The following is a 288,358-nucleotide window of genomic DNA, read 5'->3' as shown; positions in this document are numbered from 1 at the left end:
ATAATAATAATAATAATAATCAAAGTAACTAGTAAAGAGCAGTAACTAAGTAAATGTACTTGGTTACTCCAATCCTATATGCTGCAAATCTGTGGCTATTTTCTTTTAGCAGTTACAGCGGTCAGCCTTTCTCATTATCGAGCTTTGATGATGGCATACCAACCAAAGGGAGGTGCCATCTGCTCCATTACAATAGAGATGGGACTCCAGTCCAAACACATGCACCGGAAACCCACTCAGCCTGTTTCCCGAGAGCAGGAGGATTATGTGGTTCTCAACCGGTTCTCAGGTTGGATTTTTAAGCCTGTTGGCGGTGCCCCAAATGGTCCACACGCAGCAGCAGCAGTATAGCCCTGGTCCAATGCTTACAGCGAGTGTCTCTCTCTGACGCCTTGTGGAAGTACCTTCCACAGCCCTCTGGTCATATTTCCACTCCCGTGCGCTGTTTTTCTAATACCAGCAAATAAACAAAACGACGTAACCACTCACCGAAATAAAGCCTGCTATAGACCTTGGTAAAAGTCTATTCTCGAACCTGGGAAGCGTCTCAGGTCCCCATGTTTCTCTCTAAAATGCACTTTGTGTCATTTTAATAACGCAATGTACCCTGAATTTACCGGGCAGACTCATTTCTTCTACTATGGCATTTCCGGGTTTTACCCGCGCCGATCTGGCTGGATTCATTTTATTTAATGATTAAAATAGTGCATTTTAGAGAGAAACTGGGGACCTGAGACGCTTCCCAGGTTCGAGAATAGACTTTTACCAAGGTCTAGCAGGCTTTATTTCGGTAAGTGGTTACGTCGTTTTGTATAATTTGCTGGTATTAACAGCGCACAGGAGTGGAAATATGACCAGTGGGCTGTGGAAGGTACTTCCACAAGGCGTCAGAGAGAGACACTCGCTGTAAGCATTGGACCAGGGCTACAGCAGCAGCAGCAGCAGCATCGTATAAAGACAGTAAGACGTATTATTCTCAGTGGGCCGGCCTCACTATTATTGATGGCCAGCTGTGTTGCAGAGGGACTCAGGAGAGCCGAGTGCTGATGTGTGGGGGGAGAACATTGCCTTGGCTTGGAGGTACAGGTGCAAGCGTTCAACCCGTCTGGGGAGAAAAAAAAGAGAACATGGTGGAGATGGAGACACTTTACTCCACGCCCTACAACCCTCACATGGGGTCATCAGAGCCTCTTCTAGGCCCTGGAGAAGAAAAGCCTGGGGAGACCTCGATCATGCAGTGGTGGAAGAAAAAGCACTCCATTGTTCTACTTAACCCATTCTGACCGGGCACCCATTTTGGTGTTAGCATCATGTTATGCTTTAGCTATTGAAAAATAGCAGATCTACAAGCTCATATCGCGCCACCGAGTGGCGCGATACGAGCTTGTAGGTCTGCTATTTTTGAAAAATTCGAAGAACGACTGACATTTTTAGAATCTGATCTCAGGTCAGAATGGGTTCATCAGACCAGTGTGTGTCCAGTGGAAACCTCGTATGAATCTGATCTCAGGTCAGAATGGGTTAAGTAAACTGCAAATATAGAAATGTACTTGAGTAAAAGTACAAACGTGTTGTCTTCACAAAATGTACTTAAAAGTAGTACTCATTGTGCAGAATGTTCCATTTTTCCAAGTTTTCAAATGTATTACAATCTTTTGAAAATCGTTTTGTAATAATAATAATAATAATCCAAATCTACAAAGTGACTATAGTAACTAAAGTTGTCAAATAAATGCAGTGGAGTAAACGTACAATATTTGGGATCCGGGATGTAGTGGAGTAGAAGTAAAAGTAAAAGTAAAAAAAAAAGTACAGTACTTGTACTACAGTAAATGTACTTTACGCCACTGACTGACATCATGGGAATTTGTGTTCAGTGAGTGGGTTGTTGGGGACCGTGCGGAACCCCTCAGGTCTGGTCTGTGTTGCATCCACCATGACTGACATGGATAATTGCAGTGAGCAACCCCTCTTCCCATTTCCCTCTTGGTTTGGTGTGTGAGTTATGAATAAAATTGTCTTCCTGTCGAAAGCCACTGTAATGGCCCTCCTTCCTCCAGGGCAGAAATTCGCCGGTCAGTACAATATTTTATGTCGGGGGTTTCATTGCATCACGTATACCAGGGCAAATTCCTCGTATGTGCCCCTATTAACTTGGTAATAAAGTGTTTTCTGGTCCTAATTCTGAAGTCTAGGCTAGAGAGATGCAGCACAAGGAAAGCTGACGTGCTCAAATCCCTCCACCTCAGCAAGTGTTCGCCGCTAATGAGCTCCACTTTGCTTCTCAAACACGTCGAAAGACTCACAGTTGGAGTTCTCAGTGGAAACGGCACTTAAAAAAAAGGGGAAAAAAAGATTAGAGACAGAACACGGTTGCAATGACAGGTGTTTTAATCAACGAGGTAAAAGACGCTAAAAGTATGTTATTTGGAAAAGTAAGTCAAGATAAGTGTCCTCAGCACTTTTTAACATAATTATCATTGCGTCACTTCAATGACTTGTCAGGAGATGATTTGATTGCTCTGTTTGCCATCAAGCATTCCCCTAACACTTGTGTGGGGCAGTGATGGGTAGCACTTGCTGCATGCTACAGTAACTCTTTAAAGTTTAAACTGTAACTTTTGCATTTCCATAATTGAAGTCTATATAGAAAGATGTATAAGGCGGTTAGCCGATATGGAGCTAGATAGAAACCATACCTGGGTGGGTGGCTGGGTGTGGGCAGTGGAGGAAAAAGTATTCACATGTTTAATAACTTGAGTAAAAGTATCAATACTGCAATATAGAAATACTTAAGTTACGTAAGTAAAAGTCCGGAATTCAACATTTGTAAGTAAGTAAGTAAGCCTTGCTGAGCCATGGGGCCCGCATAGGCCTGTTTCTGTAGCGTGAGGCATGCTTGATGTACAAGTACAACCCCTGGACATGACACTAGTATGTCGCAGGACTTACCCCCAATCCGACCTAAACATGTCACCCCGGCCGTTTCACTCATGGATATGAAGAATCAACTGACTGAGAGAAAACGCTAATGTTACTGCTGCTGAATTAGTTACATTTTCGCTAGGAACAGCCTGTATGCATATATGAGTGACTGACTGTTGCAAACGATACAGAGACACCTCCCTGACAATAACGCAGAGACAGCTTGTTTATTTTTGGACCACAACACTTATATGAAACAATTTTAAGATGAGCCCATGCTATTCTCCATAGAGAAATTACTTCCGCGAACCAGGGGAATCGAAGGGATGAGCGAGTTATGTCAGGACTTTGGTGCTCTATGTGGCGATGCGTGATTGGATTGCATTGGCAACCTATCCCAAGATTCCTTGCGAAGCATAGCGGAAGCAAAACGGAGGGACGGAAGGGGACGTTCGGTAGGCCAATCAGAGGCGCGACTCCCTTTTTCCCACTTGACTCCCTCCTCCAGTTGGAGACAGGTCTATCCAACGAAAGTGCAGCGACTAATGAGGCATATCTATATCTTTTTAATATCTATGCTAACCACAAGGCCACTGAGCTGGTTGAATTCAACATTTACTTGAGTAAAAGTACCAAAGTATTGGCTTCAAAATATACTTAAAGTACCAAAAGTAAAAGTACTCATTGTGCAGAATGTCCAATTTAAAGTTTTCAAATGTATAATAATCTTTTGAAAATAGAGCAGACACAAGCTCACAATGTGTCGCATCTTTGTCACAACATTTACTAATTTGGTCTTGTCAGGTCGAATTCTTTTCAAGCTGAGACATATTGGTCAATCTCAACACTACAGTGCAGTCAAAGTCAAGTGTTTGATAAGCTTTGTAGTATGAGAATCCGCTGTGTCAACATTTTCAACATGTAACTTTCTGAATAGCAATTATTAGCCAAACGGAAGATGCATTCTAATGTGATATCCCACTCATTCAGTGCATGCCATTGTGAGAAACTGGAGGAAAAAAAAAACTGTGACACTGAAAATAGCTGCACTGATGTAACTGTTGCTGGAGCCACAGACAATGGCACAGATAATGGGCTGGCTAAAATAAAATGGCTATGTCTTCCTGGACATAACCTTGAAATGGGCGTTCTTGAGAGATGATGACAGGTGTGTAGGTGTGTAACCCGGGTACATTTGTTTTCAAGTCTTTTGCCGTAGACAAGGAGAGACTTTGTGGGAAGGCCGCTAGCTGTGCCTTTCGGGGGAAAGGGGAGATCGGCAACTTGGGCAGGTGAAGAAATATAGGCAATTAAGCTGCAGCAGTGAGAAACCAGGATCAACAGAATATATGGTAGCACACAGCAGTGTTGTTTTTGGCAGCAAATTTCTATTTTAGTTTAGTCATAGTCTTTGGACTGAAACTTAGTCACATTTTAGTCACCTGGAATATCTTAGTGTTAGTCTAGTTTTAGTCGACTAAATGTCATAAGATTTTAGTCGACTAAATCTACAGTTGATTTAGTCGACTAAAATGTATTTTGGCGGGTCTTGATGCCGTCGTAATGAGTGTTTTTACACTTGCTGAAAATAGCCGATCTACAAGCTCGTTGCGACGCGTTGTGTAAAATGACTTATACTGGATCTCTTGTCCACTAGTCCCTTCCTAACATTTTAGTTTAGTTTTTATTTGTCGACGAAATTGTCAGTAAATTTAGTCTTAGTTTTAGTCATCGTAGCTTAGTTTTCATTTAGTTTCCATTTGTTTTTGTCAGTGAAAATAGGTAGTCGACGAACATTTTTCGTCTTAGTTTTAGTCGACGAAAACAACACTGGCACACAGTGGTGGAAAGTAAGTAAGTACATTTATTTAAGTATTGCACTTAGAGGTATTTGTACTTTACTTTCCAACTTTCAATACTTTTACTTTTACTTCTACTAATTGAAAACGTAAGTTACTAGTTACTTTGTAGATTTTTATTATTATTACAAAACATGCAGTAGCCACTTCAGCGCTTTCAAAAGATGTTATACATTTGAAATGAGACATTCTGCTTAATGAGTACTTTTACTTTTGATACTTTAAGTATATTTTTATGCCAATACTTTTGTACTTTTACTCAAGTATATTTTGAATTCAGGACTTGTACTATAGGTTGTCACTGTATGATGGCCTGGAGGTTAAAGAGTTGGAACAGATAGTGTATGAAATAGACAAGCGAGCAGCAGGACAGACGAGAACATTCAACTGGGCTTGCATCTCTTCTTGCCAAAACAAAAACAAAGATGGCTGCGGTCCAATCGGCGTGACTGTGACCAGCGGCACCGACTATGTGGGTGCGTCGGTGCTTGAGCACCAGGGGGGGCAGTCAGACAGATATTTTGTGAAGCCACTAAGGAAATCGGGATTTCCTGAAAGTTCATATAATGGCCTGTTGTGTCGGTGTCATTGGACCCAAAAAAACCCATAGCCCCATAGAAGTCCATGTATTTGGGCCCAACTTCACCTAGACTGTATTACCTTAATAAACATGGTCATGAATACTTTCTGCTTCCAGTCACTAGTAGTCTCAGTTCTAATGTCATAATATTCTTTTTGGAAAATGATGGTCCCATGTATTAAAAAAAATATCATAAAGTTGCGTATGTTCTGAGGGGCGTGGCTACCGTTACAGTCTATGATCGGGATTCCCCACCCACTCGAGTCAAAATAAAAACCAACTAAGAAGAAGGGGGGAAGTCCCGCCTCATTGTCTGGGCCAGCCAATGGCCAGCTGGGCCCAAACGGATCTAGAAAGATGGCGATTTACAATTCAAGGACTGACCGGCTTCATTTTACGTTCATGTTAGACCCCGGGGAACGCTTTGTCCATATTTTTTACAGTCTATGTTCAAACACCCATGAAGAAAATAAGAACACAAATTAGCACCCCTGAGCTTCCCTCCCCCATGACTGTCGTTTTGTCATTGTATATATAGTCACACCTTTACGGGCACATGCAGTATTGTGGCTTTTGTTTTAACCTGCCAGGTAGAGTATATAAAAGTTGAAGTACAGCAGCCATTCTTTCTCACTTGTCTACAATGAAGTACCCAACGGAGAAAAAAAAAAACATGATTTTCTCTGACTGTGACCATGTAATGTGGTGACACAAGCGCCATGGGCGGAGCAGGACATGGCAGACATTTAGAGCTAAGGGCAACCCCCTCACGTGAACTAATATAAGCAGACATTTGACATTGCTACATAAGGTACGTAAGGTGGTGCCTTATTGGCCAAGCGCTCCCACCAACATGTTGCCGATTGGCTTGTTTACATATTATGACGTATGTTTTCGCTTCAATGTCAATGACGTTTAATGTTTTGATGTTTAATTTACGCAATATTTAGCAGAATTATCATCTCTTTATCATCATGCATAATCATGCATCATCTCATACTGGTCAATCAGAAGGCCTGTTGCCTCTGATTGGTTAGCTGATTTGCTCATTTACATATGACGTACATTTTCCCTTTAATGTCAATGGCGTTTAATGATTTGATGTTTAATTTATGTCATATTTAGCGGAATTCTGACGTCATTTTTCGGTTCGTTGTCAATGGCAAATCTTTGGGGACAAAAGCCGTTTATAGAAAGGGGCGCCCCTTAAAAATCACACCCGTGTGAAGTGAGAGGCGCTCTTATCATCATAAATCATCTCATTCCGGCCAATCACAATTTGCGTCCGTCCGTTCAATGTCTGTGTTTACACACACACAAACATTCAAAGCTGGCCATTCATTGTCAATGGAATTCAATGTCTGTGTTAGGACAATGTTTGTGTTTACACAAACCCTCAAAGCTGGACCTATAGGAGGGGCTATAGCGCCCCTCAAATATGAGGGCAGAAAAGTGAAGGTGCCAAAAGTGATTGAATGACATTTGTGTTGATTTGATTTGATGTATGATGATATATATCCTCCTCACTTCACACAAGTGCGATTCTTTTTAAGGAGTGCCTTTGGTCATGTTTTTGCCGCAGGGAGGCTATATACCTCTGACTGTTAAGGTAAATAAAATCTGTTGCTAACATGCAGATCACAACAAACCAGTCACAACAGTTTGTGAGTCCAGAGCTGAGCTGGATGTTGGTGGGGTTTCTCAATAGAGTTAATTGGATGCATATGAATTGGCCTTTTTCTGAGCTGTGGCAAGCTGTTTGAAAGCTAACTTGATTATGTCCCACAATCGATAATGTAGTTTTAGTTTAACACTCTGGGAGCATGCAGAATCCAAAATCCATGATGCCAATAAAACGTAACCCTGCCAACTAAGAGGCTCTGCAGGCCACATGCAGGTCAAAAACAACTTTCAACAGGTGATAATACCCCTCTTTTTCAAGCTCCATAAATAAATTATCCAGTTAAATCACAGTAGTTGTATAAAACAATCTCCCAGTCAATTAAAAAGGAGAGTTTTAGCTCTTGGGAGACAGCTATTGCACAGAATGCACACTATAATTATCTCGATGGTGTTTGTTCAGTCAATGCTCAGAAAGTATCACATGGCCTGAAGTGTTGTTATACTTGTTGTTAAATCATAATTGCCACCATGGAGGATTTGTCTGTGTATAGCATGGGTGTCAAAGTCAAGGCCCGCGGGCCAAATGTGGCCCGCCATGTCATTTAATGTGGCCCGCCTGCCTCAAGCAGGCGGGCCAAAATATAGGCAAATAGGCATATAGCCAAAATATAGGCTTATAAGTAAGGCTGCATGATATATAGAACATGTACCTTCATCAGAGTGGAGAATATAAGTATAAATCAAGTTGAGCAAAGCCACTCTTCTCTGCCCCTCTAACAGACACAGTTAACGATTGCTTGTTAAGTGCCTGCCAGACAGACAATCAGATGAAATGAAGGCAGGTGTAGAGTAGAGTGTAGACTAGTGAACTGAACATGTTCTATATACTTCATACCAGCCCCTTATGAAACTACTTCTCCCCAAATCCAAATGGATTTCATTTTCCATCCTGAATGGCAGTAACTAGCATACAATGAGAACTGAGAAGATCTCCACAAAGGTTTACTCAAAACTGATTATATAACTGTAACCATCAAAGCATGCACTCAACATAATGGTTATGTGACCATGGCATGTGCATAATATAAAATCTTATACGTTTTATCGGATATTGATTAATATGGGGGGTGGGTTCAATTAATCGATTATTAATCGGCAGAGCTGTCGACTATTTAATTTGGCTGATGTTCACTTTGTGGCATCCCTACAAGTTACAACAAGTGAGTAAGTGACTATCTCTCTTCCATACTGGTGTGTGGCGTCTCTTGCGTGATATGATGAAGTAGAACGGTGCCGTGCACATTATAGGGACAAAGTCGTGTGTGTGTGTGTGTGTGTGTGTGTGTGTGTGTGTGAATGTGTGAAGACCCATCTTCTCTTTCTGTCATAGTGACATTGTCCTGCATCAGATCATGTCCAAATCAGGTTCTCCAATCTCCAGTAGCCTCTTCAGTTTTTTGAAGATTTTTTGAGTGGTGCAACCACTCCCTTACGGAGGTGTGTGTGGCTGGCTGGGTCTGAGCACTATGTGTGTGGCTTGCTGGCTGGCTGGGTCTGAGCACTACGTGTGTGGCTTGCTGGCTGGCTGGGTCTGAGCACTATGTGTGTGGCTGGCTCTGAGCACTATGTATGTGGCTAGCTGGCTGGCTGGGTCTGAGCACTGTGTGTGGCTGGCTGGCTGGCTGGCTGGGTCTGAGCACTATGTGTGTGGCTTGCTGGCTGGCTGGGTCTGAGCACTATGTGTGTGGCTTGCTGGCTGGCTGGGTCTGAGCACTATGTGTGTGGCTGGCTGGCTCTGAGCACTATGTATGTGGCTTGCTGGCTGGCTGGGTCTGAGCACTGTGTGTGGCTGGCTGGCTGGCTGGCTGGGTCTGAGCATAGATAGATAGATAGATAGATAGATAGATATTATAGCAGTGACTGACTGAAGGGCCTCCCACACCGTCTGCGAACGCCGCGCGTCAAAACAGCCGCCTCCATCATTTTCAATGAACCTATCGCACACCGGCGGCGTCCAACGTGTGCTGACGCGCCGCGTCGGACGGAGCCGGTGTGTGTTGGGCTTGAGACATCGAGCGTGCGTCCGCAACTGGTTGTGGCCCCCATCAAGTGACCTTTTGACCAATGCGGCCCTCGCCCCAAATGAGTTTGACACCCCTGGTGTATAGCCTAAGTGTCGCTGTCTCTGTCATCGGAGTGATTCGTTACTGTAATTAAGATACAGAGTATTAACCCATTCTGAACGGGAACCCATTTTGGTGTTAGCATCGTGTTATGCTTTAGCTATTGAAAAATAGCAGATCTACAAGCTCATAGCGCGCCACCGAGTGGCGCGCTACGAGCTTGTAGGTCTGCTATTTTTGAAAAATCGAAGAACGACTGTGACATTTTTAGAATCTGATCTCAGGTCAGAATGGGTTAATCAGACCAGTGTGTGTCCAGTGGAAACCTCGTATGAATCTGATCTCAGGTCAGGATGGGTTAAAGAGCGTTTTCTGGAACTGCAATACCGGTCGCCATCTTCTGATATGGGACCTTGTTGTCTGAGTTCATCATTGGTAAGTAAAGCTGATCCCTGACCCAGGTGGGAAAATTCATATGAGCAGATGGTTTTGCCACCAAGGACAAAATATCCGGGGGTTGCTTAGGGGCATGGCCAGATGGTTAGATGAGAGCCTGCATGGTATTAATTTGAGTTAGACATTTATTATTGTGCTTTGGAACAAACCATACAAGGTGTAGGTGTAAGGTGTGTGCACTGCTTGACATCAATCTTGGGGAAATTCAATAGTGCTTTGCAGAGGCAGGCATGCAGGTCTCATAAATACAAAAGAGAACAATGAGATAATGCATTAACAGTCTGCATTTATAGTCTGTTACCTTTTTGACCATCAATGTCTGCTGTGATATAAATCCTACAGACCATACAAATGGAACCAAATGGTCCTGAAATACTATGTAACCTCCTGGTACACAGAGTATAGTCTGGTTCCTGCAGAGATGGAGAGTATAACCACATTTTAATCATATATTTCTGCCTTTGTTATATAGATAGGACACAGGGGGGACAGGGAGTGACACGCAGCAAAGCCTGTCACTATCTGGACTCGAACCTGCGATGCGCATGTGCGACGTATGTGCACGTATAGGCTACATTGTAGCTTAACATTTCACGTTAATAAAGTAAATATAGGCTACAGCTCTCACGTTTTAAGAATAAGAAGTTAGTTTAACCTCACAACCAAATCCTAATAAAACTTGGAATGGATATTATAGGCCTATAGCCCTTTCTACAAAACAATTTCTTACTCACCTTTGCCACAGTAAAAGGATTATGCTGGAACATGCCAATATGCCAATATTGTTTTATCAGAGCATTGTTGATTACTGAGGGGAATCTGTCCTTTGGACAAACCCTCCACTGTCTACATCGGAATGTAATGGAGTAATGGACAGAGCTAGATTTCATCCACTGTATCCTCATTAGATGATAAGACTGAATTCATTTGATGTGGTCAAAAATATAGTTGAATAGTGCGATAATATAGGCAAAGCTGTGGCCCAACACACCGTGGGATCGAATAATTTGGCTCTAAATGAAAATAAATAAAAATCGTTGCATTTGCATCATGCATGCAGGCAATAGATTATTTGACCTATTTTTTGTTCTTCTTTGTTCTACATTATGCACATTTTTATGGTGTTTGGCACCATTGTAATTGATTTTGCATGAAGAATAAAGCATTCGAATGACATGCAGATGAGGCAGCAGTGACTCAGGGAGTAGAGTGGCCGCTTGTTCCCAGTTCGATCAAGGGCTCCCCCTGAGTTAGTGTCGAAGTAGCCTGGAACTCACCTATGCTTTTTATGGCATAGGCAGCTCCCGGCAGGATCCGCCGGGAGAATATAATGCACAGCTGCGCGACATGAGACTAATTACTTAGAGTGACAGAGAGAGAGAGGAGCGTGTGTGGTGTGTGTACATGTGTGCGTGTGTATGTCAATTTTACAAAGGTGCAGACAATCAGAAATCAGCAGAGAGTGAGCAATGTTTGCGCTACTCTATGCCGAATTGAAGTGGACTCAGACCCAGACTTTTTTTTTCTCCCTGAAAATAAAAACGTCTGGGTTTCCGAGGCTAGTGTCGAAGTGTCCTTGAGCAAGACGCTGAACCCCAAATTGCTCCCGATGAGCAGGTTGGTGCCTAGCTTGCATGGTTTTCCATCCGTTTCCAAATGTCGATAGTGCAACCGATGCAATGCACCGGGGCCTATAGACGCCAGGGGGGCCCATGACGGGGGGAGAGAAAAAAAAAGACAAGAAAGCCTTTTTTTCTTTACCGTATAGCCTTAGTTTCAACATGATCAAGCAGCATAACAAAACTCAGCTGTAGCCTATTTTGTCACGTTCGCACTAATGACACTTAGACGGGATTATTCATTTCATGTCAACAAGTACAACTAATCACAAGACGTTGTAACCCCTGTAAAGTAATCCGTCACTCTTGCAAGTTTAACTAAAGTTTTTATCTGTCCAAAGTAATTTCTGATAGCCTGATACCCCCCCATGCCCCACCCAGTTAGCGTCAGTGTCCCTTTTATTCCCATATATGGAGTTTTTTGTCAGGCATGCCCAAATATGGAGTCTATGCAGATGTCAGAACAACACTGTGATGTCAGAACAGGCCAGACATTTCGGGTCTTATTCGGGTATAATTGTGGCCTAATAATGACTTATTTAGGACCTAGTTAACCGAGTTAATCATAATAACAGTAGCCTATGTGACTCTTATTGTGTTGTTGTTTGGGTTAGATTTATTTAAACCTGGTGCAGGTTAAAGTAAAACTACAATACGTTGTTGCTGTCTCGTCATGTTGTTGTGTCCATCTGTCAACTCACTCGCTGTGCATTCTGCATTCAGCACGCTCTGATAGACATGTCAGACAAATTCTCCTCTCCACCAGCAGGGGGTGCTGGAGCAACCCTCCGCACCCCCCTTCCAGCGCTGATGGCCTGCTCCATATATGGAGATGTAGCCTATATGGGTGATCAGGTCCAGAGCCCGGGCAGAGGCTTTTGTGCTGGTTCTGGACAACCGGCTATACGACAGTCTCGACACATGGACACGGCACTCCCTGTGGGGGTGTGGAACACGTGTGTCAAATATACAGATATAGTACTGGGCCTAGGGGCCGGCCCGCGTGCGGTTAGGGACATAGGGTTAGTAATGATCGCGTTAGGAATGGCAGTGCCTCGGAATAGCGGGCTTCGGAATGCCGGTGTGTAACCTTGGCCGCAGGGAGCATCAAGCATGCTTAATACCTCAGAGGGTCTTCTCTGACAGACTGCTTCTTTATTGCGTCATTTCTCTCATTTCTTTGATTCATATGAGGACTTTTCCTCTCCACTACATGACAACTCAATAAAAAAAAGGTCATTAAAAATGTCAAGGCCAGTGAAAAGTGAAGGATCTTAAAGGCTAAACCCCCGCATTGGACTTCTGAAAGCGGTTTTGCTTTGAAAGGAAATTGTGAAGCCTTTTTTTTTATATACAACTATACATGTTTGCCGACAGATCCGGTGACGTGTAAACTGTAAACTATTGTGCTTTCGCCATCGGCTCGTGCTGAAAGTTTAGCAAGGTGACGTAGTTGAACAATAGGCCAAAACCATAGTGACTTCTGTGTGTACAGAAAGGTCTATAGCCTGAAAAGTGTTAAAACAAGCATCTCTCGTGTACTGAGCTCACCTAGCGCTGGTCCATAGTTGAGTTAGTTTATTTGTCTCAGTCATGGTTTAACAATGCAGTTGAACATGCAGAACTACGGTTACAAAGTTACAATTGACTGAAAAGGTTTGGACTGAAGCTTATTATACCCACCTTATCAATGTTTAGAATAATTATCACATATAGAGATAAGGGAAACAACAAATTCAAAACAAAACAAAAGCAGACGGAAAACTGATTTTCAACAAAGCCGTGCTGTGCTTCATAAATATCAACAATAACAATCAAAGCAAAATGAAAAGAAACATTAGGCTCTGCATCAGACGGAGCACTATACCTTGTAAGGCGTGTATGCCTCATGCTAATTGTATTTGTAACACTTTTGCTACTCACCAATACAAAGACGTGTTTTGGCCAAAATATTTACACCCAGCTAGAGAAAGTATATAGGCTTTCAACTCCAAAGACAAAACCCTCTTTGAGTAGCGAAAGTGTTCCTTTTTATTTCTCAGTCAGTTGACAGGCAGTGCAGCCTTAGCCTTTCATGCGTGCGCAGGAAGTTGAAAGTGCCATAGCGCTAAGAAGACGTCCTCCTAACATTATGGACCAGGCCTAGAGCTCGCTAGCAAAATGATATAATTTAGTAGCTGCAGCTACAGTAATTTATTTTCTTATCAGATTAAGCCAATTGGGATCTTTTCATGCCTATTGACATTGAGGAACAACGATGATTTCTCTCCTGAAATCTCATACAGTTGCCTTTAATCCTTTAATCAAGACAAAGAAGGCAGGACCACCTGTAAGGGCTGATTGGCCATTATTACATTTATATTCAAGGTTGAACACTGGTTAGAGTGTCATTTGCACTAATGAGACCTCTAGTTTTAGGCCTTAATTGGATCGCTTCACCACAGTCCCTTATTTATGTGCACGTCACAGTTCATCATGATAAGTAATGGGCATATTATTCACCGGAGGTGTCCGATCGCACGCTCCCCCATCTATGATCCCATCTGAGGTGTATTTCAATGACAAACACGTAACAACAAACGATGATTCACGATTAGTCCTGCACATTAACGCTCATGCGATTTTGCGGCACATTGAGGCACTTGTTTAGCTGCTATAAAAGTACAATTATGGGTTCCATGCGGAGACAGAAATTGATACGATGCGAATTACTAAACAAACATCTGCCAAAGATTAAGGTAAAGGGATTAAATGGGATGTAGCGACCTTTAGAGGAAGGAAACATTTGCACAATGAAAGATCGAGGATTGGGAAATACTGTGATTCCATATTGAGATAATCTCTTTCAGTTGATGAGGGTGAAAGAGCTCAGTTCCATAACTTGACACCCTCACTTATCTATGCAGCCATTTCACACACAGACACAGTGTTATGTTTTATGCATTTTCCACTCCAGGATCTCACCAAAACAACAATCACCTGAAAATATGTCAACGAAAGTGTATAGACACATATTGCTTTGTCATTGACAAAGCATTTGAATCATTAAGGCAGATAATGAAACAAAAACTGCTCATCAAGAACACATTTACCTAAGAATGAAAACAGAGGGTGGGGGGGGCATTTATTGAATGCTGCACAGATGGTGCTTTCCTGTGGGCATTGGAGCATGGGAGCACTTTGGCTGGAATTCAGGGAAATAAGATTTTTCATGGTTGGACCTTTGTCAATTATTTGGCAGCACACTGCCTGTGGTCCACATTTACAGATGTTCCTAGTATCCACGTCTGTCTGTCTGTCTGTCTGTCTGTCTGTCTGTCGGTCGCCCGGAGAATCATATTATTATTATTGTATTTTCTTTAGATACATTTTTTGAGTGTCTCTACACAGACACACCCGGCATTTGAACCTGAAACCATCTGATTGGGACTCTATAGTTTCCTGACAGTTGCCGATCCCAGCTTGTGGTTATAACCTGACGCTGCCAGATCCAAAAAGCTTGCTACACAAATTTGTTTCACAGCTTATTTGGATCTGGGATCTCTGAGGGGGTTGAGCCAACACAGATCCGACCCGTACCGAACCGATCAGCGTGAGCTAAGGGCGGGATATGTGCGAAACCGGATGTGAAGCTATATAGACACGTCAATATGATTGGTTGTGTTTGCACGCCCACACAGTGATAGACAGACGCCATGTATCTTGAAAAAAAGGAACAGCCCCGTCATCGAATTTGCTTCCGCGATCCCAGATCCCAATAAGCTGTTAAACAAATTTGTGTAGCAAGCTTTTTGGATCTGGCAGCGTCAGGTTAGCTTGTGGTACCACTCGTGGCACAAGTACAGCCTTCCTCACCACTTTAGCTGTTTATCGTTCAGCTGCCACATATAAGCCCTAGAGGTTATACATCTTTAGCTTGCAATATTTGGCCAGCTGCCATATCAGCTCTGGGGGGTACATACTGTATAGAAGCTTATCACTCAGTTCACTCACTCACCATGATGTTATAATAACAACAACAAGAATGTTCCAACTATAAATGTGCAAAGTAATCTGTATGCGTGCCTGTGAGTCAACCAATCGTCTGTGCTCGTATCACTAGAGGACCCGAGGGAGTGGGGTGCCCGGTGTGAAGTCGGTCAGGTAAGTTGTCCAGAAAAAGCCAATCCAACCGATATACCCATACAGTAAAGGCATATAGATCCGGTCGTCTGGAACTGCCGACCTGCGGTGACAGTAGCCAATAACATCACAGGAATTCAGCTTGTGTGGTACAGTAGGTGGCCTTACTTCAGTCATGCGAGTGTTAACACGTTGAATGCGGAGAATTTAAATCGTGAGTGTTACGGCCCTATGTGGCCTTAGTGTTGTTGTGGCTGTGTTTAATCCACTGTCAGTGTTTTTCAGTGCTGCATGATGACTGGAGGGTGGATTGGAGGAGTGGCTTATAGTGTCTGGAGACACCTGCAGGCCTCATATTTCAATCAACCAGCCACCAGTATAAAAGGCTGCGGGGAGAAGCTCCTCGTCAGTCTTGCCATCCGTCACCTGTGCTGCTGCTGATCCCAGTCTGTAACTTGGGTAGTGTCTGTAGGCTGTGTGCCTTACCTGCTGAGTTTGAGGTTTCTTTAGTTACTATGTGTTTAGAGAACAGACCAACCTAATAAGTACTGTACACAAACTGCTGTCCAAGTATCCCAAACCCCAGGGGGGCTGTATATGGTACTGGTGCCCCAGTTTTGACCCATTGTTTAACGTTTAGTCAGGGAGCCTAGATTGTAATTTTCTTTTTGGTGTAGTTTAGAATCGTTTCTTTTCTAGGTAGGGTTGGGGGGGTTTTGTTTGTTATTTTTAGCATTGGCCACCCTGAATCTATATATATATATATATATATGCTTGCCCTGTTGAGGTGAATTTTGTGAAGCTTTCTTTCAACAAATGTACACCTTTTTGGCCTGAATTGGTTTGTGATCCTTGACAGCCACAACATATATTACTCCTTTGGAGCCAAGACCCCATATAGGGTCAAAGGTCGTAATAGTGAGTATTTCACTAACCGTTGAAGGATCAACCGGGTGCTAATGTAGGTCCGTTTCATGAAGATCCGCCTTAAAATGGCGTGATCGTTTGTCGTCGCGTTAAAAAATAATCCAAACTGCCGATCAACAACAAAGAGCGTATAGGACAGAGCGTGCCGTCATTTGCCATTTTGGAATGCATTGGGCCTCAATTTCCCAGAAGCCTTATAGCAAGCCAGTGCGAACGTGTCGCCTATCCCACTCTGTCCCATTTGAAACTAGCTCCTCGCCACTCGCCCTACGGCCTACACACTTCCGCTCGCTTTGAGCATATACTGTAGATATATAAATAATAGAGATGGCACCGGAATCCCCCTCCCATCCATTTGCATTGCATTGCGCCTCTATTATTTATAGATCTATGCTCAAACCGAGTGGAAGTGTGTGGGGCGAGTGGTGCAGAGGAGCTAGTTTAAAAAAAGGGGCCGTGAGTCTTAAAACATTAAAAACGGCGAATTAAACAAGTCGGGATTGTTGTGACCGGCAGTCAAACTGTTTTAATGAGCACAAAGAGGACATGGACAGATATCTCCATACTATGGACATGAAAGCGACACAGGCAGGCAGACAAGACAGATCCAGAGATATATACTGTAGCCTGTAGGCATAGAAGGGACAGACAGACAGACAGACAGACACAATACGTTCTCTAAAAATGGGTACGGTATAGGCCTATTGCATGAAGCCTAGAGGTAAAATCAGCTAAGAAAAAGTTTTGTAAAAAAAAAAGGAAGGTTTTATTTTTATTTTTATTAACATGAAATATATAATGTTCCAAACAAGAGTATATGTTGCCATTTACAACAGCCGTGTTAATTATTTAATGTTGACCTGCCTCTGTGAATAGAAGCTGAATTGGTCTCGTCTCATGCACTAATGCATGGTCTCTGAGAGGTTTATTGGAATATAACCGTGTCTATACAGTTCTCACCGTTTGGGCTCCCTGCTGCTTCTAATCACTCACGTGTCCATAAGGCCTGCGGCATGCTGCCCTAAACTCCACACTCGCTCTGGGCAAGGTTGAAACCGAGGGTGCCCATGATGCTATAAAAGCACATGGACTCAAACATTATAGCGACAGACAGACATCGTTGCTCCTTTTCCCCACTATGTTCTCCTCCTCAACTTCATTATTTACACTAAAATATATATTTTTTTAGGAAAGCTAAAGGGGTTTCGTTGTTGCACTACAGTTAAATCTTAAGTTCTTATAGTTATCACTGCCGGGCTGAAGGCTATATGTGTGAACATGCAGAGCTTGTGTTTTCGACCCTGTTTTGTGTCTGTGTGCACAGCTATAACCTTGCAAAGGGCTGGACCGATAAGCTTCCAAAACTTTGTACACACACACTGCCAGTAGCCATGGGAGTATATCTCCACCCCAATTTTCTTTTTCAAATCATTCATTCAAAGACAACTATGTATGTTTCACTTTTGTGCATTCATAATCTCCAGGCTATGGGATACTAGTACAGCGTGGCACTATATCCAGTCGGGCACAGGCTGCCTGTCCGGCATAGCCTCCTATAGCAAGGGTCAGCCTGAGCCTGGCAGCCTGCATATAATGTGCCACCACTTTAACAATTCATCACAGAGACAACAGACGCACCGCTCTGTGCAGTGCACCACACAGGCAAAAGATACAGATGCAGAGAGACCGCAACACATATATGCCCAACAGAGTGCGGGTCACAGGTGCGTGCACAGCATTCTGACGATGTCATTAAAACGGCATTCCCTCACAAAAGATTTTCCTATCTTTCTACTGCACTTTGACATCCACTGCTGCTACAATAAACAGATGTATTCCGGCACTCTGTAACTCTTTGAACTCAAACAAAGCTGCTAACACAGGATTCATCCATCCATCCATCTTCAACCGCTTATCCGTAGTCGGGTCGCGGGGGCAACAGCTCCAACAGAGTGCTCCAGACTTCCCTCTCCAGAGCAACATTAATGAGGCGCCCGAGAGGCATCCTAACCAGATGCCCGAACCACCTCAGCTGGCTCCTTTCCAGGTGAAGGAGCAGCAGTTCTACTCCGAGTCTTTCTCGTGTGACTGAGCTTCTCACCCCATCTCTAAGGGAGATGCCAGCCACCCGTCGAAGAAAACACAGGATGACAGCTTTATTGGAGCACGCCTCCTGGTGGAGATTTTGCAACGGTGGACCAAATGGGAGTAATGAGCGAAATCTGGGTTGAGGTGAAAATGCTATCTTCATTTTTTTTTACTAGCTTGCCTACTTTTCACCCATAAAAAGGTCAAGAGAACAAAATAACATTTGCTCTTGAGGGACTTGGATGGCCGGGCAAAGTTCTACTGTGGCAACCTTTTCAAGGGAACAACACATAGTTTGTTTGTTATCAGTCAAAGGTAGTGTGTGAAAGTGTGAAAGGTCTTCTTCCTCACAGGCCTAGAGATTCTGACTTTTCTCCTGTGCCCGGACGAACATCATCCAAATGTAAGCTCTGACTTGTTGCATCAGTAATCTCCCCACCTCGCTTTGCCTCATTGGCCCAGGTATATTGAAGCATCAAAGCATCAAGGGATTCCATTGAAAGGGATCCTCCTCGACACGTTTCCTCTGATGGTCTGGCAGACCCAGCACATTCAAAAAGGATGACGGTTGAAGGTTTCCAAAGCAAATCTTGCTGCCAAATGTCAGTTCTCTCCCTCCACCATGTAAACACTTGGGTGAAAGTCAACTTTTTACAGGACAAATTAGATTCAAAGTGGCCATAACAGAACACGGTTCATCGCGTTTTGTATATCTGTATGAATGTCTGTCCCCTCAAAAGCAGAACCATCAGGGGGCGAACCAGAGAACCGTATAGTTAGGCAGTACACATTATGGGCACAATGATCTGATCAGTGCGTCTCCGGTTCAATTCCCATCTGGCTCATGGGTCATAAAGATTAAAGAACATAGAATTTGATATCCACGCACTCAATTTTGTTCTCTTTTTGGAAGACCATAGTGGCATATGTTTCTAAACTCTGTATTAAAAAAAAGATTGCAATCACTATGCAAGCGTTCATCTACTTCCATCTCTGGCTTGAGTTTCAATATTTAATTTCTTCAAAGACGAGTGAAAGAGCAGGGACTTTCACATGGCTGAATGGACATATTAAACTGTATCAGAAGGAAATTCACCCTGGCATAGGGGGGGGGGGATTTGCTTTTCTCTTCACTGTGCATGCAACCTCCTTTTATATTTTGTCCTTGCTTTTTATTTCGTTGCATTTCTTTCAGTTAATCAGATTCTCTCCTGAACTTCTCCATAGACTGTCTGACCATTCTCTGACCTTCTACTATATTTGTCTGAAACAAAGTTTAGCAAATAGTTACACTGACTGCTAATTCAGCTGCACAAGCTTTATTATAGTTCTCCTTTTAATCTCGCTCCATTTCTAAATAGTTCACGGTTGTCTCTCTCACTGAAATTACCTATTTTCTGTTACAGTATAATTGGAAAATCAGTCAGATTGAAAATGAACACTCGTTTGTTGGCACGAGACAGAGCAAGAGGGGAGGCTTTGATGTTGCCAAGTTGCTCTCACAGCTGACAGCCATTAGCCCAGCCGGGTGGGTGCGATCGAGGCTTGCGGTATACGAAACTAGATAAACTGAACACTTTATTTCACCGATGGGTAGAAATAGTACAAAACGCGTATTCTTTTCTGGTTTGCTTCCCGACAACTATTTCGGCCATTTGAAAATAGCTCATCTACAAGCTCACAATTCGTCACAATGGTACATTAAGTCATTTGATATTAATACTTTTGTACTTTTACTAAAGTACATTTTTCATTCAGGACTTCTACTTAATTGTAACAGAGTTACAGTTTGTTTTTCTACATTGTAGTATTGATACTTTCACGAAAATTGTGAGTACCTTTGCCACCACTGCCTGCTGCTCCTCCCATTCTGACCTGAGATCAGATTCATACGAGGTTTCCACTGGACACACACTGGTCTGATTAACCCATTCTGACCTGAGATCAGATTAAAAAAATGTCAGTCGTTCTTCGATTTTTCAAAAATAGCAGACCTACAAGCTCGTAGCGCGCCACTCGGTGGCGCGCTATGAGCTTGTAGATCTGCTGTTTTTCAATAGCTAAGGCATAACATGATGCTATAACACCAAAACGGGTTCCCGTTCAGAATGGGTTAAATCTGCTGGATACGTTTACCTGCACGACAAGCATGTCTGCCTTCTGTACCTATTTCTATTTTATCCATTGCTATTTTTAACCATGGCATGCACCATATATACGTTTCCTTGTTTCTTTGCTTCTCTATGCATAAAGAAAATATCTTTATGTACATGGGCGGTGGGTCAGTGCCTGGATGGCAACTGTAAGGTTGCCAGTTCGAACCCAGGTTCCCCAGAGTCACTGTCGAAGTGTCCTTGAGCAAGACACTGAACCCCTAATTGCTCCCGATGTGCTGGTTGGTGCCTTGCATGGTTTCCACAGCGTGTATGGTGTATGAATGTGTGTGAATGTAATGCACAATCTCTGTAAAGCGTCTTGGGATAAAGGCGCTATATAAATGCACCATTTACTATATAAATGCTCCATTTACTTAACTGTTCCGTGAACCTGCAAATGTTTGGGAGCTTGTGGAAAGATTTTTTTTTTTCATACAGGCAGTTTGGCAGCAATCCTAAACTATAGGGGTCTTCATTGGCGCCTTGGCAGTTGATCAGAAATTTTGATTGAACTTTGATGAGGTCGATTTAAAAAAAGTAAGTAACGCACACTTCAAAACAACATGCATTAATATGCAGTATTTGGAACAGCATTCAGTTGGTAATCTGCTAGTGGAATGATGTAAGCTCGCTCCAGGAGCCAAACAGTAGTGTACACACCGTTACACCACTGGGTCTTCAGGGCTAGCACACAGGACCTAATAATTGTATAATATCATGTCTGCCAACAGCATGCAGGATATGAAGCAAAGGATGTGGAGTGGAGCAATGTTGTTATTATTCTTCACGTGGTCGTGCGACAACATAAATTAGCTTTTAGCCTCTGTATGCGTGATGCATTCCTATATACAGTGGGCTGTGTGCTGCAAGCTATAATACAGTATGTGGGGTCAGTCTCTCAGGCGTGTTTAGCTGGGTTGCCTTATCCCCCACTCAATCTTCCCTTTTGTTTTTCCTTCATGAAAATAAATGAAACGGTGCATGCAGTCGTCTGCAGAGGCAAGCTGTGCCCTCTTGACTGAGGAGGCCTTCGGGCTTCGTCAGCCTTCTCCAACACGTTGTCATGGCGGTTCAGAGAGAGAGAGAGAGAGAGAGAGAGAGAGAGAGAGCAAGGGAGAACATTGCAGCGTAGCACAGCATCGGAATGACAATAGAGAGAGGCTGGGATTGGTTGCTAATGCACAATGCCAATCATAGCAACGGTTCTCTAATGTGTATGAAAGACAGATAGGCCTAATGTAATGCAATCCCGAGGCTGTGATCCTCCTGAAGGACAAAGTTGATATTGGAAATCAGAGGTTTTTGTCATATATGGCTGCAGATTGCCACAAAGAGAATGCTACAATGAATGACTGACAACTCAAAATTAATGTTGATATCTGGAGGATTACCATGTCAGTGCTCTCTAATGCAGGAATAAAACTGCTCTGGGGGGAAAAAAGACGTTTGTCGACAGCAATGTGTGGCAGGGTGTTTGTTGTCTGTCTATGTACGTGATCTTGAGCAAAATAACTACTGGCTTGAATTGTCAATGTTTATAGCAGGCTGGCCTGCTCAAATACTCATACACACTCGGGCAAATCCCGGGAAAGAAGAGACAGAAGCAGAGATGTTGACGCCAGCAGGGTTCGTTTGTATACCTCCAGGTGTTTTAAATGATACATAATGATGTTATTATATAATTATTAGTCACATCTCATATATAGTTCTTTACGCAAATATAAACCAGGCCCTGCAACTACACCGATTGAAAGCACACAGCAGAACAATGGACATGGTGCACACACACACACACACACACACACACACATACACACACTGATGCCTAATTAAGCGGTTCAAACAAGATCGTGTCGGATCAGAAACTTTTTTTTTTTACAGAGTTTGTCGGGGTCTTTTAGTTCAACCTTCTTATATGGCTTTATTTGCTCAAAGGCTGCAAGTTTAGAAGGGATGAGGAACCAGCCCAGGAGAGAGCAGTGAGGTCTTAACCCATTCTGACCTGAGATCAGATTCTAAAAAAAATCTTCTACATCCTGACAGTTTTCCATTCTGACCCGAGATCAGATTCAAAAGAATGTCTTCGATGTCAGCCGCTCTTCGATTTTTCAAAAATAGCAGACCTATACAAGCTCGTAACGCGCCACTCGGTGGCGCGCTACGAGCTTGTAGGTCTGCTATTTTTCAATAGCTAAAGCATAACATGATGCTATACACCAAAATGGGTTCCCGCACAAAATGGGTTAATGAGTTACGTAACTTCCTCTGCGCTGCACATCCTCTGATGTAGCACCAGCCCTAAGATTTCTGAGGACTTATGCCTAATCCATTCTGACCGGGCACCCATTTTGGTGTTAGCATCATGTTATGCTTTAGCTATTGGAAAATAGCAGATCTACAAGCTCATAGCGCGCCACCGAGTGGCGCGCTACGAGCTTGTTGGTCTGCTATTTTTGAAAAATCGAAGAACGACTGACATTTTTAGAATCTGATCTCAGGTCAGAATGGGTTCATCAGACCAGTGTGTGTCCAGTGGAAACCTCGTATGAATCTGATCTCAGGTCAGAATGGGCTAATCCACAGAATGGGCACGGGCGGATTTGCAGGTATAGACAGGCTGAAATTTCTTATTTGATGGCTTTCTTTTCCAGGCAAAGCAAGAGAGAGAGACAAGAGTGCCAAAAGTGACAACATTTGGAGACTATAATGTTGTGTTTTAGTTTATTATTATTGTCTTTATCCCAAGTGTAAACAAGACAGTGCAGACTTATATGCGTCACGGAAAAGTGTTTTTGAAGATCTAGTGAATATGTTTATTGAGCCCAAATAGCTTTGTTGTGTGCAGGGCAGGCAGAGAGTGGTTCCTTCGGGTATCAGTGGAGCATGACAGCCATATACTCTCTGACAATCATATTACCCCTTCCACCTTTCATGAAAAAAAGATCATTGGTATACAACTACATGCTGGAAGCTAATATCCTCGGAAGCAATTATGCTGTATGGCTATATACATATATTGTCTAATGTGTGCGCGTGTGCGTGTACGTGTGTGTGTGTGTGTGAAAAAAATCACTGTGTCATGTACGACACCTTAAATTGGTTAACTCCTCAAGCGAGGAGGCATTTCCACTGCGGTCGCTTTTCATTTTTAGGTGCATTTACTTTAATTATCCATCATATTTAAAAGTGATTAGTTATACATATAACGCTAGATATACCCTAATTGGGAGACGTGTCGTCCATCTGATTGGAACAACATGTCTGTCTCTTTGAGATCAATTAACAATCATTTAACATTTTCAAGGCTTCTTTGTTTGCAGACCTGAAACCCATTTTGTACTTGTTTTGCTGAAGTTGTCAGTGTATATTGTTGTGTGTTGACATGTTTGATGTATTGTTTTGTCTATGTACTGTATTCATTGTGTTGTGCCCGAGGAACCCCCTCTAAAACGAAAATATGATTGACAAAAAAAAAATTAGAAGTTGAAAATATGATTTATTGAATATCCAAATAGCCTAATAATAATAATAATAATCATTATCATCATAATCATAATCATAATAGTACTAATACTTGTGGAGCAAGCGTGGTGGAAGATTTTTAATATGCTGCGTCGAAAAACGTAAACAATAAACAAACGGGCGAACAAAAGTTAATTACCATTAATTAGCCATCCAAACCTCCATCTCTGTTTTAAGTTAGTTAGTTGGTACCCCTTTTCTGATGGGTCCGGTGCAGGTTTTTGAGAATCCTCTAAATAATGTCACCTGGGAAATATACTGTTGAGGTAAACACTGATTAATTTCAAAATGAGATTATTACATCCGGTGGATCCAGATAAATCCGTGCCTTACGGGTATCCTTAAAATAGCTTCCTCCTTGCACACTCACACTAGCTGCTGCATCGCAGCAGGTGTGGGATTTGGCACAACTATTCCCCGTTTCATTTGCTGACACACGTTTTTTGGTGAAAATTGAATCCCCCTATAATACTTTGAGAATAGCAGATGTGTGTGTGTCTATACCGTGTGGAAGAAAACAGGTGGGGGTGCGGGTGATAATGTTCTGTGCTTGTGAATCCTGATGAGCGATCGTATTATCGTTAATATAGCTCAATGGCTTGGAATGGATGGGGCTGGGTTATAAAAAGAAGAAGAGGGGGTGGGGGGGGGGGGGGGGGGGGAAGCTTTCTTTTGTCACTTCAAAAGGTGTTTACTTTTTCATTTCCATTCCCAAAGGTGTTACAGAATCTCCATCATCGAGTTGAATAATACATATACAGTCTTAGGGATTATTCATGCGTGTACTGATATCCTCTCTCCCTCTCACCCCCCCCCCCCCCCCTCCCCCTCCCTCTTATTTGTCTCTTTCAGGGTGTTAACCCATTCTGAACGGAAACCCATTTTGGTGTTAGCATCATGTCGTGCTTTAGCTATTGAAAAAATAGCAGACCTACAAGCTCATAGCGCGCCACCGAGTGGCGCGCTACGAGCTTGTAGGTCTGCTATTTTTGAAAAATCGAAGAGCGACTGACATTTTTTTTAAATCTGATCTCAGGTCAGAATGGGTTCATCAGACCAAGTGTGTATCCAGTGGAAACCTCGTATGAATCTGATCTCAGGTCAGAATGGGTTAATGGAAGGGATGAGACAGCTCCACCACCACCCCGGGGGCCTGCATGGCAAGGCCGGGCCTCTTCCGTGTGATGATGGCCATGGTGATGATGGGGCATGCATGCACCACACGTTGGTGGGGGGGGGGGGCCTGCCACAGAAAATAAAGTTCCACCGGATCACAGTTCACTCCGGCCCCCGCGCGCAATCAGTCAGCGGCGGCGGCGGGGGCCCCCCGTACGTCTGTCTGTCTGTCTGTCTGTCTGTCTGTCTGTCAGGCCCCAGTGACAGCCCATGCCTTCCTTCACCGTTAAATGCACAGAGATCAGCGGTCGTCAGAGCGCGCTCCGTGTGACAGCCTCTTTAAACGAGGACTTTAAATTAGTTCCAGGGGTGGCAGAGCATTTCAGTTGACGACTCCCCCCCACCAGCCACCATCACCCCACTTCCCCCTGCGCCACTCCATTCCCTCAGCACCCAAAAGCACCCCCCTCCCCACACACACAATTCAATTCACACACACACACAAACACAGGGCTACCTTTCACTGACTTGCCTGCCAGTGACAATTTGAATGTCTGTCTGTCTGTCTGTCTGGCTGCCTGCCTGCAGAATCTTCTTCTTATTATTATTGTGTTCTTTTTAGATACCATTTTTGTCTGCGAGTGTCTCTACACTCTGTATTTTCCGAAAGACATGAGACAAGGGAAATTATACGTTTCACACAAGATCAGACAAGAGAACAAGAAACTAGAAAATATCTACATAATTATTTACACATATACTGTATAGTACCTGCAGTTAAGAAGATGCAGTATAAACCCATGCGTGAGGTTTTATCAGGTATTAGAAGGCTAGCAGCAGATGTATTATTGTATACTGTGCATGCCATACTTATGGACATTAGTTTAACCCATTCTGAACGGGAACCCATTTTGGTGTTTAGCATCACGTTATGCTTTAGCTATTGAAAAATAGCAGATCTATATCTTGTAGGTCTGCTATTTTTGAAAAATCGAAGAACCACTGACATTTTTAGAATCTGATCTCAGGTCAGAATGGGTTCATCAGACCCAGTGTGTGTCCAGTGGAAACCTCGTATGAATCTGATCTCAGGTCAGAATGGGTTAAGAAAAAACACACGCAAAAAAAGACAGAAAGTCAGTGTGTTGTACATGGTTTTGCAGCCAGGTACTTATTACAGCTGAAGATTTTCACAATTATTCATACATTTTCAAAACTTATACAAGCTCATATAGCTTATATCACACCATGACATGTTGTGAGCTTGCAGATGTGCTATTTAGGCTACTTTTGGTCTTTGGAGCAGTGGTTATAAAGTCCCATTCCCTGCCTTAAGCAAAATCATTCAGGGATGATAGAAAGGGAAATAACGCCAAAGATGTGCGCACGCACGCACGCGCACGCGCACGCACACACACACACACACACACACACACACACACACACACACACACACACACACACACACACACACACACACACACACACACACACACACACACACACACACACACACACACACACACACACACACACACACACACACACACACACACACACACACACACACACACACACACACACACACACACACACACACACACACACACACACACACACACACACACACACACACACACACACACACACACACACAGAGAGAGAAGCTCCCACCCCCATCATTAATCCTGCCCCAGATTTATTTAAAATCTAACCCCAAGTGGTCTCCATAATCTATAGGATTACATCAGGTAGAAAAGGGAGAAAGAGGCGATCAATCTTCTTTAAGGGTTTTAATCCTTTATGAAATAGACTGGATTATTTCTGGGTTAGACGACTTGAGGCTTTAATTCCCTTTGGAATTTTGACGCGGGGCACCCGTGAACCCCCCCCCCCTCTCCACCAGGGGATTCTTGATTTATAGATATCATTTGACCTGTTAAGGCAACAGTCTGCCAAAAGTCCAAGATTAAGTGTGCCAACGTCTGAGCTGACAGGGATTCCTGCTGCTAATTTTACATGATCTATGGGGCTAATACGTCTCCTTCATCCAGCCCTGCACATACTGTAGGCCGGGTCAGCGAGAGAAACTCATGTCTATACCTCAAGCCGTCAAGTATAGTTATCAGAGTTTTGGCACACACAGAAAGTCTAGAAGCACACTTTGGCAAGATGAACACGATAGGTGTGCCTTATTTGGGCTGCATGCATGGGCAACATGGATATTATTATCGATATTGAGATATGAGACAGCATACTGTATCATCATAATCATCATTTTTCGAACCTACAGTCGAGATCATGGATTTCACAATGCCACACGGCCTGACTTCCCGGTCCTTCATTGCCATCTCCAGCCAGCTCCTGCTTACTGAACACTGATGCGTGTGTCCCTATAGTGTCATGCACTGTGACTAGGGGATGCATGGCAAAACAGGGAGTCCACACAAGAGCATAAACGTTTTGCAATGATATTTATTATAGTAAAGTAATTAAAGAATAGCAACTAATGAAGTGTGGGATGTGAGGATATCAGTTATCAGTAATGTCTGAGCCAGGTGGCAACCTGTAGCAGGTCCTGCTTGCAGGGAGGACAGAGAGAGAGTGAGCTGCAGCCAGGAGAGCTCCCTATATATAGTGCCCTAAGCTCCGCCCACCTCAGGTGAGCACAATTGGGCTGACGGCCTGCTCCCCTCTGCCATCACAGAGGTTGCTACTTGCTGGCTAGCCTACAGTGAGGCAGAGGGGGCAGGGCCGTCACACTATAGCGATGACATAAGGGAACGACAGTTTTCTCTACTATATGGTCTGCTTTGCGGCAGGATTTCAGAGAAGGAGGGAAGATATACCTTCATGGTCAGCTCTGTAGCAGTGGCCGGCAAACTGTGTTCTTCTGGATCGGACTAGTGGAGAAACACGGGGAAGGTTGCCACATATTAGAGAAGTCGATGGGTGGCTCTTCCAAGAGATATTTTGCGCTCTCATTAGAAGTAAGTGCCATCCAGCCTTTTCTGTCATTTCTTTGAAAGTGTCCATGTCTCGGAACCACTAGTGGGCTGTATTTTGCGTGTCTTAAGTACCAGGTCTTATTACTTAACTTATAAAGACCTGGAGGCGTGATCAATGCCATTTGGCTATTCTGAGTGGCCAAAGAGCATTGGCTACGCCTCCAGGTCTTAAGTTAAGTAATAAGACCTGTTACTTAAGACACGCAAAATACAGCCGAGTAGAATTGGGTCATCCTAAATATTTTTTACTTTGAACTTACTACATCAACATACGGTATCATTTGGGGTATCAACAAATGTTGTCTTTTCCTGGTTTTAATATTTTCCTGGTTCTACGTACAATCCCACTGTGTACACATTTCATTGGAACTTGGAGAGCTTATAGATCTGCTATCTTAGGCAATTTTTAACATGTTTTAAAAGGAAATTGTATGCATCATATCAATATTAACGTATTCATCCTCAGACGACCTGGTGTGAGCTAGGTCTGTAGAAGAGATAGATGCTTGTATCGTCACTTTATCGGTTGTAAGTTAATACATATCCACGTGAGCATCATCCAGTGTGCCGACTTTGAATCACTTGAACTGTAGTGTCCCCATTCTGAGCATGTTATAATAGGTGAACATTAAAGGTAGAGTCAGTGATTTATTTCACTTAATTCAAATATCACTTATTTTTTTGTTTTGTTGTGATAATCCTCTCTACTATAGAGTGTGCTAACCATATAAGGAGTTCCTCCCTGTCCCCAGTTAACCCCTGGGGGTCAAAAAACCTTAGGTTTCGTTTTTGTTCTCTATCCTGATTGGATGAAAGCTTGTGTCCCAAGGCAAAAACGAAACCTAAGGGTTTTTGACTGAAATCACTGACACCCTTTAACCAAAAATAGCCGTTCTACAAGGTCACAATGTGTCGCAATGTGAGTCGGAAAATGAAGGGACCCCGGGCAACAAAGTACAGCATAGTATATAATTGCAGGATTTGCTATACTTGATGCTTTTCCTAGTGTCTATGTAGTGTAGTGTCTATTTAAGCCTAATTTATACTCAATCACATGGTGTTGCTGTTCTAAAATAACAGATCTACAAGCTAACAGCTATAGCCTCAACATATTTTCCGTGACAACATCATGCAATGAAGTAAGCTTTAGTATACAGTACAACCTGGACAGGTAGAAAAAGAGAGCTATAGAGAGAAAGAGAGGACATTATCCTTGATGACTATATTTCTACGTATGTGATGTATTACCATTGTGTTTGTTCTTGCTTACTGTAAATCGCTCTGGATTATAAGAGCTTCTGCTAAAATGCCTAGATTGTAAATTTAACAAGGAGAGAATGCACCACATATGAAGGCACTAAGGCAGACATGGTAGGACACGAGGAGAACACATGCAGTGATTTGTGGCACTCAAGGAGGTCATGGAGATGCATGGGAGGCATCAACAACTATCTTCACCAAACTCATCACTCCTCTCATATAACGAATTGCATTTTTATAGCGCTTTTCCAAGTGCTCAAAGCACTTTACAACGGTTCATTCATTCATACAATGGGAGGTGAAGCGGCGAACAGTCGACGCCAGCGTCCTCACTTCCCACATTCACGCACCAACGGTGGCGAGCTCACACCGACCGACTCATTGGAGGCAATGTAGGGTTCAGTGTCTTTGCCCCAAGGACACTTCGACATGTGGACAGGAGGAGGAGCCGGGATTCGAACCGCCGACCCCAGGGATCATTGGACGACCTGCTCTACCTCCTGAGCCACAGCCGCCCTAGGCATGCTCATCATATTATAACCTTAACCACACTAAAATAAAGGCTCTCTCTCTCTCTACGCTCAACACCCATGCTTTCAAGAGTGGAACTTTTACATTTCAAATCAACCCAACAGTGGCAGTATATGATTGATAGTTTTCAGACCATACATGCAGCTATAGGTTCAAAGGAGCAGTGATATAGCCTACGGTACGAATTAACAGATGACAGACCATGAATAAAGCTCGCTTGTATTTGCGACCGTATAGGTCTCATTTACTATGAAAACCTGCATTTCCCGTTCGTTCGTTGCGTCACCCATGCCTCCATGTATGGTCGTGCCAAGTTGTGACATCACACCTACGATACGACACGATACGATACGATGTCAACGATACAACTTTATTGTCAGCTCGCACTGAAATTTGTTTTGCGTCCATGACACATGTCACCTCTTCAAGATACAGACAAGACAGACAATACATTACACCTCGTGACATCACGCCTCCATATATGGTCACGCCTCATGACATCACACTTCCATATTATGGTCACGCCTCGTGACATCATGGAGACCCTTAGATCTCCATATATGGTTGTCAGTCCAACCACTGTGGTTGCTGCGACGCGAGTCACACTTGCAAATGAATGTATTACAACACATGAATCTCCATATGTGGAGCTGACTATCATCACCTGGATCTCCATATATGAAGATCAGGACACTGACCCCATCAAACCCTGGATATAGCCATACACGATTTGACATACTAAGACCTGAAATTATGGCCCAGCAGCCAGCAGCAACTCTATACATCTGACCTCGCCAGATTAATAGTTTTTAACTCCTGCTTCTCAGCTGTGCCGTATTAACCCATTCTGAACAGGAACCCCTTTTGGTGTTAGCATCATGTTATGCTTTAGCTATTGAAAAATAGCAGATCTACAAGCTCATAGCGCGCCACGAGCTTGTAGGTCTGCTATTTTTGAAAAATCGAAGAACGACTGACATTTTTAGAATCTGATCTCAGGTCAGAATGGGTTAAGAAGCTCTGTTGTTTCAGCGTCTCGCCCTCAGGGGCGTCTTACTGGTTACTATGAGAATAAAATTAAACGGTATACTATAATAAACATAATCAAAGAAAAAGAAAAAAACGTCAAATCATTTGTACATTGCAGTCAATTACTGTGAAAGTATGTGTTCCGTCCTACCAATCAACCAGGTGTCCTTATCTGTACAACTTTGTGGCTTTTCATTATCCATCTGAATTCTTGTGGCTACTGGCTCGTCATATTAATTTATTTTTGATTGGCTGGTGTCGTTTTGAAGTGATAAGCAGGAGGCACAGAGGCTGAATCATCAGCATGACAGTTAGCTGCTTCTGTTTCTTCTGCCTATATGACTAGCCAGAATTATTAACAATTCTGACAAACTTTGTGGCAAGCTCAGTAATGATGAGTTTGACCAGACTGTCAAACTCTCACCAGGACGTCTTGTCTGTCTCCAGAACACAATTCCTAATTAAAACATTGTTTAATTGGCTTTTCTTGTTCCCTTTTTCTCTCTCTCTCTTTTCAAAAACATACGTCAGCACTGGATGTGAGGTTCAGAGCAACATTTCTGCATTGTAGCTCGATTGAAAGAGAAAAACATGAAGGATACATGAAGGAGGCTGCCACCGTGCATGAAAACTTGGGGACACCTTGCCTGCATAATGTTCCATAAAAAAAAAAAAGGTTGAAGGGGTGTACAGAGAAGTGCTTTGAAGAGCTGAGAGGATTAACTCCCCTATGAGACTTCTAAGGCTATATACTACACTATGAGGTGATTAGCATCCCCCTCATTACACGGGCATGTAGCGACGGCTTTGAAACCCTGTTATTAAAGATGACCGTGCAAAAGGAGTTTAAGGGAACATGGAAAAGCACCGGTCAAATTTAGAAAATTAGTGTCACACATCCCTAATTCCCTAATTTCTCCAGAGATGCTACCCAGATTGCGCTATAAAGTAAATCATCATAATCGCTGAAACAACACGTCTAGGTTCAACATCAAATAGAAGTGAGGGTGAGTCATCTGCATATACAGCACTGTTACTTAAAAAAACTACTTTTCTGTTGCAGTGGGCTGTCAGCCACAACCTTCCCGCTGGCATGTGTGGGCAGGCTGGCGAGAGCAGGAACATCATCACAGAGTGTGTGTGTGTGTGCCTGTATCTCTGTCACACTACACTCTACAGAGACAGTCGAATGACCTCCCTCGGCTATGACTACATTAACGACACGCCTCTGTGTTTCAAGACCATCTGTCTGCTTACAGCGCTGCGTATTGATGGCAGACGGTTTATTGTCAGTGTCTGCTTATTTCAATATAATTGCGCAACACGCGGAACGGCGGCCAAATGTGAACGAATCGTAAAAGTAGTCTGTAGTTATGCGTATAGTTAAATAAATCGGAATCAGAACCAACTTTTATGATAGCACGGGTTAACAGGTGTAAAGCGAAATTTGCTTCAGTGCAATAAGCTCCATCGTTTTTGTTTTCTCAGAAAGACAAAAAGAAGAGGGGGGTGCATGAAGGTGAAATAAAACTTTAGAAGTGGCGGTGGCGTGAGCAGATTTGCCTCGTTTGCCTCATTTGGTGGTGGGTGCGGAGCTACTAATTTGGCACACCTGTGGCTATTTACTGTAGGAGCCTCACAAATGTTGCTTGTCTCACTGGAGAGGTGCTGGGGGGGGGGGGGGGAGACACCACAGCAGCTCCGATGTGCAAAGTTGATGCATCATTTTTAAAAAACATCATCACTTCCAACATGTCGTCACCATCATTCATCATGCCTTGACTCATCTGGAACAATCAAGCTGAATAAACTGTTGTGACTTTGAATACTGCCTGCATCCTCCTGGTGCTCTAATGGGCATGTGTGTAGTGCATACACATACATTCGTCGTATGTTATAGAGTGCGATCCTGTAGGTTCACACTCTATAACATACGACGAATTAGACCGTTCCTCACCCAGGAATCAGCCCAGCTCCTAATCCAGACAACAGTCTTGTCAAAACTTGACTATTGTAACTCCCTCCTTACTGGCCTACCAGCATGTGCACTTAAGCCTCTCCAGCTGATCCAAAATGCTGCAGCTCGCTTGGTCTTCAACCAGCCAAAATTCTCACATGTCTCCCCCCTGCTCCGCTCCCTCCACTGGCTCCCGGTCGCTGCCCGCACAGAATACAAAACTCTGATGCTGGCATTCAAAGCAACCAAAGGTATGGCTCCCCCATATCTTGCAAGTATGATCGAACCCTACAAACCCTCCCGCTCACTCAGATCAGCCAACGCAGGGAAGCTGGAAGTACCCTCACTAAAAACGCCGGGACAACGCTCCACACGTCCCAAACTCTTCTCCCTTCTGGCTCCAAAACTGTGGAATGCACTTCCCATTGCAGTCAGAACTGCAGCATCACTCCCAATCTTCCGCCGTAGTCTGAAAACCCACCTTTTCAGACTCCATCATGGCCCATAGCACTTACCCCACCCCCTTAGATAGCAATTCTAGTAGTCATAGCACGTCATAGTACATATGTGTAGCATAGTAGTATAGATGTATAGCTTATATGTATAGTTTCATTATAGATATTCCACTGTTACTTTCTTAGCTACGCATGTTTCTTGATAAATGTCTTTATGTGATGTATTCCCATGCTTTTGTTCTTGCTTAATGTAAGTCGCTCTGGATTAAGAGCGTCTGCTAAATGCCTAAATTGTAAATTGTAAATACAGGCATACAGCATATAGCCAGCAGACCTCTTTTACCAACCAGAGACATTTTACACAAAACGTAGAGAAAAGCATGTCAGGGAGAGGCAAACATTATTGTCTACATTATACAGTATGCATATAGCATAAACATGTTATACATAAAGAGCAACATGTAGCATACGTAGTATGAGATTAGACATTAAAGGTGCAAAAGAGTCTCAAAGTAACGCATTGTATTCGCGACATCAATTACCACATTTCTATGTGCGTTCCCGACAGAAATGTGCTAATGAATGTCTCATTTCCTATATACTATGTGTTGAATACATTGCATTATGATTCAGACAGAAATAACATACAGAAATGTGTGGATTTATTCCGGACAACTGCAGATTCCGACTGACTCCCAATGGGGTCTGGACTCCCTCGGGGTCCTTGGTCGACTACAGTCCAAGTTTGAAGTTGATAATCCTGACAGTGCTTGAGATATATGCGGGGGGAAGACGCACACACACACACGCGCACACACACACACACACACGCACAGCACGCACGCACGCACACCATGCATTTATAGAAGGATAGAACATAGCTTGCCTTAAAATGGCTCAAAAGGTATATGGATATATATTTTCATCTGGTTCCTTGCTGTGAGTGACCCACTTACTGTATTGGCCGTCGACCCACAGTCTGTTATCCCCCGTTTCTACAACTATAGAACAACAATAACACCACCATGGACACAGAACACACAAGAATAAAGATCTCTTGGTGGTGGTGAAACCATTAAGAGCTGAGACCGGGACGTTTGAGTATCCCTTTCATGGATGTCCAAGTATAAAAGCTATCTCTAAAGAGCAGACTGGTGAAAAGCTCTCACAGAGTGGGACCACAGGGAGTGTCTCATGCGAGGTGTTTAACCCACTCTGAACGGGAACCCGTTTTGGTGTTCGCATCATGTTATGCTTTAGCTATTGAAAAATAGCAGATCTACAAGCTCATAGCGCGCCACCGAGTGGCGCGCTACGAGCTTGTAGGTCTGCTATTTTTGAAAAATCGAAGAACGACTGACATTTTTTAGAATCTGATCTCAGGTCAGAATGGGTTCATCAGACCAGTGTGTGTCCCAGTGGAAACCTGGTATGAATCTGATCTCAGGTCAGAATGGGTTAAGCAGCTCCATATTATGCTGCCGTGTCCAATTTATAACGATGGCTACGGAGCAGCAGATCCATCTTTGCCACAACAATTCCCTCCAGTCCCCCCACACACACACACACACACACACACACACACACACACACACACACACACACACACACACGACACGCCACATCCGTTGTCAGTTTACACACACACACGCGCACACACACACACGCACACGCGCACGCACACGCACACACTGTATGCATGTATGTTTGTAATCTCCATGAGGGTTGACTCTGATACGGGTGAGTGCCTTATGAACTCTTAACCTTCAAAAGACAGTGTGATGTACAGTAGCTGCAGTTGTACCCGTACTGCATGTGGACAGAAAAAGGAGACGTGAATTTGAAAAGCACGCTATACTGTATGTCATACATGTATATACCTCCATATTGCTTTCAATAGCTTTCTTGTGAATGTCTTGATCATAGGCAACGCAAGTGTCACAGTCTGACACTCTTATATATATATATAGGCTTGTCCCAGCTCCCATAGCTATGGCACAGCTGTCTATGGTTAGTTACCTCAGCTCCCTCAGTTGACGCGTCTGCCAGCTATATCAACTCATCGAACCTCACAGTATTTAAACCTGCATGCTCTTCAATTCAGCAATAATGTATTCCTTCGCTTTTGGGTTCACCAGTTTGCTAGCCGTGCACTCGATCGTGACATAGAGCATTTTATCAGCAATGTGGTCATGGAGACCTTTGCATATACGTTAAAGTACAATATTTGAATAGTTAAAGAGCAAATAACATGCATTGTTTAGTTTTTTTTCCCTATAATTTTTATCCCACGATTTTGTAACCCATTTTTCACCCCTGTGTCAATTATCTAATGTGATCCTATACACACCCTCCACCAACCTGGGGAGAGCAACGGACTTGAACTCATGCTTCCTTCATGCCTGAGTGTCCAAGTTAATATATATATATATAATATAATAACATGCATTTTAAAACTGCTTTTAATATTTAATATCATAATTTATTGTCTATGTCCCTCAAACTTATTTCTAATGGTTCGAGCCTCAATCACCACTCTGATATATCCAGTCCTTTCTTTCTGGACTTTGAAAGCAGTTTTAGCTGCAGTATCACAATGTCCTGAGGTGGTGGGGGTGATGATATGCAGATTATTTAATATTTGAGTCATTAGAATACTGATGCTAGATAAAACCAGGCTTGTTGTCCATTCCATGCCAGCTTGGAAAATCAACAATGGTGGACATTGTAAACAATGTGGAAATCCTAATTTGGAACTGAAGACTGAAGAAGATGAGGAATTATACAAAGTAGGGTGACATGATGACATCACGATGAGGACAAAATCAGTTGAGCTGTTTCTGAGAGCAATTTCCAAGCCTGATTGTTCAAAATTGGTTATTTGTGGGGATATAAAACACATATGGGAGCCCCAGAAACGCAAAAGAAATTGAAAAAGTTGAATATTATGTTATAGGTCCTTTAAGATTGGCGAAGGACCAGAAATAAGACTGAATTGGGCTCACAGCACTGGGAGGGTTGTAGGGACTTTGAAGTTATGGGGGTGCCATACCTTTGGTTGCTTTGTAGGCCAGCATTAGCCTTTTGTGCTACTTTGTGCGGGCAGCAACCGGGAGGGAGGGGGAGAGTGGGAGTACATGTGAGAATTTTGGTTGATTGAAGACCAAGCGTCCTGCGGCATTCAGTAAGGACAGAGTTACAATAGTCTTTTTTCATGATATGACTGATGTCTAGACACACAGTAGATTCAGAATTCACTTCAGCCTTCAATTCCAGGGCCAGAAACAGTCACTGAACATTCATTCAGTTTCCTTGCCGTTTCATTGGGTCCCAACATAAGCAATAGATACAACGAATCACATTAGTATATACACACAGCTTATACAACAAGCAGCAGCAGCAGCAAAGAAAGAAAGCACATTTAATACAATGTAGAATGTTCTTACTTCGAGCCGTCGTCTACTTGAAGCCATCAGTTGTGTAAGTGATGGCCGCTCCCTCTCTCTAGTTCATCCTCGGGCGAGCCCTCCAGCAGTCATCTCCATCTCCATACATCTGGTATAGTAGCCTATACAGTACACTGACTGTATCCTGTCAAAGCATACAGCACACAGCTTAGAATTCTAGAGCCAGGTACAGTCACTGACCATGTTTAATAAGTAAAGTTTTCTCTATATTGGGATCAGACATATATTAACAGAGCAACTTAGGGATGTCAAAAATAACTCAACTTGACAACTTACATTGGGGTTAAATTGGTTAAATGCATTTTCTACTGTAGTGTAATGTATCATATACTAATACTATGCAGGCGTTTGCGTCAAGCCCACACAGTCTCTACAGGAACTGAACTGCATTTTTTATAATGTGTGGGGTCAAACAGAGAGTATAGCTGCTGCTATACAGACATCTGGAATGAATAACTAAATTATAGCTTTTAACGTATTTACAGTTATTACGTCCACCAATGGTGGGCCATTCAAATTCTCCCAGTTTTTTTGCCAAATATATTTTTCTTTCCTTTCCTTTTTTTATAAAAGTGTACATGTATCAGGGAGGATACGTGGTCAAATTGCACAGTAGGCCATCACGTGTTTTTCCCCAGAGTGATTTTAGCTACCACTTAGAAAGAATGTAAAGATTAATAATTAAAAACATCAAATCAAATAATGATAAATGCGGTTCAAAATGCTCACATCAAAACAAAGCTTGCCAAACACATTAGCTTATAGTATAGCTATAGCAAACTAAGGGTTATATAATTTTTACCATTGCACTTGGTAGCACTTTCAGAGACCTGTGAGAACAGCTCTGGCTTCTCCGCTCCGACTGCAACAGCAGAAGCAGTGGAAGAAACCCGCGATCTGGGATAAGCCAGTTTAATACCGGCCTCTTCAAACACGGAGCCCAGTGCAAGTCAAAGGTTAATGAAAGGGCACCTGGTTGGGAGGATGAAGACATGGCAACAACCAGAACTGCAAGGGATTAAGCCCTGCTCTCATATCAAAGGGATCCCTAGCCGGCTGGGCTCAAACTTGGCTTTGTGTGCTGGAAATCCGTCTCCGTTGCTGAGCTATCACGGCCCCAGAATGAGACTTGTTGTTGCACTAGTCAAATCCTCTGTGTTCATTTGACTCTGAGGAGTGTACAAATATACGGGTTCATTTGGTTCCATTTTTTGTACACTCTTCTGAGTTAAAATACTTACTTACTTAATCCTCTTCGTGCTAGGTAGCACATAAGGTCTTCACCAACGAACGCCAATGCAGTCTGTCTTCCGCCCAATGTTGCAGTTGGCCCCAGGTCCACCCCAACTCCTTCATTTCTCTCTCCACCGATCTTCTCCAGGTCTCTTTGGGCCTGGAGTTAAAATAACAATACAAAAGGTATTTTCTGGGCTGTTGCATCTTCAACTCATTCTTGCTCACACCTTGCTACTGTCTTTGCTTTGCATGCATGCGATAGTCGCTGTGTGGCAACTGCGATTGGGTGATATTGAAAAAGAATCACACTCGTGTGAAGTGATCGGGTGGCGGCTGGTAATGTTTGTTTAAAGTGCTCGAAACAAACATAAAAAGTCCATAGACGTGGCTGCCACATGATGCCACGTTAAAAGTGCTCTAAAGTTTAGGGTTGTTTAGAGTTTAAACAAACTGGAGGGGATATAGCGCCCTTCAAAAAGAACAATAACAATGACAAATTAATTATTGCTATCCTATGACTGTTTTTCCTGTGGAATTACATTTTTTGTAGGGCATTTGTGATGGTTTTCTTGTTGTAGAGACCAAATAGCAGGATGAGCCATATTACGAAGCAAATGCCTGAATCTTCCTGAGCAGTACTCAACCTCATTAACCTCAATGCTGGATTTGGTTTTATTCAACCGTGGCCATTGATCTGTATTCGTTTCCTGTGGTGTTCAAAACTAGTTGGAAACTTAACAATGAGCCAGGCCGTAATGTGAAAGAACTCCTACCACAGCAGATGTGTATAATCAGCTGTCCACTTTCAAATAGAGAACACTGTGGATGTGAAGCACTGGTCCCTGAAATTACAATTTTGTTGTTCAATTATCCATGATGCAACTGAATGATAGCCTACAACTCAGCCAAAGACTCAGTGGTCAGCAGCCCTTTGTGAAAGCCACCTCCCATTCCCTTTGTCTCGTGTTGGGAATTGTGTAATTGAGTTTAAGCACTCTCTAAATAACATATTAGCGGATATTGTATTATAATTCAACAGCTTTCGGAAGCGTCTCCTTTAAATAAACAAACCGCCATAGCTGGTCAGACAATGCAGGGTATAAAGGGGCCTTATAATCAGCTCAACAATAAACAAACAACAGAATTAGTACCCAGCTATGCATGAAATTATGGCTATTAAGATAATAACATCATCCATTTTGTTACACGTTATGGCCCGTACTAAGACGGTCGCGAGACAGTTATGCTTCCATTTCTCAGACTAACTTGGAGTAACTCCGTGTTGTGCTGTTTATTTCTGATAGCAGAGCGGCGGTCAGCAGATTTTATTTGATTCCCCCAGCAGGGCAATACATCTTAATCAGCGTGACTTCCAAATCCACTCAACAATAAGGATAATGATTATGTGTATGATCATCTTTTGGAATAATATCTATACCTATAAATGTTGGCGCACGGCATTGTGCTGCATGATAGCCTTGGGCTTTGGAGTCACTTGATTCAGACTTACTGCTACATAATGTAAATTAGTTAGGTAAAGTTACCTTAAAGGGACACTTCACCCTTTTTGCAAAAAAATATATGTTAATGACGTTTAGAAGCTTTAGATCACTTTCCTGGGGGTCTTTATGTGTGTAATATGTGGTTTTAGATATTTTAGATTGTAGCAGTGAGCCTGTTGTCTCTGATGTCATGGACACTGGTCTCACTACCTTCCTGGACTACAATTCCCATAATTCTTTGGTGCACTGTGCCTCCTTGTGGATAGGGGGGAGAGCTGTCTTACTGAGACAACATGTAGTCCAGGAAGGAAGTGAGCCCAGTGTCCATGACATCAGAGACAACAGGCTCACTGCTACAATCTAAAATATCTAAAACCACATATTACACACATAAAGACCCCCAGGAAAGTGTTCTAAAGCTCCTAAACGTCATTAACATATATCTTTTTGCAAAAAGGGTGAAGTGTCCCTTTAAGTTGTGGCAAATCTGGGAAAAAAAATGTTTACCACTAGCTTTCTTCACAGATGTGTTCATAAGGGCGTCTACTATCACAGAAAGATGTGTTCCAACCCAACTCCCTTGGGAAACATCGTGACAGCTGCTGAAAGTCGGGGTACCATTATCAACCAATATAAGGCAAAACATTCCAAATGTCATTATACTTTAAGTATAGCATAATGTGACATGTCAAACTAGGGGGTTTTCATGATCCATCCAATCCATTGCAAGCATTATAGTTTTGCACAAAAAAACACTCCTTTGCCTAAAAATGCCCATAGCCGTCATCACAAATGTGATGAGGTCACATTTGGGCAAGTGGCTATGTGGCCGAATTTGGTTCCATTTTACCCTCTCAAGAGTTACATTATTGTTAAACATCTGCATTACTTAATTTAGGCCTACAAGAAGTCTACATAATTAGAGAATTTAGGATAATTGATATTTTTGTCTCTCATATGGTACCACATCAATAGCCTAAAGCATATTGTGGTCAAAACAACAACAACATATTCGAAGTCTTGGGTCTGAGAGGCTAAAAATCTCATCACTTGCTCCTTCTGGGTCTGTGGCTCAAATGCAGAATAAATACTTGTTGTGAAAAAGGTTGAAAACGACTGCGGTAGATCTTCAGTCTGTTGTGCACGGGGGTTACATCAACAAAAGGGACATCAAGTATAGTAATTATATCTCAGTTAGTGTAGTAAAAGCGCTCTGCTACGCGTCCCCGTTTTTCCTCCAAGTTCCGGCTGTGGAACTTGAAGGACAACGGACGTGAAACAAAAAAAATAAGGGGCACGGTGGCACAGTTGGTAGTGCTGTCGCCTCACAGCTAGAAGGTCCTGGGTTCGATTCCCGCTCGGGACGCTGTGGGTGCGCTGGCGGCGTGTTTCCTCCTCCGCGTCATCAGTGCCCATATACCCGAGGCGTGGTTGGCGAAAGGGCCTTTCTGTGTGGAGTTTGCATGTTCTCCCCGTGTCCCATAGGGTAGGTACCCTCACAAAAAACATGCAGTAATCCTGTTCTCTAAACTGCCTCCCCCTGGCCAGCCGGGGCGCCTGATGGAGGGGAAAGGAACTTGGTTGGAATAACGTGTTCCTTCCACGCGCTATACGTCCAACCAGGGAAACTCAGGTGTAAAGGAGAAACTTGGACATTCAGGCATGAAGGAAGCCTGAGTTCAATTCTGTTGCTCTCCCCTTGTCCCCCATATATATTACTAGGTTGGCGGAGGGTGTGTAGAGCCCAGGATCACATTAGATAATTGACACGGGGGTGAAAAATGGGTTACAAAATCGTGGGATAAAAATTATGAAAAAATAAAAATAAAAAACAGAAACGCAACTCGGGGATACAGGAAACATTCAGCCACTACTACAACTAAAACAAGGTTGCTTGCTGTAGTATATAGGCCTACATATAAGGCAGTGTGTTTGAATCTGCATACAGGGCTCTCGTCTTGTCCCCCGCCCCAGTCCCCCTCCCACCCCATCACAGGGGTAAAATCCGGGAGGAAAAACGGGCAAGCGGCCCAGTCTCTATATGCTAAGGACCACTGTCCATGGTGCTGATTGTACACAGCAATATACACCGTGAAAACAAAGAGGCTGTGTGTATAAATATACTATGCAATATTAATCAATACTGAACAACTATCCGACGTGATGTTGTGATCTATATAGGCTAAACTGAATATTTTAGAAACAAGCTGTGTCAAGTCCTGTCTGTCCCCCAGCCCTGTCCCCTCCCAGCCCTGTCCCCAGCCATGTCCCCAGCCCTGTCCCCAACCCTGTCCCCAGTAACCGGCCAGCGAAAGCCACCTTTGCCCTCTCCGATGAGCGCTGTGGCATATAGCTCGCTTACAATCATCAGAGATCCAGAGATCTTTGACCACCCCTCCAGAACATGGGAAGCGATAGCAGACGTTTGGGAAAGAAGGCTGTACTTCAACCATTCAAAAAAAACAATCATCAGAAAGTGAAATAGCCCACATTCCGACATGTATAGATATTTATAGGAGTTGGATATACCCCAGTCGAAAATATGTAGTCTCTTCCTGCCCTTTGGGTTAAGAAACCTCCAAACAGAGACGGGCAGTTTAAATACACGTAGGCTATTTGAAATAGGTATTTCGAAAACGTTTTTGTGGGGGGATTTTCTTTTTTACCAAGATACTTTCAGATTGTATAGTTTCTGTATTTGAAATACGTAAAAATACATTCGACTCTCAAACAGATTTTTAAACATTTACACTTGGTTTGGCACAGGTTTATGCCGTGACGAACTCCGCCTCATACTGGCTTATTAGAGAACTAATTAGACCACAAATGACAGGCTGGGTCTTGAGACAGACTTCACATCACCTTGCCTCAATTAGAGAGAAGGAAGCCTTGTGGAAATGTCCTCATGCATTAGAGATTGTGAATGTTGAGCTACGTTACTGCATAACGCATGATGCAACACAGCATTTGATTATTTGCGATGCTATATAGTGTCAGTATGACTTGACATAAAGATAAAGATGTGTGTGTTAATTAGCATAATGTATAAAATATGTATACATATATACCGGTAAATATAATATAGTAGTATATGCATCACCAGTGTTATGAACTTTCGTCAATTAATGTATGTATATCTTCTCTATGTATGTACGGTACACTGTAAATTATTGTACTTATCCAACTGTGTGGAAATGTTTGAACTATCTACTGTATAGGCACTCTGCTTTGTGCACTGCTACACTCATACAGTGTGTGATATAATGATGACACACTGTGCCCTTATTGTTAATTACATAAGTTTGTAATGTATCGTTGCTAGGAAAATGAAACATTGAACAATGAAATATGGTCTATGGGCGTATCCAATGACGGTCAGCACATGTTTTTGAGAAAAATATGAATATATAATAATAATAATAATAATACCTGAATTTGATTAAAAACTATGTGATTTGCGACCGTGCATACATCATGTATAGCTCTCACCGATGCATTGTGTGGGTAAAAAAACAGACCAGGTGTGATTAATGTCTGAAATTACCTGACCTTCCTAATCCTGTCTGAATATTATAGCAAATAAAAATCACACCCGTGTGAAGTGAGGGGCACTCCAATCCTCGCACATCGTCACATCAATAATGGCGGTCCCTTATTGGCCAAGGGTTCCCACCGACATAAAGTACATAATATGCCGATTTGCTCAGACACATGACGTAAACTCTCCATCCATTGTCAATGGCAATTATGTTCAGACGTTTGTGTTCAGACAGAAATCCACACTATATAGCTGTTTATAGGAAGGGCTTCCCCTCGATAATTTGCGGGTGCAAAAGGCAATATAAAAACTGTCACGCTGCCACGAAGTTAAAGGATCTCTCTAAAGCTCAACATAATCAGCTCGAAATATATCTCAACGTTGCCTTGAAAGCATTCACTCAGTACGTGCACTTGGGATGTTGATGGCTAAAACAGAGGACCAGCGGTGAATCTTAACCCATTCTGAACGGGCACCCATTTTGGTGCTGTAGCATCATGTTATGCTTTATCTATTGAAAAATAGCAGATCTACAAGCTCATAGCGCGCCACCGAGTGGCGCGCTACGAGCTTGTAGGTCTGCTATTTTTTTGAAAAATCGAAGAACGACTGACATTTTTTTAAATCTGATCTCAGGTCAGAATGGGTTCATCAGACCAGTGTGTGTCCCAGTGGAAACCTCGTATGAATCTGATCTCAGGTCAGAATGGGTTAATATTTCGATGAGCTTCAATATAGGGTCTCTTCTCTTCAACTGGAATGCTATAGCACTCAGCGTTTGCATCTGCTGACTCTAGCAAGACTGTGGCTGATTGCATGCTTTACCCTCAGCTGAACCCTCTAGTCTCCACTGATACCCCCAGCTGAACTCTAACCACGCAAATGTGCAGGGAAATAATTATCATATGCGCAAGAATACATTTATTATGCGTGGGGGTTTTTAACATCTGAGATGAGTTCATTGTGCAGTTTAGCTCAAACCCAGATATGTTAACTTAAGTTACTGTATACTGTAGGTTGATATAAGTACCCAAAAGTCAGTTGACAATAAAGTCAGTTGACAATAACAGATATTCCACCATTAATATGGATATAAACGTATCATCGACACATTAACACTGTGTTGCGAACGGACACATTTGTAGCCTTTACAATTTATCTGAATGTAATTTGTAATTGACCTTTTGTGGACAGCTCTGGGTGTTCCACACGAGATGTAATAAAGTTTAATAAAGTCTTCATTTCACTATCTTTTAGCTATATATTGTTTGGACCATGCACCATTTGTATCGTTATTCAAAATGGCATTTCACAAAACGACTGCATGGAACAGTATTATTTCATGACAAGTGTCAAGGAATTCAATTCCTGCGGTCTAATTCTGAGATGCCAAAAGTCGCGTGTCATGGAAGATGGATATTATTCTATGATGACGTTTTGTTTGTCCACGAAGAGTATCTTTGACATTTGGGGCGAAGAAGGAGAAAAAGAAAAAGACCAAACCGTGCACGCCAATTCCCAGAGGGCCAATTTGAAAGAACTGGAAGGGGTGCAAAGTGCCACGCTGACATACTTAACCCATTCTGACCTGAGATCAGATTCATATGAGGTTTCCACTGGACACACACACTGGTCTGATTGACCCATTCTGACCTGAGATCAGATTCTAAAGATGTCAGTCATTCTTCGATTTTTTTTTCAATAGCTAAAGCATAACATGATGCTATAACACAAAAATGGGTTCCCGTTCAGAATGGGTTAATGTCTCTGAGAAGTGACAAACAATACACACAGAGGTGCTCCAGGGGACCTATACACTCTCGCTGCCTGACATTTTTCCCCTCCCATCTAATTGATAAGCATTTCGGTAGGGCACGCTCCCGTATTCTGCTCCCGAATAATGGCGTACGACAACTCGACAAGGCTGTGGCTTTGCCCCTGTGAGGAACCAGCAACAAAACAAACCCTCCGAAAGCCTCCAGCAATGCTGCCCTTCTTCCCATATACAATGGGGATGATTTATTGGGCTAATTCAAGATGCGACGGTCACAGTAGTAAAGCAAAAAGTAGCGTGCAGAGCCGCAGCAGTCGCAAATGTCTTACAAAACAGTTGTTCTATAGCAGCTGACAACCTGATTTCAGTCCTTTTAACCCATTGGAATAGGGAAGCATTAGTGTCATTTTAGATTTTACAGTGTAGCATAGGTGTGAGACGATTGTCGATATCGCGATATATCACAATATATATCTCTGCGATATATATATATATATATATATATATATATATCGTATCATCCTCCCAATATCGTGATATTGATTAGTTACTAGGCTACCCATTGTTGTGGACAGACAAGTTAGAAAGTTGCAGTCAGTGTTTTACTGTTTGATTCGTGTACTTATTGGCCAGTTTGTGACACAAGAAATCTAGCTTATAAATACATAACTCCAGCTCTTTGCCTTTTATGCTTATTCTTTTCATTTTCAGTTACAGAAATCGTGATATATTATCGTTGATGAAATCTCTTGCAATATATTGAATATAATATCGTGATATTATCATTATCGAGGGCCTAATATGGCCACAGATATCGTATCATGAGGTACTCATATCGTCCCAACCCTGGGACGAGGACTGTATAGCACATTGGTTGGCTATTCAGAAATCGCAAAGCATTGTGTAACTCTTTGAATATATATATTCATGGCCAAATATAATCTTGGGGGTCCTTGACATGAAAAGGTTTGAGCGCCAGTGCCACTATATATAGCAACAGAAAAAAACTGAAAAAGCGGACTCAGGTCTTAATAGCTTAAAACAATATAGAAGAAATATGCGTAAAGTACTGCACACATGTATACAGACTACATGGCATAATATGTGGTGGGCATTTCTTTAACCCATTTTGACCTGGGAACGATTCAGCAAATGTCTTCTAAATCCTGACTGTTTTCTTGAAAAAGCTGTTTTTCTATGTCAGTCGTTCTCAAATACCATGTCACTTTTCACGATTCTTCAAAAATAAAATAGACCTATACAAGCTCGTAGCGCGCATGAGCTTGTAGATCTGCTATTTTTCAATAGCTAAAGCATAGCATGATGCCAACACCAAAAGGGGTTCCCGCCCCAAAATGGATTAAAAAGTACCGTATTCTAATCTCCTTTGAAAAACATTCCCCCTGGCCGCACAGCCGGAATATCCTCTGCCTGCTCTTTCCCATCGTCTCTGCTTCACTGGGGCATATGATGGGAGAGGTTTCAGCTGCACTGTCCCAAGGTGGCAGATCTTTGAAAGATGACAAGCCCACAAGTTCCATTTTTATTATGATTTATTCGAGCCAGCCAGTTTTTCTGTAATGGAAATTCATTTGAATCAACGGCCTCTCTCTCTCTCTCTATACGCTGCAGAGCCAGTCGGGAGCCACCACCACCACACCACACCACACTGTCAAATCTGTGCGAGTCAGGAGACACGGAAGCTGGCCCCGTTTGCCAAAATGAAGGGAACCTTTTTTTTTTTAAATGCAAACATTTACCGAGCGGAAATGTCCAGAAAACATGCAGGCCTCGAGCCACATTTCGAGGTTTGCGGCCCGGGCTGCCTTATAGCCACCCATATTTGAAACGCCGCTGCCACATAATGAGGGATTTTTCCATCAGCCAGATTTGTGAGTGTTTGGCTCATGAATATCTCGCTCTACTATATTCAATTCAACAATACCACAGTGGTTTTATATATATATATATATATATATATTGGGGAATTGTTGTGTGCGTTTTAAAAAATGCACCAACAATAGTACCATAAATATTTAAAAGGACAATACCGGCATCAATACATTGGGTATTCCCAGCTTTGGCCATTATATTGTGTACACACACATGCAAACAAACCCAATGTATTGTTAATTCTATTTACCTTGAATGAACGTTTGAATTTATTTCTCGTAAATCCATCTTTAAATCCACAGATTACATCTGATGCTATAATAGACCTTTCAAATAAATCTATATGCTTTTAAAATGGAAACTTATATTAAAACCGATGATATAAAGAGCCGCCCCTCACTTCACACGGGTGTGATTTTATTACCATTATGCCACCACTTCTTCAGACCCCCAGAGTCCTGTCCATGTGTCCGTGGATCGTTCCTTAAGGTGTCAGTATAGTATTGAGACGTCAGTGCTCGGGGCCGTCATAAGCGTCTCCATAAATGTCAAATGACAAAGTGTGTGAACTCCAGGCGGTATAAAGAGGGACAACCCCTTTAAAGAATGATTTTGTATAGAAGTGACAAATGTATGATCGCTGTGTGCCAGCAGCGGGTTCATCTATAATTCAGCGGTATAGTGTGTTCATGCGTGCGCGGGGTGTGCACAGGAGGTATGTGCGTATGGGTGGGTTATAAAGAGAGAGGAAGTATATGCTGGACATGCGCGCGTGCGTGCATATGCATGGTGTACTGTACAGGTGATTGCCATATTTCAGAAACTGATGTTTTCCTCGGCATAAGTGGAAAGATCATCTGCTAGCACAAGACCCATTTTTACTGGAACATCAATCCTATTGGGACAAGCCTGTAGAAAAGAGACACTTGATTTGCAGTCTATGTATGTATGTATGTCTGTCCAACTGAACTGAGACTGCACAATATATCAATGGGAATGGGTGCGTGCGTCTGCGTGTGCACGTGCGCGTGCATGTTAGACTGTCAGTGAAGTCGATTGGAGATATTCTTGGAATTGTCCATATTGCCAAACCGCTAATGGATACATTCAGTGTAATATCGTTGTTTTACTTCAGGGGCCTTCTGAAGCAAATGCAAAATATCCTCCTGAAAAGGCATTGACTTAAGCCAGACTACTCGTGTGGTTTTCAATCATTTCTATTCAAGAAATAGTAATTATCATTCCTCATGATTGAGAGTCTGTATTGAGCCAAATATGTTGTCTCCCGCATACACCGCAAAGTGAATTAAATTTCCCTTGTCCTGATAAAACATATCACTCTTTTTGACAGTTTATGTGGTTTAAGTGGTGGAGGATATGAAAAAAGCAAATGATAAAGCCATATATGAATAAAACATTGACATTTGGGGAAACATATCTATAGGCCGGATATGTTTTATGTAAATATGCAAAACAAATATCATTCAGGGGATATTTATACATGAATGGGATCTTCTCTATGACTAGAGAGCGAGAAAGGATATGCTCCGAGAATGAAATCTCATTAGTTTGATATCAAATAAAAAGCAGCCTTCTTGAGGGAAATGGTGCAGACATTGCAGTGAGCGAGCAGCAGAAACACGGTCGCAATGAAATTTGTCTTTGAAGTCGATCATATTTACAGTGGAGAATATCTGGTTATTTTCAGCACATTTTCTTCTGTGCATTTTGTCTCCCCAAAAAAAGCAAAACAAACAAACCAAAAAAAAAAAGCCCAGGGCTACAAAAAAATCTAAAATACAATTTAAAAAAAGAATAATAATGAATGGCTACGTATGTGATGTTTGCTGTCGTGTACAAATTACAAAGCTCCTAAAAGATGCCATCATTTATCCAGGTGTCACATTGTGGAGCGAAATGTTTCCATTGACATTATCCACACAGATCAAAATGCAACATATCATTGCATTTACAGCATACATAGCATATAAACAAACAATGTGTCATGTAGATTAGTTTCCATTGGGTGCAGCCGTGTAAAACCCATTGGGTGTTTTGGTGAGATATGTGTGATCTACTGCATGTTCCACCGTGATGAAATAACTATAGGACTGATTAATTGTTATTGCAAATGAGCGTTTGACTAATGACAGTTAAGGTTCCAGCAGTCAGATGAACTCTGCAAACTGTATACCTATATAATTACAGTCCTTCAAATCTATGGGGGATATGATCAAATAATGCAAATTATTATGACAATTATGAATAATATTTGCATGATGTATATTTTCATTTAATCATCTGTGCGCACACGCACACACACACACACACACACACACACACACACACACACACACACACGCACACGCACACGCACACACACACTCACCTGTGTTTTGCTTCACTCAGCCTGTAGTCTATACTGTAAGTACTCATTCTGCTCTCACACTGCCAGATCAAAGTTTGATGTTACCTTGTGTTCCTGCCTGTGTTTGTCCTGCTGTTGCCTCATCGTCATGTAAGCTGTTAAGTGTTCTTTGTTCTAATAAATACTGGACTTTTACCTGCCTGCCTGCTTCTGTTCTGCATCTGGGTCCACAACCTGAGACACAGGTGTGTAACAGGGGATGAGGTGAGACAACACATGAGGCAACAACTAGGCAAAACCGGAAATACTAAGACATCACTACAAAATAAGGGCAACAGTACACAGTTCCCAGTCGGATCATAAGGACAACTCCCTTTAGTATAGCCATGTCAAAAATGAGTTCTGCTCAGGCTGAGTTGTGTTTGACTTAACAGTTTCCAAAATAAAAGAAGGCCAGCTTGCTGCGCTTTGAACCTGCAGGCCATGCATAATGCATTGCATGCTCAGCTACAATTCAGGAAAGGATTATAGAATGCTGAGCGGATTGATTCATTTCTCATCCAAAAAAAAAAAAATCACACACACTTGAAATCCAGTTAAAAGCTTATTTTTTGCCTTTTCAAGAATTTGGTCTTCGCAGAATCATCATAATAATCATCATCGATATTGTCATCAACGCTAAAATCATTCTCATCTGCCATCATAATTACCAGGAGGCTGTTAATAACCACATCAGTAATATAATAATGGTGATAATATTCACCATCAAACTCATTATCATAAACTCTATAGTCTGCGACTCTGCGTAACCATCACATATCTATCTGGGGCTTATCCCGATCTCTCCCCCCTCCCCTTACCAAGGATCCAATCGCACCCCATCCCCAATGAATGTGCTCACTATACATATAGCCTACTCATATACAAGCCCCCCCCCCCCCCCCCCACCCCCAACTAGAGTTTCTATCCCACACTTTTCCCAATGGAATCCCACCCAATTACAATTGACTGTCAACTTGTTGAGCCGTAGTGTCAATGATAGCACAGCACTTCATTCCTCCCGTGAAGGACACGCAAAGTGATTGTGGGCCAGAAAAACCCTGCATGCACTTTCAAATGGCAACCTCTGACTGACTGGCAAGACAAACATAATTGACATGATTGCATTAACACATTTAGTACCGGAACTGCATCAAAATAAAGGCGCTGCTTGCGCCAGAGTAATCGCCAGAGTAGTGATCGCTTTTATTTTGAAAGCCATGAACCGGAAATACTTTCTTAAAAAAGTTGACTGACAAAGTGACCTTACAATCTCCGATCATCTTAATATATTTATATACGCTCCAAAAAGAGTTCATATTTTGCGGGAGAGACGGATGAGGAGCAGAAATGCAGCGCCAGCATATCGATCCATTCATCACCACGGAGAGCGCCCTGGATGAGGACATACGAGTCATTCTTTCCGCCGCGCTAACATGGGAGTCAATGACAAGCTAATAGTTTCACAGAGCGTTAGCATACGGCAAGCGAAAAGCGAAATGCCAAAAAAAAAATAGGAATAATTCTGAATATTATTATCTCGCCCCGCGTCGTTTGGACGTCGCTAGGACGTCCACAGACGTCGAAGGCACCTCTCGGTTCCAATCCTTATGACGTTTCCAGACATATTATGTACAGAATGTGTTTTAACAATCAGTTATTGTCCATTACTGAGAATTTTGAATGACATCAATCCGACGGACCAGATGTTAAACAATGAATGTGGATGACAAGAGCGAGGGCAGAAGACAGTAGGGAGGATGTATTGTACAACTAATCACAGACCGCCCTCAAGACTTGATATGTTGCGCATGGTGGTGTCGCGGACCAGAAATAGCCAAGTTGTGATCGGCCATTTATGGTGTCCGACATCGCCGTGAAACTGCTACAATAACCTTAATAAATACTAATACGGGTGCAGTACTTCGTTTAGACAGTATTTGGTTTAGAATATAGTCATTGGTTAGACCAGTCATTAGTCCTGCAACTGTCTACTCTACAACCTATCTCAAACCCTCACCCTAAACCTAACCTCCCACGGGGCAGCACACCTAAACCTAACCTTAACCCATGTCTAACCAATGACTAGTCTAAACTAAGTATGCACCCCCACCCTAAACCTATAACCTCCCACGGGGCAGCACACCTAAACCTAACCTTAACCCGTGTCTAAACCAATGACTAGTCTAAACTAAGTATGCACCCCCACCCTAAACCTATAACCTCCCACGGGGCAGCACACCTAAACCTAACCTTAACCCATGTCTAACCAATGACTATAGTCTATAAACTAAGTATACACCCCGACAATACACCATAAATAAATACTGAAACCAGATATAATCATTAGGGAAGGTGTATGCATGTATATGTGTACTATAACTCTTCATTTCCATATTTCAGCCATTCAGTTGCAAAAACAAAATATATATATATTTTTTTAATAATTTGGAGAGCCCCCAAAATAATTTGGCGACCCCCCCCCCCCCCCCCCCCCCCCGGCCTAGGGGGTCCGAATATGTCCGTTAGATGGCGCAGAAAGAATTAAGCGTATATTATGAGGGCATTTTTCTCCTGGTGTATAGATGTGCGGTCTATACTGAGCACACCTTTCTAGTCATTTTGAGAACTTATTTCCACGCACAAACACGATAATTAACATTCAGACTGTCCATATATCCCTCTATATAGTTTACCCATTATCATTATCAAAATCCCAACACCACCACCACCAACATCATCTACCATGATATAAAAAGCCCCAAAATGGGGGCATGTTGTCACAGTCACAGTGATGGATTCGGGGGACGACACTGAATGTTGATCAAGGTGAGGCATGGAGGAGGCCTTAGTGCTTGTCAGGGACCCGCCAGCATCCCCAGGCAATCTTGTGCGAGTCGGGAGATGGAACGAGGGCCGTTCCGAAATCCATCATGTGCCACCTAACGTACGTACGGAGCATTGATAGAGAGGAGCCACTACTGTCCCCCAAGTAGCAGTAGCGTGCGTGACTGATCTGGGATTTCAGAGCTATCATGACACAATTTCAGAAGGAATAATTAATTAACCCATTCTGACCTGAGATCAGATTCAAACGAGGTTTCCACTGGACACACACTGGTCTGATTAACCCATTCTGACCTGAGATCAGATTCTAAAAATGTCAGTCATTCTTTTTGATTTTTCAAAAATAGCAGACCTACAAGCTCGTAGCGCGCCACTCGGTGGCGCGCTACGAGCTTGTAGATCTGCTATTTTTCAATAGCTAAAGCATAACATGATGCCAACACCAAAATGGGTTCCCGTACAGAATGGGTTAATGTTGCTCGTTTCCTCCAATGCAGCCCCAATTATGACTCACGCTTTTTTTTTGCCTCCCTGAAAAGGAAAAGCAATAAAGCACCCTGATAAATGTCTGCGTTAAAGTACCAATCAGGTTTGTTGTCAAATTATTATTATTATTATTTTCCAATTCACTCTAGGAAATTATGAGACTGTGCCCCTGCAGAATAGAGTTGTGAATAGGAGTATTTGGACGTTATGACAACCCACACGTCAAAACTGTATTCCTTCTGGAATGTATAAACAAGCTTGCTTGTTCGTCATTCAGGTCGTCATTCTGTCAGCTCTTGTAAGAGCTGCCGTGGACATGAGCGTTGAATTTAAATGACTGGGAGAATAACACAGAGGAACATCTTTGTAATTGTCATCATAATCACTCCCATTAGAGACCATTTAGCCTGATTTATTTGTTGTTGCGCACTACTTCAATGGCACTGAAGTACTGCATTTATATCACAGGATGGTACAAGTGGTTCCCATGAGATTATAAATCTCTACGAATACTGTGTAGTCTTCCATCATTTGGCGATTTAATCTTTAATGTAGAATTGTATGATACAAAACTCCTGGAGTGAAAACTAGAAATTGATTTTGGGCCTATCACTATAAGGAACAGTTAGTTATAGACATATCCTATACAAATTATGTCATGATGAGAAATGCTACATTTCTCTCATTCTCTCACAATGACATGAATCTTTACCTCTTTAGCATGTACGACGGATTGCGGAAATGGCCCATTTTTTGCTACTTTTTCACCTAATGACATGCCCAAAATAGTTACATCAAGTGGAAATTAAGTAAATTAATTGTTTTAAGAAATTGCTTGAAGACTTGAAGACGCTCTTAATCCAGAACGAGCGTAACAGTGGAATATCTGATAATGAAACTATGCATATATACTATGCTATATGTCTACATAAAATGCTATCTAACAGGATAGGATACCTATACCTCACAGGCATATGCAAATAGGCTCAATTTATGTAACTTGGATAGAATTTTAGGGAAGACCTAGATTGATTTTTTTTAACCCATAGGGGATCAGCCTTCCATTTCGACATCCCGCCACTCCGACATTGATTTCTAATTGTCGGAATGGCGGTACATTCCGACACGGGACATCCCGCCATTCCGACACGGGAAATCACTGTACGGATAATTTAGTGGATTTACATTCAACAGACTGTTCTAATTCTTTGTACATGTGGGAATGGGGGTATGTCGAAATGCCGGCATGTAACCATGAGACATAGCACTATAGGCCTATATGCATATTCCTGCACGGTTACGTTCTTAGCTTACGTATGATTAATATAAGTGTGCTCTGCTAAATGCCTAAATTGTAAATTGTAAGTTGCATAAGTTGAGCCTTTGCAAGTGCACTTCCTGAACTGTATAGCCTGCACTGTCTGTGAAGACACTCAAGTGAATTCTGCTGTGTCACGTTACGTTTTCCCCTTTCCCCAAACTGGAGCCCGCAAACAACTGATGCAGTATGTCTACTCAGTCTGAGACACACGCACACGCACACACACACACACACGCACACACGCAGACAGACACACCTGTGAATATTTAGCATAATTCCAGCACGTTCAGCATCGTACTACAGATGAAACAAAACATAGATCAGAGCATGTAATTAAGCATCAGGGGACGTTTTGCAGAGAGGGAGGAGAGGCTGAAATGAAGATGGACGGACGGAGGAGGGGCTGGGGATCATTCAGTCAGGCCAGAAAGAAGGCACTGTGTGGCTCATTATGGGTTCTTCAAAGTTTTGCTATGCAAGAGACATAGACAGACAAGAGAGACGTGTACTGTCAATTATTAATTAACCCATTTTGGACTGAGGTCGATAAGGTTTCTAAATCCTAACATTTTTCTGAAAAACCTATGTTTCTATGTCAGTGGTGCTCAACCTTTTTTCATGTCAAGGACCCCCCAGAATTATCTCTATTGGGCCACGGACCCCCATCTCAAGATATGTAGTTCCAGGGACCCCCCCCCCCCCCCCCCAGAAGCAAATATTTTCGTTAAAAATGTTCGCTCTGGCCCAGGCGGTGGCGTAACCGTCTGGGCACCCGACTGGTATAATCCAGTCGCAGTGTGCCGCGGGTTCGACTCCCGAGCCCGACACGGCCTTTACTGCATGTTATCCCCCCCCCCCCCATCTCTCTCCCTTTTCCTGTCAGCCTACTGTCTGTCCCTTCAAAAACCAATAAAAGGCGTAAGCCGCAAAAAAAGATCTTAAAAAAAAGATAAAAAGAAAAAAAAAAGATTTGCGCCACATTTTAACGATTTTTCAAAAATAGCAGACCTACAAGCTCGTAGCGCGCCACTCTATGAGCTTGTAGATCTGCTATTTTTCAATAGCTAAATTATAACATAATGTTTAAAACAGCAAAAAGGGTGGATTAAGGTATAAATCAATAAATAAAGTGTGTTCTTTCCAGCCATGAGTCATCAACGTGATGGCATCCCTATACATGCATGTCCCAGGTGAGCAGAGACATTTGTGACTCATATCCCTCTCTGAGAAAATATCAATTCAACATACAATATTTTCAAGGTTTTGGAGAAGAAAGAGAAAAAAAAGCATAACCGAGAAAAAGGAAAAAGAGAAAACGGTAAAAAGACAGTCCTGGGACTCGTACTCAAGGTTGAGGTTGTCAATAGTGTCACAGCATTGTTAGGGAGAAGAGAGAGGGGGAGTGGAGGAGCCAGCCAGAAATAGCATGGAGTCCAGCCCTATTGTCATGAAACTCGTCTCCATTTCCCCATGGGGTGGCAGTGCGACAGATAGTGATCCAAGAGACAGCGCCTTGATAAAGATCACAGATTGACTGGGGGGAGCCTCCCCCCAAGGATTTAACCCATTCTGACCTGAGATCAGATTCACACGAGGTTTCCACTGGACACACACTGGTCTGATTAACCTCATTCTGACCTGAGATCAGATTCTAAAAAATGTCAGTCGTTCTTCGATTTTTCAAAAATGGCAGACCTACAAGCTCGTAGCGCGCCACTCGGTGGCACGCTATGAGCTTGTAGATCTGCTATTTTTCAATAGCTAAAGCACAACATGATGCCAACACGAAAATGGGTTCCCGTTCAGAATGGGTTAATTGAAGTCAAACCAAGTCACAACATCTTAGATCTAAAAGATGACCCAAGCAACACATTTTTCGGTCTTCCTCTTTTTTTATCAGTATGTCACCTCCCCTATACTTTAGTTCATCCTTTTTTTTTATGTACACAATGACCATGAAATGCGTTTGAATGTCATCCCGTGTCCCCTGCAAGCTAAAGCCCCATCTGTGATATTGCATTGTCGGTGCAATGAATCTCGTGGCTGATGTTACATTTTGTGGAATCGCTTCTGTTAATGCTTATCAAAAAGGAATGTATATATAGCATAATACACACCGGTAAAGTCAAACTTGGAAAGCCTGTACAGTAGTTGGACAATGGAAACTGTAACAGGCAATTGGCGTACATGTTACATTTAGGCTATGTGTTATAGGACAGGCTACTGTAGTGGTGGCAGTGAGACGTCAATCAAAGATCGATGCATTTTATGTTAGCATCTGCTACCTCGAATCTAGAAAAGGTGCCTGGCAGATTATACAATGTTGTCCATCTACACCTGTTTATAATGCACTCACAATCACTAGTTTATACTTTAAATTATACCATCAATTACTTAAATGATAAAGATTTATGGAGGCAACAACTTAAGGGGTCCTATGGGGGACTAAATATTTTACTGACATCGTTGGGAAAGAATCGTATAAAGCTTGGCAAGTCTACTTTGACTATATATTGGCTGCAGGCCCCTCCAGGGTCTGACAAAAAAAAAGAAAAGAAAAACAATGCTAAAGCACTTTGTTATAATTGGCTACTCTGAATTAAAACAATCACTCCCGTGTGAAGTGAGGGGCACTCTTATCATCGTACATCATAATGAGTTAAAATAGACACCATTTGCTCAGACAATATGATGTAAATTCTCCATTCAATTGTCAGTAGGAATTTGATTTTGTTTGTGTAGGATGAAAATAACCAATTTGCTCAGACACATACGACGTGAATTATCCATTCATTGTCAGTGGGAATTTAATCTTTATGTAAGACGAAAATCTATTCCAATCTACACTAATAAACTGAATATAGCGCCCCTCAAAAATTAAATATAAAGTCAAAGAAAAAAGTTCGGGCTCTACAGAAATGATTTGTCTGAGAATATTGGCATTAAAATACTGACAAAATGCTCAACATGCTCAAATGTTTCAAAATATGTCACCTTGTGGTATATGGTATAAATAGGGCTTTAAGTGGTTAAAGCGTGTTTTGTAATGGAAATCTAAATCCGGAAATTAACTAGTAACTATAGTGGAGTAAAAAAAAGTACAATATTTGCCTCTGAAATAATAATAATAATAATAAAACTTTATTTGTATAGCACCTTTCATGACATGAAATGCAGCTCAAAGTGCTTTACAGAAAAATGGAGAATAAAAGAAAAGCAAGGCAACAAGTGGAGGTAATGTTAGTGGTTAGTACAATTATTATATTGAAAAATGAACATACTCAAGTAAACGTACCACACAGTACAAGTACGGTACTGTAACTAAGTAAATGTACGTACTATACTTGGTCATTTTCAACCACTGAGAAAAAGACTCGTCTCTGGTCCCTGTCTGTCTGTCTGTCAGCATTGTCAAGCAATGACACAAAACCTGACAGCTACTTGGGTATGTACTGCTGCAGTCATGTATTCAATTCCCTAATCTTAATTACCTGTAACCTCTAGCCCGCCTTCTCTCCTGGCCTCTCCATCTCGGGTTCAAGTGCATCCTTATGGTGGGACACGGCTCTTATTGCCGTCTATACACCCAGCTCTGGGGGCTGTCACGGTGGGACAAGGAGTCGGTGATTGATGCGTTTCCCAGAGTGGCGGATTGTTCCGCTGAGTTACCTCATGCACCAATAATGACACATGATGGAAACCCCTGTCAGCCCGGGCCACGGTATAGGTGAATGAAGATGGATAGTGCCTTAGATGGGAACTGATTCCGTTCAAGGAAGGAAGTTAAGAACATTTTTGTCCTGATAATCTCACACAATTACCGTCCGTGGTGCGGCATGTTTATAGGCACACACCGAGGACATTGACAGTACACTATTAGGTCACTATTCTTTTTTTCTTTTGGAAATCAAATACAGCTTCTATTTTGAAAAAGGGGAGAACCCCTTGGGCTTGCTTCACCTTCAGGCACACACAATGATGTTATTAATAGTTTAGGGAATATGAAAGAAAATCATACGAGGAAAAACACTGACATTGTTATATACAGCTGAATGTCAAAGGTCAGAAAATGTGTTTCTTTACTGCGTTTCCTTCCTATCCAACAAGTTTATGACATTTTAACCACTTGAACCCTATATAGCTGCGAATGGTTATAGTGAGCACGCCTGGGGAGCCATGCAGAGAGCCCCTGCAGGTACGATTCCAGGCCAGGTCAGCAATGTGTCCATGCGCGTCCCCTGAGCAAGACTCTTAACCCGTTTAGGCCTGACGTCGAAATTAAAAAAAAAATCTTTTCTGGAGAAAAAAAAACAGTTGTTCTCAAACATATTCATGTCAAGGAACCCCAAATATATATGACATTGGCCGCTGACCCCCATCTGAAAATAATAAAAATATGTAGTTCCAGGGACCCTCTCAGTAGCAAAGATTTGAGTTAAAAACTCGCTCTGAAAGAACATTTCAGGCACATTTTCACAACTTTAAAAAAAAATAGCAGACCTACAAGCTCGTAGCGCGCCACTCGGTGAGCTTGTAGATCTGTTATTTTTCAATAGCTAAAGCATAACATAATGCCAACACCAAAAGGGGTTACCGCCCAGAATGGGTTAACCCAGAATTGCTCTCCGTCGAGCACCAGAAAGGCTGCTCACTGCTCCCTAGTTGTTATGGATGGGCACAAAGCAGAGGACGACTTTCACCTATGTGCATAATGCGACAAATAAACCAACGTTTTGTCTACTATTCTATCTATTCTATTTTATACGACGGTGTTGCGTGGTGAAACTAGCAGATCTGCAATCTTTTTGCCATGCTTTGTGATCTTTTTTCTTCTTCTTCTTTTTGCTATTTTTGAAAAGGTTTGAAAATTGCTGAAACATTTTCACCTATTAATGATGTGCCCGAAATAAGGTATGACCATGTTGAAAGTGGTCATGCCAGATTATGCTGTCAAATGAATATCCATTATCCCCAAAAATCCAGCCTTAAAATAATAACTACACTACAGATATTGATACAGTAACATTTCTAGGTATTTGTGAGACAGAGAGAAAAGTGTGTGCATGCGTGTGTGCGTGTGGGGGGGGGGGGTTCATGGATGGTGAATGGCGTGGAGACTAATAAGCTTGCCATGGTTTTAACCCATTCTGAACGGGAACCCATGTTATGCTTTAGCTATTGAAAAATAGCAGATCTACAAGCTCATAGCGCGCCACCGAGTGGCGCGCTACGAGCTTGTAGGTCTGCTATTTTTGAAAAATCAAAGAACGACTGACATTTTTAGAATCTGATCTCAGGTCAGAATGGGTTAATCAGACCAGTGGTGTGTCCAGTGGAAACCTCGCATGAATCTGATCTCAGGTCAGAATGGGTTAAATATGGCTGTCACAAACATGATGTTGATATTCACAGGATTAATAGTGTTTTCTAGTAATTAATGGGTTCCCAAGTGTTACACGCCTGTCATTGTCACCCATGTCTCTTATTAACGCACAATAAATGCCCTGGAAAATAAGAGATGCTAATCTTCATTACTGTATGGGAGGACTCAACACAGTGGAACACTGTCAATTCACTTATTAAAAACAATCTATGTTTTCATTAATCACCTTTCTTGGGACTGCATGCGTGTCTGTGTGTCTGCGTATGTGCGTGTGCAGCATGCACAAACGCGTGAAAGTGCGTGCGTGCGTGCATGTGACCGTCTGTCTGACTACATGCCAACAACAGGTCAAGAAACTCAGTTCCTTTTTCCTTTATTAAAATAACACGTCAACCCTGAAAGCTTATTCCTTTACCTATAGCTAGGCCAATAATACCGCAGTCAAAAGACATGGCCACACAAAAAAAAAAGATAAATCACAAATCTGACTATAATTGCTGGAGCCCGATCTTGTACTGTATCACAATACTGATTTATTGGATTATGTTATCATCCCACAGATCATCACACGCTGACTTGTTGATGACTAGTTATGTCAAAATGTTTGAATGTTTCATGTAATCATTCCAAATTCATAAATGTGGATTTCGATTGTAATTATGACATTCACTAGCCTATTTGCACTTTTGTTTTCCAAGTAATAGTGTCGAATCTGTCGATGTCGTTGACTACCTTTTTTCACTGAGGAAAACTGGGGGAAAATAAACTAAACTACAAGCTATGATGACTAAAACTAAGACTAAATATATTGACAATTTCATCAACAAATAAAAGCCAGTAGAGATCCAGTAGACCTAAAATACAAGTCATTATAAGCTTAGCGCAGATCGGCTATTTTCAACACTGCCAAGTACCGTAATTCATCGTAGTTTACCACGCATGGATTCAGTGGTTTATAACATATTGTGTAAGTTCAGTAGCATAAATATGATAAATCACAGAATATATTTGTAACATATGAGCCATGAGCAGTGTGTTATGACATCACTGAACCTTCCGAGTCTGGACCATCACTGCCTCCATCCAAGACATTTCTATAAGAGCATGTGTTGCAAAGCAACGTAGGCCTATATATAAAGTCAGGGAGCTAAAGCCCATATACCCTTCATTGTGCTTTTAGGATTGACTTTGTGGGCCGCAAGGCCATATCACACGGCTCTGACAACAGCAGCCCGATGGTCGTGGACCTCTCTCGCTCATCTAGCGACTTAAGTTTTAGACCAGTATAGGCTGCTGCAGCTCGGGGGTTCCCAGCTGACCTGACCGCATTACGACCATGTGTCTGCGGCTCTCTCTCTCTCTCTATATTAAAAATTGTGAATTATATTATTAGTGGATCAAGGTCAATTCAGGCGTTGAAGGTTCTAAAATAAAGTCTAAACCTTCCATTGTGCCTTAAGTATAGCATGTGACGTGTCAAACTATATGGGGGGTTTTCATGATTCTGAATCCATTGCAAGCATTCGTTTTGCACGGAAACACGCCGTTTTTCGTTCAAAACTAATGCTTTGGAATGGGTTCAGAATCATGAAAAAAGCGCTAAAAAAGGGTAATTATTAAATGTAGCATATTATAGTTTTATGGTTAAAATGCTTAAAATAATCGATGTAAATATTTGTGTAAAATGAATGGCCGATTTTTCAGTGAGTACAGAAAAGTGAGAAAACCACACCCACTGCTATGCTCTATAAGACGTGAACCTATTGTCCAGATCAAAGCCTTTCCTGCACTGCAGAGCCAAGCCTTGCAACGTTCATCACTGGAGTCTGACTGGAGACATACAAACAACCTTTGAATAAGATCAATGCAAGCTGCTCATGGCATATCATTTGATTATTATTTCTTTCTTACATAACTATTGATGATTTCGCTTCCATTTGAATCCACCTTGTTTATATTTAATGTTTAGCTTTTCTATTTTATTGAATATTGTCTAGCTCAGGTTTGATTGCAATATGTTGACACACATTTAGCAAGGCTATAGGTTTTGGTATAAAGGACGTTTTCCTTCAGATCTCATAGATTTATTGTGAACAAAATAATTGATTTTATAATCTTTAATTATTTTATTGGTGGTACACTATACCTCTGCCAACCTGGTTAGAGCAACGGACTGACATCATGCTTCCCGCCATGCATGAGGAGTCCAAGCCGCTTCTTTTCACCTGGCAGGGGGGGGGGGGGGGGGGGCGTTTCCCCGGTTGCACGTGGAAGGAATTCCAACCAGATTCCAACCAGTTCCTTTCCCCCTCCATCAGGCGCCCCAGCTGGCCAGGGGGAGGCAGTTTAGAGACCACAATTACAGCATGTTTTTTTGTGAGGATATACATACTCAGTCCACCATTTGTAGTCTAAAACTTTTTTTAAAAGGTAGAGTCAGTGATTTCACTTAATTCAAATATCACTTATTTTTTTGTTTTGTTGTGATAATCCTCTCTACTATAGAGTGTGCTGCTGACCATATAAGGAGTTCCTCCCTGTCCCCAGTTAACCCCTGGGGGTCAAAAAACCTTAGGTTTCGTTTTTTTTTCCCTCTATCCTGATTGGATGAAAGCTTGTGTCCCAAGGCAAAAACGAAACCTAAGGGTTTTTGACTGAAATCACTGACACCCCCTTTAAATTTTAATGACATCATCTCTACTATAGGTGACTATGCAACTTAAGACGTTTCAGCTCCACAACATGCAACTTCTAGCGTGTAACTGCTTTAGCTGCAACGTGCGTGTGTGTATACTTGACCTGGCGTGGACCCTTGCCGGTCCATTTTTCTAAACACGGTTACTGTGTATAGTCCACATTCCTCTGGTGTGCAGCTTTAAGCCTATAATCTATATATGCCGTAGTACAAGTGTTGCTTTCCGAAGAGAACTGATGCGACATGTTGTTATCGCGAAGAAGATCAGTTCATTTCAGCAAAGCGACACACAGTTGTGCGACAGAGCATAAATTAACCCATTCTGAACGGGTACCCATTTTGGTGTCAGCATCATGTTATGCTTTAGCTATTGAAAAATAGCAGATCTACAAGCTCATAGCGCGCCACCGAGTGGCGCGCTACGAGCTTGTAGGTCTGCTATTTTTTTTTAAATCGAAGAACGACTGACATTTTTTTAGAATCTGATCTCGGGTCAGAATGGGTTAATCAGACCAGTGTGTGTCCAGTGGAAACCTCGTATGAATCTGATCTCAGGTCAGAATGGGTTAAGCTTTGGTCTCTCTCCTCACTTGAGCTGGCCGCGATTTTAATTTGTCAAAACTGTTTACCAGCCTGCCTCCGAGGCTATTACCAGTGTGTCACGAGGGAGCAGATAGGTAATGAAAAGCATACAAATGCAAGATGAAAAAAAAAAAAGAATTGGGATGGGTTATAAAGGGGGAGAGTGGATGTGCATATAATGTAGGGATCTTTTTAACCCATTCTGACCTGAGATCAGATTCATACGAGGTTTCCACTGGACACACACTGGTCTGATTAACCCAGTCTGACCTGAGATCAGATTCTAAAAATGTCACAGTCGTTCTTCGATTTGTCAAAAATAGCAGACCTGCAAGCTCGTAGCGCGCCACTCGGTGGCGCGCTATGAGCTTGTAGATCTGCTATTTTTTCAATAGCTAAAGCACGACATGATGCCAACACCAAAATGGGTTCCCGTTCAGAATGGGTTAAAAAAAAGGCAGGCCAAGCAGTGATTTATTATTCCATCTTTTCATGGAAATCAATTATGCCAAAATGCTAATCTGGGAACATTATGAATTTCTTTATTTGTTATGAATAATTCAAAGTATTGATTTGGCGTGGGTAGACAGCTCAAACGATGCTGTCCACAATACAATGCATAACCTGTACATAACCTAATGCATTGGTTTCAAACCTTTTTTTCTTTGGAGCCCCCTGATTACATCTGACACAAAGTGAGTGTGTGGCACACGCACACACACACACACACACACACACACACACACACACACACACACACACACACACACACACGAGATGTGCAAGCTCTTTCTTTACGATTGTTGACAAAATGACAATAATAACAAAGACGCAATTTATAACTTTGTTTGTTCAAAAGCATGTGTGATCCTGTGATCACTAATGTAGGTACAGTACTGATCACCAATTAATGTTCCATAGTATACATTGTTTATACTTTAAATATTTCCATGCATAAATTAAAAAGGAAGTCAACGGGGGGGGGGGCTGAAACCCTGCCCAAATGGTGAGTCATATACTGCATAGATATGTCTTCAACTCACTGACATCACAGGTTTGATCGGGTATAGCTCAGTCGGTAGAGCTCTCACCTCTGGACCACAAGATCATGGGTTCGATCCTTATATATGAATGGAGATGACATCCGAGTTCTCCTTCCATCCACTTGCATTAAGTTGCTCAAAAGCGCATGAGGCGATTTCACTCCTCCTTCCGGGTATAGGAACAGAGTGCATTCTGGGATGGATTGAAATAATGAGTGGCCCCAAACACATGAACGCGCTGCCGTTGAACGCGCACAAGCGTGCGTCCGTCGTGAACGTGCACAATGACAGTCAAACGGACCAGCTCGTTCATGTGTTTGGGGCCAACTGCAATACCTTCATTCGGCCACTATGTCCATTTCGCCTCAGCGTTACCTCTGAGTGCATTCTCCATTCATATATATACTCTAAGGTTCGATCCCTGGGCACCGCCAACTCAGCGTAATGAGTAGCAACGGCTTGTGTGCGGCAAGTCGTGGTGTCGTGCGGGAAGAACTGGGAGCTGATGCTAAGGTGTGACGCTCCACCCGATAAGCAATCCATCCCCCAGGTTCTAGTCTAGCGCATTGTAACAGGGATAGACAATAAGCCATCCTGATCATAAGATCCACATGATTATTGCTGCATTAAAAAAACAACAGATTGATCATGAATTATATGATTTTCCCGTATATGCACACTGAATTGAATTATGCAATCTGCTAGGCTATACTACTGTATATTGCTCTGTCCTTGCACACCGTCTTTCCCAAATAATTATAGGTCTACTAAACATGCAACACGGTCATCGAGTCAAATTCCTGCTCATGCACTTGGTGAATTAATTAAGACCCAGCCCTCCTGACGTATACAAGAAAAGACAACATTCAAGGTCCATCCTCCTCAGACCTTCAGCCTCGAACATCTACATTATTTCCAACCCACCTACCACCGCCACAAATACCTCCACCTACTTATAATACGTGCCGACGCCACCACCACCACAGGGACTCGGAGCTAAGCAGCAGTGAGATGGCTGCAATATGCCAAAGAAGAGGACGACGATGAATGCAGCAAAATAGGCTGGCAGAAGAGAGAGAGGCGTGTGTGTGTGTGTGTGTGTGTGTGTGTGTGTGTGTGTGTGTGTGTGTGTGTGTGCCAAAACAGTAATGAGGCCACACAGACACAAGGATGACAAGGACACGTCTGGTCGACTGCCGTCATTTCAAGTCCCACCGAGCCAGGCCACCGAGCACAGTCACACAGTCAGCCTGCATTAATGTCAGAGAGAGAGGCCCCATCACGGGGAATTAATTACACACCTGTTAATGGCCTAGCTGCTGGAACGCTTAGCTCTAATATCCATCTGTGGGCTTCGTATGACGCTGGTACGGTGCCCTCATCATGCAGTGACGCTGTGGATGCTATAATACACCGAGATCAGAAAAAATACCGATACTCAGTGGATCTGCGTCCGCCTCGGTCACCGTTTCTGGTTAGCTACGGTACAGAAAAGTTCAATCATTCTGATTGGCTGTACATTATATATGAGGCTGTTCCTATAGTTTATAGTACTTATAGGGCTGCTGTCGCAATTATTACATAATCGTCTAATCGCAATTATTTTTTGCATAAATCGTCAAAAAACTAAAAACTAATCTGAAATAGCAGATCTACAATCTTACAACGCGTCACTTCATGACACGTGTACAATTATTACATATACATTAATATGTCAGGAGTTTCTTTGTACATTTAAGATAGGCCTACTTGTCAAATCTGCCCTGTGCAACTTTTTTATTACGAAGCCTTATAAAGTCAATCTGAAATTAAATTTGGATTAATATCAAAGTTCCAAAGTTCAACGCCCAAAAACAATGAAATTGCTAATCGCAAATTATTTGCGTGACGAACCAATTTGCAATCATGACAGCCCAAGTGAATATGCCCTTATATGTCGGGGACTGCGCATTAGTCCGACTATACGTGGACGGTTTAACACTCACCCGTTGTCTTCCACGTGTGGCTATGGTTAAGGTTAGGGATAGAGTTAGTAGTGCATGGGGCCACATATACTGTACATCAGCCACGTACCGGTATCGGCCGATATTTGCCGTTATCTGTCAACATCGGTATCTGCAAATCATATCAGCATCGGCAAAATTTGGTCTCGGCCAAGAATTGCCTCACTATAGTGGGAACATTGACATTGGTCTATTGTGGCCGGGTTCACTTCACTGCAACATTCAGTGGTGAGGCCATTAGGAGCTACCACTACTGTGCTATAGCTAGTTGCTGTCCCCTCCTAGACAGTCGTGTTGGTGGCTTTATATCACCAGCACAGCCTGTGGAAGATTCAGGATTAAACAAGTCACAGTTCTGGAGAAAATAATCCCTCTATGAGTTTGGAGATTTTTTCTCCACTGTACTGTACCTCCGCTATCATAATTTCCATGCACCATGAAGAAAAGAAAATTAACTTTTCAGTCGTCCGTTACGTTGTATTGGAGGCCCATATCAGACACCCAGAGCATTACGTCCACTTTACATTAACGAGTGCATCCACACACAAACACATCTACGGTATGTACAGTACTGCACACTCTACAATTGAGAGAGCGGCATGAGCCGGCAGTGCACCTGGGCTGGGCGTCCTACCGTATATGGGGACTGTATATGGGGACTGCGGCCCACAGCTCCGGAAAGCCATGTGTGCCTTGGCTCGATTTATAAAGCATACGTATACATTGTTTGATGGTGTGGTGCGCTGAACATAGCCGCTACTCAAGCTCACGACGCGTCGGAGGATTGAGAATTCACTCCAACTTGAAAATATTGCCTCTGAATAACTTTGGAAAGTCTGTACGCTCCCTCCCGACACGATGTTGTCACTACAGTATAGGCCTATGTTTCCATTTGTATACTGACTTGTCCTTGATAATCAGATTCGATGGATCTTTATGTAGTACAACGTTATGTACCCTGCGGTAATGACTGAATTCCCCTGCAGGATATAAATTACAAACGTAATCTTATTTCACCTGTCATAATACCAGTCCAATATATACAGTATGTCGATTGCAATCTGGCAAATACTGAGCTGTCACAAGCCCCCTTTTCTCCTCCCCGCCGCAGTATACACTGTAAAGAAGAGCTGCCAAACTATAACTTTTGAGAAGGATTCGATGGAAGTGAGTGTATAGATGACATGCTATAGTGTTAACCCATTCTGACCTGAGATCAGATTCATACGAGGTTTCCACTGGACACACACTGGTCTGATGAACCCATTCTGACCTGAGATCAGATTCTAAAAATGTCAGTCGCTCTTCGATTTTTCAAAAATAGCAGACCTACAAGCTCGTAGCGCGCCACTCGGTGGCGCGCTATGAGCTTGTAGATCTGCTGTTTTTCAATAGCTAAAGCATAACATGATGCTAACACCAAAATGGGTGCCCGGTCAGAATGGGTTAATTAGGCAGCAGCAGTGGTGGTGGTGGGGGATTGCGTGATCCGCTGCTCTTGCAGCCAACCGCGGCTATATACCGTAATCAGGTCACGTAGATTGATATGATAATCCCAGGGGCACGGCATAAAAGGAAAGGCTAACTCTGCATTGGCAGGGAGCAAGCCACGGATGTTGAAGGGGAGAAATCCCTCTGAAGTCAGAATAATTTCTCAGGGCCCTGAAACTGCAAGCCGAGTGCTGTAGAGGGAGAGAGAGAGAGAGAAAGAAAGAGAAAAACCAAAAGAGAACCTCCCTCCTGCACATATACAGCTAGATAGAACTAGAAGCCTTATACTATATAGTTTTGCTCATCGGCAGGGCCAGAAACCAGGACTTGAGGTGTGACTCTGAAACGAGGGCATGGGGTGACATGACACTCCAGTATCTGTCAGGAGGATTTTGGGGCAGCATTACGTGTGTCTATATAGTGCCAAGGTGTTAGAGCTTAGGGAAGTGAGAATCAAAATAAGATGGTGCAATAATAATCCGCATAGGAGTTTCTGCGAGATGAATCACCTGCTCATCTCCAGCAATAAGAGTTCAGGTAAAGAACAGATATATGCACTATAAGCCATATACTCTTGACAGGCAGCAGTCAGACCAACACAAACACAGAGGAGCTAAAAAAATATATAATAATAAAAGAAAATCCTGAGCATGAAATGAATGCCGAACGTGTATGAATGTTTTCTATGTTGGAGATTCTTCTGGCAGGCCAGCCTCTGATTTACACTGCAACCTACTGTCATAAGTTATGTTCATAGAGTAAAAACTAATTATCAGACCGAAGTTCTTAAAGTTATTTAAGTCATTAAAATTAATTTGAAATGATCGTAGTAGGCCTATACAAATAGATAAGGCCTATACAAATAGATAAGATGTAAGATTATGCTTCCATCAACATGTAGAGACCTACAAATTGGAAATATAAACCACGCCACAACTGTTTATCTGTGACCAACTATCTGCGACTGTCTCAGTAATTCTACATTTCACACTTTCATATTTGGACAACATAATTGGGAGTTCAGAAAGCATCCTCTGTGTCAGCGCACATAATTCAAATATCTATCAGAATAATTTCAGCAGAGCAGATAATATACAGTTAGTATATATTTGAAACATGAAATGAAATCTGAAAAACGTCTCGTATCATCATTCTCGCCATGTACAAGTACGGCATTCATCTCATTGTTAGGGGTTGTCCAAAAATCTTCATCCCTATATATAGGCCTACAGACAGTATATATTCAGTTCACTCCATCTCATCCAAGAAAGGTCTCGTGAAACACTTCCAAGTCAATGTAGAAGACAGAGAACATATGGGTGTCATCATCAGTTTGAGTCAAACTTGCCATGTTTTCACGTTCACAGACAAGGGATTTGGCATTTTCTCATATCAAAAGAAATGCTGGGGCGCGGAGTGGACACATCCTGCTGCGTGGCGTGGCCGCAACAGCGCTGCATGGGATTCCACTCATCAGCCTCGTGCTTTTCGTGACATTTGCAACCGCGTGCCATTACCCAAAAGGGCTCGACTTCCTCGCACCGCCGGACTGACATTTATGCCCTGAGTGAGATATATCAACATTACATAGTCCAAACGGGAACCAATATCTCCCCCCCTGCCTTCAGGGGAAATTGTACTGGAAAACAGAGAGAACGGTAGAAGAAGCGTATAACACTGAGGGAATAGAAATACAAATTGATAGAATAGGAGGTATTATATAATTCAAGATTAGCCCTATATCTCTGTCAGATTCTGCCGACAGCAGAATCTGTCTGCGCCACTACCATTGATAGTAGGAATAAACACAGAAGCACCTCCTTTCTTTTTTTTTTTTTATATATATTTTTTATCCCACGATTTTGTAACCCATTTTTCACCCCTGTGCCAATCATCTACTGTGATCCTGAGCTCTACACACCCTCCGCCAACCTGGGGAGAGCAACGGACTTAACTCATGCTCCCTTCATGCCTGAGTGTCCAAGTTGCTCCTTTACACCTGACAGGGGGGAGTTTCCCTGGTTGGACGTATAGCGCGTGGAAGGAACACGTTATTCCAACCAATTCCTTTCCCCTCCATCAGGCGCCCCCAGGGCTGGCCAGGGGGAGGCAGTTTAGAGACCAGGATTACTGCATGTTTTTTGTGAGGGTACCTACCCTAGGGGACACGGGGAGAACATGCAAACTCCACACAGAAAGGCCCTTTCGCCAATCCCGCCTTCGGGTATGGGCACTGATGACGCGGAGGAGGAAACACGCCGCCAGCACTCACAGTGCCCCGAGCGGGAATCGAACCCAGGACCTTCTAGCTGTGAGGCGACAGCACTACCAACTGTGCCACCGTGCCCCTTGCACCTCCTTTCTACACAAAGGAGGTGCGGTGCCCCAGGGGAAAAAAATCAATGTTATACTATTTTATACTAAATGGGTTCATTAGCCCAAATATAAAGAATTCATCTAGCTTTAAGAGGTGTGTTTATAAGAGATGTGCTAGATTTCCTGTGAATAACATCCAATGGAGCTGGTGAATACATAGGAAATATCAATATGCTGATGGAAAGAGAGAGAGAGAGAGAGAGAAATAAATAAACTATCAGATGTGTTTTAGACATCATGTTATACCCGACAGAGTGACTGTTCTTTGGAGAGGCTGCAGGCTTGACCTTTTCAGTATTCATCTCCGGATTGCATCTGCTAGCCCTTAAACCAATCAAGACCGTGGAATTTCCAGGTCAGCGCAACCACATCAAAGTAAAGGTCGGTGTGGAGCACCCAGGGGTCGGCGATATCTAGCAGATGGCATATGGAGGCGAGAGACTTATCTACCTGGCAAATGGGACAGGTATCACCACACCCGGGTTTGAGTCAACTTCAATCAACTTCATTCACACACTACAGTAGCTTGGCTGGATGAGATAGCGTGACCTTTTCTTTCTGAAACTTGCTGCTTCAGAAATATATGGCAACCTGCAGATTGCAATCTGCATTGATGCAAAGTTCCAGTGATGAAAGACAAACGAAAAACAAAAACCCACTTTGCTGACGACTATAATTTATAGGTCAACACGGTCCTGTACTTTGGAAGACAAAACATTATGCAATGCCTAGCTATACAGTATGATGGAAATAGAAGTGAATACTCCTTATCTGGAATTGCCTGCTTTACTTGCGTAAAAGTAAATAATGTACAGAACGTATAGCTTATTATTACCGTAAATGTACAGCCTCGGGAATAATGTGATACTGCATGCATGGCTTTAGTTTCGGATGGGCCAAGAAATTGTGTCTAGAGGCATTACTGTAAGTACATTTTCTTCATAAAGCACGTTTTGAAACAATTAAGGTGCTGTACAGTGGACACAATATAAAAGCAGGTTAAAGCAAACACAATTCCATTATGTCTTCATGTCATTAACTTACTGTACAAGTAAGAGATAATGAACAGCGAAGCAGACATTATTGAATCATCCTAAAGGGATTTATTGTCAATGATGAGTGCTTCGCCATTCATCCCACTAGGCCCATTACAAGACACAATTACATCAATATAATGTGACACAAAACACAAAAAAAATGATATATTGATTTCCGCTAAAAAAAATAGATTCTACAGTTGGCACAGGTATTGTGAAGGAAGCGATTATTAAAGCAACAAAATAAACAGACTATTTAATGTAGATTGATATGATCCAGATGCTCAGTCTATTGGTTAGAAAAGTCCATCCATAGCAGTGGTCTGTTATTCATTGCAGAATAGACTAACGTGATTGACTAAGTTGTGTAATAAATTACCGGTACTGTACATCTCTATTGTTTCAAATATGAATATGACCTGTTTGCCATACTGTCCAGGGATGTGCATGACTGACCAACATTTTTGGTCAATCCTCGCAGTTGGCCTTCAAGGGATATTTCACTTTTAAAAATAATTGTTTTTATCGTCTACTCAGGCTTATGTGAACACCTCAGACAGTTTTTTAAGTTGCTCTCGAGACAGTATTTAAATATTTGATATATCCAAAATCGACGGGTTAAAAATTATTAACGCGTCGATTTTAATTGTTGGGCAAGAGAAAACGTGCCGTTGCTTTGCACGCGGTGCAACGGCCGTGCAAGAATCATACCGTATATATATATTTATGAAGTGTGTGTAAGAAGATAGACGACCATATCCCAGACTTCTTTCTCGCCTCGCATGTCTCAGACGCATGTCTGCTGCTGTAGTCACTAGTAGATGACACGACGACATTTTGCTAGATTGACAGTTCAGCGACAAATGAGAACTAATAAACAAGACAAGGTAAAAAGGGGTGTTGCAGATCCGGTCTGTGTTAAGCCAATAAGCGGGCTCGAAACCAGATCTGAGCACTGAGCAGTAAATAGAAACCATTCCCCCGCAAATGAACCATTAGGTGGCCTGCTCGGCATTTGCGGGAGATTTATGACCGAGAGTGTCCGAGAGTGGACGCTATAATTCCCAGGAGACTCCCGGAATTCCCGGGAGAGGGGTCTGTAATCCTGGGCACTATACTCTCCCTCTGTCAACCTGGGGAGAGCCCCGAACTGAGCTCACGTTTCCTCCAATGCATGAGGAGTGAACAGGCCGCTTCTTATCCCATGACAGGGGGAGTTTCCCCGGTTGGACGTAGTACGTGGAAGGAACACGTTATTCCAACCAGTTCCTTTTCCCTCCATCAGGCTCCCCGGCTGGCCAGGGGGAGGCAGTTTAGTGACCAGGATTACTGCAGGTTTTTTTGTGAGCAGTGCTTCCCAAAGTGGGGTCCGGGGACCCCCAGGGGTACCTGAGGGAGTTCCAGGGGGTTCCCAGCTAAATGATAGTTTGGAACCAAATGGACCCTTATGGGTACATTTGGTTCCATTTGTACACTCTCAGAGTTAAATTAACATTGATTCAACAATATAAATTGGAGTCTCAGAGATAGAAATGCCATTAAATGGGGGGTCCGTAGACTAATGCATGTCAAACTGGGGGTCCTTGAAATTAAACGGGTTGAGAATCACTGCTAGAGCCGTAAACATCTTCTCTTATGGGGGTCGCTGGCATTTTTCTCTTCAAATGGGGGTCCGTGGGCTAATTATTGTCAATTTGGGGGTCCTTGACGTGAAACAGTTTGGGAACCACTGCCCTAGAGGGGACACAGGGAGAACATGCACACTCCACACAGAAAGGCCTTTGCGCCAACCCGGCCTCGCGTACTGTATATGGGCACTGATGACACGGAGGAGAGAACGCACCCACAGCACCCCCAGCGGGAAGCACCTTAGCTTGCGTATATAATCATCCTATATCTCCTGTTTCCACCCATTCAGTCAGGCAGGGGGAGCGTGCACAGCTAGTCTGACACGAGGTAGTGCTATAGAGCATCTGTCTTGAAAGTTTTTTTTGTACGGTTTGTTTTATTTTATTTTTGTTTTGTACAGGGTCCAGTCTGTGGGCCATGGTGACATCGACCAATTCTGGATTTAAAGCTGCCAATTTTATCAACTAGTATGGAATCCTGCACAGCAAGGAGAGAGACCGTATGGAGAGAGACTGCAATGCAATGATACGATACAGCGGATACGATGCAAATATGAAGCCCTGCCCGAGATGTAATTCTGACCTTGACGTGTGAACTTGTTTGATTTGAAATATAAACATCTCTTCCATGCAGGAAGCCTGCTAATAATTTTCCCACCATGGTTAATTATAAGCCAGCCCGCTCAAATTATATACTGTTCACAGAGTCATGTTATGATAGATTGATCATATATACCACAAGAAATCTGACACATCTCATCTTTCTACATCTCAAATTTCCCAAGATATGATGGGAAGGTAAAAGGTATAGATCATTCCTGGTTTCTTCCATTGTTGGATTATTTGGTCACATTCATTCATTATTTATTCATTGAGGTTGCCCTGCATTTGCAATGTCGTACAACACACAAACAGCAGCTTACAATAATTAAACAACCTGTGTGTGCACACAGAGAGAGAGAGAGAGAGAGAGAGAGAGAGAGAGAGAGAGAGCGAGTTGAGAATTAAGAGAGAACAGAAAAGAAAAGGCAAGATTCATGCCCCCGTTTGTGTTGGGAATGCTAAAGGTGGTCGTGGTGTTAGCCTTAAGGTTAATAAACCAAGGGATCAGATGTCTGGCCTGCACATGCTGCTAAAATCTAGGGGGGGGGGAATCAATGTTGAAGTGCTCTGCTCAACCTCGATAACTACTGACTAAGTAACTACTCTTGAGGGAAATATCTACAGCAGAAGTTCTTGGTTGTAGTGGCTATTTCTTGCTCCCTGAACCTATGCATCTACCCCAAATTCCTGCTACAATAAATACATATTTAGTCAAATATTAGTCTATATTACAGGCCTTTGGAAGTATAGGCCTATATATGTGCATGGTGAATGGTTATGCTATGGATTTGTTTTGTGTCACTTTACTGACAGAGCAAGTGACACAAAATAGGTTATGATAATGGTAACCTGAGTTCTGAGAATGTAAATGTCAGCTATGTTTCTCAACACTTACCCGTTTCCTCGTCAGGAAGTACGTGCCCCTCCAGCTGAGTTCCAGGGTTAGGACACTTAATTTGGCGCAGCCTTGCGTGAACGTGCATAATACCGAGTACAAGTGTGTGTAGGGCGAGTGGCGATGAGGCAGTTTCAAAAAGGGCCACTCTACTCTGTTTCCTACTCCCAGGGCGCATGATTAAGAGTTCCCCGGGAAACAACAGCTGCTTTTATGGTTCCGGGAGGGTTCCCATTTTGATAGGATTGTGCAGGGGCTGGGGAAAATGCTGTAGATTGGTGTTTGTTGGTTTTATTGTGTGGTTTGGGGATGGCAGTTAATATTGGGGTTTTGAATATAGTAGGTATATGATTGGGTTTTCGTATAGTTTATTTATTTTTAGAATGTGAAACAGGTTATGATTAGAAAACCACCACTCAAACAACAGTCTGATTGGGTCGTTGTAGGGGTGTGAACAGTTTGAGACTGCACGCACGCAAGTACTGTATGCATGCGCGCACGCGCGCACACACACACACACACACACACACACACACACACACACACACACACACAATCTCCACCTTCCGGCCAGTGCATGGAGGCAGAAAGTAGAGGACAGGAGGAGTTTGTGCCATGATCCCCTCCAGCCTTAATACTCCATGGATTTCCAACCATTGTGGGCTATCTCTCCATCCATCCCTGATCATGTGTTGATGCCAGAGGGCCAATGGGTGGAAGCAACGGGCCAGCAATAGCATCCAAAATTATGTTCAATAATAATAGTATCCTCATCCCCCTCCTCCACCCCTCCAAAGGAATAGCATACAATTATATGTTGACTTTCAGTGAGCAAAAAGAAAATAGGAAAATAGGCTTTGACAAAAAAAAGTGCATTTAATCCCAGATGAAAAGGATGGTCTGTTACGTCTCTGATTGAATGCGACGCTCTAATTGGTGGAGATCGAGGAAGCCTAGTTGGAATTATGAGTTTGAATGAGTTTGATTATAATGAGCGTGACAGCATCTGTCTGTGCCCAGCTCAAAGAAAGAATGGGCTGCAATCAACAGGCCCGATTTAGCGCACATGGGATTTAGCCCGGGTAAGCTCCGGGGCACAACAAACCGCCTCCCATAAGAACAACCACAAAAAAAAGCACTATTTTATCGCTATATTGGCGACAAAACATTGGCGTGGTGCAAACACACTTTCCAGCAAAAGTTTATTATAGCGAAAAACATAGAATAGTTGATCTACAAGCTCACCACGTTGCAATGTTACAGTAGCCTATATGAATTGCAACCTTGTAGTTATATACCGGTAGGCTATTTTAGTCTCAAAAGAAAGTATAGAGCTATCTGTCAAGAAAACAAGCTACAAAGAAATCATACAAAATGAACAGATACAGCAGGTTGCAGATCATTGTACGCCTAGTATGAAAATGTTTTGCTGCTATTATTAACTTTAATTTCTGGTCATTAATAAAGCCTCCGTTGATTAATTTTCGAATCAGGGCTGTCAGACTGATACATTAATAGAGATAAATTCAATATTTTAGTTTTAGTAAAGTTGATAATTTTGTATAACTATACAAAGTTATCACACAACACAATATGAACATGATGAGATGCAAAATAATCAATGAATGAAAGGTTTAACTCTCAAGAATGAATGAGGAGGACAATGCAAGTGCCAAGTATAGTCTTTCCCGCTGATTGCAGTGAGGGGAATGCCATGATACAGTAGCCTACATGTATGTGTGGTGGAATGGGCCAATGTTGAACCTGAAACGACAGGAGATGAGATGATTGAAAAAAGGAAAGGTGTATTATGTGGTGGTTGGTGGTGTAGGTGGAAGATGGTGAGCAAGCTATTTGTGTGTATGTATGTATTTGTATATCTGTTTGTATCTGCAGTGTACTGCATATTTTGTGTATTTGTGTACAGTATGCTTTTCTGTATTTTGTTTTTTTTATGGGTCCCTCTTGAAAATGAGATGCTGCATCTCAAGGGGCATGTCCCTTCAATAAAAATCTAAAGAGTGAGAAAAGACGTCTGAAAAACTATTCCTAACTCAATAAATCCTCTAATGCCTTGGACATGCAGCTGATTTACAGAGCTAGCTGATCTGTTGGAACTGATAGCTGCCAAAAATGCAAAACCTTGGTGCTGGCGCCGTGCTGGGGTGACTTCCAATGTCAGGGATGTTTGGATAGTTTGTTATTGGATTAAATCCACAGAGGCAGAAACAGGAAAACGACTCAGATTTTAGTTTTTGGTATATTTTGGTTATTTTTTTAGACAACTTTGGATTCAATCCAAAAAACAAACTATAAAAAGTTCACCAAAAGCTTTTGGGAATCTTGGTAACTCGTCCGTTTGTAGAATTGTGGCACATATCTCTCTGGTTATATACAGAAAGAGGGAGTAGGGGAGAACGAGTTCAAAGCCAGCTGGGACTTTCAGGTCTGATGTCAGGTCTGTGTGACGCCTTACCAGGTTCATTATTTGGCTAGCAGGGTACGTTACTTCTAAACATTTAATACATTGTTAGTGACGTTCTTACTTAGATTGTAAGAGAGCATGAAATACTGTATCTCGCCCCGTCTGCGGCATCCAAAATGGAGAGCAGCTGTCGGCTATATGTACCCTCAGGGAGAGGATAATTCAAAGATAACAATATCTGGGTTGCTCCATTAATTACTCTCTACATTCTAAATGACTAAACTCATCATTTCATTGAATAAGCATTTGATGTTATTTTTTATGTCAGATCTGATATTGTGGACACCTGGCTGTCAGCCTGACGGAAACATGTGATATAACTCTTGGTATGGGTATAATGATTTCAAAAAGCTGTGCAAACAGCTTTATATTAAGGTTACAGTACGTGTTACCAAAATTACAATGAAAACTATACATGGTCATGACAGTGAACATTTATTTTATTATACAGTCTATTATTCAAAATACATAATTATCATTGTATTTGATACACTATAGCCATGCACAACATATACAGTAGGCCTACATCTTGTACATGTATATGTTGATTTACTGTAGCCAACATGCACTGGCTATGTAAGTGCAATTCTGTTCTATATGTTTTACACCCTGTCCGTCCATTCCTGTCCCTGCGTCTGTGTTCCTGTTCCCAGACAGCCATTCTTTTCACGATGGCCTGTTATAGCGCCACCAGGAGATCAATTTTTGCAAAACACATTTTTTAGGAAAAAAAACAAAATGCCTCAAATCATGAATGCAGCCTCCAATTGGGCGAAAGGCTTGAGAACAAATGGCACACTTTTCACATTGACCCATTATAGCGCCACCAGGTGGCCGGCCGGACGGACGGAACAGACAGACAGACAGACAGACAGACAGACAGACAGACAGACAGACAGACAGACAGACAGACAGACAGACAGACAGACAAGACAGACAAGACAAGACAGACAGTTTGTTAATGCATCTCTGCTTCTGCCTGGCAGTAATGGTGAGGACTATAGCCACTAATGCTCTGCTGCCGGGTGTTTAATCACCCTATCAATCACACCTGTGACAAAGGCTCCTTAACATCTCCTCTCCCTGCAATCTCACCCACATCTTCCAATACAACTGTGGAGGAGAAGTGGAGAGGCGAGAGGGTTGGGACGGGGGAGGAAGGAGGGAGGAGGCGAGAGGAATGGGAGTGTATGGGAAGAGTGGAGCGAGGGGGAAGGGGGTGTTTAATCTACTGATTCAATTCCTGCCAATGGCCGTCACTCTGCCTCTCTGTCAGAGGGGGCAAATCGAGCATGGAGCTCCAAACAGCCAGACCAAATCACATTTTCTCTCAACTTCTCTTTTCTCCATTTCTCTCTCTCTCTCCTCTATCTGTTTCACTCTCCCTGGCTCTCTACCACTTGGTCTCTCTCTTTCGCTCCTTTTCTCTTCCCCCCCATGTCTAACTATGTCTATATCTCCCCTTCTCGCTTCCACACATGTACACTTGCTTTATCTCATTCTTCTATTCACGCGCGCGCGCACACACACACACACACACACACACACTGCACACACACACACACGCACACACACACACACACACACACACACACACACACTTTCTCTCTCTCTCTCTCTCTCTCTCTCTCTCTCTCTCCACTGCAGCTCTGTGAAAATGAAACCTTTGAATCTTTACACTGATCTGAAGAAATTAACAAGCTGTGGATTGACAGCCCCTGGTTAATGTGCAGCCTCGTGTTGTTCCCGTTAGAAAGACCCTTGAGACATGTGAAGCTTCACCGGAAGCAAACCGAGGGGGTGGAGGAAAACACACTCAGCATATAAGCATATTAGATCTTTACATACTGTACGTCATGTAATTTTCTATAGAGCTCCACCTATGCTATCATGTTTGGTATACTTCATTGCATCTGCTGAGCAGGTGGTGTAAAAGTATAACTATCTATAAGTTAAGTTACTTAAGTACAATTCTGAGGTATTTACAGTTTTTACTTTACTGGAGTAATTTCCAATTTCCAGTACTTTTACTTATATATTGTGCTTTCGCTCCACGACAGCGGAAGACAACGTGGTCATATTTGGTGCCGTTTTACAAGGAAGGGTTTGGTTTTATTCATAGTAGTAACTGTATGATCTGTCAGGAATGCATTACGGGTGGACCCAAAAGCAGGCAACAGGATGCCAAGCAGACTATCTTCAAAGTGTTTATTTCACTAAACCAAGATAGGGAAAAACAAAGGCACAGCAAAACATATACACTCACTTGACAGAGGTCTATATATGGACCAACAAGGACACGCTGCAAACAAAGGGCTTAAATAGACAGGGGTAACAGGACACAGGTGAACTCAAAATACAATCAAACACAGGACTAAAAGGACACAGGTGGAAACACTGACAAATAACAAGGTAGGATAGACAAGGTAACTAACAGTAACTATAGGAAGACAGGAAACACTAGGAACAATACTACAAAATAAGATACACAAAACTAAGGCAACAACAGAGTAACAGAAAACCAAAACCAAAGAGAAACAGTCAGCAGGAATACATGAGCAAATACATGTATATAAATGACAGAAATACATATTATAGTCCAAAAACTAAATAAGGACAGTCAAAGTTCACGGTCCGAGGAGCGGACCGTGACAGTCACAGTAACACAGTACTTGGGGGGGGGGGGATTTGGGGGATTTGGGGGATTTGGTTGACATGGGACTGGAAGAACAGGGGGTGACACTAAGGTTGCGAACTTGGGTGGAGGGCTCACAGTGTATAGTAGCCATCAATATTGAGGGAGAATCCAGGGCACGGTGGCACGGTCGGTATAGTGCTGTCGCCTCACAGCTAGAACGGTCCTGGGTTCAATTCCCCGCTGGGGACGTTTTGGGCGCTGCATGGGGGGACGTGTTCTCTCCTCCGTGTCATCAGTGCCCACATGCGAAAGGGCCTTTCTGTGTGGAGTTTGCATGTTCTCGTACTGTATGTCCCCTAGGGTAGAGTATATCCTCACAAAAAACATGCAGTAATCCTGGTCTCTAAACTATACCTCCCCCTGGCCAGCCGGGTGCGCCTGATGGAGTGGAAAGGAACGTGTTCCTTCCACGTGCTATACGTCCAACCAGAGAAACTGAAAGGTCAGGTGAAAAGAAGCAGCTTGGACTCCTCATACATAGAAGCATGAGGTCAGTCCGCTGCCCCCCCCCCCCCAGGTTGGCAGAGGAAGTATAAAGCCCAGGATTGATTAGATAATTGACACTGGGTGAATTTTTTTGTGTGTTTTTCATGCAAAACTAATGGATTCAGAATCATGAAAAACCCCTAGTTTGTCACATGCTACTTAAAGAATGATGAAATTTGGAAATGTCTATGGTCCATGGTGTGGTATACAAAAATGGCCATAACTTTTTAACATTCTGTGTACCTGTAATAACCAAGTGAATAGAAAAAACACAAATAAAAAGTATGTCATGACATCACAGGTTAATCTCTATTCCTTGAGCTTTTGGGCCTCATGTGGCTCCCCGGCTATTGGTTAGACATACTAACAGTCGGACAGGCAATTAGTCCAACAACACCGTCGCTCCCGACAGGCACGGCCGTTTATACAACTAACCCGTGGCCCAGTTAGAAGTCACCCGTGGGCCCCTGACGTGCGTGGCAGGTTAAAACTAACCCGTGGCTTCCTGCGAGGTTAGGGTTATGGTTTCGGGTATAGGGTCAGACTCATGACTGTAGGACTGTTTGCACGTCGGACCAAAAAACCTGCCCTGTGAGCTTGTGTAGACCTGCTGTTTTCTGCTAATGTTTTCCGCACAATACGGATGCTGGGGTTTAAGTGGTTAAAGTATTGGTAGAGTACATGTCAGCTATAGAAAGAAAAAAATATATGCAGTATATCCTATGCAGCTTTGTGGCACAATATGCCAGAGAGAAAAAATCACACCCGTGTGAACTGAGTGGTGCAACTCCCCCTCTGTTTTTCTGGCAAACAGCGCCCCTACTGGTACTCATTAACGTCACGTGTGAACACATAGGTGAACTGGTGAACAACACAGGTGAACGGACAACATAGGTGAACACGGACATTGCTGTTCCTTGGAGTGGTTGCATGCACCACTCAAAAAAAAAAAGTATATCCTATATGCAGCTTCGTGGCACAATATGCCAGAGAAGTATATAGTCTCTCTCTTCGTCCTACGGTGCCAGCTTACTGAGTTGACAAATTAGCATAGGGCCAATTCTGTTCTCCCCTTTTTCCCTCGTCCTCTTTTTCATCTGTGCACGACGACGACGTCCCGAGGCTGCGAAGTGCAAGCTGTGCATGCGGCAAAGCTTTGTCACCCTCACGTCGGGGCCTGTGTGTGCGCCGCAGCTCGCCACGCCACGCTCCCAGCGCCGTGCTCTCATTTACACCCCGACATAATTAACCCATTCTGACCTGAGATCAGATTCTAAACATGTCTTCTATACATCCTGACAGTTTTCCATTCTGACCTGAGATCAGATTCTAAAAAAAAATGTCTTCTATACGTCAGTCGCTCTTCGATTTTTCAAAAATAGCAGACCTACAAGCTCGTAGCGCGCCACTCGGTGGCGCGCTACGAGCTTGTAGAGCTGCTATTTTTAAATAGCTAAAGCATAACGTAATGCTAACACCAAAACGGGTTCCCGATCAAAATGGGTTAAGAGCCCGCGACCCTAGAAGAAACAACTCTCATGGGATTTCACAGCAAAGCTGCCAAAGCAACTTAAGGGAGTGTATAGTCAGAAATAACATCACACATGTACACGCAGTGTGAGAGATTTCATATTCATTGGATTTATGCGCTTGCATGAAGCAAAGGGATATTCAGTGGGGACATCCGAGTCAACAGGCAACAATGTAATGTAGGGCAGACTATTATACTACTACTAACTACTCCGAAAAATATACACTTGCAGTGTGCAGACACCTTTGAAGGAAGGAAAATATATTACGACAACCTTTTCTCATTGGCCTACTGCATGTATTATAGCGCTACCAGCAGGCCAATCTTTGCATAATATATAACTTGCTGTCCAAACATCACGGCAAATCTGTACACATTATCTCCATAGTCATGTGGTCAAGACGGATCTGTCCGATTTCGGCGATTCGTCATAATTAAATCTAAAGTCTGCATGTGCAATAATTACCTCATCAACCTAAATCCGTCAACCAGAAATGTGTTTTTTCTATTTATTGATGGTCTGATGCAGTCCAAATGTCATGCATGAGTGGCATTTAAATCAATGCATTGATGATTACAGTTCCCCTTGGAAAAGACAGAAACAAAGACATGATATATAGGCCTATACGTGTACCCCCCCCCCCCCCCCCCCCCCCCCCCCCATAACACTATTGTACTATTTACAATCTAGGCATTTTTTTATCCCACGATTTTGCATCCCATTTCTTCACCCAGTTTCAATAATCTAATGTAATCCTAGGGCGCTACACTTCCTCTGCCAACCTGGGGGGCAGCGGACTGACCTCATGCATGAGGAGTCCAAGCTGCTTCTTTTCCCCTGACGTAGCCAGACGTAGCGTGTGGAAGTAGCACGTTATTCTGACCAGTTCCTTTCCCTACCAGAATAATGTCAAATGGGTAAAAGGAATTCAGAATCATGGAGAAAAGAGTAGAAAGAACAGTATGAATTAGAAATGATTTAAATGCACTTTGGCACAGAGTACAGAAATGCAACAGATTTGTGTCATAGGCATAGCAGTGATGAGATATAAGATTGTGAGCCGAGATGACAGGGCCAAGAGATGGTGTACAGGGAGAAAAGGAGGGGGCAAAGTACAGATCCCTGAGGGACCCCGGTTAGGAGGGTGAAGGGGGGATGAAGGAAACATGTCCAAGAAACCTGGTATAGGGCTGGTTATAGGTCCGGTCAGTCAGGTAGGAGGAGAACCACTTTAGTGCCGTCCCTGCATGTGCCTATGTCAGCAAGGGTTTCCAGGAGCAGCTGCTGGTGGTTCACTGTGTCAAATGCTGCTGATCTAGTCTAGTCTGCTCTAGAAGAATAAGGCAGCCTATAGGCAGCATGTACTGTACTGTACTGTACTGTACTGTAGTGCTCCTGTAACTGCAAGGAGTGCAGTTTCCGTGAGGTGCAGGGCCTGTTTGAATCCTGACTGGTATAAGATCCAGCAGGTTGTACGTTCTGTGAGAGATGGAGAGAAAGCTGGTTGGAAACAACATGTTCAAGACCGTTTTGGAAAGAAAGGACAAGGAGTGACAACGGTCTGTATAGTTCTTGACGACTGAAGAGTCAACAAAGGCAGATATAGGACACAGCTTTGACCACAGCTCACTGACCTTGACATTGACCCCCTGCTCTGTAACTGGATCCTTGACTTCCTATAGTGAACATGTCTAGGATAGGCAACCTCACCTTTTCAACCGTCACCCTGAACACTGGTCTCCCGCAAGGTCGTGTCCTGAGTCCTCTCCTCTACTCCCTCTTCACTTTTGACTTTTGAGCCATGTACAGGTGTGCACATGTGCATGGCTCAAAGCGCGTCACCAGCTTCAAATGTCATGGGGGGGTCCACATATCAGAAGACCTTTCCTGGACCCTAAATACATCCTCCCTGATGAAGAAGGCCCACACCAGCTCTGGAAAACCTTTGCTGCTGTTCCATTGAATGTACGCACTCACATACTGTATTACAGCTTGGTATGGAAACTGGAGTGGAAATCACTGCAGAGCGTGATGAAAACTTCTCAGCATAATCGTAGGCTGTCCATTGATATCAATTGAGTCCAATTAAAAACTGCCGGTCTAAGGCCCTTAGTATCATCAAGGATGCCTCCCACTCCAACAATAGACTGTTCCACCCCTCCCATTCACGGAGGCGAAAGGGCTACAGATGCCTCAAGACCTCATAACCACCAGATCCAGGAACAGCTTCTTAAGGTTATACCGACAAGGAAACCACAGCGAGAATACCCAGCGTTAAGCCCCGCACTATCTCCGCCAGTCCCCCCCCGCCAACACTGCCCGAACTGCCTTTTTTTTTCTCCATCAACAGTATAAAAACCAACAATATAAGATTACCGAGAAACACGCATGTAAATGTAAAGGAAACGTGTGAAGCGACGGGGAAGGGCTATATATATATACATAATAATCTGTCGAAAAAAACAACGCACGTGTGCCGCGCTCATGGAAGGATCCCCTGCATGGGAGATTAAAGAGGTGACCCTCATTTCCCTTAGGAGCACTTACACCACTTCGCCCCAAATCCCTGCTGAATACATGATCACGGTGGAGATTGCAGCGCAGCAGGCTTCGATGTAAACATCTCAGAGAGAGAGAGAGAGAGAGAGAGAGAGACGGGGGTCTCCAGAGGCATTCTATCAACATGATGGGAGGTGTTATTTCTTAAGCAGGCAGCCGATATCCATGTGATCTGTCAAGGACAGCAGAGTATAGGGCTCAGGTCAGGTGCACGGCATAATGTACATTTGGTGGTCACGCGTGTGTATGAATAAACTGTAATACACAATCATGATAGATGATACAGGAGCATTTGAATTTGATTGACTTCAAATCACATAGGAGGCACACATGAAAGCTATTATAGACAAATATTTGCGTTACACTATAGGCCTAAATAAAGGGGGTTATGTGCTTGCAGTATAAAGTTGGCCATTTATTTTTGTCTATGACTCAGATAAAGCATATAAACAAAACCCGATATGCCCATGTGGGCCTATATGGAGATCCAGTTGTCTTGAGCCACAGAGCCGACACTAAGCCCATATATGGTCACGTGCATAATATTATGCATATTACCGACCTATAAAACCAAGCCCCCTGGGAGGCTCTCCAAACGTTGAAGCACTCTGCCCTATACTCGGCCAGAATTCTCACCAACACTATAACCCCGGTTTTAGCCACACTCCATTGGCTGCCCATCAAGGCTAGAATAGATTTTAAAATCCTTTTAACTATACTTTTTAAGCCCTACACATGGACTGGCCCCACCTTACCTTATTTGTGATCTTCTGCCTCCCCCTCCAAGGTCAATGTGAGATCCCTGCGATCCTCTGACAAAGGCCTCCTAATGGTTCCTGGGACTAAGCGAATTAAAGACAAAGGGTGACCGTGCTTTTGCAGTATAGTTGCACCTACTTTATGGCACGCCCTGCCTTGCACTTTAAAAAAACGTCGAGTCTGTCAATATTTTTAAGAGTTTGTTGAAAACATTTTTTATTTTGGAAACATTTTCCCGATGTTATTTGACCTTGATTATGTTGTTCTTATTTGCTTATTGTATAGGCTACTCTATTTTTCCTTGTATCATTACACTGTCCTGTTTTAATCTTGATTGATTGTATTGTGTTCATTGTACAGCACGTTGTAACCTTGTTAAGAAAGGTGCTTTATAAATACAATTTACTTACTTACTTACTTACTTACTTACGTACTTACTTACTTACTGGTAAGAGGTGGGACTGCAGGCGGACCCGTGGATTGATGACTGTCACATTCTGTCTCTCCCTCAGTCTGTGACTCCACACTGGCCACTCCCATATCCCATTCCAGCACACCCAGTTCACCCAGTTCCATTTACACACCTGTCTTCAACTACCTCATCAGCCCAACAGTGAACACTTCTCCAATCGACCTGCTCACTATATAATTGGACTCAGTACAAACACTCATTGTCAGTTCATAACCTGGTGTCATTGATGTCCTGCTACCTGTTCCTGTTTTGACTGTTATGTCATTCTTGATTGCCTGGTTCCTACCTGCATATTTCAGTGTAAGATTCTGCCTTTCTTTATTAAATACTTTATTCTACTTTATCTACTACTTGTTTGTTGTGACTTTGCATCTGGGTTCAACTCTCTGTCTGCATCCTTGACAGATGACGAGGAAACCCTGTGCCGTGTATCACTCCGGTTCAGTCTCTATCCTTATTACTAAAACGCATGTGCAAGGAATGTGAGTCGTTTGGATATGCGGTTGTCCAGAACCCCATATGGGCATGGCCATACTAATGACGACTATATAGGTTTGGTGTATTTACATTACAATGCACTGTTCATTAATATACTGTGTATATATCATCTAAAGAAACAAATATAAACACATAAAAATACACAATGTTGGCAACGATTGGTGAAGTTATACAGATGAAGGTGGATCACTTTACAATGTTGGTCTCTGGAGTTCAAGGGTATAATCAAGGCGTTTCAGGTGATTTATCTCTCTGTGTCTTGAAGAGAGATGTTTTAGGATGGAGGGTATATTGTCGCCTTGTTGGGGGGGGGGGGTCATCACTCTTCAAAAGCTGGACCAGTAGTATCTGGTTTGTTTCCCAGGGCCAGAGGGGGATGTCATGGGGCCAACTGAACTGAGTTTGAGCTGGAAATCCCAGCTAGCTTCACGGCCTGCCGCCCCAACCCACATAGGGGCTTCAAGCAAGGACACCAGAGAGAATGCTTTTGTTTGTGTGTGTGTGTGTGTGTGTGTGTGTGTGTGTGTGTGTGTGTGTGTGTGTGTGTGTGTGTGTGTGTGTGTGTGTGTGTGTGTGTGTGTGTGTGTGTGTGTGTGTGTGTGTGTGTGTGTGTGTGTGTGTGTGTGTGTGTGTGTGTGTGCGTGCGTGCGTGCGTGCACGGCTGTACTGTGTGTTCCCCCCTTTAATTAATCTCCAACGTCGTAACATAATTGCCAAAATACCCCAAAGAATATTCACTTTATTAAACTCAATGAAAGAAAAGTGCTATGTTCCTATATATACCTTTTTTACAACGACAGAATTCAGAAGTCCCACCTAATAATAATAATATTAATAATATTAATAATATTAATAATAGAGGGAGTTTGTGTTGACAAACACATGAATATCCCCAGAACAAAGAGACAGGCAGAGAATGTGCATTTCATCTCAGGTAGGCTACACTGACATTTCTCCAGATGTATAATTTTGTTCTGCATTCTGCCGTGTTCCTCCTCCCTCCTCCGGTGCTATGATTATTCATTACAGGGGCTTTCTATCCACAGTGACAGTGCTCATTATGACTCTGTTTGAGCATGAACAGCTGGACTGTCTAAATGTGAAGTAATCCGCCGCTGCCAGTCGTATACAGTAGCAGCACTGCCATGCTTTTGGCACAAACCCCAACACTGTACTGTACTGTACTGTACTGTACTGTACTGTACACGTATTCATAATGACATCGAGTGGCACGTCAGAACTCTCAAAACACTGTATGAAAGAAAGAAAGCTATATATGAGATGAAGCTCACCAGCAGCTCTTTCTAGGGGGATTCCCAAGCGTTTCTCTGTGGCGTATATAATTCGTCTTTTAAGAATTGCTTCCCTGCAGGGGCATGTCCTCAAAGTAACAAAGGGGACATGTAGAGTTAATGAGTAACATTGGCAATATTTAACATTCTTGTTATGAGGAGGGCACGTGATGTGACAATCTGTCAAAACATGTTATAGTGTGTTGAAAGTTTGCTTTCTATGCTGTCAACGTAGACAAAACAAAAGAGCTATAGGGTATATGTATACCCTCACAAAAAACATGCAGTAATCCTGGTCTCCAAACTGCCTCTCCCCCTGGCCAGCCGGGGCGCCTGATGGAGGGGAAATAAGGAACTGGTTGGAATAACGTGTTCCTTCCACGCGCTATACGTCCAACCAGGGACACTCCCCCCCTGTCAGGTGTAAAGGAGCAAACTTGGACACTCAGGCATGAAGGAAGCATGAGTTCAAGTCCGTTGCTCTCCCCCATGTCCCCAACGCCTCTACTTCCTGTCCCTGAGAAGACTCAAGAAAGCTGGCATGGGCCCCAAAGTCATAAAAGCTTTCTACAGAGGCACCACAGAGAGCATTCTGACTGGCTGCTTCACTGCCTGGTATGGCAGCTGCACCGACCTCAACCGCAAAGCAGCAATGCAGAGGGTTGTGCGGACAGCCAAACGCATTAGCGGATGTGATCTCTCCCCCCACCCCCCCATCGAAGCCCTGTATGACGATAGTTGTGTCAGCAAAGCTTGTGTAATGATGAAGTACCCAGACTGCCGCATGGAAAACGTTTCCGCAGTCTCAAAGTTTAATATTCATGCAGAGATAGTGTTATTTAAAAGTCTGTGGTCAAAGTGCTGTTTATTAGGAAGCCAATCTTAGCCAATGGAATTTGGAAAATCAGACAGATCATTGTTGATCACATGACTGTGGAGATGCATGTGTACAGATTTGCGTGATTTATGTACAAAATATACAGATGAGTAATAATAATATCACAAAATCCGTTTTTACAAAGATCTGCCTTATATATGGTGCTATGACTGACAGTGACAGGCCCATCTGAAAAGAAAATGGGGCAGCGGTTCTGGCCCAGTATGCAGGGAGTGTTTGGCAGCGACCGGGCCAACGGTGCAGCTGCCTGGAGATTAGCTGTACACACACACACAGACAGACTGACACACAGACAGACTGACACACGGACACACGGACGGACGGGGCTGCAAAGCATACTCTCACACCTGCAATGCCTTCGGCCTGGCGGAGACAATACAAGAGAAATCTAAATGGAATTCAGTTATACCCTATTCTGTGTATGGCCTGCATGGCCTCTAACTGACATAGATATAGAGTGGCACCCTCAGCTTGTTGGACGACCACCCGCGATGCCTCCATTAAAGGGAAAATAGATTTGAGAAAGGATGAGAGAGAATTTATACATGAGGGTGGGAACTTGTGGTGGGTTTGTTCTAGTGGCCCCTCAGGGTCAGATTGAGTCTAAATTGGTAAAGTGAGTAATGAGTGGCTGTGGCTGCCAGTACTTTGTGGCTTTGTGTTAGTTGTTTGAACCCCTGGCTGTAAATTTGATTTTTTTTTCTTTTTCCAATTTCAAAAAGAGCATGACATCTTGAAGCCAAAATGAGGTTGGCGGTTGGTTTGCTAGTTTACTACGTTTTCCAAAGGAATAGAATTTTCCGACTGGCAAGACCTTGGATTTCACAGTTTAAGATTGGGATGAAAATCATATCAAAAACCTTAGATCTGAGGCGTTACGCATATCAAATCTCATATCAAAAGTGTTGGAGTCCTGCGTATGGGCCATGTCTCATTACAGCAATTCTCCCTGCGTTCTTTAAATAAATATATGAACTTATCTGGGTGATATATACAAGGTTTCTGCATGACGACGCCGCCGATGTGTCACGCAGAAATGTATTTCTTATTAAGCTGATGTTCTGCAGCCGCGAAAGGATGAAAATAAACCAGCCATTTGATTGACTGTGGAATTAGTCATCCTGTAGGCAATTACGGCAACTGACAAGCTGGAGAGCTGTTTATTAACTCATTTAGACCCGATTTAAAAACATTCAATATATTATTCAAAGATTTGCGCCACATTTTTTACGATTTTTCAAAAATAGCAGACCTACAAGCTCGTAGCGCGCCACTCGGTGGCACGCTATGAGCTTGTAGGTCTGCTATTTTTCAATAGCTAAAGCATAGCATAATGCCCAACACCAAAAGGGGTTCCCGCCCAAAATGGATTAACTCCTATTTTATAAATCTATGAGACAAAATCCTCCAGTCTCAAGCCTCTACTCTGCACAAATACATACTAGTGTAATTAGATGCCACACAGTACTGTATATATTTGTATTCTTTTATTTTATTGCAGTGAATATCATTCAGAAACACTTCTGAATCACAGTCTTTGCCCAATCTTTGCTTTGTATGGCATGCTGAAAATAGACAAGTTCACAGCATCACAGTTGTGATGCTCGTAGAGCAGCTATTTATCGTGTGACACAGTATAAATTCTGTAAAAAACATGAGGAACACAAGGGTTGGTTCACCATCACTAGCGTCCCTCGGTACGTGAGTGAGAGATAGGTAATTATTACTGCATATGAATAGAGAGGGCCGTGCGTGTGTGCAACCGTGCGTGTGTGACTGTGCGTGTTTGTGTGGAGGTTTTCTTTTCTTTTTTTCCTCCCGTATTCTTGACAAGCAATGAGACGCCTGGCCTGGAACCCTTTCTCTGGGGTGGGGAAGGTTGGGGGGGGACCGAGTTTCTCCAAGCTGCGTATACTAGCAAACCGAAGTTCTAGGCACCTCTATTAGATGGCTGCCAGGTGTTAATGTACTAAAGCTCTAATGTAAAAGTTCATTAACAGTTTGTCTGTTCTGTTCATCAGCACCTTGGCTGTCTCATCTGGGCTGTTACAGGGTTTATAGTGCAGGAGGACGGAAGGAGGCAGAAAACCTTAGCGGCTGGCTAAGCATAATGTTATACACGAGGTGGCTCAAATGAGACAATTTGCTGATTGCCGACATGGTTGGTAATAGAGATAATGGAATTGAGTGTGGGAAGCTACAGTATAGCCCCTTCAGGGAACCCTGAATGTGTACACTAGTGGAGAATATATACTTTTATCCTTCTTTTCTTCTCTTCTTGGCTCAGCTGCAAACACAGGACATCATATCCTGTGTTTGTAATTGTAAAACTCATACAGTATATAGCTGTCTTCATCATTATAAGGCCACAAGAATACATTGTTGCAGACGTACATTGTTTATAACCATGTGAGCCAAATGAAAATGTAATGAAAACACTCAAAGGCACACTATGAGGAATTAGTCTTGGTTCAGTGGTGCGGAAGGAAACTTTTGTTATTTGAATTACAAATGGAATTTTGGTAAATCAGTGCTATTCCGGTTAATATCAGCCTACTTGACAAAGGCAAGGCTGGATGATTTATGCCCTGCTGGGACTATTTAGGCTTTTAATAGAGTTATTTACAGCTCTGTTTATCTGTCTCTCAGTAGGATGTCATTAAGCCCTATTTTTCCATGCAGAAAGAAAGGTTCCAAGCATGCAGTGCTGCTTCCCCTGTGTCGCTATACTGAGCATTGATGTAGCTGAAGCACTGCTTCTCCCCCAGCCCCTCTGTTTACAAGCTTTGTCTGTCTATCTCTTCTATTTTCTACTTGCTCCTTATTAATTTCACATTTACCAAAGGGTATACTTCAAACGTATCTCCCTCCTTTTTCTGGGTCCCATATTTATTCACTCCATCAAAACATAATCCTGTCAGGGGGAGGGATACACATAATCAACATGAAGCATATTACATTTCGCCACTTCTATACTGCTTCTATTCCATCAAATAAACAATGCTTTTCATGGAATATATAAGATGTAGCAAACATCTGTTAAAAGTAAAAAACTGATTCAAAAAGCGATGAAAGAGATTAGAGTCGCTGTTGTGGGGACATGCTCAGCATAAGTGGAGAGGAATAATGAAATAAAAGAAACTTCAGCTAAAGTTATTGGTCCAATTATTTAACTCGGGTTCCCTGGGGTTTATAGTGCCCCCATATTTATAGTAGCAATCAAGACCCTTTTATCACTGACGCCAAACAGTCTGTCACATCTTAAACAAGCTTTTAGTCATTAACAGCATTGTAACATATTTATTTTATACGTCCCGCTAATGAAATAATGGTTTTGTCTGCAAGAGGACGGAGGAAGAAAACACTGTGTATTTTTAGCCTCTCTCTAAAGTTAATACTGGGGAGTTATGACATGCTTGAAGGTCTATACCTTCCAAGCTATGTCACCTGTGATTTAACGCTCACTGCTTGGTGCGCTAAAGAGCCCGGCCATGCCGCGGCTCTGCAAGCTCATTGCTCAACCCCTCATTTGCTTTTACGGACCTGTCACTTGATACAGTGATAAGGTTCCTCACTATAATAAAGAGAATGAGTGAATGGCCATTATTACGCCCAGGATTTCTAACATAAATATTTATAAATGATGAGTGTGTGTGTGTGTGTGTGTGTGTGTGTGTGTGTGCGTGTGTGTGTGTGTGTGCGCTGTGTGTACTGTGTACTGTGTGCCGTGACCATGTGTTTTATTCAGGACCTTTATTTTGATACGATGAAACACTTTCAGATGTTGATGTCGTGTCTCTCTCTCAGATCTCTGGGCTCAAAAGCAGTGCTCAGGGTTCACTCTGGGTGCAGTATGTGTATGATAACACCTTCCCTCATGGTTTTCTCACCTCTGCCTGAGCACACTGTGAAAGTCCGCACATCGCACCGCCATCACGGTGTTATAATGCCCTCTCAGACACAAACGCATGGGGTTCAGCATCTAAAAATAAATAAGACACCGCCATACCTACCGCCTCTCTCCATATAAACCTGCTGATTGTTCAGCTGTCATCTGCGACTAATGAAAACTTCTGATCCCGCTATAACTTTCAGCACAAATGAAGTGCATTTAGGTTTAGTTATACATGATGAATTTGTGTGTTTATTTTTAAATACATTATTTATAAAAATGAGAAACTATTTGCGGTGCTTCTATATTGGAAATGTGGTTGAGTTGAGATGGAACCCATTTTTGGGCAGGAACCCCTTTTGGTGTTAGCATTATGATTATACTTTAGCTATTGAAAAATAGCAGATCTACAGGCTCATAGCGTGCCACTGAGTGGCTACGAGCTTGTAAAAGTCTGCTATTTTTGAAAAATCGAAGAACGACTGACAAAGAAACATATAGCTTTTTCAGAAAACTGTCAGGATGTAGAAGACATTTTTTTAAATCTGATCTCAGGTCAAAATGGGTTAAGATTAGCTCCAGCTTGGTATAAAGTCTGCCACAGTAGGTATAGTCAGTAGTTAGTCAGATGGAGAGGGGTGGAAAGCTGGACACCAACATGCCAATACATGTTGTGGCAATGATTGAATGATATAACTTTGTTTGGTTTGGTGAATAAATACACTGGTTGAAATATATACCGCATGCCTGACCGTACTGTGGTTTGGTGAATAAATACACTGGTTGAAATATATACACCGCATGCCTGACCGTACTGTAGCCGGTCATTCTCACACAGCCACTCCTGCATCTCATTCTGAGATGTTGATCTATCCTCTTTCTGCTTCCGTTGGCTTTCCCTTGGGTTGGTTCCCATCCCATATAGGATGAGCTCATATACTTCTCATGTATTCTTCCCATGCATGTGTTGGTCATAGAAGTGCCTTGGACTGTTGGGGCTCATGTGTGAGTCCAGGTTTCAGCTCAGTGAAGTAGTATGGACAGTTTTTGGGGAATCCTCAAAGCAAAAAGCAAAGTGCCACAGTTGAGGAAAGATAGCCACCCAGAAGTGCGCTATATGTACTGTATATGTGCTCTGAAGCTGCAGGCATGGACTAGGACAGTCCTATATAGTCCATGCCTGCTTCAGGGCACATGCAGCACACTTCTGGTGTGCACACTGTTGTGTGTCAACGTCACCACAGAAACTGAATAATCTATGGAATTGAATATTGATAACAAAGTTTAAAACTTCTGTCACGATCTGGTGGTGGTGGTGGTGGTGAGGACCCAAATGCAGGACAGCCAGACAGGAGTAGTGATCAAAATTCAAAATCCATGGTTGGGGTATTTTATTTAACAGGTGAACAGGACAGAAATACAGAGTGACACTAAACAATGAACGACAAAAAGGACTGACCGGGGAACAAGACTAATATACACAGGAGGGCTGATTATTACACATGAGAAACACCTGGGGAAGACATGAACATAGAACCAAAACAACTAGAACAAGAGCATAGAATCAAAACAAGTAGAACATAACATAGAAAAACAAGAGCTATATACAGGCAAAGTCTGTGACTGTGACAGCCGTTAAATGGATCTAAAGGAACTTTGTGGCCTATTTCTTACCTAAAAATGTATATTGTTGCCACAGATGAACATGCAGGCGTCTGTTCTCCTCCTGCCTGCCTTATATGAGCTCCCCAGCCGGTGCTCTCACTGAAGCACAGATCACTTATTTATGAGGGGTGTCACTCATACCTCGGGCACGCCCATTTTATTGAATTTTGGGAATATCTGCACTACAGTACACCTGGTGTGAATTTGGCATCAGGCTGAATCAGGGCTGGACTGGCCATATAGGACGCACCGGGCGACCGTAGGGGGCGGCCATGATTTAAAAAATATATATATATTATTTTTTTTGACAGGCAGGCCAATATAGGCGGCAGGCCAGGAAAGGTGCGGGCGTGCTGCCATTCAGCAAAGGGCTGTGTAGTTGCGAACGCAGTCGAGCACTAACTATAGAAACTGGCCTAAAATGTCTGTCTGTCTGTGTCTGTCTGTGTGTGTGTCACGCTGTAACACGACCCGCCCACCACCAGAGGGCGGGTCTTATACTTGTTGTCTGTTGGTTTGTATCATTTATGTAGTTCTGTAAAAGTGGTGGTATTAGGACTTATTTGTTTGTGTGTGCCGCCCTCGACGGAGTGGGCGGTATAGTTGCTATCTTGTATAGTATAGTTGTGGTGGGCTGGTCTGGGCCAAATTTGCGCGAAAATGACTGGGCCAAATATTTGTCCCAGTCCAGCCCTGGGCTGAATCAGCCCTTACCTACACAACCTTGCCTGGTACACTATAGCCCTTTGTTGGATAACCTCAGGCAACAGTGAATGTCCAGTATATACTGTATAATTAAACTATGCTACAAATGTACTACTACTACTACTGTCTTCCCCCTTGAAGTCAGTATAGCAGAGGAGGAGAGAGCCGGTGCCCGCCACCTTTCACCGATAACTATAGATGTGACGCATCAAGGGGAACACACAGAGGACAAACATCACAGCCCCTAGCTGTCCCAACCTGCCAGCAATGGCTGTAATTTTTCTGTCCTTTGTAGTGCAGGTGCTGTATCATTAAAGCCAAAAGGGCACCGTGACAGGGACAGAGGCATTAGGGTGCACGGGTTATACTGCCACCATCAAAGGGGCCAGTGTTTCTCCTTGAACGATCAAACATTGGGCCGAAGCACCGAGACAAGGGTAAAAGAATACAGATAAACAAAACAAGCCTCTACATAAGTTTACACTGCCGAAATTGGACACTTTAAAGGATTTATTATCAGCGCATGTAAAGCAATCATAACATGATGAAAGGGGAGAAAAAAAAGTTGTACATTATCCCCGTTCGATCCTTTAACATTATACAGTAGAAGCATTGTGTTGTGTTGTGGCTGACCTGCCCCCCCATTCATCACTACTCGCATGGCGTGGGGGAGGAGTCAGGGCCATGAAGCGACAACACTATAACATCAACAACAGCATCAACAACAACCAGTGGTTGTGATGAATGACTGCTAGGGCACGGAGAAAGGGAGGGGGATCGAAGGGATTGATCCGAGAGCAACCCGCTATCTCATCCCCTGTTTTTACCCTCTGTCAAACAGCTGCCGAGGGGAGATGGATTTTGTCTGCCGAGGGAGTGGATTAACCCATTCTGACCTGAGATCAGATTCTTACGAGGTTTCCACTAGGACACGCACTGGTCTGATTAACCCATTCTGACCTGAGATCAGATTCTAAAAAATGTCAGTCGTTCTTTCGATTTTTCAAAAATAGCAGACCTACAAGCTCGTAGCGCGCCACTCGGTGGCGCGCTATGAGCTTGTAGATCTGCTGTTTTTCAATAGCTAAATTATAACATAATGCTAACACCAAAAGGGGTTCCCGTTCAGAATGGATTAATGGAAGGGAGAGAGAGGGGGGGGGGGGGGGGGGGGGAGTCTGGCTGCGCCCGGGCCCAGCCGAGTGCGTATATACTGTCCTCTGGGCGCAGAGTGGAGGTGGCAGAGGGGATATTGACAGGGCTCCAGCAGGTCAGTGTGGAGGTGCCAATGCCGCAGGTCTGGTGGATGGAGAGGAGGGAATCTGTGCACCACACACACACACACACACACACACACACACACACACGCGCACACACACGCACGCACACACACACACACACACACACACACACACACACGCAAACACACACTGCCGACAGTGCATCCAAATTGAGTGGTCGCAACTAATGAATATGCATGCCTGCGCGGGTGATGTTCACAACTTCAACACAGAGCATATAAATTGCCAATTGCTCCGAGTTAATGACACAAACATAACCCTTTGTTCAATTTCCATCGACTTAGTGTGCTGGAAAATTAATTGTACTGCCTCGCAATTTACAATGGATGTTTTCAGCGAGCGCACGGAGATGGATTCTATAAACAACATAGATTACATTACTCCTAATTGAGGGAAAGGGAAAATAATGTCTAAATAATTCTCCAGCATCAAATCAGCACTAATGGCAAAACGCAAACCAAAAATGGAGGAATCATGCTTCATTCATCATTACACCAACGATAACTCAATTATCTTGTACTGCAACAGATTTGGGGCTGTGACACAATTGTTATTCATAGTAAACTTTGAAGGTCACAGACCAAGAGTACAACTTGTGTGGAACAGTGTTATAGATTTGCTAGCTGGCTCGTGTGTTTTGCGAGGAGGGAGAGGTGAGGATCTCAGTATGCTACTTGCATCCACACCCCCCCCCCCTCCCCCTCTCGCTCTCTCTCTCTCTCTCTCTCCCCCACCCTCCCTGACACACACATTCTTGTCTTCTAGCTCCCTCGCAACACATCAGTCCCTTGAAACAATACTGACAATTTCTCAGAGCAGCAAGAAGAAGTGCTAATGCCGGTTTTCACAAAAGATGCTCGGCAAGACAACTGGGGCTCTGCGCTCTATCTTATAGATTAATGAGCAGTTAAATGTAAGTGGACAGCGGTGGAATTAACAAGGGCCTCATCGCCTCACCTGTCGCTCTCTCTCCCCGTCCCGAACCCCCTGCCTCGTTTTCCTGATCATTTATTTTTGTTGATCTTTAATTAAGAAAAAAAAAGAAAGCAAAGGGAAAAGTGAACTTCGACGGTATATTGTGAGTTGTGACCAGTTGCGTTTGTGACTGATATATGCTCACTGTGTGTGGCCTAGAGTCTCTTGGAGAGTTTGCAAAACACATGGAAATGTAATGTGAACACTCTGGTATCAAAGAAAAAAGCTCATTAATGAGATTTAATTATTCCTTCATACTGACATTTCTTCCTGGGAGAACATACTATTATAGAATCCTGGGTGAATACTGTAATTATATCATGAATTAATATGGTACCAAATTCAATTAAATCGAATAAACATCAGTTAAGGAGGCAGCTGTTGCCGTACAATGTTCTTTATAAATTATGTTTAAAGGACCACTTCACCACTTTTCCAACCTATCTTCATATAATAGGTCCTCACTAATAATCATGGAAAAAAAGGCGCAATTTTTTTCTACTCGGTCTGTGTCTCATAGGAGGGCTGTGGGCAGTTCAGAAACCGTCTTCCAATGACATCCTCGATGGGGAATACAAGCTAATAGAAACTGCATTTTTGTAAAAAACAAATATTGTTTAAAAAAAATCTGCCTAATGATGATGTCACTGGAAGACGGTAGAAAATAATTGTGCCATTTTATCATGATTATAAGTGAGGACCTATTATATGAAGATGGTGAAGTGGTCCTTTAAATGGGATGAAATATGTCAGTATATGGAAGTTAGTACTATGACATGGGCCATTTCATAATATAGTTTCTCTGCTGATGTCCGTTATAATACCCATGCACACATATTATCCTGCTTATTAGGCCCTGGATTCACACAATATTCCCCAAGGTGTCCACAACTGAAGTGCCCCACTATGCTCTAGATAGAATTAGTGAACGTGATAAATACCACAGATTTACATAAGCCTATAGATAAACGTCTAGGCTCTATTCTAGGAATGGTGACTTTTTAATGTATTTCACAGATCAAATCATCGCATAATGTGCTCAATCTCAAATCCGCTAGCATGGGGGAACCTTAGAAATGCATCACTGGTTATATGGAAAATGTGTTTCCAGCATAATACAGTCTTGATGCAGTCACAGTGTAAAATAGCACACAAGTCTCATTGCACATACAAACATGTGCATTGATATAATTGGAATAATTTGGAACATTAAAAGGACATGTATATAGCCTATTCCTTAGAGTGAAGACAGAGTGCCACTTGATTGAGTAGCCGTATATGGTTTATGAGATAAGAAATAGACAAATTACACAGCCTCTGACTGCTGTTCATATACTTTGGTGTCCATGTACAATCGTACATGCGCAAAAGATATGGACAATTCAGTCCTGCAGGCTATTACTGCTACATGACTGCATTTCTTATTACTTGGGTTCAATTTGCTTGGGGGGGGATGGAATTTAGTCTGGTCAGACTAAATATATACACTAATATATGCATTTCCTTTGGGGAAATGTAGTTTGATATGATATTTATGCTTGAGATTATCACAATTTAGTGTGTGTGTGTGTGTGTGTGTGTGTGTGTGTGTGTGTGTGTGTGTGTGTGTGAGAGAGAGAGAGAGAGCGAGAGAGTGAGAGAGATTTGTAGGAGTAGCAGCAAAAAGTGTTTTGTCCACAGGGGAAAAGATTGGTTCACGAGTTATAGGCCAAAACGTGAAGTGGACTGTTGTACCATCACCATGAGGACATTTGAAAAATCCCTTGGCTGAAGTTGGCTCAGTGGAAAAGTGTGTACAAACTTTTTTTTTCCCCCAGCAAATCGGCTGCTGCATTCTTGATGTGTGGCATGTTGTTCAAAATGGCCACTTTGGAAGCCAATAAAAGCCAATCGGAATGTTCAATCAGAAATTAATTAACTGCTCACAGACAGACGGACACACACACACGCACACGTACACGCACGCACGCAGGGGGACAGACACACACACACGGATGGACTGACACCTGGACAGGGGCGAAAACAGATAATCTGCCTCGCCTTCACTCTACATGCTCATGTTGTGAGCTTGTAGATCTGCTGTTTTCACCATGTATAAGTATAGGGCTTATAGGTTCCTTATTTTGTCTCCTCCCCCCACCCTCCAAATCAAACCCTGGTTATTACTGTATACAGTATAGTAGCTCAGCTCATATAAATTATACTGTCCCGTGGCCGTATGCTGCCCAGTTTATTGTTAAACTATGTCCTCCGTAGTATGTGAAACAGGAATTCTCATTGGATATGGTCTGATCACCTTGTTAGCAGCTGGCCAAGTAGGCGGCTGACGACTCGAGGCCTTTAGGCTATACCGTCGTCGGTCGCGTGTTTTCATTATGCCGTGTTCCCGTGGAGAGTCCCATCTGGAAGCATCTCTGGGAGGCGAGCCCAAAGTCTTATAGGAAGAGTATTGAGGCCAGATTTTGACAACATGCACACCTGTGACCTATAAGTGTACAGTATGGCAGGTGCATATGGGAGAAGAACCTGGGCCGCCAAAAAGAAAAAAAAACAATGTCTTCTTCACTTGCAATTAAAGAGAAAATGCCATCAGTCAAACCATCTTTCTGAATCAATGTAGACCAATCAGATCAAAACCCTATACTGAATTAAATCACAAAAATAATCAGCCAGATTAAAAACTACATTATACTGTAGAAGTGTGAACACAAGTGGTTGAAAATATACATAATCAGGCAAAAGAATATGCTCATATACCTTCTGTACAATTAGTCTAGGATCTGGCTAAGATATGCACTTCATTTAGGTGAGAATATCGCAATTGTTCTTACTTCTTGGCTAATATGACCGCCGCAAACAACTTGGTAACTATGACTAATTCTCTATTTAGTATCTCTAAATACCTGAAAATGACCACACCCTTAAATGACCGCTAGTTGAAACATGTCTCTATAACTTCTAAACCGTTGGAGCTACAGATTTTCTGAGATGCTCAAAATGTTCAGAATACTCATGTTTGAATACTCAATAGACCATGATATGCACACGGCGGTCATCTTTCCACAAGTTAATGGCAGGGTGGAAACTATAGCCACAATTTGCCATTGACCGCCCATACATCTAAACAGACAAAGTCCAATCTAATTGTATTAAATTATGTCAAACTCACCAACATTGCAGCTGTACAAAAAGCTTGAATGATGCTAGCTCTTTCTATCTGCAAAGTGTTTGTTTCATAAAATTGTTATTATTGTTATTAATTAATGTAATTACTTTATGTCAAGAAATTCCTTGCAGGTGTCAGAGTTTGGAAACGCTCCCTTTCAGTAACGGAGCATCCTGCTGCCTCCTGCATTATGTGCAAATTCAAAACAGGTGGTACGCAACGCAGGGCCGTTGAGTGATTATTCAATGAGTGCTTCCAAACTCCAGAACAAATCACCTGCAAGGAATCACATAAAGTAGCTCATAACATCTCTGCCGTGGATTTTTATGAAACAAACACTTTGCAGATAGAAAGAGGATAATTAAAGTTTTCTTACAGCTGCGATGTTGGTGAGTTTGACGATTGAGTGGCCGCGTAGCGGGCGCAAAATTCTAGTTTAATACAATTAGATTGGACTATGTCGGTTTGGATGTATATTGGCAAATTGTGGCTAGTTTCCAGCCTGCCATTAACTTGTGGAAAGATGACCGCCGTGTGCATATGGCCTATTGAGTATTCAAACATGAGCATTCTGAACATTTTGAGCATCTCAGAAAATCTGTAGCTCCAACGGTTTAGAAGTTATAGAGACATGTTTCAACTAGCGGTCATTTTAAATAGGATGTGGACATTTTCAGGTATTTCGTCCCGGATAGAGAATTAGTCACAGTTCCCAAGTTGTTCGCGGAGGTCATATTAGCCAAGAACAGTTGAGATATTCTCTCCTAAATGAAATGCATACATATCTTAGCCAGGTCCTCTGGTCCTAAGTTGCTCAAAATGTATCTAATCATAATTATTCAATTTGGTTGGAGACCAGTCCCTAACATGTCCCCATCCACCCCAAATGAACCCTAAAATCTGTCAAAAGCCTGCAAAAATCTCATAACATAATATTAAGGTATAGTTTGTCATTCAGACCCTCTGGAAGCCTGCAGAGTGAAAATACAACACGCGATCACATCTTCAACAACAGGTCATGATTGTGGTAGACATCTACAGGTATATCATGGTAGACTATACCCGTTCTTCTATGGCGTTTACATGTCATGTTTTACATCACTGTCGTCCGTAAAATCTTAAGTGTAACAAGAATCAAGAATAATGTCACTACACATACCAGTTCAAGCAGTGAAATGCAAGTGGTTGTCAAGGTCCACAACCCTGTGCTGCAGCAACACGAAGAAAAAAAGGAAGGAAAAACTAAATATTATTAGTATAATGCAATTAAAATAAATACTAAGAGGAAATGAGATAAATAATCTTCTTTAGCAGTGAGTGAGATGGGGGTAAGCTATACAGCTTACTTCGTAGAATATGCAATAAGGCATTAACCATACATATTCATTTATACACGTATACTGTATATTGTGCGGTATCGGCATTAACCATACAGATTCATGTATATTAGTATATACACCGGTATCGGCATTAACAACTGATTCCAGATACGACACAACCATACAGATTCATTGATATATTGTGCGACTTGAGCAATATATACAGGATTCATTTGAGTTTTGTTGTTTTGTTATTTAGATTTGTGTCCATGTACTTGTTCATGGCTATATGTCAGTTGTTCTGACCTGGCTCTTGGGCCATAACAAAGGAGGAAGACACGTCTGTCCTTGTGCCGTGCAGAGCACCATGCATCGAGACACCTCAAAAGATGCAGTCGCAAATCTCAGGATTACTGTCATTACAGTCCTGTCACAATGAAACCCTATTAGTTATTATACACGTCAGCCTTGAGACACGTACCTCAGCCGTGGTGTATACTGTTACTGTATGCATAATGTAAAGGGCCCTGCTGTGGCATTACCATGTATTTGCTTATCATTTGACCTCTCTGGTAGAAAAGCAACACGGGACATTAAGGAGAGGCATAATTAAATGATAGGATTGTTAGTTCAACATGACAGTTTCTTACACATACTGTGCCCCAAGCACAGAATTCACACTGATATTGTGATGAGCATAGAGGAGCTATACAATATCTGTCTTCACCCGAGGGCCATTGTAATTTAAGCGTGCATGTAAAAAGCCTGGATAAATACTGTATAGTGATGAACATGCAACTGCGACACTAGGACTGAAACATGTGTAGCAGGGCTATATTACGAAATGACGCCACCCTCACGAATAGGAGTGGGAGATCTATACAAACACATTTACCATAGCATTAACCATATACTGTAGCACTGGACAATGCAACTGAACAAGGTAAGGTTCCCCAATTTGGTACGGGTTCAGAATGAACAGAACAAGAGGCTGAGCTTATTCAACATGTAGAAAGATATATTCAAGTTAAAATACAGAAGGGAAGAGGGGTTATAGCTGGGAAATCAAGTGGGACTGAGCCCAGTAAGGGCAGGTGACATAGGGTGAATTAATTTGCTTCAGGGCCTACTGGGTCCTCCGAACTAAACGTACACAGCAAATAAACCAATCAAATCAAAACAATACAACTATACGCAAAAGTAAATCAAGTAATTAAAGTAATCACAGCAAACATAATCCAAACCATGCACAATTGATAAATGGCCAGGTATACGCCTACTGTATGTCCTCAGGTTAGGTAGGTTAGTTTATTCTCCTACAATAGATCACATAATACATCTGGATACCTCTCAATACAAATTCCTTACATTATACAAAATAATAGTAAAATGAACAAAATACCAAAACCTTTATATTCAAGGCTACCACTGATAGTGGTTAAACCAGGAAAGGTCCCGAGGCTCTGGAAATACAGAGGATAAATTAGGCTAACATTGTCCCCGTGTCAAAAACCCTCTTGAAACCCATTCCCGTACTGACCTTGGAGGTGCCCCAGCTCTTCCTCCACAAAATAACATCACACCTGCCGAACTCTGTAAATAGATAATGTCACTAATTAAAAATATATCCCCATATAATCAAAATTAATTATATTGAGGTTTTCTTACCAACAGCCTAGTCTAGGTTGTACACCTCATGGCATGCCGGCCTCCAGGTCCTCAACAAACACTCAAATCAGGCTTCTGGCCAAACACGTATGTCGGACTGTTAACGTCTGTCCCCCAAACCGGGTCGCCCCCTTTTATGCACTATACCAGGGTAGTGGGGATAAGTACGGGCTACATTTTATTTTAAGCACTCCAAGAGCAAAAAGAGATTTTTATATAGCAAGCAAGCCAGTTGGATTCAGGACAGGTCCACTTCCAAGAGTATAACCTTTTAGCAAAGATAAAACCTTCCAGTTGTGGGACAGGCCGGGCTCTTGGAGAACTAGGTCATCATATCACAACCCACGATTTATAGTGTTGCACCAACTTCTGCTGCCTGTCAGGATCAAGGCCACTTCTTCAGAAGACTGCAAAATGGTCAAGAGGTGCACGCACGTACATCGGGTGCATGGGGTCTAAAAGAATAACTAAGAAAGGAAAGAGGAGATCCGCACACCGTTTTTAAAGCTCCCAAAACAATGTATTGACAACAGAGCGGAAAACAATACGTATATACTCAATACACTTCTTCAGAAGAATCACAGGTTTGTCGCCAGTGATGTGGCATTTTAGTCATAGAAAGGAATCAGTAATAAAACCAGGATGGATGGGGAATGTGGAATGAGAATCAGGCGATTTGAAGACAAGGCACTGCAGGGAGAAAGGGTTGGTGGGTTGATGATTAATTGTTTTCTGTGCAAAGGGGAGAGTACTTTTCTCTACTGTCCCCAACCTTCCCATTTGTCTGTGTCACAACCAAATACAGACACTCTGGTGTGAGAGAGGAGTTCATTTTGAAGAGGGGTTCAGTGGAAACAACGAACGCTTCTGCAATCATCAGTTCAATCTCTTAGCCAATTCTCGCCAAAGAGGTTCGCTTACAAAGCCATGGGTCCATGGGGAGAGCTATAGCTCACTATATACTCAGCATAACACCTTTGGTCAATTGATTTTTAACATTAGCAAAACTAGTAGCATTGGGAATACATTATTTCAATCCCCGTACATTTTGTTAACTTTAAACTACACAGAAATACACATTGTTATCAACCTTCAGGCCTAAAGATCAAAGTGGCTCGCTCCTATTTAATTCAGTCACTCCTTTTTTGCACCACATGTATCCTGAATGAAGCCTACATACTACAGTATGAATCAAGAAATGACCTTCCTCCATTTTGCTCCTGTCTATGTCATTTGAGAGATCTCCCCTCTCTCATCTCTGGCACATATCAGCTGAGTTGTCCCTTGCAAGCCTCCTGTCACACAAAATAAATTGCCTGCACTGTGAATGGGTCAAAACAACACAGAGATGTCATTATTTCACTGCAATTGATCATACCTTGGGAAACACAAGTCAATAGTTTCTATAATTGCAATGTCTCCAGCCCCTTGGAGGTTTCTCTCAGCTAAGGCTCTTTGCTTCTTTTGTATTTCTTTTTTTCCGCGCCGATTACCATTTTCACATTTCATTTTTCTGTTGTCCTTGAAGTTTAAAGAAGGTTTGCCATTAGGAGAAAAAAACATGTTACTTCTTTTCAGAGGGAATTATATTTTAATGTGAAGTCGAATGCAATAATTCCCTTTAACAGCATATTTTCATTTTCCAGTATTCAAGATGATCGAATCTAAAAGCAAGTCAGCCTTTTGACAAAATAATGTTGCCTATCAAAAATAGCTGATGTGTCGCATCCTCAATGTATTGTGAGACTGTAGATCAGCTGTTTTTGACACACTGACTACACCAACCAACAAAGCATTGTTGATTTTTCCATTGTTGTGTTTTCCGCTTGTAATACAGTATTATAAATTATAATAATAATTATACAAAATAAATAGCAGAATAACAATTGTCTTTGTCTATAGTTACTACTTTGGAATGTTGCTTGTTGAGCACGCACCGGTTGAAAATATATTTGACCATGCAGAACAGAATATACAGCCAGAAAGGCCGAAAATACGATGTTTCGACCTCACGGTATGCTTGGCCGTGAGGTGGAAATGTCGTATTTTCTGCCTGCCCTGTCGCTAAATAAAGTTTGGAGCATCATAAAGTGAGCTTTTAGCTGCCTTCTTTTTATTGTTTACTGTTTCTACAGTTTTGGCTCGACACCAATGGAGGATGTGCGTTACTTTTCTTACCCTATAATAAAATAACAAACAAAGACAACTCTTGTTTATTATAAAGGTATATAATGCTTCGCTCATGGACCTTTTTCGGGCATCTCAATGCCCGAAGAAGAAGGTGCTAACTTAGACGTTTGGCATGGCAAAACTTGCAAACAATATTACCAAAGTTAAATACTGTATGGTATTTAGGTGAAAATAGGTTTTGATTGTTTGAGCAAGTTTATCTTAATAAAGTCACAAGGGTCAAGTCAATATTTTTCTTCAGACACTACAATACCTTCCAGTGACAATGTTTGACCAAATTCAATACGCTGCAGGGGAACCAAACATGCCTCACTGCAGGATTCGTGAGAATTGTGTCGGTGGAAGTCCAACTTGTAAACAGCAGTTATGGGGGGTGAAAAATGGCAGAGAACAGCCTCAACAACAAAGGCAAACAGGCTGAGGCTCACTTGGAGTGTAATGGAGGTGAAGTCCTGTCGAGCGGGGGGCCAAGCAGCCCTTCTGTTATAGGCCTCACCAGTTCTGACACTGTGGCCATAAATGTACTGTACTGTCGTCTGCTTCCCTTTTTTTTCCTGGTCTAAACACAATTGAACCGTGACAGATTCTGATGCATCTTTCAGTATTTCGTCTTTGCCATTCAGTCACCATGCTTCCTTTACAGTGTTTCATATTTGACAACGAACGGAGCACTGGTAAATACCGAATGTGATTGTCATAAATGTCACCATTACTTTTGGTTTTGCCTTTAATATTCACAAACGTAAATGTATACAGAACATGCGTGGCTGTGTTTAATTTCATGCAAATGTGCACACAAATACACACACACACACACACACACACACACACACACACACACACACACACACACACACACACACACACACTCATGCACATACGCACACATACACAGACACACTGACAGAGGGCCGTGTGAATATCATCAGTCCCTAATGTAACCATCTGCTCCGCGGTCTCCGTATTTCTTATACATCTCATATGTATCACAGCTAATTAACGAGTTACCTGAGAGGGATACACGGATAGATATTTTGCGAGTCTAATGGGAAATTAAATATGGTTAACAACTCCGAATCAGCCAATCAAATGGAAAGGTGCTGCTGTGGCCCCATTCTGGACGCACTCAGAATACCACCTAATTTGCCAGATCACACAGAGGTAAACAGGGGGGAAGTGCAAAGATGGGTTCCATAACTGGCTGGTTTAATGAGCATTAAGCTTAATCAAAAAAATAAGCCACGACGCTCCAGCAGGCCTCGGAATGTTGTTTTGAGCAGAGCACCAATAACAACAGATCATTACAGGGTGCCCATATAAGTATTTTGTGTAGTTAATGTGTGCCTTGTTGATTTCTTTTTTTAGGTTTCCCAAATTCTTCATTAATTCCATGCTCCACTGGCTTGACTAAAATTACATTTCATATCTTTTGTCCTCAGCATATTTGAACCGTCACTCTTATTCCCCATCTGTTGTCCCGCCGCAAGAGGCCGTCAGCCGAACCGCGGTGCAGTCACAGGAGATAAGGAGCTCGGGGATCGGGCACATTATATCTTAAGGCAGCCTAACATCAAAGTCATTGGATTAAGTTCATATAAAACAATTCTACGGAAAAGCCGGAAAGGACTTCTTTTGTATTGTCTGACAAGAGAGAGATCTCCCGGGATAACGTTGATTGTCACAGGACACCGTTCCGTTCCGCATGGGGGGATTCGGTTTCATGTAGCAATGGCAAAGAATCTACATTATGCAATGAAGGAACATTCTGATGGACGTCAAAGTGGCACTATATTTGAAGCAGAAAGCAATGAGCTGACATACAGCTGGGGGGGGGGGGGGGGGGGATATGCGATTCAATGCAGTGACAGGAATGCGTTTGAAACTGTTCCGTAGTTATTGGATACAGGAACAAAATGATTGGCATGGTGCAATAGAATGGACCCCTCCCCACCCCCAATGCTTGTCAATGAAAGTAAATTAAGGACCCTGGGTGCGTACACTGTAGGTCACTTTGGCCATGCATGTTACAAAGTCAGCTTCCATTCTCCAGTCTCCTTCACCTACTGACAAATAAAGGGGGGGGGGGTGTTTGGAGTAGGGTTAATGGGGTTCATTGTAGCGTTTATTGTCTTATCAGGCCCGCTCCTGGCCTATCTCCTCCTCCTCCTCGCCACTATTCAGGCCGTCCACCCCCTGCTTGCTAAAATGTTTTGTTCACGGACAGTGGATGTACAAAAAAATAACAACAACATTGCCCTAGTTACACAAGAAAGCTTGTTTCTGATTTCCTGTGAGGAAACCCAGATTGGGGTGCAGCTCTTTTACCAATTTTTGCTTTTCAAAACCTTTTTTCTCACATGGCAAGAATGTCGGGTGCACATCCAGTGAGCTATATATTCATCATGCTTTGAGCACATTGCCAACTATACCCACCTCCACGTGACCTCATCTAGGATTTCCATGCTCCAAAAGAGAGGGAGGCACAGGGACGGGAGCATCCAGTGCACTCTGAGTGATTGGTCTATGAAAATGTCAGTTATTGTATTGGTTCATTGGATATTGCCTCCGATATATAGCTCCATATTGTAATCTCTATTGTCACTTATAATAACCACTTATTGCCGATAAACACTTTGTTAACCCGGGGTCCATCAGGGGTCTATACTCGGCCACCTCCTTTTCCCCCTCTGCACACAACATTGTGACATGATGTTCAAATCACTTTCTCAGTCTGTATTATTAGTATACCCCTAATAATAATTTCTCTCAAACTAACAGACCATTATATGATTTCCTTTTAGAAAACCCAGGAACCCCAGGTTCAGCTGTTTGTTTTGGGCACTTCCTCCTCCCAATGAAATCATACTACATGAGCACAATCAGACTTTAAACTTCAGTGGCACACTTTGAATCTACACACTTTCATACCTCCTCTGACTTCACCCCTTCTCCCGCAGCCAACACGGCTTAATCTCAAACTCAAGCCCCGGGTTGCAGAAGTCACTCTACATCTTGTCAGGACAATATTTCCACTGCCTCATTTCCCAGTGGCAATGACCTTCCGTGCGTCTGTGATCTGTACACTATACAGACACCCATAGCCCTGCACATTGACAGGGAAAGGCAGCTAAGCATATCTTAATCCTTTCCCAGCTCTGCTTGTTCTGACTGGAGTTGTCTCAGGTGCACCAAGCCGGTCCTGTTCACAATACAGGAGGGAGGGAGCAGCGGGACCTCTTGACCTTCTATACTTTAGCCTGAATGGAAAACGGAAGTTTGGACCGGCGATCAAGGTTTTTTTTTTAGACTTCTGACAGTTTATTCTGTCTTTTCACGCTATATGTACTGTTACTACTGTAGCTAAAAGAACACTTGCTTTTCTCCGGTCTACCCCTGCTGAAATATTCAGAAGGTGATTGCGTGGAGTACAGTATTATGAGCACTGTTTCAATTTGCTCTCCTTGTAAAAATGCTCCTTTGGTGAATTATTCATTAGTTTGAATGTGCCAACGTACTCATCACAGTGAATGGGCGTCGGGAGCTCTCAGATCCTGCGGTAAATTCCTTCTGAAAATGGTTTCACGTGGCATTAACCCATTCTGACCTGAGATCAGATTCATACGAGGTTTCCACTGGACACACTACTGGTCTGATGAACCCATTCTGACCTGAGATCAGATTAAAAAAATGTCAGTCGTTCTTCGATTTTTCAAAAATAGCAGACCTACAAGCTCGTAGCGCGCCACTCGGTGGCGCGCTATGAGCTTGTAGATCTGCTATTTTTCAATAGCTAAAGCATAACATGATGCTAACACCAAAATGGGTTCCCGTTCAGAATGGTTTACAGTAACTTTGTAAGGTATATTATCATCTATTGCATTATGCCTTTCAAGTGGCATGCTTTTTTGCAGCCTGGGAAAATTATTGCATTAGTTAATGCAAATGTGATAAATAAATAAAAATTAGAGTGCAGTATATTCTTCATATTGCTTTTTTCTTTATTGAGATTGACATGTTGTGAGGGAGAAAAGCATGGGGGGGGGAGGAACATGTATAAGAAGTCAGCAGGGAGACTTTCCCAGGGGGCAGTAGTGCCTTACTGTATCTGCTTCAAATAACTGTATTGACATTGTCAACCAACCAGTCGGCGCGCCCTACTAACCCAACACCAGGGTCAAAATGTCTCTATGGAAGAGAACGGGGACCACTCTGTAGCGCCTAAATCCCTGTAATAGGTGCTACTGCAGGCTGCTGACGGATGAGGAAGTTTAGACGTGTGCTGAAAGAACTGAGGTCCAGAATGTTCATAGAGTGGATATTAAATTATATTTATTTTCCTTACAACATCCTATACTTTGAAGGCAAATAACATAAGTAACAAACAGTCAAACGTGCAGGTGAATGCAACAGTCCCTGTCTGCACAGTCAGAAAACAGTTTGCCTCCTATCAACAACACCTGCAATTCATTAGGGACAGGGTTAAATACCCTCCCTGTAACTATGGCAACCTGAACTTGACCACACCCCTCAGTGGACATCATTGGCCACAATTAGGAGACTCAAAATGGCGCTTACACACTCAGAAGACCTGTATGTTGTACTCGCATAATTTACCATGCAGGTTCAAATTTGTATTCATTAAAATAAGTCCCAGATTGTATAGCTTTATAATAATGGCCACACCATTTGTTGGTTTTGTGGAGAGGAACACACTCAAAACGAAACATCTGTTGACTTTTGCACTTTATACAACTCGATCCTCCCCCCCATTTGAGTTTAAACATCAGGACAGGGGGGGATGTTTGCACATTGGAGATGACATCTAAAAGGTGTGTGCGTGTGTGTGTGTGTGTGTGTGTGTGTGTGTGTGTGTGTGTGTGTGTGTGTGTGTGTGTGTGTGTGTGTGTGTGTGTGTGTGTGTGTGTGTGTGTGTGTGTGTGTGTGTGTGTGTGTGTGTGTGTGCGTATGGAGTCGCCACCGTGCACTAGCTACCCTGGTTCCCTTCACAGACGGACAGGAGCGCCCCCAGGTATAAAGGATATGAAACACACCTGACCCGCGCTCCCACTGGAAGAGCACAGCGGAACCGAGCCGAGGGGGGTTCTGGGATACCGCGGCTACAATACATAATTAGTCAGGAACATCTGTTGGAGGACTGTGCCACATCCCTCTCCGCCCCCTCCTCGCCGTCCTCCATTCTTCAGTGGGCCACTGATCTTAAATCACTCTTTGGCTGAGATATAACCAAACCCAATTGTGCATTTTATGACTAAAGCATGAGACTTTCAGCATATCATCTATTCTACACACACCCCAAGGTTTGATTTCAGATGTGGAAAAACACTTTCTGACTGACCTCTGGTGACCTTGAGGGGGGTCATTGACCTCAGAATTGCATTTTTTTTGCACGTTTTTGCTCCATTATTTTTCCACTATAATAATTTATTATGTTTGTTAAAATGGAAGTTTTGTTCTAATGAACGACAACTTAAACCCCAGTAGTCTACAGCAATGGTGAATCGTGTCAACTATAAGAGGAGCTCCAGCTATAGTTATTAGTTATACTGTTCTGTTTGATGATTCAATGATGACCTTAAAGTACTTTAACTCCAAGGCTTATTTATTCAATCAAACATGGTATACAAATGTTTGTCCTTGACATGATCGAACTCTATCTGATCTGACTCCCTGTCTCTGTGTGCCCTTATATGGATTTGACTACTCACACCGGGTCTACCATATGGGCACATTGGGCACGTGCCCAATTAAATAGTAATTTTTTGCTTACTATGTGAGTCAAATAAAATGTATATATTTACATTACATTACTGCCTGACTGTCACTCTGGGGCGGGGTAGGAGGCCAGGAATAGGCCAATATTATGGCATAAAAAACCCCCCAAAATGCCAAAATTCGACCAAATTGTGTGCAGGTGGCCCTTCGAGCTTCGTTGCCCAGGCGGAGGTCCTGCTACAGACACTGACACCTTGTGGTTAAAGATAATAGATAATGATCACGATAAGTTAAATTTGTGTCAATCACTAAGCTTCACCTTTACACCACTATGTGGTGGATATAGGCACACACAGAACAGTTGTTAATGACATTTATAATTCACTGTGTTCTTGCCCATGTTTAATATGGTTGTTCCTCTCACCATAATGCAATGCATAGTGTGTTACCTTTAAAGGTATATTCAGTGATTTCACTCAAAAAACCTTAGGTTTCGTTTTTGCCTTGGGACCCAAGTTTTCATCCAATCAGGATAGAGAACCAAAAACGAAACCTAAGGTTTTTTTGACCCCCAGGGTTTAACTGGGGACAGGGAGGAACTCCTTATATGGTCAGCACACTCTATAGTAGAGAGGATTATCACAACAAAACAAAAAAAGAAGTGATATTTGAATTAAGTGAAATCACTGAATATACCTTTAAGACTGAATGAACACACCTCCGATGTGTTGACGTATTCACCAGGTTTGACGTATTTACCTCTCTGCGACAAGTTGTTGTTCTCTCTCTTTTTCTGATTAAACGGAGTGCCACCGTCATTGGCTTTTCTCTTACATCTCCTTCTCTTCTCTGCCTACACAACGGCACTCCTACAACTAACTATATGGTTTCCGAACAGCACTGTGAAGAAGAGTGCTGCCAGAACATTCATCATTCCCAGCGTTGGTGAAGCATAGATCAGAGATGGCGCTATATAACCTTTATCAGGGGCACGGTGGCACAGTTGGTAGTGCTGTCGCCTCACAGCTAGAAGGTCCTGGGTTCGATTCCCGCTCGGGCGCTGTGGGTGCTGGCGGCGTGTTTTCTCCTCCGCGTCATCAGTGCCCATACCCGAAGGTGGGGTTGGCGAAAGGGCCTTTCTGTGTGGAGTTTGCATGTTCTCCCCGTGTCCCCTAGGGTAGATACCCTCACAAAAACATGCAGTAATCCTGGTCTCTAAACTGCCTCCCCCTGACCAGCCAGGGCGCCTGATGGAGGGGAAAGGAACTGGTTGGAATAACGTGTTCCTTCCACGCGCTACGTCCAACCAGGGAAACTCCCCCCTGTCAGGTGTAAAGGAGCAACTTGGACACTCAAGCATGAAGGAAGCATGAGTTAAGTCTGTTGCTCTCCCCAGGTTGGCGGGGGATAAGCCAACGCTGTAATGGTCGCGGTGATCCTTTGTCCTCGCCAAGTGGGAGACCGGAAATGCGTCCGACAAACAGTATAACATTTAACATCCGGTCGTGGGTTTCGGTTTAAAAAAAAAAAATCACACCTGTGTGAACCAAGTGGTGCAACTCCCCTCTCTCTCTCTCTCTCTCTCTCTCTCTATCTCTCTCTCTCTCATTAGAGACACAGCACTAGCCCCTCTCTCTGTTTCTGGCGCCCCCTACTGCTATTAATAAGTAACATACTCGCGCTCATTGACGTACACAAACTCGTGCTCATTGACGTACACAAACTCGTGCTCATTGACCTACACACAAACAGGTACACGGACATTGCAAGCTGGTTGTAGAAGTGGTTGCGCCACTTAAAAAAAAGGGTTGAACAGGGGGAAATCCTCGCAGTATACGAGGTGAATCCTGGCGTGTGTATAGGGTTAAATATTTTCCGAACAAGTCTGAACCTTGTGTCGGACCTTATCTGGTTTCCCCTTTCAAAGTTTGATCACTCATCTCAAGCCTTTCAAAAAATGAACCTACGCAGGGGTAATCTAATCTCATGGGGGGCAGTCGATTCAGTTTGAAATCTTCTGGACATGTGCCATATCACTGCAAATTGCATCGAAAGCGATATAGACGGATTCCCTGATTCCTCCACGCTTATATAAAGGAGAGAAAGTGGTATCGGTGCATGATACCATGCAGGCAGTGTCTTTAACATAATGCCTGATGTGCTGTTCAGCAGAGTGCAACCGACATGGGGACCATATACACCACCACCACAAATTGGATTTCTTGATCTGTCCCAAATCCCCCCCCACACACACACACACACCCCTGGCCCCGATGCCATCTAATAACCCATTCTGACCTGAGATCAGATTCATACGAGGTTTCCACTGGACACACACTGGTCTGATTAGCCCATTCTGACCTGAGATCAGATTCTAAAAATGTCAGTCGTTCTTCGATTTTTCAAAAATAGCTAAAGCATATCATAATGCTAACACCAAAAAGGGTTCCCGTATAGAATGGGATAATCATCAATTTGAGAGACCGGCGGTGACACAAAATTGACGGGGAAACACACACACACACAAACAGCCCCATCTGCAACTGCGAACAGGCGCGAGGAAATTGTACGCACGAGAAAACATTGGTCGGTGCACGGGCTCCCGTTCGACAAGACAACGCTCCATTGACCTCCAGCTCTGACGGGGCAAAATGTATAGAATGATAATTTCACTGGCATCATCATCATCATCATCATCATCATCATCATCATGGACGTGTCCTTCAGCTCATCGCACACCTTATGGGGGGCAGGCCTGACACAACTCATATGGCATTGTGTAACTTGTGTGCATTCGACAAAATCTTCGACAACCCCCTTCCAGAGGCTATTTACAGCAGGGGGGGGGGGGGGGATTGGGAAATAGGTAAATATAAACAAATTGAAAAATGAGGTAAATATATAAATAAATTCAAAAAATGAGGCCAAGCACGAAAAATAATAATAATTGGAAATCCAATAATTGTGTGTGTGTGTGTGGTTGTGCGTGTGCATGTGTGTGTGACGTGTGTGCATTCCGATAGATACAGTATCAGCTCATTCCACACCTCACTCCTATTAACCTGTTCAAAAAGAGAAATACTTTTTTTCCCCACCTTTGATCAACCATTCTACCACCCCTCAAACCGAGCACGCACGCACACACGCACGCACACACGCACGCACGCACACACACACACACACACACACACACACACACACACACACACACACACACACACACACACACACACACACGCACTCTCTCCCCCCCCTCACATTCGTTTTTCATCTCCTTCCAGTCTGTCTGAGTAAGTATGGCAAAAAAGTAATAATTTCCTTTTCAAATTACAACAGGGCCTTTCCACGTTGACCCCGCAGGGCATTGAGATAATGCAGTGTGGGGAGCCGCTGCAGCCTCATGCCTCTGATGAGAGACTATAGAGCAGATGCACTGGCCTGCACTTAATGCCTGACAAGAGCACATGTACTTGGACACCAATATAGCATATATTTGCAACGGCTCTGGGCTTTGTTGGTTGAGCTTATATGCATTCGCGTTCTTTTCACTGCAGCTAAAAAAAAAATCCATGTCGGTCGACGGTCCCTTTGCAGTGAGACGCCGCTCGCTCGCTCGCTCGCCGATACAAGGCAATCAGTCAGTTCAATCAGTGACACACGGGAATCAGTACCGGTTCTAGGCCTTTTGAGGCCCTAGGCAACATATTATACAGAGCCCCCCCCCCCCCCCCTCCTGCTTTGCCACGCCGGATAAAAATTGTAAATTTGCCATGAAAATGCTTCAATCTGCTGCACTTTGAGATCAAAATTAGGAAGCTATAGGTGGGGGCCACATGTGGCCAGTAGCCCATGTAAGGGATACATGAAAAAGAAAAAATCTTCTCCCTGTGACGAGGCCCCCTCAGTGGTTTAGGCCCTAGGCGACCGCCTAGTTCGCCTATATGCCTAGAACCGGCCCTGAGTGGTCCTACCCCCCCCATGAGACTTACAAATCCCAAATGTTTATAAACAAATCCCAAATGTTTATAAACAAATCCCAAATGTTTATAAACAAATCACAAAATGTTTATAAACAAATCACAAATGTTTATAAACAAATCACAAATGTTTATAAACAAATCACAAATGTTTATAAACAAATACCAAAATGTTTATAAACAAATCCCAAATCCCATGAGACTTGGTCCTACCCCCCCGACCATGAGACTTACTACAGGTCAACTGGAAGTGGTCCTACCCCCCCATGAGACTTACAAATCGCAAATGTTTATAAACAAATCCCAAATGTTTGTAAACAAATCCCAAATGTTTATAAACAAATCCCAAATGTTTATAAACAAATCCCAAAATGTTTATAAACAAATCCCAAAATGTTTATAAACAAATCACAAATGTTTATAAACAAATACCAAAATGTTTATAAACAAATCCCAAATCCCATGAGACTTGGTCCTACCCCCCCGACCATGAGACTTACTACAGGTCAACTGGAAGTGGTCCTACCCCCCCCCATGAGACTTACAAATCCCAAATGTTTATAAACAAATCCCAAATGTTTGTAAACAAATCCCAAATGTTTATAAACAAATCCCAAAATGTTTATAAACAAATCCCAAAATGTTTATAAACAAATCACAAATGTTTATAAACAAATACCAAAATGTTTATAAACAAATCCCAAATCCCATGAGACTTGGTCCTACCCCCCCCGACCATGAGACTTACTACAGGTCAACTGGAAGTGGTCCTACCCCCCCCCCATGAGACTTACAAATCCCAAATGTTTATAAACAAATCCCAAATGTTTGTAAACAAATCCCAAATGTTTATAAACAAATCCCAAAATGTTTATAAACAAATACCAAAATGTTTATAAACAAATCCCAAATCCCATGAGACTTGGTCCTATACCCCCCCGACCATGAGACTTACTACAGGTCAACTGGTAGTGGTCCTAGGGATACACGGCTGTAGTAGTGTGGAATCTGCGGGTGCATGGACACGCAAAGGTGGTTTGACCTTCTGGCCTTTCGTTTCGGTGCAATAACCGCAGCCACCGACAGTATGTATCTGCCCCCATTTCATCCCGGAGACGCACAGTTCGAATATAGAGCTTTTTGAAGGGTGAGCCATAATATCCAGGCAGAATGTGCAGAGACCGACACACGATGTAGCAATTCTTGGCCTGTAACTTGTCGTGATACTGTATATTAGGGCTAATCATCACCTCTCATCTGAGCCAAGGCAGGACAAACCAGAGTGACGGAGGGAGATGTCAGGTATACTGTTACACTACAGCCAGGGATACATTGATATTAAAATGCCATGCGTCTTGTCTGTGTCTTTGCTCTGAGGCAGGATAATCCCATTATGCACTCGGGTCACAGTGGCCGGTTTGCACGCATGATAGTAGAGGCGGCCGGCCGGAACTCACTTTGATAAATAAACTGCTTAGGGTTTTTTGACGGAAATAACACAAACCGCCGTCAGAAATATATAACATCAAAAACTATACGCAACCCCGGAGTGAATTAGAGAGCATCCAATTTGGGGGGGCATGATGGGGAAATACGGCGAGATATTGAAAATGGAGAGCACACGACAGAATTAGATAAACGGGCGGGGCGGGTTGGGGGGAACTTTTTTTTTTTCTTCCCCTGCAAGAGTTGTATACGGTTCATCTTGGGTGTTTTCGAGACCCAGTGGTTTTTCATTACACTCTGTCAGCTTTCATTACCGAGTGAGAAAATCTAATTTTGTGTGGTGAGCTGACAGCCTTTCAAACTAACTCATCCTGTTAACCCATTCTGACCGGGCACCCATTTTGGTGTTGGCATCATGTTATGCTTTAGCTATTGAAAAATAGCAGATCTACAAGCTCATAGCGCGCCACCGAGTGGCGCGCTACGAGCTTGTAGGTCTGCTATTTTTTGAAAAATCGAAGAACGACTGACATTTTTAGAATCTGATCTCAGGTCAGAATGGGTTAATCAGACCAGTGTGTGTCCAGTGGAAACCTCGTATGAATCTGATCTCAGGTCAGAATGGGTTAAGGCGCTGCTCTGATAGACCCACCAGATGGTGTTTGTGTAAATGGGAGAACGTACGTTTCCTTCCTTATACAGAGCACGCCCTATTGTTGATCCACATCTAAATATACACGCTTGTATTCTTAGTCGAGTTTATTATTTTGTATTTTATACTATGGCAATTTATTTTTGGAATGCGGGGCTGTTGAACAGCTTATTTATAAAAAAAAAAAAAAATAGAGAACCAATTCTCTTTTTTTTAATATGCACGTCACTTTCATCTCTGTGAAAGCCGTATAGTTCACAAAGCCGTGTAAAATCACACAACTCTGCGGAGATATATATCGAGAACATCGCTGAGTGAGGAGAAGCTTTTCACAGTGTGACTGTTGTCCATTGTACCACCAAGACATCAGAGACACATACTTCCCACAGATTTCAACCACACACGGAGATTTTGAAAACATGACCAATGACAAAAAAACTCCCATATCTGCTGGGCGAAGTACAACAATGTGCAAACACAGCAGCAAGATTTGTGAGTTGCTGTGATATAGGAGAAGGATATCAAATGGAACACAACCACCCTAAAGACTAATCATTGTGCATATTCCTGCACTATACCTGCATCGAGTGATCTTGGTACAATAGAAGTTGATCTATTGAAGATTCTGACCTTCAAATGTACATAATTTTTGTTTTGATTGTATTGCTGTATTGTTGTATTGCTCTTTCTGCTTTGGCAATGTAAACGTATGTTTTCTCATGCCAATAAAGCCCTTTGAATTGAATTGAATTGACTGTATACAGGTGGGGCAACGTCACAACATGTACAGTATCTTATCTACAGTACATGACGCGTGACCTGCAGTGCCATATACACAATACACATCCCCAGCGGGGTCCTTCCACCCCCCGCTAGTAGCTAACATATATTCCCGCAGAGAATGAAGCACAGAGGCTTATATATCCCTCCGTCACATTATAGAAATGTCAAACAGTGAAGCTTTTAGAGCCAACACAGTAGGTTTTTGAAAACACACCACACGTCATTTTGCCATTCAACTTTTCGACTTTTTGAAATCGTTTGTGTGCCCAAACCCAAAGCAGAAAAAAACACACCCCACAGAGGACCCTGTGGTATGAAAAGACATTTCAATATTAATAGAACATTAGCACGCCACGCGCGCAAAGGTGAATCGCAACAATTGTGCTTCAAGTTCAACCCCGCAAGGGCCTATAGGGGGGGCGTGCAGGTTAATTATCTGATCCAAGGGTATAGGTGCAGGGTTCATATAGTTTGTAGATTGATGAAAGGGCGTAATCTCCAAGAGGGACTGGCTTCGTCGTACACGCTTTCCCTCTCCCTCTGAGCACTAGTGTGGATAGATTGCTACTCTGATTAATCGTAATGAATTATGCAAATAGCCTTTATCTCAAATGATTTAGGAATGTTTCTCCATTGTTTTATTAATGCACTTTTGAATTACTCTGTATAATCGTGTTGCCGATATTTTCCCTCCACCGCTCCGTGTTTGTAATTCATCGCTGGGCTCTTTATTAACCCATTCTGACCTGAGATCAGATTCATATACGAGGTTTCCACTGGACACACACACTGGTCTGATTAACCCATTCTGACCTGAGATCAGATTCTAAAAAATGTCAGTCGTTCTTCGATTTAAAAAAAAATAGCAGACCTACAAGATCGTAGCGCGCCACTCGGTGGCGCGCTATGAGCTTGTAGATCTGCTATTTTTCAATAGCTAAAGCATAACATGATGCTATCACCAAAATGGGTTCCCGTTCAGAATGGGTTAAATCCGCGGTGTGGTCTCTGGCGGCTTGTGCACAGCAATGAGAAATTAGTCATTACTGTAATTTAATGATTTCTAACCAAACAAGGGGCAAAACTGTGTTCCCTATAACTGTAGGGGCCTTCTTACCTCTGCCTTCCCCTACAGCATTGGTCCCTTGGGTCTGATCTTTGGTTAACACATTTATTTTGTTTTGCTTAATTAATTATGGATATTATATATTACGGTATAGCGTTCCATGGTGAACATAGCATTTCAATTACATGGGGGAAAATGTACTTTCCCCTAACAATGCATCAACGTGTTTTGGGCGTCTGGAAATCATCTTGATTACTGTATATTAACCCATTCTGGGAACCCCTTTTTGGTGTTATATAGCATTATGTTATGCTTTAGCTAGTGAAAAATAGCAGATCTATACAAGCTCGTAGCGCGCCACCGAGTGGCGCGCTACGAGCTTGTATAGGTCTGCTATTTTTGAAAAATCGAAGAACGCCTGACATAGAAACATAGCTTTTTCCAGAAAACTGTCAGCCATGTCGAAGACATTTTTAGAAAATCTGATCTCAGGTCAAAATGGATTAAAGTCTGTGTGGATCTGGCTGTGTGTGGATGAGTGTATACTGGAGGTCGCAATTAAATGCAAACCATTTAATTTGGGAGGTTTATACCCCACATGGACTTCTTTCATTGCAGGCCGGATGGTATGCTCATGATTTGTGTCTTCACCATACTGTGTGCCATATATATACTGTACATTAAATTTCAATTTCAGAAATATTCCTGCATCATCCTTGCCGAGGTATAAGGGCCACACACGGTCGGTCTCCTGTGCCTACGGTGAGAATGCCACAAGCAAGTGAAATATAAGCAGATCTCAGAACCTGCAGTGCCCTCCTCCATCTTTGCTCCTCCTGCCTATATAACCTGCGTTCGGTTTTCGAACATGGGGAAGAGGAATGGAGCTAGATAAGAATATCAGAAACGATAATGGCCACACAGTTACTGTAACATGTCCATGTGGTAATGGAGGGATGTGCCACTCGCCCTTGGCCAACACAGATTAGCCCATTTTGGGTGGGAACCCCCTTTTGGTGTTATAGCATTAAAACGTTATGCTTTAGCTATTGAAAAATAGCAGATCTACAAGCTCATAGCGCGCCACCGAGTGGCGCGCTACGAGCTTGTATAGGTCTGCTATTTTTTGAAAAATCGACCACTGACATAGAAACATAGCTTTTTCAGAAAACTGTCAGGATGTAGATGACTTTTTTATAGGATCTGATCTCAGGTCAGAATGGGTTAGAGAGGCAGGCAGCACAAATGTATGGCCACCGGGATCAACCAATCCCGCTCCACCGTGCTATACAGGGTCTCTGTCTCATGCCGTTGTCACCCACACACCCCCACTCCATTTGACACGACGCACGCTGAACCGCAGCGTCGGTTTATGTTTCTGTAAGCTTTTAACCCATTCTGACCTGAGATCAGATTCATACGAGGTTTCCACTGGACACACACACACACTGGTCTGCTTAACCCATTCTGACCTGAGATCAGATTCTAAAAATGTCAGTCGCTCTTCGATTTTTCAAAAAATAGCAGACCTACAAGCTCGTAGCGCGCCACTCGGTGGCGCGCTATGAGCTTGTAGGTCTGCTATTTTTCAATGGCTAAAGCATGACATGATGCTAACACCAAAATGGGTTCCCGTTCAGAATGGGTTAACGACATGCACTAACAGTGCTCAGACGTACAGGACAAAATTTGCAAGTCTTAAGACCTGGCACTTTCATTTAACGACGCAATAAATGCCAGTTTAGGTGATGACAATATTTAGTTTTTTTCTTTAATGAATCAAACAGGCTTAGAGGGGTGTTTCTTTGGAAGAAAGAAACTAATGCTCAGTTTAGTGTGCAGATCCAGATTTCAGGTATAGCTTACTGTGTGAATTGTGCTCAATTTCCTTTACAGTCCATCGTAAACACAACCTAAATGATCTCATGTCGCAGTACCCTATACCGCAACTATACCTTCAGTACCTATACAACATCGATACAAACATTTTGATTCAGTGGTGGTATCCATTTAGATAAGATTTATTGAGATAATACTGACATTTGTAATCAATGTTTTTGTCACAAGGCTTTTGAAAACAACAGATGTCACGAAAACAGTTTGGCGGAGAGCACAGCTTTACATCACCTTAAACTGTGTTTTCTTTTCTTTTTTTCTTTTTTTTTTTTTGCCCCCCCGATGGTGCCTTTGTTGTCAAAGTGAAACACTTTTCTTCCACTGTTTGTGGCAATAATCTCCTTTTTGATGCATCAAGTCTTTGAAAAGAAGACTTTAACATTACGAGAGCCAAACACTTGTTTTTTTCAAGAACCCAACCCCCCCCCCCTCCCCCCTACCCACCCTCATCCAAAAAAATAAATAAATATAGAAGAAGAAAAAAAATGTTAAAAAAAAAAGAAGAGACATCTTGCTTCATATAAGGCCAGAAAGAAAACACTCATGATCTTCACTACTAGGTCCTCAACGTTCGGTAGATATGTATCAGGATAGAGTCCCATGTTGGCTCACTATAGTCTGTGGCGAGAGAATAACACAAACAAATTACGTTCAAATGATGTTTGTTTGTTTTAAGGTGGGGTGTTTTTTTTCCCCTTTTTTTCTGTCTTTCTTTTGTCATGATTGTGTCATCCACACAGTCAGTCAGTATATCAAGTTCAGCCAGGCCATTACGCCTTTCTGTGTCCATAGGCAGAAAACTATGGCACACACACACACAAAAAAAAAAAGAGAAGATTTGGCGGGCAGTACAGTACAGTTTCAGAGTAATATGGCTACTGTTGAGGTCTAATAAAGACCAGTAGTAGTCCCGTTATGGAAAATGTGTAGTCTTGTTGTTGTGTGGTTTGTTTTCGGTTGATCGTCGTTCTCCATTTGACCTGGTGGAACGTCAGTGCTTTTTTGTCCCTATTGGTCCCTATAGTTTTGTCCACCATTTTGTCAAAACCACATCATATCCACATAAGTCCTGGTTGGTGGTGTCGGTTGTTGTGGGGTTTGCCTGCAGCACCAAATCTGGTCGTCTTCGAGCACTATCGGGTAACCTGAAAGAGAAATGAAATCTGGGTTACGCAACAATGAAACAAATCATTTCACCTATGGCCCCCACGATCCAACATTATATTTAACCACATAAGGTCCGTCCCCCGTGTCCAGTTCTGGTTAAAAACTACAGCAGAGTAAAAACATGGCAAGCTGCATAACCTTCAGAGTATAAAAACTGTGATGTAACACAGCTGCAGCTAATAAGATGAATAATAGCAGGTCGTAGTTTTAGGTGTGTGAATGTGCAAGCATTGACCAGTTGCACTCCGATGTGCTCTGGGCACACATAAATCTAACACACCAACTATTCATTTTATTATAGCCGCACCTGCATTCCTTACATAATAGAGTTATAAAGTAGAGAGTGGACAGCCCCGCCCCCATGCTATTAATTTCCGTTGCCATGTTTTTAAACTGCTGTAGTTTTTACAATACTACAAATTCAAGGCTATAGGGTTTCATGCGCTCCTGTCATGTGTCGTTTTGCACCTGCTCCAACATAGTCACCAAGTTTTACATTTACATAGCAAAGCAAAGCAAAGCAAAGCAAAGTTACCATGTTTACCCAGGGTAACTGGACTATAAGCTCAAGAACTTGTTTACAGCCAGGCCCTGCTCATAGAACATTTCATGGTAGAGAGGTTCAATGCCTTGCTCAAGGGCACTTCAGCGGTGGTCATTTTAACGTGCCGGTCCGGGGATATACGAACTATAGCGACCTTTCCGATATCAAGACCGCTCCGCAATAAACCGTTCGGCCACCGCTGCCCACTAAGCACCATTAGCACCATTACCTCACAATGTGCATTACATTCACCCGTCCATTCCTCACACACGACGGAGTAAACCAGACAGGGCACCAACCTGCTCATCGGGAGCAGTCAGCGTCTTGCTCAAGGACACTTTAATTTAACAGTAACACAGTGGAAGCCCCAGCATCGAACCTGGAACCTTTCCAATTCCCATAAGCAGCCATGCATGCACTCGTATATTCCTAGTTTTTGAGCAGCGCCAGCCACTCCCGTGCACAGCTTTGTGTGTCTGTCCGTATGAGCACGGAATGAGCTCAGCAGACTGGCAGAGCACGGAATGTGATGCTAGTGCTTGTGATGCACGATGGAGAGCAGCGCCGCTCACATCACGCGAGTGTGATTGTTAAATGTCATGGGGTAATTTCCTTCATTCATATATGCACTTGGTGAAATAGCCACATTATGGTTAAGCCAAAACACTTTACACTTTGCCTATGTTGATTTGGTTTTTCTTTTTCTTTTTCTTTTTACAAATCTCTATTGATTTTTGCATCTAAAATGAGATATTCACACCTTTACAAATGGATTAATATCAAATAATACAAAGGACATTCTCTTGAATGACGTTTGTCAGACTGTATATTCTATGATAAACATTTGATTTGGAGCATGCAGGTGCCGTTCATTAAACATTGTGGCAAACATTATTATTCAGTACGGCATTCTGGCTGCCATAAGTATTTTTAGGCGTATATGTATTCATGAATATTAATCTAACAGATTGTCACAAGACACAGTATGTGCTATGTACCCTTTACATTTAGCAACGTCCTATAAATACACCAGTGGGTGAAATGTGTCCTTTGTTTGCTTTCTTGCCCTTTAACCCATTCTGAACGGGAACCCATTTTGGTGTTTAGCATCATGTTGTGCTTTAGCTATTGAAAAACAGCAGATCTACAAGCTCATAGCGCGCCACCGAGTGGCGCGCTACGAGCTTGTAGGTCTGCTATTTTTGAAAAATCGAAGAACGACTGACATTTTTTTAGAATCTGATCTCAGGTCAGAATGGGTTCATCATACCAGTGTGTGTCCTAGTGGAAACCTCGTATGAATCTGATCTCAGGTCAGAATGGGTTAAAAGTGGAACATAAGGAACTTTCTGGCGTGCCCTCTGATTTATGCTGTATTGTCAGAGGAGTTCGCTCACACCGGGCCCAACGCGCACGTGCACACGCGGCACGGCCGCACGCACGCACGTACATACACGCGCGCACGCACAGGAGGTCCTGTTTGAAGACAGGCATCAATTAGCAGTTGGCTGGGGCACAGACGTCTCAAATGTTGGAATGACTCCGCCACCCTGTGTCCAGATTTCTGAGGGAACAATTCTAATATTGGAGTGTTTTTTTTCCTTTCGTCTGGCGCGGCAACAGAGTATATGCGCCGGCGCTCACTGTTCAGGGAGGCACAATTTAATCTTCACTTCAATGTGACAATCCTTGGGAAGCAGGGGGTGGAGATAGAGCGACAATATAGAAACTATACTTGGGGTCCCAAAACGTCTGCTAGCAGCTAGCAGACATTAGAGAACTATAAGGCGTTGACATAAATAAGAGCATACTGTACATGCCAAGTGGTTCTGTCGCCGCATTAGCAGAAAACAAACTTGTTAAGCTAAGCTGTGTCCTCCTCCTGGCATGTTTCTGAGGGGCAATATAGCACATCAGAAACAACAGAAACCGTGAGGGGTGCAATAATACTTCATCAACACACATGTGGAGATTGTATATAGCACTGAATACTTTGCATGTAAATGTTAAATTGGTGAGCCGATTGTTGTTATCATGAATAATTTGCCGTATTCAATATACAGTAGATGCAATGTGATCTATATGAGCTTGGTTATGTTTTCTATCTCTTTTTTTTTAACCTTTTATATATACTCTGTCATGGCCATTGTACCAACTTGTCAGAATAGAGCGTCACAGTCCCGCCCCCCTACCAGGGCCCAGGAAATTATTCTCCGTTCATAGACATTTCAAAAAACTATTTTTCTAAAGACCTTATAAGCCTTGTACGAAGCCAACTCTTGTCGTGACAAATCATGACAACAAACACATTTTTTTCGGGCCGAACAAATAATTAGAAAGAAGAAGAAAACGGCAGGTTATACAACACTTTTTTCTTTGCTGTAATTATTAGTTTGGTCCAAAATATTGTGTGTGTTGTCATGATTTGTCACGAATCGAGTCGGGTTTGTACGACGCTTATTATAGGGTCTTTAAATAAATACTTTTTGAAATGTCTATATGGGAAAAATGCTTTGGGAATTATTTCCTGGGCCTGGCTGGCTGGCGTCGTCATGAAAGGGGGCGGGACTGCGACGCTCTATTACCCCATCTGTCTGTCAGCGCAGCTACACCTTAGCACACAGCCACGGACAGAAGAAGCTGTCTAAAAAGCCGGAATGATGTTGGGGCGTCAGCTTCTTCTGTCCGCGGCTGTGCGCTAAGGTGTAGCTGCGCTGTGTCTCTGTGTCCCTTTTATGCCTACTATAAGAAGATCTCTGTATCTGTCTTCCTGTCCCTTTATATATTTTTGCTTGACCACTAATGTTAAGAATGGTATAATTGAACATTATTGTTGTTTAGACAGCTGGTTGAAAGTAATTTTGTTCTATATGTGACCATCACGAGAGTTTAATACTATACAGTATACAGTATAAATATGCCATATATAACACTCATTACGTAATGTGTTTGTTTTGTTTTATTTGCTGCTGTTGTTGCAATAATGATTAATCCATGGTGTGTGTGCGTGCGTGCGTGCGTGCGTGTGTGTAAGCTATCTTGGCTATTGTCACTGTTTACTTGATAAAAAAGCATATTGGTTTTAGGTGGTTAAGAAGGTAGTCTCTATACATTCACTGTCTCGGCTGCATTGCGTCCGGTCTGATGCTTTCTGACAGGTCCGACAAAGTTATTGAGTTATCGAGGACGAGGTTGTATGAGATCCTATTTCACAATTTGTCACACATGCCCCTAAAAATTGCAGGGTCAATTCCAGCCTCAGGCCATGTCTTAATGGGCCATATATAAGACACAAACGAAATGGGCCGATAGAATGATTTAGCATCGCTTTTAGGGCACTTATCGACCGCCATTATTGATAGGGACATCAGCCGTTATCTTTCAGCCCTTTAAGTATTAAGATCTTTCCTCGTGAGAGTTTCCTTATTTTTTTGTCTGAAGGTATTTTTACACACAGGTGAAACAGGAGAATCTGTATAGACATGCCATATGCTGCTCGCTCGGTTGTGTCCTTGTTTGAGCTGCATAGTCTTGGTGTTGGGAACAAAATGTAAAAATATCTTTTTGTGGCAGATGTTTGTTCAAGAGCCAGTTTTGTCAGAACCAGAAAGGTTTCAATGTAATACAGCTTTATGCCATGCTCTATATACAGGTACCTTGAACTCCGGATCTATTTGCCTATAGTGGTCTATCAGAATACAGCAGGTGTGTCAAAATACAAATCCACACGAGACAGCTATCACTTAACAATATTATAGTGTCTATAGTTAATAGACGGTGGAGGATAAGGGTGCACGGTTATATATGACATCCGATCTCCGATTATTTGATATTATACAGGATCAGGGGGTATAAGCCCAGAGCCTGTTAATAAAGTATTCAATCAATCAATAAATAACCTATATACTGTACCTTTCCAAGTGTTTGTTTTCACAACTGAATGACTATATACCGAATGAGATGAGTACACAAATTAAACGTAGAAAAATGAAAAGTTTAGAAGTAGATTTGGCATCATATTTGATTTGGCTTTTGTTCCTGACTATAGAGGTATATTAGTATAGACAATTTTGATTTATATTGAACTCATTGATGATTTTGTTCATTTTTCACAATTCTTTTGCTGGTGAAAACCATTATTATTTTGAGACCTGATCCGATGCCGATATAATGGCATTCTTATGGTTACGCTACCGATGATATCATGCATACCTAGGTGGTATTACTTCCCATTGATGCCATGGTATGCAAGGTGTGAACTGTTTGGGTTCATAATTCCAGATATTACCAACACTATTACTATAAAACTTTGGCTGCTCGTTGTCAGAGGCAGCGGAGGGGGGGGGGGGGCGGGTATAGGCTGAAGTTGTCAGAGAGGAGGCTGTGGGGGGTTTCAGAGTGAGATTTATTGACGTGACTTTATCAGGAGGTGAGACAATCACCATCATTCTTCGTCAACCGTTGTGTCATGGCTAAATATCGGAAGGGGATTTATTGAACAGGTATATGGTACTGGAACTGACGGTTCCTTTCCCCCGATATTCGACATCACAGTTATTTGAAAACAAAGCCTCAATAAAGACCGTATGGTTTCACGACACAAAAGACTATAACGCTATACCAGGTATTCTTTTGAAATGAATGTTTTTCATTTTTTGCTGGCACTGTACATTTTGATAAATATTTCTCTACACCATTAGCGTATTAACATACAGTATCGTGGCTCCGAAGGGGCCAGTCGGTCAGACATCTAGAACAGTGTTTGTCTGTACAGTATATATCTATATCTTTGTACCCCTGTTGTCACTGAAAAAAAGATCAATCATGCTGCCACATGCATATATACAGTGAACCACCACACAGCCCAATCACAACTCAGCATCTTATCAGCATCACACCGTTAGGTGATGGGTATGCATTGTTGCAAACATATGATATTATATGCATATCATTTGTGGGCCAATTATTTAACTGGATGAAGGAAAGTAATTCTTCCAGTGCAGTATTAGCTATACTACAGTACTAGTAGCCAGAATTAGCCAGATGACTGATAATTAATGTATAGCCTTTTCAGTTGAACAGGGAAGCCCTGCACTGTATTAGACTCTGTGTCGTGTTAAAAAAAGAAAATGGTACTACTGGACTAATGCCACTGACGGCCAGGTGGATGCAAGGCGCTCTTGACCCTTCCAGTCATCCTCACTGCTGCAACTTGTTCCTCGGGTCAATGTTAACCCATTTTAGGCGGGGACACATTTTGGTGTAAGCATCATGTTATGCTTTAGCTATTTAAAAATAGCAGATCTACAAGCTCATAGCGCGCCACCGAGTGGCGCGCTACGAGCTTGTAGGTCTGCTATTTTTGAAAAATCGAAGAACGACTGACATTTTTAGAATCTGATCTCAGGTCAGAATGGGTTAATCAGACCAGTGTGTGTCCAGTGGAAACCTCGTATGAATCTGATCTCAGGTCAGAATGGGTTAATGATGAAGGCACGACACACAGAGCCCTTCTGGCAATGCTACGCTGACCCTCTCTCTTTCTATAGCCTCTCAGTGGGAGGCGGCAGGGCTATAGCGATCATAGCGCGGGGAACCCCCCGCGGAGACTTGAATAAAATAAATAAGTTAAGAAGAAGATCAGCAGAGGTTCTTCTGACGGGTTCTATCCAGTACTAAGCCACCCATGGCACCACCACCACCCCCTGCCCGCGTTCTCTCCCTCTCTGTTGCTTAGCCTTCCTTCCTGGGGGCCGTGTGTGTGTGTGTGTGTGTGAGAGAGTAGTGCATGAATTATTAACCCGGCTAAAATAAAAAAAAGCTCTGCCTTGCTTCGTCCAGGCCTTCCCCCGTATATAGCCATGAATAATGGAGGAGGCAGCTCAAGTACAGGCGTTTGGTGAGTCAAACACGAAGCCGTGATGGATGGCTCAGGGCCCACTGTGTCACCTCCGGGCCTTCCCCTCCTCCCCCCGCCCTCTCCTTATACCCACCACCACCCACGCTGCTACCCACCTACCCTACCTTCCGGCGGCCACAGGTCTTACCCAACCCTGAAACCTGCAGGAGTGGATAACCTTCATTAATCTCTGGGAAGCGCGACAGGATGAATTCTTCCTCTTCCTTTTAGAGCCGCTATATACAGTAGCGAATTGGTGACACTCAGCTTCCTGGTTTGTTTGTTGTTCTCTTTCTTTGCCTTTCTTCCTTGCCCTTTTGCTTTGACTCTTTGCTTTGTTTTCTCATCGGGCACTTTTGAGGCAGCACCCCGAAGACGACTCAAATGTGTTTTTTCCGAAAGCTAGAATCCGACCCAAAGGCACGCTCTCCCAAAATAACCGATGTGTTGGTTCGGGTTCCATTATACTAAACACGTGTCTACGAGATGCTGCTATTACGTTCATGGTATACCTCACTCTCCATGTATTCATATTGTTTTTTCCTCCTGAAGAACATATTCAATACGTCGTGTATATTGCTATACCGAATAAAATCATACATGAACAAAAATCAATGTCATTTTCCACGTTGTCTTTTCTATTTCTGACACGTTATGACTGCTGTTCTGTTCTGACACATGCTTCCTCCTCCACCCTATAGGACTTTGCTTTATTTGAAACAACACAGCGCTGTTCTGCAACAAGACATGTCTTGTGTTGCATAATATATTAATGTGGCAATATAGCTTAGAACCAATATATATATATATATATATATATAGCTTTGAGTAATGGATATTACGGGGGGTGGGGGGCGTTTGATGTGCTATAACGCAGTATACACGCCACTCTGTGTGTACTTTAACCCATTCTGAACGGGAACCCATTCTGGTGTTAGCATCATGTTATGCTTTAGCTATTGAAAAATAGCAGATCTACAAGCTCATAGCGCGCCACCGAGTGGCGCGCTACGATCTTGTAGGTCTGCTATTTTTGAAAAATCGAAGAACGACTGACATTTTTAAGAATCTGATCTCAGGTCAGAATGGGTTGATCAGACCCAGTGTGTGTCCAGTGGAAACCTCGTATGAATCTGATCCCAGGTCAGAATGGGTTAATCCAAAGCAGCATACGGAGCGGGGAGAGAGAGAGCGTCCATTCTCGACAGCACACACTCCCAACGCAGTGTCAAAGACGCTCTCTACTGTGTGTATATAATGAGCAGCGGTGGAAATAGTAACCAAGTACATTTACTGACAATTTTTATGTATTTGTACTTTACTTGAGTATTTCCAATACTTTTACTCCACTACAATTATTTGAAAACTTCAGTTACACTAGTTACTTTGGAGATTTTATAATTTTGATTAGAAAACATACATTAACCATATACATTTCAGCCATTTGAAAATAGCAGATCTATACAAGCTCACAATGCGTCACATCGCGACACATTTTGATTCCACTTGCAATACTCTCTCAGAGTTAAATTAACATTGATTTCATGATTGATATATGTAAATTTGGGTCCCAGAGATAGTCATGCCATTACATGGGGGGGTCCGTATAGCCCTAAAAATCTTCTCTTATGGGGGTCCCTGGCATATTATTTCATATGGGTGGTCCGCGGGGTGATAAATGTCGATTTAGGACGTCCTTGACATGAAAAAGTTTGAGAACCACTTGGCTTATATATCTCACGCACCTTGGTTGTCTTTACTTTGTTTCCCGTACTGCAGCTCCACCCTTTCAGATCTGGCAACACTTTACACTCTTCTCCGTCCATGCAGGGATGCATCTGGCACCACCACTTCTGCGCCACTATGGATGCTGTAGTGACAAATAAAAAAAGTGAGGTGAGGCGCTATTATCGTCACATCGTCATCATACATCATTGCATTCTCAACCAATGGCATGCACATCTCCCACCCAATCCCCCGGCCAATCGCAAATTTGCAGTCCTCACTTTTGTCTTCGGTGTTTGCGTTTACACACTTTTGTCTTCAATGTTCATGTTTAGACAAACACACACTTTTGTCTTCAATGTTCATGTTTACACAAACACTCAAAGCTGGGCATAAGTAGCCTTTGCCGAGCCATGAGGCCCATATAGGGGCAGGAGCCTATCTCCTGTTTCTGTAGCGTGAGGCAGCTTAATGTATCATCATACACCATCATACATCACATTCCGTGCTCAACCGAATCAAATCACAACAAAATGTAATTCCGGCCAATCGCAATTTGCGTCCTCACTTTTGTCTTCAATGTTTGTGTTTACACACTTTTGTCTTCAATGTTTGTGTTTACATAGGATGGGCTAGCCCCTAAAAAAATCATCACACCTGTGTGAACTGAGTGGTGCAACTCAACTCCCCCCCCCCACCTCTCTCTCTCTCTCTCATTAGCAGGCAACAGTGCAGCACTATCCCTCTCTCTGTTTCTGGCACAACAGCGCCCCTACTGGTACTCATAGTCATATACTGGTGCTCATTAACGTAGGACGTAGGTGAACAACACCTAGGTGAACACGGACATTGCTGTTCCTTGGGAGTAGGGTTGCACCACTCAAAAAAAAGAGACGGAAAGGGGGAAGACGGACAAAGAGGAACGAGAGATGAACAAGAGGTCCTTTTATTTTTGCAACTATACAGTAGTATACTGCAATGTATAAACGTATGTTTTCTCATGCCAATAAAGCCCTTTGAATTGAATTGAGGTGCATCGACTAAAGAAAGAGAACTCGTGAAATAAAAGAGCTTTTATCTATATTATTATTATTAACATGTCAGGGGAGAGTAGAGAGGCGGTTCCCTTTGACGACCTGCTGACAGTGGAGATCCGTCACTCCTTGTCCACGTGTATTTGCAGTGAGTGAATTACAGGGTGTTGGGGGTCAATGTCAAGCTCATAACTGTTACGAGCAGTGTGTGAGCAGTGGCACAAGTAGGGTGTGTGTGTGTGTGTGTGTGTGTGTGTGTGTGTGTGTGTGTGTGTGTGTGCGTGTGTCTGCGTGTGCGTGTGCATGGCGTGTAGGAGGGGTAATAAAGCGAACGGCAGCAGAGGTTGGAGCGTCAAGGTCTTAACTTGCTCCGAGGAGGCCTACGGGCGATATATATACGACTTCCCTTGACATTTTCTACAGCGTGGCCCGGCGTGGCGCGGCGGCGGCGCGGGGGGGAGGACTGTCAAAATGGAGGAAGCTCCTTGTCTGGGGCCATTATTGTAGAAAGGGAGGAGGAGAGGTGCAGGGGGAATCGATTCACCTGTAACAGAGGCCACTGTTGACATGATATTAAATGACCTGCACCCCCCCCCTCCCCCCTCCCCCTCGATCTGCCCCGCTGAACACAAGGACCAATCGTCTCGTATAGTCAACTGCAGACAAAAAGGGGACTAGAGAGATGGATGGACCTGACAATCCCAATTTCGATTTAAAAGATTATATATGGCCCCTGAGAATTAAGCCCTGTAGGATTTTTTGGAATTCGGGAGGCCTTGGCTCATAGCCCAAGTAATTACACAACTGAAACAACTGAAATGGGTCCCTGCAGTTAAACTTGTCACACACAATGTCATGCAAGAGTTCATGCACTGCAGTATAAGTTCTCTAAATATATATATATAAAAATAATTTCACTTTTGAAAAAAATAATTAAAGGTTTTATGACCTCAATTACACCCAAAAAACCCTGAACTTTGAACATTCAGTGGATTTTCTGTGGTCTGAAGTTTTCTTTGGGGTTTGGAAGCCTCTTGAGCTACAATGAAAACAGGCAACACAGTGAAAACAGTGACATCTGCTGGCAAATCCCATTGACATATATGGGATTTGCAGGCTCTTACATCACAAACTGCCGGCAAATCAGAGCACCTGTTTGAGCCAGAAAACCCCAGATCACAGAAAATCTATACTGAATGTTAAAAGTTCATGTTTTTTGGGTGCAATTGAGATTAGAAAACCTAAAAAAAAATAAGAACAATTCCAAAACCTTTTTTTTAAATGTCACAATCCCTTTAAAGAAAGTCTATACATACCGTCGACGCAGGACGGAGCGGCTCTCGTCGTCCCCGCCACCTGTCCGGGGAAACAGGAACATTTGACGGTCTGGGACCGCTCCTCAATCTTGTTCTTGTTGCAGCAGCGGTGGGCGGCGATCACCTCGCAGGTCCCCGCTTTCACATGCACTGCATGGAGACACAGATAAATACACATGAATGGTTTAACCCATTCTGACCTGAGATCAGATTCATACGAGGTTTCCACTACTGGACACACACTGGTCTGATTATAACCCATTCTGACCTGAGATCAGATTCTAAAAAAATGTCAGTCGTTCTTCGATTTTTCAAAAAATAGCAGACCTACAAGCTCGTAGCGCGCCACTCGGTGGCGCGCTACGAGCTTGTAGATCTGCTATTTTTCAATAGCTAAAGCATAACATGATGCCAACACCAAAACGGGTTCCCGTTCAGAATGGGTTAAAAAAAAACAAAGGAATGAGGAATGTGTGTGTGGTGGTAATAGTGTTTCTCTCTCAGCACTGGCAAACAAAAGAGTGGAGACAAACAAATGAGGTGTAAAAAAAATGGAGTTGGTTTTAGACTAGCTATTCGTTTTCTGTGTTTGCACTGTATTCATCTTTGCCAGTAGTGGATAGTGCAGGGGTATAGGCAACCTGCTGCTCTAGGGCCGCATGTGGCTCCCAGTTGCTTTGGGCAAAGAAGTATTTTGAGAGGTTTTCTTTTTCTTTTCTTTACATTTTAATCATAATTTATTGTTGTAGTATATAGGTAAGTTATTCTTTCATTTTGATATTGCAAAACAATGTTGCCTATACACCATATAAAAATAAGAAACACATTTAATGAAGGAAAATACATAATGTATTAATGCTAAGATATTACTTTGTTTGTTTTCACCACCAAATGCTGCTGGCTATTACTGGTATATTTGCTTTGATAAAATAAAATGACATGTAAACATTGAAAGAACAGAAAACTCACACATAATTAAAGTTTTCTTTGTTAAAGCAAACATATCAGAAACTAGAACTGCACTCTGCCGAGTGCATACTTGCTTGTTGCACACTAGTAGGCCATAAATGGCCTACTAGTGCGCAAGCAGAGCGCGCAAGTACTTTCGACCGCTGGAAACTATCACATCTCAGTATCTCTGTGAAGGAACGTTTGAAATGTATAATCATTACGTGTAACTATTTGCTACCTAACTACTTTTTTACAGAAAAATGAATCATTGATATGTGATGAAAAAAAAGGTATATAAACTGGTATATAAACTAAAATATATTATACAGTATAATTATTTTATTACTTATTGTAAATTGTCAATTGTTTTAAATGTATTTCATTTTGTACTATAGTGATATTAATACTAAATCATGATCAGAGTCTCTAACTTCAATTTCTGTAATAATACTTTCAAATTTGTAGAAATATACATGATCTAAAATACTTCCGAAATCTGTAGTTGGATTTGTATCTCAGTGATGACGTAAGAGAAATGGTCATCTGTGTAATCTGGTCCCACCAGATACCACATTACGTCATCGTTGAGAGCTGGGACCAGAGTACACGGTGTGTATATGTATGACTAGCTCTCAGTGATGACGTAAGAGATATGGTCATCTGTGTAGTCTGGTCCCAGCAGACCAGGCACAGATTTACAAATTACAAATCACATTACAACTACATACAGAGTATGTAGTTGTAATTTGATTAGCAGTATACTGTGGTTACTTGGTTCCAAAAAGTGAAGCCAAGTTTTTTTCAACCGTAAGTCTGTGCCTGGTTTGCTGGGACCAGTTACAACATTACGTCATCGTTGAGAACTGGGACCAGAGTACATGGTGTGTATATGTATGACTAGCTCTCAGTGATGACGTAAGAGATATGGTCATCTGTGTAGTCTGGTCCCAGCAGACCAGGCACAGATTTACAAATTACAAATCACATTACAACTACATACAGAGTATGTAGTTGTAATTTGATTAGCAGTATACTGTGGTTACTTGGTTCCAAAAAGTGAAGCCAAGTTTTTTTCAACCGTAAGTCTGTGCCTGGTTTGCTGGGACCAGTTACAACATTACGTCATCGTTGAGAACTGGGACCAGAGTACATGGTGTGTATATGACGTAATGTTGTAACTTGTCCCAGCAAACCAGGCACAGACTTACGGTTGAAGAAAACTTGGCTTCACTTCGAAGAGACCAAGCGAAATGATTACTTGCGCGCTCTGCTTGCGCAAGTAATAACCGTGTGTCTTTATCTTTTCTACTATCTTCTGCCTTTATATGAAAAATAGTAATAGTAAATAGTAAGTGATGACGTAAGAGATATGGTCATCTGTGTAGTCTGGTCCCAGCAGACCAGGCACAGATTTACAAATTACAAATCACATTACAACTACATACAGAGTATGTAGTTGTAATTTGATTAGCAGTATACCGTGGTTACTTGGTTCCAAAAAGTGAAGCCAAGTTTTTTTCAACCGTAAGTCTGTGCCTGGTTTGCTGGGACCAGTTACAACATTACGTCATCGTTGAGAACTGGGACCAGAGTACATGGTGTGTATATGTATGACTAGCTCTCAGTGATGACGTAAGAGATATGGTCATCTGTGTAGTCTGTTCCCAGCAGACCAGGCACAGATTTACAAATTACAAATCACATTACAACTACATACAGAGTATGTAGTTGTAATTTGATTAGCAGTATACTGTGGTTACTTGGTTCCAAAAAGTGAAGCCAAGTTTTTTTCAACCGTAAGTCTGTGCCTGGTTTGCTGGGACCAGTTACAACATTACGTCATCCTTGAGAGAGTACATGGTGTGTATATGACGTAATGTTGTAACTTGTAACTTGTAACTTGTAACATTACGTCATATACACACCATGTACTCTCTCAAGGATGACGTAATGTTGTAACTGGTCCCAGCAAACCAGGCACAGACTTACGGTTGAAGAAAACTTGGCTTCACTTCGAAGAGACCAAGCGAAATGATTACTTGCGCGCTCTGCTTGCGCAAGTAATAATGGTGGTCCCTTATTGGCCAAGGGGTGCCACCAACATACATACCCAGGCCATTTTGCTCAGACACATACAGTATGACGTACTTTCTCCATTCATTGTCAATGGCATTCAAAGTTTGTGTTCAGACAGAGTCTCTAGTCTACACTATAGCTGTTTAGGGGCTATATAGCTGCCCCTCAAAAATACATACAGATTCAGACACGTCAACAGACCAGCATAATAAATCAATGGGATGTATTTTTGTAATGAAGTGATAACCTTAGAGGAACTCCATGGGGTTCAGGGTTGTTGTCGATATAGTCTGCCCTATCCATCTCCACTGAAGCAGCAAAGTAGGCTAGTCTGCGACTCACTTCTTCCCACATGAATCTCCAGTGTTCATGCTCAGAATGCTCAGTAATACACTGGGGGGCTTTCCTTTTCCCACCACTTATGTATTATGCATAAAGAGTCAAGGAGGCTGTGTTTAACCCATTCTGACCTGAGATCAGAGGTTTCCACTAGGACACACACTGGTCTGATTAACCCATTCTGACCCGAGATCAGATTCTAAAAATGTCAGTCGTTCTTCGATTAAAAAAAAATAACAGACCTACAAGCTCGTAGCGCGCCACTCGGTGGCGCGCTACGAGCTTGTAGATCTGCTATTTTTCAATAGCATAACATGATGCTGACACCAAAATGGGTTCCCGTTCAGAATGGGTTAAAGATGAGAGTACTACATACAGTAGAGAATACACAGTGTACACAGCGGTGAGAATGGTCAATAGAAATTGCATCATGGCATGACGGTGATTCATACTATGGTGAATCATCAATTTGGACCCAGATATACTGAACAAGGCATATAAGCTATTTAGCCCGTTGTTTAACCCATTCTGACCTGAGATCAGATTCATACGAGGTTTCCACTGGACAACACACTGGTCTTGATTAACCCATTCTGACCTGAGATCAGATTCTAAAAAATGTCAGTCGTTCTTCGATTTTTCAAAAATAGCAGACCTACAAGCTCGTATCGCGCCACTCGGTGGCACGATATGAGCTTGTAGATCTGCTATTTTTCAGTAGCTAAAGCACGACATGATGCTAACACCAAAATGGGTGCCCGGTCAGAATGGGTTAAAAAGACCCAAAAGGACTCTTTCTGTATTTGGAACAACCACATGCAATGGACATGTTATTTTATTATTAACCCTTAACCCTATGGTAGGTGAAATAATGCTATACAATTACAGCGGCTTCATTCTGATTTAGTTGGATCAAATATCGATAACACTGTCTGTTTTATATTCATTACATCGTTACCCAGACTTATCTCAATTCAAGGAGCATCATATATTTGCACGACACGCACGCGCGCACGCACACACACGCACACGCACACACACACACACACACACACACACACACACACACACACGCACACACACACACGCACGCACGCACGCATGCATACACACACGGCTCAGGGTATAGCATGCCTGCAAAAAAACACACATTTAAAAGTTTCAGCATTCTTCTCAGATGAGACTTAATTATGTGTGTAAAGATTTTCAATTTGTGACTCGACGTGAAAATGGATTGAAATGGGCTTCCATCTTTCCCATTACTTAGCAATCCAGGAATCTCATCTACAACATTAAAACATTTTGCCTCCCAATCAATAGGGGTTCTTCACATTCCAACAAAAGGCCAGACAACAATTGCCGATTGACTGCCTCTCAGCTAACATAAGCGTAGTGATGCACAAACAGGTCAGGGTCCTTACCGGTGGTGTGATTATCTTTAAGCCACCAGCACGCCCTCGGGGTCAAAGTTAATTTCAAAAGTTGGAATTGCTTGGGTAAGAATATTCAAACTTTGTTTAAGCTTATGTGTGCGTATGAGAGTGGGGCGATTGGCAATTGCTATAGTGCAGACAAGGAATAAAAGACCATCTCTCCATTTACCCAGTGGCTGACAAAAGAAAAGAAAGGGGGGGAAAAAAACGAAACAAATAAATAAATCGAAACGTTGCCATTTTTTTACTTGCACCTTGGCTGATTAAAAAGGCTTAGACTGTCGCTCCAGTGCCTTCCTTTCCTCCTATCATAAAGTGCCTTTGGTGCCAACATCTAAAAGCCAGGTGAACAGGACAGGACCGAACCAAAGACGACAACAATGAATAATGTACTTATTTTTAATCCTTTCAAAATAATTCCATTTGACCCGTTTGACTGACTTTTTCTTCTCTCATTTAAAATCTCCCCTCAGCCATGACTCAGCTACTGTATGACTGCCAGAGTGGCTATGTGAGTCATGCCCCCACTGTGGAAGGAGAAGAGAGAGGGTCCGAGACAGACGGACAGGTATTTGGTATGTAATGTTTTTGGCTGGGGAAACCCCGAAAATGCTTTTTGCGAAGTTAAAAAAATAATAATAATAATAATAATAATAATTTGGGGACCCCCCAAAATAAATTTGGGACCCCCCCCCGAAAGGCGTCGCAACCCCCAGGTTGAGAACCCCTGGCCTAAAGCAGGGGTATAGGCAACCTTTATTATCAAAAGAGCCTTTTTTTTTTTAGCCCCAAAAAGTATTACAATTCTATCTGGAGCCGCAAAATAAGTTTGCTTTAATAAAGCAAACTTTAATTATTTGTGATTTTTTTCAGAAAAACCGAGTGGCCCAGGAAATCAAAACCCAATGCATTCTCCCATAGGCATTTAATTTATTTAAAGACGGTTACGCCGCGGACAAAGCCAACTCGGATCGTGACAAATCATGACAATGAACACAATGTTTTGGGGCCGATCAAATCATTAGAAAGAAGAAAAGAAAGTCAGGAGATCGACAACACTATTTGTTTTGTTTTTCGTCTTATAAATTATTTGATCGGCCCCAAAACATTGTGTTCATTGTCATGATTTGAGTTGGCTTTGGGAGTGCCTATGGGAGAATGCATTGGGTTTTGATTTCCTGGGCCACTCGCTTTTCTGAAAGGGGGAGGGACTGCGGCGCTCTATAGGAGCCAAAAGCGGCTCTGAGATGCAGGTTGCCCTATAACCCCTGGCCTAAAGTTTTACCTCGCTTGAGACTGTCAACTCATTATGGGGGAGGAAGAATACGTGACTGGTCACGGTGTGTGTGTGCGCGTGTGTGTGTTCGTCCATCCGTGCTTGCGTGTGTGCGTGCGTGCGTAAGTGTGTGTGTGTGTGTGTGTATCTGAAAGACCTTTTGTGAGCCCGCTGATTGAAACTCAGCCCCGCAGGCCAAGGGCAGCGACTCCGGGCCTGGACCCAGAACCACCACGCTGTGTGAGCAGGACCAAGAGGTCAGAGAACTGAGCAAGTGGGGTGATGGCCTCTCTGGTAGTGATAACTATACCCGTATCTGTGGGCCGACAGTGGAAGCTATATAAGTCCTCAAATCTTTCACCCTACTTACCCCCCGTTCAGACCCGAGATCAGATTCTAAAGATGTCTTCTACACATCCTGACAGTTTTCTGAAAAAGCTATATGTTTCCATGTCAGTGGTTCTTCGATTTTTCAAAAATAGCAGACCTAATTGTACAATTACATCTACAAGCTCGTAGCGCGCCACTCGGTGTAATTCAGTCAGACAACTCACGAATAGATTTACCAATATTTATTACAGAATGAGTAACAAGTGTGCATATTATGATATTTGACTTGGCTCGAGCGCTGTTCATGCAGCCTGAACTGAGACAAGCTGGAGTTGGAAATACACTGTTTTCAACGAGGGCGGCGCAAATATAGAGCTATTTTAAGCATGTGTGCAACATGACAACTGTTTTAAAGTATTGTACAGTAACAACTAAAGTCTCTTTAATGTTTATGTTGTACGATTACTGCAAAACAATAAAGGGATTTAAAATCATTAAAGCTATATGGGCTGTTGCCTGCTGAGTCCAATGCATTTCTGCCGGTCCAGGACTTTTCCCAGTTGGTTGTTCCCCATTCTCAATAGAAGTCTATGTAGGAGAGCCGCCATTGGACTGAAGCCCCATGAAGTGAACGCAGTTTGCGTAACTCTGTCTACAGTATATCTAAGCCTCTGCCACACGGTAACTCTGTCATTTCTCAACCGTTTCGGACGCGGGCCGTGTTCCTGTGGGTCTGGAACTTCCGGGGGGCCCCCCACACAGAGTTACACCACTAACTTCACACAGGTGTGATTTTTTTTAATCAAAAATGTGTTAATAGCACAGGCAGACTCTTCACATACTAGAGCATATCTGGAATTAATGTCAGAGCTTAAATCGACAGGTAAAGAAATAAATGCTTAAACATCGGTGTAATGTTAGAGTCCACAGCAGAGAACCTTTCAGGCCTGTTTTCTCAACTCGCTGTTTCTCTGCAAGACATTACTCTATAAGCCATATCTCCAAAACGGGTGGGTCAAACTGAACAACCAATGTCAATTTGAAGCTATATGCTTCTCTGCTTTCACAAGACATGAAAAAACGAAAAATAAAAAAATAAATTCAATGAAACGGTCACACTCGAATGCAGTTCAGCATTCAGTTTTGCCAGCAGCAGCGTGTGGCTGAAAAGCAGAGATCCCGTGTAGTAGCTACTAGGCGCCATTCCATGCCGCTATATGGTGTTGATTTTGACAGCACATTTTGATTTTAGTTTAGTCATTTAGTCTTTGGAATGAAACTTTTAGTTTTGGTCATATTTTAGTCACCTGGAATGTTAATTGTTAGTCTAGTTTTAGTCCACTAAATATCACAAGATTTTAGTCGACTAAATCTACAGTTGATTTAATCACTAAAAATGCATTTTGGCATGCAGGCCTTGATGGCGCCGTAATGGCTGATTTTAGACTTGGTTGCGTGCTGAAAATAACACACTGCGAGCCAAGGAGACCAAGGTAAACTAACCGAGGTCCTTCCACACAGAAACAAGGCTTTCAGAATAATACACTGACTTGACATAGTTCTATGGACCAACAGGAACACACAGCAAACACAAGGCTTAAATAGACAGGGGTATAACAGGACACAGGTGAACTCAAAATACAATCAAACACAGGATAGGCTAACAGGCAATATCACACAGGTGCACTAAACGCAACAATAATCAGGTATAGGCAAGACGGAACAGGGAACACCAAACAAGGGGAAGGGCAGGAAGGCACAGAACAACACTACAAAATAAGATACACAAAGGCAAGGCAATATAACAGCAAACCAAAACCGCAACAGAACAGAAACACAAGACCAATACAGAACACATACTTAAATGCCAGAAACATATCTTAATAAGTCCATGACCGATACAGAACACCTATCTATAAATGCACCAGATCTCTGTATGTCTGTCCTTGTGTGTACGTCTGTAATGCACGTATAAGTCGAGAACCGACTTCAAATTCGACACGCACGTTCCACGCCCCCACAGGGGAGTGTGGAAAGCAGTGTCGAGTCGGTCGGACCCACAGTTGTCCAGAACCGTTGTGAAGAACAAAAGGCCTCTCTGCCCGGGCTCTGGACAGGGGCCCTGCCCTGCAGTGTCCATATATGGAGCTGGCCCTGTTCTGACATTACAATAGGTAATGTTCCATCCATGGCCCTTTTTCACAGCCCGCAGAGGGGAGAGTCTTTGAGGCAAAAGGTCAGGGGCTTCTCGGCCTGCATGGGGCCCATATTATGACCCACCTCTTACCAACCCATTTTTCTAGTCTAAACTGGCTCTCCGGGTAGAAGACATAGTTAAACAATTGAAATGGCCGGGGGTTGACATTGTAAATGCAGCCTTGCCCTCAATGCCCTCAGTATAGTACCTGACGAACTACCTCAAAAAAGTGACACCCTGCAGCCCACAGCCACAATGCTAGAGGGAGCGTGAACAACGATCTGGTATACCTCCCACTTTCAACACAAATATGGGTAAATTCTCCTTCTACAGCACGGACACCCAGGCGTGGAATAATATATGCCCTGACCCTCTCCCTCAAAAAAAATGCAGATCACTTTTAAAACAGGCCTGAAAATCCACCTTTCAGCAGGCCCAATTAAGGGAGAGGAAATGATCACTTCTCCTTTAAACAGATGATCTCCCTCCCCCCCCCCTTCCATTTTCACACTCTGTACATAGTGTTTTATTTTCTTCCTGAAATTATATAGTTTTTGAATGTCTATGAATTGATTACATAGGGGCCTAAATGGAAACATTTTGTGCTATCCCTTTTGGAATAAGTGTTTGACTGTAGGCCTACTCTGACTGTACGCTGTTTATACATTTATGTCTAATAAACTTGAATTGAGGAATGGAACTGCGGGAAAAAAATCACCCCATCCCCTCCACACACCATAGAGTAAAAAATAGCAGATCTGCAAGCTCATAGCGCGCCACCCACCGAGTGGCGCGCTACGAGCTTGTAGGTCTGCTATTTTTGAAAAATCGAAGAACGACTGACCTAGAAACACATAGCTTTTTCAAAAAACTGTCAGGATGTAGAAGACATTTTTAGAATCTGATCTCAGGTCAGAATGGGTTAAAAGGATATAGAGACTGAACCGGCGCGACGGCACCAAATCTCCGTGTCCAAAATGCGGACGTGCAAACGGGCGCTCAATGTTAAAGCCCCAGCTGGCACGGGGTTTCCTAGTCATAACTCCACGGGGTCCTGCCCTGCAGTCCCACCTCTTACCACTAGGGCCCACTAGGCTTCAACGTTGGAGTAGAGCTGCACACTGGGGGCTTGCCTGCCTTTGCCTGCCACACACAAGCAGACATGGTTTATGTGGCGTTAGCGAGGATGACTGCAGGTGCCGTCACTAAAGGTAACATCTTAACCCATTCTGAACGGGAACCCCTTTTGGTGTTCAGCATCATGTTATGCTTTAGCTATTGAAAAATAGCAGACCTACAAGCTCATAGCGCGCCACCGAGTGGCGCGCTACGAGCTTGTAGGTCTGCTATTTTTGAAAAATCGAAGAACGACTGACATTTTTTTAAATCTGATCTCAGGTCAGAATGGGTTATAATCAGACCTAGTGTGTGTCCAGTGGAAAACCTCGTATGAATCTGATCTCAGGTCAGAATGGGTTAATGCATGGACAGAAGCTGTCTGCATTCTTTGGCCTATAGTGTGCGTCCAGGCAGCTGTGTAAATGGCTCCCAACACCTGTGATCAATACTCTTCACTTAAAGCACTTAGGGCTGCCATCGGTTAGCATCACCACCAGTCGCCTGCGTCAGCAAGGAGCATAGGTGGTGAAGTGAGAGAGAGAGAGAGAGAGAGAGAGAGAGAGACAGAGAGAGAGAGAGAGAGAGAGAGAGAGAGAGAGAGAGAGAGAGAGAAGGATCCCGAGAGCGCTAATGAGGACTGGCATGAAGCCTGACCCATGCGTGAGCCGATCAATAACACTCTAAAACGCAGCTCACTCCCACAATAATATTCATTGATTCCTGATTGATAAGTGCCAATGTGGAATTAGGAAAGGATAAGAACTTTAGAAGATGCATGCTGCTATAAAAGGATCAGAGAGAGAGAGAGAGAGAGAGAGAGAGAGGACATACAGACAGACAGACAGACAGACATGCAGACAGACAGACAGACAGACAGACAGACAGACAGACAGACAGACAGACAGACAGACAGACAGACAGACAGACAGACAGACAGACCTTCATTTACCCCCCATTGATTGATTGATTGATTGATTGAAATCTTTATTAACAGTTTGCAGAATTACAGGACATTTCAAGCACAGACTCAATACAAAGACTGTTAACTGTGAGTGGACGACCCAATTAAACATTATTACACTTGTTTACAACAGGGTCCACCCAATTGTTCAATTCATCAAAACATTTAGAGACGTACAAAATAGACACTTCTATGTAGTTAAAGAACAGAACAGGAATTCATCATAAAGGAAGCAAAAGGGAAAAGAAACATATACAGTGAGCTATACCTATGTGCAACTTCCCATTGACAGCCCATTAAAAAAAAAGTCTTATTTAATTGTATTAAATAACGTCAAACTCACCAACATTGCAGCTGTACGAAAAGCTTGAATTGTCGTCTTACTGTGTGCCTAACTGCCTAATAAGGATAGACACTAATAAGCTATATAAGCTTCCGCCTATGCCTTTTCGATCACCTTAAAAGAACTGTTTAATTTGTAATGTCTCTCTGAAAAAGGGGAAAGATAGAAATAAACTATTCATTCGTTCCCTATCTGCTAAGTGTTTGTTTCATAAAAATCCACCGTAGGCATGTTATATGAGCTACTTCCTGTCAAGAAATTCCTTGCAGATGATTATTTTTTTTAAGTGTCAGAGTTTGGAAGCACTCGTTATCAGTAACGCAACCACCTGCTGCTGCCTCCTGCATGATGTGCAAATTCTAAACAGGTGGCACAGATGGGCTGTTGAGTGATAGTCAACGAGCACTTCCAAACTCCAGCAAGTAGAAAAAAATCATCTGCAAGGAATTTCTTGACAGGGAGTATAGCTATACTAGCTCATAACATGTCTACAGTGTATTTTTTATTAAACAAACACATTGCAGAACGAGGATAATTCAAGCTTTCCGTTCGGCTGCAATGTTGGTGAGTGTTTGTGTGTGTGTGTGTGTGTGTGTGTGTGTGTGTGTGTGTGTGTGTGTGTGTGTGTGTGCGCGCCTTGGGATATTATTGCCAACTCATTGTCCTTGTATTTGGAAGTCTGGGCCATGTCCATAAACTTGTGCTCAGGGGTCTGTCTATCTGGAGAAGTTTCATTTATCCTTATGGTGGCTTAAAGAAGTGTGTGTGTGTGTGTGTGTGTGTGTGTGTGTGTGTGTGTGTGTGTGTGTGTGTGTGTGTGTGTGTGTGTGTGTGTGTGTGCGTGCGTGCGTGCGTGCGTGCGTGCGTGCGTGCGTGCGGGCGTGCGCAGAGCAATACATGATTATAGCCAGTGCTTTATATTATAACAGCTCTATTATAATAAACAAAGTTCATCTTATAATTCAAATGTAAAGGATACAAAACAACAATCCTGACAAGCAGTCACCTCCTCCTCAAAACCAATTCAGAAGACGTGTCATGTACAAAGTAGTACATGTCAAATTCGATGAACTTCGCGGGAGCATTTTGTTGTTTTTGCATTAATACAGTGATTGGTAAGGGGGTTTAGTTCTGAAAATGGAAAAAAAATATATAAACCTGTCATTTCCTGTCAGGCTATAGGGCATTTATAAATAAGATGTGCTCAGAGCGAACAAAGGGAACATTTGATGGATGCACTTTCCTTTCACTTGGCTTATTTCACTTGTCACATTGCTGAATGCACTCTCTATTTGACTTGATGTTCAGTACATCTTTCATGATGAGTTTTCTAACATGACAACTGGAAGACTTTGAAAGAGCACCCCCCCCCCCCCTCCCCTTCCCTAATAGTGTTTATGGAGGAAATTTGCATTTGTGATGCGTTTTGGCAGATGGGCGGACTCTGTCACACTTATTCTCTTTCCGTATAGCTGACATTATGCAACTGCTACATAAAGCTAGCATGGAACATGGAATTATTGTATTTTCTTTCCTCTAGCCTCTAACCCATTTAGACCTGAGGACGATTCTTCAAATTGCCTTCTAAATCCCCACAGTTCTCTCACAACTGAGTGGTGCAGCCCCCCCCCCCCCCCCCCCCCCCCCCACACACACACACACACACACACACACCTCTCTCTCTCATTAGCAGGCAACATTGTAGCACTATCAATTCAATTCAATTCAATTCAATTCAATTCAAAGGGCTTTGTTGGCATGAGAAAACATACGTTTACATTGCCAAAGCAAGAAAGAACAATACAACAATACAGCAATACAATCAAAACAAAAATGATGTACTTTGATGGTCAGAATCTTCAATAGATCAACTTCTATGTACCAAGATCACTCGATGCAGGTATAGTGCAGGAATATACACAATGATTAGTCTTTAGGGTGGTTGTGTTCCATTTGATATCCTTCTCCTATCACAGCAACTCACAAATCTTGCTGCTGTGTTTGCACATTGTTGTACTTCGCCCAGCAGATATGGGAGTGTTTTGTCATTGGTCATGTTTTCAAAATCTCCGTGTGTGGTTGTAATCGGTGGGAAGTACAGTATGTGTCTCTGATGTCTTGGTACAATGGACAGATGGTTAGGAAGTGTAGCTCGGTTTCCACTTCGTTTAGTGTGCAGTGGGTGCATAGTCTGTCTTCTCTCGGGATACAGGTCTGCCTATGACGGCCTTTCTCCATTGCGAGACTGTGCTCACTGAGTCTGTACCTAGTTAAGATTTTTCTTTGTTTTGGGTCGGTCACGGTGCTCAGGTATTCTGCCACTGTGTATTCTCTGTTTAGAACCAGATAGCATTCTAGTTTACTCTGCTTTTGTGTTGCTTCTTTCCAATGTGTCAGATAGTTTTCCCTTTGCTGTAAGTGCTCTCTTTTTTATTTTGATTATGAGTGGGTATCGTCCTATCTCTCTCTCTGTTTCTGGCGCCCCCTACTGGTACCTGGTACTATAGTCATATACTGGTGCTCATGACCATAATGGGTACATCACCACATGGGTACATACTGGTGTACACGGACATTGCTGGTTGTAGGAGAGTGGTTGCACCGCTCAAAAAACCTGTTGTTTCTATGTCAGTGGTTTTCAAACATTTTCATGTCAAGGACCCCCCTCTGAAAATATGATGTCCAGGGACGACCCCCCCCCCCCCCCCCACCCAGAATCAAATATTTCAGTTAAAACGTTCGCTCTGAAAGAATATATATATTCAAAGATTTGCGCCTGCACATATTCACCATTTTCTTTTTTTGAGCTTGTAGATCAGCTATTTTTTTCAATAGCTAAAGTAATAAGTAATAAGTAATAGCTAAACGTAAAAAATGCTTTTTAAAACACCAAAAAGGGGTTCCGTTTCCGTCCTGAACGGTCTATAACCCATTCTGAACGGGAACCCATTTTGATGTTATGCTTTAGCTATTGAAAAATAGCAGATCTACAAGCTCATAGCGCGCCACCGAGTGGCGCACCACGAGCTTGTAGGTCTGCTATTTTTGAAAAATCGAAGAACGACTGACATTTTTAGAATCTGATCTCAGGTCAGAATGGCTTTAATCAGACCAGTGTGTGTCCAGTGGAAACCTTGTATGAATCTGATCTCAGGTCAGAATGGGATATAAGCCAGGAGGGAGGAGGCATCATCAGGAACAACACAACACAACAACAACACACAGCCGCTGCTGCTGCAAGCTGTCAAGCGTGTGGCCGTGTGCGTCAGCCTCACCTGACCAGTCAAGCACAAGATACAGTTCCTGGAGCAGCCATGGCAGCATGAAAAAGAGTCATGATGCTGCTCAGTCTATAACCCATTCTGACCTGAGATCAGACTTTAAAAAAATGTCTGTTTGAAAATGACAGTTTTCTGAAAAAGCCACGTTTCTATGTCGATTTTTCAAAAAAATAGCAGACCTACAAGCTCGTAGCGCGCCACTCGGTGGCGTGCTATGAGCTTGTAGATCTGCTATTTTTCAATAGCTATAAAGCATAACATGATGCTATATAACACCAAAAGGGGTTCCCGGCCCAAAATGGGATAAGGCTTATGGCTGACGATGACGAATCACAATCGGAGTCAGAAATACTTTATTTGCACCCAAGTGTCTCTCGGACGAGACGTTTACTGTATGCTGTGTGTATAGTTTTGTTTCAGCTGTGCAAATATATGGCGAATACATACAGCCAACTTAAAAAAGAAGAAAAAAAAACGCAGCTTGCACCGATCCACAGTTTGCACCGATCCACAGTTTGCACCGATCCACAGTTTGCACCGATCCACAGTTTGCACCGATCCACAGTTTGCACAGATCCACAGTTTGCACCGATCCACAATTTTCACCGATCCACAGTTTGCACAGATCCACAGTTTGCACCGATCCACAATTTTCACCGATCCACAGTTTGCACAGATCCACAGTTTGCACCGATCCACAGTTTGCACCGATCCACAGTTTGCACCGATCCACAGTTTGCACCGATCCACAGTTTGCACCGATCCACAGTTTGCACACACTGGCAACGCTGAGTCCAGTGGTGGAAAGTAACTAAGTACATTTACTTTAGTACTGTATACTTAAGTACAATTTTGAGGAATTTGTACTTTACTTGAGTATTTAGTTTACCTCTGCTCCACTGCAAATAGTGTACTTTTTACTCCATGTCACGACTACGGTCGTGTGTGGTTATGATTAATTATGAGTGTTATGATTTATGAGTGTTATTTTGGATTATAAATGTATATATATGTTTATTGCTAATAGTATATATATATTTATATGGTGGTATATTGTTATAGTATATATATATGTATGTGGATTATCTTAGGCCTAGATGTCTTCTAATATATATATATATATCTATATCTGTGCAGCAGTTGTTATGAACCTGTATTAGACTAACTCTCCTCCCATGCAGAGTATACTAATGGGTCTTCAGACAGACTGATTGTCATCAGCTGTGTGTCTGGGGTAACCCTGTTGGCCATGACCATGGAGGTCTGATCAACCTCCCTGATTGGCTGACGGTCACGTGAGCGAGCTAGCGGCCGCGGCTCTCTCACTACATAGCCCATTCATGCCCAGCCCAGCGCTGGGGAAACACTTCTAAGGTCTTTCCCCCATCCGTCGTACTACTGTCGCCAACTGTTTTCGTTTTGTCCTTTAATTTGTGAAGTTGAACCTTTGTTTGTTTAGATAAGTTTTCCCTTCGGAAAGGAATAACTTTAGTTTTGTTTTGTGATCCGGTTTGTATTAATTTGAAGTTGAAGAGCCATTTATTTTGTACTATTGTTAATTATTATATTTATTCACTATACTACTGAATAAATACTTGCATTAAGGCCTTGGTTTCCGTTTCTCCTACCTATCTTACATTACCTTTTACCCCTAGACATATGGTTTTGTAACATATTTGGGAGCTCGTCCGTTTCAAAAAACAAATTAAGGATTCAGTTGTTCAGTTGGTTATGTTTTTTGTTTTGCTAGTATTTCTTTTGGTGGTAGACGGATTGGGGAGTATTAATGGTGAGTATGTTGCTCGCACCAGTTTGAGTAACAGATTTTGTTGCGGTGGTATGGCCTCTGATGACCAGGGTGCTAGTACGGATGTCCTGTCGCTTGAGGAGCTACAACAGTGCTCATATTGGGAATTGTACAGTATTGCCAAACAATTTAACGTTCCTTTACCGCACGGTACCAAAAAGAAAGAGGCGATTTTCGCAGCTGTCTCACGGCAGTTGCTTTCACAGGGAGTCATTACGATGCTGTCAGATGAGAGTGAGGGGGGAGACGTATCACTCATTGTCGCAGAACCGAGTTCCAGTGGGGCCAATCAGTCTGACACTACGGGTGTGTTAGAGCAGGGCGAGGATCCCGCGGGGGACCCGTCTGCTCAGGCCCCACATGATTACCCACGGGGCACTGGGGGGAGTCCTCAGGACATAGGGGGGGTTCTGCGCCTCCGGGAGCTTGAGCTGGAAATAGCACTAACAACGCTGAAGAGCGAGGAGTGCAAACTACAGCGTCAGAGACATGAGCTCGACATGGCACGCCTGCGAGGCCAGACCTACCCCGACGAGGCGTCCGCAGGGGCGCCCGCCTCCCAGCAGCAACACGGGTCATCCCCAGGTTCCAGAGGAGTGGCAGCGTTCGACATAAGCAAACAAATCGCATTGGTACCTGCGTTCAAGGAGGGTGAGTTGGATAACTACTTTTGTGCTTTTGAACGAATTGCTGGTGCTGTTAAGTGGCCCAGGGAATTCTGGAGTTTGCTACTCCAATGTAAGTTGACAGGTAGAGCACAGGATATCTGTAGCGCACTCACGGTGGATGAGAGCCTATGTTATGATGTCGTAAAGGCGGCTATCCTTAGCGGTTTCGAAATGGTGCCTGAACATTATAGGCAAAAATATAGGGCCGCTCAAAAATCCTCTACTCAAACGTTTGTGGAATTTGGCCGTGAAAAAGCCACATTGTTTAGGAAATGGTGCAACGCGAGCAACGTACACACTTTTGAGCAGCTTACTGAGCTGATAGTGATGGAAGATTTCAAATCATGTATCCCAGATCGTATTGTTGTCTATCTTGAGGAACAAAAGATTAACTCAATTGCTAAAGCCTCTGTGAGGGCCGATGAATATGATCTGACGCACCGGTCTGGTGTTTCTCCGGTGCGTAGCGGGGAGGGTCTGTTTAACATGCAGAAAAAACAGCACAAATTGTCACAGCCGAAAAGTCCACCGAGGGGCGCAAGTGCAGCGCCTGACAATCGTGCTTGCTTTTACTGTCATGAAATGGGCCATTTGGTTTCTCGTTGCCCTAAAGTACAACATAAGCAGCAGAAAGAGAATGGAAATGGAAATGTGTATTCAAAAAAACCAAAGGGTGTGGGGTTTGTGCATACTATTCCTCGGTCTGCTTCCGAGACAGCTATGGCTGTCCGGGCGGAGGTAGAGGAGTGTTTTGATCCCTTTATTTTGCATGGCTCAGTCTCTCTGTCTGATAAGGAAAATGAGCGCGTTCCTATCACCATTTTGCGTGATACAGGCGCCTCACAGTCCCTTATTTTACAGAGTGTACTGCCATTTGCGGAGAATACCTTTTGTGGTTCCGATGCATTGGTTTTGGGCGTGGAAATGATATCCTCTCGCGCTCCATTGCATATGATCCACCTACGCTCTCCACTTGTTTCTGGTCTTGTGCAGATCGGGTTACGTGAAAGTTTACCCATTGAAGGTGTGGGGATGATTCTTGGCAACGACATAGCTGGGGAAAAAGTGTTTGCGTCGCTAGAAGTGGTTGAAAAGCCTGTGGCTAACGTAGCTATGCCTGTGCTGGGAGCCCCACCCACTGTGTTTCCGGGTTGTGCTGTGACTCGCGCACAATCGAAAAAGTTTGATGACGAGGCTACGTTGTGTGACACTTTCTTGTGTGCCGAGCGACCAGTGGGTGATGCCCCACAGACACCGCGTAAGCGGGCTAGGAAAAGCTTGCTGGCTACTAAAAGTGATTTTGGGTTTGATATCGATAGGGAAACATTTGCGCATGCGCAGAAGCACGATCGCTCTCTCTCTGTGTGCTGGGAGGCAGTTACCAAGGTGGGTGATGCTGCTGTGCCGAGTGCATATAGTGTAGAGGATGGCCTCCTTGTGCGTAAATGGTTTCCAGCGGCTATCGGTGACTTGAAATGGAATGTGGTGCGTCAGGTTGTGGTACCTCAGGGTTTCCGTTCCCAAATTCTCAGTCTGGCTCACGAAAACATTTCTGGCCACCTGGGCATTCGTAAAACTTATGACCGCATCCTACGCTATTTTTTCTGGCCGGGTTTGAATGCGTCTGTTACTGACTTCTGCCGCACTTGTCATGTGTGTCAGATGACGGGGAAGCCAAACCAGACTATTCCGCCCGCGCCGTTGAAACCGATCCCTGCTGTGGGTGAACCATTTGAGCACATCATGATTGACTGTGTCGGTCCATTACCGACCACAAAATCTGGTCACAAATACCTTCTTACTGTAATGTGTAGTGCAACGCGCTACCCAGAAGCGTTCCCATTACGCACACTAAAAGTGAGACCAGTTATTAAAGCGCTTTCTAGCTTTTTCTCTACTTTTGGTTTTTGCCGGTATCTTCAAAGTGACCAGGGCTCAAATTTCATGTCAAAATTATTTGCTCAAGTTGCTTCCACCCTTGGCATAGAACACAGACACTCTAGCGCTTATCATCCTGAGTCCCAGGGCGCGCTTGAGCGGTTTCACCAGACGTTGAAAGCGATGATGAAGAAATACTGTCACGAAACTGGTAAAGCCTGGGACGAGGGCTTGCCTTATCTTATGCTGGCAGTAAGAGAGAGCGTACAGGAGTCGCTGGGGTTTAGCCCAGCGGAGCTGGTGTTTGGCCATACGGTGCGCGGGCCGTTGCGTGCGTTTCGAGAGGGCTTACTAGCCAACGCAAACTCGCCGGTGACTAATGTATTGGATTTTGTTGCGGGGTTTCGCGAGCGATTGCACAAGGCCAGACAGATGGCTAGCAGCTTTCTGAGTAAAGCTCAAGGTAAAATGAAGGCATGGTTTGACAGGAAGGCTGTGCATAGAGTGTTTGCTGTGGGTCAGAGGGTGTTGGTGCTGCTCCCACTGCAAAGCTCAGCCTTCCAGGCCAAATTCAGTGGTCCTTATGTGATTGACAAAAAAATAAGTGAAACGGATTATGTGATTTTGACGCCCGATCGTCGCAAAAAGACAAGGGTTTGTCATGTGAATATGCTCAAGCCGTATCTGGCTCGCACCGAGTCAGATACTCCTGTTATTCCCGCAGTTGTCGCCTCACTTTCTGCAGCAGCGCCGTCACTTTATTCCCCTGAGAGTGATGGGCTGCGTGTAAAAGGTTCGTCTGGGTCACGTCTACAGAACTCTGAAATATTGAATGATTTACCGGGGTATTTAAAACATTTGGGTCCCCAGGCGCAAGCAGACATTATTGATTTGATGGAAAATAATGTGAATCTGTTTTCAGATAACCCATCATGCACATCAGCCCTTTCTCATGATGTAATTGTACAGAAGGATTGCCCTCCTATTAAGCAACATGCCTATCGGGTTAATCCAACCAAGCGTGCTTTACTACGAAAAGAGGTTGACTACTTGTTAGAGAACGGGCTGGCTGTTCATAGCAGCAGTGCGTGGTCTAGTCCCTGCTTGCTGGTGCCTAAGGCTGACGGGAGCCAGCGGTTTTGTACAGATTTTCGTAAGGTTAACAATATAACGCAGGCTGACAGTTATCCGCTCCCGAGGATGTTGGATTGCGTGGATCGGGTGGGGTCTGCTAAATTTGTAACTAAATTGGATTTGCTAAAGGGTTATTGGCAAGTGGCTTTGACACCCCGTGCATCAGAGATCAGTGCATTCGTGACACCAGACGGTTTATACCAATATACAGTGATGCCATTTGGCTTAAGAAATGCACCAGCGACATTTCAAAGATTAATGAATAATGTACTAAGAGGCGTGGACAATACAGAGACTTATTTGGACGATGTTGTGGCATATAATGATACTTGGCTTGAGCATATACACACTTTGAGACAGATTTTTCAGCGGTTAGGAGAGGCTAACCTGACATTAAATTTGTCAAAATGTGAATTTGGTTGTGCGACCGTAACGTATCTTGGGAAGCAGGTTGGTCAGGGCCAGGTACGTGCTATTAATGCAAAAATCCAGGCTATTCTAGAATATCCTGTGCCAAGGACTAGGCGTGAGCTCCGCCGGTTTTTGGGCATGGCAGGTTACTACCGGGGGTTTTGCAAAAATTTTGCTGCCGTCACTGCGCCGCTGACTACGCTGACTAGCGTCAAAAGAGTATTTATCTGGTCGCCTGCCTGTCAGTTAGCGTTCGAATCCTGCAAGGCTCTCCTCTGCAGCACTCCAGTCCTGGCTGCGCCCGACTTCACCAAACCGTTCAAGCTGGAGGTGGATGCCAGCGCCTGTGGGGCCGGTGCTGTTCTGCTCCAAGAGGATCTTCAGGATATCGATCATCCCATCTGTTACTATTCAAAGAAATTTAATTCAGCGCAGGGTAACTATAGTACCGTTGAGAAGGAAGCTCTCGCCCTGTTACTTGCATTACAATTTTTCGAGGTATATGTTGGCTCAAGCCCGTTGCCTATTGTTGTCTATACTGACCATAATCCCCTTGTGTTCCTAAGGCAAATGCAAAATTCAAATCAAAGACTGATGAGATGGTCCTTGATGCTACAGGACTTTGAAGTGGAAATTCGCCACAAGAAGGGGACGGACAATGTCCTTGCGGATGCCCTTTCCCGGGTTTAAGGTGCTCTCTTCTTTGAGAAGAAGTTATTTGGGGATATAACTTCTTTTCGGGAAGGGGGGTGTCACGACTACGGTCGTGTGTGGTTATGATTAATTATGAGTGTTATGATTTATGAGTGTTATTTTGGATTATAAATGTATATATATGTTTATTGCTAATAGTATATATATATTTATATGGTGGTATATTGTTATAGTATATATATATGTATGTGGATTATCTTAGGCCTAGATGTCTTCTAATATATATATATATATCTATATCTGTGCAGCAGTTGTTATGAACCTGTATTAGACTAACTCTCCTCCCATGCAGAGTATACTAATGGGTCTTCAGACAGACTGATTGTCATCAGCTGTGTGTCTGGGGTAACCCTGTTGGCCATGACCATGGAGGTCTGATCAACCTCCCTGATTGGCTGACGGTCACGTGAGCGAGCTAGCGGCCGCGGCTCTCTCACTACATAGCCCATTCATGCCCAGCCCAGCGCTGGGGAAACACTTCTAAGGTCTTTCCCCCATCCGTCGTACTACTGTCGCCAACTGTTTTCGTTTTGTCCTTTAATTTGTGAAGTTGAACCTTTGTTTGTTTAGATAAGTTTTCCCTTCGGAAAGGAATAACTTTAGTTTTGTTTTGTGATCCGGTTTGTATTAATTTGAAGTTGAAGAGCCATTTATTTTGTACTATTGTTAATTATTATATTTATTCACTATACTACTGAATAAATACTTGCATTAAGGCCTTGGTTTCCGTTTCTCCTACCTATCTTACATTACCTTTTACCCCTAGACATATGGTTTTGTAACACTCCACTACATTCATTTTAAAAACATTTCGGGCCATTTGAAAATAGCCGATGCCATTTGAAATTAGGCGATGATCACAATGCGTCGCGATGGCATTGTGAGCTTGTAGATCAGCTATTTTCAAAAGATTTGTATAGACATTTGAAAGATTCTGTATAGCAAAAAAAAATTTGAGTACTTTTTCCACCGCTGATTGAGTCGCATATACTGGACACAGTGTTAATCTGAGTTCCCAGAGGTTTTATTTTTCTACCACAGTGCAATGGGATGCACAGCACGGTGCATTGCAGGCCGGGGGTGCTGTATTTGTAAGCATAGGGTATAATTATAAGACACTGAACCCCTAAATTGCTCCCGATGTGCAAGTTGGTGCCTTTGCAAGGTTTCTGGTATATAGGACGTAAACACGTGATTCCAACCAGTTCCTTTCCCCCTCCATCAGGATTACTGTGCGAGGAGTCGTGAGCTTGCTATTTTACGACTAATCTTCCCCCTTGGCAGACTCGGCAGACCCCCTGTAGTTACTCTGAGGACCCACTAGGGGGTTCCTGGTACGCCCAGTTGAAGATTCCCCTGCATTAGAAACAATGCCTCGGAGCTAAAGGGAAGATGCACGAAAGAGCACAGTATGATTTCTTTATTAATGACTTGCATCCTGCAGTACAGCTGTGGAATCAATACACAGCGAATCACAGACGCGGGCTCTAATCCATTTATATGATTATCAGCTTCGTACGCCTCCGCGTGTCCCTGTGATCACTCACGCAGAGCGAGAGAGAGAGAGAGAGAGAGAGAGAGAGAGAGAGAGAGAGGAGATTGTGCAGGAGGACAAAATCTAAGCTTTTTTGAAGAAGTACGAGAGAGAGAGAGAGAGAGAGAGAGAGAGAGAGAGAGAGAGAGAGAGAGAGAGAGGCGAAACAATTATTCAAGCATTCACGCACCAATTTACAGCATGTCGGTTATGAAATTGTCGCAGGCTAATGACGAACCTGCTGCATGCAGGCCACGTGGATGCCAAGAGGAAAGGGCTCAAACAATCTCACTTGACACAGGCCTCTGCTAACCAGCGATGCGGGAGGCGACTCCGGCTTGCATGGAAAAAGGTGCCGTCGAATTAGCGTCAAATTAAATGCCATTTCCTGACTGTCTTGTCGACACGAACAGTAGCCGTGTCTGCCTGACAGGCAACCAAACTTCTTTGTGTCCGCTGAGGCGCAAAAGACTCGGGAGTCTGGCTTTCAGCGGCTTTTCCGCCACACAACATAAGAGTGGGAGAGATTTCCCCAGTCCAATCTTATACCTCGTGCATGTTGCTGTTGTTTTCTTTCTTTTTGTCAGGTTGTAAACTTGACATATACAACAGGCCCGTTTTTTATTAGCGACCTAGCAAATGGAAGTCTGACCATACTGCCTAAGTCTGAACCACTCGTGTATAGGCAATGGCGTAGTAGTAGCGACCTAGTCTACCCTATAAGCGTCACGATCCGTGACATGAGTTTGGTTTTCATGTTTTCCAGTTATGGTTTGTGTTTTACTTTTCTGTTGTGTTCCTCTGATTTATATTATACTTATATGAAGTATTGTGTTCTTGTTTTCCTAGTTCCTGTTTGAGTTTTGCTTTACCCTTGTGTGCTTTTACTGTGTAGAATTGTTCATAATGTTTCCTGTCTGTCTTGTTACTGTTTGCCTCCCTTGTCAACCTGTGCTGTGATTAGCCTAGTGTTTCCACCTTGTCCTGTTTGTTCCCCAGCCTATCACAGTGCTGTTCACCTGTGCCCTTGTGTATTTATACCCCCCCTGATCCCAGTGTTTCCTTGCTAGTTCATTGTGGTATGTTGCGTGTGTCTTGTCTTGACACCTTTTGTGCTTCCAGTGTTTTTGTTTGTATTCTATAGTTCTTTTGAGTTATTAAACCTTTTGAAATGACCTGCTCTGCCTCTGCCTCCTCCTGCATTTGGGTCCTATACAAACTCTCCTGACTTGAACCGTGACAATAAGCGCACGGCGGAAGCCTCGATCTGCACCCAGACCAGTGAGAACCCACACTGCAACGCAGAGCTAACTGTAGAGGAGGAAAGCCATAACAAAGCCATAACAAAACACAGTGATTTTAACCAACAAAAGAATGTTGCAAAACGAACGAAAAACAACGGCCTGACGAGGTTGTGACAGAGAAACGCGCACGTTACAAAGAACAGGAAACCTTTTTTTTTCAGTCCAACTTCGCGAGGGAAGATCAAACCGCGGAAAACGGAATCACAGTCAAAAGTGGCTGTGGTCCCGCAGACCAGGGAAACACCACCGATACACACATATACTGTACATACATTTCTCCACAAGTTGATGATCCGTTCAGGCGCACGTGACACAACCCCCATCATGTGCAAGAGACAGCAGACTAATACAGTGCATGAATAATTCTACTGTACACCGACTGCAGCCATGCAGCGTTCAGCTATAAAAGCAGCGACATTCATTAAGAAAGGATACGAATAGGGGGGGGGGGCAGGCGATATAGCTCAGTTTCTTCATAGTGCACAATGAAGAGTGTCAGGAAACAGAGAGTTGGGGAGTGACATGCATAAATAAGGGCCCGCCGGGCTTGGGAATCAAATCCAGGACTCGATGTCAGGCATCAGAGAGTCATTCAGAAACGGGTCTCACGGTATTTCCCGTAGGTGGAGACGACATATCTGCGGTTTAAACCCGCACCTCTTCTACTACAGTGAATGGAAGAGTGACTGATGTTATAGTCTAGCCTCAAACGTTGCTCTTTTGCCTGCTTTTTACTAACACTAACATTACAAAGATGCTCCAGAACATCGGGATGAACCTGTGTGTAGTTTATGGCTGCTCCAACAGTATAGTAGCAACATAAAAAAAATATATATATAATAATATATATATATATATAATATAGTAATGGTTGAGACAAAGCAGTGAAAGGTCCTGAAAGATACATAACGTCAGTCTTACCCAATACCCAAACTTTCTGTTTTATGAACACAAGGCTGCTGTACTTTATACCTCATACTTTAAATGCTTAGCATGAGACCCATCTGCTCCGGACATATACGGACGCACACGCACGCACGCACGCACGCACGCACGCACGCACGCACGCACGCACGCACGCACGCACGCACGCACGCACGCACGCACAGCCTCTTTCAGAGTCACGGCATAAAAAAACTGGCAGCTGTATAGGTGCGGCACAGGAAATAGAGCCCTTTCATTTGAACGCCTCCAAACCACGGCATGAGGAGGTATACTGTGGTGTTTGCTTTATGATGAAACATCCATTCCTCAGCCCCTTATGTGAGCAATGCAGAGGTAATGCTCTATAGACCTGTGTTTAATTGGATTATGGAATTCAGAAAAAGATTGACTCATTTTCTCCCCATGCTGTATAAACTTGCTGAGCCATGACAATCACGGCCAGCCAAGGAAATGCCCGGGAAATAAACCCACATCAGAGTGAGGGCAATACACGCAAACACGCACGCAGAGCTATACTAAACCTAAATGGCATTAGGGCTATGGACCAGAGCTATACTAAACCTAAGAAGTCATGGCAGAGCCTTAATGCAGAGGCAGCAAGGGCATTAGGGCTATGGACCAGGGCTATGGCATTAGGGCTATGGACCAGAGCACACTGAAAATGGCCGATCTACAAGCTCACAACGCCTCGCTCTGTTTCTTAAATTCTATACTATACTATAGGGACATTTGGCCCTCACAAGTATAGTAATAATAGTACACACACACACACACACACACACACACACACACACACACACACACACACACTCTCTCTCTCTCTCTCTCTCTCTCTCTCTCTCTCTCTCTCTCAGAGAAGTCTCAGGGAAGCCGTTTAGTATGCTAATATTCCGTGGGTTTCGGATATACCTGCGAGACCTCCGAGTGAGAGAATCTATAGGAACAACCACACAAAGCTTTTGAGACTCATAGCATATACAGTAGCAAGAGGCAACAAAAAAAAGAAAAAAGAAAAAAAATATTTGATTCCCGGGGCAAAGACGTATGAACATTGCTTGCTCGTCAGTCATTATTCCAATACTATCATCAGTAACAAAAAATAAAATAATAATAAAAAAGTGCTGAATTCCTGTTTTTTTTTTTGTTCCCCCCCCCCCCCCCCCTCCCCCCTCTCAGCGCTTTCCTTGCACAGAACAATCTTTGTGAGAGAAAAGTACGTTAACCCATTCTGGGCGGGAACGCCTTTTGGTGTTAGCATTATGTTATGCTTCGGCTATTGAGAAAATAGCAGATCTACAAGCTCATAGCGCGCCACCGAGTGGCGCGCTACGAGCTTGTAGGTCTGCTATTTTTGAAATATCGAAGAACAACTGACATTTTTAGAATCTGATCTCAGGTCAGAACGGGTTAATCAGACCAGTGTGTGTCCAGTGGAAACCTTGTATGAATCTGATCTCAGGTCAGAACGGGTTAAAACAGATGAGTCGGCCCCCGCGTGCCTGTTCTCTAAGGATGTATGGTTTGGTGGGTTAGATGAAGTCCATGGCAGCACACTATTACTCTAGGCTGCCACAACGCTAGGAGCCCCACACCGCGGACTGATCAATCGGAGCTCCCTCGAGGAATCACGCACCCTTTTAGATCTGAACGGGTACCAACGTTATTAACCCATTTTGACCTGGGAACGATTCTGCAAAATGTCTTCTAAAAATCCTGACTGTTTTCTGTGTCAGTCGTTCGTTCTCAAACACTTTCATGTCACTTTTCACGATTCTTCAAAAAATAGCAGACCTACAAGCTCGTAGCGCGCCACTCGGTGGCGCGCTATGAGCTTGTAGATCTGCTATTTTTCAATAGCTAAAGCATAACATAATGCTGACACCAAAAAGGGGTTCTTCTAAATTCTGACAGTTTTCTGAAATACCTCATGTTTCTATATATATCAGTGGTGCTCAATATTTCACGTCAAGGACCCCAAAAATGATAATTAATATGTTGTTCCAGGAACCCCCTCCGAAGCAAAATATTTGAGTTAAAAACGTTCGCGCTGAAAGAATATATATATTCAAAAAGATTTGTGCCACATCGTCACGATCTTTAAAAAAAATAGCAGACCTATACAAGCTCGCTATGAGCTTGTGTAGATCTGCTATTTTCCAATAGCTAAATTATAACATAAGGTTTATACAACCACCCCAAATGGGGTTGTCGCCCAAAATGGGTTAAATCTAAGGGGCCGCGGAAGCAGCGGAGCAGAGAGAGAGAGAGAGAGAGAGGAAAGAAGGAAAGACTCACAGACACGTGTGCGAGTGAACGTGCACACTGGGTACTGTATACTGTAATATAGTGTCTCGTGTACAGTCACTTTGTTTCTCTGACGGCCGTATTCAATTCACCGGTTTTTTTCTCTCCACACTATAAGATCCCGAGTGTCAGTTTAACTCAGTAAAAATGGACCTCGCACTATAGGGTTGAATTGACACAGGATTTTGCAGTGCTATAGTGGATATCCTATAGTCTTCTCATCTGTCGGAATCATGAGGCTTCTCGTTCAGAAAGGAAAGGGAAGTTAATCAGTCGTTTGTTTGTTTGTTTGTTTGTGTGAAGCTCTTATCATCATACATCATCACTTTTTATCTTCGATATGTACTTTGCTCAGCCAATCAAATCGTCGCTAATGGGGTGCAATCAGCCCAATCGCAAGCCAATGTTTGTGTTTACACACAAACCTGGAAAGCTGGGCATAATAGGAGGGGCTGGCGCACCCTCAACAACACACCTTTAATGCAATGCCACACAGAGGAATACGTGGCTTCAACTGTATATGCTACTGTATGCTACTGTAGGCTTTTAAGGTCTGAGGGACAGTTAGTGGGTAACTATAAGTTATGATACGTGCCATATTTCAGTCACTGGTTCACAAGAGCAGAGATAGGCCCATAATTACCTTTGCTCTGAAATCCTTTTACAAGTCCCATTCTTTACCCTTAAAGTTTACATTAAATCACATTTACAATTTAGGCATTTAGCAGAATAAAGCAGATGTTCTTAACTGTTCTCAAAGGTCTTCCACAATGAAATTCTTAGATTTAGTTGAATTATGTATAAAGTAAGGAATAAACTATACTTCCTGTGAATATTCTGAAATTGTTCAAGGATAGGGAGGGCCGCTATAAGTTAACTCATTCTGAACGGGAACGCATGTTGGTGTTAGCATCGTGTCGTGCTTTAGCTATTGAAAAATAGCAGATCTACAAGCTCATAGCGCCCCACCGAGTGGCGCGCTACGAGCTTGTAGGTCTGCTTTTTTTTTTTAATCGAAGAACGACTGACATTTTTTAGAATCTGATCTCAGGTCAGAATGGGTTAATCAGACCTGCAGTGTGTGTCCAGTGGAAACCTCGTATGAATCTGATCTCAGGTCAGAATGGGTTAAGATGGGACCTAAACTTTCAACAACCCTAGTGTCAGCACCACCCGGAGAAGAGCATGCTTTGTGTGTATTTCTTGTGTTCTTTTCCATTAGAATGGCCTGACCGAGGATGTGAAACACAGCAGACACATCTCTGAATTGAAAACACTGCTCAAGCGTATTATTTTGTCAAAATACAGCATCATAAGATCATTTGTATATCTAATTTTAACCTATGATGATGACGATGATGATGATGATGATTACAATTTACAATTTAGGCATTTTAGCAGACGCTCTTGATCCAGAGCGACTTACAATAAGCACATAGAAGTACATCAAAGTAGTTATCGTGAAACATGCGTAAGCTAAGAACGTAACAGTTGAATATCTATATAATGAAACTATACATACATACATAAAGTGCTATGACTACATAAAATGCAATTCTAGTGCTGTCTACAGTACGTAACATGCTATAAGTCTGTATAAAATGCTATCTAAGTCTACATAAGTGCTATGGGCCATGATGGAGTCTGAAAAGGTGGGTTTTCAGACTATACGAGGGAAGATTGGGAGGTGCATTCCATAGTTTTGGAGCCAGAAGGGAGAAGAGTTTGGGACGTGTGGAGCGCGTGTGGATCACCGTGATAATGATGATTATGGTATTTGATATTATAACAGTGATGTTGATGATGAGTATTAATGATGGTAATGATAATGATGATGATAATGACAGTAAGGAGGGTGAATGGGTTAAAAATAATGATGATGATAATTACTGTTATTACAGTAAACTGACATAAATAGATAATTATTTTATATAGGGATCCTGGATCTCTATGGTGACACAGGTGTGGGATGGGTAATGGGTATGGTGTTGGTTCTCGTCAATATTGGTTGTGAATCTTCTTGACTATTATGGTAGTACATTGTTTGGATTGTCTATTGTAATTCCTTCAATTCACCCTTTTGTCAGACATCTGGCTTAATTGTTCCGCCCTGGTACCGCCTTGTTTTCTTTGAATATTTTGTTTTTATTTTCAATTTTTCACAAAATACACACACATAACACCCGTCCACAGCCCTCCCCCCTCCCCACATACAAACCCACATACATAGAAGACAACACAGTTAGAGCATAATAACAATAATAATATACAAAATATACAAAACAAACAAAACAAAACAAAACAAGAGACAAATCTACAATACAGAGAAAATTGTTTCCGGAAGCAATCGATCCAGACTGAGATAGCTATAACAATACTGATACAGGTATAAGGACAAAGTCTCCATGTAATTCAAATAGGGCTGCCAAAAATCTTCAAAAAATTCTCAAAACCCCTTGAACTTCTCAAAGTATATGTAATCTTCTCAAGAGGGACACAACTGTTAAATTCTGAGAACCATCTTGCGATAGGTGGGGGGGGAGTCAGACTTCCACGTTATTGCAATACATTTTCTATAGCAACCCCGAGTGCAACCTCTAAACATTTTATTTTGTGTCTACCTAAATTTGCACTGATAGCACTGAAGTTAATTCCTAAGAAGTTTTCCTAAGTTTTCCTAAGTTCAGGATCCGGTAACGCCTTGTTTATGTTGAATTTGCTATAACATCATTTTTTGGAAACAACTAAAAACAAACATGATTACGCCCCCATGAGTCACCACGCTGCACCTGTGATGTTCCTTTTTTACTGACACCCCAAGCTTCCCTTTATTTTTTCTCATGTTCCCTTTGTGGCTCCAGCACCTCTCTTAAAGGAGAATTCCATGCTAGAAGGCTTTCTTTATACCTTTCTTACCTTTCTTTGTAGTTGTTATGTCCCCACCAAAGAGGTCCAGGTGGGTTTTTTTGTGCAAAAACTCCTTATTGCCTATTTCCCCTATACCATAAGCCCTCAATGAATTGCATTGAATTGAATGGGAATTGAATGGGGCTATGGGGTGTTATGCTAGTTCGCTTATTTCCATCGAAAGAAGTAGTAAAGTGTGCCGCTTGGGATATTATTTACATGATGAAGAGAGGATATATATACAAAATAATTATAATTTTGAGCGATGGAAATAAGCGAATTAGCACAACACCCCATAGCCCCATTCAATTCCCATTCAATCCAATGCAATTCATTTAGGGCTTATGGTAGGGGAAATAGCCAATAAGGAGCTTTTGCACAAAATAACACCTATCCTAGACCTCTTTGGTGGGGACGTAACAACTACAAAGAAAGGTATGAAAGCCTTTTAGTATGGAATTCTCCTTTAAGTTTTTTCAGCGGATGAGCGGTGGTTCTATTTTTGACTGACACCAAGTTTAAAATAAGAACTGAACGCACAGAATATCAATACGAAGCAACCGAAAAAAAAAAACCTGGATATTTCAATGGTAGTGGATGGAGAGAGAAAGATTTTTGTCCAACCACGAAACAGCAACCAATGGGTGCGAAGAGGGGCACAACCATGGGCGGGACTTGACAAAAGGGTGAATTGCTGTAACCACGTTAGGAATCTTTATTTTGTTGTTCGTAAGAAAGGCCTAAGATAGGCCTAAGATAGGCCTAAGATAGGCCTATTCCTTTTGATCACCTCCAGTTCTTTGTTATTGTAACCGTGTGTTGACAAATAAGTTGTATATTGTTACTGTGAAGATGATCAAATAAACTAAAACGAAACTAAACAGATGTTCTTATCCAGACTGCATGTCCTGACTGAGAGGTGAGGTCATTTATTCCACAGCTTGGGAGCCAGAAGGGAGATGAATTATGGTAACAAGACAACTCATCCCGTTTCTGTTTTCCTCCCAGAATTTTCCCCAGTGAGGGGTGGGTGGGAGAGGCTGGACAGCAGAGGGCTGGACTTTGAATTTCTCTAACTATAAACTTTCATGACAGCAGACAGCCTAAGTACAAATATATCATTTATGAAAAGCTACTATACATTGGAGTCTGTTCACAGAAGTTGTTGTAGGATATGTGGGGATTATCTGACGAGGTACCATTTGAGAGGGCGAAACCTTACATAATACTAAATAATACTAAATTGTTTATAGGGTCAATATAAACTGTACAAAAAAGCCTTTCCACAGGAGTATCTTTTTATATTTTTCCAAAAAGAATACAAACAGCCAATAGCATAATTACAAAGTTATCCCCCTCACTGGTGAAAATTCTGGGAGGAAAAAAAGGGCAAGCACCGGGGTGAGTTGTACATGTATTCAAAGAATATATAGATTTTGTGCAACCCCCCCCCCATATGGCGGGTTCATGCGAGTGTTTCCGATTTTCAGCAAGTTATTGCACATAACTTCTAGAAGATGCATGCTCTCAAAGTCTCACCTACAGTATATAGCCCATGCATGTTCAACGTCACTGCAGGTCAGACAGAAAAAACTGAAAGAGATTTCAATCTGTCATGCCGTGCGTGTCTGTCAAAATGAGCAAAGCACTGTGTCTTCTCTAAATGGCTGCCACCTCTGCTGGCCCATGTTTTCATCTTAAGCAGATTCCACTAATGCCTTTCAAAGTGGGAACTGAGCGACAGCCAGCGTAGTCACGAAACACAGAAGTGGCACCAGCTGAAGGGGGATAACGGCCCTCTTTTGGCGGGGAGAGTGCCACTTATACGCGCTTGCATAATGACGAAACGATTGGGAGAACCGTAATTATCCGAACGCGGACGGATATATCGTCAGTATGCAGAGCAGGCAGACGCCATTAAAAGTGCAGCAACGAGCTGGAAGAAAGGGCAGAAACAAATGGACGATAGTTTCAAATGACTCACACACAGCCAAACAAAGAGATTCCTGTTACCCCCTTACTCTAATTGACGTACAATAGATACATGTAATGTGTCACTAAATCACACTTATGTCCCCGGGAGAGTGAAATTATTCGGTTAGCGGCGCGCGACTTGCAGCCAAGACTCATCAGTCCGCCGCGAATGGCTGGTCACCTGAGGACACAATTAAAGAGGACTGTCTGACCTGTCCGCCCGCCCGCCCGCTGACAACTCAATATAAATGCAGCTCTCTCTCTCTAATAGACCATCCAAGCTGAAAAATATGTCTACAAAACCTTTTAAAAAAAAGCCATTTCGGGACAACTCCTGCAACGGTTCCTCTCCCATTACATTTTATATGCTCCTCCAGTCCAGTCACATAAACTTTGACGCTCATAGCCTTGGTTGCCGTTTTTTATACGGTTTTTCCCAACGTGGACACTCGGCGTTGGCACTTCATTGTTGGCCGAGACGTGTCGTGGGCCTCCGCGAGGCAAAAGGGGAACGCCGAGGAGGCGATTGATGGACTGCATTTTAGAAGCTTATATATTTCACTTTGTTCAGTCAGCATTCAGCCCTCTGGCGAATAACTACTGGGGCTATAGCAGTATAGCATTGCTTTAAAATAAAAGAGAAAGGGGGAACAACCCCAAGGCTGTACGCCTGGTGAGTACGTATCTCTCCTATGCTCCTTCTTCTCCACACTGCACGGTTACAGATGAGCTCTCATAAATGTCTGCTAGGATTTATATTATCTAACAGCGCCTGTACGCGAAAAGGGGGGAGGGGGGGGGGGGGGGGGGGGTGGGGGCTTCAGGGGACAGTTATTAAAGCAAATGTGTTTAATTTACGATTAGGGGGACCGCCAATCTGTATTCTGTAATAGTAATAAGTACAGGGAATTAGTGTTTGGAGAGGACATTAAACTTCCCTGACATATTCTTCTCAGCACATCGTGCTCAATGAGACAAGCCAACCCTTATACCGGCAACCTGCTGGTATAGTTTTTCACTGGTGTGTACATGAAGACATGGCTGAGGGGCACCTCGGTGGCACGCTGTCTGTCAACCTCACTGCTATAGAAGGTCCCGGGTTTGATTCCCCGCCCGGGGGATGCTGTGGTGTGGGTGCTTGGGTGCGTGTTCTCTCCTCCGCCCTATAACCGAGGCGAGGCTGACAAAAGGGCCTTTCTGTGTGGAGTCTGCATGTTCTCCGCGTGTCCCCCTATAGGGTAGGCCTCGCGAAAACATGCAGGAACCCTGATGGAGGGGGAAAGGAAGGTAAGGAATTGTTTAGGAATTCCACGCGCTACTACGTCCTATACCGGGGAAACCCCCCCCCCCCCTGTCAGTGGGATAAGAAGCGGCCTGCTCACTCCTGTTATGCTTTAGCTATTGAAAAATAGCAGATCTACAAGCTCGTAGCGCGTCGAAGAACGACTGACATTTTTTTTAATCTGATCTCAGGTCAGAATGGGTTAATCAGACCATGAGTGTGTGTCCAGTGGAAACCTCGTATGAATCTGATCTCAGGTCAGAATGGGTTAATCAGACCATGAGTGTGTGTCCAGTGGAAACCTCGTATGAATCTGATCTCAGGTCAGAATGGGTTAAGGGAAGCATGAGCTCAGTTCGGGGCTCTCCCCAGGTTGGCAGAGGGAGAGTATAAGCGCCCCAGGATTACAGCAATTGGCACCGGGTACGTTACACAATCGTGGGCTAAAAAAAATTAAAATTATATAATATATTAAAAAAGGCACGGCTGCAGCGTTTATATTAGAGGCCTATTAAGGTGAGTCAAACTTTGAGAATGCCCTTTCACTGAACACTGGGGAAATCACCTCCCTCTGAATCAGCCTTGTGTGATCGGGAAACCCATTAAAACGACTGATTCCACGAATGGCTTCTGAACCCGTATAAGTTCCGAAACTTTTCCATGCCAAGGAGGACCCCCAAAATTAATTAAGATATTGAAGAGGGATTGCAAAAGGTCCTTTATCCTTATGTGCGTGCGTGCGTGCGTGCGTGCGTGCGTGCATGCGTGCGTGCAGCCGACTTTTATTACTACACTGTACCTGTGAGGGTTAGGGTGAGGTCTGGTGTCCCCATAAGTATATAGAAGTGTAAGTGAATTAGAAAAATAGACATAAGGACTCACAACAAGTCGCAGCGCTTGTAGATCGGCTGTGTTTTGGCTTCAGGGTTGTATGTATGTGCGCGTACGTACTACGTGCGTGCGTGTGGGCGTGCGTGCGTGCGTGCGTGGGCAATGTGACCCGGAGGTTACAGAGAACATTCTGTCCCCGAAGGGGTCAGACTTTAGATGCCATCAATCAACATGTCATGTGACCTACATTATATGAAGTGCCCTTGACAGAAACATTGAGCCCCCTATAGCCCCTTACAGTAACGTACAGTAAGGGGTCAACCTATAGTGTACTTCACAGTGGGTCGGAATCCATCATGTGGGTCACGGACCAATCTTTATTGGTCACGACTCAAGTTCATTTTCTTTTACCTACCTACAGTCAAAAGATTTAGTTTTTTAAATATATTATTTTTACAGAATTGTATAGATTGTATAGAACAAACAAACAAAGACATCTAAGAAATTCTATAAATACAAATAATAATAATAATAATAATAGTAACTAGTGAAAGTAGTGAAAAATCGGCTATTTTCACTAGTTTGGGTCCCAGGCCAACATCTATATAATGTCTCTTTTGGCTCACGGGCTAAAATGTTTGGGAACCACTGCTTTACAGTAAAAGCTTGACTGACTACACAGAAAAAATATGCTGACAATTCTGACACAATCAGATGTCTATTTAATTTTTAGATTCACAGGAAGGTTCCTGCTCACGCCTACCTAAAAAAGAGAAAAAAAACTCCTACTGTATGAATGATACACATTGCTTGTGTATATGTACACGCCAACCTATAACAAATACAAAGATTTATAAGGTATAAAATATTATAAGGTGAATATAGCACTTTTACTATATACTATACAGCTCATTAAGCATTCACATCATTCACTTTCCTGTATATAGCCTATTGCATCAAATATGTGTTTCCTAGGCACCAGACGAAAAAATAAAACAAGACTGCACTCTAGAGATCTGCTTACTGAACCCTGAACGAGAAAGTTAAACTAATGTAATAAATGTACTCGCGCGACCATGAGTTTGATCCCAATGGACATTTATAGCGAGCCGGGAGCGGTGTCTCTGCAATTGAAGTACAGATTACATTAACCCATTCTGAACGGGAACCCGTTTTGGTGTTAGCGTCATGTTATGCTTTAGCTATTGAAAAATAGCAGATCTACAAGCTCATAGCGCGCCACCGAGTGGCGCGCTACGAGCTTGTAGGTCTGCTATTCTTTTTGAAAAATCGAAGAACGACTGACATTTTTAGAATCTGATCTCAGGTCAGAATGGGTTCATCAGACCAGTGTGTGTCCAGTGGAAACCTCGTATGAATCTGATCTCAGGTCAGAATGGGTTAAAGGTAAAAAAAAAAAAAAAAGTGTGGCAGGACAAAAAAGTCACCTCCGTAACGATTTTTTGTAGCAACATTTCAGTCTATCGACTTTTCTTTTCAGACAACTTTTTTTTATAGCGTCACGACGTGCATTCCTGGATGTGGGACTTTGGCTTCTATAATCTTCTGCGTAAATAAACCACATGAACCCTATATAGCATCCCTATATAGTGAACCTGTCATACCAGGCGAGAATTCAGCAAAAAATAGTTGAACATTCAAGCGAAAAGGATTTACAAGCTCACACGTGTTTTAAGCTTGCAGATTGCGGTTTTTGGTGAAGAAATGTGGTGTAGAGTTAAAATAGTCATGCGGGGATATTAAACAAATCATGAGAATAAATTCCTTACCGATACATTTCTTCACCAATGCGTTTGCAAAGGTGTTTTAGTAACACATCTCACAAATATTGAAATTCAGATTCCCCGCATGGGAAATCTGTGTCAGCTGCTGAAAGTTGTTGTACCGTTGACACTGTAATTTTATTCATCTTTAACACCCCATTTCAAGGAGCACCAGGCGCCATCTTGGATGTATAGCTGAAGTACAGTAGCTACAGTAGATCGACAACAACGGGAAGTATATGATTACTTCTGACGCGACTATAGCGACGGGACCACGATGGGCCGCCAAAAACACAATCTTTGCTTAGAATCGGACGGAATGATTTAGATCAAGAGTTATTCACGTTTTAAGATTTTCCATCTCCTCCACAAAAAAATGGGACCAGGACCACTTAGGATGACGTCCCAACCCGGGAATGACATGGAATGTTGCCCAGCAGGCGCTCCCAACAGCCTGTGGAGCGGTGCGCTCGGTTATGATATCGTTAATGTTCCGTCCTGTGTTTAATCTCCATCCTGAGCGCCAATAAGCGTATACTATTTGATGGGGTGCATATACTTAGTTTGGACTAGTCATTGGTTAGACATGGGTTTAAGGTTAGGTGTAGGTGTGCTGCCCCGTGGGAGGTTACAACATATGTACTGTATATAATTTTCAAACTTTTAGTAGGGAAACACTGTTCTATAATATATGCGTAAGAGCATGTAATGGCGCATAATGTCTGCAACTTAATGTCTTCAAACTTCTTCAACACATTAAGTATTTAACGGAGCCTTGAAAGCAGCATTGAATGAGGAGTGCACGGCTACAGTGCAGCTATAGCCAATCTAACACTGTTGTGACACCTCTCTCCGAGAGGTCCAGCCGAGCATAGAACCGTTAACAACAACACAATTGACTAACTTTAACCCATTCTGACCTGAGATCAGATTCATAGGAGGTTTTCCACTGGACACACACTGGTCTGATCAACCCATTCTGACCTGAGATCAGATTGTAAAAATGTCAGTCGTCCTTCGATTTTTCAAAAAATAGCAGACCTACAAGCTCGTAGCGCGCCACTCGGTGGCGCGCTATGAGCTTGTAGATCTGCTATTTTTCAATAGCTAAAGCATAACATGATGCTAACACCAGAATGGGTTCCCGTTCAGAATGGGTTAAAGGAGGTTTGTTCTAATAGCCGGTGGTATAAGGGCACAAAGCCTTCGGTGTTGCACGTCTGCAAAGACCCAATTACATCTGTGCTGTTATAGCATCTCCTCGGCTAATTGCAATCATCAGCTCAAATCATTATCGCCGTGGCTCTCGTCCCCCCCTTTTCGATTCCCATCGAAATCCCCGAATCCCTGGGTCTCTATCTCCGTGCTTCGGTATATACAGCTAGGGGTATATAGCTCATAATGCGGCGAGGGATAATAATGGGTTTTACATTTGCAAACCGTAATTGGAGTTGGAATGGAGATTGAAGGTATATCTGGTGCTCTAGGAAAACAGCAGGGGGTCCTCCTCTCTGCCACAACGAAAACATTTAGAGAGATTTCCCTCGAACCACTACTAGCCTATATAATCACTGTGCACTTGAACACATGGATGAAGATGCCACTTGACTTTCAATGCTGCATGGCCAAAGCCACTGATAATGATGTTTTAATAAAACTGCACGGTATAGAGGCCCTGGTGGCCGTGGCTCAGCGGTCCAGGCACCTTGGCTGGTGGTGGTACTCCAGTCTGGCAGTGTGCAGGCACCGCGGGTTCGATTCCCGATCCCGACGGCCCTTTATACTGCATGTCACCCCCCCTCATCTCTCTCCCCTTTTCCTGCCAGCCTACTACGGTGCACGGTAGGAGGATGACGAGACCCCCAGCAGGTCATTTATACAAATCCTCATTTCCTATATACGAGCATGCAAAGAAAGCACACCACTTAAAAGCAAAATAATACATAATTCAACGACTTGTCACAAAGTCTCTTCAAAACATTCCGAATAGGCCCCAAAGTATATAATATAATGACAAGATGCTTTTTTCCCCCCCGGGAGAAACGAGTTAAAAGTAATGACATTCTGAGCAAAAGATTGTACACAGTTGAACCTGTCTCTTCCCCCCCCCCCCCCCCCCCCCCCGCCACATCACAGCGGTGTCGTGATCATCACCGCGACCGTCGTCCACATACAGCTGCCATTCAGACGCGCATATAGCACAGGACGTTTGACGGCTTTCTAACCCATTCTGACCTGAGATCAGATTCATACGATGGTTTCCACTGGAGACACACACTGGTCTGATGAACCCATTCTGACCTGAGATCAGATTCTAAAAAATGTCAGTCGCTCTTCGATTTTTCAAAAATAATAGCAGACCTACAAGCTCGTAGCCCGCCACCGAGTGGCGCGCTATGAGCCTGTAGATCTGATATTTTTCAATAGCTAAAGCACGACATGATGCTGACACCAAAATGGGTTCCCGTTCAGAATGGGCTAATCTCCGAGGCTGCCACCGAGAGACGGTGGGGAAGGGGGGGACGGGGCTGACCCCTGTCATCCCCCCTCCCTCCACCCCACAGCAGTGCATCTCAAACAGCCCCCGCAATGACATACATCTCCATCTCCATTTCCCTCTAGGTCTCTCTCCATATCACCATGCTGACACCGTCGTGTCATTTATACCTTGCTCCTCCTAAATGTCAGACACAAGTGCTTCACACATAGCCATATCCGTCACTGCCCTGCCCCTTCCCCCCCAAGAGAGGGTGACCCTCTCTCCGCTGCTGCTGCTGCCCGGTATACTGTATATAATGTCAGACATTCCCGGGATGCGGCCTCTGAGATTGACCTGCTGTGTTTTGCGTGAATGTGTACCAACATGGACATACAGTATGGACCATGCATGGTCCCAGGCAGGCATGCAGCGAGGACAAATATACCAGGCTCTTTGAATGCATGACTTTTGAATGCACGCGCGTGAGTGCGTGCGCATGTGTGTGTATCACTATTATTCCAAAATCACTTGTTATTATTTGCTATTTATTATTTGTCTGCCCTCTGTACTTTTTCCACTGCGGTGGTCAAACAGAAAGTCCCAGTGACGGGATAATAAATTTGAACCTTGAACCCTGTGTACTAGAGTATATACCACATAAAACCAGTAAAACCACAAGGACCTGCTGTCGCCACGCTCCAAAGTCTGCTACTTATGGGAAATAATGGGGCTGGAGAATTCACAGGCAGTGGGTTTGAATAAACTGGAATGGAATGTTTTCCAACAAAATGCCCCCCGCTCCTGTATTTAGCTTTAAATTATATAGGTGAATTGACAAATGAGGCACAAGCTGACCCGCGAAAAGAGGCCAAGTGCAAGCTCTCCATTGGTCTGTGTCCTTCCATGTAGGCTATTCTGTGACTGTTCGCCCCACCACTTCTCACTTTGCCTTTCCACTTCTCTTCTCTGCCTAATGCCCTGTGCCTGTTGTTGGGACACACCCGGTATTTCACCTGTGTTTTTGGCAGCCAAACGGATGGTTTCGCACTCGCCAGGTTTGACACACAGAAGTGCACTTGGTGTACGGTGACATTGAGTCTCTAAATTTGGGCCTATAATAATGAGAAAAGAAAATATCATAATAACTAGGGTTGGGCTACCGGAATTCTATGCCAGTATGGCACTGCTACAGTACTATAGGCCGAATCACAACGCCGATTTTTGAGCTTGTGTCGGTGCCCATTGCCTGAGCTGTCAAGTCTGCCTCCACCAAAATGGTCATAATAGGCAACAGAAGCACCACTGCATGTGCGACTACTAGTAGTAAACAACATTAACTTCCTCTGACGGCGGCATGTATAGTAGGCTATACCATTATACAGCTTGCTATTATAAACATGGTAAAAACAAAAATGCCTAAAGCTTAGCGGTCTAAAAAGAGCGTGGCTGCCTTTCATTCCAAAAGGATTCCAACACCAGAAAGTGTTGTGTGTAAAGATGTGGAAGGACATAAACGATTTAACAACTGGAGTGGAGACGACGCACCGGATACACTTAGAAACGGAGGAAAGCACCGACTGCATGCATATACAGTATAGTGCTGTTCATTTTACACTCAGTCGTACAACAGCAGTCAGGGGTGAGTTATGATGGAAGGGTAGTAGGGTACACGGCAAGAGTGAGAAGGAAGATAATAGCGAGACCTCTATGCTATATATGGCTGTGGCTTTCGCCTTTATTTTATATTTTTGAGTGGTGCAACCACTCCAAGGAACAGCAATGTCCGTGTTCACCTATGTATACCTATAGTGCAGGTGTGCCCACACTTTTTTGACTTGAGGTCTACTTTTAAAATTGCCAGCTCAAGGTGATCTACCAACCAAAAAAATATTATCCCATTGCTTAAAATAGTCAAAATAAATAACATTAAGGCATTAGGACTGTTTCAATCAATCAATTCTATTTATTTACCTTTATTTTGTTAAAGTTACTCTTTGTAATAATGTCAATCAATTTAAATTTGTAATAACATATTGCTCATAAAATGTTACAAATATTAAAAGTATGACACATAAAAAGCATACACAATCACATGAAGGAATAATGCACTCAACTCAACCAGAGCAGAACTACCACAGGACTCTGGCAATCAATGAATAGGCCTACAGTTGCAACCACTATATTAATGGAAAGTATTTCATACAATTTAAATTAAAAAAATCTGAACTATCCCTTTAATCAGATGACTGCTTTCAGCCTTGCACTGAATGGAGTCCGTCAGCGCTGCGTAATCCGGACAGTCACTGCTGACAGCTAGTCTTAAACAGGCTTCCAAATGATCGTCCGTCAACGTGGAACGATATTTGGACTTAATTATCTTCATGTGGGAAAATGCTGATTCACATAAATATGTGGAGCCAAATAACGCTGTGAGCGAGGCTGCACAAGTCCTGATGTTTGGATACTTTTCCTTCACGAGTAAATTCCAATCGCGGGCGCGCAACTTTAACTGTATGTCAGCCTGCAGTGCCATGATGTCATTCTCCAACGCAGAAGAGTTCATGTTAAAAAGTGTTGCTATTTTCGAGGCAATGGAATCAACATCAGCTTCTGAATGGGAAGCACATGAATGTAGCGATGGGCTCGAGTAAGGCAAACGCAGTTGGACTTGGAATGTGACATTGTGAAAAAATAATCTTCTTCCCACTCTGCATGGACGTGATATGTTTTAGGCTTCTTTGCCGCGCGCATCTTGCTATATGAACAATGATGGATAGATATCCTTTTAATTTGTTTGTTTAACAACATAACAGACCCGACGTTCCCCACACTTGAAAACAAGGCACTGCATTGTGGGGGGTTTTAAAGCAGCCGACGCCGTGCCTGCCCGAGGCGACTCGAGGATTGTTTTTTTTTTTTTTCATGGCAGGGCCAAGCGGTCTACTTGCGCAGCGCTTGCGATCGACTGGTCGACCGCGATCGACGTAATGGGCACCCCTGCTATAGTGGCATGTACCTATGTACTATATGTGGCTATTAGTACCAGTAGGGGCGCTGTTGTGCCAGAAACAGAGAGAGAGAGAGAGAGAGAGAGATAGTATCGGGATCAGGAGTCGAACCCGCGGCTACACTGCCAGATTGGATTACCTGCAGCTCGGTTCAGGGATAAAACAAGAGAGGTGAGATTGTTTGGACATGTGGCAGAGGAGGGATGAGGGGTATATTTGGGAGAAGAATACTGACGGTGGAGCGGCCATGCCGGCAAGATCAGAAGAAGATGGCCAAAGATGAGGCTTATATATACAGTAGGCCAGTAGTTTTAACTAGAACTAAGATGGGAGAACATATTACTCCAGTTTTGGCTTCACTGCACTGGCTTCCGGTTGTTTTTAGGATTGCATTTTAAAAATAAAACGGGGACACAGACATAATAACTGGGTGAAGCATGCATTTCCAACTCGCATCGTTCCAAGTAAGCCAGTGCCCGCAACGGGCACCGCTCTAGTATAAAGTTATTAACCAACAGTATATAGGGAGTTGTTTCAGTCCATTTATTAATTATTGTCCTCAACGTGTTTGTCTGAATTTTGCCTAAACTGGCACGAGCATGTGACTGGTCTACTTTTTATAGTACATGCAGTTCTAGACAGCTTGGCCTTTGGCCACGCTGTAAAAAGTATTCTATTTGCATAGAATTCAACTAAAAATAAAGAAAGGGTGTGTGTGTGTGTGTGTGTGTGTGTGTGCAGGGACGGATTAGCCTCTCAAGGGCCCCTGGGCCGATCATTTTTGAGGGCCCCCCTGCGCAACATTTATCAGGTTTTTATTAGCAATTTGCACAGCGCACAGATGAGAACACAAAATACAGTGCGCGACCGTGCACCGGTGCGCGATAAGGCATGCAGCATAGCATTAGCATGATAGCACAGATTCAGAAGGAATTGCTTGCAAAGTTTGTTTGTAATGTTCAAAGTTTAAACGTATCTTACTTTTAACCAAACGCGGGTGAAACAGCGTGCAGCCGTGCACGCACGCGCGCGCACACACATGGAGTGGACGGATTGATGTTTATCAAAAACAACCCTTGTTTAGCGTTTGCTTACAAAAGCGTGTGCCCAGCGTAAATGATAATGCGAATGACCGAACTGGCTGGATTACCGTATTAATATCAGTCAGTCAGTCAAAGCCAAGGAGAATGTTACAATACTAATTCACCATCGAGCAGCCTCTGCACTGTCTGAATGTCACACTAACATGATAGCAGGATAAAAACTGATAGCCTGTCTATCCATCCATGAGCAACATATTATCTATCTAGCTCTGGTCCATAGCTCTAATGTGTTGCACGTATTAGAGGTATGGAATGGAACAGAGCTACTATCGATCTATCTACAAAGTATTAGCATAAAACAAATTGATTATATATATTATATGAAAACAAACATAACAATGATATGATGAATATCACTATTTTGTGATAATTGCTGAAAAGATAGTGATATAATATTTTGACATATTATTTCCACCCCTACCTCATATCACTTCATTAAAGAAAAATCACACCCATGTTAAGTGAGGGGCGCTCTTGTCATCATACATCAGATATCATCTCATACTGGCCAATCAGAATGCCTGTTGCCTGTGATTGATTAGCTGATTTGCTCGTTTACATATGACATACATTTTCCCTTCAATGTCAATGGCGTTTAATTTATGTCATATTTAGCAGAATTTTGACGAAATTTCTCTGTTGATAATTTTATTCATTTCACTAAGGTCCAAGGCCAATAAGGGTAACAAAATACAAATACAAAATATGTAATTTTCTCAACAATTATGACAACATTTATTTAAAGTAATAAGTGATGATAGCCTATAAAGTTTTTGGTGCTGCACAAAAAAAATCACAATATTTAATTATTCATAATATATTTGAGCATTTTGAGGCAACAACATAATAATATTTGCAAATCTGCCTGAAACAAGTAATCAACATAATAATCCATTATATTTCTAGTCTTTATAGCTTCAGGATATACCTATAACTCCTGGTGGTCAGGGACGGGGTGGGAGTGACTCCCATTAACTTACAGCCTTCAAGGCCCCCGGCGGCCTGTGGCCCCTCTTCAATGGGACCTCCAAAGTGGGCCCCACTTTGGACCACAGCTTCACAGTATGGTGGAGCAGTGGTCTGCAAAGGGCCCACTTTGACGCCCAGCCTGTAGGGCCCCAGCCCCCAGGATCCTGCGCTGCGTTTCAGGCTCCCCTGTGGCCCCTCCTCAATGGGACCTCTCAAAGTGGGCCCCTTGAGGACCACTGCTTCACAGTACGGTGGAGCAGTGGTCCTCAAAGGGCCCACTTTGACGCCCAGCCTGTAGGGCCCCAGCCCCCAGGAGCCTGCGCTGCGTTTGAGGCTCAGACCGAGGGAGAATACAGAGCAGAGGAGGGGCCCACACACATTTGAAATTGGTCCTCAAAGGGCCCACTTTAAGGGGTCCCCAGTAGGGGACCTCCATTCTGGGGGGTGTTAGAGGCCGGGCTCCAGGGGCCCTTGTCAGTGCCTCAAACCCAGTACTGCGCGACGCGGTCCAGTTTCCCGCGAAGGGCCCCTGGGAGCCAAGGGCCCCTGGGCCGCGGCCCAACTGGCCCTATGGCTAATTTGTCCCTGTGTGTGTGTGTGTGTGTGTGTGTGTGTGTGTGTGTGTGTGTGTGTGTGTGTGTGTGTGTGTGTGTGTGTGTGTGTGTGTGTGTGTGTGTGTGTGAACTTGTTTTAAACACATTCTAAATATGAAGTACTTCTTCCAATGTCTCCAGGACTATGCAGAGTCTGTCTGCAGAATCTTCCCCGGTTGAAGATGAGGTACAACAGATAGAGGTACTAAAGTGAGAGATAGTGGGAAATGGAGAATTCATTTTACTTTTATTATATACAGTAGTAACCATTGGCAAACGTTGTGTGTGTTGTTGAATAGGAAGCAATACTTATTTGAATAGGATATATATATTTGTATGATGACATCCAAATTGGACTTGAAATGTTATGGCCCACGGTTTAATAACAGTTAAATAAATCTGCTCGCGGAGGCACTGCAGTGCAACTCTTTCACGCCATTTCTTATTTGTAGCCTATAGGCTAATGTTCTATTCTTCAAAAGATTAAAAAACAATTCCCAATAAATGTCATTCATTTAATTTAAGTGTAATGCTTAATTGGGTCGTCCACTCACAGTTAACAGTCTTTGTATTGAGTTTGTGCTTGAAATGTCCTGTAATTCTGCAAACTGTTAATAAATATTTCAATCAATCAATCAATCAATCAATCAGTTCTGCAGGAACACCTACTACTTTCTGGCTTGACAGCCCATACATCAAAAAAGTCCTATTCGATTGCATTAAACGACGTTAAACTCACTTTTCCACTCACTTTTCCAATCAATTTGCCACTCGATTTGCCATTCACTTCATGCATGCATGCGCATATACCCTCTATACATAGTAATTGCTCAAAAACTTTAGATCGGAAAGAGTTGCAGCTGCCAAAGTAGGGAGATATAACAATTAGCAGTGATAGTGTGCGTGTTTTAAATGCAGTGCATTTAAACACTACAGTGCAATAAGATTGTGAGACGGAGGATGACTGATTTAAGCAGTCACACCTGCTTAAATCAGTCATCCTCCATCTCACAAAGATGATTAATTAACGTTATATATAGCGTTTGAGGAGCTCAGAGGTATACAATGCCGTCGGCGGCTGAGAATGCAACACAGGAAATGACGTACAGTAACACGTCCTTAAATGGGCGTTGTGCTGTTTACTTTTCTAGGTAGTTCACCTTTCACCTAGTAGGCCCTATGTGTAATGGAGACCAATGTTCTTTTGCTTAATTAGTAATTCTCCTCACCTGGTAGCTTCACAAGGGTAGTTATGAGGTGATTAGTTTGGTCAGAGGCAGTTCAGTTCAAGCCAGCACACTGTCAAGAGCTCTCTCACTACATGTTGAGTTAACCCTTTCTACCAGGCCTTGTACAGGATAAGTCTGTAAGTGTGTGTCTTTTTGTTAAACTTCTTGGCTCTTAAAGAAATTTACATGTTCTTTTTGTAATCTTGTATGATGCATACAATAACTATGTTTGGTTTATTATTTTACAGTATATGACACCAATGTTGTGTTTCTATTTTTTCTGTATTGCAGTTTTACAATTTATTCTTCACTAAAGATCCTAAACCAAGTCACTGCCTTTGGAGCTTTATTGGGAACCTTGTTAGCTGTCTGCCAAGCCATACACAATGTACACCAACGTATAGTAAGGGCAGAACAGGCGTATAGTAGGCCTGCTTCGATTTGGAGTATATACTGTAGCAAAAAAAACAGTTTGTTTCCATCTCAAGAAAACAGTGCTGTTGTTACGTTTCACATACTGCCGCCCCGAATGCATTTCAGCATTAAATGAGAGATTTTACTTATTTCCTCTTAAATTAGACAGTGTGAGATATGTCAAAAAGATCGTAGTTAACTCAACTCAACAGACAGGGAAATCGTCCTCTGTGACTATAACAGACCGGGATGCTAAAATATTTCCATATTTCCAAATATGTCCATATTCATGCATTTTGATGTGCTGTGTGCATCATCGGTCTAAAAATCACACCGTCAGTAACAACTAATCAAACGCAGCATGCGGAGTCAGTTCAGTCAGTCAACCTCAAGGGAGGTTCTTGCCATGCTCAAAGGCCCATACTATGCTCAAGGGGTTAACATGCTGCATTACTATGTGGGAGTATACGTGTGTGCAAGTCTCACACGTCATTCGTCGATGCGGCAGTCAGCTGACTAATTGAGCAGGCTACTTAAGCTCACTAGACTCCATGCTCTTCCTGCCTTCCTCTGCTCATGGTTCCCGGTTGTATGTGATGTTTTCTCCCACCACCACCCCAGCACCACCGGTGGGCTCTGCTATTTATGCTCCCCACGGGGGGTTATTGTATATCTATCTCCCTGCTCTTTATGTTTTATGTTGTTGCTTAATCGTGCCGAGCAGGGAGAAATCCAGCAGAGCCGAACGCCAAGTCAAATATCATAATATGCACACTCATTACTCATTCTGCAATAAATATTGGTTTAACTATTCGTGAGTTGTCTGACTGAAATGGTTATCCTGTTATTGCCTCTCTCTTTGTCGTACTCATTCTTCTAACTCTTTCTCTCTCAGATCAGAGCCACATTCTCTCTCTCTCTCTCTCTCTCTCTCTCTCTCTCTCTCTCTCTCTCTCTCTCTCTCTCTCTCTCTCTCTCTCTCTCTCTCTCTCTCTCTCTCCACTCTGCACTCTTTCATGAATAGCTAATGGATGTTGAACGGAGCTCTGGGTGGGATGCAGTATGCAGTAGTCTTATTACAGGGGGGGGGGGGGGGTTATGTGTGTGCTGTGCGCCCAGCGTGCTCTCATCAGCGCTACGGTGAAAGGTTCAATTGCTCCGTCCAGGGGCCAGCCCACCTCCATAAACAGAGGGGCTAAAGAGGTTTGTTTACTGGCCCCCACCTTGACTTGACCTCCGTGTAGCTTGGGGACATAAGGCGGCATGATTGCCTTAAGTGTTGTGGGCCCGGTCGGTTCCGGGGAGAGAGAGAGACTGAGACTGGGCGTGCTGCATGGCCCCTCTAGGCTATAGGATTGGATGCAGTGTTGTCGACTACCTTTTTTTTCACTGACGAAAAACGAATGGAAACTAAATTAAAATGAAGCTACGATGACTAAATATACTGACAATTTCGTCGACAAATAAAAACTAGAGTAAAAATGTTAGGAATGGACTATAGTGGACAACGCGACGCGTTGTGAGCTTGTAGATCAGCTATTTTCAGCGTGCAACCAAAGTGTAAAAAGTACTTATACTGGATCTATTTTCAGTTTCGTCGTACAAACACTCGTTACGAAGTGTGTAACACTGTGTAGTAGCTATCCATGGTGCTGAAGTGTGTAACACTGTGTAGTAGCTATCCATGGTGCTGAAGTGTGTAACACAGTGTAGGAGCTATCCATGGTGCTGAAGTGTGTAACACTGTGTAGTAGCTATCCATGGTGCTGAAGTGTGTAACACAGTGTAGGAGCTATCCATGGTGCTGAATTGTGTAACACTGTAGGAGCTATCCATGGTACTGCAGTAACACTGTGTAGGAGCTATCCATGGTGCTGCAGTAACACTGTGTAGGAGCTATCCATGGTGCTGAAGTGTGTAACACTGTAGGAGCTATCCATGGTGCTGAAGTGTGTAACACAGTGTAGGAGCTATCCATGGTGCTGAATTGTGTAACACTGTAGGAGCTATCCATGGTACTGCAGTAACACTGTGTAGGAGCTATCCATGGTGCTGAAGTGTGTAACACAGTGTAGGAGCTACCCATGGTGATGAAGTGTGTAACACTGTGTAGGAGCTATCCATGGTGCTGCAGTAACACTGTGTAGGAGCTATCCATGGTGCTGCAGTAACACTGTGTAGGAGCTATCCATGGTGCTGAAGTGTGTAACACAGTGTAGGAGCTACCCATGGTGATGAAGTGTGTAACACTGTGTAGGAGCTATCCATGGTGCTGCAGTAACACTGTGTAGGAGCTATCCATGGTGCTGAAGTGTGTAACACTGTGTAGGAGCTATCCATGGTGCTGAAGTGTGTAACACTGTAGGAGCTACCCATGGTGATGAAGTGTGTAACACTGTGTAGGAGCTATCCATGGTGCTGCAGTGACACTGTGTAGGAGCTATCCATGGTGATGAAGTGTGTAACACTGTGTAGGAGCTACCCATGGTGATGAAGTGTGTAACACTGTGTAGGAGCTATCCATGGTGCTGCAGTAACACTGTGTAGGAGCTATCCATGGTGCTGAAGTGTGTAACACTGTGTAGGAGCTATCCATGGTGCTGAAGTGTGTAACACTGTAGGAGCTATCCATGGTGCTGAAGTGTGTAACACTGTAGGAGCTATCCATGGTGCTGAAGTGTGTAACACTGTGTAGGAGCTATCCATGGTGCTGAAGTGTGTAACACTGTAGGAGCTATCCATGGTGCTGAAGTGTGTAACACTGTGTAGGAGCTATCCATGGTGCTGAAGTGTGTAACACTGTAGGAGGCATCAATAAGGCCCGCATCAATAAGGCCCGCCAAAATACATTTTAGTCGACTAAATCAACTGTAGATTTTGTCGACTGAAATCTTATATGACGTTTAGTCTACTAACACTGAGACATTCCAGGTGACAAAAATTATGACAAAAACTAAATTAAGTTTCAGTCCAAAGACTATGACTAACCCATTCTGAACGGGAACCCATTTTGGTGTTAGCATCATGTTATGCTTTAGCTATTGAAAAATAGCAGATCTACAAGCTCATAGAATCTGATCTCAGGTCAGAATGGGTTCATCAGACCAGTGTGTGTCCAGTGGAAACCTCCTATGAATCTGATCTCAGGTCAGAATGGACTAAACTAAAATGTGTGCTGCCAAAAACAACACTGATTGGATGCAGCCTCCTGGTCTTTCCACCAACATATCAGCATTGTTGCACAACGGTGTTGATGTTGCAAGACCATACAGTACAGTAAACCGTAGAGAAAGCAGAATTAAGAAAATGATGTATCTACAGTATAAGGATAGGGGTTATTAAACCATCCATTTAATAATCAATTAATCATTCAGGGCGTTGTTTTTGTAATTGGTTTATAGTTATGTATCTTGTAAATATCTTTCTAATATTCTTCTATTAGCAATCATGCTAATACCTTAGTTTGCGATAGCTATATGGACTATATTAATCACAGATTAATCAGGAATACTATATTATAAGCTATAATAATTGCTTGTTGGTTGCAGCCCTATATTCAATACATCCATTTTATACTTGTTCCCGTATAGCCCGTAGTGAGAAGCAAAGGTCTTCCATTTGCGCTGGCAGTAAACAAAAACAATAAAAAAGTTGATTGAATGAATTCTTGCTGTTTTATCCCCCCTCCTCCCCTGTCTTCCTTTGACCTTCTGCGTGTCCCTGGGTAGGGAAAACATCCCCAGAAGACAACACAGCAACCTGTTCTATTGATGCTGTCGTCGGGCACGGGCAGAGAAACCTTGTATCTCCGCAGTTTCAACATTTCATGTTTTTTTGTCGTGCAGAAGAAAGTGTCGCTGAAAAGTAGAGTTAAAAAATAGCTGTTCTATAAACGCCCCACGGCGTGATGTGTCATCAGTCTTGTAGATCGGGTATTTTCATATTAACCCTTATTTTTATTTATTTTTCGCAAATCCCCCCGCCACCCCTCCCTAGCAACTATGATCTAGTTTTCATATTAATCTAATCATCGCAAAAACAGTGGCGTGGATTTTCGTATATGGATCCACCCCATGACAGCCGTGAATGTCCAATATTGCGTGCCCCTCTCTCGGGTTTTTTACAAAAACACCCAAAGCAGCTTTAATTAAAGAGCCACCCCGCTATATACGTACTCATTCCTGCTGTATATCGTTTATGAGCAGCAAAATCTGTTCATGCATGTGGCTCGATCTCCACCGTGTTGCTGATGGTTTCCTGAAACGTTTCTCTTTCTCCCCCGGCTACGTTGGTGTTGTATCTGGCTATACGACCGACTGACTGTGGTATGGGCTCGACCCATCAGATAAATCTGGATTATACAATTATTGCCAAACCAGGGGTGAAGGAAGTGAACATAGAAGACACCGTCAATGTGGGTTACCTAGCCGGTGATGCGAGAATAAAGGTGCGCTTTTATAATGAAAAGATAAACGGCAGAGTTTGGAGAGAGAGAGGCAGCTAGTGTCCTTTTCTGTATACAGACTGTGAGGAATATTATGAGCCGCATGGTGGACAGACGTTATAACCCATGTTGTTGTGGATGGCCCACCGGGGGGCCATTAATGAGCCCACGGCTCATGGGTCTGGGGGAGCAACAGCTCGCCTATAGCAGGCTAAAAGTTTTTTTAACGTAACTTTCCGTCTTTTTTGTAGACCGCAAAGAGCAATACTACCGGTATGTCAAATTTAGCGTGTGTCTCGATAGCCGACATGCAGCCGCTGTGTAAGGACACTCTTTTTGTCTGTTTGAAAATGATTTTTTTCTGAAAAAGCTATGTTTCAGAAATGTCAGTCGTTCTTCGACTTTTCACAAATAGCAGACCTATACAAGCTCGTATAGCGCCGTCGGTGGCGTGCTATGTAGCTTGTAGATCTGCTATTTTTCCAATAGCTAAAGCATAACATAATGCATAACACCAAAAGGGGGTTCCCGCCCCAAAATGGGTTTTAAATGTATATCAAACTATCTTTTCTGCATATACCGATCTCTTCGCAACAAACAAACGCGATTCTTTCTTCTCGTCACTATACCTTGCTTTTTTTTTTCACGCCGGCCACATTTGGAAATTGTGTCTGTGCGTGGGTTTTGTGGCTATAAACAATAACTCCATTGCAAAACAGAAAGGTTATTCTTTTTTTTCCTCCATTTCCTGAAAAGTAACACTTTTAGAATATACGAGGTTTCAGCCCCGACTGTGACGATGCGCCGGCTGGTGATGTTTATCCCATTCTGACCTGAGATCAGATTCATACGAGGTTTCCACTGCGGACACACACTGGTCTGATGAACCCATTCTGACCTGAGATCAGATTCTAAAAAATGTCAGTCGTTCTTTGATTTTTTCAAAAATATCAGACCTAAAAGCTCGTAGCGCGCCACTCGGTGGCGCGCTATGAGCTTGTAGATCTGCTATTTTTCAATAGCTAAAGCATAACATGATGCTAACACCAAAATGGGTTCCCGTTCAGAATGGGTTATCTCTCTCCCTGGGCTTGTCTCTGATATAGCCTTGGGTTTCTGATATCTTATCTTATCAAAGTCCCTTTGCTGTTCATGTTTTTGTTTTTGCAGTTAACGTGGAGACACCCCCCCCCACCCCCCAAGCCAACTGTCAGCCGTGCTGGCAGAAGTTGTCCAATTTTCTTTTACTCAAGTCAATTTTAGCAAGACAGTACAGTGTACCTCAAAGTAAAAGTCCCCAGTATACAACTGGCAGCAAAAAAAAATCTTATTTTATCCAAATAAAAGTATGAACATTCACAAAAATGTTGCAAATATTATTTTCCAGAAATTAGCTTAAGTTTAACCCATTTTGGGCGGGCGCATTATGTTATGCTTTAGCTATTGAAAGAATAGCAGATATACAAGCTCATAGCGCCACACGTTGTATAGGTCTGCAATTTTTGAAAAATCGAAGAACGACTGACATAGAAACATAGCTTTTTCAGAAAACTGTCAGGATGTAGAAGACATTTTTAGAATCTGATCGCACGCACGCACGCACGCACGCACGCACGCACGCACGCACGCACGCACGCACGCACGCACGCACGCACACACACACACACACACACACACACACACACACACACCCGCCCAGTAGACCTGCAGGGTGATTACATTGACTCTTTACAGTAAACTGTGTGAAAATCCCCCATGGCACAGAAGTCAAGGTGAGCCCACCTTTGACTCAACACTTCCACAACCCTGTTTGCGAAGCCCTAAAGTAGCCATCCGGTTGGTGTCCTCAGGTGCATTTTGTCAGCAACCTTTTTTCGCACCTTCCAACCAGACTGATTCTCTCGACTCCGTTCATTGTAGTGACCTGCAGTATAGGCTGCTTATAAAGTCTTGCTAATGATGGCAGAGTCTTTACCCAAGGTTCAGGAATCGCAACATACAGTACTGTGATCAGCATATATGATAGATATAGGTCTTATAGTCCACTGAACATTTAACACTTTTAAAGACGTGTGCACACGTGTCATTAGTATAGTTAGTGGAGACATTTTATGTACAGTGAGGTCTGTATATAGAACCCAATTTGTAACATATTCATATGGCGCGCCTGTGCATATTATAATTGATAATAATATTGGAAACTAGAAAAAGTGCCTCTCGGGGCACATCTAGGTCTCCACCAGGCCAGGTCAGGTTGTGGCCTCCTGCTGGCGCTACAATAGGCCAATATGAAAAGGGTGCCACTTGTTCTTACACCATTAATGGCAATTGGATGATTTGAGGCACTTTGTTCCAAAAATGTGTTTTGCACAAATCCACCTGCTGGTGGCGCTATAACAGGCCAATGTGAAAAGGGTGGGATATATAACTCAGCCTATAGTAGGAAAGTCTGTGAAAGATTTCACGTAAATTGCACGCTGCGTTCATGAGTTGAGGCGTTTTGTTTCAAAAGGGCCAATCCCGCAAACTTTGAAAGTCAATGTTAGCCAAATTGGTTGGAATATGAAATATCGGACAGATCCATCTTGAACACATGACTATAGAGATAGTGTGTAACGATTTGCAGGATTTTTGGACAGAATCTGGAGGAGTAATATAAAGAAAAAATGTTTTTCAAAAGTCGGCCTCCTGGTGGCGCTATAACAGTGTGTGTGCAAAATTTGACATTGATCGGGTTAACGGTGCCGGAGACTAGCTGTTCACACACGGACGGACGGACGGACGGAATGCAAAACATACTCTCTCCCCATGCCTTCGGCCTGGTGGAGACAATGATATGAGTAAATTCATAATTTAATTCATGATAGCCCACTTATGTTTATTATAGGCTATATGTGTGCAGCATAATGTAATTATTGTAAGAAACCACTGTGGTTTTTTTGCCCGCTATAGTGCAGTATATAACATTAAATGCAATCAGTTTAAGAGGCAGTTTATACTGCAATAAGCTGTTGTTAATCAGAAAAAAAAACACGCTTTCAAAGTGGCGCCCCTATTTCGGTCATTATAAGCAAAATGAATATAGCCAGAAATAGCCAAAACAGGGTTAGTGTTACAATCTACAATCTACAATCTCTTATAGATCAGCTATTTTCACAAATTTGGCCTTACAATGACATATGGTATATGGTATAAAACAGTGCATTCATCTCTGGAATATTTTTTTAAGGTTATTATCATTATCATTATCATTATTATTATCATTATCATTATCATTATCATTATCATTATCATTATTATTATTATTATTATTATTATCATTATTATTATTATTATGTTTTCTCGCTACAGCGACACAATTAACTGTGGCTCTTATAAGCAGCTCTGAGGTGTGAACATTCTGTGCACCTTGTAGGGTTGTAAGGGTTTTGCGGTTGATTATTGTCATGGAAGCAGTAGAGAGAATGGCAGCGTCAAACAGCTGGAGACTTATAGGTCTTAAACTAAGTACAATGCGACACCCCCGCTATGGGAAACACGTTGGATTTCTACTAAGTCTGGGTGATAATGCCAAAGTATTCCTATCAGCCAGCCACTGTCAGCCGCAAACACGGCGATGGTGCAATAAAATGAAATGTGAGAACAGCTATACAGTACGCTCCCAAGCTGGAGTTACAGTATATATACCTTGCCGTACAGCGGACGCGCTTGTAAAGCTTGTAGATCCGCTATATATTTCCGGCCCCCTGTCCTATACAACGTAAACATTCAGGCTGTAACACACGTGTAGTGTAGTGTGAGGTTGACTGTGTGACGACTGTGTCCGAGGCTAGTCATAAAATGAACAGACGAGATGATCTTTCTGCTGCCGTGCTCTTGACGTCCTTGTTTATGCATGCGTTCATTTTGCTTGGTTTGTTCTTTTTATGTTTTACAGTGGCTACGGAAGCCACTGTCTACCGTATAGGGAAAGGGGCCATAGGGAAAGGGGCCATCTTGTGGGTTTTTTTTGGGGGAAACGTAAACCGTTGGTTAAAAATGTAGAAACCACCCAACCTTAGGTACTGTAGAGAATTGGGGCTCGATCAGCAAACGCTCCCATTTAGAAGGCGCTCTTAATCCAGAGCGATTTACAGTATGCAAGAACAAAACGCAGTGAGCACTAACTATGAGACCTAGCAGAACATGTCTGTCTGTCTGTGTGTGACACTGTGTGTGTGTGTGTGTGTGTGTGTGTGTGTGTGTGTGTGTGTGTGTGTGTGTGTGTGTGTGTGTGTGTGTGTGTGTGTGTGTGTGTGTGTAGCCACCAAAGAACTCACCGTTAAGGACATTTAAGTGGACGTCATCATCGGATTCGATGGACAACCATAAGCAAGTAAGTGTGTCACGCTGTAACACCACCCACCCGCCACCAGTATCACACACACACAAAACACACACACACACACACACACACACACACACACACACACAGACAAAAAACTTAACTTAAAAAAAACTTAACTTAAACATAAATAAAACTTTAAAAAAAACACACACACGCACACATACACACACTAAAAAAAAACTTTAAAAAAAACGTAACTTAAAAAAAAAAAAAAATGTACGAGCTGCGTTCGCTTCCCGCGTTTGCGCGTCTTATACTACATCAAATACATCAAAATAGTGTGTGTGTGCGTACCTATGTGACTTCTGTGTGACGACGCGTTGGTCAGCTGGCTCCACAGAGTCACCAAGCAGACGGTCAGCAGCAGCATCCGTCTGCACACGCTCCGCAGGTCCCTCTCCCGCATTCTGAGGGGGAAAAAGGCAAAACAAAATGGCCGTGGGCAAGCATGTCTTGATTGATACAAGAAGAGTGGGCATATATAGCCCTGCAGGCAAAAGACATCAACTTAAAAAAATATTGCTACTACATAATCAAACCCGCGAGCAATCTTATATAGTTTCGTAGGCTACATAAGACTATCAAAGTTATTTAGCACCAAATGAGCGACATTCCCTTATAGCTAATAGGTACCGTATATAGGTTTGTCTGCTCTCAACATGCTCTTTCGTCCGACGTCTGAACAAGGGAGGTGATTTAACGACAAAGTGATGATGGGAGGTTTCAGTACGTTTCCTTAGAACTCGTGCACAGAACTATAGTTCCGGGGAAGCCTGTCATGGAACCAGGAGGGAGGAAGAATATTGGCCATTGCAGAGAATGAAAACAAAGTGGTCTTCTTGGTGCTTTGCTTGCTGGTCTTGCTGGTCTCCAGCACTACTATAGTACAATGCGCGGGGCACTGCCAGGCAGCCAAGAACTTGGGCAGACGCCAGCGAGCTGTCCAAGAAGCCCCAATGGTTGGATGTCAATTAGAGTATAAACTCCCGAAATCACAAAGTAGGGATTTAGGGAAGCTTTAGAACAACAGGCCTCCCCCCCTGCCATGTCAAAGATTAGCTCACTGTGTGTCGCGCACAACAGGGTTCCCCCCCAGCATGCATTTTACTTAACCCATTTTGACCTGAGATTTTTCAAAAATAGCAGACATACAAGCTCGTAGCGCGCCACTTGGTGGCCGCAAATAAAGCTTGTTTTGATGCAAAACGCAGCCTTGGAAGAAGAATCCAAGATATTAGGATTCTAAAAATCTCTATAACGCATAGACAGCATAAACCAGCAGACATTTCACTCCTGTTTTCTTTTTTTTTCCTGTTTACATCATCGCACCGGATCCGGAGTGTTACGAGAGTTACGAGTGCGTACAGAACAGAGTTGTGAAGTGCCATCAATTCCTATTAAAAAGACGTCCAAAGATGACCTCGGCGTCGATAGCCCAAGTAGGTATAAAGGCATCAAAAGACACTTTTTTAGTTTTAACCTAAACATATATCACTTAACCCTATCTTTAAGTACAGTACTTGAGTTATGTTCCACCACATGCTCACTCACTTGGAAATTCAAACGCTGCTGGGTATAAGAAGACAAAATACCCTGTGCCTGCTGTTTCTGTAGAGCTTCATTCAAAGACAAACTATAACACATTTGTGTTGACTTGGTGCCCAACTGATGAAACACACATGTTAGTGTTAGTGCATCCTTGCATAATAATGATTCACATGTTTGTGTTTTCCCTGCATGGCTTGACTGCTGTCATGACAAATAATCCACAACATGGTGTGCTACATGACACTAATTTAAATAATCTACTCACTGCGGATGAAGGAAGGAAGGAAGGAAGGAAGGAAGAAAGAATTCAAGTACGAAAAGAGAAAGATAGAAAGAAAGAAAGAAAGAAAGAAAAAGGTCCTGTATCTTTTTCCTCTCCATCTCTCCTCTCCACTCTGTCCTGTGTGTGTGTGTGTGTGTGTGTGTGTGTGTGTGTGTGTGTGTGTGTGTGTGTGTGTGTGTGTGTGTGTGTGTGTGTGTGTGTGTGTGTGTGTGTGTGTGTGTGCAGGGCAGGCTACCTGAGCGGTGAGTAATATTGTTTACAGTGTGGTCTGACTGGGCTGTGCTCTGCCTAGTAATCTTCATGTACTTCGTTGTCCAGTAACACACAGTCAGTGTGTCTCTGTCTAAGAGGCCCGCGGAGAGGCGAACAAACAACGCAATCAGCAGCTCATCTTATTGCCTTACAGAGTCGGGACCGGTCGCAAATCACAGTCAACAGCCCACACACACACACACAGCTTGCACGCGCCACGCACGCACACACACACACACACACACACACACACACAAACACAACCACCCAAATTAGCAACGATTGGTTTCACGCAAAGTACTTAACTCCTGTTTATTTGGCAGGGGGGCTCTTGCAACGGCAGAGGAAAGATGTCTCGCCTTTGCATCTGCCTTTGCGCTGACAGTCTGCGCTGCCTGCATGGTGGAGGTATTATAATAACAGCCAGGGGTTCTATATACATACATGACGCACTGCACGCTATATCAAGATATATAGCAAAGAAAGTCAGCGTGTGTGACTGCTGGCAATGTTCCCGTTAGATGTCTACTACTATAACTGCGACATGAATTACACAGATCTTGTAAGATAAACCATTCAATCACATGCATCACCCCCACCACGTTACATTCGGGAGACCTGTGTTTATAGGGCTTAATGATCCAATCAATCAAATCCAAACTGATTTTATGAATATATCCATATAGGACTGTACTGTACTGTACTGTACTGTACTGTACTGTACTGTACTGTACTGTACTGTACTGTACTGTACTGTACTGTACTGTACTGTACTGTACTGTACTGTGTGTGTACAGGTTTGTGGGAGTACACACGGGTGGATTGTAGATAGACGTGCGTATGGGTGAGCATGAGCACGATGCCCTTATATGCAGGTTAACACATATAGGAAATAGCGCACTGGGGCACACTGTGCAATGCAAACTAATAGGCGAGCGAGTGTTTGGCAAGGAATTGTTTGGCATAATGACAACAACAAAAAAAAAACTATATATCCTACAAGGTCACTGTGCATATAGTGAGCGAGCAGCTTGTAGATCTGAACGTTTGTTAATACCTTATAGAAATGTTGCTTTTAACCCATTTTGGGAGGGAACCCCTTTTGGTGTTTTATGCATTATGTTATACTTTAGCTATTGGAAAATAGCAGATCTACAAGCTCGTAGCGCGCCACCGAGTGGCGCGCTACGAGCTTGTATAGGTCTGCTATTTTTGAGAAATCGTAAAAAGAATATATATTCTTTCAGAGCGAACGTTTTTTTTTTATTTCGACGTCCGGCCTAAACGGGTTAATGGCATGCTCAAATGAGGGCTGCTATTTTGCATCCCTATATTAAAAAAAAAGAAAAAAGAAATCGAAACCAAATCCGTTGCATAATTGCAGACACAGATGACGTCAAACAGAGTAATCTGTTTGGCTGATATATTGGCTTGAAGGATAATAATATGGGGCCTGGCTCGTACGTCTCCCGGTCGTGTTCAGGTGGCTGGGCAGAGCTGCTTAACTGGACAATTATTTCACCCGATGGAAGGGACCCGAGGAAGGGACCAGGTGGCTAATCACAGAATGGACTGAAGAAGGACAATGCGGTTGGAGATGGCGATAAGAGATTATCTTCATATACGGACTTGGCACACATTTTAAGGCATGGATAGTGGATACGCATGCCTTATTTTGTAGCAAATTGTGTGCAAAGTATGTAGACGGACAGACAGACAGACAGACAGACAGACAGACAGACAGACAGACAGACAGACAGACAGACAGACAGACAGACAGACAGACAGACAGACAGACACTTTTTCTTGTTTACTTTAATATTGCTTTTCACAGAGTATTCCGTCATTTAAAATATAATCAACATTTGACACTGACCCGGTTGCTAGGCAACGCCTTCGTCACCCCCAGCACAAGGATTTTTGGAGCTCCCATAGAGCTCCCATTCAAGGTAGGATCTTCCTTGCCTCGTATCTCTGGTGATGATCCATCCGAGGTTCGGATGTGATTTGGGATTCTGGATCGCAAATATAAACAGCGTGAGCTACTGCTATAACACAAGCCGTTTCTTATACAATGGAGGTCTGCGAGCGAGTAAACCGGATGTGAAAACATGGTAATCTGCCGAATACTGCATGCGGAACAGCTAACTGGCCTTTGTCGCCACCTTCGGGCAGACGATTAGTTAAAAAGAATCCTATATTTGTATCTTATAATTATTTAGTCTTGTAATTTATGTGCTGTATACCTAGAAGCTAAAAATGTAATTACATTGAATTAAATAGATTAATGAGATTTAATGCCGATTTTATGGAATTGTGTGTATTACTGTATACATAATGCACACGCACGCACGCAGGCACACACGCACGCACGCACGCACGCACACACACACACACACACACACACACACACACACACACACACACACACACACACACACACACACACACACACACACACATACATGTGCATAGGCCTATAGGGCCTACTGTAGCATGAGAGCTGAAAGGGAGCGCTTGTTTTCGGACAAGCCTCGCCCAATGCTCTGCATTCCAAAGCCCAACCAGGTGCAGTTATTGCGAATGCAGTGAGCACTAACTATGAGACCTAGCAGATCATGTCTGTCTGTCTGTCTGTCTGTCTGTCTGTCTGTCTGTCTGTCTGTCTGTCTGTGTGTCTGTCCCGCTGTTACGTCACCATGACTCAGCCATAACCATATAAGGAGTCCCCAAAGCAGCTATACGTCCAAAACCCAAATATGGACGAGCTGCGTTCGCTTCCCGCGTTTGCGCGTCTTACTTGTGTATACGGCCTGAACAGGCAAACGTTCCGAACAGCCACAGGCTCCGAACAGGCTATATCTAGCATTATAGTTCTCATGAAGTTTGTTTGCCACAACGTGACTGTATACTCATGGAAAGTAGATAATAATTCCAATGTCGTGCACTGTAAAAGTATAGCTGGTGATTACTGCACTTTGCAGGCTGGAAGGTTATAGCTGTCACCCAGTGACCAAGTGGTATTGTTGTATATAGGGGTTGTTTATTAATAACAGGCTGGTGTTCTGCTGATGAAATCTGGGATAGCCTACAAGTGGTCTGAAATGAAAGGATATAGGCTATAAAATAAACATCTAACATTTTTTTTTATTGGGTTATATAATCATTGGTTACGTTTAGTCACCGCCAACAATTCACATCAACAGTTTATCAATGGCTAACTATCAAGCTTAAAATATGCATAATAGAACAATGTCTCGTGTATGTGATTGAAATTGCCAACTGTTTGAAAGCTATACAACCATTTAGGTCCTGCTCTCTTCTCTCTGCTCTCTTCTATTACCTTATACTTATAGAGCACCGAAGTCTGACGTCACTGTCGGTAGAGGGCGCCAGTACGCAGGTTCATGTATTTTTTTATTTGCATTGAAATCCTCATAGGGGGATTTTAGGTCGTTTCATATCAAAATAAACCGATCATCCAGGCCTTTTCTGTCAGGGGGGGTGGCTGTGCGTCGTTAATGATGTCCGTTCATATTTGATACATCCAGTTTCTGGAGAAAATGGAATTAATTTGGCCGCAAAAGCCTTGAAACTATACATATGAAAGCAATGTCGCTGCTAATATACGTCACGCCCAGCCGTCGACACATTGCATTCCTGAGATTCCTCGTTGACGTAAGCTCAGCTGCATGGCGGTGACTCGACTCGTACTAACCACGAAACATTAAATATCAATAAAAACATTTATTTTTAAATTAGTCCGTTTCTGTTGTCCGACGGGCAGCTGCAGCCACCGCGCCTACCTGGAAATGTAGTCTCTGGGTTGTTTTGACTCGTTTCTAGAGCTTATTTTGTTACTCAATTGGGTATATTTATACATTTCCACCCTCAGTCGATGCTTCATATCCATATGAGTGAAAAGGCCGGGATGATCGGTTTATTTTTCAAACACAGTTCTGATATGAAGAGATCTAAAATCCCCCTATGGGGATTTCAATGCACATAAAAAGTACACAAACCTGTGGACTGGCGCCCTCTACTGACAGTGACTCTATATTCGGTGCTCTATATTGGACAATTATTGCCAGTAGGCTATACTGTACAATTATTGAGGGCCATTTCACGTCTGCTATATTTATTAATCTCCCGTTACTATACGTGTAGAGTTTGCTGATAGTAGGAATGATAACAAAGTGGTGGAAAGTAACTTAAGTAGTTAAGTATTTTGAGGCCAATACTTTTGTACTTTACTCAAGTACATTTCTGACTTTATTTCTGCGTTGCTGCGTTCGAGTTCAGGTTCACTTCGGGGGGAAAAAAGCAATTCTCCTGAATGCTGGTTCTGGCATGGCATGGAAGGGAGTGGCATTTGCATTTCTTTCACCATGTAGCATGCATTTGTGGTCTGGAAAGGGCAGTTGTTTTACAGACGGGTAAAAGGGCAGGGGCTGTCTATGAGTGCACGTCCCTGACAGTGAGTACACAACAACAAGCTATACTGCTCTGTTGAAGGGTACTAGGGAAAACAATAAGTACACAACAACACGCTACTGCTCTGTTGAAGGGTACTAGGGAAAACAATAAGTACACAACAACACGCTACTGCTCTGTTGAAGGGTACTAGGGAAAACAATAGTACACAACAACAAGCTACTGCTCTGTGGAAGGGTACTAGGGAAAACAATAAGTACACAACAACACGCTACTGCTCTGTTGAAGGGTACTAGGGAAAACAATAAGTACACAACAACACGCTACTGCTCTGTTGAAGGGTACTAGGGAAAACAATAGTACACAACAACAAGCTACTGCTCTGTGGAAGGGTACTAGGGAAAACAATAGTACACAACAACACGCTACTGCTCTGTGGAAGGGTACTAGGGAAAACAATAAGTACACAACAACACGCTACTGCTCTGTGGAAGGGTACTAGGGAAAACAATAAGTACACAACAACAAGCTATACTGCTTTGTGGAAGGGTACTGGGGAAAACATTAGTACACAACAACAAGCTACTGCTCTGTGGAAGGGTACTAGGGAAAACAATAAGTACACAACAACAAGCTACTGCTCTGTGGAAGGGTACTAGGTGTCACGATATCAGTCTGTTGCACACTTTTATTATGTAGTGTTGCCCTAGTGTTTCCCGTTCTGCCTAGTTGTGTTTGCCTGTCTTGTCTCACTTCCCTGTGATTACTAGTATTCTCCACCTGTGTCCTGTTAGTCTCCCAGCCAATCCCAGTGTTGATTGTTTGTTCTGTTCACCTGTGTATTGTGATCCCTGTGTCTACTTAAACCCTCAGTCCCTTGTGTTCCCTGCTTGATTATAGTTTATGTTATGGTGTTCTGTCCAGTGTTTTCAGTATAATAAATACTTTGCATATGATCTGCTCTACTCCTGCCTGTCTGTTCTACATTTGGGTTCCACATCTTGAGTCGCGCCGTGGCACTAGGGAAAACAATAGTACACAACAACACGCTACTGCTCTGTGGAAGGGTACTGGGGAAAACAATATAACAACATGCTACTGCTCTGTGGAAGGGTAGGCTACTAGGGAAAACAATACATAACAACACGCTACTGCTCTGTGGAAGGGTACTGTGGAAAACAATAGTACACAACAACAAGCTACTGCTCTGTGGAAGGGTACTAGGGAAAACAATAGAAGGGTACTGGGGAAAACAATAGAAGGGTAGCTACTGGGGAAAACTCTCCTATATGGATGTATAATTATTGTATAACTATCTCTGACAGAAAATGCACAATCTTTTTAGAGTTTCACAAGATGGTATTATTACCCAAAGTGTTAATGTAACACAGCTCTGTTTACGCCTATATTTACCTCCTATTTATAGCCAATATTTATTTGTAAATACATTGTTTTATTTTGATTGTCTGCTTTGCCAAATGCCAATGTAAACGTAGGTTTTCTCATGCCAATAAAGCTCCTTTGAATTGAATTGAATTGCATTGCATTGAATTGAATTGAATTGCATTGAACTGAACTGAACTGAACTGAACTGAACTGAACTGAACTGAACTGAACTGAACTGAACTGAACTGAACTCTCCCTGCTGGAAGGACTCCCTCAGAATGTCATATTTGGGTCGACTGAGTTCACAGGTATAAAGTCTCTCAGGATGCACTGCGGAATAATATCGTCAGGCCTCGCTGCTTGGTTGGTTTTGACCATCCAATTATACCGAAGCTTATCATAGACTTCCTATAAACCTGCGTTCAGGGAAGTATAATACGTACGTGGCTCTTGGGCATGAGGTAAGAGAGTTGTTCTGTCGAGTGAGGAGGAGGAGGGGTTTGGCTAACCAATGAAAACCAGTGGTGTTGTTATGCGTCAAAGAAACGTCAGTCAAGGATTTAAATTCCCGATGCCATATAACCCATTCTGACCTGAGATCAGATTCATACGAGGTTTCCACTGGACAACACACTGGTCTGATGAACCCATTCTGACCTGAGATCAGATTCTAAAAAATGTCAGTCGCTCTTCGATTTTTCAAAAATAGCAGACCTACAAGCTCGTAGCGCGCCACTCGGTGGCGCGCTACGAGCTTGTAGGTCTGCTATTTTTCAATAGCTAAAGCATAACATGATGCTAACACCGAAATGGGTTCCCGGTCAGAATGTGTTAATGTTTATTTTTTTGATTTATTTAATAACGTATTGGACCTCTACTATACTGTTGCAGTATAGTAGAGGTGTGTGAGAGGTGAGTTTCATCCTTTTAGAGAGGTTATCGGTCTGCGTAGTGTGTACTTATAGGTTTAATAATTCAGTGGCTATATCCACGGGACCTGCACGGCCAATCTGTGTTACAGAAAGATCCCAGGGAGGTGCATCATGGTCATTAGATGCATCTGACAGGTCTGTCATGAAAAGCGAAGGTCTACAGCAGATCTACAAGCAGATCTACAAAGCTCATAGCGCGCCACCGAGTGGCGCGCTACGAGCTTGTAGGTATGCACCAGTGCCTCCGTCAAATTGATCCAGTGGGAAAATTCTGAGGCCATGTTCTTGCGGGTGTCCTCCACGACTCTGGCTCCCTTCGACATGGACCGTACGTCGGCTTAATTTCCAACTCTGCTGCCTTATTATTGCCAGGTTCTTGTTGGACCTTCCTTCCCCTAATAGTAAGGGCATTTTATCAGGTATTTCACCAATCTGTGAACTAAATCGTTACCAAGAAATTTCTTCACCAATGTGTTTCTAAAGGTGTCTAATAGCATACTACTAAAAGTTTGAAATTCAACTCCCCGGGGGAAATTGAGTTATTAGCATAATATGTGACCATATACCCATAACATCCTATATAAAGAAAAAAAAGTCCAAATTTCAATCATTCTTTCAGTAGCTTGTGACATATGAAACTAGGGGGTTTTCATGATTCTGAATCCATTCCAAGCATTAGTTTTGCACAAAAAACACTCCTTGGGAGGAAAACGGCCATAGCCGTCATCACAAACGTGATGAGGTTAGCACAAGTGGATATGGCCTAATTTAGCCCAAGGAGTGTTTTTTGTGCAAAACTAATGCTTGGAATGGATTCAGAATCATGAAAAACCCCCTAGTTTCATATGTCACATGCTACTTAAAGAATGATGAAATTTGGACTTTCTGGCCTTATATAGGATGTTATGGGTATGGTCACATATTATGCTAATAACTCAATTTCCCACAGGAGTTGAATTTCAAACTTTTAGTACATGTTATTAGACACCTTTAGAAACACATTGGTGAAGACATTTCTTGGTAACGATTTAATAGTTCCCAGATTTTCATAGATTTCTCTTACTATAACCTTCCTTCCATCTCACACAAACATCAAGCGTCTCTCTCTCTCTCTCTCTCTCTCTCTGCGCTTCACTCACAGACTCCCCACACCACAGCTGAAATGCTCATCCATCCGCATACACATCAATGAATACAGTAAAGCCCCCCCCCCCCCCCCCCCCCCCCCCAATTCCCTGGCACTGAGCTGCCTGCCATATCCTCCCTATAGGTGGTTTTATATAGTTCTAAAACGTTTACTCACTTATCACTATTACAATCGCAGACACACGCTCCTGTGTTGAAACAAGCCTTTCTTCACATCTCTTGAATTTCAGCATCAGAGCATATGGACAGCTGTGTGGGGAACACATTACTTGCGTCGAGGAGGAGCGAACGGCATGAGGCGAACGAACGCTGCATCGACACAGTGTTGTCAGATCACACTGAGTCAGTAATGAACCGCATGCTGCTCTCTCTGGCTATATAGCGGATCGGAGTGAGTGATACCTGATTTCAGTGAAAGAGAGCCATACATTTTGAGCCAAGCACTCGCAGTCATGCCCACTAATTAGTTCCTCCTCCTCCTCCCCCCCCAGCATGCAAGAGAAGACATCTGACATGATCATTTGTTTCTATAGCCATCTATGAGCGCGCCCGCGCGTGCGTGTGTGCGTACGTGTGTGTGTGTGTGTGTTTGTGCGCGTGTGTGTGTGTGTGTCTCACAAACCACTGGACGGATCAGTGCCGAACTTTGTATGCTAGCTGGCAGTATAGGCCACAAAAGTACCTCGATGTTTGTTCCACGTTATGTTTTTATCATTTTATTTCATTATGTGAGAAAAGGGGGCTCTGATCGGGATGCACAAATGTTATGCCTCCTTCTGGCCACCAGGGGTGCTGGATGGAGGGGAAAGGAACTGGTTGGAATAACCTGTGTTCCTTCCACGCGCTATACATCCAACCGGTATAGGCAGAGGAAGGTAAAATCATGGGATAAAAATGAAAATGTGCACATTTGAACTCTCAACTATATATGTTGATTTCATAATAGTCCGAGATCTACACTGGAGCCGCCACCCCGGTCCTCATCTCTCATCCACAAGGTGAGATGATGTAAACAAACACACGGTTAACCCATTCTGACCTGAGATCAGATTCATACGAGGTTTCCACCGGACACACACACACTGGTCTGATTAACCCATTCTGACCTGAGATCAGATTCTAAAAATGTCAGTCGTTCTTCTATTTTTCAAAAATAGCTAAAGCATAACATGATGCCAACACCAAAACGGGTTCCCGTACAGAATTAAGTTTGTTAAGTTTGTCTGTGAGGATTTTAGAAATATGAAACCAAATTAAAAATATTAACTCAGTTAAAAACATTCACTTTGAAAGAATATATTATATTCAAAGATTTGCGCCACATTTTTTACGATTTTTCAAAAATAGCAGACCTAACAAGCTCGTAGCGCACCACTCGGTGGCGCGCTATATGAGCTTGTAGATCTGCTATTTTTCAATAGCTAAATTATAACATAATGTTTAAAACACCAAGAGCGTGTGTGACTATAATAACAACATTGGGTCCTTTAGAGTTTGGAACACAGGTTATTTTTTTTCCATTTCCTGAAAAGTAAAAGTTTTGGACAAGGTTTTCCGTGCCCGACTGCGACAATATCTGAGTCGGAAAAGACTAATGGACTGAGACATATTGATATACTTTCTTTTAGTTAAATAATGGTGGAACAAACTAAATAGGCTAAGATGAATAAAGGCAGGCCCTTATAAATGAACGGCCTTTTTATACCCTTCACAACGATATGGATCACTTGAATGAATCAAGCAAAAATATTTCCCCCGGCCAACTCCCATGGGGGGAAATCAGATTCCAAACAAAATGGGATGAGAACATGTAGTACCAGATGAGAGAGAGAGCCAGACAGCTCTTCAGTGCTGGCACTAACCCATTCTGAGCGGGAACCCATTTTGGTGTAGGCATCATGTTATGCTTTAGCTATTGAAAAACAGCAGATCTACAAGCTCGTAGCGCGCCACTCGGTGGCGCGCTACGAGCTTGTAGGTCTGCTATTTTTGAAAAATCGAAGAGCGACTGACATTTTTTTAGAATCTGATCTCAGGTCAGAATGGGTTCATCAGACCAGTGTGTGTCCAGTGGAAACCTCGTATGAATCTGATCTCAGGTCAGAATGGGCTAATATAGCCGGACTGATTACCTGACAGAAACCATCAACTTCTAGTAGGGGAGTATGCTTGGCGTGCGTGGCATGCGATCAAGTAACCCAAAACATTTGGACGCAACTAAATGCAATTAACACAGGAGCATATGGCAGAGTTTGGCAGGCGAGTGCAAGATGTTAGAATATAAATATGTATAACCCATTCTGACCTGAGATCAGATTCATACGAGGTTTCCACTGGACACACACTGGTCTGATTATTAACCCATTCTGACCTGAGATCAGATTCTAAAAATGTCAGTCGTTCTTCGATTTTTCAAAAATAGCAGACCTATACAAGCTCGTAGCGCGCCACTCGGTGGCGCGCTATGAGCTTGTAGATCTGCTGTTTTTCAATAGCTAAAGCATAACATGATGCTAACACCTAAATGGGTTCCCGTTCAGAATGGGATAACAACCTCCGCTCGGTGGGAGATGAACCAAAACCTCACAGCAAAATTGTAAACAAAAGCAACCGTTCAGCAGATATATTCATACTTGCATGTGAATGAATGGGCACGGGAAATCAAGTCCTCAAACAGCATCAATAGCATGTGACAAAGACACATCGCATCCGTCAATTAACCCATTCTGATCGGGAACCCATTTTGGTGTTAGCATCTTGTTATGCTTTAGCTATTGAAAAATAGCAGACCTACAAGCTCATAGCGCGTGGCGCGCTACGAGCTTGTAGGTCTGCTATTTTTGAAAAATCGAAGAACGACTGACATTTTTAGAATCTGATCTCAGGTCAGAATGGGTTAATCAGACCAGTGTGTGTCCAGTGGAAACCTCGTATGAATCTGATCTCAGGTCAGAATGGGTTAAAGCTATAGCGCCAGGAGGACTACGCTCCAAGGGACAACAGCATCAATGTGTTCTATAAGAGCTATTGGTTTGCACCATTTTACAATGCCTTCCAGAGAACCCCTAACCAAATTGCATTTCCATTCAGGAAATCTTTGCAATTGCTTAATTTGCCAGGCACACGTGTGTGTGCGTGCGTGCGTGCGTGCGTGTTTGTGTGCGTGTGTGTGTGTGTGTGTGTGTGTGTGTGTGTGTGTGTGTGTGTGTGTGCGTGCGCGTGTTTGTGTGTGTCTTGGAGAGACGGGGAGATAGACAGAGGCCGTGAGAGAGAGAGAGAGAGAGAGGGGAAGAGGCCGTTTTCAAATCTGCAGTAAAAACGTGATTTGCATAATACCATGTTTCTGGTTCAATAACTCACTCACAACAAACTCTGCACGACTCTGCAACCTTTATCATGTCGAACACTGGGCTGGGGAAAATTGGGGTTATGAAAAACAGCAGCAAATTCCGCAGGCAAGGGGGCAGGGTGGCACGATGTGTCTGTATTACAGTATAACTCCCTGCTTGGTGCAGAGCGGTATACTGGTTAAATACTATTCAATTACTAAGCGGAAATTGCTCTGTCAAATTACTACTCGAGACAAAGTACATGGAGGAGTGTGCTGCTTTTTTTTTCTCCCCTCAACTTTAAAACACCAATTTCATCGGACACGACTCTTTCCTATATATAAACCCTTGTAACTTCGTTTTTACCATTAAAACACATGTCATACAGTGTATAGGTTCGGAAATCTTTTCGGAATAACAATGATAATGAAGAAACGTGTGAGCTGTCGTGAGCTAGAGAGCTCAAAAATAATTCTATTACACACATACCCCGTTTTTTGTGGCATTCCTGCGCCAATAATTTGACGACCTGCCGGAGACTCTAGTGACTAGACGGTCTAGTCTATACTATTACAGCAGACCCTCTGGAGATTGATTGATTGATTGAAATCTTTATTAACAGTTTGCAGAATTACAGTACATTTCAAGCACAAACTCAATACAAAGACTGTTAACTGTGAGTGGACGACCCAATTAAGCCTCACACTTGTTTACAACAGGGTCCACATTGTTCAATTCATCAAAACATTTAGAGACAAACAAATAGACACTTCTATGTAGTTAAAGAACAGAACAGGAATTCATCATATAGGAAGCGAAAAGGGAAAAAAATATATATACAGTGAGGGGAACAGGGGGATAAAAGAAAAGAAAACGAAAGACAGAGTAGGGCGCCTGCACACAACACCATGCGTTGATGCCATGTGTGCATATGTGCAGGCACCCAACACCACGTCCATACAAAAACATAGTACAATCCAGATAAAAATTCAGCTTTTACAGAGGCCAGTTTCGAATTGCAGCCATCCGTAGGTGCCCTTTGAGAGCAGTTTTGAAGGAGCCAAGGGATTCACATGTCTTAATGACTGTTGGTAGGGCGTTCCACATTTTGGTCGCATAGGAGCGAAAAGAATTTAGTCCCTTGTTTGTGCCGAATCTGGGTTGTACATGGTTTGTTGCACTCCCTCTGGTGTTGTGGGTGTGGACTTCGTTTACATTAAGGAAGTATTTAGACAGGTACATGGGTATCTTGGTGGTGTATCTAATCTTGTGGACCAGACCCATTGCAAGATGCTGTACTCTGTCGTCGACCCTAAGCCATCCCAGCCTGTCAAAGTGGGCAGGGGTGAGGTGGGTTCGGGGGGTGAGGCCAAGTAGGAGCCTGACCAGTTTGTTTTGGGAGGTCTGGAGCCTTGTTTTAAGGGCCTTTGAGGTGCTGTGGTACCAGGAGGTGGATGCATAGTCAAAGAAACCTTGTACAAGGGCTCCTGTTAAGGTCTTCAAGGTGTTTTTGTCGACCAGTGAGGAGATCCTGTAGAGGAATCTTGTTCTTTGATTGACTTTTTTTATTACGTTGGTGGCCATCTTATCACCGGAAAGATTGGCCTCCAGGATGGAACCTAGGTAGGTAATTTGATCCTTCCGTGTGATAATATCATCACCAACTCTAACCAAGAAGCCATCTGCCTTTTTGAGATTACTATTTGATCCGAAGAGAATGGATTCCGTTTTTCCCAGGTGTAAGGATAGTTTGTTATCAGCGAGCCAGGTGCAGATTCTACCGAGTTCAGAGCTGAGGGTCTTTTCAACCTGCAGTTTGTTCCTGTCCGAGACCAGCAGTGCTGAGTCGTCTGCGAACAGGAACAAGTTGCAGTCACAAGTCACGAGACTCTTTGAGCTGACTCTGCAGGTCATCAAAGCTTAGTAATGCGACAAAATGGATCTCTCCCGTGAATTCAAGGCATCACGGGGTGTGAAATTGATAGAAAATAAATCATTTTCATCACTTTTCTTCTGTTTTTTTTTTTTGGGTGGGGGGGGGGGGGGGTGAACTACCCCTTTAAGTGGTTCGTTCATAAGGTACCTTTTCCCTTCCTAGAAATGTAGTGTGGCCAAAAGTTTAAAAAAAATCACACCCATGTGAACTGAGTGGTGCAACTCCCCCCCCCCCACACACACACACACACACACACCTCTCTCTCTCTCTCTCTCTCTCTCTCTCTCTCTCTCATTAGCAGGCAACAGTGCAGCACCTCTGTTTCTGGCACAACAGTGCCGCCTACTGGTACACATTATACTGGCGCTCATTAACGTCACAATATAGGCGGACACATGGACAACACAGAACATTGCTGTTCCTCGGAGTGGTTGCACCACTCAAAAGAACACTCAAGTATAAAGTACAGATACGCAAAAAATCATACGTCAGTATACTCAAGTACTGACCAAAGAATTCTTCAGGGACATATTTGGCATGGGGGGGATATGGACCGGACCAGTAGGCTATTGGGGGGGGGGGGGGGGGGGGGGGGCGTGAGAACCGCATATACGCTCTATTAACCCTATTTAGGCCTGACCTCAAAATGTAAAAGAAATCTTTTAAATCCTCCAAGTTTTCTGAAATAAATATTTCCACGATTTAAAAAAAACCTATACAAGCTCGTAGCGCGCGCTATGAGCTTGTAGATCTGTTATTTTTCACTATACAGGCACTATAGGACCAATAGCGGCCGTTGAATCCCAGTAGAAGGTATAGATCACACACCCCCCGAACCCCCTATATCCCCTCTCCACCCCTCCATCACCCTCTCTGTGTTGCCTCGCTTGCTCCCGTTTCAGTCGTGATAAAGCCGCCTGGCCGTTTTTTCCACACACCAACGTGTTCGAAATTGGATGCTCCATAATTATAATATTATTATCCAACATGTGCATAGAAGAGATAGCACACGTTATACTTCGCACGCAAAAACAACAGCAGAGCGATGCGGCGACACCTTGTTTGTTTGGAGACTGCGTGTGTGTGTGTGTGTGTGTGTGTGTGTGTGTGTGTGTGTGTGTGTGTGTGTGTCTGCGTGCGTATGCATGTCTGTGCGTGTGCGCGTGTGTGTGTGTGTGTCAGAAACGTAGCCTAGCCACAGTGGGCAGGCAAATACTACAAGAATGGCCGACCCAAATCACGGTCGCCCTCAGGGTGAAATCCAGCGGATGTTGGAACGACGGTCGCCACAATGTCTGTCTGGCCACCACCACCAGAGTCCAGTCGGCCGGCCCCCCACGGTCAAATCCGGCTCAAAGCTCGAAGAGGTCGTCACGGCAAATGTCACAACGATGTTGACACTGGACACAAGTGACTCAAGTACTGGCCGTACTTTGACAACTCTCTCGCGGGCAGATGAGACGATGCAAAGAAGGCGTTGTGAGCTGATTCGGAGCAGCTATACGTACATGCATCGTTGCGCCATCCTGTCGCTGGCTTCCTTTGACATAATGAACGGTATAGACTGCATGGGTTTAATCTGTCCCCCGTGTGAACGCAACATTAGTTTGCTTATATCATAATGACGTGACATACTGTACCAGTAAGACCCCCCCCCCCCCCCCCGAGGGGCGAGAAGCCCAAATGGGGCGAGGTCGCGTTGCACGCATCCGCCTGGGTGACGTCAGACTGCTGGGCGAGTGCTGGCGCTTTGGCATGGGGGGGGTGTCAGATCAACAATGAATTCTCTACTGGCCATAATATGGAGCGTGTCTTGAGTGTGTACAGGGTTTGATGAGGTCAGATCAACATAATGGAATGTCAGAACAAGTCAGCTCCATATATGGAGATCTAAGGGTGGGAGCGGGGGGGGTGTCTTGAGTGTACAGGGTTTGATGAGGGCCCATTGGTATATAGGGCCGGGCCTTATAATTTTCGGGTTTGATGATGTCAGAATGACATAATGGAACGTGTGATGTCACGAGGGCGCGATGGAACCGACAACCATAATGGAGATCTACTGTATAAGGGTCTCCAATGATGTCACATGTTGTCACGAGGTGTGGCCATATATGGAGGCGTGATGATACGGTCGTGACTATATATGGAGGCGTGATATGGCCGATTTTTGACATTCCCATGTTATACAGTATGGGATCCTTTCACGTGATGTCACGAGGCATGACCGTATGGGGGCGTGACGAACCAACGGCATTCATAGTAAATGCGACCTGCGGTCACAACTAGTACAGATACAGTTTCCGTATAGACATGAATATATAATTATAATTTAACCACATAACATCAAGTTAAATGCTTCAATTTGTCAAAAAACAAATGTTGTTGGGGACCCACGGGACTCCCGCCCTGGACCCACAAAAACTTGACAACATCACCGTACTCTTTACGCTAATAATAATAAAGAATATCTTGAATTCCCCAGAAAAATAAATCATTGTTAGCTCAGGAAAAATGTCAAGTTCTCAGGGATATTTTGGAGCAGACATAATATAAACATCTTGCCCGCATACAGTAGGTATATTTCCTTCCTTTGCTTGTTTTTTTATTCTTTTAGTTTTTGTACACATGTTTACCCACATGCCGTTGTCACTCCTGATATTGTGTGACACATAAAACATAAAACAGTGCTTCGAACTGTGCATGCTGCTTGTTCCATTTGACTCGACTGAATATTCAAATGCGCGCCGAGAAATCTGGACATAAATTGAATGCACATGAGCTAGGCATATAAGCTGGAATAAGATCAAAGTAATACTAAGTGGATCTTCAGGCTTTATTTCCCCCATTTCATCCAACAATGCGTCCGCTGATGCAGAAAATTATGCTGCCGCATTAAAGCAATGTGAGTCACTCTAAAATAAACATTTGTGCACCCTCGGTTCTCATTCATACAATTAAGCTCCCCACCTGAGCAGATAAGAATGCTCAAGAAAATTGAGGGCGGGTAAAAATGACTATAATGACGGCAATATATCATCAGTATGCCAAATTGTCCAACACTTCTTGACGAAGTCAGGCGCAAAGACGGACCCATGTTCAACAAGGAGTATGTGTACAGTATATGCCCTTAATCCCTCCACCCAGTAGGCCTATGGCAATAAGATGTTATACTGCACAGTCCACATTAACTGTTGTTTTTGAAAAGGCGATGTTTTTTAACTGTATTCTTTAATTTAATTCCAATGTTTTCATTATGGGTCCAGCGTTAGCTATAGAACTGATAGCTTGATAAATCAATTGCCGTTAATGGTATATCCTATAGCCTGGGGTCCACCTATGCTTTCTATGGCATAGGCAGAGAGTCTAGACACAGCTGCACGACATGAGACTGATTAATTAGAGCGACAGAGAGAGAGAGAGAGAGGAGTGTGTGTGTGTGTGTACATGTGTGCGTCAATTTAACAAAGGTGCAGACGATCAGAAATCACTCTATGCCGAATTGAAGTGGACTCGGACCCAGACTTTTTCTTTTCCTCCCTGGAAATAAAAACGTCTGGGTTTCCGAGGCTAATGGTATCCTGCCTTCACGTACTGGCTTGAGGGACGCCAATGCTTGTGGGGAAAAGTGCATCCTTGTGGTACTGATTTGACAGCACCAAACTTGTAGTACAGAGAGGGTATATGCGCGTGACATCATCGTACCTGGAAGTTATGCGGGAACGCCCACTGAGTGGCAAAAAACTACTTTCTGGCCTTGACACAGCCCATTCATCCAAACAGAAAAGTCCTGTCTGATTGCATTAAACAATGTTAAACTCACCGACATTCCAGCTGTACGAAAAGCTTGAATTATCCTCTTTCTAGTTTTTGTTTCATAAAAGTCCACCATAGAAACGTTATGAGCTATACTTTCTGTCAAGAAATGTCCTGCATTTGATTATTTTTCTAAGTGTCAGAGTTTGGAAGTGCTTGTTTTCAATAACACAACATTTTGCTGCCTCCTGCATTATGTGACATTTAGAAACAGGTGGTATACGCAGGACGGTTGAGTGATTTCCAACGAGCGCTTCCAAACTCCAACACAACAATGCTGCTCAATGTTTTGCCACTCAGTGTCCTGATGGGAAAAGCATGCCTGTGCATACTCGCTATAGTCTATGCTTACTATAGAGAGTACTATGCACAGGCAGTTCTGGACCAACATTTTGGAAACCTCTACCTCAGAGGAATGATGCCCTCATACTTGTCTTTAACAACTTGCAACCCTGCACTCTAAATTGAGAATTATAGGTCAATTTCAACTTGAGAACAATATTGCTTTCCCCCCAAAACAGCCTTTTCTAATGATAATTCTAGTGATAAACTGACAGGGGAGTGGGGGCCACATACACACTACATTAATTATGTCCAGGGGGCGACTGAAATGCCGGGGAGCCTTTCAACAGCCGAGTCCTTTTTAAGCTATACCAATTAGTTCTATTCAGAATACAAAGTTTGTTTTCGCACGAAAGGGGCTTGCATTCTCCTCTATTGTAACACTAGAAATATGCCATTTATAAAACAAGCTGCACTTTACTGGTCCTTAACAACATGAACCCTATAACGTCCCTATTAATCCGGGCATGTCACACTCACAATAGGCGAACATTCAGCAAAAAATAGCCAATGTACAAGCTCACAATAGCAACACGACACATTGATAGTGTGACGGCCCCCTGGGCCTTTAGTCTACTATGTGGGGTTGCTGGTGTATGTGCTGTGCCTTTAACAGTTCCATTGCAGTGTTGGAGGGCGGAGCCAGAGATGATGAGTGGAAGGGGAGACACCTGGCCAGTGTCCTCCCCAAACACTATTTAAGACACCTGCTCTCAAAGCACTACAGATCTGCTATTCTCCACAGGCTGCAGGGGCGGCTGCAGGAGCGGCTGCAGGAGAGTTCCTTTGTTCATTTATTTGTTTTGGTTCTAGACTTTGGGCAGCATGTTTCCCTGCCGGCATGATTTGGAAACTTTAATTGAATTGTTTGAATTATCTTTTTCCACAAGTATTAAATAAAATACTTATTTTTTGATTGTCCTCCGGTGTGGTTTCCCCTTCTTCGTTATGGCCCCAGAGCCAGCCATAACAATAGCTTGTAAATCTGCTAACAGATTTGGTGTGGAGGGGAAAATAGAAGGGGCCTGTAAAAACCCTGGGCTTCCCTGCATGGTCAACCAAACATAACAGGGTTAAACCACTTAGACCACTCTATTTTTACTGCTGCTTGCCAAGCGGTTGTTGGGTCTATCAGAAATACAACAGCACTGTAATGTATTACATTATGGACAGCAGAAAGCCACCGATTGGGCTGTTGGCAGTGGTGGAAAGTTTATGTGGTACTGTACTATAATTTTGAGGTATTTGTACTTCACTTGAGTACTTCCAACACCTGCACTTACACTACATCTCGGAGGAAAATATTGCACTTTTACTCCACTACATATATTTGAGAACATTAGTCACTATAGTTACTTTAGCTTTAGCTATTGAAAAATAGCAGATCTACAAGCTCAGAGCTTGTAGGTCTGCTATTTTTGAAAAATCGAAGAACGATTGACATAGAAACATGGCTTTTTCAGAAAACTGTCAGGATGTAGAAGACATTTCTTTAATCTGATCTCAGGTCAGAATGGGTTAAGTAAAAAACGTGAGTACTTTTCCCAACCACTGATCCAGGATCCGCCAGGAGTCCAATAAAAGACAACATTGTGCCACGGTGCCTCTAAACGATCAGCGATATCTTTGAGAGAGTGCAGGTTCATTATGCCCGGCGATGCATTATTTACGTCGGAGCCAAGCAGGGTTCTCTCGTTCCATTTGCTTCAGCAGCGTAGAGTACTTTTGCATTATGCAATCATAAATAATATACACGCACGGTACTGTATACAGTACAGCACAATGCGTGGGAACGTGGGGATAAGAACATGCGCGGAAAAGGGAAGCAAGTTTGAAAGACCACAAGGTCGAGGTGCACCCTGATCTGACCGTGGTTGAAACACCAGTCTCTGCGTGAGCTAATCTTCCCCGAACAGACACGTTACATCAGTGCATGTGCATGTGCACGTGTGTGTGTGTGTGTGTGTGTGTGTGTGTGTGTGTGTGTGTGTGTGTGTGTGTGCCTATACTGTCTACACTCTAGACCAGGGGTGACCACACTTTTTTGACTTGAGAGCTACTTTCAAGATGACCAGCTCCCAACAAGATCTATATACCCACCATTGCTGAAAACAGTTTTAAATATGTAGGCTTTAGAATAGTGGTGCTGGCATTACATAATAAGACAAATGCACTTGGATTGGTAAATAGAGGGGGAGACATGGAATATAGGTATAGGGTTTTTTTGTATTTGATAATGCTACCGACGTTTGTGCACAGCACTCTTGAAAACAAAATATTGCATTGTGGATTTGAGGCATTTATTTTCTTATGTCAAGCAATCAATCAAGTCACCTTGAATTCAAGTGGCAGATGGCAAAAATATATATTTTTTAATATATTTAAATTAAACACTAATAATATTAAGTACTGCGAGCGCAAACTCTATACTCTCTTTTCTTAACCCATTCTGAACGGGACCCCATTTTGGTGTTAGCATCATGTTATGCTTTAGTTATTGAAAAATAGCAGATCTACAAGCTCATAGCGCGCCACAGAGTGGCGCGCTACGAGCTTGTAGGTCTGCTATTTTTGAAAAATCGAAGAACGACTGAAATTTTTAGAATCTGATCTCAGGTCAGAATGGGTTAATCAGACCAGTGTGTGTCTAGTGGAAACCTCGTATGAATCTGATCTCAGGTCAGGGGTTATGGACGTTGTGCAAATGTGGGACGGAACTCAGTCGTTCCAGTCATCTTTACGCTGCATAGTAAATGCCTTCTCCTTCATCGTCGTGTGCCAAATGCCAACTTCTTCATCCCACGATGGCACATTATTTGGTTTATCCCCTATATTAACTGTTTCCTCCGCAAAAAAACGTAGCCTGCATTATTTGTCGGGAAGCGGCGCTGCCAAAAGTTGTATTCGGTTGTATAAAATGTGTTTGATTCGATCTAGTGGATAAAGGCTATATAGTACTCACATTATCTTCGGATGGCTATCTGTTGTTAGCTTATAGTCACTGGACTGCACCATCTTTGATTGAGTGTGTGCACGCGCACGCACGCTTTCATTCGCTTTATAGTCTCCAAATCCCCCTCACCATTTCCGGTCAAAACAACGCTTTTTTTTTTTTTTTTTACACTTTATTTTGATTTTTATTGTTGAATAAATGAAAAAACATATGTGTACATTTTGTTGTATCCGACATGTAAATATCCCCCCCTCCCCCCAAATCAAGGTCAGAACAAGACAAATAAAACAAAGACAGACAGTACAAGACAGTAAAAGTAATTAGTAGACTAGTTTTGAAAGTACTAATGAACAAAAAATAAAAATAAAATAAAATAATAATAAAATAAATAGTATTTTCCATCAGGGTATGGTATCTAGGTTACATACATTGTATCCATCTTTCAGTTTAGATAGTAAGTTGCTCTGTATCCAACTGTCTACTTACTGAGGGCCTCTAACCAGAGGTCGGCCAATGTCAGGTTTGGTGTGAGGTATCAGATTGTACAGGGGAATATGGGTTTAAGTGAAAGTTATACTTTCTACAAACTCTATGAAAGGGGTCCAAGTCATAATGTATCTATCTTTAGAACCACTACGGTTGTACCTTAGTTTCTCTAGGGGAATCATGGAGAGAACCTCTTTGACCCACTGTTTGAATGAGGGAGGTGTCCCCGACTTCCATTGTCGAAGTATCAATCTACGAGCCAAAAGCGTTGTGAATGCCACAGCGTTTGCCTGAAGACCCGTGAGCTGTAAAACAAAAAAACGCTTTTATTGCACGGAGCCTGGCGGTCGTAGTAACGGCGCCGGGCCAGTATACTGATCACGCTCCAGGCAGAGAACAACAACCTGATCGAGAGTCAACACACAACCATTAAAGGGTAAGACCACTTTTTTTTAGGTTTGGGTTGTGTAGTTACTTTGCCATGATGCAACTCCAAATGTGGACAAGAAATTAAAAATTACTGCACCAGTGATTAGAAATTGATAATTCAAAATATGCTCCTCATTGACTTACATTGTAGCTAAAACAGCTCTCAAAGTCACTCTTTTAGTATGTAAACAAACACAAACAAAGTTGATTCAGACAATATAGAGCATCACCAAAACTCATGTGGTTTAATTTTTTCATAAAAATGTTAGATTCCTGTTGATTTTACTATTTGAAGATCTGGATCCACGGATCCACGGATCCAGTCCGGGTTCTTTCCAATAAAATGGACAAATCAACAGGAAGAACATTTCAGATGACTAAAACTAAATGGATGTCATTGCTGTCGTTTCGTTGGTTGTTGAATGAATGCGCGGTAAATTGATTGATTGAAACCTTTATTTATTCTCGAAAGAGCAATTGAGGTTCTCCCTCATTTTCAATGCTGACGAGATTACATTTCATACATTATATAAAACAATTTAAAGACATGCAATTTATATACACAAACAAATCGTTACATATTGAGGTAGGGAGGTTCAGAAGCAGGTTGTTAAATTGACCATAGGATATTGGGGTATTAATTTTCAATGTTTGCTGTAAAGTGTTCCATGTGGTTGGGGCATCGAAGCAAAAGGCTGACTGAGTCCTGTGAACCAAAGTCAAATTCATCACAAATGTCAGCATTATTTTGGCATATAAAAACCTAATTCGCTTTCAATGGAGTAAACTCTATGCTACTACTTTTGACCTGAGATCAGATTCTAAAAATGTCTTCTACATCCTGACAGTTTTCTGAAAAAGCTATATGTTTCTATGTCAGCCACTCGGTGGCGCGCTATGAGCTTGTAGATCTGCTATTTTTCAATAGCTAAAGCATAACATAATGGCTAACACCCAAAAGGGGTTCCCGCCCAGAATGGGTGGCGGATGGTAATGCAGTAGAATTCCATTCCACGTTCAAATGTTTATTCACAGCTTCCAAACAACCACGTCAAGAGTGATTAAAAGTCAACCCTTCATCATTATACCATCTATCTACAGTAGCATATTCCATATTTCATAACAGAGAAGTTAATAACAGTTGTTAAAGCAGCCCCTGGCTGTATAAGTGCAGCGTGGCTATTATTGGTGTCTAATTGAGTTCTCTGACATGTTTGGACAAGCTAATTCTCTGAGCAATTTACTGTAAGTTTGATTTCACTTCAAGTTCTCATAGCAAAGGCACATAGCAGCCACACACACAAAGGAACTGAAACTTCCATGGTGCTGACAAGTGCATTCCATATATAAGCCTTCTGGGCTTCTTCCCTTCCTTGCATTGTATTTTTGTTCTTTGATAATAGTTATTGTCTATTTTTTGTACTACATGCTAAATAAATAAACCTAAAAACCTATAAACCTAAACCATCTCACTGTAAATGCCACGGAAACCGTTGCTCTCGCATATCCCACTAGAAAAGCATATAAGCCAAAAAAATTAAGATTGGACATTTGTTATCAAGACACACAAGTGGTCACCGTCAAGCATATAGCTTCCCTTAATTAGGGCTGAGAAATTTAGTGTTTTCTTACTAACAAATAAGAGAGCTGACGTGCTCCTTCTCCCCCCCCCCCCCCCCCTCCCCCTCCGTTGGACTGCACATGTGCGGCTTGTCATGGCATGGCAACGCGTCCTGGGAGAGTGAACCGAGAGGAGGGGAGCTAAAATAATTATCCCTTTTCCCAACCAAGAGCCAGTTTAATTTCTTGACGGGCATGCTTGAATTCCCTTTTTTTACGTCCCCCTTCAAGAGATTGTGTTCTATACCGCTGTGTGCCTTTGTTTAATTTCCAGCAGGGAGCCTGAGCATTGTTGTTTGTTTTCCAAAGGGGCAGCCCTCAGCCTATATTTATGCAAGCTAATTTAAAATATAAACAATTGGGGCCACGTTTTGGTGAGTGTGAGCACACACAATAGCAATTGGGAATAGTAGAGTTTTTACTGTTTATTCATTTGAAATTTCACCTATAGCTGGCTGAGCACGAATGCCCCGTCTCCCTTGACTGCTTATAAGTGCACGCTGCTGCATGTAATCACAGGAAGAGACTCGAAGAGGACTCGAGTCAGTCAGAGACTCACGGGCAACTCGAGTCGCACTCGGGTTGCATTTGTGGAGACTGCAGACTCGGACTAGACTCGATTCGAGACTTGACTCGGACTCGAGCTCAAAGACTCGTGAACAATCTTTATTTTATGTTTGAACATTAATGAATGAGAATGACAAATACATATAGTCCTTCCTTTTTCTTTCTTTTCCTCTCTGGCCGCGCGCATGTCCTCTGTCTCAGCGATGTATACGGGCCGATTCATACTCCTATTTTACCCCTGTTTCGGCGCTGTAGTGCCGAAATGATTTCGGCTCGTCAGAAATTTTCAGTAGCACCGAAGAGACGACTTTAGGACGGTACCCGCCCCCCCCGAACCTCAAATGACATCAAATTGTAGGCTCTACAGCGCCGAACCGACTTTTATTCGGCTCTAAAATAGGAGTATGAATCGGCCCTAACATGGTGAGGCGAGCACAAACTGCTCCATATGGTCTCGCCTTTCATCATAACATTATACATTTTGCCCACCGTGCCCATGTAATGTTACAGGTCCAGGGGCTTATTCGGTTACCAAAATGCTTAGTTTTACTCCGTCGCAACGTCATGCCTCGTTGGTCGTGTGCCCAAAAGAACAGATCTGCAAGCTGTCGACACACCATGACGCGGCGCGTCGACAGCTTGTTTTGTAGCCAACACACGTTACTCATTGGAACAATCTATGTAGTTGGAACAGTCACAGTCAGAACTGCAGCCTCACTCCCCAATCTTCCGCCGTATAGTCTGAAAACCCACCTCTTCAGACTCCACCATGGTCCGTAGCACTTGCCCTATAGCCTAGCCCCTTAGATAGCACTTCATGTAGACTTAGATAGTATTTTATATGTGATGTATGCCATGTTTGTATGCCATGTTTTTGTTATTGCTTAATGTAAATCGCTCTGGATCAAGAGCGTCTGCTAAATGCCTAAATTGTAAATTGTAAAATTGTTGGGTTTGATAGGCTATGATTGAACGGTAAGCTTACAGTATTAGATAATGGTCTCTAGGTTGTCACAATATAGCATTTGAGAAATTCACAATATCTACAGTGGGGCCTTTTGTAGAAAAAAACAAAAAAAACAGAAACACTAGACAAACTTTCCGCCCCCTGCATACACAATAGTATCATTCCGCATTAACCAATCATATGCTGTTTACATGCAGCACACGAGGCTTATCTATGATTCATAAAGTCCAAATGTGTGTTTATTTCGTACGAGCGCATCAAGAAGGTAACCAGCCAAGCATATACAGACTGTTGGGACAGTGTTGCACGGATGACCGACCACGCGGTGAGCAGTCAGCGCACTTCTGCCTCATGACTGGTGTTTTTGATTTAATACTCTGTCCCACATGGTCTTCATAATGCATTATATTATATTGTCTTTTTTCAGCATTGTTCTTATGCAAACAATAGATGCAGTGCAGTGAGTGAACTGTATACATCTGAATGGGCAATGGGCACTATATCACAGCCAGAGTCTTATAAGAGTTAAGAGTCTTAGGGCTACATTTTCGTCACTGCTAAACCCCTTATCCCTAAACTTCTTTGCCTTTTTTTGAGTGGTGCAACCACTCCTACAACCAGCAATGTCCGTGTACGTACCTACCTGTGTACCTGTGTAGGTACCTGTGCACATGAGCCTGATTATGTTACTGATTTATACCAGTAGGGGGCGCCAGAAACAGAGGGAGGGGTAGTGCTGTGTCTCTAATGAGAGAGAGAGAGAGAGAGAGAGGGGGGGGGGGGGAATTGCACCACTCAGTTCACACGTGTGTGATTTTTTTTTTTTACTATTTTGCAAAACATTTTTGAATAGTTAAAATGGCCTATAGTCTACAAGCTCACAACGTGTCAATGTAGATTGGCTATAGTTGAACTATTCAAAAAATGTTTTTCAAAATAATAAAAAAAAAAAAAAGGAAAAGAAGTTTAGGGAATAGGGGTTTATAGCGCCGCGGTGACGAAAATGGAACCCCTAAACAAAGCCTATAATTTATAGTCTGTGGTACGACAGTGTCCCCATGCCCAGAAATAGCAGATATACAAGCTCACAATACATCACGTCCACAATGAAAGTGCTAGCAGATAAGGCAGATTTTACTCTGAAAAGCCCCTCCCTTCCGTCGTCGTCCCCAAAACCGGGAGGCATAACCTTCCATTCGTACCTCACACTGGTCACACTAAAAATAGCAGATCTACAAGCTCATAGCGCGCCACCGAGTGGCGCGCTACGAGCTTGTAGATCTGCTATTTTTGAAAGATCGTTAAAATGTGGCGCAAATCATTGAATATATATATTTCAGAGCGAACATTTTTAACTAAAATATTTGCTTCTGGAGGGGGGGGGTCCCTGGAACTACATATTTTGAGATGGGGGTCCGTGGCCCAGAAGAGATAATTCTGGGGGTCCTTGACATGAAAAAGGCTGAGCACCCACTGACATAGAAACATGTTTTTCAGAAAAATTGTAGGATTTAGAAGCCTTTTTTTTTATCGACCTCAGTCCAAAATGGGTTAAGAGTTAAGAGCCATTATCTTGGAGCCGTAAACAAGAAAATGAACGGCAGTGCGCATGCGCGAAACACTTTTTTTATTAAAAATATCAATAAAAAAAGCCCTGAAGACGATACACTGCACCAATAGGGCGGGTCATACTTTTTTTTTTTTTTTAAATCAAAATGCTTGGGTGTCTATTTTGTGTGTTTTTTTCTGGAGAATTCAAATATGAAATTATTTTTTGGATAGGACAACTCTTACCTACATGAATTTGCATTTTTAAATCGCTAATTGTACCCGCTCTACCTCATTTATAAGATTTAAAATCCAAAGGAAATTCTAACATGTGGGGTGTCTAAATTATTTGTTTTTTGATGGAGAATTCAAATATCACATTATTTGTTGGATAGAACAACTCTAACCTACATTATTTTGTACTTCTAAGTTGCATATTTTGCCCGTTTTAACCTCTTTTTAGGATTTTCAAAGACATAAAGGAAATAATTTATATTGACAAAGTCAAATTTACATTTATTGACAATTCAAGTGCATGTATATCACTGGATACAAGTCACTCATCAATCATCACTTTCTGAACTTTACAAGGTTGAATAAGTCCTGCTTTGACTCAGCTTTAGACATCAGCCTCCTGCTGGTCTCCTGAGCCCTGATTCCTCCATCCCTCTTTTCCAGAGAGAAGTAAATAGCAGAAGCCTCAGTCACCATTTTGACCACCCTCTCAATGCTTTGAGTGTGGCAAGGCCAGTTGGGCACCTCCATGGGGGTGTCGTGGAAGTTCTTAATCTCTGAGGTGTTTAGTGTGCAGGTGAGAGGTGGCTCTGACACACATTCTGACCAGCAAATCAATCCACCAATGCTGGAAGCATCATGATTGATCTCAGGTGTACTTCTGGATCTTACAGAGTTGTCTCCCAGCTGAGTGTCTGGGTCTCCTTCTGGCCAGGATTCTCTCCACCCCCTCAATCCTCTCCTTTTGATCCTTCGAGCACAGTAGTGTTTGGAGGATGGCTTCACTGTGGACATACCAAGCAGATCTTGTAACATTTGGCATCACAATGTTCAATACCTGCTTCCTCTGGGACTTGAGACAGTCCAGCTGAAACAGTATGTGCCTAGGCCCTTCAATCCAGGACTCCTTGACCTTCACATTGAACCAACAGGGATAATACACTCGAATTATGTATTCAACAATGTCCTTCAGTTTTGTCAGATATTTTCCTTTCAGTCCATGCTTTGACACCCAGATCCTGAGAAGTCTGTTTGCTGTGGTGAGCCAGCGGCTGTGGTTTACTGGCCCGGCAGGCCAGTGGCAGGTTGACTTCAGTGTGTTTACTGTACAGACTGACTGACCCCAGGCCAGTGGCAGGTTGACTTCAGTGTGTTTACTGTACAGACTGACTGACCCCAGGCCAGTGGCAGGTTGACTTCAGTGTGTGTACTGTAGTAGGGCCAGTAAACCACAGCCGCTGGCTCACCACAGCAAACAGACTTCTCAGGATCTGGGTGTCAAAGCATGGACTGAAAGGAAAAAATCTGACAAAACTGAAGGACATTGTTGAATACATAATTGGAGTGTATTATCCCTGTTGGTTCAATGTGAAGGTCAAGGAGTCCTGGATTGAAGGGCCTAGGCACATACTGTTTCAGCTGGACTGTCTCAAGTCCCAGAGGAAGCAGGTATTGAACATTGTGATGCCAACTGTTACAAGATCTGCTTGGTATGCCCACAGTGAAGCCATCCTCCAAACACTACTGTGCTCGAAGGATCAGAAGGAGAGGATTGAGGGGGTGGAGAGAATCCTGGCCATCAGGGGAGAAGGAGACCCAGACACTCAGCTGGGAGACAACTCTGTAAGATCCAGAAGTACACCTGAGATCAATCATGATGCTTCCAGCATTGGTGGATTGATTCGCTGGTCAGAATGTGTGTCAGAGCCACCTCTCACCTGCACACTAAACACCTCAGAGATTAAGAACTTCCACGACACCCCCATGGAGGTGCCCAACTGGCCTTGCCACACTCAAAGCATTGAGAGGGTGGTCAAAATGGTGACTGAGGCTTCTGCTATTTACTTCTCTCTGGAAAAGAGGGATGGAGGAATCAGGGCTCAGGAGACCAGCAGGAGGCTGATGTCTAAAGCTGAGTCAAAGCAGGACTTATTCAACCTTGTAAAGTTCAGAAAGTGATGATTGATCATTGTACTTTTATCCAGTGATATATACATGCACTTGAATTGTCAATAAATGTAAATTGGATTTGACTTTGTCAATATAAATTATTTCCTTTATGTCTTTGAAAATCCTAAAAGGAGGTTAAAACGGGCAAAATATGCAACTTAGAAGTACAAAATAATGTAGGTTAGAGTTGTTCTATCCAACAAATAATGTGATATTTGAATTCTCCATAAAAAAACAAGTAATTTAGACACCCCACATGTTAGAATTTCCTTTGGATTTTAAATCTTATAAATGATGTAGAACGGGTACAATTAGTGATATTAAAATGCAAATTCATGTAGGTAAGAGTTGTCCTATCCAAAAAATAATTTCATATTTGAATTCTCCAGAAAAAAACACAAAAAATATACACCCAAGCATTTTGATTTTCAAAAAAAAAAAAAGTATGACCCGCCCTACTGCACCAAGGCCACCTGTGGTTTGATTAGAAATGACGTGTATACACATGTCCAAGGCTTATTTGTGTTAAAAACATTAAAATAGTATTATAATAATAATAATAATAATAATAGTAGCCGCTGCAACTCGTGTGTGCCGCCTGCCCGACATGCAATCATTTGCATTGCACAAATTGTACAGTTGCAGTTGTAGCTCTGGTTATTTTGCACGGCGTAAAAGGTGTCTGTCCGATCGGCCAAATGTCCTCGCACAATGCCACTATAGACAAACGCAGAATCCACACATGGAAAGTGGTTGAATCAGGTTGAAAGTGGTTGAATCCCCCCCCCCCTTTTCCCATATGTTTCTTTTCCCTTTTTGCTTCCTTTATGATGAATTCCTGTTCTGTTCTTTGTCTACTTGTCTATTTGTACGTCTCTAAATGTTTTGATGAATTGAACAAGGTGGACCCTATATGTTGTAAACAAGTGTAACGCTTAATTGGGTCGTCCACTCACACAGTTAACAGTCTTTTGTATTGAGTTTGTGCTTGAAATGTATACTGTAATTCTGCAAACTGTTAATAAATATTTCAATCAATCAATCAAAAGCGCAAATAATGAGTCATATCATGGATGCGTCATAACTGACCACATGAAGTCCGAGATCCACATGAAGCGAGCACGGCTTATTTTATTTTATTTTATTTATTATTAAGTATTGCTTATTATTTTGCCACGTACAGTGCAAACTCTCTGATCTCCTCTTCCTAAACCATAAAGGCATCCGTCAGTTGACAATGGTTTGCTCAGAAAACATCAAACATGCCGACACTGTGTCAAATTCCGATTCTCGTCACCAGTATATACACACACACATGCACGCACACACACACACACACAGTCACACACACACAGTCACACAGACACACACACACACACACACACACACACACACACACACACACACACACACACACACACACACATACATACATTTGTTTGATCTACACCTGCAATACAAACATGGACTCTGGGAGAAGGACGTGGAAGAAGAAGACAGCCATTTCTGATAGCAGTGACTACTGACTGTTATATATTTAACCCATTCCTCCATTCTGACCTGAGATCAGATTCTAAAAATGTCTTCTACACATCCTGACAGTTTTTTTTCAAAAACAGCAGTCCTACAAGCTCGTAGCGTGCCACTCGGTGGCGCGCTATGAGCTTGTAGATCTGCTATTTTTCAATAGCTAAAGCATAACATAGTGCATGCTAACATCAAAATGGGTTCCCCGCGAGCATCACGTCACATCACAGCCTTATATCCGTCAATGACAAGAGCAACAAGGAACAGAGCCTGCCTACTGTATATACAGTAGCCCTCATGTGTATACATTGTACAAGTGGGTGTGAGCGAATGTGTGTATCCGGGCGTAAGGTACAAAATAAACAAGGAACGAGAGGAAAATAAACGTGTCATTTTATTTCCATCACCGTCAAAGGTTACTATAATAACATTAGAACACATGAACCCTATATATAACATCCCTATTCTGGTTCATGTCAAAATAGTCGTCGAACAAAAACGTTCGGCAGAAAAACAGGTGAATATTCGGCTAAAGATTGCAGATCTTCAAGCTCACACAACGTGTTGCGTTGCCATATTATAGACCCCTTTGGGACCCTGCAGTCAGCTTCCTGCATGCTCTCCTGTGTGTGTGTGTGTGTGTGTGTGTGTGGGGAGAGGATCTGCTCTTGGCTTATCTTACTCATACCCACTCCCGAGAATTGATTAATTCATCGCTGCAAGGTGTTTTTAATTACAGTGTCAAATGATCTGTTAATGGACGAACGAAATCTATTTTGCATCATCTTGTGTGCGTGTCGTGTGTGTGTGTGTGTGTGTGTGTGTGTGTGTGTGTGTGTGTGTGTGTGTGTGTGTGTGTGTGTGTGTGTGTTCTTCTGTATAGTCAAATCCATGATGCTGGTACTGGTCCAATACAGTTAACCCATTCTGAACGGGAACCCATTTTGGTGTTAGCATCATGTTATGCTTTGGCTATTGAAAAATAGCAGATCTACAAGCTCATAGCGCGCCACCGAGTGGCCCGCTACGAGCTTGTAGGTCTGCTATTTTTGAAAAAAAGAACGACTGACATTTTTAGAATCTGATCTCAGGTCAGAATGGGATAATCAGACCAGTGTGTGTCCAGTGGAAGAAACCTCGTATGAATCTGATCTCAGGTCAGAATGGGTTAAATTAACACTGAGCATTTGACTGTGTGTGACAGGCTAAGAGATCCCTGGTCTCCGGTGGCTGAGAGGTCATATAGGATTACTGATATGTGACCCCCACATGCAGCGAGCGGCTCAACACTTAATGAGCCCACTGTCTGCTCTCTCTCATCAGCATCTCATCTCCCCCAGCTGCTATAGCTCCACTATATATGCCTGTGACAATATTTGACACCGCTCGACACAAAGGGACGTTTTTGCCTCGAGTGCCATTCTACAGACCTCAATATAAAGTAATAATATGAGGGATTAACCCATTTAGGCCTGGCGTCGAAATAAAAAATAAAAAAATGTCTTGAAAAAATCCTGACAGTTTTCTTGAAAAACCTTATGTTTGTGTATCAGTGGGTTCTCAATGTTTCATGTCAAGAACCCCGAAAAATATATGTAATAATTATGCCTCTGCCCCCCCCCCCCCATCTGAAAATATGTTCTTCCAGGGACCCCCACGGAAGCAAAGATTTGAATTAAAATGTTCACTCTGTAAGTCTGTAATAATATATGTTCAAAGATTTGAGGCACATTTTCACGTCTGTAATAATATATGTTCAAAGATTTGACTATTTGAGGCACATTTTCACGATTTAAAAAAAAATAGCAGACCTAGTACAAGTTCATAGCGCGGCACTCGGTGCCGCGCTATGAGCTTGTACATCTGCTATTTTTCAATAGTTATAAAACACCAAAAGGGGTTCCCGGCCCAAAATGGGTTAAAAGAGAGATGAAAGTGGCATAGAAAGTGGCATAGCCACACCGTTGGTGAGAGAGAGGCACTCTGTGCATGCTGAGCTCAAAATGTGAGAAGAGAGAGGGGAAAAAAAGAAAAAAAGAAAAGGCGCGCAACCTTGACATTGTGATAAAATAATTGGTGGCATGTGTTGCCAGCCTACGAGGCGAGCTCAAGGCCCGAAGGTTGAAAAGTGCTTTCATTGCGCTGTCTGAAACGATAGCGCAGCACATATTATAATGGCATTCAACCCATAACGTCAGGTGAATGTTGATATGTGCTGTGTTATCACTTTCACTGAGACTCACTTTTGAATCCTTCTTCTGTACATTCCAAAAAAAATGAAAATTTAATCTCTGGATCAAGACATCCAGAGAGCCTCAATTGTTAGTATTTCGACAACTCAGTACATCCAGACACTCCCCCCCGTATTTCGCCTCTTTCAATTTGGTTTGTTTGTTTATTTCACATTTACTTATTTATTTCATTCTCATTTTTGAAAGGAGAAAGAGGGGCAGACATGACATTTTCAATAACAGAGATTTATCTTTGCTCTCTCTGACCTAAAAAATTTGAGAAATCTCAGCCTTCGTCTCCTGTTGTCCTTCTCATCGGAGCTGTGTGGTTAAACAAACATCTCCTTCATGAAGCAGTCTTTTGTGATCACAAGGGGGCAGACGTGGCCGGTTAAGACCCACGTGTGGCTCCGACATGCGTGGCCGTTTAAGACACATGCGTGTGGCCGGTTAAGTCTGTGTGTGGCCGGTCAAGACTCACCCGTGGGTGAGTCTTGACTGCTATAGTCTTGACTGCTAGTGAGTCTTGACTGCTAGTCTTGACTGCTAGTGAGTCTTGACTGCTAGTCTTGACTGCTAGTGAGTCTTGACTGCTAGTGAGTCTTGACTGCTATAGTCTTGACTGCTAGTGAGTCTTGACTGCTATAGTCTTGACTGCTAGTGAGTCTTGACTGCTAGTCTTGACTGCTAGTGAGTCTTGACTGCTAGTGAGTCTTGACTGCTAGTCTTGACTGCTAGTGAGTCTTGACTGCTAGTGAGTCTTGACTGCTAGTCTTGACTGCTAGTGAGTCTTGACTGCTAGTCTTGACTGCTACTGAGTCTTGACTGCTAGTCTTGACTGCTACTGAGTCTTGACTACTAGTGAGTCTTGACTGCTATATTCTTGACTGCTAGTGAGTCTTGACTGCTATAGGACTGCTAGTACGTCAGTCCAGAGACATGCACCCGATCACGAGCCTTTCGAAATGGAAACATCGATTGCACATTCTTTGACATGAACTATATACGCTCTTTAACTATTAAGCGGGGGGGTGAAACCCTCTGTTTTCATGTTGGAGGGCAGGTTTTCAAATGATGTGATAATTCTATAGGCCGTGACATGCAGGGTGGGGCAGGGTGAGGTGAGGGGAGGTCGTCACCTGTGACATTTCTGAGAAGCAAGACGGAAGTCCCAAGTTTCACCCCAGATTGGAAGACTCCCAGGGAAAGGGATATAAACCTCCCAAAACGTGAAATTAAATTGATATCAGGCCAAAACAGTTTCCAGTCCATAGACTCCCCCCCCCCCGCCCAATAATATTCCACAAAGATTTGAAAAATGAGCAAGAGAGTGAGTGTACGTATGTCACAGCAGGCTGGTCAAATGACACCTTTTATCAGAAATGTATCCTACACTCGTTGAATAGTAAGAAGAAGCGCTGCCGTGGTACAAATTGTAAACAGGTGCTCGTTGGCGAGGGTTCGCTAACGGTATACTATTTACACTATAAACTATTTAACCCGTTCAGACCTGACGTCGAAATGAGGAGAAAAAACTAAAGGTCTTCTGATTCTGAAAGAATATATATTCAAAGATTTGTGCCGCATTTTCACGATTCTTCAAAAATAGCAGACCTACAAGCTCTTAGTGGCGCGCTATGAGCTTGTAGATCTGCTATTTTTCAATAGCTAAAGTATAACATAATGCTTAGTTAAAACACCAAAAGGGGTTATATAAAATGAGAGCATAAAATAATATTGGAGAGCAAACTATCCAATGAGTTGTTATTTTTCAACCCCAGAAAAGGAAAAACCGGCAGATTTAAAGCACCTAAAAAATAGCCAAAAATAAATCTGGTCTGGCATTCGAGCAACAAACTGTATGACGACGTGCTTAGTGTCTCTCCTATACCCCTCTTCGACAGTATGGCAGCTTGCTTCAGTATAACACATGGTAGATTAATTCCTGCAAGCCCCAGCTCCACTCTCCACTCAACACTGCACCCAAGGCTTCAGGGAGGCTTTGTCACATCACCGTTTGGTGAGTGAGCCAAGCAAGATCCCATTAGCATTGGGGATGAGCGAATATAGAATGTTCCTCGTGAGAGCAAGCACAGTGCCTGCACACGACAGTATCATATTATGAAGCATAGATAGATACAGTACACACACACATGAAAGCAAAGCACGCAAACTATAAGAAAACAGCCAAAGCAACATCGATAAACTGATATCGGGTAACGCTGCGGTTTACGGGGCTGTCAATCAACACCAGATTCAGCTAGATGGAAAACGTGCTATTTGAGAAACAGGGGCAAGGAGTGTTTTGGAACGACATGGCTTTTGAGATTAAGCATTCAAATCTATGACTATGAGTGACAGTTGACTGCATCAGTCCACTGTCACTCATAGATTTTAATGCACGCCGGGTTCTCCGTTTGCGATCTGGTGTAACCGCCACTCATTAAAATATTACTTTACAACACAGTCTCAGCCGTGAGTTACTGTGTCCAGTAACTCACCCCCCGAACAGCCACGACTTCCACTTTTTCTCCCTCTATCCCATTTACCCACGCTTCATTTCCACTTAGTGCTGCCCATACTCGGCAGGCCCCCCCAGGACAAGCGGAGCCCACGGCCACATGGTTGAGCCGAGGGTGGCTGGCCGTCGAGGAGGGAGGAAGAAGTGGCTGGAGCTTCATTGGACTATTAAATACAAACTCAGGAGTTCAATCTGCAGAGGGCTCTGCGCCTCAGAGTCGCAACTACAGTGACTCTCCCTATAATTCCTGTAAAGCACTGCTCTATATAGAAAGCGGATGGGAGCCAGTGGCGGTGGTGGTGGTGGTTGCCTGAAGAGAAACACCAAATCCATGCAACGGCTCGGTTTATTGTAAACTGCTGGGATTAACCCATTTTGCGCGGGAACCCATTTTGGGGTTAGCATTATGTTATGCTTTAGCTATTGAAAAATAGCAGATCTACAAGCTCATAGCGCGCCACCGAGTGGCGCTACGAGCTTGTAGGTCTGCTATTTTTTGAAAAATCGAAGAACGACTGACATTTTTAGAATCTGATCTCAGGTCAGAATGGGTTAATCAGACCAGTGTGTGTCCAGTGGAAACCTCGTATGAATCTGATCTCAGGTCAGAATGGGTTAAGTAGAGTTTGCGAACACAGATTGAGCATTAGTGAGAGAGGCAATATTATGTGAGAAGTATAGGGCGAGTGAGAGAAGAGACAGAGACAGAGAGAAAGCGAGAGAAAAGGCCTGCGGAGATATTAAATAAATGTGCACACACACACACATCCCTTAATTGATTTATTTGCCGTTCTGTCTGCCTTTTCATTGACTGTATCATTTCAGGGGAAAACATGGTTATCTGATGTTCAAATTCATTTAGAAAAACTGCAGCGAAAAACAACGACGGTCTGCTTCTTATACAGTATTTCGTACTAAGCACTTCACTTCTGCCATCCTTATGTTGTGTTGTATTTGTATAGGCATAAATGTACAGTGAGATTTTATAGCATATCTATATCTGTGCCGTGATGCTTTTCCACCCTAAAATATGATCATTGGGTATTATTCTTACATAACGAGGAAGAATGTTTTCTAAAAGGTGTATACAGTATTTGTTAAAATGTTGTTTTTATGTGGACACGCCCACCAGTTCATTAAGTGTGCCTGGTGATGATGGGTGGTGATGGGTGGTGATCTGCCTGAACTGAAGCCGCACCCACAGCTGTTGTATGATAAAGGGGGAGGGGATGATATTGTGATGTCACTATATCACTTTTTTTGTCATCGTCACGTTTGACTGTCAAGGTCTCAGCCTCCAGGAAGAAACCCTAAATACAAAAGGAAGACATCATTGCAACAAACAACCACACCAAGGGGTCTAATGAAGTAGCCTATATACTGTCACCTCATAAACACATGAAAAACTGGAAAGAAACACAAAAATGACAGCACTCTCAATCTTTAAAGTCTGTCTGGCTTCTAAAGCAAGCAAAAATGATGAGTAAAGTTTCAGCCATTAAAACGCTAAAAGGTAGGCCTACAGAAATAACCATTCATTACTGAAGTGAACATCTCCGTATGATCGCATGCACTGCACACTTCTCAGTGGGTTGAGCAATGGATTTGAACTTGCACAAGGGCATCAACCATTAGCATATGAAAAGAGTGCCAGCCATTTTTCACTTCTCCCCAAATTTAAAGGGATTGGGATTGTGATTTTTTTAGGTTTTCTAATCTCAATTGCACCCAAAAAACATGAACTTTTAACATTCAGTAGATTTTCTGTGATCTGGGGTTTTCTGGCTCAAACAGGTGCTCTGATTTGCCGGCAGTTTGTGATGTAAGAGCCTGCAAATCCCATATTATGTCAATGGGATTTGCCAGCAGATGTCTCTGTTTTCACTGTGTTGCCTGTTTTCATTGTAGCTCAAAAGGCTTCCAAACCCCAAAGAAAACTTCAGACCACAGAAAATCCACTGAATGTTCAAAGTTCAGGTTTTTTGGGTGTAATTGAGGTCATAAAACCTAAAAGAAAAAAGAAAAAGAAATGAAAATGAATGTCATAAAACCTTTAAGCTGTTTTTGTTTTTATGAACTCTGTCTGAAATGTATAAGGAGCTGCGTTACGGCGCGTGCACAGCCATGGGCTTTGTTGTCATGGTTACATAATACATACGTATCTCACAGGCTATGGGGTCTGCTCGGTTGTCACTGTTGCGGCGATGCGGTCCCCGCAGGCTATAGACTCTATAGAGTACCGAAGTCCTATACCGCTCATCCCCTGGGTTTCTCTATGGAGAATAACATTGGGTCATCTTAAGGCTCATACTGTCAGGAATACAGTCTGAGCCTTGGGTCTGGGCTTGCCTCATGTGGGTGTGACTATACTTTAGTTGTTGCCATAATGTGCTTCTGCCCTGACTAATTGTCATTTCTTGTCATTCCAGTGCCGTCACTCCCACTCATCTGCTCACTCTCAATCAGCCAATCAGAGTGGAGCTTCACACCTGCACTCTGTTCGTTTGTCACACTCAGTCTACTTAAACCCTGCTTGTCTCTTTGTTCTCTGCCAGATTATATCTCCTGTTGTCCCTGTGCTCTCTGCTCCAGTCCCACCAGTTTTTTTGCTTGCTTTAGCTTTTGTTCTTTGACCACCTGCCTGGATTCTGACCTTCCTTTTTGCCTGCCGGATATTGGATTTGTTTGCCAGGGTTTTTTGTGGATCTGTTTTCATGGACTTGTTTGGACTTCCTTTCCTGTGAACTGAATTACAATTAAAACTCTGTTTAACCTTCAACCGGTTTCCGTCCGCTTCTGGGTCCTAAAATCATATCCTGACACATACATTCACCGTTTTAGGTGATAGCTTATCACCTAAAACGGTGATAAGAGTTGAGGCCATCATACTCGTGGTGGTGATGTCCTTAAGGATTGACCCTCCCTGTGGAACCGTTTACCCAACTTCTAGACCAATCAGTGAACGGGGTGATATAGCTCCAGAGTGACGCACACCGTCCAGTGTTGTTTTTGCCGGCACATTTTGATTTTAGTTTTAGTATAGTCTCTTGAATAGTTTTCATTTAGTTTTAGTCACATTTTAGTCACCTGGAATGTTTTAGTGTTAGTCTAGTTTTAGTCGACTAAATCTACGGTTGATTTAGTCGACTAAATTGTATTTTGGCGGGGCCTTGATGCCGTCGTAATGACGTTTTTTACACTCGCTGAAAATAGCCGATCTACAAGCTCGTAGAGATCGGCTATTTTCAGCATGCAACTAATTGTACAATTACTTATACTGGATCTCTTGTCCCTTCCTAAAACATTTTTCTAGTTTGTATTTGTTGACGATATTGTCGGTATATTTAGCCTTATAGTTTTCGTCATCATGGCTTAGTATTCATTTAGTTTCCATTTAGTTTTCGTCAGTGGAAAAAAGGTAGTCGACAAATGTCTTTCGTCTTAGTTTTAGTCGACGAAAACAACACTGGCGCCGTCTGCAGCTCTTGCATGGGAAGCCTGCCGCTTGCTGTGGCGCACTTCAGTCAGCGGTATATGGAGTATACGTGACAGTGTTGTGGTGATTTCACAGTCCTGCGTGTGATGATGACAGCTAATGTGTGCTGATGTAAAAGTCAATTGAAACAAGCCATTTAACGTGGTCTTTTCATTGCCGCCAATTACGTACGTGACAAGCGTCTGACATTGTTGAGAGAGCTTGACTTGCGGTGCGATAGAGATGCGGCATAAGACTGTCAATGAGAGCTGCATAGTAGCCTTGCCCATATGTTTTCTATCTGAGATCCATGAGCCAAAGGCAAAGAATGTTTATTTTATTTTTCTCCATTTTTTTATCCCACGATTTTGTAACCCATTTTTCACCCCTGTGTCAATTATCTAATGTGATCCTGGGCTCTACACACACCCTCCGCCAAACCTGGGGAGAGCAACGGACTTGAACCCATGCTTCCTTCATGAATGCGAGTGTCCAAGTTGCTCATATTTTTTATAACGTTTTTAAGGGAAGTTGTACTATACAACGTAGTTTCGGGAGAAGAGACCTCCTTCCGCTTGACCTTAACCACTCCTCCCTCATTATCAACAACTCCTCCCTCCTCATCAACTCACCCGAACCACTCCTCCCTCATTATCAACAACTCCTCCCTCCTCATCAACTCACCTGCCTTTCATTATCACCCAGTCAATCCCTGGCGCAATCACCACAGCATAAATACACCTGCGATCTCTCAACCAAGTTGTTTGTTCTGCTCCACGACAGACCAAACATGGGTTGTGAGTACTGCACTTGTAGATCGGCCATTTTCACTATTCTTCAAAATCGCCATCCTCCTCCACCCCAACCTCCTCCTTCCGCCTCGATTCTCTAGGAATCCAGGGGGGGGCAGTGACGGAGCAGAGACGACCAGCCGCTCATTCCGAGTATAGAGCAAAGATGACCGTCAGCTCCAGAGACTACGCCCCCACCCTGAGTCTCGCCCTATACCTTGGGTTCCTCACTCCACTCCATGCATTCATCTCATTCTGTTTCAATAAACTGTTAATCTTGAGCGAAGGTGTGGTCTCTTACTAAGTGAAGTGCTTTGTAAATTGTGGCAAATGGAAATGAAGTGAGAGGTATGGATATGATTCAGTTCATGGGGCAACTGACTGAATGGGTGAATGTCTGAACAATCAAAACAGACCGTCGTCACGTGATCAACAAATCGATGCTCATAATGCTCAAAATGTCCTGCTCTGTGAACTAACTATAATAACAGTATATGTATTCTCTAAATCCAGAAATAGCACCTTCAGAAGGAAACTGTCAAATGAATCTGGAATGTAACATAACGTACAAGCATGTGTGTGTGCGTGCGTGCGTGCCTACAGTAAGGAGGCTTTTTATGAACATGAACCCTAACGTCCCTAGTCTGGCCATGTTATACTCTAGGCGGAACATTCAGCAAAAATAGCACTTATAATTGTACTTAAACTCACAACATGCCACAACGCACCGTGTTTTTGCACTTGTACATTGGCTATTTTTGGTGAAGATATTTGGCGTAGAGGGAAAAAGTAAGGGGGCCAAGTATAGACCCCTGTCGGGTTAAGTGGTTAATTGGTTGGAAAGCTGTGTCATAATATCTTGACATGACATAATACCTTGACATTTACTTGTAGATTGTTATTTTGTCATGCCACTTAGGCCCAAAGCAGTCAAATTAAAACAGGATATTGCAGCATACAGTATCACACCAACTGGAAATAAATGAATAAAAAAGGTTCTCTTTGAGCTCTAACAAGATTAAAACAAAGTTTATAGGACCTATTTCCATTGTGGTCTCAAACACACAAGAAGTTGAAAATGCGTGCAACAGTATAACAATCGGTTCATACTGTAGGTTATTATTTAGTTTTTTCTCTATAGGCAACACAACAGTACTATCCTTCTCCGGTCTAAAGGCGCAGCCTAATCTTGTAAGCATTTTGACGTATTACTGACGGCTGACTCCAAGGCTTCTCTCCTCCTCTTTTCCGTTCGCAGCTCCCATCATCATCTCCTCTTCCTCAACCTCCTCGCATCTCTCTCTCTCTAACCTCTGCTCTCATCCCCTGGCCTCCATCGTCTTCTCGTCGTCTCTTCCTCTTCGCCTTCCCCTCTTTTCTCTATGTCTATATTTCTCCTTCCCTCCCTCCCCGCCCCTCCATTGCTCTCCCCTTCTCCGGCAGCATGCCTGTTTGGCTACCTCAATGGATCACCCTCTGGCGTCTGCTGTATAGCTCACTGAAATAAGCCTCTTTTCTTTCTACTGTTTTGTGGCAGAGGTACAGATAAGGACAAGAAGGCTATGCTGTGTGTGCCTGACCCTTTCTTCATGGCTTGGTGGAAAAAAAGGCAGCAAAAGCAAGCGGGGGGGAAAGAAAACATGCTGAAGTATTACCATGGCTCAAGTGAATAATCTTCTTGCAGTGGATGGGGGAAATGCATAGAGGGAGATTTCTCTCTCCCTCTTGTGGTGAAACGTAAATCCAGTGAATATTTCTCTTTTCTCAAGACCAAAATATTCCACGGATACTTGGAAAAAGCCGACATTACGACCTGTTTTGAAAGTGGGGCTTATTTGAGTACGACGTCTGATATTGTCTGGAACTGGCGGACAATGAGGATTAGCGCGTGAAGGCTTTTGATCGCTGTACACGGTGTTGACACTGTAGCCTTTTGATTTCATGTTCGACATGTGTTGTTTCATCAGACTTCACAAGCCGTTCCTCTAGAATTTGATCAAGTGTTGTTGTTTTGTCACGCTCCAGGGCTTTTCACTTTGTGCCAAAGAGGAAGACAGTCTGTCCCTGGTGTACTGTTAGCAGGCAAATGAACAGGGTGAACTTTTAAACTTTGAAATATCATCCTTGTGCTTCAGCTAAAGTCACACTTTGTATAATTCACGACACTTACAGTAAGACCTTAAAGTAGAGATTATTGCAACCGGACAACACATTCCACAGGAATTCCACAGGAGAATAAAACAGGGTTTGTTGTCACACTGTCAAGGCTTATGCCAGATTTACACTGGCATGTGGCGCATGCTGGTGTCGTGCACCAAACATAGTCGGTGTAAAGCTCGCGAGGGCACTATGTGTGCAACAAAGAATACCTCTGGCCCCTTCTGTCTCCTATAGTGCAAATAAAACCCATTCCTCTGTGACTACTACTTTCTGCTAACACCACATAATGCGACAATGCAAGTCAATCAGACACTCCTGGCACGATTCCTGGCCGTCTCAGAGAAGCTGGAGCTTAGTGGCCAATCTGCTATCGACATCAGCCTGCAACCTGAGAGGCTTGTCATATTGAGTCACACTCAGCTCAGTCATGTTAAATCGTATACGGTCCAACTGAAATGTGTCATCTACTGTGTACCACACAACAACAAGTATACCGACGATGATACAAACTGGCCGCCAGCTCTGACCTTGCATGGATCTTGGGTCTGAAAGAATTCGGCACAAACGAATTTGAAACGATAAATGTTATGTGGTGTTTTCCATTGAATTACATATCGTCGCTGTCCGGCTAACTCCATTTTTGTAAATTAAATGTTAAAAAGTTCTTCTGACAAAACCAGCTAACTCCATTGGCCCTCAAACTGTCTGCTAAAGCAGCTAACTCCACCCTCTCTCCGCCTCTCATGAAAGTATCTGACAATATATAAAGTCACAATAGCAACTTTGATGAGGCAGTATTGCTTTGTTTTGAAAATATTCGTTTTCTTAATCTCCTGAAAATTGAACACGGAGCTATATAGGCAGCATATATATGCTATACTGTACTGTATTGTACCATGCATTGTGTCAATTATCCCGTGTGAATATAAAATGGGTTTGGCAGTATCGCTGTCTGTCTCTGTATCCATTGCCATAGACATACGTCGTAGACACCACATTGGTCACTAGAGGGAACATACGTCCAGCACCCACCGCTTCTTCAAAATAAGAGCAACTTGTAATGATTAGTCAACAGTAGTATAGTGTTAGTCTACAGTGCAGAACACAGATAGACAATTGTAGCACCCTGAATAGGCCCACTGCCTGCTGCTCGTACCAAGTCAAGTCAAGTGAAGTCACTTTTATTTATATAGCACATTTAAAAACAACCCAAAGTGCTTTCCATGTGAAAATTACATCATAAAATACAAAATTTAAATAATCGTTTAGCAATACTTCATATAAGAAAAATACAATATAACACCATTTTAAGGAACATGAAACAACAAATAGCCTATACTAATTACAATTACAAAAAGGTTTAAAACGTTCACAGAACTATATATAGGAGCTGAAGGCAATGGAGAAAAGGTGAGTTTTTTAGGGAGGATTTGAAACTTTCGGTGGTTGGGGCTGGATTTGATATGTAGTGGGAGTCTATTCCAGAGTTTGGGGGCAATTACTGAGAAGGCCCACGGCGGTCACCTTTGGTTTTTTTGGCTCGTTGAGGGGACAGCAAGGGGCAATTGGGAGGTTGACCTGAGTACCCAGCTGGAGGCTGGAGGTGCAGAAACCAGGTCACAAAGGTGCAGGGGCTTGCAAAGAGCGACCAAGTAAAGGTCTGTGCCCGTGGGGCCTCTACTGGCCTACTTGGAACGATGCAAGTTGGAAATGCATGTATGTATATCCTGGCACTGCTGCCAGCATAGGCGGATTTACCATTGGGCTAGGGTGGGCTGTATTGCAATCCAATTCAAGTGAGATTCATGTTTAGTTATTGCATATTTAGCATTACGGTTAAAACATTGAGAGCTTCCTGCTCTGCTGTCTGCACTGCAGACAGTGACGCTGCGTTGTGGGGTATAGCTGTGGAAACCCCTGCCAATGTCGACTATAGTTGTCTGTCTGCCTTTCTCTTTTTGGGGGAGCTGGGTACCCCAAAATTACAGCCAAATTAAAACAAAGTACGATAAAAAGAAATCTTCGACCGAAATGCCCCATGAGGGGGGCCCTGAAATTTTGTCTAGCCCGGGGGCCCTTGGGAGGGTAAATCCGGCCCTGGCTGCCAGGATATAATCTCCCCCACCCACACCCAACCTTGCGGAACTAAACAAGAAAAGCCATTTTTTACACATTTCAGCCTCAATAGAACAGGATATCACACACCCACTAAATTAATAATTACCACCATAACCTACTGCACTCCAGGTACAGAACACTGAAGTGCAGTGGTGGAAAGTAACTGTACTAAGTACTGTACTTGAGTACAATTTTAGGTACTTTGTTCTACTTGAGTATATTTCCATTTTTGTTACACTTTAAACTCCTACTTCACTTCGTCTCACGGGAAAATGTTTTACTCCACTGACTTTGCAGATTTAGGTGGTCACAAGAAAAGCTTAGCCCTATGTTATACTTTGTATTATTTTCTAAAGGGTTTGACCCATTTTTTTAACAACACTTTTGTACTTTTCTCAAGTACTTTTTTGAATGCAGGACTTTTACTTGCTAGGGGCAGTCAGGTGTTAAACAATAGCCCTGGCTGAACTGTGAACTGTGAACTGTGTGTGTGTGTGTGTGTGTGTGTGTGTGTGTGTGTGTGTGTGTGTGTGTGTGTGTGTGTGTGTGCGTGCGTGCGTGCGTGCGTGCGTGCGTGCGTGCGTGCGTGCGTGCGTGCGTGCGGTGCGTGCGTGCGGTGCGTGTGTGCGTGCGTCTGTCACTGCATGTTGTTATTGTGTTGATGTGTCGTGTACGATATGTACAGTACACGGCAGAAAAGGAATTTCCCAATGGAGACATTACAGTATATAAGTCTAGTCAAGTGTGTGTTCCCAACCCGTGGACGGTCTCTTCTTGCATTGGAGTTATTTCCACCTAGGTAACGTGATACTAGCGCGGTCACAACATAATATTGGTATAGGACAAAATGTACCTACACGACATCTGTGGCAAAGAAAATAGGCAGTATACCGGAAGCTTTGCTTTTTACAGGGTAAAAAAACAACAACAACGTAGTCACAGCTACAACAAGATATCAATAGATGACAGCAAGGACAACATGAAAGCATACACACCAAACTGAAAGCATACACACCAAAGTAGAATACGGTATGCAAAAGGAAATTAAGAGAAAGGTGGGTTTTTTAGAAGGGATTTAAAACATGACACAGATTTTGTAAAAGCCTTAAATTAATAGGTAGGGCGTTCCATATAGTTTGGGAGCCCGGATTGCAAAATGCCCTGCCACCTTTTGTGATAAGATATGGGCTTGTGGGGGGTCTCAAGGATGGCTTGGTCTGAGGACCTGAGTGAACGTGTATAGGACATGCCTTTAAAATAGGGGCGCCAGGGATAAAGACAGTAATCAGTCACAAACATTTGCTGGGTGATAATGTCCTGCATGCAGTATGAATCCTGAATTCAATCTACTCACGCACGCACGCACGCACGCACGCACGCACGTACGCACACGTACGCACGTGTGGAAACCTCATTATGTTCAAAACGGTTACTTTTCAGGATTCAAACAATAAAGGAATTGCAGATTTCAGAAGCTCAAAACGTGTCGCCTTACTGTAGATCGGCTGTATTTGATACTTTTGTGCGACACTGCAGTATAGGCCTGACAAAGAAGGGCATTGATGTATGAAAAAAAATCACACCCGTGTGAACTGAGTGGTGCAACTCCTCCCCCCCACCCCCCCCCCCCCTCCTCCTCCTCCTCTCTCTCTCTTAGCAGGCAACAGAGCAGCACTATCTCTCTCTCTCACTCTGTTTCTGGCACAGCGCCCCTACTGGTACTAATAGTCATATACTGGTGCTCAGATATACACATAGACGGGTGAACACGGACATTGCTGGTTGTAGGAGTGGTTGCACCACTAAAAAAGAAGAAGAAGATACAAGGTTACAAGCTCATCAACGGTACGATATACTACACACACACACACACACACACACACACACACACACACACACAGACATACATGCAAATTTCGATCGCCATACTGTACACTCACACCTGCTTGCAATCACACCCCCACCGCCGTGCATAAAGTGACAACATGAGCAGGCTGTTGAGTGTGATGCTTATAAGACGGCGTGGATCGACCTCGCAAAACGGCTTCATTAATTAGCAAAAGCTCTCTGTGTCCAGCTGTGCCAAACAGGCACACCTGTTCCCCGTTCAGGGCCTTCCCTAATTCCCTTGTTGTTTTTGTTTTGTCTAGTTTTTCTGACTTTTTTTATTTATTAATAGTGGGCTCGGCTGGCATGAGGGAGCAAAGTTTTATGTGTAATTTACTCCATCATGAAAATAGCAGAACTAAAAGCCCAGTCGCAACATGCTGTGAGCTGGTATACCGGACAACTGCGACACACACACGCATGCGCATGCGCAGGGATGCGCGCGTGCAGGCGCACACGCATGCTTGCACGCACGCGGCAAAGTAATGGTAACTGTACACACAGCTTGTCTTTGAAACCTTTTCTTCCTTTCTTTAACTCTTCAAATATGTTCCTTTTCACATGCATTACTTTGCACTCAATTGCTATTTCTAATCAAGCTTTAAAAGATAACATTCCGCAGACATTTCCACTAAATATTTATGCTTTTAAATGATCAATAATGTAGTTAACCTTTTTTGCACTTTTTGAAGTCACATTCCTGTGAAATGCCATGGCCCATTTCAGGCTATATCATTTTATCTGTATAGGCTGCTTTCAGCGAGCCGTTTCTCCAGGAACTGCTTGTTCTAGTTCATCATCACTCCCTCACCACCTTTCTCTCTTTTTTGTCCTCCTCAAACAGTGCTATGTTTCTAATTAGCTCGGGGCTATTCGTTACAAATGGCACATTCCATGTAGCTCTGAGAGAGAGATCGAGACAGAGAGAGAGAGAGAGAGAGAGAGAGAGAGAGGCGAGTGAGAGTGGGAGTGTGGAGGGAAATGGGGTTTGCCTTCACACTGTGTTTTTTTTCTATTGATGTGAAGGGAGATAGAGGAAGGGAAAAAGCTTTTATCTGTGACAAAATACCATGCTGGGGCACTACAACTATCTTCTTTTGGTGTGAGATCTTCTCCATCTGTATAAAGAATATGTCAAGAAGAGTTGTTCTCGCTTGAGAGAGCTTTGAGTGAGTTTGATCTGGAAGTATTATATGTCATACACGTACAGTATATGTGCTGCTGTGAATCACCTGGAGCAGACAGCACGTTGGAATATTGAAATCCAATCCGGTCTAATAAAGGCACATTTGTGCACATTTTGCATGCAAGTCATTTTTGTGTATGATGATAGTGCTTATTTTGTTGTTGTTTGTTGTTTTCCAATTTAGTCGCAAATTAATTCCTCATAAGAAAAGTCAATAATAAATTCATAAAATGTCCAATGTACAATAACAAAAGAAAGATGGGTATGAATGTAAAAGCTGCTACAGCTAAGCTCATTCTTTTTTTTTAATGGGTTTCTTTTTGCGGCTTTCACCTTTATTTTATATTTTTTTATAGAGGGAAAGGCTGACAGGAAATGGGGGAGAGAGATGGGGGGGGGGAGTGACATGCAGTAAAGGCTGTCGGGATCGGGAGTCGAACCCGCAGCCACACTGCCAGGCTCGGGGCTACCGGCCAAGGTGCCTGGACCGCTGAAGCCACGGCCCAGGCCATATAGCTAAACTAATGAATGGTTAGAATTATTGCTAAGTATTAGCTCTTTACGTGAAAGGACCACAAAAAAATGGAAGCCTGCTTAAATGGAAGCCATCATTCTCACGATAATAAAAATCTAAAAATCTAAATATGTTTTGAAACCAAATCTTAAAAAACACCTCTCACTCTCTCTCTCTCTCTCTCTCTCTCTCTCTCTCTCTCTCTCTCTCTCTCTCTCTCTCTCGTTAGCAGGCGACAGTGCAGCACGTGCAGCACTATCTCTCTCTCTGTTTCTGGCACAACAGCGCCCCTACTGGTACTCATAGTCATACTGGTGCTCATTAACGTCACATAGGAGAACACTATAGGTGAACCAACACATAGTATAGGTGAACACGGAACATTGCTGTAACTTGGAGTGGTTGCACCACTCAAAAACCTGCCTATAGCGATGATGTCACTGGTTAATAACGGGTTTCTGAACTGCCCACAGCCCTTCTGTGAGACAGAAGGGCTGTCCGTGATATTTGATTATATGAACATTAGTGAGGACCAGTTATACGAAGATAGGTCGAAAAGTGGTGAAGTGGTCAAAGTTAGTATCAATATGAGGCCAGGTAACCAGAGTAAAAAAACAGTCCTTTTATACAGCTTTTACATCTGCACGCTACAAAGAACTACAGTACAAAGTCTGTGGAACTGCATGCTAGTGCACTATAGGATGACATTGAACAAGCTTATGCCCCTCATGCCAGAGGACTTTGAAAGTAGATTATTCTAGTTAGAAATTTTACTTCCTGATTGACCTTTGAGATAACATTTAGTGCCATACTCATTATATTACTTTATGGTCTAACGTTCGAAATGCAATGGTTTGTAAGCACTGTCAGACAATAGGCTACTATTAGGATAATGTGTCACTGTCACAAAAGCAACATTTATTGAATCAGTAATTAAAGTAACCAAGTAATTTTATATGGTCAAATTAATGTTTTGTAGCCCTACTAGCGCTATGGGATACTATAGAGCAAAGTTTTACACCTCTAGGTCTCAAGCATTATCTGGCTTTTACAGCACAGCTGTCAGGATATATTAAGTCTCTCTCTGGGGCATTGTTGAATATGCCAATATGCTAATGCTGAATCGGTTTACAAAGGAGTCTCATTTCAAAGAAAAAACTGTGTTTCACTGTAATGTGCCTTTAAAAAAAAGAAATAACACCTGTCCTTATCTAAGAGGCCTTGAAAAAAGAAAAAAAAACTCCTGTTCGCTCCTGAAGAGGGAGTATCTGTCTCCAAATAAGATGATTAATTAACACAAATGTCCTCTAAATGCCACATTCAAGGATGTGGTCTGCGTTGCACAAAGACTACAGAAGCACATTAGTAAACCATATCGTCTTTTCTATGATTACACATCTGCACCCTGAAGTTACTCTGCACAAATATTAATTAGCTCACATTTTTCTTTTACATTTGTCTTTTATAGCAATATAGACATTAAGATAAAACAACATTCATCCCTGCAGTCACAGCCAAACTTGTAATTTAATAATATTAATAATAGCTCAAATTTATATAGCGCTTTTCTAAATACCCAAAGCGCTTTACATAGGAACACACTAGGAACAGACTTTATTGAGAAACAAAAACAAAGCAAAACACAACAGATACAACAGTACAGGCCAGGGTTTAAAAGATAAAAGGATAAACGAGACCTCAGCTGGTCTCGTTAAGCCCAAACCACCGCTTTTTTGGTATAAATAATGTCCTCCTCTCCCAAAAGCAGAGCAATAACAGCAAGAATTCCACGTTTGCTTTGGTCAGTCAGTGCATGCAGCCCCGCTCCCATATACAGTATGTGCTCAGTGCTGTTTTGGTTTACAATGTACAGTATAGTCCCTAGCCATTAACCTTGAAGGGGGACATCCCGTTAGTCAGACATGTGTGGCGGGTTAAAAATCACCCGTGGCTTCCTGTGAGGTCAGGGTTAGGTTTAGGGTTTGGGATAGTGTTAGTTCGGATTCATGGGAGGTCGGAATATGGGATTACTGCCTGTCTTTTTCCCCATACATGCAAGCTTTATTTCAGCATTGATTCGTGTAATTGTGTAATGTAAATCTAACTGCCATTTGATTCATGTCACATTTAACATAACTGCACCTGCATAAATGTGGGTCTGTGGCACAAGATAATTAGCTGTAGTAATTAAGCACTAAAGAATATTAAGTTAGGCTTTGCTATCTGTCGTTTAAACTATGAACCTAATTGCCAGCTTCTCTACATTTCAAATAGAGCTACTCACTTGAAGCAAAGATGCACACAAATGCAATACACTAACACTACAATGGCTGAACCCACTTTTTCCAAGTCCACAAAAAAACACTGATATATGACTATACAAGCCACACGACCTTGCTATACGGTCTGGTACAAAATACGAATACATTTCTGATCATGCAGTTGTGTTTTGAAGTACTAATCAGTGATTACTAATCAGTGATGAGTACTGCATGACACAACTGCAGTGCATGATCAGAAATGTGTTCATTGCTGTAATCAGGCATCAGGCTATAGTCTTCCTCTGACCAGCATGGTACTGTAAATATAAGCACATTCAGTGGTGCACATCATTGGACCGAGCACGTACACTTGTCAACAAGCCTAATGATGCCGTCACTGTAGGATTAAGTGACTGGGGGGGAGCTAGTTAAAACGGCAATGGGACAAATCTTTTTGTATAGGAAAACGGTGATTTATGTCTAATCGTGCTTTTTTTCCACCTTTTTTCATCTCACAGCAGTGTTGGTATTGCCAGCAAATTTTGATTTTCGTTTAGTCATAGTCTTTTGAATAAAAATTGAATTTAGTTTTAGTCATATTTTGGTCATCTGAAAAGGTGTGTTAGTATTCTGACCGGGAACCCATTTTGGTGTTAGCATCATGTTATGCTTTAGCTATTGAAAAATAGCAGATCTACAAGCTCATAGCACGCCACCGAGTGGTGCGCTACGAGCTTGTAGGTCTGCTATTTTTGAAAAATCTAAGGAACGACTGACATTTTTAGAATCTGATCTCAGGTCAGAATGGGTTAATCAGACCAGTGTGTGTCCAGTGGAAACCTCGTATGAATCTGATCTCAGGTCAGAATGGGTTAAGGCTCATACATAGTCTGGATTTATGGTGGTGGGGTGACCACCGAACTAACATGACGTCACGAGCCGTGACGCCACCGCTCCAGCCCTTCTCTCTGTTTTTACTCACCACCGCTCAACGTTATTTCAGCTCCGGTGGTCAGCCTCACCACCGGAGCGGTGGTCACCTCACCACCGAAAGTCCAGACTATGAATAGGCCTTTATATTAGTCTAGCTTTAGTGGACTTGATGTCATGTGATTTTAGTCGACTTAATCCACGGGTGTTTTATGTCGACAAAACATGCATTTTTGATGCAGTCGTAAATCTGAACTGAATTTTACGCTAGCTGAAATTAGCCGATCCACAAGCTCACAAGCTTGTTGATTGGCTATTTTCAAGCATGCAACCAAGTGTAAAATGACTTGTGTCTTTTCCTTATACTGGATCTCTTGTCCACTAGTCCCTTCCTATAACATTTCTAGTCTATAGTCTAGTTTTTATTTGTTGACGAAATTGTCAGTATATTTTTAGTCACCCTGTCTTAGTTTTCATTTAGTCCTTTTCCTCAGTGAAAAAAGGTGCCATTTTTCGTCACAGTTTTAGTCGACAAAATCAACACTGTCCTGCAGGTGGCTAAATAGTGCCATAATGATGCTGTAGAGGTGCACGATTACGGTACCTTACTGTACCTTTCCCATCCCGTGTGTGTGTGTGTGTGTGTGTGTGTGTATTATATTGTGTATTATTCCCATGTGTAATATTTGGGGCAGATAATGGCCCACTGCCCAGTCACCAACCATCTAAAATTGGGCTGAGCTTTCATGGTTAATTGATTTAAGCATCCAATAGCTTCTGAAAACGCAAGACAGTCTCAAATTCAAATAACATATCTTTCACAGCGGCAGTCAAGCCAGTATTAAACACTTCCTCAGCACACTCTGAACATAGTTAGCAGAGAGCCGCAGAGATATACCTGAAGCCGACAGACTAAAAAAAAACTAAACTCACTGAATCTTTTGCGTCCCACCAGGTGCGGATCAAAGGCAGACAATGATTTGGAGTGTCCTTGAGCATGAACAGAACAGTCAGTCTCTTCCTTAATCCCTATACACGTCCCAGGACGTACATTTACGTCCTTGAGTGTTTCTCATCGTGAAACCTTGTGCTCCATCTGTTCAATACGTCGATCGTGGCAGACAGTGGAGGGGGAATACACTAGGCCTCACCACATCTATCTATCAAGACAAAGATCCAGTCCCAGCTTGTCCAACCTCAACAAGTATACACAGTTAGCCATGTATTACCCATTACCCATTGTTATAATCTGAATACTTGTACATGAGATCACAGTGTATACTTGATATGTATTGTGTACTGCCTGAACTGTAGCATATAGTTTATAGTTAGGGCTATACGAGAGACATCTCAGACAGCAAGGTCCGCTTTGCTGCAGTTTGTCACGATCTGTCTGTTGTATATCTTTTATTGTGTAGTTTTGTTCCTAGTGTTTCCTGTCTACTCTATTTGTTACTACCTGTCTTGTCTCTATACCCTGATTGCTAACTTGAGTCCACCTGTGTCGTGTTAAGTTCTCAGCCAATCATGTGGTGTTTGTAGTTATTGTTTCACCTGTCTAGTCTATTTAAGACTCCCTGTGTACTGTTCAGTGTTTCCTTGCTAGATTATAAGTTATTGTTACGTTGTGTTCCTGCCTGTATACCTGTGAGCTGTTAATAAATACTGAACTTGATCTGCCTGCCTGCCTGCCGTGTTCTGCTTCTGGGTCCTCACCTGACACGCACCGTGACACAGTTAGCGGTTGTTATGTCTGACATCTTGTGGTCACGTCAGTTGGGATCCAGCTCTATAATATGTTCCTGTTGTGTGTGTAATAAACTTGGTGAACCCTTTTAGCGTGATACTGTCTCGTGTCGCGTTATTGTTCTCCCGGGCCCGCCGCCGCCGCTGTGGGAACTGCATGCCCATAGATCCGAAGTCCCGTTAGTCCGAACATGCACTGCTCCCGTGCTTGCGGTTATAGGTTTAGGTTCGCTCCCGTGCTTGCGGTTATAGGTTTAGGTTAGGGTTAGAGATATAGGGATAGTAATTTCGGAACAATGAACCTTCTGACTAAATGACACGGCACCGCCGCTGTCGCCGTACCAAAGGTACACACTTCAACCGGATTGTCGCGCACTACCCGTCTGTCAGAACCAGACGAGGGTCCAGTACTTTAGAGTTTACAACACCCATGTATATACCCTTCGACCGCAAGTTCACGGGTTCGATCCCGTGCAGGCACTGTCGGCTTGAAGTCGCGCGGTAAGTCTTTTAGGAGCAGATGATACTGTAGGATCCACCTCATCAATTACAGCAATCACAGAGGTCCAGCAGCAGCGCATTTAACCCATTCTGACCTGAGATCAGATTCATACGAGGTTTCCCACTGGACACACACTGGTTTGATTAACCCATTCTGACCTGAGATCAGATTTTAAAAAATGTCAGTCGTTCTTCGATTTTTCAAAAATATCAGACCTACAAGCTCGTAGCGCGCCACTCGGTGGCGCGCTATGAGCTTGTAGATCTGCTATTTTTCAATAGCTAAAGCATAACATGATGCTAACACCAAAACGGGTTCCCGGTCAGAATGGGTTAAACGGGGACATGTCTCCCGCATCCTGGCTCATATACCGCCGATAAGCCTCTCTGACTTACTTACTGTACTTGACTTACTTACAGTGACCCATGCTGTAGTGCATGCACACACACAAGAGCAGCTTGACATCATGGTCGGCCTCTGCCCGGCGGCAGTGAGGAGGACCCTACTGGTACACGTAGAACTATGTCAGCGGAGGAGTCTGAGTAAAAGTAAGCAAGAGCTTCATGCTTTAATGTTTTGCTGAATGTTCACCCCAGCGACACTATATATATAGACACTAGAGACACTCTAGGATTCATGTGGTTATAAAGTCCACATCCGCTATAGCCTGGCATGGCTTAGACTAGTGATGCACCGAATATTCGTCCGCAGAAAATATTCGGCAGAAAATGGCTAAAAAAGCATTTTCGGCCTATTCGGTTTCGGCCCGAATAGGCAGAAAATATATCACCGAATAGTGTATGCATTCAAATGAGCTGAATAAATGTTTTATGGACCCATAACAGTGATTATTATTGAAGTTAAGTTTTGCCATAACCATAAATCAGGTAGCTTTAAGGTACGGCAATGACGGCAATGGTAGGCAAAAATATATACAATATTAAATCTTTTCGGTTATTCGGTATTCGGTTTTCGGCCAACTGTTTCTTATATTCGGTATTCGGTTTCGGCCAAGAAAGTCCCTTTCGGTGCATCCCTAGCTTAGACTAATATCACGGTGTAGATATTAGTCTGGAACTTCGTTGTCGTATAGATTCATTTCCAAGGTGCCGGCGGTTACAAACAGATTCAAACGTCACTGCAAAGAATTTTCCACTTTGAATAGTACTGGGCTCTGATTGGTCACCCACAACTCATGACGTAACATGTCGTTTTGCTCAGACTCATATGACGTAAATTCTCCATTCATCGTCAATGGGAATTACATCTCTGTGTAGAACGGACACATTACGTGACGTAATTCTCCACTCATTGTCAATGGCATTTGATGTTTGTATTAGGACAAACATCTACACACTATAGCTGAATATAGGAGGGGCTAGCACCCCTCAAAAAAACGGACGGATCCGTCTTGATCACTTGAATATAGAGATAATGTGTACCGATTTGCGTGATGTTTGGACAACATTTATAGGAGTAATAAAAAAATGTATTGTGTTGTAAAAAACCCAGCTTCCTGGTGGCGCGATAATAGGGCAATGAAGTTTCACAGCAACCGGACGCTGTGTTCATGGTCCAGGGTTTTTCCTTGGCCTCTATAGGGAGTGCACATACAAGGTTTTTTTTTACACTTCAGTAGAACTTACAGTTCTACTGTATGAGCAAAGCATGAATTGGCAACACCATGGCTGATTTGAAAAATGTCTTCAGCTGCGGAGAATTTGCGTGCAAAATGTCACGGACATCGCACAGTGTTGTCGATTTGAGTTCGAAACAGAGCACTCCTGCAAACTCTGGAAGGCAATCTTAACCGATCAGGAACAAAATCTGAAAAATCTGAAAGGCCCGGCGACTACAGAGATGCTTTGTACCAATTTGTGTCATGTTTGGGCCTTTTCTTGTGACCGCCGCGTCTCTGACTTCTGTCAGAGTGGATAACATTGCCCCGTTATCCACTACGAAATAACATCATGAAAAACGGAGGTCATGGATCGCACGCAAGTGGCAAGAGTCCATTTAAATTTGACAGACGTTTCGGCTATCCGGCCTTCATCAGTGTGATGTTTGGGCAGAATTCTGTAGGAGTACTGTCATTCATTCATTCATTCATTGCAAAAATCGTCCTCCTGGTGGCACTATAACATTCCCATGTGAAAACTTTGGGACGGAGGTTGTGCGCTGGCATCCAGAGGTGGTGTACGCACAGTTTCGCTGACGACAAGCCAACTGTGCTAGAGATTAGCTGACCACAGACGGACACACGGACACACGGACACACGGACGGACGGACGGACGGACGGACGGACACACGGATACAAAACAAATATTCTCGGCCATGCCCTTTCAGCCTGGCGGAGAACAATGACGAGAGAAGCTTCAGACGTAATTGTGAGTGTGACACAAGAAGGTTGAAATTCAAGAAAGCGAGGTGGCAAAATGTAACGTGATAAGAGAAAACGAAAGAATTGCCAGCGAGAATACGTATAATACTTTGAACAGCAGCAAAGAACACGTGGCTGCAGGGGCTCAATTAATTGCACACATTTTCTGCTGATTCGCATGATTGGAGTCATTGAACTGCTTGAATATATCACCCGATTCGACGTGCTAATTAGTGTTTGTTTTCATTCTGTTTTCCATTATTATCGTTCCAAACACAAACACATGATGGAAATCCAAGCTGTTGTAAATGTTGTAATCATTTGTTTATTAATTATGAATTGCTTGGCAGAACAAGCAAGACAAAGTATACCATGAAAGAAAAAGAAGAAGAAAAAAAACTCACGGAGTGTGATGTAATCGGGGGGCTAATAATAACAATGATTTAGCCCACTTTCTCTGTAATTCACATGCAGCTTGTCTTCCCCAACGCCCCACCCACCCACCACACACACACGCACACACACGCACACACACACACACACACACACACACACACACACGCACACACGCACACAAACAAACAAACACGCGCGCGCTTGCGCGAGAAAATGGAATTAGACGAACTGATGATGGAGGCCAGATCAATAAGGCTCTTGGATATTTGACAACGGAAAATGACTGAGGAAGCACGTACGCAAGCCATGCCCGGCCGGAGCTCGCTGTCCTCGCCTCGTACTCGCCTCGCCTCAGCCATGTGTATTTAGAGAGCTATATTCCCGAGGGTTAGGCAAAGAGCAGCAGAGCTCAAACAGAGCCACAGCAGAGCCATTATTATTTTTAGTTCTGTTTGCTGTGGGCTTGTTCGCACGCCCTCCATCCATCCATCCATCCTCCCCAGGAATAACCCATTCTGACCTGAGATCAGATTCATACGAGGTTTCCACTGGACACACACACTGGTCTGATGAACCCATTCTGACCTGAGATCAGATTCTAAAAATGTCAGTCGTTCTTCGATTTTTCAAAAATAGCAGACCTATACAAGCTCGTAGCGTGCCACTCGGTGGCGCGCTACGAGCTTGTAGATCTGCTATTTTTCAATAGCTAAAGCATAACATAGTGCTAACACCAAAATGGGTTCCCGCCCAGAATGGGATAAAGACTATACACATGCCGCTGTGCAGAGATGAATATGGAATGAGCCGCGAGGAGGAAGAGAGAGAGAGAGAGAGAGAGAGCGGATACAGGCACGTCATTATATAAAACCCCCATAACGCCATAATTATACAATCACTCGGTTTCATTTTCGTTTTATTTTACAGCCGAGGCAATATCATCTCGGGAGAACGGCATACAATCTAAAAGAAAAACAAACAGAAAAAAAACCCCCACAATTGGATAGAGTTTATAAGAGTTACGTTCTTCAGAGTGAGTTTTCTTTATATTCACTTATATAGTGGAAAGTGACTGTACATTTACAACGAAAGTACTTAAGTATACTTTAGCTTATTAATACGATTAACATTAACCGATCAATTATGATGTATTATTAATATAGATTAAATTGCACATGAAGTAGTCCAATTAAATGAGTCCCACAGCCCTATGTGTTGTAAGCTGCAACATAACAGTGGGCGGACACTGTGTGCATTACTGATACAATGAAATGTATATTAAGATTGCGAAACGGGGCACTCTACATAGGCTATACTGTATATACCGATGGCAATACGTTTGTACTTTTACGCGAGTCAAATGTTGAACACAAACATTAGTGTTCAAAACTTTCTACTTTTTACTTAGAGTAAAGGATGTGAGCGGACGGACCTACATTCCACCACTGCTGCTGCTTAGGCCTATGCATTTGAAAATGTCCACATCAACTCATCCTTTATATTATGCTATAGTGGAGCTTTCACAGGTCACTGGAGACGGGGGGGAAAGGTCTGACACTCTACCACTTACTGTGGGATTTGGAGGCACGGAACACTCCTTCATCATAATAGCAGCCTGTCGTCCCCCCCCCCCCTTGTGCAGACAAAGGCATGGAAAAGGCTATGAATCACATGCACATGCTTCTGTTCTCATGCATACGCTTGTGTCCTCACGTGCATGTCATCACGGGTGCGTGTGGGGGTGTGTGTGTGTGCGTGTGTGCGCGTGCGTGCAATGCATGCGCAGCGTTGAGTGCGTGCCTGCGTGCGTGCGTGCATGCGGCATGCAGAACTCATTGTGCTATTGCTAATACGCAACACGGCAGCAGAGCCACCCGTGACGTCTATGATCTATCACACTCAGCCACCTGCTTCCCCCCAAAAAAGCAGGCCATTTAAATGCCACATCTGCTTCGGAGAGAGAGCTAGCCGCCCGCGTATATAGCAGCACGTGCGCAACAGAGGAAAAGCCACCGCACAGATGTGCTAGATACACCCCCACACGTGCGGGGTGTGTGTGTGTGTGCGTGTGCGTGTGTGCGTGCGTGTGTGTGTGTGTGTGTGTGTGCGTGTGTGTGTGTGTGTGTGTGTGTGTGGAAGTAGGCGGTTGACATGGATATATATATCCACTGTCCACCTCTTATTATTTAAGAATGCCATGATGTAATTCCTTAATATTAAGCTGTGCGCTTCATCTCCTGCTGTCTGGTGATGTAGTGTAAATCATAACATTATACATTCTGCAATGTATTCCCATTACGTTGACGCGAGTCCCCCCGCTCGCTGTCACTGTGTATACTTTGTCAGTATAGCCCCCGACACTGACTGCTAATTGTTTACGGTCAAGTCGTCACGGACGGTTCCCCTCCCCTCTCGCCAAAAGGCATTTTTCCATTTTAAGAAGCCAACTACTGTATACTCGGCAAGTGGGAATGTTTTATGATTCTGTTTCTCCTCAACATGATGTAGTGAAAGGACCGCTCCTCCTCCAAGCGTTGCTTGTTTAGTATAGTTGCAGGACTGAGGAGATCTGGCATCGGTTCAAGAGAGCCACAGAGGGGACTGCCTGGGCTATTTTAATGAACTCCCTGTTCATCAGAGTGATGAATAGATGTGTCTATGAGCGCCACGTATGCCACGCCCCCTTTGGGGGGGGGTTGCCAGACCCCACTCGTATAAGTAGGGACTCGTGCCTCCCAACAATAAACACAGTGTGTGTGTGTGTACACTGTGAAATTAGGAGGATTTCACTGTGTGAGCATGTTAACGCTGAGGATTTCACCGTGTGTGCGCGTGTGTGTGTGTCTGCACGTGTGTGCGTGCGTGCGTGTGTGTGCATGCGTGCGTGCGTGTGTGTGTATACAGTCAGTACCTAGCATTTCAGAATAACTTCATGGATATATCTGCTTTCACGTATATACATCTGTTTATGTAGCATCATATATCTATTTCTTTGCTCTCTCTGTACCTGCATGTTCTCCTACTACAAAGTGATGTTCGCACCCACTGCTTTAAACCGGTAAAACTATGATGTGACAACCAAAATGGATTCTTGTGCACCACAGAAAAAGTCACAAGCTTACACTCACAGAATACATACGGTAAAATATGAATGTAAAATATGCAGTCATGGCCTAGTGTTGTGTAACACAAGCACACATACACACAGTTTCGCACACACTCCGCGCATACAAACAGTTAGCATAGGTGCAGACACACGGATGCACATAATTATAGTGTGCTAAATTTGTATTTCCTATAGGATGAGCTAGGATGACACGGGAAGCGCTTGTTTTTCAGACACCACGACCGAGTCTGAAGCGGACTTACTTGAGCCACGAGAGGCACGACCACGCACCACCAAGCTCAAATTAAAGATGTTGTAGTAGGCCTATCCACACTTTTCCTGGGCTGTGTGTGCTCCAGTTCCTGTCGATTTGATCCAATGAAAGCCAATGAAACTGGTCAGATGACCAATGATATCCAATGGAATCAACAGGAACTGGAGCACACACAGCCCAGGAAAAGTGTGGATAGAGCGTCCCCTTTCAGAACGACGAGTGGCCCAGGAAATGATTCTCCATTAATTTCCCCCATTTCAAAAAGTATTTAAAGACGGTTACGCCAGCGGACGAAGCCAACTCGGATCGTGACAAATCATGACAATAATTACAATGTTTTGGGGCCGATCAAATAATTAGTAAGAAGAAAAACAAAACAAATAGTGTTGTATATCCTGCCTTTATTTTCTTCTTTCAAAGTATTTGATCGGCACAAAATATTGTGTTTGTTGCCGTGACTCGTCACGATCCGAGTTGGCTTTGTCCCGCTGGCGTATAAACCGTCTTTATATAAATACTTTTTGAAAAGCCTATGGAGAAAATGAATGGAGAATCATTTCCTGGGCCACTCGTCGTTCTGAAAGACTTGATGTAGATCTTCGTCAGCGGTGGTGAATGTGTGTTGATACCTTGTTAATAATGCTTAAGAAATAAATGTTTTGCTTCCTTGTAAAATTGTAATGCTAGAAGTCTTTGAAAGCAAGTTTTCATGAGAATGACCCGACTATACCCAGCATGTGTCTTCGCATGCGCGACGAGCGCCGTGGGAAGCACAGCACGGAGCACGCCACGAATAAAAAAGGAAAAAGGTCACAATTCGCTGCCGGGCTCCAACCCACGATCACTGCCCAATTGTATTAATCAGATTCTAAAAATGTCTTGTTATACATCCTGACAGTTTTCTGAAAAAGCTATGTTTCTATATATGTCAGTCGTTCTTCGATTTTTCAAAAATAGCAGACCTACAAGCTCGTAGCGCGCCACTCGGTGGCACGCTATGAGCTTGTAGGTCTGCTATTTTTCAATAGCTAAAGCATAGCATAATGCTATAACACCAAAAGGGGTTCCCGGCCCAAAATGGGTTAATTTCGAGTACACTAGTCAAACGAAAGACACCACTGCTGGAAACCGAACCTGCAGCCTCCAACAAATGCCCGCCATATAGTGGCGTTTAGTGTTTTTATCATCCCGTGTGCCACGTTTGGTATCATTTTATTGTATTCATTATTCTTCTCGCCAGTAGTTATTCCCCATTATACTCTTATTTGTAGAGTCCCTGTCAATGCCAACCCCCTATAATACACACTGCTCTCGGTTGAACGATATTTTTTCTCCTCTGATGCACAATGACATTGAATCAAAACGGAAGCACTGTGGTGACTTCAAAACCACAGGAGGTGGGCATAAGAACTGTGTACACCTGTTGCATGCGGCCGCTCTTAACCTATTCTGACCTGAGATCGTTCAGAATGGGTTATATAGGATGTTCATTTAGCCTACCTGTGGATGGTGTCACATGTAGGTGAGGTAAGGACCCAAACGCAGGACAGCCAGGCATGTAGTGTTGGAAACCATGAAATGGTGTTTTAATTCAGAAGGCAGGTGAACATGAAATAACTTAAAACCGACTGCAACAGGTGACAGGATACAATGCCTCAACAAACACTGACTGGGGAACAAGACTGATATACACATGAGGGTTGATTACAAAATGAGACACAGCTGGAGCAAACAAACATAGAACCATGAAAACTAGACCAGGGAACAAAGCATAGAAATACAAGACCTAGACTGTACAATAAATGACAAAAGTCTGTGACTGTGACAGATGGTCTGCAGAGCATCGCTCACAGTCACACTTACTAAGCACAAATAGGCAAAAAGATGTAACAGTATATGCCATCAGTGGAGTCCTTTTTTTTTTGGCATGAATAGATAGCAGGAGAGACTGTGTAGCTATAGCTTCATATAGCGCCGTTCGTTCATTAGCAGTGAACCAGAACCTTATAACTTCACGGCGCCGTTAATTAGCGAAGTGAACCAGAACCGTTCCATTTTTCTCCCCCTTTTTCAGGGAAAGATTTATTCCTCCTTTTCGCTGCAGTCACGGCCAGGCCCTGTTCTGTTCGCTATATCTGTCAGGATCTTAACCCATTTAGGACTGACGTCGAAATTAAAAAAATAAATAAAAAATGAATGTATTTTTGTTTTTCTATATCAGTGGTTCTCAATATTTCATGTCAAGGACCCCCAAAGATATATGAATTTGGCCGCTGACCCCCCATCTGAAAATGTGTTGTTTCAGGGACCCACCTCTCCAGAAGCAAAGATTTGAGTAAAAAACATTCGCTCTGAAAGAGTATATATATTCACAGCTTTGCACCACATGTTCATGATTTAAAAATAAATAGCAGACCTACAAGCTCGTAGCGCGCCACTCGGTGGCGCGCTACGAGCTTGTAGATCTGCTATTTTTCAACAGCTAAATTATAACATCATGTTCAAAAATACCAAAAGGGGACGTCCCGCCCAAAATGAGTTAAATAAAGCTGTGTCACAGAACACATGCTCTTTGGAGAGAGGACTATATACTGCTACAGTATTATAAGATCCCTAGACTTCTGGCCTAGATCCAACACTATAAAGGGAAATGCCTTTTTGTAACCTTTTAGTCTGACGCAACAAACTTCCGATTCCACGGCCAAGGCTGCAGTGGTCCCAGTGGAGCATATAGTGGCCCGCCGGGTAAAATCACTGCCTGTATCAAGTCCAAGAACGCTGTAACTATGGGGGACTGTCTGCAACTCTCTCTCTCTCTCTCTCTCTCTCTCTCCGTTTCTCATTTTAATTCTCCTTTCATCCACCTCTCTTCTCTTCCTTTCTGGTGTCCAACTGTCTCCCTCTATCTATACATCTCGCCTGCATCCGTCCAGATACAGTATATATAGTCCGAGCTCTGGTCCATAGCATTAATGCTTCGATTCTGCAAATTTCTTTCCTGCATTAAGGCTATGGGACTTTCCCTATTAAATCTCAAATCGAAATCAGACCAGCCTCTCCTCTTTAGTGGAAATCTCACGAACGTTTGACCTATACTCACCAATACAAACACGGGTTGTGTCAATAGAAAGACTATACTTTCCTTAGTGGAAGCACTCTGAGCCCCCCCACCACACGCATAAACGGTACTTTTTGGCCAAAAAGGGATATTTTTTTCACCGGAGGAAAAATATCCTCTATGAGGCAGTTCTCTGGGCAATATCAGTAGAGGGCGCAGCGGAGTAACTAAAAATGTTTTTTTTCCCGGTGGAAACAAAATCCCTTTTTGGCCAAAAAGTACAGTTTATACGTGTGGTGGGGGCCTCAGAGTGCTTCCACTAAGGAAAGTAGTCTTTCTATTGACACAACCCGCCTTTGTTTTGGTGAGTATAGCAAAAACGTTCTTTTTATTTACACTAAAGAGTAGAGGCTGGTCTGCATTCATGCGAGCGGCGGAAGTTGAAAGTAACATAGCTCTAAGGCACGCATTAGAGCTATGGATCAGATTCAGAGCTAATATAGTCCTATAATTTGCGGATAATATGCCGTACACATACCGTGGAGAAAATGCCCTTTTTAATTGTCCCCAGGGTTATTATGAAGGTCTTACAGGTCAGCTCCCAAATGCTATAATCCCCCACAGAGCGCGAGGCTATGCATCTTTGAATAAGGCATTAGTATATATATATATCACACTGCCGTTTAGCCTCTCTGCGGCTGCAGGCTCACAAGCACACCTCATTTGATGGGAAAATAAGAGTTCAAAAGGTCCTCCCGTGAGAGACTATTCAGCATTATGATTTAAAAGTGTAAACACTGTGACTCACAAACAGATAGAGGGGCCACAGTTCAAGAGTTGAGTGTATGGGGATACAAAATGCACTATGGTGAGTTTAAGCCTATGGTGTTTGGAGATAATGTGACGCGCGTATGAAAAAATAATACTATAGGAAAGATAGTTAATTTCAGCATACACAGTAGGGGACGGCAGTGTCTATGTTGAACTCCTTGAAATGCGTAATGGGTGCGCGGGTTCTGTCCTGCGTCGACGTTTTTTTTAGACGTCATCGAATATGCATTTATACGTCACTTTCAATTGCTTGTCCCGATTGTGACTGAACTAAAGACTGTCACTTTTCATTTGAAACGTGCACTGTCATTTTTCAAACTGACGATGTGTTCCATTTTCAAACGTGGGAACGCAGAAGACCATTTTGAATGAGCTTGTATAGCATGCTGTTCCAACTGCTGTATAAATGTGCTGGTCAGCAGACGTACATAAAAAAAGAGGCGCATTTGCTCCCGATGGTGTCTGCAGTATAGGTATATAATTCAGTTACTGCTGTGCTTGGCTGTAGGCCTTTATTACACTGCTTTTGTTTTTATACTAAACCGTTTTTTTGGTATAAGCATCCTTTTCAAGTTGTAAGCTGTGTATAAGCCTGTTTACAAGCCATTAAGTAATTTAGCTGCTGTTGGTCAATGAATTGATTTTATTTGCTAAAAAAAATGGGTAGAAGTAAATGCTCAGTAGTATAATTCATAACAAGGATAACACAAAATATAATATATTCAAACAAAAACAATTGACAAAACCATTTTCGATTGTTGCAGAGAAAAGTCACAGCAGTCTGAATTACCTCGTTGGAAGATGGCTATAATGGCAGCTGATTGAGTCGCAAGAGGTTTAATCAGACCAGTGTGTGTCCAGTGGAAACCTCGTATGAATCAGATCTCAGGTCAGAATGGGTTAACTTGTCAAATCGCCATGGTAACAAGTGGGTTATGTCCAAATGAATACCATCTTAGTCCAAATCGGTTTAAATTTGGCTTTTGGTAAAGTTAACACTTTTTTTTCTTAAAGAAAATAAATCTGACTTAAATTATGCTATGGTCCTCTGATGAAATATGAGCTTTTATGGTAAATCAACGGTATGGTCTATCCGTCTATGGTCAAGAATGGTCCTGGAAAATTATAATGATAATGAGTGCTTTGAAATTAACGCACGCACACACACATTTTTTAAGTGCTGGATGTGACAAACGTTGAAATAAAGGTGGAATGAATAAAGCAATCAACATAGTACCACTCCATATACATACTGTAGTATATTGACACTATGGCTAAGAATAAGTGATAGGCAAAACACATGATTTCCATCTATTGTTGTGTAGCAAAAAAAAGCCAAACAACCTGACCTTAAATATGACTCTCTCCGCTGTAACCAAATGCCTGTATATAATGTGCATGGGGTCATATCTCTCTACAGTGTTCAGAAAATCAATAACCTCATCGCCTTCATTAATTACAGCTTTGCAAAAAGGTATATACACAGGATTTCATATCACCCACATGTTCTTTATTCTCGTCCAAGAAAAACCCACGCTGCGCACACACTGGAGACTTATTTATTTTTTCTTCACTTTAATTTGGTATTTTTCCCCTTGGCTCGGTTAGCTGCTACTTTGTCAGCAAATGTGAGAGAGACAAAATAATTGCCTCTATATTTCCTGAATTGATTTCTTGCACGGTTCTAACCCATTCTGAACGGGAACCCGTTTTGGCGTTAGCGTCATGTCATGCTTTAGCTATTGAAAAAACAGCAGATCTACAAGCTCACAGCGCGCCACCGAGTGTCGCGCTACGAGCTTGTATAGGTCTGCTATTTTTTTTTAAATCGAAGAACGATCTGATCTCAGGTCAGAATGGGTTATAATCAGACCAGTGTGTGTCCATGTGGAAACCTCGTATGAATCTGATCTCAGGTCAGAATGGGCTAATACAGTGGTCAGGGCTGGCACTCGGGCACCCTTGACGGCTTCTATACTGCAGGCTTTGTATTTCAGAAGCAGGAGCACTTAAAAGTCAAGGCTCCTTTTTTATCATCTTGTTATCTGGGGTCAAACACTATAGCCATGCAAAGCGTAAAGCCCTCGCCGCAACTACGTTTCGGAGAAAGAATGAGAGGCTTTACTCTTTAGGATGGCACGATTCATCGAGTGCTCGTTTATCAAGGTGGAACCGGTGGCAGCACGAACAGAAACACTGACTAGACACATGTATGTGCATGAAATCATTCACACAGAAACAGTCTCATACATAGCCCTTATATAGCCTATATCTTTGCAACGAATATCATAATGTTGCTGTCAGGTTGGAAATCTCCAACCTATATCAGAATTCTAATTCACAAATAGCATATCGTTTGCTGTCGAGAGGAAACCACCTTTTAAGGTTTTATATATATATATATATATATATATATATATATATATATATATATATTTATTTTTTTCCGTTCATTTAATACGTTCATATAGCCTCCCCCTGGCCAGCCGGGGCGCCTGATGGAGGGGAAAGGGACTGGTTGGAATAACGTGTTCCTTCCACGCGCTATACGTCCAACCAGGGAAACTCCCCCCTGTCAGGTGTAATAAAGGAGCAACTTGGACACTCAGGCATGAAGGAAGCATGAGTTCAAGTCCGTTGCTCTCCCCTTGTCCCCCATATATGGGGACTAGGTTGGTGGAGGGTGTGTAGAGCCCAGGATCACATTAGATGATTGACACAGGGGTGAAAAATGGGTTACAAAATCGTGGGATAAAAAATATATTAAAGAATATATATATACGTTCATATGCTGAAGCCTAAAGCTGAAGTCCTACTGTTGTCCTCTGATGGATAGAAGGCATGCACTAGGTTATGCAGCTCTTAATTACTTCACCTTTCATCCTGCTATATACCCTTCACGTCCAGCTCCCTGTGGGGGAACGTTCAGTCAAAATGACCCCCCTGAACCTCCCTTTCTGGTCCAGACATACTCCCTTTTTTAACCCATTTTGGACTGAGGTCGATTTAAAAAAAAAAAAATCCTAACTTCTTTGAGAAAAACCCCATGTTTCTATGTCAGTGGGTGCTCAACCTTTTTCATGTCAGATGACCCCCATCTCAAAATATGTAGTTCCAGGGACCCCCCCCCCCCCCCCCCCCAGAAGCAAACATTTTAGTTAAAAACGTTCGCTCCGAAATATATATTCAATGATTTGCACCACATTTTAACGATACAAAAAAAATAGCAGACCTACAAGCTCGAGCTTGTAGATCTGCTATTTTTCAATATAGCTAAATTATAACATAATGTTTAAAAAACACCAAAAGGTGCAGGGGTTCCCGCCCAGGATGCCTTAAATGAGGCAACCGGCAGGCAGGCATGAAGCGCAGGTATATAAACGCCACTGCCTTTGTGCGCACCCCACTACCACCAGCTGATATAGGAGGAGAATGTATATAGGGCCCATATAGCTCATGAGAAACGAAAGCAGGACAAGAGAGGGAAAATCTAGAGTTGACAGAGAGAGAGAGAGAGAGAGAGAGAGAGAGAGAGCAAATGTATTTCGTCCAGTTACACCTGTCCTGACTCCTGTAGGCCTGGCCAATGGACTTCTATGTGAGATCTCACCCTTTGTCTAACATGCTCCGCCACTCTCGGGGGAGCCGGGGGCTGCAGTAGCCCAGAGCACTGCCACTGCACTCCTCTAAAAGCCTTTTAGGAAGACTTTATGACACGGCGCCTGCCTCCTCCTCCTCCTCCTCCCCAACACCCTCTCCTCCTTGCCTTCGGTGGTGGGTGGGTGGGTGGGCGGGCGCCGGCGGCGGTCGCCGGAGCTTTGGAACAAGACACGCTATAAGATTCGTGAGGGTAAAGCGAGGAGAAGAGAGTCCATTAGACCCCCTGGCATCAAGTTGAGGCATCAATTAATGAGTGGCCCTGGGAACCAGGGGGGAGCGTGTCTGTCTGTCTGTCCGACCGTCCGACCGTCCCAGACACACTCTCTCTACTACTCTGGAGGAGGGTGTCGCGGGATGCCAGGCTAGTGCATAGAGCCACAGATGGGCTGGGGGCCGGGGACATGAATAATTGAGGTTCCCTCCTCTGCCTTTAAAAAAGTTTAAATGAATTAGGGCCATGGGAAGGGGTGTTATAAGAGACACGGGTGAGGTGAGGGGGGGGACATGGAGGGGGCTGTGAGAAAAAAAACACCTTCGTTATGTTTCTAATCATTGTCTAGTCTATACTGTGTCAGCATTATATTGTCTCCACCGGGCTGAAAGGCATGGGGAGAGACCTGTCTGTCTGTCTGTCCGTGTGTGTGTGTGTGTGTGTGTGTGTGTGTGTGCGTGTGTGTGTGTGTGTGTGTGTGTGTGTGTGTGTGTGTGTGTGTGTGTGTGTGTGTGTGTGTGTGTGTGTGTGTGTGTCTTTCCGTCAATGTGCTTGCATATATAAATTTTCTTTATTATGGCCAATATTAACCCCTAACATTGCAGTGCGCTGCCATTTTCCTTCTTCCAGTCACGGTGTTCATTGGCTAGGACTGATCGGAACTGATGTCGAACGTTCGCTCTGATTTTAGCACGGCGTCACTGACACATTGCCACATTATACGGGTCACAGTTTTGACATCCATGTCATGTTATCGATATCGACAGCTAATTCTGCAACACAACATCTACAGTAGTACACAAAGCGACGTCACTGGCCTGTCGCGAACACAACACCACGCAAGTGGTAATTGTTTCATTCCGTCATCGTCAAAACACGACCGGACAAACTTTACAGCATGTGCAAACATAATGGTGGACATGGAAAATAACATCACACATGCGTGTCTGTTTATAGACAAAATAGCTAATCCTGTTGCACAATATCTGTTCGCAGTCAATCACGGTAATGTCCGATTGTCCTTATACTCCATTGGTTCATGAGCTGATTCGCATTAATATTACTTTCTGTATTTTTCCTCTACATCCCGAACAAAAACAACCACACTGCAAAACTGATCACTTAAACTCATCTCTCGCTCATAGTACACTTTCTAGCCTTCAATGTCCGGTCAGTGGACTTCAAAATAACAATGTTTTTGTTTTCCCATGATGTGTCTGTCAAGTCAGATGAATGTCAACCCTTGACTTCTGGTCGGTGACCTCGGCAGCTAGAGAGCGGCCCGCACCTCTACTTTGTTTACAAACAGATCTGCATGTGTGTTGTTTACAAACAGATCTGCCATGTGTGTTGTTTACAAACAGATCCGCATGTGTGTTGTTTACAAACAGATCTGCATGTGTGTTGTTTACAAACAGATCTGCCATGTGTGTTGTTTACAAACAGATCTGCATGTGTGTTGTTTACAAACAGATCTGCCATGTGTGTTGTTTACAAACAGATCTGCATGTGTGTTGTTTACAAACAGATCTGCCATGTGTGTTGTTTACAAACAGATCTGCCATGTGTGTTGTTTACAAACAGATCTGCATGTGTGTTGTTTACAAACAGATCTGCCATGTGTGTTGTTTACAAACAGATCTGCCATGTGTGTTGTTTACAAACAGATCTGCCATGTGTGTTGTTTACAAACAGATCTGCATGTGTGTTGTTTACAAACAGATCTGCCATGTGTGTTGTTTACAAACAGATCTGGGGCCTATTTCACGAAACTTGGATTAGAGATTAAGCCGGGCTTTAACACATATCCTGGTTTAATATATCCTGGATCAGTGCTTAACCGGTTTCATGAAAGCTGGTTGATCTTGCCAGATTAACTTAACCAGTTAACCTGGATATGTTGAGGCTTGATTCGGTTTCATGAAAGGGATGCTACATAAGTTACCATGGGAACTTATGCTTTGGACTTAGCCTGCTCCGGACCAGGCTAACAGCCAGGTTTAACCTAATCCTGATGTCTTTACTGTTCATTAAGCAGTCAAACTGATCACAAACCAATGATGTTTTCCAGATTTATTCAATTATTATGGGTTTATGTTGCCTTATTTGTATCGGTCTGCATTAAAGGACTAATTTAAGCACTATATAAAATCAAATAACCAAAATATATAGGCTGCACAACATCATGACAGCTTGTGAGCTTGTAGATCAGCTGCTTTTGGTGAATGTTCCCCATGAATAGGTTTGCTGTCGTGCAAGTGCACGGTTAACAAGAATTATTATTATTTATTTATTTTTGTAAAAGTGAAAACCACTAAATATTACCATTACTCATTGTTTTACAACATATTACCATTATAACGTTTCACCCATAGTCCTACATACTTACACCTAGAAACCCCATTCAAACCTATTTAGGTTCATCCTACGGTGGACATGTGTGCCAAAGGAATCTTTGAAATGTTTCATAGTTTTAGAAATATAGTGCTTTCAAATTTGAGACATAGGCTCAAATTATGATGGAATAATACATTCAGAAAAATCGGTATTGCCATGCCATGCAATCGTGACACTACAGTGCATGCAGACAGATAGACAGACAGACTTAATGTAATGTAACATTTCATGGCGCACAATACAGTAGATTAGTAGGATATAATTCCATACCGTACCGAATCCGGAGCGCACTCGCCTATTAGTTTGGCGTTTGCATTGCACAAATGAGCTCAGTGCGCTATTTCGAGAAAGTGCCCTTAAAGTTTAAGCTCGTTTGGAACTATAGCTCACCCTCCACAACTCGGAGCTATAGGTTCACTGAATTATATATTTATGGACTTCGACTATAGGCCTATCCTTATAATAATTCACCGAATGTCTGAATGAAATAATGTCACTGACAGGGCTTTATCTCATCATTAACTGCACGAATCACTCCCACTTTTCACACAGGCATGGACCATAATCATATGGAGGTCTTAACGGAGCCCTTTTTCCCATTTCACCCATTAACCTCGCACCCTCACACACCTGCGTCCCTTAGCGACACCTGCATCACAGGCCACCGTTCTCACCGTTACCCCACTGGCATGCTTCCTCTAGCTACCGCTGCAACACAACAAAATGTGCCCTATACAATTTGGCGCCGCGTGTGTGTGTGTCTCCTAATACATAAAACAGCACAGCCGTTGTCGTCTATCTCCCACCGAGCCACACTATTGGCGCACATTTCTCCATGCAAAACTAAATCTGCACGCTCCCACAATGAACCTAGCCTACTTTTTACCGATTTTACCGATGTATTTCACTGTTCAAATATTGTTTTTACATCACTCCAACCCCCTCAGGCCAGGAGGCGGTGTGTGTGTGTGTGTGTGTGTGTGTGTGTGTGTGTGTGTGTGTGTGTGTGTGCGCGCGCGCGCGCGCGGACACAAAGTGACCTCACAATCTCTGATCATCTTAATATATTTATATACGCTCCAAAAAGCGTTCATATTTTGTGGGAGAGACGGATGAGGAGCAGAAATGAAGCGCCAGCATATCGAACCATTTATCACCACGGAGAGCGCCCTGGATGAGGAGATACGAGTCATTCTTTCCACCGCGCTAACATGGGAGTCAATGACAAGCTAATAGTTGCACAGAGCGTTAGCATACGGCAAGCGAAAAGCGAAATGCCAAAAAAAAAAAAAATAGGAATAATTCTGAATATTCTTATCTCGCCCCGTGTCGTTTGGACGTCGCTAGGACGTCCACAGACGTAGAAGGCACCTCTCGGTTCCAATGCTTATGACGTTTCCAGACGATTTATGTACTAAATGTGCGCGCGCGTGTGAGAGGCACGCTAAACTGTCAACACTTCTACTAAAGAAAGAGGCAGCGATAAGTCCATATCCATACATTCAGGGACATAAATTGCGCAAAATACTTTTAAACTTTTAAACCACAGCAGCTTACTGCTTACTGCTTACAGCTGTTGCTAAGCTACATTAGCATAGGAACCACAACAGTGTTGGGCAATCACCAGGGTTGCCACATTGACTGAGAGGGAAACAAGCAACCAGGTCTATGAAAATGTTAACAGGCCAGATTAAGTCAGAAAATCCGAAAATAAATCTACAATAAGCAACAATATAGCTGACTGTCAAACATCATTCTCCAATGTTCTTTCAGAGCAGTGGTTCTCAAACATTTTCATGTCATGGACCACTAATATTATATATATATATATATATATATATATATTTACTATATATATATTTGCTGTTCATATATTCAGAACGGGTAAGGACTAGTATATATAATATGCTTTACAATTTACGCGTTCAATCTGTCGGCAATATTTTGCCACGCTCTCTCCCTCGCCTTGTTAATGGCGCTTGTATTTCCCTTTTTTTAATTATTTCCTTGGCTTCCTCGTAGTATATCATAAGATTTTCTTGCTCCTCAACGGTGAAAGCCGCAGCTCTCCCTGCAGATTTGCTCGCCTCGCTCATGATTGGTCTCGCTCAAGAAATCTATGATCGGCATCATGGCTTTTCAAGGAATGCGTGCACGCGCTTGTAAGCGAGGCTTGCTGAGCCCGGCTCGCCAAATCCGCCAATTCTGAGCCTCGCTTGGCTTTAGTGGAACGGAATAAACCAGGCTGTAAAGATCATCAGGATTTAAAAAGCCTCGCTTTGGCCTATATCCTGGATTTGTTAATCCAAGATTCGTGAAATAGGCCCCTGCATGTGTGTTGTTTACAAACAGATATGCATGTGTGTTGTTTACAAACAGATCTGCCATGTGTGTTGTTTACAAACAGATCTGCATGTGTGTTGTTTACAAACAGATCTGCATGTGTGCTGTTTACAAAGAGATCTGCATGTGTGCTGTTTACAAACAGATCTGCATGTGTGCTGTTTACAAACAGATCTGCAGTGTGTGCTGTTTACAAACAGATCTGCATGTGTGTTGTTTACAAACAGATCTGCATGTGTGTTGTTTACAAACAGATCTGCCATGTGTGTTGTTTACAAACAGATCTGCATGTGTGTTGTTTACAAACAGATCTGCATGTGTGTTGTTTACAAACAGATCTGCCATGTGTGTTGTTTACAAACAGATCTGCCATGTGTGTTGTTTACAAACAGATCTGCCATGTGTGTTGTTTACAAACAGATCTGCCATGTGTGTTGTTTACAAACAGATCTGCATGTGTGCGCGGCGCATCACGCAACGTAGCAGAGCTCCGTACGTCCCATAGCCTGGAGGGATGCGATGTTCTGATTGGTTCAACACCATAGCTTGCCTTTTCAGGGTGATAAACGGCAAAATAAAATGTCCGTATTTTTCAAAACAGCGACACGCTCGTATAGCAGGAGGTCGTGCTCCCATCGTCCAGGAGCTCCGGTGTGTCGAACGGATCAGTTTCCCGACATACTATTGGTCCGACCTCAAACCCTTAACCTAACCATAACCGCAAAGCACGGGAGCATGCGGCGCATGTTCGACCGCATGTCGGACCTTTGGCGCGTCGGAGCTATGCGTGTGTGTCCCGATCCAGCAGTGATAGCCGAACAGGGCCTGGATTCTGGATTTTATAAACTCTGACAGCGTGTTTGTTAAACGACTTATATGTTTTAGGGGGTAAATTATGCTATGAAGTTGCCGAATCTGTATTCTTTTTACATCTGCAACAGCAACTTTAAAACGTTGTGTTCGGAATTCGCATTGTTGATGCAGTCATGCAGCTTTTTATATATATATATATAAAACACTGACACCTCATGATTTAGGAGGGCAGTATCAGTCACCAGAAAAAGTGTTTTCGATGAATCTATCATGGTTAAAATGGAGTTTGGATTTACAATGGAGTGTAGGCGGGGGAGCTAAAAGGAATATCAAATATCAAAATAGTGAATCGAGCAGCATGGAAACTGTCTGGGACGTGTTCATATAAGCCTGAGTATAGATGATTTTTTAAAAAAAAGTGAAATATCCCTTTAACACAGCTTTTTATACATTTTGATCAAGCATGTTTCCACATTTTTTTGTCCCCCATGCATCAAGTCAATTTGTTGCTCACAGAAGCGGAATGAAAGGAGATCAAGGGTGGCCACAGAAAATCTTCTGCAATTACTATCAACCGTCTCTCAACACATGCCCATACTGGAATCTAGTCTCCGATATACCCTTTCATTAGGAGCTATCATCGTGATATCATTTTTTTTACATCAATGGGAGAGAAATAAGCTTTTGATCTTTTTCGCTCTTTCATCCCTCCAATTCAAATAAATTTGAAGCGTTGTCACCGACTGACCGACCCCACGGGGGGGCTTTGCGCAGCGCAAACTGCAGAGGACCTCATGCTGCTGTGGACTTAGCCCATTCTGACCTGAGATCAGATTCTAAAAATGTCTTCTATACATCCTGACAGTTTTCATTCTGACCTGAGATCAGATTCTAAAAATGTCTTCTATGTCAGTCGCTCTTCGATCTTTCAAAAACAGCAGACCTACAAGCTCGTAACGTGCCACTCGGTGGCGCGCTATGAGCTTGTAGATCTGCTATTTTTAAATAGCTAAAGCACGACATGATGCTAACACCAAAATGGGTTCCTGCCCAAAATGGGTTAGTCAAGCCGTGGAGACGAATCATTGTGTTGTACAGCATGCGGAAGTATAGTCCATGTATTTACATTATTATTTATACAAGCGAAGGCATGTTAATTATGGAAAGACAATGCACACAGCATTTTAATTAAACTCTATGGAAAATTACAGCTTCGGATTTTTACAGCGCAGTTATTTATTTTGACTGCTAAATCTGAATGTGTAAAGTAAAGCGACATGCAGGCATATGGCATGGCATGCAATTATAAAACTCCAATCTATGTGTTGAGAATATGTGCTCCAATGAAGAAAACTCATGGTATAAGCTTGTTCCCAGCACAAGTATAAAGTCTTGTTTCCATATGCCCTTCCATTTTTTTGGCACTTCAAGAACAATGCACTGCAGTGCAAATGACAAATTTTCCAATTATACCGTAGGTGAATTTTATTCTTTGTGTCACAGAGATTGTGAAGCTATATAGTGGAGTGTTCCATCATCAACAATGCAATACTATTGAATCCTGTCTTTATACTTTGCCACTTCTGAAATGGATTCAAAAACAAAAATATGTCCTACTACAGCTCCTCCATTTAAAGTTCCACTCTAATGAAAATCTTGTTTTCCAATCACATTCTATTATGTTCTAACATTATTTATATGTTGAAGAACTGCCCGACTGCCGAATATTAGCCCATTCTGAACGGGAACCCATTTTGCTGTTAGCATCATGTTATGCTTTAGCTATTGAAAAATAGCTCATAGCGCGCCACCGAGTGGCGCGCTACGAGCTTGTATAGGTCTGCTATTTTTGAAAAATCGAAGAACGACTGACATTTTTGAGAATCTGATCTCAGGTCAGAATGGGTTAATCAGACCAGTGTGTGTCCAGTGGAAACCTCTATATGAATCTGATCTCAGGTCAGAATGGGTTAGTACATGACTATAAAGCTGCTCAAGGAACTATCATCCTGGTTATCAACGACACTAAACAAGCTCTGGTAATCTGCTTCCAGGCATGAATTAGCTAATGTAATGCCTCGACTGGAGTGGAGAATCAATGAATTCTGAAGGCTATAGAGTATAGGGCAAGCCTTCTTAAATGTAATACTGGCTTTTGTGGACATTATCTAGATTCTAGAACATAGTAGTATTATGTGTCATTCATGGAATGATCTGTTGCCGCAGCTTCCGCGTTGCGGTTAGTTTTAGTAATGGGGGCCAGTCGGACCAATGGGGACGTCGGGAATAAAGGGTTGGTTGGAACAATGAATGACATACGGCATACCGTGACAATCAGGTGCCAGCAGCAGCACCACCACCGCAACAATGGAGCAACCAGCAGCGATTAAGCTCCAGTGGGTTCAATTGCAGACTGCTCCTATAAACAATAAGTCTTCAGCCTCCCTTTTGTCGGTTGATATATTATGTCACCAGTGTTGTGTGTGTTTGTCTGTTTTGACCAGGACATTAAACGGTGGTGTTCCTGGAAAGAAACAGGATAACATGCTTGTTGTTGCGTCAGAGCACACATGCAGCCGCAGGAGCTCCAGAACATGTATTGTTCTCTTATTATACCCCAGACTGGCGTCCCAGAGAGCCTGCTTGCCATCCTGTGCCAACATGTGTGGCGCCTCCTATAGCCTTGCAAACTGGCATCTGTGGTGACCACCACCTTCCTAAACAAAAGCCTTTTCCATACAGAACAACGTTCCATGCCACTGTGTCCCGAGCGAATATTCCCTGCAGGGACGCCATCCAAAAAGCATTCATGCATAAATTGCATAGTCTGCTAACCATACATTATTGTACTATAGCGCTGCTACTGACATAGTTTCATGGTGACTGTGCTCCTTTCACAGCAGTGGCGACAGAGTTTTATATTTACACACTATCCTCTGTGGTTAATTGCACCTCAAAAAACCTGAGGGCTTTAAAAACGTTGAAAGGGAGTATTTTACTCTGATACTCACACACACACACACACACAGGGTAAATATATTCATTGGTCGCATGCCTGCAGTTTGTAATAACTAATAACAAGACGTCCTAACGAGTCCTGCGGCCATTTTGACATGATATGTCTTGAACATGATACCGGCGTGAAGCTACTCTTTCCTCTCTCTAATTGTGTCATCCATTGATTGCATGTAATTTCATTGGGGAACAGATATCCATTAGGGTTAAAGCATCCTCTCAAAATGCATATTATTGGAGTCATCTTGATGAACTTCTACCCCAATAGCCAACACTGAGAATTGGCTGCTGTGTGCACTGGAAGGGGAGATATGGTAACAAGTAACAAATCGAATGATATATTCAAAGCCAAAAAAGGATTTCAGCATTTTTATATTCAGCATAATTTGCCTCTTGGATTTGGGACAAGATAATTCCTTGTTTCGACTGGTTTTTACTAGAGATGTAATGATGCGTCACGAGGCAGTTAATTACTGATACATAATGTGTGATTATTCAAATCAGTGAGTGCAATGGAGGAGTGCACTGGTTCTCAACAAAGGACCCCACAATGAGCCCCCGTCTGAAAGGAGTTCCAGACCAGTATAATGTGACATCAGTACTTTGATGTCATAATTATTGGTGGCATGAGGGATATATTGCCATACTTGGGCATAAAGAAGGGCGCAGAGTCAGACAGACAGACAGACACATAGATAGTTACAGAGATTACATTTTAACACAGACAGACAGACAGACAGACAGACAGACAGATGTTTATATTTGTATCTGGCTGAATTCCCTTCCCACTCGGCACAACACATCACCATCAAGGTGTTCTGCGATTCCATCCCACCATTTTGTACAGCAATGTACTATAAGTGCTTAATCAGCTGACAAATCAATTTGGTATATAAAAAATATATAAAAAAAAATCTATTTTCTTTTTCAATAATCTATCTGTTTTCGTGTCTATTGGTTGATACAAGAAATTATATTTAAAAGAAAAACCTACTTCTCGATTAAAATATTATATTTTAAAACCCGATTAACCTGAGCAAGATTGCGTCGGTATACTTATAGCATTTCCCGATTTCGGTCCGGATAATGTATTTTCTGGCCTCCACAGGCCTTCTTATCCTCACCGATGGGAGCAGTTGTCACGATTCTGTCTGTTGAATACCTTTTATTTTGTTGTGATGTCCTAGTGCTTCCTTTTTTCCCTAGTTACTGTTTCCTGTCTTGTCTCACCTTTACTAGTTTTCCCCACCTGTGTCCTCCTGTTAGTCTCCCAGCCAATCCCTGCGTTGATTATTAGTTCTGTTCACCTGTGTATTGTTATCCTGTGTCTATTTAAACCCTCGGTTCCCTGTGTTCCCTGCCAGGTCTTAAATGTTATGTTCTCCTATAGTGTTCTTGTATTCTCCTGCGTTCTCTTGTGTTCCTGTGTTTTTGGAGAATAAATCACATACATTTGACCTGCTCTGTGTCTGCATTTGGGTCCTATACATCTCCTGAGTCGCACCGTTACAGCAGTGCACAGTTATTAATCTAGTGCCTGATACAACAGAGTAAACAGTGATCACAGTCCCAGAGGACATAGCAGCAGGCCGGTGGGGTTGCACACTGGACCGCGATGGTGTGACAGTGGAGATGAGAGGAGGTATAGAGCAGTGGTTGCCAAACTGTTTTAGCCTGTGTGAGTCTCCAAAAGAGAGAATTTTGATGTTTGCCCCCGGGGAGACGCAAACTTGTGAAAATAGCAAGATCTACAAGTTCACAACGCGTCGCTTCGCACCGCTATTTTCACTGGATTTCGCTTGGTTTCCAATGTATGGGGACGGTTTTTTTGGAAAATGTTTTTAAAATATCAATAATTACAAACAAAATGTATAGCAAACATAATACAGGGACCCAAAAGAAGCTGTCTGCGACCCACAAATGGGTACCCGACCCAGTGTGGGGAACCAGTGAGGTATAGACTAGGACTCCTTCAATGTGGGCATGATGCTTCCTCTAAGTCTAAGCTTTTAGAGGACCTCTGCCTCTCCGCCGCTTTCATTTTCTCCTTTTCACCCTCTCTCGCTCCCAAGCCCAAAGCCCAAGAGAAATTAGTCACCTCGCTCACACACTTGCTGAGAAGTGCGTGTAGTGGAGTGGTGTCAGAGTGACCCCTTTGTGTGTGCGTGTGTGCGTGCGTGCGTGTGTGTGTGCGCATGCGTGTGTGTGCGTGCGTCCATGAGTGTGTGCGTGTGTGTGACTGTGTGACTGTGTGTGTGTGTGTGTGTGTGTGTGTGTGTGTGTGTGTGTGCGCGCGCGCGCGTGTGTGACACGGAGAGCTCGAACAGAATTATTTTCCATCCTCAAGCTTGATAATTCTGCCTTGTATCCGACAATTGATGCTATATATAAAATAAACCTGGCTGTCTCTCATGGTCTGAAAAAAGAATATCAAAATCAGACATTTCCCGGAGCAAAGAGACGAGCCTCCTTGTAGAATAAAGTAGCCGTTACAAAGACAGTAACAAAAAGGAAGAAGCAGAACGAGAAACGGTAAAAAACAGTAATTACCAGACCTCATCTATTATTTGTAGCAAGATATTGCCGGCTAAATTAGAATGTCTTGAAAGGAAGCTTTTGAAGCGCTATGTGATCAATATTGCCCTTTGATGGTTAATTTAAAACAATGTAGTGAGAGATGTAAAAATACAGAACACATAAAACGTTCTCTTTGAGTCACCCTGACAAATGATTAATCTGACGTCTGACGCATCTCCTATACTAATCTTAAGTAGTACACTGTCGACGTAATTGAAGCGTTAATTTAAAGTATATACTTCGTCGTGCAAGTATTTTTAGTACGAGTTTCGCGGCATACATGAGAGACAAGACAGTGAGTGAACGGATCAAAGTGAGAGAGAGTGTACCCTGCGTACCCTTGAGCTACTTTTTATCATGTGAGTTTTGTTTCTCATTCCCATCTCGAGCATCAGATCAAGGCTCAAATGCTTGGTTGCTGCAACAATATGTTGGAATGACATGGGGGGGGGGGGTATACATATTCCTTTGAAGATGGGAGCCTTCTTTGAAGTCTCCTGGGCCCTTCTGTGAAGGCATATATCACTCATTCTTGAGATGAGGGACAAAAGTGGAAAAAACATGTCCCACACATAAGAGCCTTATTTTATGTAAAAAATAAATTAATTCATAAAAATAAAAGCACTTGCAAAGTTAAGTGTAATACAGTTGTGTATTATTATGCCCTTAATTTCATTATAATTGTTTTCATATTCCATCTGAATTAGTTAAAAGCAGGCCCTGTACCCAAAAAGGCCTGTATTTAGCCTGTCCCCAGCAAGTGGCCACAATTTCAAACTGCCAAAAAAGTGTCTAATACTGTCACAATCACATAAATATACAAACTAAATTAAAGTAGATTGTCAACAACATAGCAAATAATATACACAGTTAATTTTATATATTAAATATATTAAATATCTCATATCAAATGTTCGTCCCACGTCTCCGTCAACTCCGTCAGGTTTTTTTAAAAGTCTTAAATTAATCAGAAAATATTGTCGACAGATTTAGCCTGAAGACTCCTTTTCCAAGTCCCATTTATATTTGTTGCAACAGTGGAGTACCTGGTCTGACAAGCATTCAATTGTTTGATATTTTAAACAAACAATGTTGATAACAATGTGGTCACAGCTTTTACATGTCAACTCCGTCTGCACATTTTTATGATCTTTGTTAAGAATTCCAAAATAATGTTTATTATTTTAGTTTAGGGGTTAGGTTTAGCTAACAAAATTAAGCAAAAACAAAATGGCTACATTGTACTAAAGAGGGTTAAGATGAAAACAAATGCCATTTTGTCAACTCCGTCAGACGTCAACTCCGTCAGATTTTGTGTCTGACGGAGTTGACGTGTATCTGACGGAGTTGACAAAAGTGTTCCTAAAACAATAAAATTATTGTTTTTGAATAATGGGCAGTATTCTAATTTGGCACACAGTTAGAGCATGCCTTAAGGAACATTTTTGGCTATGGGGCCATCACAGATTTGTCTCGTGGTGACCATGGCAGCCATATTACAAAAGAGCCGCCACCTGATGTTATTTTACAATAACTCAAGTTCTACACCACCTAGGATCTTGATTCTGGTGACTAAGACCTCATTTTCAAGGATGAGGGATACAGTGGTACAATTTAGACTTTCCCTGTGACCATGGCAGCCATTTTTCAAAATGGCCGCCACCTGCTGTTATTTTACAATAACTCAAGTTCTACACCACCTAGGATCTTGATTCTGGTGACTAATCATACATTTTCAAGGATGTGGGGTACATTGGTAATATTTAGATTTGTCCTGTGACCATAGCAGCCTTTTTTTTTTCAAAATGGCCGCCACCTGCTGTTATTTTACAATAACTCAAGTTTTAGACCACCTAGGATCTTGATTTTGGCGACTAATCATACATTTTAAAAGATGAGAAATACAGTGGTACTATTTAGATTTGTCCTGTGACCATGGCAGCCATTGTTTTTCAAAATGACCACCAACCTGCTGTTATTTTACCAATAACTCAAGTTTTAGACCACCAAGGATCTTGATTCTGGCGACTAATCATTACATTTTCAAGGATGAACTTTCTCTGGGAGAGGTAAGGGCTTATTTCAGGTGCAGGTTGAGTTTCTACTGACAGGACATTAAAAGGAGGTGGGCTTTCTGGCCTTTGACTTGCCCCTTTCAGGTACAGATGCACAGTTTGACTTCACTGGCCACTGCAGGGAACTGTGGGGGAGAAACTTTGGTCTCTTGACACCCCGATTAGGTTCAGGGTTTTTTTTGGTGGAGACTTGCCTTTCATGACATCTTTGCTGCAGCAGTTGATCTCCTTACTGCCAGTGGTGGCACACTCTGGGTCTCTGGGGCATTGTATCTTGGTGGCCTCCTGCCAGTGTTTCTCCATCCTTCTCCTGAGCTCTGTGTTCTGGGGCTCTGTTATAGTCAACTTACATTGTCTTGGCTGGAGATTGCTTTCCTGCAGGGTCCAGCCCAGTATTGTGCAGATGGCTGCTGGCCCACCTGGAGGCCCCAACCTCACTTGTTCGGTTGGTGTGATTAGGTGGGGTGGTCTTCCCCAATCAGGATGAGGGGTTTGACCCTTTCAAACGGCAGTCTGGCCAAGTGTCTGTATTTAGTTGTGAGTTTAGATACAGGATACGATTGCTCACCCAGCCCCAGGTGACATGAGGTGAAGGCTCCTTTGATTTGGTAACATTGCTTTGGTTGACATGCTGGGGACACAGAGAAAGACACTGATGCCTTCAGTGTCTGCACATCCTGCCTGATGGTCCTGAAGCCAAATCTTCTGTCTTCAGTCTTTCGCTCACTGTTCACTGCTCACCTCACCAAATTTAGCCCAAGGAGTTTGACCCCTAGTTTGGCCATAGACCCCCTAGTTTGGCCATAGCCACTTGCCCAAATGTGCTGACCTCATCACATCTGTGATGATGGCTATGGCCGTTTTTAGCCAACGTAGTGTTTTTTGTGCAAAACTAATGCTTGGAATGGATCCAGAATCATGAAAAGCCCCTAGTTTGACATGCCACATGCTACTTAAAGCATAATGAAATTTAGAACATTTAGCCTTATATTGGTTGTTGATGGTACCCAACTTCCAGCAGCTGTCAAACATGCCCCTAGGGTGGTCAAATAGAAACCAATGTGGGATATGTTAGTAGACACCTTTACAAACATTGGTGAGGAAAATTCTTGGTAAGAAATGTATTCACAGATTTTATATTATTCTGATAATATTCCCTGAGTAAATTGGTAAAATAATAGCAGGTCCACCATTTTTGAAAATGTCTACCATCCATGGTCACAGGATAAATCTAAATAGTACAACTGTATTCCTCACCCTTGAAAATGTATGATTAGTCACCAGAATCAAGATCCTAGGTGGTGTAGAACTTGAGTTATTGGGAAATAACAGAAAGTTGGCGGCCATTTTGAAAAATGTCTACCATGGTCACAGGACAAATCTAAATAGTACCAATGTATCCCACATCCTTGAAAATGTATGATTAGTCACCAGAATCAAGATCCTAGGTGGTGTAGAACTTGAGTTATTGGGAAATAACAGAAAGTTGGCGGCCATTTTGAAAAATGGCTGCCATGTTCACAGGGCAAATCTAAATAGTACCACTGTATTCCTCATCCTTGAAAATGTGGGATTAGTCACCAGAATCAAGATCCTAGGTGGTCTAGAACCTAAATCAGTTAAACTTGTCAACTCCGTCAGATGTTCGTCAACTCCGTCAGACGTTCGTCCCGTGATGTTTTTGTTAATTTCCAAAGAAATAGAAAATTCGCTGTCAAATCTTTTGTGCTTATGTATTGAAACACCAACTGAAATGATACGTAATGATGATTTTTTTTTTTTTTACATGGTTTTCATGTTATAATATTGAAAATAAAGGTTGAAATGACGGTTTTGAGAAATTGGATATTTCATAATAGTGTGATATTGGAACAAAATAATATTAAAAGATTTGTATTACTTAACTTGATTACTGAAAGCCATTATAAGATAACTGAGGACTTTATATTATTGTTGAAATGATAAAATTCAATTAAAAGGGATTTTAGTGTCTCTGACGGAGTTGACATGAATCAGGTATTAAGTGCATAAATGTCCCATTTTAGAAATAAATGTTATGCGAAAAACCTGTTCCTTCTCAAGATTGGTAGTTGAGACCTGTGTCTACAAATACATCTATTTGATTTGAATGTATCTTAAAAAAAAAAAAAATCCAGTTTGAAAAAAGTTTTGTCCCTTATCTCAAGAATGGGTGATATATGATCCGATGTAATGATGAAGAACAACTGAGCCAGTTTCTCTGCGTCGAGTAAAAAGGATATCTTCTGCCCAGTTCATTGTTTTGTGTGATCGCCGGGGTCAGTGAGATGGTGAAAGCATCATTATGCCAAGTGACAACACTTCATCTCAATGCTCTACTGCTCCGTAATAAAGCCACAGTGTGCCCATGGTGAGGGAACTTTTGACGTAATTGCTGGCTTCAATGCCTCGGCCGTTCCGTTTAATTATAATCAGAACACGTCTCTCTCCCTTGCCTTCTCAACAATAGAATAACAAGAAGAAGAAAAACAGGGCACATTTTTAACCCATTCTGAACGGGAACCCATTTTGGTTTTGGCATCATGTTATGCTTTAGCTATTGAAAAATAGCAGATCTACAAGCTCATAGCGCGCCACCGAGTGGCGCGCTACGAGCTTGTAGGTCTGCTATTTTTGAAAGATCGAAGAGCGACTGACATTTTTTAGAATCTGATCTCAGGTCAGAATGGGTTCATCAGACCAGTGTGTGTCCAGTGGAAACCTGGTATGAATCTGATCTCAGGTCAGAATGGGTTAAACTGTGTAATTGCAATTCTCTGCCTAAATTGCTTTCTAATGATTACACACATGAGGTGCATGAGGCGCCTAACACAACAGCACAGAAGGAGCAATGGGACAAATTGTGAGAGTAAGAAACAGCACAGTGCCAATAAGGACCCTCGGGCACCAAAAGACCAAGAAGAAGAAGCAGAAAAAGCAGGGCCAACAAACTGAATGCTCTCTCTTCCCATGGGGAGGGAAGCCTGCCTGGTTTATAGAAATGGCGGGCGCCTCTAAATCAAGCAATTCCCCAAACTTTTCACATGGCTGACGGTGAAGAAGGGCTTAGAGAATTGAGTTCTGTTGTGCCGCTATAGCCGGGAGACGGAGTTGATGGGAATCCAGTGCAAAGGCACTCCATATTGGGAGTGCAACTCCCTAGTTGAGCACAAATGGAGAGAGAGAGAGAGAGAGAGAGAGAGAGAGGGGGGGAGAGAGAGAGAGAGAGAGGGGGAGAGAGAGAGATATGGGAAGAAGTAAGTACGTTCAGGAACAGGAAGTGGCGCAGGGAAGGTGAGATAAGGGAGGGGGAGGAGGGGGAGAATGGTGGGTGGGAGAGGAAACGAAATGGCATAATGGGGAAGGACGGGAAGAAGGGAATGCCGCGTGACGTTTCGAAGGATGGGAAGGGAATGCCGCGTGACGTTTGTCAGAGCTGCATGTCCACGGAACAGTGGATTCCTAAGCTCTGCCTATAAGCTCTTATCCACTCTGCTGTGACTGTTGTTGAGTCTTCCTTGACCATTTCAAAGGCTAGGGGCAGGACCTCTCTGGTATCTCAACCCGGTGACATTTCCGGGTGCATGAGTACTTAGTTTAGACAGTTTTTGGTTTAGACTAGTCATTTGGTTAGACCAGTCATTAGTCCTACATCTACAACCTATCTCAAACCCTCACCCTAAACCTAACCTCCCACGGGGCAGCACACCTAAACCTAACCTTAACCAATGACTATAGTCTAAACTAAGTATGCACCCCAACATTTTCATGCCAAGGACCCCCAAAAGGATAGGTATTTGACTTCGGAACCCCATTTGAATCCCATTTGAGGCTTTATGAATTAATTTGAATAGCCGGAGAAATAAACGATACATATAGCTTGCGGAGTTAGTTAGTTCAGTCAGGTCATCATGGGTTGTTATTGTATATCTATCTCCCTCTTTTAGCTCTTTATGTTTAATGATGGTGTGTTTAATTGTGCCGAGCAGGGATACAAAATTGCAGCTGAGCCGAACGCCAAGATAATATATTATTCTGCACACTTGAATTCTGATTCTATAATAAATATTGGCTAAATCTATTCGTGAGTTATCTGACATATAGTTATCTGAGCATATAGTTTGGACTGTGTAAAACGATTCCATTTGACTGCGACCATGCAACTGGAATGAGTCACTCCACATGGTCGGTTGGTCCAAAAATGTTCAAGCACACCGGGAGCTGGTTATAACTGAATTACGTGGCTTTTGTTTTGTACATGCCAAGCAATTCAATTCAATTCAAAGGGCTTTATTTATTGGCATGAGAAAACATGCGTTTACATTGCCAAAGCAGAAAGAACAATACAACAATACAGCAATACAATCAAAACAAAAATGATGTACATTTGAAGGTCAGAATCTTCAATTCAAGCCCTAAACACACATTCCCTCAGGAGGCAGAAGATGGGAGGAGGAAGAATTGGATTTGCTAAATGACCGTTATAACATTCTGAAGTTACCATGTATGGGACACTCCCAGTACGTGCTTTTAGATATTAGAATTTTAGATTCAATTATTTAATTCTTATTCTTATACGGTCAAGCCTGTTAGGTGTCTATAACCAATCCACTGCACCGTCGTACAGGATTTTATTGCACATTAGGAACAATCCTGCAGGATATTATGTTCTGATTGGATTCCTAAATTATCTGTGAAGGGGGGGGGGGGGGGGGTGAAGCCAATAACCATGCAGTTGCGGGCTCTCTGACCCTAGGTCTCCATAATGTGTCTCATGGGAACACTGCTCCATGACACTGAGAGATCATTTCACTTGTGACTCCAATTATGAGCGGACATCATGTAATGCTCGTTGCTGTATATATATATTGATAGGTATAGAAACCTCCATAATTCAAGTTGGTTGTAAATGAATGTCCTATACAAAGGACCTACACACCAAACAAAGGTGTCGCACAAAAGTAGTGACTCACGTAGATTGGCCATTTTCACTATTTTAATCGTTTTTTTATATAAAGGTTTTTTTTTCTTCTTCAAATGATGACGTTATCGCCCAACAATTCTTGGTTCAAAGGAGTTCAAGTTTTAAAAATGTTCAATTCGTGGTCCCCTTCCTGTCTGGATGCACTGTGCTGGCCTTGCTTCTTAACCCATTCTGAACGGGAACCCCTTTTTGGTGTTATAGCATTACGTTATGCTTCAGCTATTTCAAAAATAGCAGATCTACAAGCTCATAGCGCGCCACCGAGTGGCACGCTACGAGCTTGTATGTCTGCTATTTTTTGAAAAGTCGAAGAGCTGAGACTGACATAGAAGACATTTTTAGAATCTGATCTCAGGTCAGAATGGAAAACTGTCAGGGTGTAGAAGACATTTTTGGAATCTGATCTCAGGTCAGAATGGAAAACTGTCAGGATGTTGTAGAAGACATTTTTTATAGAATCTGATCTTAGGTCAGAATGGAAAACTGTCAGGGTGTGTAGAAGACATTTTTGGAATCTGATCTCAGGTCAGAACGGGTTAACAATATCATATGAGCGGTACGTGACGGGCCCTACAGGGCAGCCATCTGCAGTCTGATCAGGTACACTGACCAGACAAACGGATGCGGCTGAGACCACAGTTTTTATAAGCCCATGAAGCTAGCTTTGCCAGACGGCGCGCATGCACGTGCACACACACACGCACGCACAGGCACACACACACACACACACACACACACACACTTACACAAACATTGCATCTCCATATTTCATGTTTTTTTTTATGTTGTTTTCTTTCCACAAATGAATGCCCTGTTTTATAGCCTATACTTCACGCAAACAAAAGCAGAAAAAACAGGCGATCTATACGGGCTCACAACGTGGTGCGATGCGTCGTAGATGTGCTATATATGTTCAAAATGAATAACAATTTACAATTACAATTTAGGCATTTAGCAGACGCTCTTAATCCAGAGCGATTTACATTAACACCCTCCGCGCCATTGCCTTAGATTAATGTCAATTCATTAATAAAACGCTTGCCGCCATTGCCGTAGCCCTTCGGCAATTGTTGTTTTATAGTGCATTTGATCGATCGAGCCATAATGCTACTTACGTTAGCCGGTTAGCTAGCTGTGTTGTTAGCACAGCATTGGATCGTTCATCTTAGTTCGTCGTCGCCATAAGAATCCATTCTATCCGTTTCTTTCAATCGCCTGTATCTCCTATTCCTTGTCCCAGATGGCATTTTTGGTCAAAACAGCGTTTCTTTGACGGCACGAGCCGACGTTGTGGAGGTCTATAGTGTACCCGGCATGATGTGATCATGTAAACAAAGGTTGTCATGGCAACGTAAAGCTGGCAGAGATGAGCTCACTTCCGGTTGAGGCAAAATGTGGCTTTTCAAAATAAGAGCTCAAATTAAAAAAATGCTGGCGTGAATTAGGACCTAATTTATCAATAAATGGCGGCAGTCTAAGTGTTAAGCAAGAACAAAAAAGCATGGGAATACATCACATAAAAACATTTATCAAGAAACATGCGTAAGCTAAGAAAGTAACAGTGGAATATCTATATAATGAAGCTATACATATAAACTATACATCTATACTACTATGCTATTATGTACTATGACGTGCTATGACTACATACAATGCAATTATAGTGCTGTCTACATAACATGCTATAAGTCTGTATCAAATGCTATCTAAGTCTAGATAAATGCTATCTAAGGGGGTGGGGTAAGTGCTATGGGCCATGGTGGAGTCTGAAAAGGTGGGTTTTCAGACTACGGCGGAAGATTGGGAGTGATGCTGCAGTTCTGACTGCAATGGGAAGTGCATTCCACAGTTTTGGAGCCAGAAGGGAGAAGAGTTTGGGACGTGTGGAACTATTTGCCTATCAAGGAAATGCTCAAAATAGGGACGCGAGGTTGAAAATGTGTCTGTCTGTCTGTCTGTCTGTCTGTCTGTCTTGTCTGTCTTGTCTGTCTTGTCTGTCTTGTCTGTCTGTCTGTCTGTCTGTCTGCCTGCCTGCCTGCCTGCCTGCCTGCCTGCCTGCCTGCCTGTCTGTCTGTCTGCCTGCCTGCCTGTCTGTCTGCCTGCCTGCCTGCCTGCCTGCCTGCCTGCCTGTCTGTCTGTCTGTCTGTCTGTCTGTCTGTCTGTGGGGTTTCTGTGCTGTGTGGGTTTTATGAATATAAAACCAATTAAAAGTATGTGACTATAAAATAACATTGGATCCATATTTGGAACACAGGGTATTTTTGTCCCTTTCCCGTAGAGTTAAGGCATTCAGCCCGGCAGAAACGACACGCAGCCTGATTCCTCATTGTGTTTAACTATATCTCTCCTTCGCCATGTCTCTGTCTTTCTCCGTCACACATGCATGCACACACGCACGCACACACACACACACACACACACACACACACACACACACGCAAGTGAATCAGCATAAATAAACAAGAGACGGAGTTGTGTTTCGCGGCCTAATCTCAGAGGAGCAGCCACCTCCTCTCGCAGCAACAAGGCGGTGGCGCCCGCTCGGATGGGTCTGCCTGCACAGCAAGAAGGCCATAGCGAGCGAGGGAGTGAGGACACCGCTGGCTTCTTCCAGGCAACCAATTTGTTTGTTTATTGTCTTGTGGTGTTTTGTTCGCGGTTACAGTTCATTGCAGTCGGCCGCCCCTATCTCGGGCATGCTCCTTTAAATGGCATCTATAAAACATGGCATGTGCTGTTATACTCCCCCCCCACCAACGCACACGCATGGCACACACCAGCATCACGGGGCACTGCTCTTTTCCACTCTATTCTAATCACGGGGGCTTTAGAAATTCCCCTTAACCCATTCTGACCTGAGATCAGATTCATACGAGGTTTCCACTGGACACACACTGCATGGTCTGATTAACCCATTCTGACCTGAAGATCAGATTCTAAAAAATGTCAGTCGTTCTTCGATTTTTCAAAAATAGCAGACCTACAAGCTCGCTATGAGCTTGTAGATCTGCTATTTTTCAATAGCTAAAGCACGACGTGACGCTATGACACCAAAATCGGTTCCCGTTCAGAATGGGTTAAACACTCGACAGATTCACCTCAGCGGCTTTTGCGGCTGCCGCACATTTTTGAGGTGTAACAAACCGTGCCTTTTCCCCAAACACATCACTATACTGCTGTGAACAGACTACTGCTGAAGCAAGGGTGCACGTAATCTCATGGGTATAGGTGGTTGATGTTTCACTGTTCCCCTCCCGAAAGCTTAGTGAAAAAAACACAAAAAACAAAAACAAAAAAAGACCACAGTATTGTTGCTGAATATCTCAGGTCTACCGTACTGTAGTAGTGAGAAGACATCCAGTTTCTTATATGTTCAGCTTAGTGATGTGAGACAGCAGTATTGTAAAGTAACTATAACTACGAGTACTGTACTTAAGTATATACAATTTTGAGGCATTGTATTTATTTTTTACTTTACTGGAGTATTTCCAAATTTCACTCCACACTACAAAACAGCAATGGACGGTGTATACAGTCATTATAGGTCAACTTCCATAAAGCGTTGCATTCCTGTGTGTAACCCATTCTGGTGTTAGCACTGTATGTCATGCTTTAGCTATTGAAAAATAGCAAAAGGTGTACACACACAGCAGTGTACTTGTTTTGTATCAGAGCAGCACAAACAGAGACTGGCATTTGCTGTTCCCCCACATATTGATCTGACAGAGAGAGAGCACAGAGCAGCCATGCTGGCAGAGAACAACACACAAATACAGCCCGAGGTTGCGCCTTTAAAAAACTAGTGACACGAGTGTCTTATCCACAATGTTCTTCTCCTCCTCCTGGGAAACCGTGTAAATGGCTTTGTGCATATCAAGCACCTTCGCTGATCCCGTATTCGGTTCACACTGCCGTCCTCAAAGCTCTGCCGTTTGTTGCAAAAAGCAAAAAGCTTTACACTATATTTATGCCACACGGGCGAAACCTTTGCAAGGCACCACCGACCGGCCTGCTCATTGGCGAGCGGTTAGTTAGTGTGGTTCAGCTTGCTCAAGGACACTTTGACAAGATCATGGCATGAGGGAGGTTTGCCAGGGATCGAACGAACAGCCACTCCTGAGTCCTATATAGCGCTGTATATACCGAGTCTGACACGGCCCCTTTTTGAGCTTTTAAGTAACACAAGTGAAACTGTAAACGGATCTATTTAGTGTCTCCATGCTGCCATTCCATTGAGTGGAGGATGTCAATGTACTAAGTGATTTGTGGGAGTTGCTGGGTGTTCTGTTACCGTACGCACCTAGAGGAAAACGATCCTTTTTCCCTATAGCAGTTAGCGATTTGGTCATAATGTAATAATGTCTTAGTACATCTTGGGTACAAAATCTGAACTTGGCAGGGCTATAAATGCCAGGGTTTTAACCCATTCTGACCGGGAACCCATTTTGGTGTTAGCATCATGTTATGCTTTAGCTATTGAAAAATAGCAGATCTACAAGCTCGTAGCGCGCCACCGAGTGGCGCGCTACGAGCTTGTAGGTCTGCTATTTTTGAAAAATAGAAGAACAACTGACATTTTTCAGAATCTGATCTCAGGTCAGAATGGGTTCATCAGACCAATGTGTGTCCCAGTGGAAACCTCGTATGAATCTGATCTCAGGTCAGAATGGGTTAATGGGCACATGGGGAGCAACGCGGTGCCAAAGCATTTAGCCTCATAACCAATTCTTACAAGTTTCCCCCGATTGGCGCAGACTTGAGTCGAGTGCACACATCCTGTTTTCTTTTAGTTGCCAGCGTTATACTTGTGGCACACCGTAGAGCCTGTCACACACATTCCATCTCCAATAATCCCAGGGTGGCCTTTGGCACTTGCCTGTCAGCAATACCTTACCAATAACACTGCACAATAAAAAAAGCCCCCAGAACAACAGTGGTGGGGCTGAGGAGGGCCGGGCGCAGCTTCACGGGGGCTATAGTAGTGACTGCATGCGATCTATAAAACACTGTAATGGGCTGCCTGTCAGAGGGTGTGAAAGAGAAGATCTACACCTCCTCTGACTCTCGGAGGGGACTCCAATTAATCACAGCACGGAATTGTATCACCGACGCAATAGGAGACGTAAGGTTATTACCATCCTCCTCCCTGTTCCGCAGGATGAAATGTGATGATAGCACTAATTGCGGGGGGAAAAAGAAGAAGCGAGAAAAACAGCTGACCGCACAACACTTGTCAGGCGGATGAAGGGCAGATGAAAGAAGGGAGGGGGGGGGGGGGGGGGGGGGCGACGACAAGTAGATAAGACAGAGATAAAAACAGAAAAAGGAAGTGGGCAGAGGGTGGAGACTTATAGGAAACGGGACATCGAGAGGGAGAAAGAAGAGTATACAGCAGTGGTTCAACTTCTCAAACAACTTAATAGCACCCCCAAATTGATAATGTATTTGACCGCGGACCCCTAATTTGAAAGTTTTTTTTTGTGCCAGGAACCCCTGTAAGAGCTTTGTCGACATTTTGTCGCAAGCCCATCAGCATGCACTGTCAGAGCTTGCAAGAGCGGCTATTTTTTAATATAGCCAAAAGGGTTCATGTGTTTCCACTTTCCAGGACCATATGGGTCCCCATTCAGGGACCCACTTTTGAGAACCAGTGGACTACAGTACGAGTACACGCAGTAGTGTGTAAGCAAGCGCACGTTGCTAAATATCGTATACAGTTGGCATGCATGCCATTTGGTTTGCACGACAAACACCAGACCCGGGGCCGTCGTTAACACAGAGCACCGATCCCTGTGTCTTTTCTAAACATAATCCACAAATAAATTACACTTCTTATAAAGTCATATAAACAAGCTTCTTATAGCTGGGGGATTTTTGTTTTGAGGAGAGCTCACACCCAAAAGGCCCCGGCTGGCTCACTCTGAATGCATATAGCTCCTCCAGCTCGACTCCCAGTGTTCACAGCAGATACGTTTGTATTAAAGCTTAAATACTGTTGGGAGAGACGCTTTGCATTGCTTTGGTGCCTGGTTCATTATGGCTGTATACCTACCTTATTGTTTTTTTTATGTCCAACCTTAGAATCACATTGCCTGGAAGAAAAGTGTAATAAAATAAAAGTTGGACTATCTGCATTGTCAGCCAGCCAGTCAGACAGACAAGACAGACAGACAGACAGACAGACCCAGACAGACAGCCAGACAGACAGACAGACAGACAGACAGACAGACAGACAGACAGACCCAGACAGACAGACAGACAGACAGACAGACAGACAGACAGACAGACAGAATACATAAAGGACATGGAGAGAGCCATGCAGTGAGACAGAGAAAGGAACAGACACGACAGTAAGAGTTCCATGTAGTGATTAAATGCCAAAGTATGTACTATATAGGCTATACTATTGTCATAATCATTGACATAGAAACAGGCCATACTTTCTGAGGGCAGCAGCTATAGGTGTCTCTCTCATCATCAGCTTTTCACCTGGACTTTTATTATTGGCAAGGGACGGCAGTGCCGCTTGGCGACACCGTCGGGTCGAGTATAAGTTAATTGAACATTATAGATAACAAAATGTTCAATGATGAAAATACATGCATGAAAGTTGGTACAATTATAAGCGCGCTCCGTGCTTGCTTCATGGTCCCAAATTAAAGCAGCATGTCATGCCAAATGCAAAATGGAATTGTATTCAGATAAATGAATAGCCTATACTGCAGGAACATATACAGCCTAGCATATTTGGACTATGTGTTCATTATATTTCCGTCTGAATATAGGCTCAAAAATAGAATCACTGTTGTTTATTTTATTGTATTATTCTTTAGTTTATACCAGCCCTAAAATAAAGTGATACAATTTTGCTTCCGGGAATCCGGGGGCTATATAAATGTGTCATTTATCATTAGTAAACAACCATAATCGTAGATGGATTTGTTTGGAGGAGTAACGTCAGAGTGCACTTAATATGATCGTTGACTCAAACCAAAATGTTCAATTATTGCCTATCAATGATGTAATTAAATAGCCTACCTGTCGATGTGCTGTCAATTAATCCCAGGAAATGTCCTTCTCTTGTTCCCACTGTCAAAAACCAGAGATTTATTTGAAAGAAATGCCATTTCCTCGGTGCTTCAAGATGCCCATGCCACGACAATAATTCATAGCGTAACGTACGACGAGTAGAAGCTTTTCCAAACGCACAATCCCTGAGTCAAAGAAGTGAAATGAAACTGCAATAAGCAGCTGCTGGATGCGGTGGACAGTGGACTTCCAGCTCCGCTCCGCCGCACCAAGAGTCTTTCAAAGTTCCTGTCCCTGAGCTCTTTTTCACAACTTCCCATTCGCAAAGACCGGGACACATATCGGATTGTCAGCCATCATTTCTGGATTAAAACATGACTAAATGATTAATTATAAACAATCCACTGCTTGATAGCAATTAGACATTGGCCAATTTGGCGACGTCTCGCAGGCTACTAACCACGGAAGAAGCATTTGGGGGGAGTTCCTATGGATGTATGCGGGGAAGATGGGAGATTGGGGACCCATTCTGCCGGCGATCAGAAAAGGCGCACTGGCCGCGGTGTTTTGGCGCCACCCAGTGGATGTGGCGTACAATAGATGCCTGTGTTATCTGATGATGAGGGAAGGTGCAGAGATTTGTATACAGTAGGCCTACATTCTAATTCTATAGGCTTCAGTTAAATGTACCCTCAGATGATAATAATACTGGATGATTATGTGCTCCATATTGAGCTCAATGGCTTGTTGTTTGCATCAAAATGTCTCTTCAAGTTTCCCCAATTGCTATACTGCTGTGTTTATTTGTTCTTGTGCACACACACACACACACACACACACACACACACACACACACACACACACACACACACACACACACACACACACACACACACACACACATTGTTTTTTTAAGGCAGTAGTAGCTTGCTGTTTCTAATTCTTCCGACATTGTGGTGAATAGAACATAAGCCATGAATTGGAAAGTGGCCAATATAGTGTGGGTTTGGTTGCAGTGGCTGCAAGTCGCTATTTTGGGTCAGTGGGGTTTCTTAAAATGATGTACTAGACTGGTGTGTTACTGTTATGACACGCATTAGACCATTGGATACACACTCAGGTTATCCACTGCAGCGCAGACACATTAATAGTGCCCAGTCCGAAAAGGCTTCCACCAAGTAATTGCATTATCTCATCTCGCAATTTCTCAAGCAGTCTCTTTTGTCGCAAAAGACATGAAAGGAAGGAATAATCGATACAGGAGTGTTGAAATGGCCTAACTATGGAGAGGTATAAACACACACACATACACGCACACACGCACGCACGCACGCACGCACGCACGCACGCACGCACGCACACACACACACACACACACACACACACACACACACACACACACACACACACACACACTGTCTGTCTGTGTCTCTCTCTATCCCTCTCTGTTTCTAAAACTCTCTCCCACATACACAATCATGCACACATGAGATAAAGAAAGAGAGAGAGAGAGAGAGAGAGAGAGAGAGAGAGAGAGAGGAATAAGGGGCTATGACCTCATTAATCTCTGGAGCATATACTGTAGACCTATCGTGTCATACCCCGCCGCATGACACTGTCTCATTAAATGGTAGTATGGCAGCTGGGCGAGTCAGCCGTGAGGTAAAAGGTGACCGAGGCAGTGGGTGAGGAGGCAGAGATGAAAAGCAGCGTTATTATCTCTCTGCTAAAGGCCAACAACAGCCACATGGTGCACAGATGAGCCAAGTCATGAGGGAAGCCCAATTAGTGGGCAACAGGGCGTTTATTATTATTATTAACAATAAAAGGGGGGACAGATTCTACCAGCATCTGGTCACTGCGAGGTCACAGCACCACGGGAAACTGTCCGCCAAGGACAAACGTACTGTAGCGTGCACACTGGACAGAGGATAGGGACTTCCCATTATACCTCAGGGGTCACACACACACACACACACACACACCGTTGTCAATAATCGTTGTGTTATTGCAATATTATTGAGGGGCGCCTAGCCCCCTCCACAGCTTTGTGTGTAGGTGTGTTTCATGAGCACGTGCTTGTGTTTGTATATAGCATGGAATGTGATGATTTGATCGGCTGATGTATGCTGATAAGAGCGCCCCTCACTTCACACGGGTGTGATTTTTTTTTTTTATTGTGAATGGGTTACGGGAAAGAGTGTTATTGGATTAAAGGCCTGTTATTTTCCAGGCCAGGCAACCCACTCTCCAGTCTGCACCTACTGGAAATGCCACCTTATAATATGCGATAAGATGACATCGCTGCAGGGCCATGTGAGCGATGACGTGATCGCCGCCACCGCCAGGCAAGGTCACCGCTGTTACGAACTGTCCGACACCCCTGACTCATTGGAGTGGCTGCAGTTTCCTGTGCCTGATGTCATATTCAATAGAGGTTGATGTACAGACGTGTGTAAAACAATCGCCAGGCCCTTCCGCAATCCGCACCACGTAATAATATACGCCAGGGGAAGATGTTTGATTGGGATGAGAGCATATGCCACATTGCATCTGCAAAGTGAGCACTATAACCAGCTAGAGCTTCCATCCTGGCATACCGTATACACCATCCCAGACTGACCATTCATTCATTGTGGAAACCGATGCCAGTGACAAGAGCCTGGGGTACACAGTGCTTTGGCAGGAGCGCGAGATTGGACAGTGGGTGGTCGAATACTACTAGAGCTGCTCTCTCAAAACCCGGCCGAGAGGAATAATTACTGTGTCACCCGGCGACGGTCGTATAGATATATTAGACAGCAGTGGCGAAAGGACAGCTGACCCCTGTGGCACCTCCATTTCTCAAACCTCTCAGTCTGCTTCGCTATAGGCCATCGCTGGTCCGAAGGATGAAGCTTGTGGTTGGACAGCATTCTCGTCTAGGTGGTCTGCAAGTATGAGTGCTGGATAATTTGTACTCCTTTGTGGCTTGCTGTTCAAGCACCGGCATGCACCGGTTGCGGACGATGAGACGCAGCAGCTTCCGGTGGCCTTGTGGTCTCTGCAAGGAGATTCTACAACTTAACCACAGTACAGGAGTCTCAGTCTACGGAGTGCAACCAGAACCCCATTACAGTACATTTATACTGTTATGTTGAGATATTGTTTAACAAGGATGCCCTGGAGAGTATAGAACTCCAGGCAGCACACTCTTTAGGCAAATCCTTTTTTTTGTGCATCCCAGGTTTAACGGCGTCACATTGTGTTTAATCTCTTCACACACAAGGGGCCCAAGGCGGAGGAAAAGCCCAGTCCGACAGGGGCATTGATTGTGGCGGTTCAGCTTAAAAATAATGGGCTCAGCATGGGGGCCTGTTGCAATCCCTCCCTCATGCCTTCATTGTGGAAGTATTCAGGAGAGACACAATGTGACGTCTACCAGAAATTTGTGATAGGCATAATGGGCTCAGGGATGGAGCTCGCCATCAATAATGCAGAAGAAACAGCAATCCCTTTCCCCCCAACTCGATCCTCCCCTCTTAACCCATTCTGACCTGAGATCAGATTCATACGAGGTTTCCACGGGACACACGCTGGTCTGATTAACCCATTCTGACCTGAGATCAGATTCTAAAAATGTCAGTCGTTCTTCGAATTTTTCAAAAATAGCAGACCTACAAGCTCGTATCGCGCCACTCGGTGGCGCGATATGAGCTTGTAGATCTGCTATTTTTCAATAGCTAAAGCATAACATGATGCCAACACCAAAATGGGTGCCCGGTCAGAATGGGTTAATTCAACAGGTCCACAGATACTCAGAAGCTTGTGCAGATACTCGAAGGGAAGCTCAGGTTTTATTATGGCATTGCGTGCGACTGCGCTCCTCTAGGTCTTCCTCAGACCTCACTCCAGATAGCACAGCCCATTAATGGGTTTCCATCAAGGCCCTGTGGCCGCAGTGCTAATGGAATTTCCAACTTTGCCATTTCCCTCACTCACACGCCAATCAGGAACAGCGAATACTGCCTGAACACAACAGAATGATTGTATAGACACAAATTAGTCTTCACAGTGGAAATGTCGGGAAAGGATCTACGGAAGATTCAATGATAAAAGTTATTGTTACGTATAGCCACGTAGTGTATAGGTTTGTCTGGGATCTCTGTTTTCCTCCCCTGTCCCAAAAGGGTTTCGTATAACATGTTGAAGAGGTTTGTGAACGTTCAACCAGTTTTATGGTGGATGACTGAGCATTATACTCTCACGGAGTGAGAGGATTAGGCTACTTCATCTTTGGAAGAGTAAATAAAAGTAAAAAATCAATAAATAAACTACAAATCAGGGGGGCAGTCAGACAGATATTTTGTGAAGCCACTAAGGAAATCGGGACTTCCTGAAAGTTCATATAATGGCCTGTTGTGGCGCTGTCATTGGGCCCAAAAAAACCCATAGCCCCATAGAAGTCCATGTATGTGGGCCCAACTTCACCTAGACTGTATTACCTTAACCTTAATAAACATAGTCATGAATACTTTCTGCTTCCAGTCACTAGTTTAAAGTCTCATTTGTCATATTCTTATATTCTTTTTGGACAATTATGGTCCCATTTATTAAAAAAATATTTAATTACTATTTAATTACCATAAAGCCGCGTATGTTCTGAGGGGCGTGGCTACCGTTACAGTTTCTGATCGGAAGCCATTCAGTCAAAATAAAAACCAACGAAGAAGAAGGGGGGAAGTCCCGCCTCGTTGTCTGGGCCAGCCAATGGCCAGCTGGGCCCAAACGGATCTAGAAAGATGGCGACTTACAGTTCAAGGACTGACAGGCTTCATTTTCCGTCCATATCAGACCCGGAGAACGCTTTGTCCATATTTTTTTTACAGTCTATGCTACAAATACAAACTAGGAAAAAATTGCTGCAAGCAGGAACAAGCAGGAAGGCAATAAGCAATAAGAATAATATGCACAATAAGCCACATAAAATTGGCAATAAGCTAATATACTTTGAGTACCAACGCGTAAGTACTCAAACAGATCTACATGTGTAATGCCTGGGATTCGAACTCGGGCCACCCGCATAAAAGTCCATCATCTTAACCACTAGACCAACAGGATATCCCTCTTGACAAGGGGAGATATTAGACTTTTGACACCATCAGGCAGAGGCTCTGAGCCACTGCTACACTCAACTCCCTTTTGACCTCCCACGGGGGAACCCGATCCGGGTCACGGCACCAATGTAGCGCCCAGGATTCGAACTCGGGCAACATCCTAACCACTAGACCATGGGGTTTACATGCCATTGTTCTATTGTTAGCAGCAGAATCATTCAGTGTTTGTGATGACAATTATGGGTCCATTAATTATTATCCACGAAGTGGTCCTCCGTTACTGATATTTGGCACATTTCAACATGTGTATTGGCACACAAAGGAAAAGTCATGAGTTGAACTGGTTTATTGAAAGTGTTCTGAACATGAACATGCAATATGTGTCAGGGCAATGAGTACAATTATCATGTAATATGAGACTGTGTTATGGGTACTTGAATACTGACTGCTTCTGTTCTGTCTGTTCCAGTGTGTTCGGGCAAAAGAGTCCCAGGCTACCAGAGCACCATAATATATTGGTCTGGACTGGACCACAGTGAAATGGCCATGGGGGTGTTTGAGTTATGCATTGGAGCTGCTAATGATAATGTGATATGTAGTTTATCTTGCAATAGTGGGCATCATTGATATTTACGGGATATAGATTTATAGGTTCATGTGATGTGGGTTATGTGGGGTTCAGAAGTGTTGCATGTTTAACCAGGTAATATGGTAGAGTCTGCACTGATTGGTTCAGCTGCCTATAAAAGGCTGCCAGGAAGCACACACCCACTCAGTGTTGGATTGAGTGAGAGGGCATGGTGGAGCTGCACACCAACATGCCCTATTTGTTTGCTGCCTGTGTTCTGCCTGTGTTCTGCCATTTCCCATGCTGTCAACCTTCTTTGGGAACCTCCTGACTCTGTGCTCATTTCCAGCCGCTTATCGGGCCGACACTACAAGTGTGTTCGCTGTTCGCTGTTTGATGTTTTTATAAGGCTGGTTTCAGTGCTATTTGGCGTGACCCTCTACCATACTGTAAAGTTGCGAAAGCTTATGACGCTGCATGTATGTATTAAGGACAATTTTGAGAATTTTCACAAAACGTCAATTTTCATTGGCTCATAAAACCTTAATTTCTCAGCTTAAAAAAACGTCCAATGTTCACGTGTAGAACTTTCCGTGCATTTTGATCAAAGATCCTGGGAGGAGATGCATTTCAATTGATTTTCATATCATTCAAAATGGCGGAGGAGACGCATATGTCTATCGAATTTTCATTGCCAACGGTCAAACAGTTCATGAGCTATGCGTGGTCAAAGTTTGCATTTTCAATTGAGTGCTATAGTGCCCCCCTTTGGCCAATGGTTGTGGGCTTCGCATCCTCACCGTTTGGCATGGCCCTCAGTCTACCATATCTCCAAATTGCATTTGACGAGAAGATAGTGATTTCATTTTAGTCCATTGCCATGGCGTGTGGTACTGAAGACAATAATACAACAGGTACTGTATTATTGAAATGGCCAAAAACACACTTAATGGTGATCGAATAGGCCAGCTGGTGCCATATGTGCCATTGTCACACTCTGGTCTGAGTGAAGGTAGTCAATTGTCTTTTATCATACGGCATATTCAAGGCCTCACCAAAGACCCGGGCCATTTCCGGGGTCCAGAACAGCCGCTTAATGCCCCGCCTATAGCCATGATGTCACGTCAATGTTAATCTTGTCCCAACCACAGGAAAAATTCTCTCAGTGTCTCTATATACAAAATCAAGTTGGTGTGTTCCCCACACAAACCCAGTTAGTATGCTCCCTATACCCTGGAGCCAATTAGCAATCAATCATCAATCTTACAATATAGTGTCAAACAAATACCACCCCAAGATAAAATAACACAGGAAACTCATTGTAGTCTGACAAATACAGACAGTGGCAGGGTGAACTGCCACTAGCCATCACCACTTTTAGAGTAGTATAGCCAACATAGAATGCCACAGACGAAAAACAGTCTAAGTCCACACTATTGATCCATAATGTATAAATGATAGATACGGGTTCAGGACAACGAGGCCTTTTTGTAGAGGGGTCAGAATGAAATTTGGACTTTCGTCTGTGGTAGGCCTACTCATTTCTCGACAGCTGAAAAAAGCCTAGTTTTGTAGTGTGTGGTTAATATTTTACTGTATGTTTAAATGTGAATATTTTCACAATGTATTATACATGTATGGATCCTATCACTATGCAATACAACAGTTTGCCATTATATTGCCAAATATATTTTGTTCTATGGTTGGTGTGGTGAAGAAACATGCTGATCTGCTTCCCATGGTTTTGAGCTTGCTTCATGTATTGTATAGCCTATATGCAATCAATTGGCTCCATCTAGTGGGGACCATGCACAGACGCAGTGGAGAAACTGTCTTGGCTTTGATTTGTTTGCTTTGGTTTTTTCCAGGTCTGCTCTGCGAGATCTCCCGGCGCCATGCAGTCGTGCACGGCTCATGGAAGTTGTGAATTATTCATCTTACGCAAGAGGCTGTGACTGTGTGAGCAAATAAACACCATGAGAACCAAAACAAGAGCAGAAAGTAAAAGTAAGGCTATAGGCTACTGATCAGTATCTCTATTGAAAGAGCTATAAAGTACAAGCGATCCATTTGAGAAACACAAAACCAGTGGATGAATAAATTGCATCAATCAGCAGAGTTGGTTTGCTCATGGAGCAGGAATTTGGCTTGGTGGTTTCTCTTCATGTGACCGCCACGCTCTGACTTATAAGGTGCCGTTACCCGTTCAAATCATATCATATAAATAACGGTAGCCTAATGGGTCACAGACACCAAAGACTGCATTTCAGTAATTTATTCTTGCATTTTGGACAGGAGACAAACGGTGGTTTCTCACATAGCTGATAGCACACGTAACTGAGTGGTGCTGTACTGTAGGCCCGACTTGTACTGTGTGTGTGTGTGTGTGTGTGTGTGTGTGTGTGTGTGTGTGTGTGTGTGTGTGTGTGTGTGTGTGTGTGTGTGTGTGTGTGTGTGTGTGTGCGTGCGTGCGTGCGTGCGTGCGTGCGTGCGTTAGGCTGCACAACACTGACACTTGGTGGTGAAAAACACTATTACCATACTCGGGACACCTATAGATACATACACACATTGCTGTGTATAGGAATGGCATAGCACCACTCAAAAATGTATGCTGGTGAAAAGGCTGAGTATAGGCTAACAACAAACAAAAGTAGCCTAAGTATCATTCAATGTGTACATTTGTACATACATACACATACATATTTCTGTATGCACATTAGTATCACATTCACACTGTGAACAATATTGGCTCTTTACCATGGGTAATATAAGGAACCTTTCATAACCTGAAACTTTCCAGATCCTGCGAAGTTCTGTGATGTATTTCTGTGTTTGTTTTAATTATAACCAGAACTCGGGGGAGGTATGTAAAAAATAATATATATATATATATATATATATATATATATATATATCACACCTGTGTGAAGTGAGGGGCGGGGCGCCCTTATCATCGCAGGCTACATCATCATGACGTGAAATAGATTTGCTCAGACACGATGACGTAAAACTCTCCATTCATTGTCAATGGGAATTTAATGTCTGTTTAAGACGAAGTTTGTGGACGGTAACCAAAAACTGGATGTAAGCGACCCTCAAAAAAAAAGAAAAGAAGAAATTGTGCATTTACATACGTAGCACTTTTATCCAAAGCGCTTTACATAGATTGTGCGTTACATTCACCCCTTCATACACCAATGTCAGAGGAAACCTTGCAAGGCACCAACCTGCACATCTGGAGCAGAGTTCAGAGTCTTGCTCAAGGACACTTCGACACCAACTCTGGGATAGCCCGGAATCGAACTCCCATCCGGCTGGCGGCTGCTCTATACCATACCCCTGAGACACTGTTGCCCCTATGTTTGAACCCCCAAATGCTTCTTCCGTGGTTAGTAGCCTGCGAGAGTCATGAACCGTTTGACCTCCAGCAATAAAACTTCAATACACATATGCGTCTCCTCGAGGAACAAATGTGGTATGACCTATGACCTGTTGATAAGACCTGTGAGACCTGCGATAAGATGTTTTAAGTGCTATGAAAATTACTACACACAAACTTTGGACCAATGTTTAAAAACCCAGTATATATACAGAAGTTGGGTGAAAGCTTTTAGCTTTTATGAAAATTATTATTCTGCGTCATGTCGTGCCTCACAACGCCTCTCAGCCATTATAAAATACACGGTAAATCTCACTCCTCTTGTGGCTTATTGCTTTATTTGTTTTATGGTCTTCTTTCTCTCAACTTC

General features: G+C 42.9%; 1 protein-coding gene across 1 annotated transcript; it reads right to left on the bottom strand.

Moving 5' to 3' along the window:
* Window positions 1-120,682: 120,682 nt before the first annotated feature.
* Window positions 120,683-279,375, bottom strand: tafa3a (TAFA chemokine like family member 3a). Its single transcript, XM_080785986.1, has 5 exons — window positions 278,952-279,375; window positions 186,065-186,177; window positions 131,362-131,511; window positions 129,032-129,156; window positions 120,683-120,821 (listed from the first exon to the last, which is right to left on the bottom strand). Exons 2-5 carry the CDS (start codon window positions 186,174-186,176, stop codon window positions 120,810-120,812), a joined length of 399 nt encoding a protein of 132 aa, XP_080642112.1. The 5' UTR covers window position 186,177; window positions 278,952-279,375; the 3' UTR covers window positions 120,683-120,809.
* Window positions 279,376-288,358: the final 8,983 nt, after the last annotated feature.

Source organism: Protomyctophum bolini (assembly GCF_963924005.1).
Source record: "Protomyctophum bolini genome assembly, chromosome: 2".
Lineage (NCBI taxonomy): Eukaryota > Metazoa > Chordata > Actinopteri > Myctophiformes > Myctophidae > Protomyctophum > Protomyctophum bolini.
Note: the sequence above shows the minus strand (reverse complement) of the source record. Positions and strands in the feature narration are given on the sequence as shown.

What these genes read in the sequence shown, in the direction of transcription:
- tafa3a (XM_080785986.1), bottom strand. Translation starts at nt 186,176, where the DNA reads ATGCGGGAGAGGGACCTGCGGAGCGTGTGCAGACGGATGCTGCTGCTG. An exon ending in GTCACACAGAAGTCACATAG is followed by an intron (nt 131,512 to 186,064) that starts GTACGCACACAC and finishes GTCTCCATGCAG; the next exon opens with TGCATGTGAAAGCGGGGACC. An exon ending in CGCTCCGTCCTGCGTCGACG is followed by an intron (nt 129,157 to 131,361) that starts GTATGTATAGAC and finishes TTGTCACTACAG; the next exon opens with CATCCATAGTGGCGCAGAAG.